Genomic DNA, 275,485 nt, shown 5'->3' on the forward strand with positions numbered 1-275,485 from the left:
ATACATATATCATACCATCCAAATCTCATACCCATGCCCATGCCTATTCTGTGGTTACATTGTTTAATAAAACTGACGTAAAATGAAAAACTAATAAACAGCACATAAACAGATAAAGTGTATTGCTGTTCATTCACTTCAGAAAAGGGACAGTAAGAGCTAAGTAATTGACATGATTCTTAAATGTGGATTAAACACAAGACTCAGCTTTCTACACATGTTTGTTGGCTCAAAACAAACATACATGGCAAATTCTCCACAATAAACATAATAAATTAACAAAAGATACAAGTAAACATACATTATCCCTCTTTGAGGTAGTGATCAATACATTTATAATCTGTATATCCTGCATTTTGCATTTTAACCAGCTGAAAAAAATATAGTTTGAAATCAGTGCTTAGCGATGCACAGAAAACAATCTGGTGCAGCTGTATTAGACTTTACTGTGTCTCATATTTACAAATTAAGATTCTCACATACATATCAAGTTTAATATAAACATAGATGAAGTTTAAATAAGGAAGTTACTTGTTTCAATCTTCATACATATCAAGGATCCCATGTAAAACTCTGCTCATAAAGTCCGGTTGATGTAGAAAGTGACCTAAAGTACATGCAAATGTTGAGGACGTGCTAATGAATAGTCTAGTGTGCAATGCAATAGTCTGGATTGCATTTTGACAAGCCTTTTTTGACAGGTTTACCACTCTGAGTTTACATAAGGAATGGAATTTCCATTTTCATTGGTCACTTATTATTTGTTTATGCTAAAGTATACTTAGATTTTCTTTAAAGAGCACCTTTAGATAGTCAGTGCTGTAATAAATATTGTTCAAGAGATATGGTTCTTGGAATGCTGTCCAAATGCCTCAATTATTGCAGGATTTGCCACTGTGGTTTGAAAGTGACTTTTGTGTGATCTCGGCTTTACACTTCTAATTGTTCTTGTCAATTAACTTTTTTTTTTCAAGCAAAATTGTGCTGAAATCTTGCTAATGTGACCGCACTCTTAAAGAGGATTTCAGTTTTCACAAGCACCACGGCTATTTTTAGCAACCTTCAAAACATGTCCTTTTGGATGTCCAGACATTACACAACACAGATGGCCTCTCAATAATCATCACCTGAGTCTGTAATAGAGAAATTTACAAACATAACTTTCTTTTTAGTGTGCAAATGTGATCCTGCATGAGTGATTATTTCCACGTGACTGACTATTACAACCTTCTCTCACTCTCTTTCTCTATTTTCCTTTTTAAATTTAGGGTTAGTTTGAACTGTTTGTGTTTTTTAATCCAGTTTTTTTATGATAACATTTTGTAAATGTGGTAGATTATCTAGCAAAGATGAGAAATTACCTTTAAAGCAATTTGAATGTCATCAGAAAATCCGAATGCTTTATTTCTTTCCATTTTATTTCTTTCCTCTTCAGTGGTTCTCAACCTGATGCCCTAAACAAACTTCCAGAGGAAACTAAATAAGTCTTAAAGGTCTTTATTCTATAATGTAAGTAGATGTATTAACAAAAACTCAAAGACCTCATCCTTATTTTGTTCAAATCTGATTTAGGTATGTACGTATCAACATACACACAAAACATGGTGTATTGATCTCAGTTGTTTGATTATTATTACTGGTTTAATCAGAATTCCGATTGCTGAAAATAATCGTATAGTGAAAAATCTTGCTTAGATTTTGGAGTCAAAAAGGTTGAGAACCACTGTAATAAAACTAGTTCAGAGATCACTGTGATTTCTTTGTACTCACGTCATGTTTCCAGAGAAAAGTCTCCTGCCAATGCTAACTTTCAAATGCATCTGAAGATCTTATTAGGAGAACAGCAGATGTCTGAAGAGTCTGATTGCAGTGCATATGATTATACAAACTATAGTTAGAAAGGGCTGCAGGGGACACTTTGCCAAAGGGTTTAAATCTATTTTACATTGTTCTCCTAAACTGCATATTGGATGCTGTGTACATTGCGACATAAGAGTTGAGACTGGTAAAGCAGCTCAATTGCAAAGCTGTTGTAGCATTGACGTCAATATGAAATGAAACATGATAGTTCCTGCGGGACACACTCTGTGCTTCCGAAACATTTATATATATATATTTGTTCCTATTCCTTTTGTTAGTTTTATTCATTATAACACAAGCAACTTCCCTACATATGCATGTTTCTGATATAAAATGTGCCTACTAATCACAATGACTGTTAGATTTACATGCTGAAGTGATGAAACTATATATATATATATATATATATATATATATATATATATATTACAGTTTCCCAGAAATGACACTGCATGACACCTCACCTCTATTCCCCCTTTTTCCTCACAGCACGAAAGTCTATACTTTTAGAAAAAAGGGGCTGTACGGGGTTTTTAAATGGAATTTGATGCATGAACGGATTTCCTGTGTATAGTGAAAAGCAGCTCAAAGCAGAAATGAATATTAAATGGCCCTCTATTATTTATTTACTGTAGTTTGAACTGATGTCAACCTTCAACTTTTATATTATAGTATTTTTTGACATCCAGTAATGTTTTGTTAAAATGTTTTGAAAGCTCATCTACGAAGAAAGTCTACTTTTTCTATAACAACGGACGTGAAGTAGCATTGTGAGATCATTTTGTGGATTACGAGCCTGTCTCGCTCTGCTCATGTAGTTGGTAAGCTGAGCTGTAAAGAGTAGAGGTGTGTTAGCTGTTTCCACCACACTGTAATACTGATACTGTAAATCCACAATTTTAAAGGCCTGTTCACACCAAGAACGACCAGGGAAATCTGCCGGTGCAATGGATGAATATAATGTGCCCTCTGTCATTCTCAAATTTCATAGCCACAGGTTAGGCATAAAATATAAGGTCGCTGCAACCTCCCAAAAATCATGCAGACAATGTCTTTCCTGTATGTATCAGGCTCAAAGTAGGCTTAATTCTCTTGCTGCCAGGGCATTCATTAAAAAAATGTCCATTTCTTCTGTGCACAACATTATTTTTAGCAATTTCAAGCTACACTGCTAGGACATTTATAACTTGCCCGATCTTTCCTAACTGCAGTCCTGTCTCCATTATGCTTGCCTTGTTTACAGTTGGTAACTAGGTTACCAATACTACAGTCAGCCACTCGTATGCTGGGTTCACACCAAATGCAAGAAATTTTAGGTGTTTGAGAGTAGCTAACAGTACATACAAGTTCAATTACAACGCACGATTAGAGGCAAATTTTCTCCAGGCATTTTGAATGATCCAGAATGCAGAATTGTGTCTTTCACACAGGTTCAAAAAGTGTACGTCCTATCATCAAGTAATCTAGAACAGGGGTTACTAAACTTTTCGACCCACGACCTCCAAAATCACAATGCCAGTGACTCGAGACCCCCCATATCCTTTGAGATAGTTATAGACTCAACAAACGTGCACGCAACAGCACTTACACACCAAGTCTATTCCTCGTTGAATACTTTTTTATGTATGTGAGTGCCGTAAAAGGTGTGAGAAAGTTTAAAAGTGTGAAAAAGTGCCATAAACTCAATGTGCTGTATCTGACGCTATTGTTGTGTCTTTAAAACAAAGTTATCAGCCCGGGGGTCGCAATACAATGGGGGAAAAAATGATATGCAACTATAAACTAAATTTTTTAAAATTCTGTAATAAAATATGGTTCTTTTAATAGTTTAATAAAATTTATTTGATTTTTGAAAATCACCAAGTGACAGCCCCCCACCACCGCTTTATTGATGTGACCCCCACTTTGGGTACCTCTGATCTCAAATGCCTTGTGTCTGGTGTGAACAGAACATAGCAGAACAACTAAATGGAAACACACAAAAGCCTTCAAAAGATTCACGGACAGCAGAGTGGATTAGTGGTTATCACCATCACCTCACAGCAAGAAGGTTGCTGGTTCCAGTCCCAGCTGGGTCAGTTGGCATTTCTATGTGGAGTTTGCATGCTCTCTCCATGTTCACGCAGATTTCCTCTGGGTGCTCCAGTTTCTGTGGACTAAATTGTCCATAGTGTGTGTGTGTGAGAGAGAGAGAATGTATGGGTGTTTTCCAGTACTGGGTTGCAGTTGGAAGTACATCCACTGTGTAAAACATCAGCTGGATAAGTTAGCGGTTTATTCCGCTGTTGCACCCTCTGAAATAGACACTACGCCGAAGGAAAATGAATAAATGAAAACGATTCACTTCACATTAAGATGGAAAAACCCAGCTTATGTAAGAATTTTCATATACTGCATTACTCAATTTGCACGATACACACATTTAACAGATATATGCCATTGCCAGATCCATAAAGTCTACCACATTAGTCTGATTTTACTTTTAACGTTCTGATTTTCTGTCAACACGACAATACAGATGCACATACTATGATCATGTGCTTTCTTTGCTGCTGTTTTTTTCCCCACCGCCATTTTTCTTATCTTTATTTTATTAGTACATGTTTTCATATTCATAATGTCAAAGGTACACTTTCTTTTACTTTAAAGCAAAGAACTGAAAATAACTTTATATTGAAAATAACGCCGCTTAATCACATCTAGTCTATTGTACTTGTTAGTTGCAAATAAATGTAAATTGTTAATAGCGGTTTAGTTGGTGGCCAACAGTGTCGCTAATACAAGGTTTTAGGAATTTGGTATACAGCACTATAGAACCACGTTCCTGGAGGCCCACCAGCTCTGCACATTTTCATCTCCAAAACCAAACACGCCTACAGATTATCCAATGCAATCTCACACTAATTCGTAACTTTTTAATTTAGTGGCTAATTCCTGTGAATTTGTATAACCCAATTTGCACAATTGAGTACGATTTGCTCATCCCCCAATGACGGTTGGGATTAGGGGTGGGGTTGGGTGCCACGCCTCCTATTTAAAATCGTACGACTGAACTACGAATTGGCCACTAAACTGACAAAACGTAAAAAATACCTACATTTCCTTGTGAGATCAGCTCATTAGAGACTGAAAGACCTGTAACGGGTGTGACAGAAAAAAGGAGACATACAAAACATGCAGTGTTGGTGGTCCTCAGGGAACATGGTTGAGAAACACTGCTATAGAATACAGCAAATTTAAAAAGGCTTATGCTTATGTGAGTTGGTAATAATGCCATTATTGTTCAGACTAAAATGATTGCTCTTGGTATGAACAGGCCTTGAGTCACTTGTTAGCACAATACTGTTGGAATTATGTGTGCATAAAGATGAATTGAACATTCATGTCAAATTTAAATGTAATATCGCCACATTATTAATATAAAGAGTCTGTTGTTTTAGAGAGGTTTTGGTGTTTTTAGCTGCGCTTAGAGAGCTGATGTTCAGGAAAATGTCTATAAACTGGCTTACATATTACGTGTGCTATCTCGCCACATGGAAACTGTTTCACCTCACGCCAGAAGAGCACCTTAGCATCTAATCATGTGGTTAACGTCGACTTACATTTAACCAATCTACAACTCAAACGTGTTATTTCCCTGTCACAATGTTGTGGTCGATTGTCCAAAGTGATAATGCTGTTTCATAGAGCTGCAGATGTTGATGTATGTTTTGTATTAGAGTCTTTATTCCTTTACCACTGTATCCTCTGAATAAATACATTAAAACACAAGGATTTATCTGTCGGGGTGCTCCGAATGCTTTCTCAGAGAACACTGATAGTAAACAGCAATATAAGATTGTGTGGCAAGTTTTAGAGATGGACAACGTGAAGTTTAGTAGCAGATGTTGATTGTACACTAAAGGCTTCCAGATGGACCCAGTGTTTCCTCAACCATTTTGCTCATTGACTCCTGTCATTCATAATGCATTACGAGGCTCTGGCTTGCACTGATGTGGATATTCATCCCGCTCCTGTCTGTCTGCATGGTGGGCTCACAGAAAGCGTCCCGAACAGATGGCCTGTGCCATTGCTCTCCCCTTAATTAGCCGCTCATCCCTGAGCTCCGATTCTATTAAACCCTACCAGAGGAATGTGCATTTCAACTAGAGCTGACACGCATGGACATCCACACAAGTCTATCATGCTAACTACAGTGCTGAATTAATTTAAACTTTACTTCATTTTAAAGATGGAGAAGTGTCGTGATTACTGTTGAGAATATCTTCAGTTGATCAAGACTAAAAATAAGCTTCTAGCCCTTTTACATTAGTTCTTGTTTATCTGAATATCTTATTATTCTGCAACTCCAGTCTCAATATTTGTTCATTTTGTGATGTTGTAATATGAGTATTGCTGTTTCACTATATAGTTTGGTGATGTTCTACACTGTAAAAGGTGATCGATTACTTAAAAAGTGAGTAAACCTGTTGCCCTAAAAGTAACAAGTTGACTTTAAAAAATCCATTGTAACTTGGAACTGTTAAGTTGATTTAACTTAATTTTTATACTTATACATTTCATTTACTTAATTTTTTAGGTTTTACTGATTTTTTAGGGGTTTACTCATAAACAGTTAACTAATCATTTTTTACAGTGTACATGAGAGTTAATTTTCCTATCCCATTAATCAAACCAAAATGCATTAAAGTGACACGTATTAGCAAAGGTAATAATAGTTGGACAGAAAATAAAGAGGAAGGGTGAAAATGAGTAAACAATCAAGATAGATTAAATCAGGGGTGTCCAAACTACGGCCCGCGGGCCATCTGCGGCCCGCAATCAGTTTTGTGGCGGCCCGCGAGGCTTTTTATAAATATCAATAGCATCTGGCCCGCTATACAAAAATGAACGTAATTCAATAAATAACCACCGGGTTTCGCTATTACATGCATTTAATTAAGCAGCAGTTCTTGTTATGATCGATCGATCGATCGATCTATCTATCTATCTATCTATCTATCTATCTATCTATCTATCTATCTATCTATCTATCTATCTATCTATCTATCTATCTATCTATCTATCTATCTATCTATCTATCTATCTATCTATCTATCTATCTATCTATCTATCTATCTATCTATCTATCTATCTATCTATCTATCTATCTATCTATCTATCTATCTATCTATCTATCTATCTATCTATCTATCTATCTATCTATCTATCTATCTATCTATCTATCTATCTATCTATCTATCTATCTATCTATCTATCTATCTATCTATCTATCTATCTACACAGTTGAAGTCTGAATTATTTGCCCCTCTTTGATTTATTTCTTCTTTTTTAAATATTTCCCAAATAATGATGTTTAACAGAGCAAGGACATTTTCACAGTATGTCTGATAATTTTTTTTCTTCTGGAGAAAGACTTATTTGTTTTATTTTGGCTAGAATAAAAGCAGTTTTAAATTTTTTATGAACCATTTTAAGGTCAAAATTATTAGCCCCGTAAGTCTTCAGAACAAACCATTGTTGCCTAATTAACTTGCCTAATTACCTTAATTTGACTAGTTAACTTAACTAACCCATTGAAGCATTTAAATGTCACTTTAAGCTGTAGAGAAGTGTCTTGATAAATATCTAGTCAAATATTATTTACTATCGTCATGGCAAAGATAAAATAAATTAGTAATTAGAAATGAGTTACTAAAAGTAATATGTTTAGAAATGTGTGTGTGTGTGTGTAAATATATATATATATATATATATATATATATATATATATATATATATATATATATATATATATATATATATATATATATATATATATATATATATATATGCGTGTCTGTGTGATTTTTGTAAAATTTGGCCCGCGACAATGTTTTTTTTTTTGCATCTGGCCCTCGGCCCAAAAAGTTTGGACACCCCTGGATTAAATAAAAAAGCAGAACATTAATACACAACAAAACACCAGTTTGAATTAAAAAGATACGTTTACCACACTTTTTTATAAGAAGATGTTATGCTTCTGGGGGTGTTCGGGTGGTTCAGAATACCCACCTCTCACTGACAAAGGTCCAGAATTTGTCCCATACATGAGCTCATTTGTCTTATTTTAACTGCTAAGGCATCATAAATTGTGAAAATAACACATTGAAAGACCGGCTTTAAGACCAAGCAGAAGCCTTGGCTATCGTTTCGGTGAGACTTCAGCCAGTTTTGGCAAATACTAACAAATATTTTTTAATGAATCCAACATCCAGCTGTGCAAGAAAACACACAATCTGTTGTTACTGTATTGCCTTGAGAAACATTTTACAAGTAATTTTTATTCTAAATCTTGGACCTTAGGCCTACTCTTGAAACAAAAAATGACCAGTAAAAAAGTGTGAAGGCCCAAAAGCAGCCTGTATACTAAAACTGATTTGAATACTGTTATGGTGATTGTTATCTATGAATTTTCAAATGTACTTTTTTTAGATAGGCTACAAAAACTGTGAAGCTCTAAATTATTATTATTATGTTTATTTATTTATTTTTAATTCAAATGCCCAAATTCTGACTGAGGAAAGTTGAACGTGCTGGCCAGTTTGTTATTTGCCTATTAAATGACAATAGGCCACCGATTTTAAATTAAACTTTAACAGATTCCTATTTTTTTTTTTTTTTTACTTTTAATGATATAATATGATTTATTGAATTTTTTTTCATTCATTCATTCATTTTCGGCTTAAATCTCATAATGAAATGAGGCATATAACTGCAAAAAAAAAAAAAAAAAAAAAAACGCAGCTTTTCACCAGGCTGGCTACAGGCCAGGCTTACATTTAAACCTACATGTTTTTAAAATGTTATACTGTTCAAGTCTATCAGACACTTTTTTTCTTCCAAAACAAAATAATTAATTTAAGTTGAATTAAAGCCAAATGCTGTACCAACACTAAAAAAAAATTTACTCAACTTAAAATTTTAAGACAACCCGCGTCAGGACATTTTTGAGTTTACTCAACTTAAATCAAGTCAAGTGCAGTACTTGGAAGTTGAGTCAACTCAAGAAAGCTCTGAAGCAAGTTGCCCTACAATCTTGAGTTGAGTCAATTTTTATTTACAGTGAATTAAAGTGTAAAAATAAATCTACTTGGATATAATTAATGTAGGAAGCCACATCAAAACATATGAAACAATCTGAGAAAACTTAAAGATTTTTGTTAATTAAAATGATCATTTTGTGCACATAAAATGTCCTTTATTGCATGTTAGTCTTATATGACTATATAAAGCTAGTGTAATATATGATTAAGGGCCACCAGAGCGCACTGTTATGGTGTAAAATCTTTTAGATAACTTTTTTATAAGGGTATCATTTTGTGTCAGCAGTTCTATGTAATACGCTTCTGTTTGGAGTCTTGAATATATTTTGAAGAAAGATGAAAACCTGTAATATTGACTTCCCCAATAAAGAAAACAAATGCAATGGAAGTCAATGGTTACCGGTTTCCAGCATTTTTCAACATCTTCTTTTGTGTTTTAACAGAAGAAAGAAACTCATAAAGGTTTGATATAAGGGTGAGGAAATGAAAGAATTCTTCATCAATTTTCATGTTTTGGGGCAAACTATCTCATACAGCGGTGGTTCCCAAAGTGGGGGCGATTTCCAAAAATCAAATTAATTTTATTAAACTATTAGAATTACCAGATTTTATCCATTACCTACTGAAGAACAAAACAGTAGCTAATAGTAACATTGTTAAAATGTTAATAAGACACATTTAAAAACAACATTCAAATATAAAGCATCAGCATTAATGTGCGACCCCTAGGAGCGAATACTTTATATTAAAGACACAACAATAGCGTCAGATGCAGCACATTGAGTTTATGGCGCCAGGTTAAACTCTACTGCATTCACGTACATTAAAAATAAATACAGGCCACAACTGAACATGGAGGATGGTCTCCGAATGGCATTCACCAAAAGTAAACCTACTGGTATGTGTTGTGTACAAGGTTTATATTTTTATAACCACCTCAGAGAAAAATGTAGGTCACGAGTCACTGGCATTGTTATGTTGGAGGTTGTGGGCTAAAAAGTTTGGGAACCCCCTTTCTTAATGAAGTACCCACTGAATATCAGAAAAAAGAAAGATGTCATTACAATATAGTACTAATTAGTATTTAATATTATATTATACAATATAATAGTCTGTTTTTTTTCCTTTTCTCTCAGACATTTACAGGACAGTTTGGCAGACTAAACTAAAGATTGGCCTACAACAAAACAAGCCTTTTGCCAGCTGAACCATTTGTCAGCTGGTTGTACTTTGATAGCTATACAATATTGCGACACAGTGTGATTATTGCAAAAGATATGCCATCTTAAAGGGTATTTCTTTAGGAAAATCATCTCACAAATCAGGTGTTTCCCTCTGTGACATCACTGACTGCTTTGACGTGCGTACACGTCAATTTTGTGATGGCATCGCCATCTTCCGGGCATTGTTTCACACGAAGTCATGATAATTACTTACCGCTAGGTGTCAGTAATGTTGCTCGCGTCTGAGGGAACAAAAACAATGGGGACATGTAGGTGGGCTATAACATCAACCGTTTCTCGGACAAAATAGCTGCTAAAATTAAGTGTACTTAGAGATTTGCAATACACACGTTTCGGCGCTAAGATGAATGTATTTGGATAGACATGTTACCGCTAATGCCTGCCATACACCGCTTCGCTCACTGGCCATCATGACCATTTATAGAAATGTCAACCTTTAAGCAAAGTCAGCCTTGCCTAAACTAGAATATAAGAAATAAACATCCGAGGCTCTTCCGTATTTGCGTCGCTGGCGATACCTGCATATTCATACTCATCATCATCACTGCTCATTTACATATTCAGTCTACTTTCGCTTCCTCATCGGGAGTTGATCAACTTGATCACTTTTTCTGTCACAAACATGACCAACAGCGTCGAAGATCCGTCGTCTGTCTCGCGAAAAGACGCGTTTGCTCAGTATTTACAGTACTACGAGAAAGTTTGCGGCGAAGGCGGTGTGAAAGCGTGTCCAGAGACGCAGGTGACAGATGAGGACAGACTCGCGCTGCTGTTTTCGGACGCGGAGCCGCGGAAGAGCCTTCACACGGGGGACTTCTATGAGCGCCTGTTCACGTGCGCGCAGCAGCGGGACGGCCAGAGGAGAGTAAACGACTTCAGGAGAGCCCTCGAGCTGCTCGAGATGTTCTGCGTCAACCTCTTTCTGTTCCCCTGGAAGAAAGAGATCAAAACACTGAAGGTAATTTAAAGACGGCTCTGGTAAGGTTACCCGGCCAGCTGATGACAGAAACTACCCAAAGCATGTTCAGATGGTTTGTTCTTCTTCTCTGGCCTCATAGCCTGCTTGTGCTGGACTGTTAACTGGTAGTTTTTCGAAGGGTATAGGGGGACTTATCTGCTGATAAGCAGGAGACAGAAAGTAGGCTAAAATACAGGGAATATCACAAAAATAAAAATACATGCCATTACAATATTACTTTAGTATTAAATGGGTCCCAGACAATTCATCTAATGTCTCAGACATTTATTAAACAATTTTTCTGGCTAAACTAAAGGTTGGCAAACATCAAGAGAGTGATCTTTCCCAGCTTCATTAGCCTGTTCATCGGCTGGTACATTGACAGTCTGCTTTGATAGCTATCATACTAAATGTTTACCATATACAGAACCATGTTCAGTACACTTAATTTTAAACCATGCTCAGCTAGTTTGTTCCTCTGTGGACTCTGCCTGCTTGTGCTGGTTTGTTTTCTAGTTTTTTTAAAAGGTTTGAGGTACGTATCTGTTGGTTAGACCTGTTGTGAGCATTAAACCACTCCAGAAGGCCAGCTTTTATCAACTAACCATTTTCAGACTAATTTATTAGTAATATTAGTATTGTTAGTAGTAGTATAAACAGATGTTGCAGATTACCTTTGTTTCTCATGCTTCGTTTTGTGTTTAAACCTCCTCTTTGGGGTGAACTCAAAGGCATATCCAGTGCATAAGTGTAATGCCAATGCATAATCACTTCTGCAAATATTCTGAGATATGATAACGCTAGAAACAGCTTAAATCAGTCATAGATAGTTTGATGGTCTGCATTGGTATCCTATTTAGGTAAGTACTTTTTAGTAAGGTGAATAAAGACTAATTGAAAACACCCGATCATTCATTCACATTCCTTCAGCTTAGTCCCTTTATTAATCAGGGGTCACCACAGCGGAATGAACCACCAAAACCATATTAATTACCATATTCATTGATCATTTCATTCTTAATTATTAATGAAGTTTAAAAAGTAATACTGAATCCTTAGATGATTCTAAATGCAGATAATTCTAAAACAAATGAAAATGTACTTACCATTTACTCACTAGATTTTTTGTTGTTGCTGAACACAAAAGAAGATATTTAAAAGAAAGCTGTAAACCTGTAACCATCAACTTCTATAGTAGAGCAATTCCAGCGTTATGGATTTGCAATTTGCTGGTTAAAAACGCAAAACATACATTTGCAAAGAAAGTAAACATGAACATTATATAAAAAATATAAACAAAATTTAACTTTTATATTTTCCAGAATAACTGACCACATAGTTACAGGACCAGAAAAATATCAATCTTCAAACATGTTTTGTACTGTAAATGAAGAAAATAAACATGCATTATGGATGTGACCAAAAAAGTCTGCAAGTTTACAGTATACAACATACTTTGTAGAAGTTCTGTGAATTAAACTGCTCAACCCAAAAGAACAATGCTAATCAAAATAGACTTGGCTCACTATAAAACAAAAATGATTGGTTTTATTTTAATATTTTTACATTTATGAGGAAAAAGTGTCGTTATGGATGTGACATGTGAAATTGCCACTTGTGTGACTTTGGTAAATCAAAAATAATAGATTGAAAACACTGACAGATGCATTTTTGAGTATTTCTAAAGTACTTTAAAAATACTTGCTTACCCAAAAAACCCAGAAAACTAGGTTTCTGTGTTTTAGTGAAAACTTTTTTTTTTCTTCTTGGCAAGGTTGACATTTGCACGGAACTGCTCAATAATAAAAAAAATAATAATAATAACAATAATTTCATATAAGTCAGTGTTTACAGTTTTCCATCTTTCTTAAAAAAAAAAAAAAAAAAAAATATATATATATATATATATATATATATATATATATATATATATATATATATATATATATATATATATACATATATATATATATATATATTTCATGTTTAACAGAAATAAAGTTGGAACAAGTAAATAGTGAGTTATATATAAGTCCAGTTACAGTTAATAAAAATGATAAGGAGACCTGAAAGAAGTCTCTAAATATTATTTATTACAGTGTTATTAATTGGTCCTGTTTTCCTCCATTTCTCTTAGACATTTACAGGACACTTTGTCTATTACATCAAGCCAGTATTGCCTTTTGCCAGGAGTATTCTTCACCTCATTGGATACACAGAAACAGACTCAGAGTATAGACTTTCTGACAGTTTTGACCTAGACAAGGCCAGGACTATGGGTTTTGACCTTTTTCTTGCAAGGTTGGAGTGTGATTATCTTCTGGAGCTTATGAACCAGAAATCACATGTAGAATGTCTGGAGATCATGCAAAAGAGAGCTACTCAAGATGTTGTGGAAGATCTTGCAGGGGTAGAAGGTGCAAAACCTGAAGCTGCAGAACCTGAAGGTGACCTTGTGGAAAACCCAGAGGAACTGCAGCCACAAGAGTCACTTAAAAGCCATGATCAAGAAGTGGACAAGTCTCAAGAAGATGCAGTTTCTGATGAAGAAAGACCACCCAAATCATTTGAGACTGATGATAAGTCTATCTTGGAGATGTGGAAGGCTTACCCAGACCTGGCTTTCAGACAAAATCCCATTTTCCGAAAGTCCCAAAGATCTATGCAACCGCTCAAGGCCCAGGAGTGGGCTGGATCCAGGGGCCACAATGCAGGCCTGTTCCACGAGACAAGTACTGAGATGAGTGGCCCTCAGTCTATAGCCATACACACTGAGACCAGCCCAGGTCATCTAAAGCCACACAATCCAAACTCAATTGTAGAAACCCAGCCTTTGGATGCCAAACCCATAGTCCTTAAAGTCGGAGCACTTCTACAAGGTGAAGTCTTAACAGAAGACGGCCTGTCTGAGCTTACCGAGCAGATGGGGAAAATGCAGATGAAGGAACTTAGTGTGGATGAACCCCTTAAATACCCCACAGAGGAGACTGCACAGGCCCACCCATGCAATGGACACAATGACATCACAACCCCACCTACAAAATCCCCAGATTGCATGAGCCCGCCTATCTTGTGCAGCTCATCCCAAGAGCCTGTGTGCAACATCTCAGGTTGTGGAAGCTGCGCTAGATCTGATGGCACTCTTGCACAAGAGGACACCATTAGGGAGCCTCCCCAGTCCATCTACATCCCTTGTGTGCCAAAAGGATGTGCACCAGTGTTCGGATCGCCAACTGACCATTGTCAAACTGCCAACGAGGGCTCAAGTGCACAGAGGAGTCCAACATCTCAGCCTGCAGAAGATGACCTCGTCCAAACATATGTCATAGTTTAGACACTTAAAAGTATTGCAAGTTTCTCATCCATTCCAAAGATTTTAAAACTAGGATGTCAAACTCAGCTCCTGGAGGACCTAAATCTTACATTTTTAGTTCAATCAAACCTGTGTCTGTCATGAACACTTTTCAAGTTAGTCCTAAGGACGCAATTATCTCAGTTAGATGTGCTTTAGGTTGATGCTGTAAGTCCAGTGACAATTCTTTGCTAGTCCACACTTATGCTGTAATGCACATTGACTATTACATAAAGTCATCTGGCAAACGTACACATCAAGGGAATAATCCGTGAACACTCCCTAACTCTAAAGTGACAAATGGGACCTCCAATGTTCTTGTGTTCTTTTATTGCGTTTCAGACAAAGTCAGGTGTAAATTTCTGCAGAAAAATGTCCCACTTCCGAACTCACTGCTTTTCAGTCAATTTTGCATCACGGATGCATTTTTGCCACAAGATGTGAATGTTTCAAAACATTTCATGTTTTTGTTCTAATTATGGCTAAAACAATAAGAAAATGCTAGCTGTACTTTAAATACAGCTGACAAAAAAGAACATTATATATTGCACTGTAAAAGAAATATAATATATAAAATAGGCTTTATTGGTTGGGTTTCTGCTCATTTTGTAATATAAATATACTTGAAATTGTCATTATTTTAGCAATAATTATTATTTGTTTCACATATGTTTCTCAAATTTCACTGAAGCAGAACTAGCCAGCATCTGTGAAGTGAGGTTGAATGACGGGTCATGCTGAAGTCAGGGTTCTTCAATCTGCCATGGGTTCACAGGTCAGGTGTCTGACATCTAAACATTATTTCCAACTAGAAAAATTCCAAATTCTGAGTTATCAGGAAAGGCAGCATTATTAAAATATCCACAAAATGTGACAGTGCAAGTGCACAAAAGCCTTCACCATTTGGGACAGGGCCAAACTCCGCAAGACTTTGACCCTAATGGAAGTGAGTTTGACATCTTTTTTTTTTTAAGTGTGCTGCAGTATTGCAGTGTACGTGCTCTCAAAAAAAGTAATGATGTACATAGCATTTTCATTGATGGTGAGCCTTAATGAAGCCTTTATTTTGGATTAGCTGTGGTATCTTATGAAGGTGATGGGAATGTCTGTGTGACCTTTGTCTTTTTATCTAATAGCTTTTTGAAGTGAAGGAAGGTTTCTGCTGCTATAATTTTCATGAAACTTATGGTCAAAATGATTGTTTGAGCTTGATATATTAGGTTCTGTGCCTTACTAAATGTAGAGCCAGCTTAATGTGCACCTACATGTCTTAATGGAACATTTGTTTTGCAGGAACGTCTACCTTAAATAAACGTGGGTTAAATTGTGTTCAAAAGATGGTGCGCCAATGTATCGCTATTGATCAAGAGTAACCAGGTGTAACCAATTTCCTATTTATCTTACTGTACAACTGTGGAGCACCGCAGAGAAAGATATTAATGCAAACTGCAATGTGATAAAATCAATGTTTTCATTTTATTTAAAACAATGCCTTGTGTTGTATAAATTACAATGGTCACAGTAATAACTTCAGTAACACAAAACTGGCCAATAACATCTGTTGTTAGACATTACCTTCAAGTGGCAACAGAAAAAAATGAACAGGAAAATAAAACAAAGGGATACTTCGTAAAACCTGAGTGTGATGTTGTCAATGTAAATGTAGTAACTGAAGCACATATTAAACATCTATATGATCCAATATAAACATTCTGAATAGAAAACATTTCCAAGTGCAGTAGTTTCATGTAATATGGAATGATTCCATAAAGGTAAAAAATAAAGCTAGATGTTTAAATCACACCTTCATTGACTAAAAAAAAAACACACAAAACATAACAGGCAGCATTTAAATAAAACATCTAATTTATGAATTTATAAACCCTACTATGCATGTCAGCTTCCATTGCAAGAGGAATGTTTACATATTATAAATTCAGTTTGAAGTCAAAAGTGCTTGGTTTTTTCGGTCTCCAAGAGAGCTGAAAACATTTATAGACTGATATACCATCGTTCTGTCAGATCCTTTACTCAACGAGCCATGAGTATCTTCTCTCTGTTCTCCTCAAACTGATGCAGCATCTTCTTAAGATCATGATCAGCAGGGATTACCTGTTCACCAATGTCAAAAAAATAAATACTTCAATATATATAGTACATCCAACAATACGAGTTCAGAAATGTCCAAGCATGATAATGTGTCAAAATAGATGTAACTTAAGGAAATAAAGCTTTTTATCCACTTGCAGAAACTTACAAGAACAGGAGCAGGAACATGAAATGACTTCTGATGAATCAGCCAGTCCTCATACAGGTTATGGATTGATTCTAGATATTCCTAAAGAGTGAACATCAGCAAAAGTGTGATTGCTTTCATTCTGTACAATACAATTGCGTAATGTTTGCAATCATTTGTTTATTTTCCCTCAGCTTAGTCTCTTTATTCATCAGAGGTCGCCACAGCGGAATGAACCGCACACTTATTCAGTATATGTTTAACACAGCGGATGCCCTTCCAGCTGCAACCCAGTACTAAGAAAGTTGCAATAATTACTTACTGTAAATCATCTGTGATCTAGAAAGCCTTTGAAAATCCGGTAATGCTATTCAAATGGAAATGCATTTCATCTGATTGCTTTTACAGTGTAAATGCTCATGTGGCTGAATAAACAGCCACAAAAAACCTTCTACTGACCAAACACATTATCATTATGGCATGTGTTGTGAGAAAGCAGACCAAACCAAGATATTCATAGTTCAATGTGGTACCAAAACAGAAAAGATTATGATCAAAATAACAGATGTCAACCACATTATTTTCATTGCTTGCTTTTGGACTTTTTAGCAGCGTAACATGGCTTTTCACTCATGCATCACAGTGAGTGCTCTCACAAAAGTGATTAAATAAATTGTAAAATCTTGACTACAAAATCTCCCTATATTGCCAATAGCCAAAAACACATTGTATAGGTCATTTTTCCTTTATGCTAAAGATCATTAGAATATTAAGTGATGATTGTGTTCTTTGAAGAAATAGTGTACTTTTTCTATTGTAAATAAACCAAAACATTTTGAATTAGTAATATTCACTGCGAAAAAATGAGATTGACCAATTTGAAAAACGATTTTCTCAGTATTTCTATTTTTTTTAAACCCTACATCAATGAAAAGCTTATTTAAATCACATTTCAGGTGAACGCACTTGGACATTTTAAAGGGCACCTATTTTATCTTTTTTCCAAGATGTTAGATAAATATTTTCTGTCTCCAGAATGTGTCTGTAAAGTTTCAGCTCAAAACACCAATTAGATTGTTGCTCTGAACAAAATGTTGCTGTTTGAGTGTGCCCTAATCTCCGCCTCGGCTGCGTCAGATAAACAGCACAGTGACAGACATGAAGGTATCAGGTCTCAGGTAACGTTTGTAAGAAAATACTACTGTAGGAACTTTCCCAATGATGTATTTGTTGTGAAGTTAATTCAAGCCTTTCTGCCACAATGAGTCACACACAATATCATTACAAAGTTCACGCACACACATTTAACTTTGCACTGTTTTTGCATGGAAAATGTGACAGGATACATGTTAATATACACTGCTGTATGGATATGCGTCATGTTAATGTACCAAATAATCCTGATTTAACGTCCACACACCGGCGCACGTCCTGTGGATATGATTATACGTGTAACTACAGAAACATGTTGATACACAGCTGTCAATTAATTTGGTGGGCGGGAAAACCGCAATCCTATGTCACATATCGGTAAGCCTCAAATGGGAAGGATTTGGACCAAATTTTAACGTCAGGAAATGAAAAAAAAAAAAAAAAGGCTTATTGTGTTTCTATTCCCCCAATATGACTGTGGACACACTATACCTACACACGGTTCGGCTTCGAAAAGATGATTTTCATCATTGGTGCCCTTAAATAAAAGGTGGAACTGTATGGTAATGTGTCTCATGCAGAAACAGAGCCTTGGAGATTGTGCGTTGGGTTTAGTTTCACATTTGCTGTGTTTCAGTTCTGTTTTTCATGCACTGGTTGGACAAAAACTGAAGAAATGCTGAGCTCACCAAGGGAATAACCTTCTCTTCCTCTCTGCACCTCTGCTTCAGTCTCTCATGGCAGGTCTGTGGTGAGGTTTGCAGGTAAACTGAAACGGTAAAAAAAAAAAAAAAAAAAAAAAAAAAAAAAAAAACGGTAACATCCAGCATTTCACTAACTATTTTAAGCACCCTTATCATGGATTATGAAAAGATTGATATTTAAGTTTTGGGAATCCTTAAGAACACGCTGAAATGCATGCAAGTTCTAGAAACACTGTCACTGTCTTAAAAAAAGCATTTAGTTTACTTCATTTGCACAACGACACACATAAGGCTTGCTAAATGAAACGTTTTTCCAAAACTCTTCTTTACATGACACTAATCTGCAGTGATTGGTCTGATGGCTTAGTCTGTTGTGATTGGTCTACTGCATGCAGCACATTTTGAAAAGGGAAGGCTTATCAACATTCCCGTACTACAGGCTGTCAAGCATTGACCATTCATACAGTGGTTGAACAGACAACATGGCTTTAAATTTACTATATCAAATCAATTTAGAGTTTGACAAGGAAGCATTCTTCCATAATATATATACAGAAATGCTGAACATACACATAGGCCTAATATTATTGTTGTTGTTACCATATGTTTGAGAAATAACAGTGATAAAAGTCTACTCATATTAACCTTGGTTTTACATTTACAGAATAGTGAGAAAAGCGTGTTCTTGATTTTAAGCAAAAACAAAATTAAAAATCATGATTCTCATTTTAGCCAGAATCGTGCGGCCCTATAAAATACAAAACACATATATAGGTGTCATACCAATGAGGTCCACAGGAAGAGAGATGTTCTTGATGATCCACTCAAACCATTCACTTAAAACAGCGAAGTCCACCTCGGGCATCTTTCCACTGTCAAGGAAACAAAACAACACAGAAGTACTCATTTAATGATTAGTTCAATCTTAGGTTAAAAATAAGAGAGCTATGGCTTTGGTAAAAAAAAAAAAAACATACCTTTTATAAAGATTTTCCACAAATATGTACTTTGCGCTGTAAATAGATCTCTCCATCATTCTGATAGGTGCTGTCTGTAATCATAATGAAAACAACAAGAAGTTATTGAAGTCATTTATTTTTTTCCAATCACCCAGAAGGAAGGGATACTGATTGTACAGCAGAATAAAAACAGATGCATGTGAAGCAAGTGAAAATAAAACTGATGTCAAAGAGTATTTGTACATGCCATTGGCGAGACATGTTGATCCAGCATTGTAAGCTGAACATAGGTCTGAAGAGTGAGTCCCCATCGAGTCGGGTCCTGGTACATCAATCCCTGCGGTAGAATAAATAAGTTAGGGTGACCAAGACAATATTTGTAACTCAAATACACATTGTTTTGCAACGTAGAAGTACAGTACGCTTTATTATGTGAAACATAAATGCATTAGCTATAGCCTCTATTTATAAATAACCAAAACAAATGCAGTGAAAACTATTAATAAACCAGTGTGTTTTTACAATGATGATAACTTAAAGTAAACAGAAAGAACACAGCACTCCTTAAACTCATAATGAGGCGCCACTGGAGTCCTACCAATGGATTGCATCCCTGTACATTTCTCCATTTGGACACAGGCTCTGTCAACACCTGAAACATAACAGGCATTTTTTTTTAGCTTTTAAAGGGACGGTTTTCACCAAATTGAAAATGCAGTCACCATTCACACAACCTGATGTTACAACACAGAATGCCCTTCTTTATCTCAGATAACAAAGGGACATTTTTCTTTTGTAAATGTACTGCTCATGCTAATCTATACAACTGTATTCATTAGCAACTAGAATAAGGCTCTTTTAGAAGACAGAGTAATTTCACATTGTTCATTTCATCCACAGAATTAGGGCTTGATCTTTTGCTAGTAGTTAGTGTTAATTACAAGTAAAATGTCATACAGTTTTGGTGTGCAGACTTGTTGAGGTACGTTAAGCAATGTTTTTCACCCACTAAAATTAGAGCTCATTATTTTGCTAGTAGTGCTAATCACAAGTACAATTTGATAGAAATTTGGTTTCCCTCGCTTGTTGTTAAGGTACATTAAGCCACATTAAGCTTTTTCTTTATAATAGACTTCAATGGGGAGAAAACACTTAACATGTTTTCACTTTATCTGTGGAATTGGGACTCATTCTTTTTACAGTAGTTAGTAGTTAGGGTTAATTACAAGTACAAATACAAGTTTTGACAGTGATTTGGGTTTTTTCTGGTGGATTTAGAATGTCCCTTACCTTTTGTGGTAAGGGACATTCTAACAGAAACGGTGAGAAACGTAACACATTTATTTTTTTGATTTTTTTTTTTTTTTTTACAAGGAAAGGCACACTATGTTAAAACACCAGATTGAGTAAAAAGTGGCTGATTTGTGGGTTTCATTATATAAATTCCATTATTCAATCAAATAAATCAATAACAGGGTTAAAGGATGAGAGACTTCTGGCACTGTGAGCATTATTACATAATTTTTCTGTATTACCTCAATGTCACTGGTCTTGCTGAAGTACTCCAGACATGTCGTTTTTCCACTTGCTATATTTCCCTCTAAACAAATCTGAATAGTGTGGAAGAATTGATTAAAACAACGACCCATAAACATCAATGACAAGAACTCATTCACTGTTTTCAGTCGTCCATCTTTCAGAGAAGAGATGCTGCAGTGTTCAACTCACCACTGACTTCTTTCCCTCTCCATTTCTGACCAGTTTCCCTTGAGAAGAAGAAGAAAACATCATGACAATCTCCTCAGATTAAGCGGTAATACTGTATGACATTCAGAGGCTCGGGGACGCAAAAGACAACGAGCTTATTAAGCTCATCTCAAAATTGTGAGACACGTTAACTGTAACAAGGCGTCTTGCACATGACATAGCCGGTTAGTCAAAATTTAAGGACAATGTGAAATTGACGAGAACTAATAACGTTAAATGTGAATGAAAAGCAGAGCGGTGGTCGCTGTTATATTGCGTGGAACGGAAGCTGACAGAGGACTTACCGTGAGATGTGCTGCTGCGCCAGTGCCCGAGTAAATGCTTCCCCAGCGCTGCTCTATGTCGGACAAGTATATTTGTTGACAAAGATTTGTGTGAATACAGAGGTAAGACAACACGACACAACCCTTTAAAGGAGTTTACAATCATCCCGTTTGCTCCTTCGATCTCTAGAAGTTACATATAAAGGCGCAAGAGTTATGTAAACTCATGATGATGCTCTAAACTTGCAATGTTACGTGCAACACTAAGGAGCAACCAAACATGTCAAAACAAAAGTCCCAACTACATTGACAAAATACAGGCACTTTTTTATTGCTGTTGTTATTATTGTTGTTGTTATTATTAGTAGTAGTATTATTATTTAGAAATTCATATTTAAATAATGTACCCAGTTATTTTTTGTAGCAAACAGTTTTAGTTAATTAAAATTAATTCAGCATGAAACCTTTTTTTTGCCTATTGCTTTTATAAATTATCATAGGGAAGAATTTAATGCTATTTTATCAGTTGACTTAAAAAAAATCACTGCTTTGCGTTTTACATAACACGCTGTTGTATCAGACGTCTTAATATAAAATAATAGAATGCATTTGTAGTAAATACATAATTAACATAAACATTTATGAATGAGTACATTTGTAAATTATTCATGATTTTATTTATTTTTAACATGTTGTAGACTAACAAAATTAATGAAGTAGCATGACAAAAACAACGTAACTGAAGGCACTGTGCTTGCTTTATATTGTTTGTCAGCCACAATTAAGCCCCCTTAAAATAGTAGGTGATTTCATATATAAAAGATGACTTTTATTTTGATTGAAATAACTAGTGACCAACAACGATCTCCTGGATGACCATGCCAGAATTACAATGGTCTCTGCAGTATAAAATAGACCAGCTGCAATTTACAAATGCCAAAAATTCAGTGTATTATATTTCTCACTTCACATTTTGGTAATCACTTAAGTGAGTTATCAGTCTGTACAGATTTATTATCACCAAATATAAAGAGAGAAGTTCAACAAAAGTCAAAATGCTTTAAACCCCAAACGAAGATATTTACTACATCTTTGAAAAAGACACATTTAGTCATTTCCTCATGAGACAAAGAGGAAATACTCACTCAGGAAGTAATGTGCAAGTTTGTCATGATGTTATAACAATCCATCGACAAAACACATACGCAAAGCTCACATTAATGCCACAATGGAAGTTGATTTGGCCTTGTTGAAGTCCTCAAAAGGTTTACTGAAAATAGCAGAGATGGTGAGAAATGTAACACATTTATCTCTTTGATACATTTTTGGCAGGGCAAATGTTACTCTCAATCACTAGTCTCTTTAAATACTATCTGCTTGAGCATGGGCTTCACGTGTACTCCATTGTTAGAAAGGGAAACAATGTAAGCATGTTAACTAACATGGTAATGTGTGTTCATGATTTGACACAATGTAACAAACTGAAAGACTGTTGTAGAAGTGAAGCAGTTGTTGCTCATGATCTAGACCAGAAGTAACTCCTGAATTACGTGTGTTTTTATTTTCTGGTCAGGTGTGTGTTTTTGTGGCTTTTGTGTCGTATGCAGTGGCATCTCGGCCGCCCTACATTGCAGCGACCTGCATAGAGTTTTTCATCACGCTTGGTTTTTTTCTGCTCTACCTTCTGAAACTCAACAAAGTGTTCACTTTCTTCTTCTTCTTATTGTAAGCAACAGACTAATCCACTTGACTGATTGACTGAGTTTTGGTAATGTTTTGCAGTGAGAACTTTATCTATTTATACCTGCAAGTTGTTACCGCAAACTAATGCATTTTTGCTCTCACAGGATGTGTTCAACTCACTCTTTGCAGCTGCATTCATGTTTATTCTTAGCATGGTTGCAGTTTCAACATTCACAGTGAAGGGCACTTTGAGCGGAGGGGTGAGAAACATGACATCCTGTATTCCTGTAACTCTGCCACTGTTTAAGACTAAATATGCACTGTAGACACAAATATCAGTCAAACATGGCCAAACTAAAATGTTAAACCGTTAAATAAATATGTAACCCAACGGTTGAGTTTGTCCATATTTGACCCAAATTTTAAGGCTGAAGCAACCTAGCATTTTTAAGAGTGTATTATACTTTATCAAACATATCAAATCTTTCATTGTGGATAACCCAAACATCATGACACAACGTGTTTCTTACAAAATGGTGTTTTGCTTGACAGATCATGGGCTTTGTGGCTGCAGCCTTGTGGTCATTGGATGGCTATATTCTTTTCAAAAAAATCACATTCAACAAGCCAAGAACCACCACAAGAGCCCAAACAGGGGAAGAGTAATGCCTCATAACTGTGTTGACTCATTTAGTGAGTGAGTGGGCCATTTTTACAGCCAAAATGAGAGTGTCAAGTATATTATACTGTTGTATGATGTATACTTTTGTTCATAAATAATGTGCAAAAGAATTAGAATCACTGAAAAGACTGAAACCTACACACAAATCTGCAAAGGGTTTCAAATAGATTCTGGAGGTGCAATTGATAAATAAATGCTGAGAAAATTGTCTTTAAATGTGTTCGGATTATGTTTTTATCAAGGTGGCATGGTGGCTCAGTGGTTAGCACTGTCACTGGTTCAAGTCCCGGCTGGGCCAGTTGAAATGTCTGTGTGGAGTTTGCATGTTTTCCCCGTGTTGGTGTAGGTTTCCTACTGGTGCTCCGGTTTCCCCCACAAGTCCAAAGACATGCGCTATAGGTGAATTATCATTCATTCATTCTTTTTCTTTTTTTTCCTTTTATTAATCTGAGGTCGCCACAGCGGAATGAACTGCCAATTTATGTTTTTTCTTTGGACTTTGAGGAAAACTGGAGCACACAGAGGAAACCTATGCCAACATGGTGACAACATGCAAACTCCACACAGAAATGACAAAGCTGAGGCTCGAACCAGCGACCTTTTTGCTGTGAGGTGATCGTGCTACCTATTGTGCCACCCTGATGCTCACTAAGTGAATTAAATAAACTAAATCGACCATAATGTATGAGTGTGTGTGAGCATATGCTGCATAAGTTGGCAGTTCATTCCACTGTGGCGAACTCTGAACTGGAGACTAGGGTCAAAGACTAAAAGGGGTTTAAGTAATCTAAAACAATAAAAGTTTATTTCAGAAAATAATAACGATTATAATATATTTCGACTATGATTTACAGAAGGTATTAATGTTAATCAACAGACAAAAATCATCATCAATCATTTATTATTATTAAGTTTTTTAAACAATCTTTATTTTAGTCGCAAACTCAAACTTTTCACGTTTGTCAGCAACAATCTCATTCATTTAATGATTAAAAACAATATATGAACCATAGCTTAAGGGGGCTTGATGTTTGTCAGACCCCAAACAGAGCAGCACTAGGGTTAAATCTGTCCTGCAGATGGAAAATGAGCAGTTTTTGCACAGTGTATGTCTTTACAGTTGCCTCTGCGTCCTGTGAGAGATGTTTCGCCCACATTTTATGTTCACTTATTAACGGTCTCCAGATTTTGGGAATGCAGATGTTGCTCTTTTGTGTGCTTCGTTTCCGCACTGTCATTATTTCCGTTTCCAGTCCGTGGAAAGTTATGCCGATTTGCGAAGAGTGGGCAGCTGCTGACTGTCTCTAGCGGAGAGCAGAGCAGGGCGCCTCCCCGTCAACTTTACTCGGGAACAGAATAGACTGATCGGCGGGATGGGGGACATCGAGGATCCGCGGAGCAACCGAGCACCACAGACCGTACTTCAGTCCGTTCTCCCCACCAAAGAATTCATCTCCTCTCGAAAAGGACTGTTGCTTCTCGGTGAAGTGGTACGCTTTTAGACTTTTTTCATGTTTAATCCATCCACCAGTCTGTTAGTCATTATGCCATTTTGTACTGTTGTCTGCTGAATGCTTTTGTCTGGTTTTGCTTTTGACTGCTTGATAAATATAAGTACTTTATGGGACAAAAACGTGGCATTTATTAGTTTTATTGAAGCTTCTGGTTATTGATCTGATCATTTATGCGTGTCAGGCTTTGATTATCTTTTCACATATTTTCTTTTAAGTTTCTTCTTGAATTGAATAATATAGCTACATGTGATTTCTGCAGTATAGGTCAAGCACATTCAAGAGCTGAACTCATTCATTTGAATGGAGAGTTTTTTGAAAGTTTTGGACACCAAACCTCCCAGTTTTTTTTTTTTTTTGCAAACATTTAAAGTTCCCCTTAAGTAATATAATATGATTATATTTATAATAAACAAGATATATGGTCTAATTTACATTTCATTAAAAATACTTATTTATTTGTTGTTTACGTGTTTATTTGTTAAAATTCATGTTGTCAAATAAATAGGTCTGATACATTTAATTGTAAATTTTTCATTAATCTTTTATTGACCCTGCAAGTTCACTCAATTACTACCGATGCAACTAAATCACACTTCATTAAAATTTCTGTTATTTCATTATTTTAGTAAAAAATATGGGGGGAAACACCAATTTAAAAAAAAAAATTTTTTAGTCCATAACTTTTTTGGTAGGGGCGACATGTGGCTCAGTGGTTAGCTCTATCGACTCACAGAAAGAAGGTAAAACATATGCTGGATAAGTTGGTGGTCCATTCCGCTGTGGCGATCCCTGATGAGTAAAGGAACTAAGCCGAAGGAAAATTATGAAGTGAATGAAATTACTTTTTTGGTAGAAAAAACTGTGTTCATATCTTATTCCCTCCTCGTGATGCACATAGTAAGCTTGTAATCATGTTTTCTGACATGAATGTTAGGAAATATGAATGGGCTGCCATTAATTTTTGCATCGTTATAGTTTCTGCTTCTTTATAATAATTTTGAATTGGATGACAATTAGAAACTGAAATCTACATGTAACACTAATACTCATTAAATACACAGCCACACAATACCAATGTTAACATGAGGACACTATATACTGCATAACAGCAGGTTAACTATGTTTATATAATGTCCAACCCATACATAACTACTTATCTTTTAAATTTTTTATTTAATGTAGTAATAATGTGCACCTCCTTTGTATTATTTTGAAAGCGCTATACAAATAAACTTAAAATAAATCAGTAGCCCTGTGACTTTTATAGTATATTTTTTCCTAAGGATGTTAATGTCTACCAGTATCTAACTTTCTTCCAAATATCTTCTTGTTCAACAGAAAAAAAGGAACTCATATAGCTTTTGAGCTCTTGAGGGTTTCAGTTTTGATTTTTGGGTGAACCAGTTGAGGGTTTCAATTTTTTATTTTTGAGTAAACTTTCCTTTAAAGCTTTGTGTACCAAGTAACTAACAGGGAGAAAATCGAGGTGTCTTCAATTATTAGTAAAATATATATATGACAATCATATTTTTTACTTATAAAAAGAAGCAAAAAATAAAATAAATAAGATATTCCAGAAAGAAAAAGTGAGGCCAAATTACACTTTTATTGTTTTGACACTTGAAGACCTCTTTTGTCATGTTGTAAACAAGCCCTTAGAGTCGACTGCATGAAAATTGTTTATGTGCATGTGTGTCTCATGTGAATCACCAGACATCATCTTTGACATGGTGAACTTGACACCAAGACAATGTTTTTTCCTGTTAAGGCTGTGAAGTAGTGTATTCTGAGGTTTCTTGTCTTTAAAGAGTCTAGCACATTCATCCTGTTACAAATATTGAACAGTAAATATTCTAATAAAGATAAATATATCTAACCTATATATCCTCATGTTTGCTGTGTCCTCAGGCGCTTTCATTCATCAGCTTCGTGTGTTTCGCCGCCTCAACAGCAGCTGCTTTCGTCACAGCTCCGCTCATTGAGTTCTTGGCAGCTCTTTTCCTGCTGTTTGCTTATTCTACAAAGTTCAACGAGAGATTTAAAGGCTTCCACTGGCCTCTTATGGTAAGTTTACTGACCTACAAAAATGACTCGAGTTAATAGAGCGTCAGATTATGATAGCAGTCGTGTCCTCATTTCCAAATCTCCATGTCTGTTGTTTCATCAAGGATTTCCTGCGCTGTGTCAGCGCCTCCATCATCTTCTTCATCGTCTCTATAATGTCTGTGTCAAAGTATCCCGATGGAGCTTCAAAAGCAGCTGGGGTAGGCTTATATGCTTTCAATCCAAAAATCTTTTTTCTACACAAGAGATGCTCAATCCTGTTCCTGGAGATCTACCTTCGTGCAGAGTTCAGCTCCAACCCTTATCAAACACAACTAAACCAACTAAGTAGGATCTGAAGGAACACTTGGTAATTAACGACAGGTGTGTTTGACCAAGGCTGCAGCTGAACTCTGCAGAATTGTAGATCTCCAGGAACAGAATTGAGCACCCCTGATCTACTCTATCAACACTGTTTACTTGGGATTTACAGCTGTATCACATGTAATACTTACACTGGCCTCCTACAGCTAGCTGTTTAAACCTTTGAAACTTTCAAGAATCTATTTTTATGCTAGTAATGTTATTTTTAGCTATCTTTTCTGTACTTGCACTTATTTATAAACTACCAGTGTTTATTTTTTTGTATTTTTATTTGTGTGCTTATATTATTATTAATAGATACTAGCATTTATATGATACATACTGGGACTTTAAAGTGACTAATGAATGTTTAGTAAATGACTAGTAACAAATGTTATATTCGTTTGCCCTTGAGATATCAGCTATTCATTTTGGACTAGGATGCATTTAATTTGTGACTAGTAGATATATTAGTTTTATTTTATTCTTATTATCCAGTAGGTACTAGTTGTTATTTTTCAATATTGACTTGCTGTCATATGCAGGATTTAACCAACAGTATTTAACTCAGTACTGGTTTTCCTTTCAAGAATTCACACTTGCATATTGCTTGAGAATAGGTTGTTCATGCTGTCCCGGGAGAGAACCCTGAGCTTGGAGATAATTGAGCCCAGGGCTCCTGCCTGGACAATGAGCGTGTGCTGGGGTACGAGATCAGATAGTTCTCAAGAGCTCCCCCTGGTAAATAAGGAAAAGGGCTGGATGGGGGTATTCTTCAAAAAAGTAAGATAAGGCAGTAATGCTAGTTGAGCTATTTATAGTGAGTTTGGAATAATCTGATTGGCTTACTAATGATTACAGATGAGAGACCAGCCGTGATCCATCATATCACATGTTCCTCTAGAAATACACTTGGAAATTAGAATTGAAACTTCCCTTATTGCACACCAGCATTTATTCATTCGATTCTGGAATTTATTCATTAGATTCTATTACTTATGGTGGCTCAGAGAGCTTAACGTGCTACAAGTAATGAAATACATGCAAATAGAGAATCACCAACAAACCGAGAAAGCATCTTCATTAATTTGCATGCAAATTCTGACAACACACCCCAAAAAGGAATGGCTGTATTATACAGTACGGTTCCTTACTGTTTGTATACTTTTAGTCCTAAAATTCTGATGAATTGCACAATTAACATTAAAGGGCACCTATTTTACCCCTTTTGCAATATGTAAGACAAGTCTTTGATGTCTCAAATGTTTCTATAGTTTCTAAGTTTCAGCTCAAATTACCCATCAGATAATTTATTATAGGCTCCAGAATCTGCCCATTTTAATGTCTGAGTACATTGTAGCTCTTTCTGTAGCATGTGGCTTTAAATGCAAATGAGCTGCTTCGCCCCGCCCATCGCTACCGCATGTGATTCTGCTTCTCATCATGTGTTACATCAGATAGACAGCACAGTGACAGAGACCGACTCGGATGAAGCTGAAATAAGGTCATTAGTCAAAAATACCAAGTAAGTTTAATTGATGTTTTGTAGTTTTTTCAGTTTATTCAAGCCTTTGAAAATAGTACAAACCACAACAGAAATAAGTTGAGGGACCCTCAAAATTGACCTGACTGCATGACATCAAAACAACTTTTTATTTAAAGGGCACCTTTGATGAAAATCAACTTTGTAAGCTGTTTGGACAGAACTGTTTGTAGGTATAGTGTGTCCACAGTCAAATCGGGGTGATAAAAAAACAACTAGTCTCTTTTAAAAAAATTCCTGATATTAAAATAGGGACCTAATCCCAGTGATTTTGAGGTGCACTGCAACGTGACTTAAGAGTGTGGTTTCCCCCCCATCAAATTGATTGACATGTGCCATGGTTCTATAATAACATGTATACACATTTACACTGAATTTTTTATTTTTTTTTGCAAAAATCTGGAATTAAAATATGTGTGACAACTTTCTGTGATTATTTATTACCCGTATATTTATATTAGTTTTATTAAAACAAGCTTTTGTTTGTACTTAATGTAGCAAAAATGGATTCAGACACGCCTTTAATGCTTTTGCGCCCTGCGCTTCAGACTTTGCACCTAGATCGTTAAAATAGAGCCCGTGTTCTCAGTTTGTTGGTGTTTTTGGAAAGATTGAAAGATAACAATTGTTACTTGCAATAACTACAGAACTTACTTAAGCGTTAGTACTTCCTAAACCACCAATACTTCCTATTAAATAGGTTTTATTAATTAATGAATACCAGTATCTAGTAAATAAGATTTAGTATGTAATAAGTTGGTATCTTAAAGAAGTATTAGTAACTAAAAACAACAAAACGCACTTGTTTTGCTAGATAGTTCACCTAATCCTTTTTCCACTATTTATTTACCCTTAAATGGTTTGAATAATTCTTAAGTTTCTTTTCTTCTGTTAAACACAAAAGTTTTAAACTGGTTTTCATTGATGTTCATAATAGGACCAAACAATAATAATATAGAAGTCAAGGGCTAACGCATTTCAAAATTATTCAGAACTCAAAACACATTTAAACAAGTGGAAGGCGAGTAAAATGATTTTAATTTCCTGGTGAGCGCTTCCTTTATTGGCCAACGAGTTGCCCCAGGCCTCATGACATTTCTTTTTTCACTTCTTAGGTTTTTGGTTTCATTGCCACAATCGTCTTCGCCCTGGACTTTTATTTCATCTTTAATGAACTGGCCAACTTTCTCAAGGGAGGAGAGTCTAGTGAAGATCCTCCAAACACACAAGGTATTACGGTAGTATTACACTACTGATCAAACGTTTGTCATCTTTATCTGATTTTCATTGCATGACGCTAAAAATAACACTAAAGCAGCAGAATGATTAGTGAGACTGGTCAGAGGAAGTGTAAGTTTATTGTGGTTTCTTATCAAGGGGGGTTTCAGACTGCAGTAGAAACTCCTGCAGTAGACTTTCAATGTATGCATTAGTTTAGTTAAACAGTATGTGCTAAACTCCCATGCCAAATTCTTTGTTTTGAGAATTCCCCATCTATTTTTTTTCCTCTGTCTTGCTTAATTTTTCTTCCAGAATAACACATTTTTCTTTCTCGCAGATGATGATTCAGACTCTGACTCCGACTAAAGCTGTGATTGTATCCAGAATCCTTGCGCCTGACCACTACAGTGCCTGAAAACAAAAGACAGGCTTTGGTATTACTTTTTATTGTTTGTTCGGAGGTCCTGTACAAACGTTTTGGTCATACTTTTTTGTGACTTAAATAACACAATCTATTCAAATGTTACATGAACAGTGGAGTTTTCGATATGCGTCCATACAATCTAAGCTCCTCCCATTCGATTTCCCCAAAGCTGTGAATTATTATTATTCCAGAAATGTATAGCTTTACATTAGCCGGTTTTTGGAAAAAAAGACAGTGTTATGCCATTTATGGTATTCATGCGCTGCCTATAATGGCTTTTGTTTACTTCTAGAATGATAGTAGTAGTTGAGTTTTTACAAAATGTACGAGTGTTTTTCTTTGGGAGCTCAATGTGAGTATGTTTACCAATTGAAACTAATCTGGGAGAATATTTTCTCAATGTACATTTTTTTAAATTGCTTTTTTTAAAAATATGGTGTGATGAAGCCCTTTATTGAGAATACAATAATACTATTTTTAAAGTTTACATGAATTATGAAACGAAAAGGTGGTTGGCTGGCCATGATCGCCTATCTCATTTCTGTAGGTCTACAAATTCTTTTAATGTCAAGTTAATGCCAATGATTTGCCAAAGTACTGCAAAAACAAGATTTTGCAAGAAAAAACAGGATTTGTCACCATTCTCACCTAGAATTGAACTATTTTTTGTAGTAGCACTGCTTGGCTATTGAACCTGTACAATAATAAACATGAGCTTCAGCAGTGCTTTTACTATGGTAAAAATATTACTGTATAAGCTTTACTATAGTATCCAAAGGCATGCTGTATGTAACCACTCTCTGGTGTTTTGTATGAAGAGTGGGTATGCTTTAAGAACTCTTTTGCAAACATGCACTGTCAGATTGACACATTAATAAATCAATTTTGTGCATTGTTTTGTGTAATTGTATATATTTTATGCTGTAACAACAGCATTTTGGGGTTGCAGAATGTAAAGAAGAAAGTGTGAGGTTTGTTAGTGCTGAAATTTGTGGTGTATTTGAGTGGATATAGATTTTACAGGTACCATAGTATGCATTGATGCATTGTTTTTAACCCTTGTGCATTTTTCAAATGTACTGCCTAAATTTCAGATACATTTTGTTTCAGTTGTTTGGAGAAATATGGTAATAATCCTCAATCATAATCAAAACTACTGAATGATTTTTAAAAAATTACAGGATTTTAACTCTTTAATTGTTAAATTTATAAATGATGTCCCTGATTTGGTGGAGAGAACACACAAAATTACTAATTTTCATTATAAAAAGTAGTTATGGACTGGATTTTCTTTTACGTTTTATCACAGTCTTGGACAAGTGAAAGATTAGTAACCACGTTGTCTTTATTGCATTGTTAGTTTTTGTGCAGTATACAATTTTCATTTTTTTATCCCTAATTTACAGTTGGTGGCTATTTTAGCCCCATTGACTTCTATTATAACCACATTTTTCGATTGCAAACCGACACCATTTAATCATGCATTTTTGATTGTTGGTGGTTCTTCCTGTTGAAGGTAAAAATGTCTATTTTTACGGATGATCATCAGTTGGCACAATTAACCTTTAAGATAACCCTGTGCAAAAAAAAAAAAAAAAAAGTGTAGTTTATGGATTTTATATGGTGTAACAGCAAATGAAAGTGTGTGTCTGTGACTGAGAATATGAGAGTGACCTTTATGCACTTACCTTGAAGTGCTGAGAAAATCAAATATGCACATCTGGGGTGTGTTCTTCGTAGCTCGCATAATTGATCTAAGATGATTTGTCAGATCCTGGATATTTTAATCTAGATATCTGATCTCTGGCTAATTTGGTTCTCCAAACAAGTTTGTGAATCAGATTAAATGTCTGGATGAACTGATCTGAGATAGCTGCATGTGTTGTGAAGGACTGATCTATCGATCCTCGAAATCATCAGCAATGCAACGATTGGCTGACGGCACAACAGCGTAATGACATCATCTGATTAATATTCAATTATCCATGTGAGCTAAATAACATCAAATTTGTAGTAAACGGTTTGTTAAATATGATACGCAATAACTTTACACCTTGTTGTGGGCTGCATGCTTTACATTTTCATGTGTCAAGAGCAATTTATTTAGTTTTATAGTTAGAACAGGTTTTCCTTATTATAGTAGTATTATTGTAGCTGGTTTTTTAATCAGTGTAAGCTAAAGAATAACTGGTTGTTTAGGGAAAAAAAATTACAGTTTTTTTGGATTGCTTACACACTAAAAATAAAAGTAGTACACTATTAGCAAAACCTTACACACAAGTATCAAAACATCAGCCCATATTTGCACAACTATAAGCACATTGTCAACTTAACACTTGTTGCAAAACTCTACACACAGTGATTTTCAAAACACTAAACACACTTAACATACATTACACACTAAAATCTATCATGAAGTCACTTCCTTGTAATACCAAAGCACTGACTGTCAAATTACTGCACCGTCCAACCAATTGGTTCAACACAGTCGTCAGGTGTGCAAACACTTGTTTGATTAATTGTAGACACACCAATTAGGTGTTTAAGCACTATAAAATGCCAGTTTCAATGATAACCATAAGGTCTCAATATCAACACTGGCACACACCATAAAAAAAAAAACATATTCAAATGAAGCAAATTAATGGAGTGCCTTTCGAGCACAATTTTGAAATGGTGAAAAGACTGTGGCATGATTATGCAGAGGTATGTATTCACTTTAGCATTATGATCTGGCATTCTGTCTCATAATCTTTTACTGTACTGTAATACTAGATCTACACTGAACTACACAATTTTGCCTGACACTGTTCTTCAGGTAGTTTTACGAATGGATGAAGAAGAGATCAAGCATGAGTTCATTTACGTAGATGATGGTGTGTTCAACCTGACGAGAACATGGAGTAGAAGAAACATCATTGGCCACAGGGCTATAGTCAATGTCCCAAAAATATACAGTAACACTCTGTGCAGCCATTACAAAGAATGGGGTCCTCCACTGCCATGACCATTCTTGGACCAACTGCACAACATAACAGCAGCAAATCAAATCAATCATACGCAATACATTGTTGTCTGGGACAATGTGTCTTTCCACCGTTCTGCTCTGGTTCAGAACTGGTTTTAGCAACATCCACATTTTACCATCCTATATCTTCCACCATACTCTCCATTCCTCATCCTTATTGAAGAGTTTTTCTCAGCATGGTGGTGGAAAGTATATGATCTTCATCTCCAAGCTGAGGTACCCCTCATCCAAGCCATGGAGGAGGCCTGTGACCAGATGAAAGTAGCAGCAATACAAGATTCTACATTCAAGACACTTCTTTCCAAGGTGTCTTGCTAAGGAGAACATTGCAATGTTGATAATTCTCATGCCAGATCCAGCTAGGCGAAGAGACAATGTCTAACTTACAGTTCAATACGTAAAGTGACATGTTACAGTACTTTGAATCTTCATGCCAACATGTTGGACATGTTGAGGAATAAATGAGTTTCTTCAGTGTGCAGCATTGTTCTTGAGTAATGTTTGGTGAATTTACTTTATATTTGTACTTTCTTGATGGTAGCCTACTCTAATCATAGTGAAGCAGAAGTGCTAAAAGTGTTTTAGGTTTATCACAGCAGTGTGTAACTCGTGCAAACAGTGTATAGTAAATGTGAAAATGTGTGTTTCTTATGGAAAAAAAGTGTGGTTTTTAAACATAAGTCTATAGTTTTTATAAGAGTGTTTAATTATGCAAAGGATCTGTAGTGTTTTGCTAATTGGGTGTGTGGTTGTGCTAATTGTGTGTACTGTTTTGAAAACACGGGCCCTGTTTTGAAAATCGTGCTTAAGCAATCCAAAAAAACTGTATTAGACCGCTTGTTTATTTTTTTTCCCCAAATTGTTTTTAAGGGAGAGAAGATTTTTTTCAACACATTTCTAAACATAGTAATTTTAATAACTCATTTCTAATAACTGATCTATTTTATCTTTACCATGATGACTGTAAATAATATTTTACTAGATATTTTTAAGACACTTCTATACAGCTTAAAGTGACATTTAAAGGCTTAACTAGGTTAATTAGGTTAACTAGGCAGGTTACGGTAATTAGGCAAGTTATTCTATAATGATGGTTTGTTCTGTAGATTATCGAGAAAAAATATAGCTTAAAGGTGCTACTAATTTTGTCCCTAAAATGGTTCATAAAAAATTCAAAACTGCTTTTATTCTAGCCGAGATAAAACAAATAAGACTTTCTCCAGAAGAAAAAAATATTATCAGACATACTGTGTAAATGTCCTTGCTCTGTTAAACATCATTTGGAAAAAATTTTAAAAAGAAGAAAAAAAATTGAAGGGGGTTAATAATTCTGACCTCAACTGTGTGTATGTATATGTGTATATGTGTGTGTCTATATATATATATATATATATATATATATATATATATATATATATATATATATATATATATATATAGTTAAAAATATTTACTATTTTCCCAAGTGTATATAACTACTACTGTAAGAAAATATCAGAATTTGGTACATACTTTCTGTATTACTATGACAACAATAGAGCACCTTTGAAGTGTGGTGGAACCGGCAGCTGACAAATCTGCAGCAACTGCGAGATGCTATCATTAAAATATTGACCAAATTCTCAGTGAAATATTTCCAGTATCTTGTTGAATCTATGCAATAAAGTATCAAGGCAGTTTTGAAGGCAAAAGGGGTCCAACCCGGTACTAGTAAGGTGTACCTAATAAAGTGGCCAGATACATAGAAAGTAATAAAAAATGTTTAATCTAGTAAGCTGTCATTGTTTAGTCTGTTTTTCAAAGCAATTTTACACAAAGGATTTACACGAGAACGAAGAAATGAGTTGGAGCCCTCTAGGAATTGAGTTTGAGACCATTGCTATAGATATATCCAGATTCTCACTCATACATTTAAATACGTACACCAAAGCAGAAACGCTTTTTTATTTTAATTCATCAATCAACAGTTTATTAAAATCCATTTATTTGAGGAAAAGATTGCCATCACAAATATGTTCAAACAATTAGCATTTTGTAAGTCTATGCACAAGTCCATAAATACAAAAATACAATTTATAGCACTGTTACATGGAATAAAACATTGTGTTCTTGAATACGGGAAATATCGCTACAATCATTATCAAAATTTGAGTCCCTCAAAATATCAACTTACCTCCTTTTGAAATACACAATTGATCTGCGAGTTAAAGATACAGTCCAAGCCATACGGTCAAAATAAGCAATTATTTTGATGCTAAAGTCTTCCAAGATGAAGTTTAGCACAGAGTCAAAGCACAAAGACATTATTAAAGCATACGCCCATAGTATTGCTTTTAAAACAGAAAAAAAACATCATCTGACTTCAGCACATTAATGCAAAGTCCTTCATTAAGATGTTAATCATTCTTTTTGATTGTCTTTTCAAGCTCACACAGTGTTGATCAATGTCTATAATAAGTACACAATTCAAAAAATACTTCATTTCATTTCAACATTGGTCAGACGTAAAAGAGATTTTTCATTTAAGAACTTCAGAAAGTAAGACTCTAGTGTGGATACAAGTGAATATTATGAATCGCCATTACTAGGGAAAAATGTACAATTGAAAAATGCAATCCCCCGGTTTTGTTCAATGACACTCATTTAAAAAGATTCATTAGAGGCTCAATATGCTCTCATACTGACCCAAGTTCAGTTCCTTCAGTTGAATTTCGAATTTTCTCGACTGTTTGAGCGTTTTGACCAGCCAAGCCTCTAAAATTAAGGCACACTGAAAAAAATTATAAAGTTTAGCTAAAGCATTCATATACTGCTTTAATTACAGTCTATTAGTGTCAGTCATAAAAATTCGATAACACAGGGACCCTTCATAAACAATATCTACACCTTTAAAAACTGCTTCAGTCGATATATACAGATAACTGGACGGTACAAAATGGATTACAGAAATAACCACACACACTGGAAAAAATCGATCAATCAATAAACTATGCACACACAATTTAGCATTAAAACAGCTCATAATTAAAGATTATTATCTAAAACCTTCAGAAAACTCACACCCCCTTCACCCACCAACACACGCCGATTTTGAAAGCTGTTGCTGTGAGTTTTAACACAGAGTCACATTCACAAGGTGAAATACCACATTTGGTACCAAACGTAGTGACTAAAGCTGTAGTATTACAAAATAATAATAATAATAATAATAATAATATTAAAATAAATACTGGTGCTACTAACAGTTAACCATTTACTGACATGTTTGATAAGGGAATATAAATATCCCCAGTTTTTGCTCATAAACAAAAATCCTCCTTCCATTTCAGTCAGAAAGTTTACGTAAAGGGATAGTTAACCCAAAAATGAAAATTGCCTCATCCATCTATCTATCTATCTATCTATCTATCTATCTATCTATCTATCTATCTATCTATCTATCTATCTATCTATCTATCTATCTGTCTATCTGTCTGTCTGTCTGTCTGTCTGTCTGTCTGTCTGTCTGTCTGTCTGTCTGTCTGTCTGTCTGTCTGTCTGTCTGTCTATCTAATTTTCATTTATGGGTGAACTATCCCTTTAAGGATGTGTTTACACTTAATGGATTTTGGTCCAACAAATTCTGGTCTAATTTCTCAGTCAATGAAGTTCATTTGAAAAAATATATGAACAAATCCATCGAGACCGCTTAAAAAATGGATCTGAACCCACTTTTAAATGAACGCAGTATAGACTAAATACGACTAAAAGAAAAACAGGACATGATGTCATGTTACAGTTTAAAACGGGGATTGGAAATGCTTCTACTTATAACACTTAGATCTTGGTTTGTTTCTGTGTTGGAGAAATGTTTGCTGCTGTTTTGACATTTTACACATTTTGAAAGGTCTTTATGAGCTCTTATGAGCATACATTACACACAGCATTGTATTGGATGTTCAGAAAAGATCTGTAATAAAAATGTATATTGTACAAAAGCTAGCAAGGACATTTAATGTTTTTATTTATCTATTTATTTATTTATTTATTCAAAGACTGGGTGGAAAAAGTAGACGACATATAAGTTAAATCTAAAGACTGTATTTGAAGCTGCTATCAAGCTATTAAAGTGTTTCTCAGTGGCTTTGATGCACTTTTCACTATTTACATTGCTTTCATACAGCTGTCTGCTGTTTTATGACATCATTTGCTTATGTAATGTCAGTCAAAATGAACTCAACTTGTGAATGCTGAATAGTCATTCCATATAAACATAATAGTCCTCATTTCATTACTTGAGTCATTACATACAAAAATGTTAATCTAGTTGTTAAAATCTGTCAAGTTAATTTTAGAAAAGGATTTGTCCTGAAAATGTCTTAAAAATTGAACAATTTCATGAATGACTTACAGACTTGTGTGTGTAGGTTCAGTTCCAACATGTACTGCAATATTGTTTACAGTTGTGCACAGCTCTGCCCAAAGAAGGTTTATGTTTGTTGTAAATAAGAGTGTGTTTATTCTTTTGCACAATGCTGTGAATAAATTAGGATTGTGAAGAGCAAATGCGGTAAACATGTGAAACATACATATTCAGTGTCTTGTACTCAGATACCTCACTAAATGCAGTGATGTCTAACTTTACTGTAGTTTTGTCAAATGGCTGTGCAAATAGTATACAGTGCTGTCCTGAGCATTTTCAGAAAGTGTCAACAAAATCTGACTTTTTAGCATTAGAAAAACTTCACAGAGTAAACTGTCATCATGAAAACAGGACATCTTGTTCATAAACAATGGTGTCAAGACTTTTCATCTTGATGACTGACTTTTTCATTGACATGAATACCTGCGTTTGAGGAATGAGCTCTCCAGTTTGAGCAAGTGACACACTTTTGCAGGTTATCAACTAGGTTTTGCAGTTATCGTTTTGAGAAAAGCATTAACTGTTGTGCAAATGTAAATAGTGTTGTGAGAAATGCAAAGCCACAGAGTAAAACTAAATATGGGACAGAGATCAATTATAGTACAAGTCACGCAAACTTATTTTATCTATTTACTTATTTAGTTTTAATCTGAGGTAAATTATGCTTTGTTGTTCTCATAATGCGTCTATTAAAGTCACTAAACTTTAGCAAATCTAAAATCTTTCAGAAATTAATCAGTTTTTCCATTCATCACGTTATGGAAAATCAGCTTTTAGGACAGGAAATGTGATAATTGGCTTAAAGTTGGAACACTGTTTCCTGTCAGTCTCTTACATTATCCTGGAGACATTCTGGAGTTTCTGTATAGTTCTTCTGTATAGTGCACTGATTTTTTTTCTGTTGATGTACTGGTGTGCTTAGGGACAGTGAGTACGTTTACATGGACACAAAGAATCCGATTTTAATGCGATTAAGACAATACTCTGATTAAGAGTCGACCATGTAAATAGCAATTTTTGATTCATCTAATCCGGTTATAATTGAACTAAACAGAAATCAGATTAAGACATGAGGAGTATACCTATTTTAATCGCATTATTAAAGTGCAGTACAGACATGTAAACACCACAACCAAACTATTACCATCATGTCTGGTTTTTCATCACATTTTACGACAGGATAATCTATACACACACGGCTGTTTGACACGATTCTTTGCAACTATCGAGTCAGGATCACAGACACCTGCATCACGAAATGCGGAAGTTTTTTTCCATACGGCGTGCGGTATCAAACACCATTAAAACACTCGTCCGGCAGTTCATACTCACATCCAATATCTCGTTTGTCACAGGGGCATGCAAGAAATGTTCCTGAATGAAAGTAAAAGTGCCAAACTACAGTTAAAGTTGACAAATTAAAAATGATGATGACATCCTGAGGAAATGTGGATGGGGCGGTGATGCAATGATGTTAATTGAATTATTTGCTATAACATGTAAAACAGGATCATGAAAGGAACATTCAAAAAGCAGCTCATGTAAACACCTTAATCATAATATTGTCTTATTCAGATTAAGGCAAATAATTTGATTACTGATGTCCATGTAAATGTAGTCATTGTCTTATTAAATGGCCCAGTTTTGGCTAAGCTGTAGCTGTCCCTGCTGAAAAATCCAGCTTAAACCAGCCTAGGCTGGTTGGCTGGTTTTAGCTGGTCCACCAGGCTGGTTTTAGAGGGGTTTTGGCCACTTCCAGGCTGGTTTCCAGCCATTTCCAGCCTAGTCTTAGCTGGTCAGGCTGAAAAATCACCAGCCAAATCCAGCTAAAACCAGCTTGACCAGCCTAGTTTAAGTTGGATATAGCTGGTTTTGGCTGGACTCCCAGCTTGGCTAGGCTGGTCAATCTGGTTTTAGCTGGTCATCTTCCAGCCTGACCAGCTAAGACCAGGCTGGAAATGGCTGGAAACCATCCTGGAAGTGGCCAAAACCCCTCTAAAACCAGCCTGGTCGACCAGCTAAAACCAGCCAACCAGCCTAGGCTGGTTTAATCTGGATTTTTCAGCTGGGGTAGTATGGATGTTGTGTTCACATGACGTCTCCAGACCAACAAATTCCTAAACATTCTGCTGATTATCAGTTCAGGAATTTTATGAGAAGTTCCTGACTTATTTTTGTTTAATGCTGTGTGTTGTTGTTCATTTGAGATTTAATGCAGCTGGAAAAGGTATCCACCACATAATACATATACCAGAGTAGCTGGCGATTCATTCCGCTGTGGCGACCCCTGAAATTTTAGGGACTGAGCTGAAGGAAATTGAGTGAGATTTTATTCTCTGAATTATAAGACCTGCCGAAGATCAGGAGATTAAGACAAGGATTCCATGTCCTGATATGGACATGTGAAATCTAATAGGATGTTCCAGCTTTTTCACAAGACCGTGTGTCATTAAAACACATCAGTTTTTTTTTTTTAGCTTTGGATTCGGATTTTTAAATTGACCCTGTGACTGCTAAACAAACCAAGACTCCAAACCCAATCTTTTTTTGATCAGGACTAAACAAACAAAAAAACAAAACAAACTGCAAGTGTGAACACACCCGAAATCAGCCTACAAATCAGGATTGTTTTTTTGATCTGACACAACGTCCACACAGTTGTGCTGCTTCATACAGGCAGCCGGGAGATGGAGCTAAGCTTAAAAGCCTTCAATCGGTGACTCTCAGCTTCCTCCGTTTTATTGCAGCCATTATTAGCCATTTGGGAGCAGTTCGGGAGCACAGTTTCAGTCAATAATTATCCAGATCATGGTAAGGTAAAGCCCTTAATTAGCAGAAAGATACAGTATTTAACTGAGGATGGCCTGAGGCTGCTGAAGATGCCAGAGGTTTGTTCATCCTGAATAGCCAGTCATCAGACTCCATCACTAAGACATGAAAGCACACACTGCAACATGTGATCTTTACTGTAGCTCAGGCCGAGACTCCACCTCTCCACGAGATGCTGTCCTGGCCCGGATGTACTCGCTGGTCTGCATGGGTCCGTCCCGAGTGTCCCCAAGGCGCCATCGCCGTAATGCCAAAAACGTGTTCAGGGCATACACTGCCATCACCAGGAACCCGAAAATCTGCAGATGAACGACATTAGATATAGCTTTACATTCATATGGACTGTTTTAACGTCAAACAATTCATGTTAAATTAACGGTTTATGCTAAAATACAACTTTGGTTAATCTTTGAAAGAGATGATCCTAAACACTGAGGACTTCGAGGACAACACCTCCACTTAATACACAAATACACTTCATTAAACATGTACACATAGACATCACCTAGTGTATACGCAATAAAATTGCAGGTTAACTGTGTTTATATAATAACTTTGATTGCAACTTTCATTTATTCTAATTGTAATTCAATAATGTGCACCTGATGTAAAGCTGCTTTGAAACAATAGCTACTGTAGAAAGAGCTATACAAACAGCGTTGAACTGAATTGAAACAAAATGCTCACAATGCATTCAAAGTCTGTATCCTGTTGTTTTGGCATTTCAATTCTGTTCTGACATGAATAATCTCTGTATTGTCATAAACTTTTAATATTTATAAATCAAATCAATATTTAATTTGATCATAAATATCTATCAGTAAATTCTGTCCACATAAATACTTTTACACTGATTTAACTTTTGACACCTAATGGTGCTTTAAGCATCCTGAAATGATTAGATCTTTTAAATGTGCAAGAGTATATAATAAAAGAGATGTATTTGGGGTTTTTCAAAGCAATTGCAAAGCTTTCCTCTATTACATTTACCTATTTGTTTGTTTGATTAATTGATTGATTGATTGAGATTTTTTTGGACGTATTCAGGTTCATAACAGACTTAAATGCATCATGAGGGTTTAAAATGTTTTTAAAGAACCTGAGAGATTTCCATCCCACCATTGGAATTCTAAATGACCAAAACCTAAATGATCCCAAAATGTTCACGGAACAAATAAATACTAATGTAGAGCAGGGGTGCTCTAACATATTCTTATAAACGGCCAAAACCAAACTTGACTGAGGGCTGTGGGCTGAAGTTAAATATACCAAACTGTATTACACTCAAGTTTGCCATCAGTAATTTATTCAATTATTCTTTCATTCATTCATTCATTTTCTTTTCGACTTAGTCCTTTTATTAATCTGTGTTTGCCACAGCGGAATGAACCGTCAAGGTATTCAGCATATGTTTTACGCAGCCGAGGCCTTTCCAGCTGCAACCCATCACTGGGAAACATTCAAGTACACTCATTCACACCCATACACTACAGACGATTTAGCCTACCAAATTCCCCTATACCGCATGTTTTTGGACTTGTGGGGGAAACCGAAGCACCCGGAGGAAACCCACGCGTACACGGAGAGAATATGCAACTGACCCAGCCGAGGCTCGAACCAGCGAATTTCTTGCTGTGAGGCGAACGTGCTACCCACTGCGTCACCGTGCAGCCACTTGATTTATTTGCTAATATTTAAAATAACTAGAAAACATTGCTTTAAAACATATAAGTTATTGATGCAGTATCATTTTTTGACATTTTATAATGAACTTAAAATAGTAAACATTCCCAATTATATCACAATGGAGTTCAATACTGAATACACTAGTTAAGCTGCTCACTAATTTGCTCACTTATGTCTTGTGCATTGTCCTCTGTCTGTCAACTGACAGTATTAAAAGTGATTTATTTGCAACATTGTATTGAAACATTAAATTTTTGTAGCAGAAATTATTTGAGCTTATTTGAACAAAGAAACTAAAGGTTATGTTAAATTTGAAATGACAGTCTCTGTCACTGGCATTCGCCCCAACTACCCATCATTTTCCCTCTCTTTTCAGATGGGCTTATGGGTATATTTTCACATGGTTGATAAAACTTCTTCGATTCACATGGATATATTTTTTATCTTTTTTTAGTTTTAAATCTCTCAGATCAACCACTCAGATCACTAAAAATATCTTGGGTTGAAAAAGCATAACAAAGGCTTTACTTTCTTCGTCAGCTAAGGAAGTTTAGCCTTCCATAGGAGCTGCTGAAAGTTCTACACTTCCATCATTGAATCAGTCATCTACTCGTCAATAACTGTCTGGTTTAGCTCAGCGACCACATCTGACCTCCGAAGACTATGTAGAATAGTTCGGACTGCTGAGCGAATCACTGGTACAACCCTCTTTACTCCAAGACTGTAACCCCCTAAGAACTGTACTTATCCAGAAAGAGCAGAAGGACTGCCAAAATCACCCTGGACCCCTCACACCCAGCACACTGTCTCTTTGAACTGTTACCTTCTGGTTGACAATACAGAGCACTGCGCACCAGAACAGCCCAACACAGACACAGTTTCTTCCCCCAGGGAATCCATCTCATGAATACTTGATGATAATAATTGTGGAACATCACTACTTGCTATACACTTTTTATACACATATACACTTATTTAACAACACACTTTACATGACAATTTGCACATAACAGCTGCACATATAATGTTGTATATAGTAATTACATACACTTGTAAATTTGTATATTAGCATTCCCTACTTAATTCTATTTTTAAAATATATTTATTATCTGCTTTTCGTCCTGTCTCTGTAATTCTGTTGCACTGTAGAAGCTCTGCCACAAAAACAAATTCCTCGTATGTGCGAACATACCTGGCGATAAAGCTCTTTCGGATTCTGATTAATTAACCAAATAAGTGTTTATTTCAGTGAGTTTGGAATACCATGAGAGAATTTATTTATTTATTTTATTTATTCTTTTACAGTTTATATAGCATTAAATCTCTTGTATTTATATCCAATGCTATACTATACGCTATCAAATATGTTTTAAAAATAAATGGCAATGGCATCACGGTGGCGCAGTGGGTCGCACGATCACCTCACATCAAGATGGTCACTGGTTCGGCTGGGTTGGTTGGCATTTCTGTGTGGACTTTGCATGTTCTCTCAGTGTTTGCGTGGGTTTCCTCTGAGTGCTCCGGTTCCCCCCACAGTCCAAAGACTTGCGCTATGGGTGAATTGAAAAAGCTAAATTGTCCGTACTGTATTGTATGTGTTGGTGAATGAGAGTGTATGGGTGTTTTCCAGTGATAAGTTGCAGCTGGAAGGGCATCCGCCTCGTAAAAAAGTATGCTGGATAAGTTGGCTGTTCATTCCACCGTGGCGATCCCAAATTAATGAAGGAACTAAGCTGAAAAGAAAATGAAAGTAAATGGCAAGATTAAATGGGCAAGGTTGAAAAAAGCTAATTCTCTCTTCCTCTCTGTCTGACAGGCTGAGAGAGCTGCAGGAATTCAGCAGGGCCCTGTGCTTCAGCAAAACCCCCGGGTGTTAAAGTGGTTTCCCACTGAGAACATCTGTACTATAAAACACTCAGCTAAAATCCACAGCCTCGAGACTTCCAGGGTGTCGCTGGATATTGTGCTGATCTCTGGTTATTCTCCAAATGACTACATTTTAAAAGTCAGGATTAGAGGAAGAGAATCGGAGCCTTGTTTAGCATCGCTAGAAAATTTCCCTTCTACTTTTCGTCACTGAATCATCTGCTAGAAACCTCTTCACAGCCAAAAACGAGAGGTCCAAAAACACACACACTAATGGGAAAGGTATGTGTGTGTGAGATGTTTATGGTGGCTTTGGTTATAATACAGTGTAATGAGCAGGACCAGATGGAAGCAGTAGTACTTTCTTGACTTTTTCTGTGCTTATTTTGGGGGAAAATCAGGAGATTTCTTTGAGGAAACTGTCTGCCTCAAGAGTAAAAAAACGATTTTTTAACAAAGTGCAGGAAATCAAACAGAAGTTTATTTAATATAAGCATATCAATTGCAAGAGGACAGGACAAGACAGTGCTTTTCTTTCTTTCTTTCCTTGTAAACAGATGAGTTTAACAAAAGAACATATAGACGATTAACAATAGGTTGCTTTTACATGACGTCATTAATGTCACGCAAGATTCAGATGGATGGCGGGTCTCTTCTACATACAGTAGGAACTGAAATCAGAATATCAAAATGTTTCTGTTTTGTGTTGCTTATAATTGTTTAAATCAGCCAAAATAATAAATGCTAAACAGCTTTAATAAACTTTTTGCTCACAAAGATGGGAAGCTCAAGAAACTGGCTAAAAAACAGAAGAAAAGACAGCTGTAATAAACATTTAGTCAATACATACATGTGTACACAATAATTTGTTGGACCACCAATAAGGATTATATATAGACCTATATATATATATATATATATATATATATATATATATATATATATATATATATATAAGGTTATGTGTATAAATATTAGGGGGGCAAAAAGTATCGTCCCGTTGTTCTCCACGATTCATGCAGCCCTGCGGTTCAGAATATGCATTATAAATATTGGTTTGTTAATAAAAACAATTGCAACGAAGCAGTACCGCCCTTGTACATTTCCAATTACCTCTCACGCTCATTGCATGTGCGCAGAGGAAGACCTGTCCAACCACCTCTTGGTATGTAAATCTGTTGTTGACATCACGTTTCCTCACGTGTCATGTCGGGAAATTTCAGCTTATTTTCTTAATTTATTTGAACATACAAAAGGCCCTACTTTTATTTAATTAATGCGAGAACATGCAAATCTACAGTCATATGTGTGAAGCTGTTACATTGTCAGGTGTTTGTTAAGTATGTTTATTGTTGACATTTTCATATACTTTTACTATGAGGTAGAAATGGCTTTCCAGAACTTATGTTAAATAGGCTAAAATGAAGCTGAAATACAATCAAATTAGCTCAAATAATGAACCAAAACGAGCACAAGGTTGATGTGTGACTAAATTGTGTGGATCTAGTAAACCGCAACGTGTCCAGGACTCTCTCCAGGAACAGATGTTTTTTTTTTTCAGCCACATGAGGGCAGCAGAGCCACGTGTGATCAGGGCTTAAATCACTTACACTCGACATATGAATTCAGGGACGTGAAATAAAGAGCTGAGTAAGACTGATATTTACCACAGCTGCAATCTCTGCTCCTGACTGATGGTTGAGAGCTGCCAAAACCACTGAAGCCAGAAAGAAGAAAAAGGTGCTGGTGGCAGTGTTGATTAAATCCTGCAAATGCGAGGAAGAGAGAGAATGTGATTATTATATTAACTACAGAACATGCATTACTGTGCAAACTGTGTCCATTAGGCAGAACAACATTTCTAAACTCTCTCACACAAACACGTACATACATACAGTGCTCAGCATAACGGAGTACAGCCCATTTTGAAAATTAATATTTTTCTCCATTCCTCAGTGAACATAGGCAGTGAATGTTTTTGGTGAATTTGAACAAAACAGATTAAACATATATATATATATATATATATATATATATATATATATACACACACACACACACACACACACACACACACACATATATATATATATATATATATATATATATATATATACACACACACACACACACACACACACATATATATATATATATATATATATATATATATATATATATATATATATATATACATACACACACAAACACACACATACATATATATATATATATATATATATATATATATATATATATATATATATATATATATATATATATATATATATATATATAATATTTTTGTCACCAAACATTCAGAAATTGAAAGATAAAACATTTCAATTCAAGCAAAATACAGCAAATTTTTTTAAAAATATAAATTTGACTGTACTTGTTTTTGGACCATTATTGTAAGTTATTTTGTTAGATAAGCTCCAGATTTGGCTTCAGTACTGACTGATCTAATGTATTTGCACAAATATAATATTGTAAAGCTTCCTATTAAAAATATGAATTTAAAAGAGAGATTTGTGAGGGGTGTATGCATATATGCTGAGCACTGTATGCACATGATTGAGTCATTATTTACTCTCCCTCAAGAGGCTCTAAACCAGAGGTGTCCAAAGTAGGGCCCGCAGGCCAAAATTGACTCACTGTAACCTTTGATTTGGCCCACCATCCCATGACAGAATAAAGTGAGAATGAGGGAGACAATTGGAGCATTTTATTGCTAAGCTAAAAAAAAAAAAAAAAAAAACTAAAATTAAATGGTAATTATTCAGATTTTTAAAAATGTAAATACCCTCACTGGACGGATAGAGGACTATGCAGAAGACAACTAAAGGCAAAAACTAAACTATTTCAATTCTGTTACATGGGATTGTTTTTGTTTTTACTTTAAAAAGTTTATTATAAAATGTAAACAATAATTTAACAAAGTAATGTTTTCTAGTTATTTTTAAATCGTATTAAATACATTACCAATATCAAATATATTTACCTCTCGCCCAATACACTCTAATTTGTTTTTTGGTCGTTGATAAGAAAAAGTTTATATATATATAGGGATTTCTAAATCAAAATCTGGGTATTTATTTATTTTTATGTTGATAATTATTCTACATTTCGAATTGTGTTTGTACCTTGACTGATTTAGTTTAGTTAGTTTATTTATAAAGCACAATAAAACAATAGTTGTTGTGTATTGTGCTGTACAATCCTAAAAGCAAATGATCAAAAACAGACAGCAACAGATAAAACAATATATAATACATCAAACATACCACACTGCATCACTGATAAATAACAAGATACTAGATAGGTACAATAGGATCCATTTTTCCCAATTTAAAAGCTCTTTCTTGGAGGTGTAGTTTAAGTTTACCTCTGATTCAAAAATCTATCGGAAATTGTTCTAATGGACATAGGTAGCCCGTTCCACATTTTAGGACCTACAACAGATAAAGCTCGATCTCCTTTTTTCTTCAATTTGGATTTGGGAACAACAAGCATTTTCTTGTTCGATGACCTTAAACATCTGACAGATAATTTAACAGTAATAAGATTAAAGAGATAAGTCAGAGCCTGGCCATTTAATAACTTGATAACATACATCAAAATTAAATTTCAATTCTAAAACATATCGGCAACCCATTTAGGGAGCACAGGATAGAAGTAATGAGTTCAAACTTGCAGGTGCCTATAAAAACCCTATAGCGGCTGCATTTTGGAACACTTGAAGATAATGTATATAGGACTGGCCAACACCCACAAAAACTGTACAGTAGTCCAACCGTGATGATATAAAGGCATGGAATAATCTCTCGAATTCCACACGAACAAAAAAAGTCTTTCACTTTGGCTAATAATCTTAACTTGAAAAAACAAGATTTAAATACTGCATTTACCTGTTTGTCAAATAGAAGGGCGGAAACCAGGAGAAAACCTAGATTTATTTTAAGTTAATAGTTTACAATAAAATCAATAGCAATACTAAGCTCAAATCCTATATATAAATATTCTTTCCAGTGACATTCTGAATATACACAGAGTGTAACAGCTTGTCTGTGCAAAGTTGCAGACAGCAAATGTCCAGTAAGTAACACAGCTCAGAGAACTGCATGCTAATCAAAACTCTATAAACTTCATACTTTATAAGAACCACACACAGCATTTAGTAGTCCCACATGCAAACACAATCTTTAAATATGTCTGTGTGCAAGCTTGTGTTCTAGACTACACACAGACTTTTATTTGGTAACTTTAATATGGTCATAAAGTCATTCATTTACAGTCATGAGGTGATGGTTGAGGATTGGCAGAGATATGTGAATCTCTTTCTCCTGCTATGACAGTTTTCCCTCCCCCTACTATTAATCCACCCACCATATTTAACGATAACGTCACAGTTTACAGTTTTAAAACGTTCACAAATCAAACTGAAGGCTTTGAGGAGCGAGTGTGGATGAGCCGAGCCAGTTGGAGACTCTGAAAGGAGGCCAGATCCTCCTGCAGCTACTTCTCCTGTGTCTGCAATGGATGAGGCTTGTGCTGTGGCTCAGTGGGGGGTGAAATGTTACAAGCTCTTCAAAGCACATCCCAAACTGAACCTCACTGACTGGCACCACAGATTTCACATCACAGGCCGACGCGGAGCGAGCCGCTGACTTTGAAGTCTCCAGGAGGAACACAGACTGTCTGCTCTCGGCTTTAGGCAGTAGACGCTGGTGGACAGCAGGAAGAGGAAAGAGAATTACCTTGTGTGATATGGGCACTAATGTTCTCCTAAATAGCACAGAAGTGTTTTCACTGAAAACCTATGCACAAAGAGAAACTTTTACTAAAGTGTTCAGCTGAGAGTAAGGGCAAGGTTGACCTCTTTGCTTTGTGTGATATCAGCATGATAACTAACTATGCATACAATGATTGGTAGATGGGGAGGAGCGGAGTCTTTGCCGTACTCACACTATGTACAGTTGCCTCGAACCGGGCCAAAGCACGCTTGAGGAGGTCTGCTGAAGGTGCGCAGCTGTCGTGCAGTGAGGGGTTTGCGTATTTAATACACAGCGGCAGTTTGTGTTCACTGAACAGTAAGAATGATTAATAAATCCATATGAAACAGTCCCTTAAAAGTTACGTCTCGCTTTCAGTTTCGGGCTGAAAGCCCAAGTGAACCGTGCTCAGGCCCACCTCTTCCAACCGGGCCAGGGCCGGCCAAGTGAACCGTGCTTGAGCCCGATTCAGCGCACTCACACTTCTCAAACAATCCATGAAACGGGCCTGGGCACGGTATAGATGGCGTTGTGTGAGTAGGCCGTTTGTCAGAGATTAGGGCCCCATTTACACTGATATGTTTTTGTTTTAAAACAGCATTTAAGAATAAAAACATTTAGAATTATGCAGCTACACGATGCTTCAAGAGTTTTGGTGTCAGTAAAGTTGCTAATATTAAAATAAAAATAGGCAGTTCCTTATGACATGTTTTCTTTTTATTGTTAAGATAGTGAAACAGCATAGCCAGAGTCATATGAATGAGGTTTTAAAGTACCCTGTTCCCTTTGAAGATTTACCTGACGTGTCCCCGGGAGTTTGTTTTCTATATCAAACTTGCAAAGTCTGAACTTACAAGGAGAGGATGCAGGACTGAAATGTGTGTAGACTACTTAATATTGAGGAAAAAGCCCCAATCAGAAAAATGTTTGTAGCCACGCCTCCGTTTTCTGATGTCTCCGTTTACCCCCATCCACACTGAGATGGAGCAACAGCGTTTTAAAACCAAAACGGCCTCTCCAGCATTTTCAAAACACTCCATTTTCGGGGCTCGAAAACTCCGGCGTAGTGTGGACAGATGGCGTAACCACAGCAAAACTTATGCGTTTTAAAACTAAAACGTATTAGTGTAAACGGGGTCTAATTCATGGAACTATAGTGCAATATTATAGATCATTTTGAGGGATGTACACAAAAACAATGTATTTCTTGTTTTACATTTTTAATTTCTACAGCTTCTGAGAATCCAGAAAGAGCCACATATTCATAAATAATGTTATGATAGCTGTTTTAACATTGACCGCGCATTCACACGAGGCTTCATCGTTAACGCTTGACTGAGGGCATTTTTGAAGTTGACACGATCATCATAGCAGTGTCAGCCAATGAAATTAGTCTGCAATCGGCTACTGTCTGACCTGGGGTATTTGCATAAAGCGATCTGAGTGGCTGACTTTTCCCATGACGCTTGAAAAGTTGAGAAATTCCCAGCTTCTGCAGTGAGTAATGCCGCTGAATCAGCACTGACGGATGGACAATTCAGTTCGGCAACCCATTCAAGTGAGTTATGATCGAACTGACTCCTATTACAGTTATGAAATACTTGGACAACAAGCAGGAAATGTTCATGGGCCAATGGCATGTCCACATTGAAATATTCTATACTGCCACATTCAAATAAATAATTTGTCGCTTGTTTTTAATGTTTTGGGTAATGCATTACAGTAATGTGAGTTTTGTCATGATTTCGGCACAATTTCCTTGACGTAGGGTGTCATGGGGAATAATAAACCACAAATGGGCATTGTGACAGAAGATTTCTCGTTTCTTCTAGTGTAATGTGGCATTATTCAAGACAACCAATAGTGTGTCTGTGACGCCTCACGACACCATCGCAGAAAATCTAGCATGTTTAATTTTCTTTCCCATTCCTCACGATGAGTTCCGTCACGTGGGTGACACTGGGCAATAAAAGTACATCATTTGTCAGTTAAATCTGCAGGTGATGGCAAAAATCCGCAGGTCAGGTATTAAAACAAAATTATGGGTGAGTCATGGATGTATAAGTTGCAAACTACGTTCCCCAAATTATTAAAGCGCTTTAAGCAATTTTATCTGACAGACGGGCACAAATATGCAGACATTTTCATTCTCACGAGTTTCTGAGTTCTCTCAGCCTTCTGACTGAGTTTGTTATTCTGAGGTAATCTGGAAACACGTTCAGTGCTGCTAATACATTGTAAAAGGCTGTCTTGCTTATTCAAATTACTTGATTAAACAAATTAAATTGAAAATCACTGGCAAATGATGTTTTTTTTTTCATTTAATATAGGTTTTTGTGAATGTTTCTCTTTAATTTTATTTAGGCTAGATTTTATTTTATTTAACAAACCCGTTTGTGCTTTTGCGCTGAAACATATAGCCAAAATAAAACAATTAAGACTTTCTTCAGAAGAAAAATTATTGTCAGACACACTGTGATAATTTCTCTGTAAAACATTATTTGGGAAATATTTAAAAAAGAAAAAAAAAACAAAAACAAAGGGGGGTTAATAATTCTGACTTCAACTTTATTTATTATTTTGTCTTGAGCATCTGATTTTTTCTTTGGTGCTGATGTGCTTTCATTTTCTATGTCTCACTTGCAGCAAGGTCAGGCGAGGGTGGAAAATATACATTTAGATATAAAAGAAAACATCTTAATATTAAAAAGGAATCATAAGTTTGATCCTTTCAATGTCATAAAATGCCCTTACATATTGTAGCCTAGTTGTCAGCAAGCAAGAGTGTATATTAAGATTCAAATAGGATTAAAACATTTTTTAATCAAGATAAGACAAATTGTCATAGCAACAATTGTGACAGCTTTGGGAAATAACGCTCGTCGTAGAAGTAACGAGATGACTGATCATGAAGGAATGTGAAGTCTGGCACATTTGTTACCCATGACAAGTCAAGATTTTATCAAGACTCCCCCTCTCTAAAAGAGATCAAGTCTCAGAAAGGTCAAAGTAACTAAGTAACCTAACTAGTTACTTTTTGGGGAGAAACATGTGAGTAACATAGTGTAATGGATTACTTCCAAAAGTAACTTTCACCAACACAGAGTGATTTCTTCCAATGTAAAAATTTATGTATTTTCAAAGGAAATAATTAGGCAAATACATTTTAAGATGTTTTTAAATAATATTGAAAATATTTCAATAAACTATATAAAAATGTCAAAAATTTTATTTATAGAACATACATTTGTGTAAATATATTTATGGCTAATTTAAATATATATATATATATATATATATATATATATATATATATATATATATATATATATATATATATATATATATATGTTTGAAAGCACATTTCTGACCGTGTGGCACCTAATCTCAATGTTGTTAATAAAGGTCAGTTTCCTAAAAAGACTGATCATATTAATGTATATTAGCTGATTTGATTTTTATGAATTGCTGAAAAGAGCTGAACATCTTGTTCTCTTAACGAAAAAAGTCGTTTTTTGAATTTGAATTGTTGATGGCCTGAGGTCAGTGGGCAAACTTTTACTTCAATAAGATAATAATTTAACACTTTCCCACCCAAAAAACTATAAAAATTTTATTTTCTCTCTCATTATTCTTAAAACCTCCATAAATACACATACTGAGAGAAGAGAAAGGATAAAGCTGGGTGGTTTGTCTGTGTCCACTGCAGCCAATAAGCACTCCAGCGTGACTTAGGCATGGCCACCCATGTGACACAGTGCATGATGGGAGTGATTGCCCACACCATCTCACATGATACTCTCTCTCTCTCTCATCCACACACATTCGAGCAAAACCATGTCCATCTCACACGCAATAGAGAACTGTAACAATCTGCCAAAACCAGGATACGCTCTCAATCATTCAAACACATGCCAAACCAGCTTTTGCCTTCACACATACTTCAACAGATGGATCGAATGCAAGCCAAACCAAACTCTGAAACACACTTAATGTTGAAAACTGCTGATGCGTTTAAAATATTCTAAGTGTAGGAGCACTGAGGTTGAACTAAAGCACTAAGTCCACAGATTTGTTTAGTAATCACAAAAGTTTCATAAAGGTTTAATACGAGACAGATTGAGTCTCCAGGTGGAACTGTGCATATGCAGAACTCATCCAACCACAGTGGAGTGAACTTTGAAATTAACAAACATTAGATTTACCATTTAAAACAGCATGAATTAAAATGCTCCCTGTCCCATCCGGAACTTTACTGTGTTTCAGGAAAAAGTGATCTCTGTCCACATCATATAGCTTAAAAAACATACACGACCATTCAGACTCACTGGACATACACGTATTTCTGCTGGCATTTGTATTTGCTCTACAATAGAAGACCAACAGAAATAAAATAGGAGCACTACAAAACAAGTCATAGAGAGAGATTGTGTATAGCCATGCAGCCATTTCTAAAAGTCTAAAAGTGCTTCAGTCAGTCTATGCTGAAATAAAACACCAGTGTTTACAAATGAAATGTGGTCGTTAGCGTTTTCAAGAGCAGTTTGGACACTAGGCATAACCGTAACAAGCCTTATACATTTTAAAACAAAAATGCACTAGTGTAAATGACACCTAGGCTCAGGAGAGGTATAAAACTTGAGAAACTTATGTCATTTTTCAGGCAAGGAGAGAGGAATTGAGATGTGGATCTTGCAGCAATTTTGTATTTATTTAAGTACTCTGAAGTGTAAGAACTCAGGATAATGAGAAACTAAACAAGACACAGGTGAGCATAATCAGTAAGGAGCAAATCAGAAGATACTTACAAACTATGGCAACATTCAGATCACTTATGCATGTAACAGCCATAATTAACAGCCCTTCACAATGTTAAAGCTGCAGTCACACTGGACTTTTCTCCCCATAGACTTCTATTTATACACACATGAATGTGTCAGACCGGAAATGCAAGCTCGTGCGTCAAGTTTCGCAGTTCGCTGCATTGCAAAGTTTAAGCTTGGTGAACTCTGACCTGCGAAATCGCATCACTTGACTGTGTACTTGACTGTGTGAGACCAATCGAGGATCAAAACATGACCTCTCTGGACAGGAATTTAAAATATGGACCAATCGCTCGCTTTTTTAAATGTCTATTCATTTTGTTTAATCCCGCCCCTTTTCACAGCACAGTACTACAGAATTTCACATGCACAAACTATAGTATGACTGCAGCTTAATTTAGGGACTCCAGGTCAGATCTACACATGCAGTAATTAATTAATGCAATTTAATGCAAAAAAAATGTGTTAAATCGATCCAACATGACTGTGAATAAATGCATATTTAAAAAGATTTATATTTTTTAATACTTTTATTTATGAAAAAAATGAAAATATCAAATTTACAAAAAACACACTTGCTTTTAACAATACAGAATAAATGTTTCTTGAGCATGAAAGCAGCACATCGGAATAATTTCTCAGGGATAATCTGAAATAAGAATGAGAGTAATAGCTGCTCAGGTGGGCTATGTCATTGCAGGTCTATATTGCATTGTGAAAATATATTAAAATAGAAAACAATTATTTTAAATTGTAATAATTTTTCAAAGTAATACCATTGTACTTTGCATATTGTTGTAAGTAGTATGGAAGACCATAAAAACTTTTTTTTTTAAGTTTCAAATATCTTTGAATGGTACTGTACAATTAAAAAAACCCAAGTCATAATTTTAAAATTCATCTGTGATCTGTTTATTGAGGATAGAACGCTTAACCAATCAAATTTATATATTCACAACAGACATATTTCATAAATGAATGTGTAAATATACAGTATAGATGCATACATATGTGTTAGAAAAAGAGAGACAGAGAGTTAGGTGTGGTCTCAGCACAGCTTCTGCGCTGTGTACGGCCTGTGCCAGATATTTTCAGTGGTGCGTTAATACTGAGTTACACACAGCTTTAGGGAAAAGGGGGCCCATAGACATTGGGAAATACAATTCCAACTTTGTAGGACAAAATTACCCGATTACTGAATGTTCGGTCATCTCCCTTTATTCGCCTCTGTGGCAAAGTGTCTTTTTACTTTAAATGAAGCAGCTAAAAGCAATTTCTGGGCCTTCCTTTGTTGTGCTGGTGTTCTCTGATGCTGTGTGTGAGTGTGTGTCAGCAATGCTCTATTAACCCTGCCCTACAATATACAGTTGAAGTCAGAGTTATTAACCTCCTGAACTATTAGCCACCCTGTTTATTTTCCCCCCCAAGTTTAACTGACAGAATATATTTAAACACATTTCTAAACATAATAGTTTTAATAACTCATCTCTAATAACTGATTTACTTTATCTTTGTCATGATGACAGTAAATAATATTTGACTAGACATTTTTCAAGACACTTCTATACAGCTTAAAGTGACATTTAAAGGCTCAACTAGGTTAATTAGGTTAACTAGGCAGGTTAGGGTAATTAGGCAAGTTATTGTATAATGATGGTTTGTTCAGTAGACTATTGAAAAAAAATAGATTAAAGAAGCTAATAATTTTGACCTTAAAATGGTTTTTGAAACATTGAAAACTGCTTTCATTCAAGCCGAAATAAAACAAATAAGAATTTCTGCAGAAGAAAAAAAAATATTATCAGACATACTGTGAACATTTCCTTGCTCTGTTAAACATCATTGGGCAAATATTGAAAAAAGAAAAATTCATTTATCTTTTTGACACACAGTAGTCTGTTGGGGAAACTAGTGTGTGTTTAATCACTTTAAAACAAATGAATTAGTTCTTTGTGTTTTCATATTCATTCAATTATAATAGATCGTATTTGGGGGGTTCATATTTAAATGGTTTACTCATTTTAAATGTGTTTATGAAAATGAATTGATCATTTGAAAGCAGTTGTTTTGCGTTATGTTCTCCCCCTATTCAAATTTTACATTGAAGGATTTTTACAACATATTTGCCCACCGGCAACTATAGTTGCAGAATATTCAAATACAATTATCTTTAAAAAAAAAAAAAACCTGGAGAAAATAGATGCAAAACGTGTTCATATAGGACATTATTAACAAGGCTACATGCATGAAACCATTTGTAATAATTTGGGCACAAATGGAATGAATGAATGAATGAATGAAAATTAACTAAAATGATTTAATTTTTAACAAACCCTTGGCATTTCTATAAAGTTAATATCGTGATGGTGGTCTTTAAAATACTTTGTGTGAAATAGATTTTTTTTTTTAATGTAGAGTTTTTCATTTATTCATTTTCTTTTCGGTTTAGTCCCTTTATTAATCTGGGGTTGCCACAGCGGAATGAACTACCAACTGCCCTTCCAGCCACAACCCATCAATGGCAAATATCCATACTTCCCTTTACACTCATACACTACGGACAATTTAGCTTTTCCAATTCACCTGTACCGCATGTCTTTGGACTGTGGGGGAAACCGGAGCACCCGGAGGAAACCCACGCGAACGTGGGGAGAACATGCAAACTCTCCACAGAAACTCCAAATCACCAAGTCGAGGCTCGAACTAGCGACATTCTTGCTGTGAGGCGATAGCACTACCTACTGCGCCACTGTGTTGCCCATGTAGAGTTCTTATAAATGTTTAATGAATAGTTTTACAGATTTTTTTTGAGAACAAATGAACTATATTAGTCTGGCCCTCTAAATCTACCCCAGAGTCTAATGTGGCCTCATGGAAAAATGAATTGCCCACCCCTGTACTAAGGTGTAAAAATTAGACATTTACACACAAATCAACCACTAGTTTTAAAACTCGATATTACTTCTATGCTCATTTATAATACATTTTTATCTCAGCTGACACAGCATCAAAAGCACTGGATAGTTGGATATCATTGGCAGCAAAGGATATACTTATGCTGCCTCAAAAATATTATCTGCTATTTGAAAGCAGCCATAGTTGATTTTATATAAGCCATAGTTGAAGGCTTAATAATATTTCCAAATAACACATATTTTTTTAATCTGTGCTCCTCTTGTAGGTGGCCTCTAGCTCACATTCAGTAATGACACATAATCGCAGGTTCACTTCAAAGCTTCTCAATTCTCTAGGCGGCCCTTCCATTAAACACACAATATAAAGCCAATCATTATCCTGTGCCCTCACAACCTCAAATATCTCATTATATATATTAAAATGCTCCCTTTATTTTCTGGTTGTAAGATGTGCATGTATGTGTGTGTGGTTGGAGGAAGTATGTGAATGGTACAACGGTGCCAGCGTACCACCGCGAGCTGAATGCACTCATTCTACTGACCGATCACTTTCAATAATGTCAGTCCCCATTCCAGCTCCCTTTGAGCCTGGCACTGAATCACATAATCAAAGCACTCAGTGGGAATAGAGGGTGCTGTACAATAGACGGACCATCCCACACAACCGACCCCCCTCTGGAACCAACCACCACAACAATCTACCAGCTTTGTGTGTACACTCCGATCTGCTGCCATCTAAACCAAAGCAACATTAGGAGACATGAACAAATATTGGCACTGGTAGCATGCCAACTAGAGCTGCACAAAACATTGTTTCAGCATTTACATTTTAATATGCATGTCTGCAATAGTCACACTGCGAGACATGCCATGTCGAGTCTGGATTATAGTTGACCAGGCACCACAGGTCATTTGTGGAGTCATTGCAAAAGTTTAACAGGGTGAAAGTTTATCATTTGCGTGTGTTTTTAAGGCCTGTGACTGTCTAAGGAGTTCAAGCAAGTTAAAATCAGACTAGTTGCTAAAGGCAGATTCAACCTGCTTTGACTGAACTCTTGTAATTTCTAATTTACTTGATCCTAATGATCTGAGTGATCTGTTAGGTTTGCATTCAGTGAGCATATCTGTAATGTATTGAGGTCCTAGGCCATTTAGTGATTTATAGACCAGTAATAATACTTTAAAATCAATTCAGAATGTTACTGGGAGCCAGTGTAAAGACCTGAGGACAGGTGTGATGTGCTCTGATTTTCTGGTTCTGGTCAGAATCTGCAGATGAGCTGCGACTGTCTGTTTTTTGGGAAGGCCAGTGAGGAGTTCATTACAGTAATCCGCCCTGCTGGTGATAAAAACATGAACAAGTTTCTCTTAGTCCTCACTGGAAACAAAGCATCTAATTCTTGCAAAGTTTTTGAGATGATAGTGTGCTGATTTAGTTACTGTTTTGACTATTAAAATTCAGATCTGACTCTAGAATAACATCAAGATTCTTGACCATCATAAATTGCTCATTCTGACATAATTACATCTGTCTTCAATGGCTGGAGTGATCAATATATCAAAGAAAATACAGAAATGATCAGAATTCATAATAGGGATAATACAGAAATAATAACAGGAATGCACGAAACTGAAAACTCTAGATGCACTAAATCCACCAATGCACAGGTCCACTAGTACGAATAAAAATAAATAAATAAAATAAATACTGAAAATCAATGCTTAATTTGTAAATTGCGAGGCCCCGGAACAGATCAAGGTAACAGATCTGGCATGTTGCCAGAGAAGGGAGAGGTGTCGGACGAAAGTGAAGAAAGGGCAGATGGTGTGGTGTGGGGGTGTCGTGGACAAAAAGTGAAGGAAAGTGAAGAGGGGGGGGTCATGGATGAAAGTGAAGAGAGGGGGGCGGGTTGCGAAACGAAAGTTGAGAGAGTTAGGGAGTCACGGAATAAGTGAAGAGACATGTGAGGAGAGGGATCGGTAAAATGAGGTGTCAAATCAGATTTCAGAAGTGTTATTCCAGCACAAATTGATCCCTGCTGAGAGTAAAATTAAATTGAATTTTGACAGCAAACGAGTCGATGGCCTTATTTCACCAGCATTTCTATTACAGCACAGTAGCACTATAGCAAGCAGCAGGTAAGTATTCCACACAAAAATGTCATGTTGGCACAGTATTTTAGCAATCTTTTCCAGTATAGATAAGTTTATGTGGAATATTAACAAAGTGGAAAATGTAGCTTTTTTGAACTCGCACAAGCTAGTTGAAGGTGCAATCCTCTGCTCTTGCGATTGGTTCATTGCAGCAACAAACTACCCTTGTTTGGCACAAGCCATTGAAATGAATGGGTTTCATAAAGCAGCATTTTCCATGTCTTGTGTGTAAGGCATGCCACACTGACTACTAAATAGGGCTGAAGGGAAAGTGAAACGAGCACGCTGAACATTGTTGGGTAAAGCAGCACAACATAGCCTTTATTTTGGTTCAGATCTTTGGCCAAACACAATTTGGTTGATAATTTTCCACAATGAAAATTGTAGCTACATACAGTGCATCCCTAGTATGTAGCTACAATAAAGATGAATTGTTTTTAATTATTTATATGATGATATTAACTAGGCTCACCCAGAAAACTATAAAGCACAGTTGATTTTTTTTAAATGCATTCATTGTATTATTAACATTTGTAATTTGTTTATTTTACATTTTGTATAATTTATGTATATGTTATCCCATAATCCACCAAATGAATCCAAAATTCAAAATTCTTTTCAAATAGAGCTATTCAAGTAAATGGGTCAAATTGTGTGTATATATATATATATATATATATATATATATATATATATATATATATATATATATATATATATATATATATATATATATATATATATAATCGTGTATATATATATACACCATCTATTACTTCTATGATATATATATATATATATGTATGTATATATATATATATATGTATGTATATATATATATATATATATATATATATATATATATATATATATATATATATATATATATATATATATATATATATATATATATATATTAGAAAAAATAAATGCCACTGGGATCATATAGTGGAAATGTGTCTAAGGTGACCTGAGTTTGATTTCCAGATCAAGATCCTTAGCCAATCCTATTACTCTCTCTCTCCGTCCTGTGCTTTACTTTGTGATTTGAATTGTCCCATCAAATGAAAGCATTTAAAGGCCCCAAAAAGAGCTGATTTTAAGACCCAAAAGTCCACTTAGCCACATTTCTGCTCTTTACAAGCAGAAGTTTAATTGCTGCTGGGTTTGGGAGAACTTTATCTCAAAATGAAAGCACAAACCCTTTTCTGAGGTTGAGGCCACAATTACAGGACCTAAAAGTACCGTTTACTTTTAGTGCTGTGTTATGGGAATGTTCCTGAAGCTCAGAAGTGGTGAAATTATGAAAGCCAGAGATACAAACACGAAAAAGCCAAGCTATTACACAACCCCCTGTCCCAGAGCATCCGTTCCAGAACAAACGAAAGACCCGGGCCCAAGGGGTCTGCCTGGCAGGAGTGGATGCTCAGTCTAAAACCACAGATGAAATGATCCGAAAGATCTTAGTTCTTAAACTGAACCATGGCAATACCAAGAAAACCCCAGCCAGTCAGCACTCAAAATACACAAGCATATTAACTGGTCGTCCTGAAAACCCTGTTTAACATCTTCCACATGACCAACACATGTAGGGCTGTGCGATTTTTGGGAAAATATCTAATTGTGCTTTTTTTGACAGATATTGCGATTGCAATTTAATTTTTTGGTCATGATTCAGTACAATAAACTGTATTGTAGCTTCTTACTGCAATGAGTGCTAGTTTAAAAAAGAAACTGAAAAGATATTAACTTACTCCAACATTTAATAGAATTAAGTGTCATTGGCAATACTATCAGTTAACTTTTTTGCAAGACAATTATCTAATCGCAACAATTGCAATTTGATTTCAATTAATCACACAGCCCTAAATACAAAAAGTGTCTTTAAATCTACACCATCAACTAACCAACCACCCAACCACTTCAATCAATCAATCAATCAATCAATGAACCATCATCGATTACGCATATTACTTAATCAATCAATCAATCAATCAATCAATCAATCAAATAATCAATCACTTAACCAATCAATAAATCAACCAACTACTCAATTATCCAATCAATCCAAAATCATTCTGTAAATCAATCAATCGATCGATCAATCAATCAATCAATCAATCAATCAATCAATCAATCAATCAATCAATCAATCAATCAATCAATCAATCAATCAATCAATCAATCAATCAATCAATCAATCAATCAATAAATCAACCAATCACTCCATCAATCAACCAACCAACCACATCTATTACTTCTACTAATCAATCAATCAACCAATCAACAAATCAACCAACTACTCAATTAACCAATCATTAAAAAATTAATCAATCATTCTGCAAATCAATCAATCAATCAAAAACCTATCTGAAAAACTCAAAATACAATACTTTAATTTTCCTTATTTATTCATATTTGAGGTTAATTATTCTGCAAACAAGCATCAAACTCCTGCGTTTTTGTGGGGGCAAATAAAGTGCTTAAGAAAACAGAAATTTTAACTCAAAATGGCAGGGCTACTTCCTTGTCGTCTGTGTGAGGTTAAACACATATTCTCGCGCATATACCATACTGCAACACGATAGTTATGGTTGGATGTGAGTTGCTGTTACTGTTCTTGGTACGTGCACAGCTCTGGAAATGAAACTCTTCAGGGTTTTCCATCATAAGCTCTGTAACAGATCCACAGCACTGAGGTCCAATTATGCTGAGCTTTGTGTGTGTGTGTGTGTGTGTGTAGGTAGGGGGACAAAGGAAACCATGCCTTATTAATCTTTCAGTGAATCAGTAAATTCATCTCCCAAGAGCAGCCATTCATGTTTGCTAGAAGAGGGTTTAATGAGAGCGGTGAGCACACAAGCTCCCATTCTGAGCAATACGAACCCTGTGCTCACAGAGACCCTGTCCACAAGAGAGCTGCTTATCTTTTTTAAAACACATTATTGGCATGTCATGGCAACTTAAAACCTTGTTCTCTATGAAACCGTATTCTGTATTCTTTTATGATATAAATAATGATAATTAACAAATCTTTCACATGAATAGCTTCTCGAAATATAATGTTAAGATTTATACTCAAAACGTAGCTACAATATTTCACGATCAAATCTTTTTATAAACCTTGACACATCAGTGGAAAGGTCTGAAAGTCAAGGTTCCAAAGTTGGTTGCTTATTTTAGACATAGACATTCATTGATTTGTGTTAGGAAAAATGAATCACCTGGTGTCTATTTTTGGTATAACATCTAAACAAAATCTCACATGAACCTCAAGTGTTTGTTATGACAATTTGAAATATGAAACAGTACTTAGTCAGATATTTGACTTTAGTTATGCAACATATTTCAATTCTAACATCTTTTCAAAAATATGTATTAACAGGTATGTGCCAAAAATTTGAATATCGAGGAAAAGTCCATTTATTTCAATAATTTGTTTCAAGAAGTGAAACTTGTGTGTTATACTGTATTAGTTCACAACACACAAAGTTAAATATTTCAAGCCTTCATTTGATTCAATTTTAATAATTATGGATTAAAGATGAAAAAAACAAATCCAGTATTTCACAAAATAATAATATTTCATGGGACCAATTAAAAATCATCTTAAATGCATGTTGGCCTTCTGAAAAGTGTGTAATGTACTGTATTTTGTCCTCAGTACTTTGTTGGGCCTCCTTTTGCACTAATTACAGCATCAAGGCGGCGTGGCATGGAGGCGGTCAGCCTTTGACCGAGTTAAGGTGTTATGGTAGCTCCAGTTGTTTTGATATCGGCCTTTAGCTCGTCTGCATTTCAGGGTCTCTGTTCCCTCATCTTCCTCTTGACAATAGCCCATAGATTTCAATAGGGTTTAAGTCAGATAATTTTCCTGACCAATTATGAACGGGGATACCATGGCCCTTAACCAGGTACTGGTAGCTTTGGCACTGGGACTTGGGACAGCTGTAGCCCATGTCATGCCGACGTCTGTATCTGGTAGTTCTTAAAGCTCTGACACCAGTCTCAAGCTTGCTTGGCAATCCTCTCAAGGCTGCGGTCATACATGTACACCTTTTCCAGCCACATTTTCCCCTTCTCTTAACACTTTATTAATATACTTAGATACTGCACTCTGTGAACATCCAGTTTCTTTTGCAATTGCCTTTTGAGACTTTTCCCCCTTATGGAGGGTTGCAATGATGTTCTTCTGCAAAACCGTCACATCAGAAGTCTATCCCATGATTCTGAAGCCTAAGCCAGACTGAGACAATTTAAAGGCTTTGAAAAAATTTGCAGAGCAGATTGAGAAACTGGGAGCCGACAATGTCAAACTTTGTCATGATATTCTATTTTTGTGAAATACTGGATTTGAGTTTTTTCATCTTTAATCCATAATCATTTAAATTAAATCAAATGAAGGCTTGAAATATTTCACTTTTTGTGTAGTGAACTAATATAACACTAATTAACACTAACTAATATAAAAGTTTCACTTTTTGAAACAAGTTATTGAAATAAATGGACTCGATATTAAATTTTCTTTGGCACATACCTGTATACAATACCAGTTAAAAGTTTGGAGTCTGTTTGTTTTTAAAGAAAATGATTTTGTTCATCAAGGCAACATTTATTAAATGTAAACATTTTTTAAATATTTATAAAAAAAAATAATAATAACTGCTTTCTTATTGTATGTAGTTTCAAATAAAATGAGTACTCCAGTCATTATGGCTTTTATTACTATTAGCATCAATAATAATAATAATAATAATAATAATAATAAAAACAACAACAACAATAATAATTGATATTAGCGTGATTTCTGAAGGATCATGCGACTGAAGACTAGAGTAACGAAGCTGAGAATGCATCATTAAAATCACTGGAATAATTTATTACATTAAATCAAAAACTACTTTTGAAAAGTTATTTTTTAGTGCAATAACATTTCACAGTTTTACCATTTGTACTGTATTTTTAATTAAATAAATGCAACCTTGATGAGCATTCCTTCTTTCATTTTCTTTATGGTTTGCTCCCTGGGTCACCACAGCGCAATAAACCGCAAACTTACCCAGCATATATTTTACACAGTGGATGCCCTTCCAGCTGCAACCCATCACTGGGAAACATCATGCACACACATAACTCATTCACACACATACATTACAGACAACTGACCCAGCCGGGGTTCGAACAAGCAACCTTCTTGCTGTGAGGAGACAGTGCTAAGTTATGTTATGAAATTTTTGACATATGACCCAACCCTAACCTAAAGAGTCTGACCTTCAATGAAATGAAATGAAATAGAAAAAGAACAAACAGGGTGGTTCAATCCGTTGTGGCGACCCACTTATTAATAAGTGACTATTCTTAATTTTAACCTATGCTATATACTGTATACAGGATTAATTTATTTTTATATTCATTTTAGTTTCTGAGCAAAGAATCCAATAAAAGTCTAAGATTATGAAAGATTTTGCAACTGTTTGTGGGAATCAAGTCAATAAGCGCTACATACTGTTAAACTCCAGTTGATGTGAGGCACTTTAGTGTGCAGGTTCAGACTGAAGATGAGGAGCAAGACGCCGGTGACAACGAAGGCACTGCAGCTGACAAACTCAAAGAGGTAGACGCCGGCACACGGCGAGCACATCATTATGGTCTCAATGAAGATGAACGAGATGAGAGCCAGAACCTGAGAAGAAGGAGGAGAAAAATAACCATTTAGCAACAAGACAATAAGCGTTTGTTCCAGCGGTGAACACATCACTTTATTTTATCAAGCAGAAAATCCAAACCAGCATCTGATCCTGACAACACAACAAATAAAATAAGAAATCTCTATGCACATCATCGTGTCTGATTTGAGACAATAACATGATACAATGCAATCCTTTGTGAAGAGCAGTGGCAGTCTTTGCTTGGCTGTTCGGAGGTAGAAATGACTCATCTACTTTCAGAGTTTACTTAGTAATGCGTTTTCCACATGGTTATAACAGGGCCTTGCGGGGTTATGTTGAACCCTACTGGAGTCGCAGAGGGTTCACTGATGTTTTCCTGCCGCATTCATCAGTAAACCGCAGCATGTGAAAAATTCTGAGGTTAACTTGCTATTTAGGTGTTAAGAAGCCTTGACTATCCAGCACAAAACCTCAGACAGATTACAGGTTAGCCCGATCCAACAGGGGAGACAGAATCAACGCCACAATACATTCCAGCATCCAGACGGGGGCCACTTCCAGTTGGACCAAACCGGATGCTCTCATACAACAGACACAAAATAAAAGTGCGCACATCTAGGAATGGATGCAAGCTCCCTGCAAGAGGATTACTGTAATGAATAAAGAGCTGGATGTACTGTCATGCAGTGGAATGATAATGATGAGGACTGCCAACAAATTAATACCTGACTGATGCTAAAAAATCAAAGTTAAAGCATTCTCTGGACATTATAGGGTATCAAGTTTGTCATTTTACAGAGGCCAATATGTGAAGTTTATTTATAAACTAATTTCGAGAAGATCACATGCTTATGATTGCTTGCAGACATTATTCAATTTCTGATTCACCAATCAGAAGATTCCTAAGCCACTATAAATACCCATATGGTATTTCCAAGTTCCATATGACAGTCATCTTCGTTTTGAAGAATCCCCCCTTCCACCCCTACCTCTCTTTCTTTCTTAGCTGGGTGGCACGGTGGCCCAGTGGTTAGCACTGTTGCCTCACAGCAAGAATGTCACTGGTTCTAGTCGTTTCCAAGCCAGCCGACGTTCCTGTGTGGAGTTTACACGTTCTCCCCGTGCTCACGTGGGTTTCCCCCAGGTTCTGCGGTTTCCTCCCACCATCAAAAAACATGCAACCTAAGTTAATTGACTAATCTAAATTAGCACCATAGACATGCTCCTAGTAAATAGTTCTCTCTTAAGAGCAATCATTCTGTTCATTAGCTACTACAGCAGGGGAGTTCTCAAGATTTACCTGAGCTCAAACTCCCCTCTCACTTTGCAAATGGGAGGGAGCCCCGGGCTTGAGGATCTTATGAGCTCAGGGCTCTCTGATCTTATGAGCTTAAGGCTCTCTCCTAGGACAGCATGCCAAACAAGCTTTATAATCAATCATCATCTAAGTGTGAACTCTTGAAGCAGCTGTAATACACTTTTTGTGAAATCCACACAATCAAAAATATATTTTTTTTCTTGTTCAAACAACTTATTTAAAATGAGCTGAAACAACACAATTATAAAGATTTTTTTGGGACAACTTAGTTGTTTTATGCTCAATTGACTTGAAATTTGAAATTTGTTGAGCTAATTTAATTGAGTTGGTGAGTTGCGTTTTTTTACATTGCATTGGACTAAACTGGCATTTTTGTGGCATCTGCATAGTTTTGCGTTACATGACTAAAGTGTGGACTGCAGCATGCTGAGAGGGCCATGTGAATGGACACACACACACGCACGCACACACACACACACACACACACACACACACACACACACACACACACACACACACACACACACACACACACACACACAAACGTTATCTAAAGTGTATTAATACTTTAGTTGGTTTGTTTGACATGGAAGTAAAGTGAAATGATATCTTGGTTCTTTTATTACTAAACCGAAATCGGCAAACAAACAAACAGGGTTGTTTTTTGAACACTGACTATAAAACAGATTTTACCAATAATCTAAAAACAATGCTGTTTATTTGGCTACACACAATGAACATTGAATACATGCAAATCTGCAACTGTGACTAAAAAACAAGAAACTATGAGTATTCAGGGCTTTTGCATACCTGTCAACCCTCCCGTTTTTCCCGGGATTCTCCCGTTTTCTACTGTTCTATCCCGCTATCATCCCGCTATGGTATTTTCCCGTATTTCTCCCATATTTTCAGTCTTTCTCTGAACAGCCGAGCCTCCCTATACGCAACCCATACCGCCGAACCACCAGGGGTCGCCCCTTGCTCTAAAACGTGAGTCTTCTGTGCTTTCGCTTTGTTTAGGAATGAAAACACTTATAAATAAATATTAAAAACAGCGTGATTCCATGTCCTTTTGATTACAGGTGCCGTCGCCCATCCTATACAACTCTCAAAACAGTTGTAAAATGATGCATGACTGTCAGCTGATGTGCTCCACAGTGATAAACAGATGCTGTTTCCCAAACAGATTCTGTACACGCGATTTGAAGCGGAGAAAAAGTCTGGCTTTTGGGTGCGTGTTTAAACAGACATAATTAATAATAATAACATAAGGATGTCGATCTTGGTGTTGTTGTTTTTTCAAACACAACTAATTTCGTCTTAAATGAACATAAAAAGTTAAGAAAGCAGTTGAATGCTTTTATTATAACGTTAGATGTGTGCATTTTGAAAGTGACACCTTTAATCTTATGTAATAAAAAAATCTTAATAAATAAGAGATTCATTCGTTGCTCTTTAATCAGAATGTGTAAGTTATACAGTGGAGAAACAGCTAATGAGATTGGATAGCTTGATTCTATTTCATTATAATAGCTATTAATTTTAATAAGTTCAACTGTTTGCTAATGTATTTGCTGCTAATGTATATATTTATCTTTCTTTTGTTAATAATAATTTTAAAACATATTACTGACCATTTAACTGTTTATTTACAATAAAACAGCTCCAAATGAACACATATAGTAATTTGGGGATTTTTTTAAGGGGGGGGGGGGGTCCCTTATTATGGTGGGCATATCCCTTATTTTCACATCCCAATGTTGACAGGTACGCTCTTGTCACCTTGGTTTTGTTTTTGGATCACATCTTGACCCATCTTTTCTGTGTTCTCTGTCTGCTTGTTTGCTGTGCACAAAGATTCAGAAAGCAGTGTTCACATTTATTCAAATGAAGCACACTAACAGAGCAATCACACCAGTGTCATTTGGCAGAATCAAACTTGCCAACACCCTAAAATACTAACATTTACAATCAAAGAAAACAAGACTCAACTAAATTGCGCATGCTTCCTCCAGAGCCCATGCTGTGCATTTGAAATGCAGATTGAATCCAACATCAGCCAGCATGACTGCAATTACTGTATGAGACCTGAACAATTGTGTCAGATTCTCCATGGCATCAGTCTCCATGATAGGATGTGAAATCCTTTTCTCTTTTTTTAACAAAAACAAACACTGAAAAACAAAGCTTAGGGAATGTTTCAGCACAAATGCTGTTTACAGTAGCAACTGAAAGTTACTCCTAGCAAAGTCAGCGAGAATATTAATAATCTTATAAAAAAGGAGAGAGCATACAAAATGTATAAGAAGCGTATGAGTAGCAAAATACATTTTGAAATGTAATATGCAAAGTGGAAATGGAATATGCAAATTGCAATGCATCTCAGTATTGAAATATGCATTCATTGCAAAATGAAATTAAATAGTAAAATTCACTGTGTAAAAGAAATCTGAGACAACGTTAATAACCCTACACTTTTTGAATATTATTTTAGATTTATTTTTATTATTTTTTTTTTTTTGCAGGTTATAGTGTTACTGTTAGTATGTAATTTACATATTAAAACTGTGGGTAAAAATAACTAATTAAATAAATTCAATTTTGCATTTTACACCGAACTGCACATTTAAGAAATGCATTGGCATTTTACATAATACATTGTAGTTTTGCAGATTAAAAATGCATTTTGCTGAATGTATTTCACTAAAAATAAAGTAACACCTAAATTAAGTAAGATTTAGTAAAAAAAAAAATTAAGTGTCCTGCAATATTCCTGTTGTGCATATCATCTTCTGCATATTTCAACCTGTCCAACAATGACTGTATGTCTCTAGATCCATCTTTTCACACTGAGGCCAATTGAGGAACTTAAAAAAGGTTCAAACACTCACAGATGCTTCAGAGAAAAGGAAACACAATGCACCAAGAGCATAAAACTTTTTTGTATTTGAAGTTCAAAGTGTACTTAATTTGTCTACAAGAACATGCAAATGCATTCTTTAACAGATTTTCTGAAGGGCAGAACTAAACGGAAAAATGGGAATATATTTGTGTTTCCTTCGGACACATCTGTGAGTGTTTGAACATTTTTAAGAGTAGTGTTTGAGTCCCTCAATTGTCCTCACTGTGAAAAGATGGATCACACAATCACTGTTAAAAAGTGTGCAAAAATGTCAACAACGCAACAAACTGAAGAATTTGGCGATTCAGAACTTTTAGATTTAGTGGATAATTCTTATGAATTCATACGATTTCATTAATTTGGCACAATTGGCTCATCCCCCAATGACGGTTGGGTTTAGGGGCGGGGTTTGGTGCCACACCTCCTTTTTAAAACTGTACATTTTTGTACAACTGAATTTGTACGAATTAGCCACTAAACTGACAAAATGTGAAAAAGTTACATTTCCTCGTGAGATCAGGCTGGGACTCACTGTATTTCTAATGATCTTTTCTGAATGATCTATTCTGTTTTTCTAATGATCATTCTGAAATACAATGTAAAGAAATTCTTAAAAAGCACTCTAAAAGTTCAACCCTCGTGTTTTGTTTCACATGTTTTTATCCACTCTGGGCTGATTTTGTGTCTTAATTTGACCACAACTTTCTCTGTCCAAATGGAATAATTTTTTGGTGACAAACATTATTTTGACACATATTTAGGGAAAATGCTTTGACAACAGTATAAAATACACATTTTACCTCTTCCCAACAGGAAAAACCACCAATCAAGCATGCATAATTATATGCTGTCATGGCTTTGCAATCAATAAAAGTAATTATAATGGAAGTCAGTGGGGCAAAAACGGCCATGAACATAATGCTGCGTTCACACCAGACGCGGCATGCGTGTCAAGCGCGAGTGATTTACATGTTAAGTCAATTCAAACGCGCGAATAGACATCCTGCGGCGCAATACGCGCGAATGGCGCGGAGCGAATGACGCAAATTGCGCGGTGCTAATAGCACAATACGCACGAGGCGAATTGAGCGTTTGCGCGTTTGACGCTTAACGAGCCTATCGTGGGGGGGGGGGGGGGGGGGGTTTGCATGGGTTGTCGCAGATGAACTCTATTATCCCGCCAAGGCGGCCGCCTCGATCACCTCTATGGACGCGCCGGCCCTGTTTACACAGCGCAAACTTGCATGTTTAAAGGCATGTGATGTTTTCCTGGTGACATGGAGCCAATCCTTGAATCATAACACATTATGTTAACTGACCAATCAGAGCCTCTTGAGGGCGGTCTTTCAGAGGAATTATGATATATGACCAGTGGTGAATTTAGGCATGGGCAATATGGGCAATCACCCAGTGCGGCATCTTGCTAGGGGTGGTACGGGAAGACAGTAAAAAAAGAACAATAAAAACTTCCCTTGATAAAAGCATTGAGATACAATTTACTTATGCAAGTGTATTAATTTAGAGTGGCAATCCCAGAAAAAATGTTAGGGGCCATTCACATTTGGCATCTTTTGCATGCACAAGCGTGTTATTCATGCAGAAAACCAATCCCGTGCACCTCACATGCGCTCATGTGTGAATCCTAGATGTTTGAACGATGATAAAAAACTTTTTTTTTTTGTATTTTATAGAATTATCATAATTAATATTCATGCAAAAGATTTCAAAGAAGTCTTAGTGTATGGGGTGGTTCGCCCAGGGTGCCATTTAAACTAGAATCGCCACCAAATATGACAGACATTTTCATGTTAGCTCAGTAGCTGTATATAATCAAAGTAATGTACAAGAAAAAATGATGTGATTTTCTACAAATGAAGCATGAGCACACATTGCTTCGCATCTTGTAATCACAACCAAGCCTTAAAAAAAAAGTGGACCACCACTTTAAATGATTGAATATGTGTATGCCTAATTTAAACATTCCACAAAATGTCATACGAAGGCTTAGGGTTAACCCAAAGTGTTGTCATCATGTAGGCTTAATGTCCTACTGACACAACACAAGCCCGTCTTTATGTCATCCGGCTTATTTGCACTGATCACATTAGGGAAGTGTGGACTAAAGATAAACGACTTCAAGTTCCTGTCACAGCGCCAGCATCACTTCAGTCCACTGTCACGCATCATCACCAAGGCAGACCAAAGAAGTGTATTTAGGCATGAGGTCATGATAAAAGCAGTACAGCTCATGACGTCCCACAAGACAGCAGGTGTCCGATGTGCAAAAAGGCCCAGATTTTAATGATTATCTGTCACTCCCCACCCTCGTCCTCCTTCAGAGACCCTCCCTACATTAGACAAGTTCCCTGTAGCAATGGCCACATGGAGTCAAATCCCCAGTCTGTACACACGCCATCTGTTGTGCCCGCAAAGTGAATGGTGGGAGGTTTGCTCTGACAGCTTGCATTGTGTTCCAAGAGCTCCTCCTCAAACGGAAACGAGCCTTTCAGCTCTCAGCCAACTGACTTCTCCTCCTCGCCTTAAGGGAATTGCTCCTTTTGCAAAAATTAAAGCCACTATTTCTTAACCCTGGAGATGCTTGCAGATACGCAAACTCTCCATGTCACATAGGTTTAAAAAAAACTCCCCCTTCTCCCAACATGAGAAAAAGACTCCTACGTAATTCTAGAAATATAATTAGAAAACTTTATTGTCCACACGTGTGGAAATTCATTTTTGGCCTCCCAAACATCACAAATACAAAGCTTCCGGCACGGTGGCTTGGTTAGCACTGTCGCCTCACTGCAAGAAGGTCGCTGAATTGAGTCCCAATTTGACCTACTGGCATTTCTTTGTGGAGTTTGCATGTTCTTCCTGTGTTGGCATGGGTTTCCTCCGGGTTCTCTGATTTTTCCCACAATCCAAAAACATGCACTATACGTGAATATGATTATTTCACGTGCCTAGCATTTTAAAAAAACGAAAGCGAGGCTGTGGTGAGAAGAAACCCGGATGTACAGGATCAGCAGCCTAAACATTGCAACAACATGCTGTGGACTACAAGCCTCCAGCTGTTGCATGATTTCAAAATGCAGATATGGTGTAAACATAATTTTATTATCATTCAGTTCAGTTTAATTTAAACAATTAAAAGCATACTAGGCATCAAACAAAATCATAATCTCTTTAAGAGTATTACGCTTAAGTTTCCTTCTTGGCTTCAGTTCATGGCACCAGGTAAACACAGTGGGGACGCTTCCCTGATTCAGTCTATGTAATCCAGTGATAAAACAATGCAGTCCTCTGTAGCACACTTTCGTGTTGTCTGTAATAATGTTGTCCCAGTACTAAAATTTTAAAAATTTCCATTGCTAACGTTTAAGCGCTGTTAAACGTGTTCTGCCATAGTATTCACTAGTGCTCAACAGAAATGACTGTGATTGGCAGAAAAGGTTATTAATTCACCACTTCACCGATTGCAAACATAAATTCTGTTGATCACTGGTGAATACTATGGCAAATCAGCGCTGTGCAAGAACATGCTCAACAGCGCTTAAATGTTAGCAGGAAATGGGTTTTTTTTCCGAACCGAAATTCACTATCATGACAAGTCAAATATAGTGAAAGATTTATTAAACTTCAGTTTGATAAATGGCATTTAAAACTTTTTTTGTGTTATGGAAATAATTTGTTAGATAACTAGCGTCATTATCCTTAGCTGAAAATGAGGTCTAATATCCCATTTTATTTTTACTATCCATTCAGAACGGACCTTCAGGTCACTCGGAAGGCAGAGAAATGATCAGCTTGTGTCACTTTCTTTTCGCTGATAAGATATACAGCCAGGTACACAATGTTCCTGTGTGACTCCAGGCAATACTTCCATGTTTCTTCTTACTGCAGCCTCGATTTCGCTTTTAAAAAAGCGATATAATTTATATAACACTTTAAGCTGAATACTAGTATTTTACTAGTAAAAAAATGATGCTCTGCTCAAATGGCTCTGCAGCGAGCAGTGTCTCATATATTTTGCCTTGAACATTAGATTATACGAGATGATGTTTTTACAGTTTAAACATCACAGACACTAGTGCACATCATGATCATTCGCATTATATAGGAATAATATTCAATACAAAGAAATAAAATATCATTTTAGTGAAACTTCTCCTAACATTTAACACTTTCATGTAATCCTGGAATGCTTCTATTCAGCAACATGCATTGCCAATCTGGTTTAATCATTTGTAAATTAATAGAAGCTACTCTTCTAAAATTAGAGTTAGAGTTTTTTTAATTGTATTTATTCTGTCTGCCATTTCATTCATTCATTTATTTTCTTTTCAGCTAACTTTTCAGTAAGCTTTATTAATCTAGGGTCGCCGGCACATATCCAGCAAGTTTTATGCAGCAGATGCCTTTTTAGCTGCAACCCATGGGAAACATCTATACACACTCATTCACACACATATACTACGGACAATTTTAGCATACCCACTTCACCTATGGACAGCAGGGGAAACCGGAGCACCCAGAGGAAACCCACGCAAACGCAGGGAGAACATGCAAACTCCACACAGAAAAGCCAACTGACCCAACCGAGGCTTGAACCAGTGACCTTCTTGCTGTGAGGCGATTGTGCTTCCCACTGTGCCATCATGAAGCCCTGTCTGCCATTTGTTTATATCATTTATTGGTTTTCATTTATCAGGTTTCAAACATTGTCAATGAATGGACCAAATTCAGAATGACAGAAGCAGGCGTCACTCTCAAAACTCACATAGACAGCTGAAATGTCAATAGTTTTGCTCTTCATGGCTGAAACTACATCTGAAATCAACTTGTTCCCTTCAGGTCAAACTGTTTATAGAGGAAAGCCATATTAAACAAAAGGGTGGAGTAGATATATAAGCATATATATGCAAGGACTTTAGAGTGTTTTATTTGCAGATTACTTATACCGGAATAAATGATTAGTAGTCTAAGGCAGTTCACCAAGACTTTAAGTTCAGTATTTATCTTTCGCTCTAATACATCAATTCTTATTTGTCAAGGATACATTTCATTAATCAAAAGGGACAGTAAATACATTTATGTTATTACACAATTGAATTGATCTGTTGATTTGAAATTACAGTGCATTAAAGAATCCTGAAAATCCAAAAGGCTGAACTGTTTTAAGTATTGATAAGAAGTACAATTTATGTTTGGTAAAAAAATCAGCTTTGCTTTGCCATGAAAGGAATAATTTACATTTCTAAATGCATTACATAAGAAAGAATGAATCATTTTTGCTGTATTCTCAAAACTAACCTAATAAAAATAAATAGTTACAGCATAGTTATAGTTAAAGTTATAGTTACAAAATGGTAACTTATTTCACAGTAACATATTGTTTATATAATAAAACAAAGAGTATCGAGACTCTGTTTGTCTAGATTAGAAAGAAGAACAAATGTAAACCCTAAGAAATGCCTCGCTACAAAGGAAATTTTTGCAGAAACCCAACAGCTGATATTTGTATACAAAAGTCCTGTGATTATTTTTGTTCCTCTGTGACTGGAACGAGGCGAATTATTGATATTAGCCAAGAAAATCAAATCTGCAGATGGACAAAAAAAAGTTTGAAGAGATTAAACGGTCAAAAAGACCCCTCCTTATCCCACGGGGGCCTTAGGTAAATCATTGGCCAGTTCATAGAGAAAAAGCCATGGTTGAATATCCTTGGCAAGCCAACTGAAGGAAACATGCAGCCATGTGAAAAGTCCCGCGCTTCAGATCAATCTGCTTCCCCCCCAACCCCCCCACCCCCCCATCCCCAACCCACCCAAAAAAAATAAAAACATTCAAAACAATCCAAATTCCACTCAGATTGTTAGCAGAATGGGAAGAGGTCCAGTACAGGGCCCAGAGGAATCCCTCGCAGCAAAAAAGCCAGCATGCTAATGTGACAAAATCAAGAACCTAATAAAACTACAGCCTAACTAGCAAAGCTCTCAGCCTTTCACATATGGGTAATTTATTAAATGTCTGTTTCGAGGAACGACTGATCACATTTTCAAACAAGTCTAAGATTTTATGGTCATGGCTCAAACACCCCAAGGGATATTACTGGAATGCTGCAATTTAAAAGTTATGTGGGAACTTTCTGAATCACATCCTGCAGAGTTGTTTTTAGTTCAGTTTTATTTTAATTTATCCCCTCTCCTTAACTGTATTATGAAACCTCAAATACCGCACTGTCAACCTAAGGGAAGAATGAGCTCGTAGACTAAGAGGAGTTTGACCTTCATTGACCATTACGAAACATAAACATCTCTGATGTGTGATTATACAAACGACAGGCTTGTTCTTTAACTTGTACTTCCTCTTCTGTGGTAAACTTTGACATTTTTGTTCATCTGATCAGATCAGCTGTCATCTGCTTTGCAAAAGTCAAAACTATGGAAGCTTTTTTCAACACTAACTCACTAAATAAATACAAAAAGTCACAATTAGCTTTCTTTTCTTTTAGAGTTTTAAATTATAAATTAAAGCTGGTGAATCACAAGATTAATTGAGACATTTTGTCTCAGCCCATTTAAATCTCATTCTTGACTTTTTTTTTCAGAATTGCAAAGTATTGTGAAGTACAAAAAGTTAGTATTGTGAGATATAAAATGTAAATGTAATGTAAAAAAATATTTTAAAAAATGGGTTTTGTTTATTTATCTGTACATTTGACTTTTTAATTTTATTTTAAAGTTAATTCAATGTAACCTAATTCAGTAATGTACAGATGTTACTGTTATTTAATTTTGTACAATTTTGTTTTAATTTGAAAACATTGTTCATTTCTAGTTGTTGCTAGTTATTGTTGCTTGTTATTTCTCATCCAAAAGACAGTGCTCACTGAGCAGTACAGAGTCCCCATCATTATATACTGAGGTGTTAGGAGCCACACAGACTGCAGGTTGAGGGCCCTCTGCTGGTCTCACTAATGGCCCATTTCCATTGAGTGGTACGGTATGGTACAGTTAGGGTCGATATGTTTTTATGGCTGTTTCCACTGTAAAAAGGTTCCAAAAAGCAAACCGCACCATACCACTTTTTCGGTACCCTTTCAGGAAGGGTATCTAGCACAACAAAAGGGTACCAGAAGTTGGAGCAAGACGTGCAGCTGACTGCTATTGGTTTACAGAGAAGCATCACTAAAGCTCATGCACAAGGCAGGAGAATAAAAACAAAGGAAGTGTCATTTTTAAATACGCAGCCGAGACATTAATAACAAGCCATGGTCGACCCCAGCTTAAACAAACCTTGTCATCGTCTTGATGAACAGCCACAAAGCCAGGAAGAAGAGCAGAATCTACCTTGTGCCCCATAGTTGTATAAAGCACGAGCGGTTTCGCTTTCTTGTAATTGCTCACTGCGTGTCTATTTAAAACAAGAAACTTCTTGAGCTGATGATAATAATGTGCACATGACTATTGAAGTGCTTCTAACATCCAATCCTTTCAGAAACGAACGAACACAAGAGTGGCGTGCGAAAAAAAAACAAAGGAACAAATTACTTTTTTCAGCCACCTAAATACATGAAGAAACTGCCATGTTTATCATCACCTTTTGGATTATTATGAATTCGGAATGACGAAATTACTTTCTAACAAGAGGTTACATGTGCTGGTGGAGATTAAAGATGAAACGAGAGGTTTGCACTGACAGTGACTATATGTTGTGTGTTGTTTTTGAACCCAAATAAGGACTAAATGTATGCTGTGTGTAGTTGTACAGTAATTAATAACATATCGAAGGCTGTAAGGTTCTGTATGTGTTCATATCTGTTGCTTGTATTTATTTTATATAATTGTAGATGTTACAGTAGGCTATTTTGTCATCATTGATTTGCAGTTAAAATCCAGTCATGTTTATAGAAAGGTTAGTAATGAACATTTATACACAAGTATTTATGTGTATAATGCATCTGTTTTGTGAGAAGTGCTTCTCATATGATGTGTGAACGACCTGTACAGCTTTACTTTGACATTTCCTCGAGCAAGAATGACAACGAGTGAAACTTTCTGTCGTACACCACGCCCACCAAAACCATTGGTACCCTTTTGGTAGTGGAAACGCAAGCCTGATAAAGATGGCCTGTATCGAACCGTACTGGACCAATCAATGGAAACAAGCCATAACACCACTTTCGGCAGCAGCATAGCTTTCCCATGTGGTCTACCATCCAGGTACTGACCGGGCAGAGCCCTGCTTAGCTTTAGTGAGCGACCGTGTGAGAGTTGAAGAGAACTAGCTGCCAGCAAAAATATGAACATTTATTTCACTCAGTGGAGTTTCTGTGCAAGCCTGCTGATCCTGATGGCGTGTGCGTGTAAACGGCTTTTTCATCTCGTTTTACACTTGAACAACTAAATGAATTAATTATATTTTAATTACATTACAACATCGATTCTGTAAAAGGAACAGTATAAAACTGAAAAAAAGTAATGAACTATTCACCATTCAAGTTTATCGGTAAGGGAAAAAACACTAGCTGTACATGTACCCTATTTTACGACGAGTTGCACAATTTTGAATCAAAAATGTGGAACTGTAGAAGAATGAAAAAGCTATTACCTTTTATTTATCTATTTTGTAGAGTAAATGAGCTTCCAAGTGTAGCTGTGATTTACACCTTACATTTTACCCCACAAAAAAATAGAAAAATAAAAATAATTATTTCAAATTTCTCTCACAATTATGACATTAGTCTTGAAATTGGGAGTTTAAATGTCCCACACAAACCAAACTTTAGATTGAGGAAACTGGTTTCAGTTCAGCATTGAATAGAGCATAACTATACTACCTGTAATTTGACTCCACAAGCAAATGAAGCTTCTGGGTTCACATAAAAAAGCACAAACAACAAAGCCATGCATAGTGTTCACAAAGACAAAAGCATGTTCTCCAATATCTCAGCTATTGTGTTCATAAATCCAATTAAAACTTGGCTGTAGACTCAAAGATGAACACAAAAGCAGAAAAACAGGATTCATTAAACATTCTTTTAGCAGACAAGCTATCTTGTGTACTTGGCTCACAGGTTGTTTCTTTTGGCAGCGTACACAAGTCCTTATTTCCCCTAATGACTTCCTTAGTTTTGCTCCGTTTTTCCCCCATGCATGCAGTTTCTTAAATGTGCATCACCATGAGGGCCCGATCTGAGATGCTTTGCTTTTGCTGAGCCAGCAGAACAACAGAAAGTCGTATTTCTCTCTCTCTCTCTCTCTTTCTCTCTCTCTCTTTCTTTCTTCTTATGCTCCACACTCCTTTTTCAACATCTGGCTGGGGTACACAAGCCTCTGAGTTTTTGTTTTGTGTGCCCATAGTGGCCCTGTGTTGTGTTTTTTTTTTTTATTATTATTATTATTATTATTGCCAATTAAGTGGACAGAAGTACAATCTGAAAGTTAATTCATTCAAACTCCAGGCAACATTCTCCTCCGTCACTGATGCATTCCAGAGATTTTGACGCATGTCGGCTTGTATCCAACAGGAAATATTTTGATATAAAAAACCCAAAAAGAGGAAATCTGCCGTCCCCGCACTAATCCAATATGAGGAACTAATCATGAGTGAATATCTAAGTGAAATATGTGGAATGAAGATCTGTTATCCAATGTGGAAAAACTCTATTTTTTGACACCGTTTGGATGATAAAGGCATTACTGTCTTGTCTTGAATATTTTGATTTAAAGTAAATAGGCTACTTTAAAAATAAGAAATCTGTCTAGATTACACTAATGTTTAACTAGGCATGGGCCGGTATAAGATTCTGACGGTATGATAACCTTGGATAAATATATTTACGGTTTCACGGTATTGTGATTACTGCTCTAAAATAAGTTATTTTTGCATGTCTTGGTGAAAAAAAAATACAATTTGGACACAATAAATTTTATTTGGAGAAACATTTAAATATTTTGGAGCAGTAAACATGTCAGGCTACATAATTCAAGTGAATCAGTGACTTCTGTCTTCATTAGTTTCAGAAACACAGATTCTTTACAATTTCTTTACAATTTACATTTCTTTTCAATTTAAAACGACATCTTTGGATGTATTTTCTGCTGTAGATACCAACTGTAGATGTTTTTAGTTGTCCTAAAAAAACAATAAATAAATAAACAATTTTACATATGACATAGATATTACAGCATTTTTTGTTGTTTTTGAAACGTTGACTTTTCCAAACCATGGTATACCTTGAAAACGGTAGTAAGTTTAATGGTAAAGTTTAACTAATTTCAATCATTTGTAATGAATTTGACAAAAAAAGCTTATCAGGGACTAAATATGGTCAATCTTTATGACATATTGTAGTAATTATAATAATAATATAATAATAATAATAAACATTAACTTGAGAAGTAAAACCATGTCTTTGTAACTAAAAGGCTGATTAGAATTATATGAACTTGGGCTGGTATAAGATTTGGATAGTATGATAACCTTAGATAAAAATATCATGGTTCCACGGTATTGTGATTACTGTTCTAAAATATATTCTTTTTAAATGTCTAGGTAAAAACTTAAAACTTTTTTTCCCCTTTTGAACACAACAAATATATATATATATATATATATATATATATATATATATATATATATATATATATATATATATATATATATATATATATATATATTAAATTTGGAGCAGTGAACATGTCAGGCTGAATAATGCAAATAAATCACTGACTTCTGCTGTCTTCAAAAACACAGATATTTTTACAATTTAAAATGGCATCTTTGGATATTTTTTTTTCTGCTTGAGATACTCTTGTTCTAATTTTTTTTTTTTTAAGTAAATAAAAGATCATACATATACCATAGGAACGGTATAGCCAAAAATTTAAGCAGTTTTAAAACCTTGACTTTTTCAAACCAAGGTATACCTTGAAAACGGTTATCGGCCCTGCCTAATATGGTCAATTAGTCATGATGACAGCATATATTTTAGTTCATTGTTAATCATGTTCTAACTTAATTTTATTAGTTATGCAAGCAGATTTAAGTCAGTTTAAAATAATATAAGTTCAATGGACTCATACGGTTAATTTGATTGAGCTTGAAAATTTGAGGCAACCTTTTTTGTGTATTTCATGGTATTTAAATAAAACCTCAGAAGTCATAAGTAATGCCAAAAGTATATATCAAAGGAAATAAAGAAAGAAAGAAAGAAAGAAAGAAAGAAAGAAAGAAAGAAAGAAAGAAAGAAAGAAAGAAAGAAAGAAAGAAAGAAAACACAATTCATCAATGACGCTGTTGATGATGAAAACATCCTAACTTGTCAAGTCACTGTTGCCAATACACTTTGCTGAAGTTCAGCATGTAAAGCAGGCTTATAAGCTTTTAATTGAATAGAGAAAGACCAAGAATACTTCAACGTACCACTTCAATGACTTTTAAAATTCCAAAATGTGACTTGAGGTACTCCCGGTCACACCTGATGGCCCTGAACACGTTTCTGGAGAGCACGGGCTCGGTGGTCGGCTGATACGGACTATTGACTCCTGAAATCATCGAGGTGTTGGAGGCCTCGCCATCAAAGCCCTCAGTCTCCTCGTTATTCCTCATGCTCAACTCTTTTATTTATCTCTTCGTCCCGCCCAAGAAACAAGAGTGGCCGAAATGAAGAGCGATTCTCTCCTCTGAAAACAGTCAGGCAGAACGCAACAACAATCTCTCAACAAAGAACAAGCGTCGCTACACAACGCGTAAACTCCAGCCGTGTGTTATAAGCGTGACCCGCGGATCCCGAACAACTACATCCACCACTCCGTGATCTCCGGTACCGTTCCTGGCGCCGTACAGTGCTCGGATCCAGTCATGAACAGAGCTGAACGAGCTCGAACGATCGCCGCTGTTCTCATGGCAGTGTCCATATTTCACAGTTTCTGGATGCAGAATGTAATGTTGCTGCGAGTCTCCGCCCTCCAAACTACATTCCTGCGAGGAAAAGACGCTTTCATCTGGAGTCCCGACGACTGATGTCAGAGAAACAAAAGCACAAAACAGGCATTCCTCTTCAGCTTCGAGTTCTCCTCTCTGAGTTCTGCAGGTGAGGATCGCTGTATGTGTGATTCATCAAACGTGAGACGACACACGGTAGTTTAATATGACCGTATGGCACGCCGAAGTAACATTTATTGTTTAAAGTCAAGCTAAAAGATGGTGAATTTTGTAGGAATGCAATTAATTAGGGGCTTATCGTCAGGGTTGGGTTACATTGAAATGTATTTTTAAATTAAATACCACCCTGCTGAAAAATCCAGCTTAAACCAGCCTAGGCTGGTTGGCTGGTTTTAGCTGGTTGACCAGCTTGGTTTTAGAGGGGTTTTGGCCATTTCCAGTCTGGTTTCCAGCCATTTCCAGCCTGGTCTTAGCTGGTCAGGCTGGAAAATGACCAGCCAAATCCAGCTAAAACCAGCTTGACCAGCCTGGTTTAAGCTGGATATAGCTGGTTTTGGCTGGACTCCCAGCTTGGCTAGGCTGGTCAAGCTAGTTTTAGCTGGTCATCTCCCAGCCTGACCAGCTACGACCAGGCTGGAAATGGCTGGAAACCAGCCCGGAAGTGGCCAAAACCCCTCTAAAACCAGCCTGGTCAACCAGCTAAAACCAGCCAACCAGCCTAGGCTGGTTTAAGCTGGATTTTTCAGTAGGGCAAACACCTAAATTTTACATGTATTTAAATACATTTCAAAGTACAGCACCCAAGTGTTAAAATAAAATAGATATTTTGCATATTCGATCAATTCCTTCACCGTTAAGCTGAATTAGTGAAGTAAACAATGTTTGATAACAACAGCTTTTCTCTGAGCAAGTTTAAGTCAGCCACTGTAGGACTTATTTTTATGTTGTTTGTCTTATTTTCTTGGCGTCTAAATCAGCAATTTACCCAAAACTACTATTATATGTGCAGTTTTCGCAATCTCCCAAGATTTTTTTCAGTTCTCTTTTAACCGGAAGAGTCTTAGTAGTGAGCACCAGTACACAATTTAGGTGTTTTATATTTCTAAAGTCCCCCTGCATTTCCGCCTGCAGCACTGAGACTGAGAATGATCATGTGCTGTAGGCTCTACATCCAGTTCTTCAGGACATATATTTCTTTCATCTTGCGTCCTATGCAAATATGCTGATGCTGAATTGTACACTATACTGCCATTACATAATACTGGTCTAGGCATTTTGCAGTATATGATTTAAACTGATTGTTGACTTGTACTCAGATATACCCCTGCCATTTGTCTGTTGTTGTCTTTATGCGTGTTGCATAATTTCTATACTTCAAGCACTGACCACTACCCTAATTAAATTTCTGTTCTGATCTCAAAACAAATAACTGAGAAAGCACCAGAGGCCACATTTTGATTGTCATAATGTAGACATCTTACAAAGTATTTTACAGTATTTTAAAAATACAAAATGCTTAAGTATTTTGATACAAAATATTATTCAGAAGGTCATGATTTGCACTCATCAAATAATTGCTTCATACAGTTTTTATTTTACATTCTTCAGGTGATACAAAGCAAACTTTTTAGCACAATGCCTTCCTCAGTGTGACACAATCCTCTCACTCCACCATTGTCTCACAGTCAATCACATTGCGCCATTAGTTAAACGGCCACTCGATGATTAAAAACAACCTCATTTTCATTTCAACATACCATAATTAACCACACAAGAAATATTTACCTTCACCTTCAAAAACATCATTTCACAGGAAAATAGCATATCATTTATCATCATTCACTTATTCATGTCAACATCAATACAATGAAAGTCAGACGGATATTTCTTGTGTAGTAAATTATGGTACATCCAACTAATGATGCAATGTGATTGACTGTGGGACAAAAGGGTGGAGTGAGAGGATTGTCTCACACTGGGGAAGGCATTGTGCTGAAATGATTGTGTTTTGTATCACCTGAAGAATGTAAAATAAAAACTGTACAAAGCAATTATTTAATGAGTGCAAATCATGACCTTTTGAATATTATTGAAGAGATTAATGCACCAAAAGTCTTTTAAACGGCAAGTGCGCAGGACAAACTTCATTACTCAATGTGATACAAAATATGAACCCGTTTTTTAAACCCTATCAAATAAGTAAAAAATTACAAAATACTATTTTGTATTTAAAATATGTATTTGAAACGTATCACAAATACTGCACGTCCCTGCTTATCATAGTTAGCTTTTGTGCGCACGCTGGTTTGGATGGTTTACATGAACACAATATTGTATAATGACACAGTTATGCATGAGGTATTACAACATTTGAGGTGGTTTATGAGGACGTATCTCATGTCCTCGTAATTCAAAACACTTAAAAGCATAACGGGTCTATTTAAATTTAACATTTGCCCCAGAATTGCTGTAAGGGTTAGGTTAGCTGGGCTAAGGCCATATGATGAGCAATTTTTACTGTACAAAATACATTACACTTATGGGTAGTCCTCCTAAACCACAAATACCAACATGTGCGCGCTCGCATGCATGTATGGATGTACATATATATCCTACATTTTAACATGCAGGTATGCGCATAGATGAGAATACAAGTGCAGCTAAAATAACTAGACAAGCTTTAACACTTAAAATGAAGTTGGTCTGTGTGCACGCATGAAGTTGAAGTCACACCCAACATTTACAGCTCAGTGTTGGCATGCTGAAAAAGAAACTACAGTTTTAACGTCCAATGCGGAAACTTGAGGAGTTGAGGGAGGCGGGATAAGGTCAACGCATTTGCATCATCATTTGACATCATCCTTTAAAAGACCATAACACAAACATAACAACACTGGGTAAAATATACAGTGTGTGAACATGAATCATGCGCTAAACAAAACAACGTTCTCTGTTTATTAATTAAGTGATCATATTACAAGACTAACTATTAAAACTAATAGAAAATGACACTTGTTTAGTTAATATAAACACAAGTATACTAAACGAACAAATGTTAATTTGGCTTGCCACAATGTCTGTTTCTAAACTCTACAACGGTCTTCCTAGACAGCAAATTTGGTATTGGAGCACTTCTTTTTTTCCAATGTTTCACTACTTTCCAGCTTATTATGCAGAGACTCATTAGCAGATTGATTTAACAGAATAAACGATTAATATCAATCATAACATTTGCTAACAATTGTTTCATGAAGTATTTATTAATCTCTTATAATGCATAAATATATGTTAAAAGTGCGTCTTTATTATTACATGCATCAATGAATGCAAGTACACGTTTTATTTTAATATCTAAACCAAGCAAATTTATACGGGGAGAACAGCACTGCCCTCCACTGGTTTGGTTCTCATGACTGTGCAACCATCCGACAAGTTTGCTTGAAATGATCCCAGCAAGCAATGATGAATAAAATATTAAACGTGTCAAGGTTTTCATTGGTGGTGTGATGCATTTGCTGTTCAACTGCCAAGCAATTAACTGCAAAGCATGACAAGCAAAATAGTAATAATAATAATAATAATAATAATAACAATAAAACGACACAAGAGAGTTGTAGTCTGGATTTGTATTTTATTTAAGCCAGGACTGAAAAAAAGACATTTCCTTATCTTTGCAATAAAAGCAAGAACTCACATGGCCACATACTGCATCAAGTTAAAGCCATACAGTCAGACTCACTTTAAGGTATAGCACACAAACACAGTCCTCTGTGTGAATAGAAAGGCTTTTCAATTCCTGTATAGAAAATTTTGGAAGCCAGAGCATTTTCTCAACATTTTCTTACTAACAGGGGTAAGTGCATATTAGAAGGATTAAACAGAAAGCAGTCGACTTTCATCCTATTCTGAATGAAATACATACAAAATGTGCTGTTGTTTATTTAACTGCAACCCTCCCCAAAACGAGGGAAAGAAATCAATGAAGCTGAGGCCAAGTAAACTGGTTTCTGTTGACGGCCACCCTTTTATCCGTTGAGCGTCTCCTTTGGGAAAACAGATGGATCATGAGTTAGGAAGCTTTTTCAAGTACTTCAGGCGACCTGGGAGCAGCTTGTTAGCTTTTCGATTTCTTAGCCCATTATGTCTAGATTTGCACCGAGCCACTACTTAAAAATGAGGCAAATTTGTGGAGGGAAACAAATGTGCTGCTTTTTACAGTATAACAGAATTTCTTTTTCACGTCCAGTAAAACAGTTATAACGCCATGAAATAATAATAAACCTCAAACAAGAGGTATTTTCCAGAGGAATGTGTCAGTGATATTTAGACGATGAGAGTTCAGTCACACAGCAAACGCAGAGAAATGTGATGAAATACTTTAAGTGCATTGTTAAGGTTATACGAGCGGTTTAGAATAGTACAAGTGATCCGAGGCTTCATAAGTTGACAGCCCACAATCTAAAATGGATGAAAACCTTAACCACTAAACCAAGAGGTATATAGTCCAGACTTAATGTTGTGCTTGAATATCAGCAAATGCTTTAGCCCTGCCCGTCATAAATGGAAACCGTTAAGCGATATTATGCAGCAATAAACGTTTCATTCGAGTTCCTCTAGTTTGGTTTGAGATTTGTCTAACACAAGTGCATGCAAAACAACAGTAAACGCTACACGTTTGTGGTCTATTCCCTTGAAGAGCTTACAAAGAAAAAGGACAAAAACTTTAAACTCTAATGGAAAAATGTGAGACATCGAACACAGACCACCGCAGTAAGCAGAGGATCTGTTGTGGAATGATGGCTTCTCCAGGCTCAGCCAAGATCGGCCACCTGGGAGGAGTTCAGGGCAGCTACTCGACATAGACATAACATGTGGATTCTACATCTTTGGTTCCAGATTCCAATTCTCGGTTTCCTTTTTCATCTGAACACGCGACGATTATTTCAAATCCACTCGAGCTGCTTCTTTTACAGCTTCGCCAGAACAACGTTAAGGTTCAAAACCGTACATCATGCCTGCGGGTGATTAGTTAAGCTAAACCAGAAATCGAAATTCAATGAGTTACAGTATCAGTAGTGAATAGAAATGTTGAGAAATGAAGGCGGACATGTATGGACTCAGACTCTACCCTGAGTGAAAAGACAGAGCTTGTGGCATGACAATACACTGAAGGCAATATCATCACTTCCAGAAAGATCACAAAGCAGAGACACTTAAAAATAGAAGGGGGAATGTTTTACGTTGATCTCTATACAGTCCTCAAGAAGCTGTGTATGAATATATATATATATAAGAAACAAGACATGTTTAAGGACTGACATGACGAACAGTCTGTCACTTGGCCACATGAGAAATGGTGCTAGTGGTTTAAGCCACAATTTTAAACTGGGAGGTGGGATGAAAAGTCCCACTAAGATTTTGACATTCACAAAAAGAAAGGCAAGCTCCCTATGGCAGCAAAAAGGAAAAGGATCTAGGCCACTGAAGTAAGCAACATGTGTAATTTAAGCAAAAAAAGCAATGACCACAGACATGGAAAAACACAAACCAAAATAAATTACATGAAGCTGCACCAAAAAAAGAACCATTGACTGTTGATGCTACAGTGCAGTTCGTCTTTTGGAGACAAGCACCTCCACTATGACACAGGCACTTGGGAGTTATACTAGGAAAGATGCTGTCCTGCCGCTCTCCTCCAAAAACGAAACCACAGCCTAAATAAAATGCTCAGCCTGATACTCGTTTCATCTGCAATAGCTCTTCATAAATTGTTAAAATAATTAAATTTTATACAAAATCAAATCAAAAGCTTGTATAGCAAATATTTAGCGCATATTTACATAATTTGAAGAGGCGGTGTGGCGGCGTCTGCCGTTCTCGTATGCTGAAGGCCAATGGGTGTTTGTCATTAGTGTCATGACATCAGTGATGTTAACAGTGTTAAGTGACGCTTTCACTGATAAAACACAGAGAAAATAAAAGCTTGATTTGCTTTCTTCTTTATAAATACATCAGCATAAACGTAACTACGTTTGTACACACTATATACTTCTTTTTGCAAGTACTTCTTGTTTTCAGTGAACGTATTCAGGCTTTTAGCAGTAGTTGTAGCGGATTGCAACACTTGAAGCGACTGCTGGTTGAATGCAGCAGTGCGTTTCTGCTCAGGAGGAGGGAAACGGGTGCGTTTAATAGTTCCCCAAGCAAAGCAAGGGTCCACACTTGAGAGGTTTAACCGTCGTCTTCTGGAGAAAAGCACCCATTACCTGACCTCCCATACCACACCAAAAATTAATCACCACAAAAAAACAAACAAACACAGATAGGGGGCTGGAAATGAAAACAAAGAAAAGCAGTTGCATCTTTTCATATTTCTACCTCTCGTTCCCCCACAACATCAGAGTCCACACATCTGATAGAATCCCAACACTTTCTGTAAACCACGCTCTGTTTGCTGATTGACACACAAGGTGGGGGGATTTTGGTCTTGAAAGCTTTTTTTTTTTCCTCTGTTATATCGTTACATATTGATTTCCAGAGCGGACAATGCTGTTGGTGCACTCATGCCTCGTTCTCTGTCGCTGGGGTATTGTTGGCCGTTACCAGGGAATCGGGTTTACGAGTCATTCGGTCCAGCTCTGCTTGGACGTCAGTCAAACCCGGCTTCTGCCCTTGGAAAAAAAGAGAGAAAGACAAAAACAGAGTAATCTCCTGTAGTTTCTGTGTTGTATTAACAAAATAATACAGGTTGGTTATGAGGGAACCAGTTTGGGTGGATGAGTGTTGCATGCTGGTATGCATTCATAAGCAGCATGCTGTGTGGTTACACAAATGCAGACATACTGAGAAGGACAAAGAAAGAAAAAACAAATAGCATGCAGTTCTTTATCTGAGGGCAATGTAGATGCTGAGGCCGTAACAGCAGGTGAGTTACACATACATGAGTTAATATATTAGCACTTCATGTAAATGACTGGAACAAAACACAGTGCTTCCCACACATAGACTTTACTTGGGCGGGCTGCCCAGGTTTATTAACGACCGCCCAGGAATATTTACTTAATTTTTTTTACTATATAATATAAACAAACATCTGTGTGATTAGGATAGTGGAAAACCTTCTCTTCTTTACTCATTTCATACTGCTTCAAGAGCCCCACAGACAGTCTCACATGTTCTGCAGCTCTGCACAGTTTTGCTTCAACCCTAGTCAAACACAGCTGATCCAACTTATCAAGGTGCTCATGACTCTTTTGAACACCTCGATTATAGATCAGCTGTGTTTGATTAGGGTTGGAGCAAAACTGTGCAGAGCTGCGGCCCTCCAGGAATCCAGTTTGAGGCTAAAATGTACTAATATGTGCTAAAATGTCCGGGATGTGATTTGGTTTTTGCTTTCTAAGCTGTCGTTAATTTTATGCGCACAGACACGATAGCGGGAGAGAAATTAAATAATTAATTCTTTAATGTAACCAACTCTACTAAATACTCGGAGAGGACGAAATTACATCTAAACTGACTGCAGAACATTTAAAAATATTAGAAATGGGTATTCAACTCATTTGTCTTATTTAAATAATCTACACGTTTCATTCTTGTGATTATTATAATTTTTAGAGACATTGACTGTTTTTATTCATTTTTTTCTGTCATTTAATTCCTCATTTGCTGTATATTTTATTAATATGTTCCTTTTACAATGCTGTCACTACTGTAGAAACTGTCATGCCAATAAAGCAACCTGAATTTGAATGAGAGATAAAGAGAAGCAGCTGTCAGTGTGTGCACATGGCTCCTGAACAGCATAAAAGAGAATAATTTAGTTTATTTTTTTCTAAGTCTTTTAATTTTAACCCATTGAAATGAAAAAGTTTAAATAATAATAATTATAAATAAATAATAATAAATAAGTAAATAAATAAATAATAATAATAAAAATAGCATTACAAATCAAGGTAAGTTTTGTTTGTCGCACATAGTTTGTGCTGTGGGTAAAAGGTGCGTTTTAAAATCCGGCTACCACTGTAAGTATATTTCTAAACTTGTGGAAAGCACTGTAAACATGAATACAAAGTGTGTGATATAAACATCATTTTAGGTAGGAAAACCAGCGAGTATGAGATATCACCAGCCATGGTAACATCACTCACACAGGCTTTTTAGCCCATTCTTCCTGGTTATTCAGGCTCTAAGGATAAAGCTCAATAAATAAATAAATAAATAAACACATCCAGAAGGAACAAGAGAAGGTGAATCTAAACATTAGGGGCTTTTGCACTGGAGTTTCAGAAATTCAATCATAGAAAAGTAGCCAATAAGCCAGGGTCCAGGTTCCCGAAACCTTATTTCCCCCCAGGTCAATATTCTGATCTCCTAGAACTCTGAACAACACAAGGTGGTCAACTGCAACTTCAGGTGCTGCATTCAATCAAAAAGAAATGTATTGGCTTGAGCCAATAGTTCTAAGAACTGTTAAAACATTCTGATAAACAAGCCCCTAAGGACTGTATGGGCCAAGATTTAAAGGGATAGTCCACCCAAAAATGAAAATTGTCATTTAACTCATCCTCCAATTGCTACAAACACATTTAAACATTTTTTTCTTCTGTTGAACGCAAAATACATTTTGAAGATTGTTGAAAAGCAGCAGCTTGTGACATCTGTAGTATGTTTTCCTACTAAAGTTTTTAACATTCTTCAGAATATCTTTTTTTTTTTTTGCTTAACTATGATAAAAGATTAGATCTACTAATGTACGAGTAAATAATGATTTCTGTTTTTCAATTTTGAGTGAACTGTGCCTTTAAACCAAAATCATAAGGGAAAAAGCAGCACTACACGTTAAAAAAAAAATCTATTGAACTGCATGGAAATTCATTTAAAGAATATATAAAAAAAAATAAAAAAAACTTTCCAAGCATTAACTGTACAAGAGCAAATCTAAAGGTCATCAGGCCTTCACTCTCATTACTGCAACATTATATTTATGCTATTTTGTTTCTAGTAACTCAGGACAGAAGTATAACTCATACATGACATAACATTTTGAGAGTTTCATCCATTTCTATAGTTAATGCTGGCAAAACTGTACCTGTTTTCTTTGCAGAGCCTTGTACACCCGTTCCTGTTCCTGCTCCTGCCCCTGGAGTCCCAGGACTGCCCGGAACACCTGTCTTTTTACTCAGCAGACTGTTGAAGAAGTTGGCCAGCACTCCCTCATTTGCAGCAGCTCCTATAAACACAAACAAATCAAATGTAATGACATCAAGTGGCAATGGAGAGGCCCAAACTAATATACAGGACATGTTAACACCATTTTAACAATAAAGGGCTGTTGATTTAGCATTGCCGGGCTTCAATAACACCAAGGTGCTGTTTACAACTGTTCAGTTCATTCATTTTGTTTTTGATCGGATAGCTATTAGATCTTAAAATGGACAGGTGTAAATAATGGATATAGTTCGAGATGGATATAAATCTGATTGCTCAAACTACTTCAAGAGGTGGTCTGGGACACATTCCAGAGAAAACTGGACAGGCCTAAATTTCATTTCATTTTTTAAAGCATTTTGATTTATAATGTTTTGTAAATTTCATATACACAATATATATAGCTTAGGCCTTTGTACGTCATAAAAGGGGCTGTAATATCTGATGCTTTAGTTGACATAACCCTAGTTAAATTTGCATATAGCAGAGACGCGTTCATGTGTCAAATGTAAATAGAACCATTTTCAGAAATCAGATAGCTATCCAACCACAAAAAAATGACCAGGTGTAGACAGTGTAAGCTGTATACCAACTAAATAATTATGAAAAAGAACTAGTTTAAAATATCTGAAATATGACTCCTGAAACCCTACAGCAGGGATTTCCAACCTATGGGTTTTCCCTATTAAGGGGGGAGCGAGAATTTGAGGCGTGCATACGAGTAAATCATAGTGACGATTGTTATGCATTCACTAAAGTGAATCTGATTAACGTTATTTCCACAGCTAACTATTAGGTACTTGTAGAGTAAATGCGTTTAACTAAGATATATACAAATAAAATGGACTGGGAGCTTTTTAAAATTAGTACTGGTGAATGAAAGGAAAATTGGTGAGCCGTCTGACTAAAAAGTGCCCTTCTGAATCAAATCAGCAGGATGCCCTTCTGGATCTTTTACTTACCTTGAAAACACTACTAACTACGTTTACATGACATCTGTAATAGTTATTTGCCTTAATCTGAATAAGACACCTGAATTAAGGTGTTTACATGAAGTGCCTTTTAAATGTTGCCTGACCAGACAATCCACATTTCCTGCAGAGTTTCATGTAATTTTTGATGTTTCATCTTTAATTTGTCGACTTCAACTGCAGTTCAAAAGTTTCACTTTCACTCAAGAACATTTTATTCCTGCCCCCGTGACAAACTGAGGTATTGGATGCGAGTATGGAGTAAGGACTGATGGAAAAGTGTTGTTTTAATGGAATTTGATACCGCAAACCGAATGGAAAGAAAAATTTTTCCGCATTTTGCAGTGTGTGTGTGTGTGGATCTTGTTGCAAAATGCAGCGAAGTGTCTTACATGACGGTAATAGTTTGATTGATTGCCACTAGTATATACATATTCCACGTTTTAATTCCTATTCTATTAAGTTAAATTATGACTTTAGTCAGATTAATGTAATCAGTCAGGGCTCTGCGAACTTGGCTATGCAAAGCAGCCTTTTTTGCATGTACGTAAAATACATCAAAAGCAAGTATGCTATGGCTCATGCTTTTTGACAGTGGAAGATGATTTACGGTTAGCTGTGTCAGGAATCCAACCACGGATTAGTTTGTTGTCCTAACAGAAACAGGCTCAGCCATCACACTGAATCAGGTAAGCTATATATTTACTTTTCAATGTAATTAATGCTATGCACTTTAAACGAAGCAAGTAATATGCGAATGATGTTTGCACATGCAAGGGGTAGGGGGGCACGAGTGAAATTGGACAGAATTGGGAGGGGGAATGTGTTTTAAAAGGTTGAAAACCCCTGCCCTATAAGATATGAACCTCTGAGAATTCAACTAAAGTGGATTTCATTAAGTGAATGAATGTAGTCCTGCTGGTATGAGATTTGCTGTCCAGCTGAGATTTAATGATAGGAAATATTCTATTTTCCCCTCACCCCAACTAGATTGTGCAGGAATTGTTTAGGGAATTATTCAAATCCTCTCCTCAGGAGGGCAGTGTTTCAAAGAGATTAGAAGAGCACCATAAGGTAGGCAAAGAAACTAACCAGCAAAATGAGACGAGCTTGTTTGAGAAAGAAAAGAGAGGGAGAGAACAAAGTGCTGATATTTAGACTCCCACGAAAACACAGTTTTTGCTTGACTGCACAATCATGTGTTGTTTGTGCCGCCCAGATGAATAGAGAGCCATGAGATCACAATGCTTCATTTAGGCTCTGCATCAACTGGTGTGTGTAATCTTGGAAGGTAAGATTTCTTACCTTTCATGTTGGGGTCTGGTTTCTTTACCGCGGTCATGGGCGAGACGCTAGCCACATTTGTGGGTCCTGTCCGACCTGTCGGCCGAGGTGAACCAGACGCAGTCCGGGCAGGAGACTCCTATATTAAAACACACAGTACATATCAGAAAAATACACAAGTAATCTGATAGATTCACATCTCCCAACACATTCAGACAGTATTGAGACAACAAATGTGAAAAGCAACTTAAGCAAAATGATTCAGTGGATTTTGGTAACTTGCACAGCTCATGCGTCAGAATTTTAAACAAAGAAAATCCTTACAGCAGCATAATAGTGTCACAGTTAAATGTGTGTGTGTGTGTGTGTGTGTGTGTGTGTGTGTGTGTGTGTGTGTGTGTGTGTGTGTGTGTGTGTGTGTGTGTTTGTGTAATGTGAAGGACACACTTACTGTTCCTCTTGTGGGTGTGGCCGGCTGCTTGGCTAACAAAGACTGAAATAAAGATAATTAAGACACAATAACTTCAATATTAGTGTGTAAATACAGTTACAAGACATGTAATTACCTCTGTACTACTTCAGGTTGTATAACTAATGTGCAACCACTCAAAACCTTGCAGTCAAGAAGATTTTTTTCAAGATATAAATGCATTCATTTAACAAAGGTTGTAATAAGCTGATGAACCGTGAGTATTTTTAAAGAATTATGTAAACACTAAAGACTGGATTAATGTCTGTCGTCATAACAATAAATTAGATATTAACATATGTGGTAAAGAATAGTTAATTAAAAATGAGATATTTCTTTCAATATTACAGTTTCTTTGAATTTAAGCAACTTAAAGAGCTCTTATTATGGGTTTTTGAAAATGACCTTCTCTGCAGTGTGCAACACAGCTCTAAGTGAATGAAAACATCCAGCTGAGGTTTAAATCTGAAAGTGCACCTTGTTTAAAAATTTAGATTTTTAATAAAAGGTTAGACTCTTCATCAGATTCGTCATTTAACCGGTTCTTTTGCCTGTTCGTATCGACGTCGACAGGAAACAATACCAAATATGAAGTGCCGCATCAGGTAAAACGTAAACGATCACGATCACGACTAAAAAGATTAGCATCGTGCTAAGGAGGCATTTAGAAACAAATTAATTGCTGAACAAATCATATTGGAGTTGGGATAATTAGGTAAACAAAAATGCATAATAAAATGCATGCCATGCATGCATATCAGACTGTTGTTGTATGACCCAAAATATGACCTTTTAATGCATAATAGGGGCTCTTTAACAAAGTTTTGGTGACAACATCTTCCTTAAATTTACAAAAAAAAAAAAAAAAAACCTTACCAAACCCAAAGTTTTAAACAGTGCACAAAGTTTATATAAAAACTTTTATACAACCAATACGACCAAATTAGTATTATACAACTAGATGATTCATAACAGTATGCTTATTTGACAAATCTCACACAGTGATCTTTAAATTTCAAAGTCAAAGAATTAGGCTAAATGCTCTTAGTGAAATCAAAAGCAGGCGCTGCAGCCTGATATAGTGTCAGAGACTGTTTTCGATAAAATCCCCTCACATAAACACTGTGCACGATTGATTAAACCACATGGAGCCACTCTGAATGTGTGACATGACCTACAATGAAGTGCAGTGTGACCAAACATTGTGTTTGTAAACAGAATGATGTAAACCCTGCCATGGGTCAACCTATGAAAACTAACCAGCTTCTGATTGGCCAGATAGCTCTGGAAAAATGAGCAAAAATAAACCATACAAACGGATTTCACCTCATCTACGCAAATGAGAGCTCTGCCAGAGATGCATTTCTACATCAAAGAACGTATCAGTAGATCGGAGTTGGTACATTTGCCTGCCTTTCAAGGTCAGAACTAAACATATCCTAAATTAGGTGCAGGTTTTCTTGCTAAACATACCTGTTGCTTCATGAGGAAGACCTGCTCATCCTCAGCACTGATTTCCTTGTCATGCACCAACTTTAGAAAAAAAAAAGGAGAAAGGAGGAAACTTACAAAAGCAGTTAAAGATTAAGGTAAAGCCATTACGTTTTTTTTTTTTTAACTTACCTTTCGTACAGGTGGTTTTGTTATAAAGTCCTCAAAGGGATCTTCAGGTCGAACCGTTGTGAAGTTTTCATGCAAGATGCCAATTTTCTTGTCATTGTCCCATCCTGATGGACTGCAGAGAAATTACGTTTTAACAAAAAACATGCAATTACTGGCATAAAAAGATCATTTAACATGTTTAGGGGATTTCAGGGATCTCACATGAACACTGCGTCCTTCTCCACCACTAAGGCAGGCGATGAAAACTGGAAGTCGTATATTTTGTGCACCATGTATTTGTAGAGAAGGTCCAGGTTCTTCTCTTCTTTGACTGAAGTGTAAATCAAACCAGCTCCATCTGTGAGATTTAATTAAGGATCTATACACTAATAAAAAATATCATAAATTCTACTAAAAAAAAGCATCTAACAACACTAATGTATAAAACTTAACTAAGTTACAGGTAAATTAAAAACAAAACATACAAACTATATGACGTAGAAATAGTTTAACCTTAAATTGTATGAAATATATAAAAGAAAAACTTTGTTTATAAATGGAAAAAACAGAAACTTCTTTTAACAAGTTGGATTCTTCTCATGAGTTTATGTTTATTGCACTATTATAGTGTCATCTGACTCTGATGGTTTTATTTAAAAGCATATGACCCTGTGCATTGTCTATTTACAGTTAATAAACATACTTTATAGATGTTACGGCTGCTCAATATATCATTTCCGCAATAGTCATATCATTATGAAATGTTGAGTCTTAATTATAATTAACCAGAAGCTAATGGATTTTATTTAATTACTCAATTTATATAGAATTTATATTATTAAATTATTATTAAAAATAATAATACAAAAATTGTGTCTTCTTTTGAGTCCAAATATCTACATTTCAAAGTGAAAACAAGATCACTTCATCTGCCCCACTGGCAGAACATTTAGCTTGTTTTAAGGAATTACTCTTAATTTTGACCTATTTCTTCTGAAGGAAAAACAAAACAATATTTTTACTTGCTCTAAGGTTTTTTTTTTTATTATTTGGACCAGAAACGAGACAAAGCAAAGTAAGAAAAGTATTTTTTGCATTTGTGATTATTTAATTTCTCTTGCTGAATACTATTAGTCACCAGAAAAACATCAAATAGTGCCATTCAAACTATCTTCATTTTGCAATATTTATCACAAACGATATCGCAATATCACATTTTTATAATATCGTGCAGCCCTAATAGACATCATTATTTGGCTCTCTTTTTTCTTTTTTTTTATCAGTGCACTTTAAAGCACATTTGTAACATTAATAGAGAAATACAATGATGCTTTCCAACATACAGTGTTCTTTAAGGGGACAAAAGAGACGTGAGAAGTGAGGAGGATACACTGTAGACAGAACCGCCGGATGTGTGACTGAATGAAGTCAAAATGCTCCTCTTTGTAGTCATGCTCCTTTTCCAGTACATTGACAGCATCACACTAAAACACAGAGACAGATAATCATTGAGGGGAAAACATTTACCACATCATATTTAGACAACACAAGGGTGCATAGACTACCCTTTTGGGACCAAAAACCTTATCATTGATTCTCTGTCAGACACAGACACACCATCTTAAAGATCACAAAAAAATCCACGTTCTTAATTGTATGCAGCAGCCATATCTGTGAATGACTCAGGTTGTGGCCGATTGCCAGACATAATGGGTCTGGCAGGAAGAGGATTTGCTGACTAGACTGCTTTAAAAAAAAATAAAAAAATAGGAGGCTGCCATGACAAAAATATCCTGGACAGATCAGTCTTGGCCAATGCAAATGCAAACTCATCTCTGCACGTCACAAACACCACTGACCTTCTACTGAACCACAGGACAAGCTCTCACTTGATATTAATAACATCCTGACCACTTAAAAAAAACAGAAACAAATGTAATCATGAAACAACACCAATGGCACACCCCTGCTAAAATCTGCCAGGGACACACCAAGCTAACAATCAGCCATTGGGCTTCTTTAAACTGTCAATCAGAGTCATCCAGCTTGCTCAGGTGAACTCTGTCCTGGAGGGCCGGTTTCCTGCAGAGTTTAGCTCCAACCCACCTGCCACGAAGTTTCTAGTCTGCTCCACAGAGCTTAATTAGCTGGTTCAGGTGTTTCTAATTGGGGATGCAGCTAAACTCTACAGAACATCAGCCCTCCAGAACCAAGTTAGGGCACCCCTGAGCTTGTCAGTTAGCCGTTTTTTACGTCACCTCTTGTCAGGTTAACATCGGATTGAGATGACCTGATTCGGCATGTAGTATAGGCGTCGGCTGAAGATAGAAATCTTATTGGTTATTTAGCAAAGAATCAGAGCACAAGAACAAAAACTGAAGTGATGTAACCAAGTAAACAATTCAAGTCAAAAGAGAACACAAAGTCGATTGTCATTTCACTTAATTTCTCAAATTTTTGCAAACAATATGAATTATTAGTTTATCAGACACATTTAAAGAAATGAATCAACTCTATGGTAAGAGACAATTGCTGTCTTAATGGTACTAAATGATGCTTTGTTTACACTTCCTCTCACAAAGATGCAGAACATGCATTCTACTTTCAGACGGCTGGCACATGTTTAGTATGTTCTTATACTGACGAATTGTCGCAAACAAGATTTTGAACTACTGTTGTTTGTTTTTAATGCAGTTAATGGTCTTGCACCTTCATATTTATGGGAGATTTTAAACAGAACTGGGTGCTATGATCAGCAGGAAAGTTGTTGCTGGAGGTGCCCAGATCCAGGTATAAACAATGGGGTGATCATGCATTTTCAGTGGCAGGTCCTAAACTGTGAAATACCCTCCCTTTAATCACAGACGTGGCACTGTTTAAAACTTTTAATGACACTTGTGTTTTTACCATTTTATGGGTTTTTAATGTTTATGTTAATTTTGTTTTAATACTGTAAAGCACTTTGGGCAGCCTCCTGTTTGTAATAAGGTGCTACATTTTTTTAATTTGATTGACTGATTGATGTTTATGTGCAACTTTTTAGTCCAGACAGAAACTAATTGTTTGGCGTCAGCTTGGTGTGTCCCAGCCCTCAGACAGGTTTTGTTTAAACACATTTGACCATTTGAGAGTTCACACTATGAAAGAAACCTCAAATGTCCTTTGATGCTGGTGAGGACCAAAAGTGTGTTTTTTAGACTGATTTACACATACAATTACGGCCCACTTCCACCAAGTGGTATGATTCGGTATAGGTCAGTGTGGGTCAATTTTATCAGTCTTGCGTTTCCACTGTTTTTAACTTGTTGTTAAATATCAATTATTAAATAACAAATTAATTAAATGTAGCCTACTGTTTTCATTACCTCACCCACTTGGTCTTTGCTTTACTCATAACCAAACCATAGATAAATAAAGTTACACACAAATGACCACCTGTCCATTACTTTTTTCCACGGGACTCTGGCATGAATAGGCACAGTGATCTGTGTAGTTCTAATGGTTTTTCCCACAGCTGGTCCAGGAGACGAGGGTTCGTTTGGAGTTCACTGTAATTTGTATTGTGATTGATGATAACTTCCCTAATTTATTATCATTATGAGGAAATAATAACAACTAAAGATGCTAGAGCTCGACCGTTTTGGTTGCGTATGCACCCAAAATTTTATCTATGCGACCATAAAATATATTTGGAAACATTTGGGCGAGTGCATACGTTTTCATTGTTTTCACTGCAAAATCCTCACCACGTGTGCGGATTTAGGAGATATTTATGCATCTTTGCAGATTAACAGATTTAAACAGTTGTTATGTGAACTTGCTGAAGTAAAAAAAAAAAAAAAAAAAAGAGCCCACAATGCTTGCCCCACCTTTGTGCTCTTCTTATTGTCCCACTACTCTAGAACTGAACGTGAATGATTAGTCAATGTAAGCTGTTAATCACTCAATCTGCCTTCAGATGAAAGGAGCTACAACCACGAATATGTGAAGCGCTGAAGATGAGAGAATGAAAATAACACTGACAGATTTTGTTTTAGAAAACACCTACAGTTACTAATAATGGCGCATCTTATTAGTGATCATGTGCTGAACGTTTATCCCTTATTTACACTTTTCCAAGAGTGGATAAAAGACTTCCAGTGGCTTTAAGTCCGCTATGAAAATGACTAAAGCCATTAACTGTAAAGTCTGTGGGACGGGGTTTGGAGGTAACAGCATTTGACACTGAATCTACACATTTTAAGTGTGAGAGTTGCTGTGTAATCCTTAATTCAATCCTTACCATGCTGTCAGCCGTGCAAGCGGCAGCTATATGTAACATTTAACACAGCTCATGAAAAGACCGTTATTGCTATTAAGATGACAGGCAAATGATACGAGATATATTAATATAAATGTGGGGCGATGGATCACGATGCCGGCTCAGCATTGTGAAGTTTGTCCGCCATCGGCGATGGTATCATCTATTGGCCCAACCCTAACATATATGAACACATATAGACCCCGACAGGCTAAGATATGCTACCAGTTGCAGAAAAACTACACACAGCCTACATTTAGTCCTTATTTGGGTTCAAACACAACACGCAACATATAGCCCAGTCAGTGCAAACCTCTCATCTAATCTTCACCAGCACGTGTAACCTCTTGTTGGAAAGTAATTCTGTCATTCTGCTTTTGGGTACGTTTTGACAGTGGAAACAGCCATTAAAGTGTACCAAACTGACCATTTGTAATGCATATTTGTGAGTGGATAAACTACAGCTGCACAATTAATCGAAAAGAGATCGCGATCTCGATTCGACCCCCTAGTCGATCTTAATCCAGCATTTCTACGATTCTGTCAATCATATTTTCAAGTTCAGAATAGAAGAAAAGGTGGTCTTTTCATTGTTTTTCACACGTTGCTTAGTCACATGGACACCCCCAAATGATGTTAAAGGAGTCACACACAGTATTTCTAAGGTATAATTCACCTAAAAATCTCATTTTTGTCTTCATATAATGATGTTTTCGCGACCGGGAAATCACACGTGATGTAAGCTGACCGTGAGCTGTTATCACAGAGAGGGAGAGAGCGCGCCCTACTTAATGATAGACGCGCGCGCCTACTTTAGTGAACAGAACCTACATATGCTGTAACAGGTAATACAATTGTAAATAATATCCAGTTTGTGGCATTTTAGAGTTATGATTACGACAAGCATTTGATATGTTTTTTCTTTCATAGCGAACCGAGTTGTGCGTGAAAATAAATGTTTACAGTGTCAGTATAACTATGTAATCTAATAATGACAAATGTCTGATTTTACCAGTGAATAAAATTGTCTAATAATTTTGACAATGACAGATTGCACTCTCAAACATAATAATTCAACATTAGAATTATTATAAGTAGAATAGAATGATTTATAGAAACCAGTAGACCTAAACATAATATTATTATTGATGTTTTGCCATATGTTTGTTTTTACCATACCTTTATTTTACATCTACAGAATTGTGAGAAACTCCTGATCATTATTTTAAGCAAAAAAAAATAAATGATTGCGACTCTCATTTTAGTCAGAATCGTGCAGCTCTAGGATAAACCAAACCATATCTTAAAACCAGTTGTGACGGGATTTAATTTTTTTGGGGGGGTTATCCCGTTAAAGGTTTTCAGCAGGTCAGTAAAAGGCTGTTGTTAGCAGATCAGTAATAGGGAGACTAATGCATATTGATAAGAGCGTATGTTGTGCTTTCAAGTAAACTGGAACTGTGTTGTGAAATTCAATCAGGATCTGTTTCTCTTCTATCCCAGGGTGGGGCCGTTTGATCACTTTGCCTCATGCCGAACAAAGGGTGAAATTTTTACTCTCAGACCTAAACTACCTAATTTAAAAAGGGTTGTCTTTCATGCACTCGGAGCTGGAGGGAGTCTAACAATAGAAGAGATCATTGAGAGTGTTCTGATCTGAGAGCATGTGAGGGGGGCATGGTGAGTCTGCAGCTCTGAACCTGCAGGCTACTGAGAGTCTCCATAAAGAGAGCTTTTCATCCAATTAAAGACACTCCATGATGATCAGAAACAACACACCCATTCCCCAAACACTGAGCAAAACAACTCACAACATACACTCAAATTCCCACTTTTAATACACACGGCAATGATAACATGTAATACTTTAAACAATTCCGGGTTAGTTTGATTTATTTTATTTTATAAACTAACCTTGCACACGCCTAAATTAAGACTCATCACTTTTTATGATATTGACCTCTGTTTACTTCACACTTAAGTCATGTTTTCAACAGAATATGCATGTAGCAAAGCCAGAAAAAGGATTGAATTTGTTATCTGTAAAAATCTCTAATCTCTGAATAAACATCTGTACTTAATGCCCTATACAAAGGCTTAATTTATGTGTGGGTTATTTAGCTAAATTAGAAAATCCAGCCAGCAAAAACAAATCAAAACCCATGCCAGACCACAGATTGTTATATGAATATCTCAATAGCCTGTACAGCTTTTTTATCTTTGAGCGATTAAAAACGTTAGTTGCAAACTTTCTTCACCATGACAATCAAGTAAGAATACTGTTGGAAGAAAAAACACAAGCCTGATCAGAGAGACCCTTCAAGAATAGTACCAGTTTACTGGAAACCAGGCATTACTACACTGAGCCCAAATTAGATCAGACTCTTATTGAAGCATCCAATTTGGCTGGTCTATTAAGTTGAAGTTTTTGAGTTACCTTTGTGCATACGATGAGCATGGGAATGCCCAGGTTGTGTGTGAGGACGTTGTCTGCTAAGGGCAGCAGCACACTCTCATCTTCTCCTGCGGCTGCTGGGGCTCGTCTCTGAGGTGAGCCTGGTGTGGCTTCTTCTGGCTCTACATACTCCTGGAAAGCCTTCACCACTGCAGAGAACAGAACGGGGACAAAAATTTGACTTTCTCATTTATAATAAACAGTGGCAGCTGCAGCATTCAGTTTACAACAATAACAGAAGCATCAAACTACTGAATTATACATCACTGCTTACATTACACTGAAATTTCAACCAATATGTTTGCAACAGTTTCAACAAATATACTAGGATTCAGGAAGCAAAGCTACAGATCATGCAGAGGTACGTTTACAAAGCTATAAGCATACACATGTTTTTTATGCAATATTTTGAATTGAAAATGACAATAATGCACGCATCAGTATGAGTCACTTAATTTCTTTAATTGACTCAATGCAAAAGTTCGACCAGTAAAAGTTTCATTTTAATGTCAGCTTCTAAGTAATAATAGAAATGTAGGGGTAAAATTACATAAGCAAAAACAATATACCTGCTGCTTTCAAATATCGCTGGTCAACTGGGCTTGACACAGAGAAAACAATGAGGTTTGTTCTTGCTCATTAAGTAAGTGCATTTCAGTGGCTGTTTATTATATCTGCTGTGCTGTATGCACCAATCAATGTTTAGATGTAAATTTGGTATTTAGTAGGGCTGCACAATATTGGAAAAATCTAACATTCCAATATTTTTTATTTTAAGATATGAGTATCATTTCACCAGATGACTTAATACCTCAATTTAGACATAATTTATAATGTTAGATGGATTTGGGATGATTCTGCAGTGGGAGTGCATCTCCATCAAATCAAATAAACAATCTATAAACTTTTTGGGGTTCCTCGACACATTTTGGTTGTGGTCTGTGCTACCTGCAGTGCATTTCTGTATTTTCATGTGTTATATTTTCATGCATAACAATCTATTAATGCAATCAAGAAAAAGATGTATTTGAAATAAAGTGTTCTATCATTTACCAAGACTACAGGTATTCAATACAGTGAATGAATGATAAAAATGAATATAAAATGACACGTAGTTAAGGACACAAATGGTGCAATTTCTTATACTGGAATTCTTTTAAAACCATTATACAATCATAGGCATCAGAAACACGTGACAAATGATAAATTATGATACAAAATCAACATTGCATATCCTGCGATGTGACTATTGCGAATGATCACACTGCGATATCGATGCTGAAATGATATATTGTGCCGCCCTAGTATTTAGACAATTTCAGAGAGAAAATTAGCAAAACTGTGTGAACAGTTGTGGTAAAGAATATACACATTCAAATTTCTGAGGGTTATTCAGTCTCTCAATATTTTGAACACACAATATTTTCTATTTAACAGAAAATGTGTGACCCTGTATGTAACTTGCTATACAAGAGAATATTCACTTTTTTATTTGAAAAAAAAAAAAAAAAAAAAAAAACTGTAGACAAAATATTTCACAATTATTTTGCCTTGAATTTAATAAGTCACATAAATGCAAAAATGCATACATTTTCCGTTAAAAAATGAATAAAAATCTTGACATTAGAATAACTTGAGGATGAGTAAATGCAATGCAATATCATTTTTGGTAAAATACGGTCTTAAATGCCCAAGTTCAACAAATGAAACACATTTACATAATGGCTTCAGAAATAGGACATTCCATTCCCCGGTTACATAAGACCCAAACAGCATATCAAAAAAGATCATCATTACAGAAATAAATCTTACAATAGGCATTCGGCAAGGATCTTTAGCACTTTTCAACCCTACAGTTTATTATCTGGTTTGTAACTTAACCTGCCTGAAATTATGACTTATGCAGAAATGAGTGCCTGGAAAGTCCTTTATTCAGCGGTGGATTCAGGAGGTGCTCAGAGGAGGGAGGGAGGGAAAGGGGAACTTCCTCAGGAACCTTAAGAATGCAGCTTCAGATGACCCAGAAACCAGACAAGCAGCACAGCTTCCTTTAGCATACTATTATAAATGAACAACTGCAGGAAAAACTAATTACAGTATAAAAGCAGATTTACAGTAATACTATTTAAAATTCTGCTAAGTAAAAGGTTTCTTTTTTAAATAAACTGTTGTGTATCTTTAGTAATGTATCTTGCACACCAAGGATATCAGAACGACACACTGTAAAAACTGGAACAGTCATTGCTTCTGAAACTCTCCATTAACTGGTTATGTCACAGTCAATTACCCACACCCTGTGAAGTGAAGGGTATACATGTTTCCACAGGAGCCAGAGATCAAGATTATCTGGTGCATTTCAAGCAAACCAATAAGCTACCGTGTTGTTCTCAACAAAGAGTCCATTAGGAAAGTTTAATTATTTCCAGAAGGCAAACCGATGTTCACCACGCAGCGATTCTTCTTAAATGATAACAGCCAATAGGCAAGAGCTGAAAATCACATGGCCTGAATCTTCAGAGAATTTAAAATAATAGCCTCGATTCTCCTGCCTCATGTTCCCTCAGAGGTTCTCATAACAAACTCAGGCTGAAAAACATAGTGAACATTTTTGAAATATCTCAATCAGCCTGTTTTTACTAGACAGTCAATGTTGTTACAGATTTTGATCTAGAACCACAAACTTTCTTAAACAATATATGGCCTCCTTTAATCTCCTCAATCAAATGAAGTCCCAGTTTACAATCACTTTCCCGTGTCGACTTTGACCAGCTTCCACAAACAAGGGTGGGGACAGTCAACAATATAGATGTACAGTCTGCATTTACAGGTATTCAACTCCCATGAAAGCCAAGTACATTAAAAAAGCCTGATGTCAAAGAACAATAACTTTAAATGCCAATACACTAAGTGCATCCAGATGTCTGTACATTGTAAAATAAACGTCAAGTCAATGTGTGAGCTGACTAAGAGCTGTGAGACTGTATGTTTCAGCACTGTGGTTTGACTGCTGTGCTCATGTCCTGTTTAGAGCCACGAGTGAAATGTCAGGAACGTCTCGCTGAGAAGACCATGATGCAATGGCTTGTAAGAGAGGCTGAACTGTCCTTCCCACCAGCGCTGACATCACTGAGTCCAGAATAATGTGAGGAGTGAGAAGAGACTGCTTGTGCTTCTTAATCTCAGCGTTGCTTAAAGCAGCAACTGCTCTTTTTCTGGGTGGGTCAGTTTTACAAAGCTGAGTCGATTTAGACAAATTTGTGACTGTGACGAATCTCAATGTCTAAATGGAAATCTTAAAAGTGACTGACGAACCACCAGAATAGCATGAAAAATCACCTTTACAAGCAATCTAAACAGCCAAATAAACTGTTTTCAAAATGCAGATAAAGCAACAAAAACAAAAAAAACTGCAAACATCCAAGCCATGTGCTTGCCACTACATTATGCTCAGTGCATAAAACTTACTGAACATGAGCTAATTCAGACACTAATTTAGGGCAGCACAATGTTTCGTTTCAGCATTGAAATCGTAATGTGATCTTTTGCAACAGTCACATCGCAACTATACACAGTGTTGAGTCTGGATTATTATGATTTATCATTTTGCAAATGTTTTTAAGGCCTGTGACTTTGTGGGGGTTGTAAATACATTAAGGTACAATAAACTGTAATGTTTGTAACTTTGACAAATAAATATTTATTGATTTTAATGGACTGTTCATAAAACGAAGAATATGCAGTATTATTTTATATTTGATTACTCAATTGCAGTAGATTGGAATACAGTTCGACGACTCAGAAAACAATACAATTCTGTTTATTTATTTGTATCTTTTTCTCCATCGAATTTATCTTTGCCTGTTTCTTCCATTTTATGCTTATGCACTCTCCTAGAGAACCATCCGAATTAAACTAAAATGAGAAATTCTTTCCAAATAGTTACTCAACAAATCTAGTGAAATTGTATTCTCATGGCAATATATAATCGCAGGATGATTTTTTCTATTAGACACATAACTGAGGGCCAATAAGCATGCACAGCTTGAAGTCATAATAAATATAACTCAATATTTTAAACATGTTTTCTCAAATTAAATCGAACTAATGTAATTTAGCCCATGCAAATGTATAGCTGTCTGATAGCAAGACAACCGATTGCTTGACCACACTTAAATGGGTTTCTTACGTATAGGACATGTGGATGTAAACTACAAATTGGAAATATTGCAAGAAAAATTACTACACACTTCAAGGTAGGGTCTACGACATTGAAAATTTGACATTGTGATATTTTTTCTCTCTCTCTGCGATATACATTGCAATACAAACACAATTTCACCAGATGACTTGAGAGGCTCTATTTAGAAAATCTTTCATTTTGATTGACTGGGATGATTGACAGGGGAGTGAAGTATGTATATTCATTAATTCATTCATTCATTCACTTTCTTTTAGGCTTAGTCCCTTTATTAATCTGGGGTCGCCACAAGGGGATGGAACTGCCAACTTTACCAGCATTTGTTTTGTTGAAACATCCATACACACTTATTCACACACATACACTATGTGTTGCTGTGAGGTGATCATGCTACCTACCTACTGAAACGATATATTGTGAAGCCCTACTTAAAGGTATAATTTTCTTTCTTTTTAGATATAGTGACTGCAGTTGACAAATAAGTGTTTAATTTAAACCATGGAAGACTTCCAATATTGTTCCTCGTAGCAAAAACTTATTTGTACATGCCAGTTTCACACAGCCAATACTAAACATTCTCTCCCCATGCTCATATTATTAGAAAACATTTCTATGAGCCTAACATGAGACACAGAAGAAATCAAAAGAAATAAAAAAATATATAACAGTAGTTTTTTAATGCATTTCACACAAAAAGCAGCATATGTACATAAATATATGCAACCAAACACGCATTAGTGCTTCCAAATAAAACCACTGGGCTCTAGATTCCATACAGAAGTTAAAAACAATACCACTGCCAAACCACTTCCCCATTCTGCTCTCAAAGCCATTTATAGGGCACATGCACAAACACTCATCCTCAGAAATAGCCTCTCGCTTCACGTCTAAGACCTCTGATGCTCACTTCACACCACTGAAACATCCTGACTTACTGAAGACACACCTGGTACAACAGTGGAGTGCTCATATAAACAACAATAGCTATCAAATGCCTTAGCACAAAAGATTGGATAAAGCATAAAGGGTCAGTTCACCAAAAACAAATAATGAAAAATGAGTGAACTATCCCTTTATTTCAACCATCAGTTTACTTGAAATTGTTGAAGAATAAACTTTTGAAGTCAGAACGACTGACCTAAAGAATTTCACAAGAAGCATATATATATATATATATATATATATATATATATATATATATATATATATATATATATATATATATATATATATATATATATATATATATATATATTAGGGGTGTAACGATTTATCGTTGTACGATTTATTGCAATGCAAAAATGTCACAATATGCATCGTGGCGTTATGACGATTTCATTACAATATGACGTCCGTTTTCTCTTATTAGTTGAGCTGTTTGCACGTGAGCTACGTTCCACCTGCTGTCACACATGAGTTCAGATTGCAGCAGCAGTAATGTTAGCAGACCAAGATGAGTGGAGCTGAAATAGAGGATGGCCCATCCTCTCAAAATCAGATGTCTGGCAACATTTTGGTTGTACAGTCATTGCTTTAGACTCGTCCGCTTTTTGATACGCATACTGCGTCAAACATCCTAAGTTTTAAAGTCTTCACAGTGATTTACATACTTTGCACAGCGACATGGATACCTCCTAATGCTGTTAAAAGTCACATACTGTATTTATAAGGTACAATTCACCCTAAAATATCATTCAGTCTTCATATAATGATGTATTGGCGGCCGCAAAATCACACATGACGTGAGCTGACCGTGAGCTGTTACTACAGAGGGCGGACTGATAGACGCGTGCGTATGGCAAGCCGTTTTAGCATTGAAACCTTTGTTCTGACTATCCATAAATATATTTAGAGATATCTAATATATTTGACTAGTCATAATTATAATTCGACTAGTCAGAATGACAATTAGAGATATCTGCAATTACAATTGAACTAGTACGAAATCAGATTGGAGATATCTGCAAATATTATGAACAGTCATATTCCTCCATTGACTTCCATTGAAAAATATTTGCAGATATCTCTAAATGAGTTTTGACTAGTCACAATTGTAATTAGAGATATCTCTAAATGAATTTAATTAAATATGAATGAAATATATTTATGGATAGTCAGAACAAAGGTTTAAATGCTAAAACGGTTTGCCATACGCGCGCGTCGGCTTCATTGAATAGAACCTGCAGGTTGTGACTAATAAAGTAGTAAACAACATTCAGTTTGTGGAACAGAGTGATCGTTCAGGAGCCGCGTGGGTAGTATGAACAGCACTTAGCAGTGAAAATGAAACCGAAAACGTACACATTATTTAAACAATCATATCACATTTTAGATTATGACGAGCATTAACTCTGAGTAGAGGTACACAAAAATGCACGTCAACATGATACACTTGTTAGCACCGACATCAGCTACACCGAAGAAATAGTAAACCTGCCTAAACTGCTGAAAAGAGCCACGACTGTCCTGTGTAATGAAAAGACGGCCACCCTGTCACTCATCATGCCCAACATGAAGACAGCCGCCCATAAAAACATCTCAGACAGATACACATCAGTTCAGAATTATCTTATAGAACTGTTGATTACCTGGAAATGTGGATTTTTTTTTGCACACACAAAAAAACGCAAGTGACCAAGCAAAGCCTTAAGCTCTTACTGTTAAATTCAATTGAATAGAAAGCTTTTTTTTTTTTGCACCTTTACTGAAATTGTTCCTTAATTTTGTCTCTATCATTTCAATAATAATATTTTTTAAGAAGTATTTTCCAGAGACAGGCCTGTTTAATTTATTTTCTTAAAGAAGGTTCAGTTTAACAAGTTGAAACAAAAGAAATACATAAAAAATAGTTTACTTGGTAAAATTTGCATTTCAGTTTAATTTTCTATTTTTATTCCAAATATCGTGATACATATCGAATCGTGAACATTATATCGTGATACACATCGTATCGTATACATACATATATATTATACACATATACATTTATATGTATATTTATATTTATATATGTATATATATATATATATATATATATATATATATATATATATATATATATATATTTTTTTTTTTTTTTTTTTTTTTTTTAAAGAACATGATATATTAGGATAAATGACTACAATCAATTAATATACGTGATAAAAAATAGAATTCCCTATGAAACAAAAAACAACAAATAACTTAATCTACACATCACCCCTGCTGCATTAGGAACAATTAATGCATTTTTACTGTTGCAAGACTTTCACCACAATATGTCACTTACTGTACTCTTTTAACTAATTCTGTTTCTCTCAAAGTGAATATGTAAACATGCAGGAACCATCATCTGCTGCTAATTCGCCAAATTTACATACCTAAACCAAAGACTCTTCAAGGCAAGTAATTTTACAATTTGCCATCTTTGAAACGCCCCAAGCTTAGGATTAAACTGCCTATTTGGAATCACTAATAGAATTAAACAACAACTGTCTCTTAAGATTCATTTCTAAACATCCAAATCAAACTAAATCTGTATTTTCCAGCTTGCCCAATCTAATGCACACTCGAACGAGATCACGACATCAACCTCATTCATGGCTGTTTATGTTTAAGTGTTGCCCATTATCTTCCTCGGAATAATGCCTCTTCCAATCACACTGATCTTGTGAAGTAATTCCCAACTTAGTCTTGATGGCAAACCTCCTCCAAAAACAATCAAAGCAACCTCTTTGTTTGCAAGTTTGAGGAGACGGACTGTGCCTCGTGTTCTTTTCATACAAAATACAAAATCAGAACCGGAAATTAATAAGAATTCATTTTAATATTTATTTAATTACCCATTAATTGTATTTTTTTAACCACTACCCCTTCCCCGACCCTCACAGTAATGTAAAACTATTAATTATTGTTGTACTGTGTCACAAAAATTGTGCTACATTGATGCGAGTATCCACAGCTCTATGCCATCTAGACTTTAGCCCTAAAGAGGGTGCATAAGCACTGCAGAAACTGTCGTAAAAACACTTGTCTGATCTAAGCCCCTCCCCTGGAGAATCCTATAGTGATTGATGATTGGCTCCTGTACTAGAAGGTGGGCTTTATTCACTATATTAACATTTACACTTTTCCCCAATCAAAACTATACGAGTGACATGTCTTATGTATTCTATAGTCTTTGCCTGCTGAACACACCAAAAGAAGACCGATTTTTACCAAGCAAAAAGCTCATTTGACAACTTCACAAATGGTATTGTGGCAACAAAATATCCTCTAACTCAGCTATACAGTGAATTCTTATCCTGAACATTTGATTAATATGTCCAGCAGAAAGATGGATGACAAACATGCCATCAACTATAAATCATGCTCAAATCTGAATGAGTAACACTAAAGGCTGATTATACTTCTGCGTCAAACACCGGTGTATGCTACGGCGCTGACGCATAGCCTTTCGCCATGGCCGTCGCTGACGTGCACCTCTCAAAAAAAGTAACTACACGTCGCAACAACGCGTAGTTCAAGCTCTGTGACTGGTCGGCTTGGTAGCGCTGACGAGTCTGGGCGGACCCGAGAGCCACGCGAATGGCGCAAACCCAATGTAGCGATTGTTTACAAGTGTGGAGTCCCGTGAAGGAGCTCCGGATGGAAAGTTTTGTTTTGTGTTTACCTCATAGTTAAAGTTGTTGCACGTCTGCCGGTTCCTGCCTCAAAATGAGCGAGTTTGAGCCACTTGTACATATCGGAAGTGTTCAGGAAAAGCAAAAAAGCAGCGAAGAAACTCGACACAGAGGAACATTTACACCTCACTGCCAACTAGCGTTTCGGAAGTGTTAATGCAGACCAACAGAGACAGCGCGCAGAAGTATAAATGCACAGCCACGCACGTTGCATGCGCCGTGGGTTACGCCGGTCACCAGACGCAGAAGTATAAACCAGGCTTAAGTTGTTCAAAATCAAAACAGCACTCACTTCTTTGCTCCATTTCTCTCATCTCCTCAGGTGGGATCCTCAGTTTGTCTACATGTTCACGCAGCACACTCGTCCACTTCTGCAACGACTCCATGATGGTCCAAGGACGTGACATGTCCACGACAAACACGGCCAGACTGTCCTTCAACGACTCTGCGGTCACTGCAAACTTCAGCAAGCCTTTGTGATACAAATCGCCATCCAGGATCCAGACACTACAGCGAGTCAAATCTGGAAGGGTTTATAGTAAAGTTATAAAACTAAGGAAAACAGATTTTTCATTATTGAACCATCTAATTCTAGCTTTACGCAAATTGTTTACAAATCATCATATAAGCATATTTCAAATTCAATGCAAATAAACGAATTTAACACAAACAAGATAATTAAATAATCACAGCTATGACAACTAATGACAGATGTAATTTGCCATTATGTATAACAATTATTTATTATTATTACTATTATTATATGACCCACTTTAAAAGCACTTACCATCGATGTCTTCATCTTGGACGTTCAGGTACAAGTATTCCAGCCCTCTACCTTTCTTATTGTGCTCGGCTCCTTGGAGTTTTGACATAAGCGTAGTCTTTCCTGACCCATCCTCCCCTAAAACATCACCAGAAATCATTTCAATACTGCATACTCTTCAGTCTTTAAAAAGAAAATTATTTCAGCTTTACACACAAGTTAAAGGGATAATGAAGTATTATGAGACAACTCACACACACAAAGACAATTCTGGCATCATTTTCTTACTCTTTCATCCTGAAGCGTTACAATTTATATTAAATGCAAGATGTTTAGATTTTTTGTTGTTGTTGTTAGCAGACTTTTATATATATATATAAATTATTTGTGTTCAGCTAGGGCTGGGCAATTAATTGAAAAATAACAGAAATCGACATTGAGAGCCTATAATCAATAAATTTTTTCCAAGTCAATTATTGACCCCGCTCCGTTTATACTTCTGCGTCAAGCTCAAGCATATGGTTCAGCGCAGCCTTCATGCAGTCTATACCCCTCACTATGGCTGTCGCCGAAACTTACGAATCCTTAAAAAACTGGCATGCAGTTAAGGCTGATTTATACTTCTGCATCCACTTTGAAGCCACATTTGATCTTTAGGCCCCGTTTACACTAATGCGTTTTAGTTTGAAAACGCATAAGTTTTGCTACGGTTACGCCATCCGTCCACACTACGCCGGAGTTCTCGAGCGCCGAAAACGGAGCGTTTCGAAAACGCTGGAGAGGCCGTTTTCATTCTAAAACGCTGCAGCTCCGTCTCAGTGTGGATGGGGAAAGACGGAGATATCTGAAAACGGAGGCGGGGCTGCAGACATTCGCCTCTCTGATTGGGGCATTTCCTCAATATTAAGTAGCCTAACACACAGTTCAGTCCTGAATCTTCTCCGTGTAAGTTCAGACTTCGCAAGTTTGATCAAGGCTGCATCTCTTCTTCTCAGTTTGATATGGAAAACATACCGAGGACACGCGTCAATCTTCACAGGGAACAGTGTACTTTATAACTTCATTCACATCACCTTGGCTACGTTGTTTCACTTTCTCAACAATAAAATGTAAACTTGATATAAGGAACTGCCTATTTTTATTTTAATATTAACAACTAAACAGACAGCAGAAATGTTGAGGCGTCGTGCTGCATGAGAGTCATCTTCACTGTGTGCATATTTATAACAAAACGGAGCCGATAACAACTGCCTCCTTTCAATTTCAGTGAAAATACGAAACACACCCTCTCTTTTGCTGAATATCAGTTTTAATAATCGATAATGGCCATTATAAAAGTATAACATACAATAAGTTTATACATTATAGGAAATAAAGGCAAGCGATCAGTCAATATACAGAATGTAGGCTACGTGCTTACATTAATCATTAACTTATCTTTGCGCTCAGCCAAAACACGTTACCTGAGAACAAGTAATAGATTCCAGTGACCAAAGTCAGGGAATATGTCGTTAGATAAAGACAACAAGATGAATGAAATATCACGTTTAATAAATATAGTGAGATTAGATCCAGCGGGAGATGCTTGATGAGAAGTCCGACTAGCAGAGCTCTCATCTGGGTAGATGGGCTCCAGCGATTGCCAAAGTGTGTGTGTGTGGTCACGTGATGTGCGTTTTCAGCGTTTTGGTGTGGACGGAGAGCAGTTCAGAAACGCTGGGTAAAACGCGAGTGTGGACGCGGATCGTTTTCATTCTAAAACGCCGTTTTAAAACTAATACGCACTAGTGTAAACGGGGCCTTAGTCAAGCCTTACTTTGCACTCCACTGACAATGATTGGAAGCTGCCCAGAGATGCGTTGAGATGGCATATTTTCCATTACAATAAAATTCTTTACATTTAAAATATTTATGCTAGATATCTAGAAGAGATACTGCTTATTTTCTACTTTTAATATGAAAAACATAAAAAATATTTTATTTTGTTTACAAAAGCAAAAAGTTATTTATTGTCTCTTTTTCACAAGAAAAAAAAGTGACTAGATTTTAGGCAACGTGTGCTTTACATTCAGTTGTTCAACATTAATGCTCAATAAATATTCATAGATATAGTAGATAGTGTGTGTTTCCTTCAATTATTAGAAAATGATGGCTGAATGTTCAGCTTTGGGTGATAAATGCCTTAACACCAGTTTCCTTCACACAAATAAATTTCCTACACGTTTTACATACATTACATGTAAAGATTGTACACAGAAGTTAAATATGAATCTTGACTAAAAACAAAACTTAGCAAAAGTTACATACCGAAAAGCAAAACATTTTTCCCAGAAGGCAACTTTGAGCTCGAGCGTGTGGAAACTTCGCTGAGGATTGAAGACCTGAAAGACAAAACAACAGATGACAAATCACTCGACATTTCAATGCAATAATCAATAGTTGTGTGGACAGTTATTGTTGTTGGCTGTCAAAACTAAGAAATAAAATGTTACCAAAGCATCCACAAAAATGCTGCTAGCAAAAGGAAACGTTCATTAAAGAGATGAATGACCAATCAACCGTTAGATCACATCAGGGATCAGGAGTTAGCATCTTGACACTTTTCATAAAAACTAAATAAAACATGCACATATAGACACACAGTTAACGATTTAACGCCTTATTGAGAAACCACTTTACCACTACAAAGCATGTAACGTAAAACCGATGAATTTTAACAAAGTATTAACCGACAGCACACAACAGTCATCACTGAGAATGACATGAGCAAATAAACCAAGATAATCTGCGTCCAAACGCTTCAGAAGACTTTCTTTATTGTGTAGCCAACTCCCAATGTCTGACCCAGCCCGACACACACTTTACTACAAGTTAATGTGAAGTATTTTGGAGCTCATCCGGGACCGGCGTCTGAACTGGGCAGCACCCGGCTGGTGACAAAGCAGCAGATCACACTGTCAAATAAACAACCTCCCTGCAAAACCAGCTGCTCTAATGGACGCTTTGAGGGTTCGTGCGTACCAGAGGTTTTGTCCTTCATCATCCTCGTTGCTGTTTTCCATAGTGTCGCCTGTCCCGACTGCGCCCAGTAGCTTCTTCTCTAAAACGGGAGCCATCTTGAGTGTAGAGGCACAAAGGGAGGCGCACACTGAGCGCCCGAGGACCTCGCGTCAGACGCCTCTCCTACTACGGTGAAGGCTGAGCTCATGAATATTAAACGACGCACGATGTCGTTCTTCCAGTTAAAGCAGACCTCAGTGAGTGAGTCATAAATATTAAATAGGCACATGACAGGATGTATCATATGTTCCGGGGGAGAGGCGGTGAGAGTAAATTAATATTCATAACAACGTCTTCGCCATAGTATGAGTCGAAAACGTGCTTATAAAGAACGTAAATACTGAGAGACAACTTAATAAAAAACGAATGACAAGCTAGATATGTAGCCATGTGGTTCCTCAGAACTTATACGTATTATTTTGTTTGTTTAAAATGCCGCGTTGGACATATGCATTTCTAAAATACTTATTTGCCTAGATGTTTAGAATTGTGATCAGGCATGTGAAAAGACAGCGCTATCCGCGTTGGCTTGAATGATGTCATTTCAGACTTTGCCGCGCTCGCTGATGTTTAGCGCATGTGACTCGCTCGCTGATCTGCGGTCAGTTGTTTGTTTTGCTTTGCCATGGTAAAGAACTGAATGTACGGAGAGAAAACTGGTCCACGGGGCTCTTCTTCAAGCGAACAGAGCATACGTCTCAATTGAAAATGTTCTTCTATCAGATGTCAGTTTTCATCATGGAAGTTGTGTGAAGTATAACCAACGCTACTCTTACATGTTCTGCTGTCTTCGAGTAATTTTAGGACGTAAATAACAATATCATCAACTTTAATACAAAATAAGTCATTTTAACTTTTGTAATTACAACATCTATAAAAAGAAAACTTTTATTTTAAGTTCAATATAAATTCTAAAATAGTTGTTGTTATGAATATCTATGAAAACCATGAACAATCGATAAAAAAGCAATTCATAACCATAAGTAACACAAGTACCATAAGTAAACAGGGGCCGCAAGATAGGGTCTGCGGTTATTTTTTTGGAAAAAAAAAAACTAAATTTTTTCGCATGGTGATTGCCTTATTTGGGGCTGGCAAAATCTTTGGCATGATCATGAAACGATTTTTTTGTCGTTAATGTGCGGCGACATCTGCCGGTGGAAAGATCACATGACAACGTGGGCAAACGTCCTACTTCATCCTTTGTTTTTCAAAAACAAAACCAGAGGGTGTCATTTATTAAATAAAACGCACAAGTATCTAATTTAGTGTTACTAGTACCCATTTTAGACACTAGTTTATAAGTAGAACTAGATAATATTGCTTATTCATTAGATACTAATGCTTATTCTTTATTAGGCACTGCTTATTTACACTGTAAATTTTAAGCTGAATCAAATTGCCCTTATGAGCCTATTAAACTGACTTAAAACAACTTGCATAACTTATGAAATTAAGTTAGAACATGATTAACTTAGTTTATTTAGTTTCAATGAACTAAAAACATGCTGTCATGACTAATTGTTCATATATTTTTTTTACAGTGTATTAGATATTAGTACTGAATAATAAGAGACTAGTACCTATTAGATAGTATTAGATATTTATGTATTATATAGTTCTTATTCGTTATTTTTTAATGTTTAGATAATAGTACATATGTATTTGAGTACTTCATTAGAGATCAGTTCTTATTCATTAGATATGCATTTATTAGACACTAGTATGTATTTATTAGATAATAGTTCTCATTCAAAAAGTTACAAGTAAAATTTTAAATTGAACTCCTCTGTAGCCCTTTGGAGTAAACATAAGGCAACTGAAAAGGCAAACTGACTAATATTTATTCTCAAATATTTTTTTAATAGAGAGTTTTAGTAAAAACAAAAAAAGGCGGCTAAATTGTGCAGATCTACAAACAGGCATAGCAATCTTTTTTCATCATTAGTAATTTTTCATTAGTTTATTTAGTAATAGTAATCTCATTTTGCAATTTATGTGCCCTGTTGGACACATTTGTCCAATTTAAGGGATAATTTAGTATAATGGAATAACAAAAAAGAAAAAACACACACACAATTTTGGCACTATTTTCTCTCATAATTTGTTATTTTTTATATTGAACACAGGATATTTCTATGTACTTTATTATTATTATTTTTTATTTAGGTTAGCTGACTTTTAAGTATATGGTACATTTTACAGGAACATACATTTTTACTTATAAAAATGTTACAGGGTCTGTTGTCTTAAAAAAAATCATACAAAGACAAGCATAGAATCATACAATTCAATGATAGTACGCATCCCTGATCACTGTTAGCTTCTCCTCCGTCAAATGATTTCACTTCTGAGTCACAGCCTTAACTGTGTATGGGATGCATTTTATGTTAAATGCAATGCAAATGTGACAGAACTGACGGAAGCGTCGGGACAATTGTAAAATAGTATTTATTTGTTGAATTTATAATTTTATATTTTTAATCTATTGATGTTAATGATAACAACTTAACCTTTGCTAACTCTGAAGGTTTTTTCCCCTAAATAACAGTTTTTAACATAACAAAACGGTTAAACTGTTAAGTTCATTTGAGTTGAGGACAAGGACAATGACAGGGTTTGTACAGTGTAAAGTGTTTTTAATAAAGAAAAAATCTGAGATCCAAAGGAATGACAAAATCCTTTACAGAACAACTCACAGAAATCAACCATCAGTCCATTTTATACATGAAATACTTTTTATTCACTGTATTTGTTTTAATTTCAGGGACAGATAACACGGTTCTGGTAGAATGTCCCATGTATATGAATTCCCATCCCAAATGTCTCATTTAAATGTTGAGCTGCATTACTTTAACATAGACGGTTTTGTCTGTTTTATTTTGCCACTATTGTGTGACCTGTGTTAAATTCATTCAACATTTTTACTTTACATAACTTTATGTAAAGTTTATGTAACTTTACTTTTTTATGAGCAATTAAATTCCATACATGAACTCGACTTTAAAAACTAAAAGTAAAAACTTTTGTCAATTTGACTAAATTTTATTTATTTATTTTTTTTCAGTGAGTTTCAGTGAGGGACACACTGGTCTGTCTCAACGGAGCCTAGATAAGATGATGGGGTGAAGGGATGACAGCTGAGGCTCTGCCACAATTACAGGACGTCTCAAGGCTCTTCCCTCTGGCAGCTCCATATGGCTGGCAAACTGAAACTGTGCTTTACTGGCAGCAGCGGAGGGGTAAGAGCGGGATCTCCTGGGAGAATTAGCCTGCCAATACCCTGAGTCATATATACAGCCTGTAACCTGACCTTCTTCCTTTTATTCTTCAGCCACAAACACCCTGCTGTCAAGAAAACATGCTCTTTTATTGACACACAAGCCCAGCTCCAAAATAAAGTTACTGAGGTTGATATATACTGAACATTATTTAATAAGTTACTTAATTTATGTTCGTTTCATTTTATAGTATATATATTTTTGGAGACACATTATTTTAAGCTTATTAACTAGCTTATTAAGGTAGTTGAATTTAGGTATCGGGTAGAATTATGGATGTAGAATAAAATCATAGAAAATATGTACTTTATACGTACTAATAAAAACGCCAATATTTTAATAACATGCTAAGCAACTAGTCAACAGTGAGGATACTGATTGAGGATTTTTGTTTGTCCAATTTTGATGCATTTCTTGATTCCTTCACATTTTATTTAATTTTGTATGGTCATTATTTTATATTTATTATTTTATTTGAGCCTACTTTTATGTATTTGCTTTGTACTTCTACAGTTTTGTTGATTTATTAAAATAAATTGTTAATTAAAATATAATATTTTTTTCTCCAAACATTTCCATGCACCCCTCCCCATTAAAAAAATTTAAAAATAAATAAAACTCTGCTGTTGATGTTTGGACATATTACATTTTTTTCTCATCCACTGCTAGAGAGACCTGTGTGTAGATAGCATTTAGCAGCATTAAACATAAGTAATAGATTATACATTGTCACAGTTCCGTTTTTCAATTAAACCATTAAACTGCACAGTGAATCTCTTATTGAGATTGTGTTAGCAATTCGTTATAATGAGAAGCGTTGCAATCATGTAGAGCTCATTACTGAGCAAAATCTTTTTTTTTTTTTTGATAGGCTGCGCTACATTGCATAAAGCAATATGTAATACTTTAAAAAATCACTTTATTAACTGTGTGCATGTGTGTAGTTGTATTGTTTTCACACTGTAAACGATGCAAAGTTTACAGAAATAATTTGTGTTGTCCCAACACAAATCAATTAAGTTAATTTAACAATTTAAGTGGATTAAACATAAAATCGCTCATCTTAAATATTTTTTAGAGCAAATAAACTCTTACACGGTAAAAAAAAATGCTGAGTTCCATGCAATCAATTTGTGTGGGGACAACATGAAGAAATTAAGTTGACTTTTTAAAGTTTATGTTTACATATTTAAGTGGATTGAACATAAAACAATTGAGTAGTCCCAGAAAAAAATCTCAAGAATTGTGTTGTTTCAGCTCATTTTAAATAGCTAAGTAGCTTGAGTGCATCTGAGATCTTCAAGATCCAGCTTTTTTGTCTATCCTTCATAAAGCTGCCACTTGAAGTTGTGCAACACATATAGTTATTATTTTGCAATGCTATTCTAATCATTCTGTGTCTAAACAAAAGTCACATTCAGGCCTTGTTTAAAATGCAGGGACAACTATGGCTATTGCTCCTGATGCACCATCATCTTTCAGACACTAGAGGCCGCTGTCCTCTTTTTTTCTCTAAAAAGAAATTTTCAGAGCAAACATTTTTGTTGTTTTATTGACATGAGACTTGCAGTTAATCACATATGACATGCTTGCCAAGCCTTTCATGGGGCATAAACCTCACAGATCATAAACCTTTCAGCACACAGAGTCTGGGAACACCGTAACCTTGAACTCTCTGCCTGGAATAGTTGGGCATTTTAACAAATTACCAGCTGTGTGACTGAAATCAAAACATTACTAGCCTTTTTTTAGCCATGAGTGTAGATCATCTCAACTGTCAAGAAACAAAACATGTATTTACATTTTTCACATGAGACCACAAGCTCTCGTATTTTAAGGATCTGACTGTACAATCCTGCATCAGAAAGTTTGATTGCCATTCTTGACATTTGGTTCAACCAAAATGCAAGCTGTGCTGTAAAACGCAACAGCATTACGGAGAGGAAACCAGTTTCTCACGACCGTTTCATCGCATTCCATGTGTCTAGCAGTGATGAAAGGGCAGCGCTGGTTCATTCCTCCCCTCAGTGAGATTTAATCACGAGCTCATGATAAAAAAAAAACTAAATCAAAATATTTAATTGGCTTGTCTACATGAGGATTGACTTATAATTATTGACACAGCTGGTCTGCTCCAGGGTGTTTTCTGTGAGACCTCCTTTACTGTATACACCTGCACTACAGTAGGTCACAGTTCTTATATTATAAAACTTGTGTCCAGTATACATCCTCTTCAACATTACAAATACATTGCAACCAAAGGAAATAATTATCCAATAATTATAATTCCTATTTGTAAAATCTTTAATATATACAGTACTCAGCACATATGAGTACACTCCTCACAAATCACTCTTTTAAATGAATATTTTCTGTAGGAAACAATATTTACTATATTTGTGCACATACATTAGATTAGTCAGAACTGAAGCCACATTTGGAGCTTATCCAACAAAATTATTTATGATAACAGTCTAAAATTAGTAGCCCAAATTTATATAGGGAAAAATAATAAATAAAATGTTAAAAAGAGCAAAAATCAAGAGAAACAAAAAAAAACTAACAAAGGAATATATAGATTTTTTTTACTTTGCAATTTCTTTTGCAATATTTCACATGAATTTAAATGTTTTATCTTTCTATTTCTAAATATGTTTAGTGACTAAAATATTATTTAAATTAATATAGTTTATTAATAAATGTGTTTTGTTAAAATATGTTACATATATTCACTGAGAAATGGATAAAACTATGATTTTTCAAAATAGGGTGTACTCAATTATGTTGAGCACTGTATCAAAATCAGAACCTTTTCTAATAGCACTTGATGTGAGTATTGCACTGTAAAACCCATTAAGTTAAGGTAACTCAAACCATTTGAGGAAACCGATTGCAACAAACCATTTAAGTTAAAAAAAAAACAATCCTAATAAGTACTGTGAACTTAATTCATTGGAGTAAACGACGCAATTTGAGCACAGTAAAACCCAATAAATGAAGATAACTCAAACCAACTGAGTACTGTAAAGCCCAATAAGTTAAATCGACTCAAACCGTTTAAGGAAACAGATTGCTACAAACCAAATGAGTAAAAAATTTATCTGAGTACTGCGAACTTACTCCATTTAAGTTGGGGTATTAATTTAAGTAATGAGGTATTTAATCAGCTCATTACCTTCAACCTATATCTATTGAGTTCAAAACTCTTTTCAAATGAGTAGAATTAACTTTCAGTAAATTTTGAGTTTACCACACTCATTTTATTTAATAAAGTTAACTCTTGAGTTTTACTGTGTGCCTCTTTGTAAGCTAAACATTCATTCATTCATTTTCTTGTCGGCTTAGTCCCTTTATTGATCCGGGGTCGCCACAGCGGAATGAACCACCAACTTATCCAGCAAGTTTTTACGCAGCGGATGCCCTTCCAGCCGCAACCCATCTCTTGGAAACATCCACACACAAATTCACACACAAACCAAAGCACCCGGAGGAAACAGACGCGAAGGCAGGGAGAACATGCAAACTCCACACAGAAACGCCAACTGAGCCGAGGTTCGAACCAGCGACCTTCTTGCTGTGAGGCGAAAGCACTACCTACTGCGCCACTGCCTTGCCCGTAAGCTAAACAATGTAGATGAAAAATTGCTGTAATGTTAAATAATTTACTGTCTACAGTATTAATCTTTCTAATTTTTGAAAGTATCCCAGCAGTTTTAGTGAGCCTGTAGATATTTACTTTTCAGGCACAACTGTTATTATCATACTAGAACATCATTATTTAGGATAGTGAATACTTGTTGAATCTGCGAGAAAGAAACAGTAATGTTTGGTAAGTGTTTTTTTTTTTTTTTCATTTACATGTTTATAGAGTTAAAATGAAATGGCCTTAAAGAATGTCATCGCACCTCTGTCTGTACTATTAACACAAAGCAGCCAAATTACACAAGGGTGCCATGTGTCAGGCTGCTTCAAGTGGAATGTAATATTCAGAATGACCTTAAGACTCTCGTATACATCTTTCTTGTTGCGCATTTGTGAACCAGTAGGCTTTATACTCTCACAAAAAGGCTGGGATGATTTACAGTGCTCAGCACATGAGTACACCCCTCACAAATCCTCATAAATTCATATTTTTCATAGGAAGCTATACAATATATATAACTGAAGAAAAATCTGGTGCTTATATAACAAAATAACTCATGATAGCGGTACACAAACTCGTACACCTAATTTTTTTTGTTCTAGAAAAATATTAAATACAAATTTAAAAAAGAGGAAAAATTAAGAGAAGAAAAAAAATTAAGTTGAATTTTTGTAGTTTGTATATTTTGCATTATTGTGCTTGAATTTAATTGGATTATCTTATCTATGTTTGGTGACTAAAATATTATTTTAATAATTATATCTGTTTAATAAATCTGTTTTGTTTAAATGCACCAAAATACATTGCCTATATTCACTGAGAAATGTATACAAATATAAATTTTCAAAATTCTCCATCATGCTGAGCACTGTAATTCTAATTTGAATAAAATATTTTACCATCCACATGGGTCCACATTTTACCCAAATTGGGGTTGAAACTACCCAACTTTAAGAATTTTTTAAAACATGCAAAGAATTTGACTCATTCAGTATGAGAAAACACACACACAATAACTATTTCACTTTTGGTTCAAGCAATGGTGACATTCACAAGTCAGTCTACAGCCGGTTACAACAGGATCAGTGTGCGGACATCTTCACACTGTAAAAACAATACATTCTACACTCCAACCGAATTTGAAGGGCCTGCTTACAATTCACTCTCTTCTCTTTCAGCCATGGGGGAGGAGATTTTGCTGTAACCCCTGTCTTTACACACACACAAACGGAGAGAGAAAGAGAGAAATGCATGGTAAACCAACCAATCAGGCAGGTGAAAAAAGGCAAATGCATCAACTTGAAGTCAAAGGAACACGGTTGCTATAGTGATCACTTCAAAAAGTGAAAGAAAAGAGGGCATTATTCCCAAAACCCATTATAAAGCCCATCTAATCTAGTAAAAATATGCACCCAACGTGAGGGGGAAGGGAAGGAAGGAGGAGAGGGAGGGTATATGGATTGTGGGCAGTGGGCAGGAGAGGCTGTGATAACGACAGATGTCTCACAAACCGTGGCTTTAACAGGAGGGGTGAAAGGAGAAAAAACGCCCAGTCGCGGATTGGACCTCAGGGAGAGAGCAGGACCGGCGCTTGCTGAATCACATTCACTACTACAGGAGGAGACAAAAAAGTACACCCAGCGCACTCTTTCTCACGGATTTCCACAAAAGCGGAGTAGCAGGTCAGTAAAATGTCTGTAGTGAGTCTCCGAATAGCGGAATGAACATCACTTCGCAGACAAAGCGTTTAACCGGGGCTGGAGATGTAGTTGAATGCAGATTGCACGAGCCGTTCTTTGTTCTCTTCATTTTCACATGTCAGTCTTTAAATCTAGCACGATATGCAACAGATTCATTCCTTGTCTCTATTAATAACTAGATTTTAATGTTTATTCCCTGGAAGTGTCACAGTTAGAATATTTTACCTCACAAATGTCACAGTTAAAATATTTAAGCTTACTTTATTATGACACGTGTTTCCTTAAGAAAAATATAGCTACTGGAATGTAGATATCTGACTGAAAGTACATTTAACGATATAAATAAAGAGCTATTTTAACATTTATATTGTATTTTTGATGTGTTTAATTAAGATATGGGTTACAGGTAGCAGTTACTCAAAGCTTGTATTTCGCTTTCCCTTTACTGACCTCTTAATAAGCATTATTTTTAAGGAAATGGGAAGCTTTTATTTGCTTTACCATGAAATTGCTTATTAAGGAGGAGCTGGTCGATATGGGGATGGGTGTTGGGTGGGTGTGGAGTGGGGGCTGGTATGTCTTACAATTAATACTATTGATACAAATTTGCATAGCTTATTATTGAACACAGGATTTACTGCTGTCATTGGTTTTCTCATGTTTGGCATAACATAAGCTCTAATGAATGGTTTAATTTTAAAGCATTGATCATTACACAATGTTGTAACCTGCAGTTAGACGGGGGATATGCTTCTTGGTTTGCCACACTTATATATGCTGAGCATATTACAACGGTCTTCAAGGACATAACTTTTACTGGAGACATTAAGTAGATTTCTTTTCATTGTAATATTAATAAGTAACTTCATTAAGTATGATCTGGAGAAATAATGGAGGCTGTAAAGCGTACTGGCTCAGAGCCGGTAATGCTGTAATAAACGCTGTCTTTAGTGAGTGCTGACATAGGCAGCACATCTCAGCAGTTGTACCCTTTTGCAGGTTGGATTGGGGCATGACTGCATATCCGGTCTTTGTTTGCCCCAGTGCAGCACTATGGACAGCTCCTATTGTAACCCCACTACTTTGCAGATAATTTAACAAAGCCCTGGTTGCAAACGGTGTCATTTCCATTTCAAGGGAAAAAAGGAATAATGAAAATGTAATGTATGATGCATGTTCAGAATTATTTGACTCTAACTAATGGCACACTGATATATAAACATATCAGCTTGCAATAATTTAATTTAAATTCTTGTCAGTTACGTTAAATAAGTTTGATAAAAGGAAAGCGTAATTAAACCTTTAGCTATAGTTAAAAATTGATTATTTAAAAAAATGTGGCCATGTGTAATATTGATTAGCCTGTCCTGTGAATATTGTTTTCCACCTCTTCATACCAAGCTGATTTACCAACCAAATCCAAAGATAAAAAGTACTTTCTGTCCTGTTTAATCAATGCATGCTTAGTTTGCACTGGGTTTTTTCCATATCTTTAGAAGTTTACAAGAAATAAGTGACATTCCCTTCCAGTCACTTTTTGTCCTCAAGCCACGTCCTCCTCTTTAACAGAGTTGGACTGCATTCAAAGTCCTTGGCCGGGACTGCATTGGGTTGAAACTATTGAGTGAGTGTCCTTTAAAATGGAGAAATGGGGTGGGCCTGGGAGGAGGTTTTGCATTTTATGTTCATAATGAGGTTCCAATAATCTTGGTTATTTGCCAGTGGAGTTTTAGACCAACCTTATCATGCAGTCCTCTAGCTCAAACAGTTACAGCAATAGAAAAGTCATGTGAATGCCTAAACAGATAAAAATGTATAGAATAGATGAAGCCAAAGGATATTGCTTTAGATAAATGCATCTCCCAAATAGATAAACTGAATTATACCAAAAATGCAATGATGTTCATAGTTGACATAAGATGTTCTTCTGTTCCCACAGGACATCATGGGAGGCAAGCTAAGCAAACGGAAGAAGGGATACAATGTCAGTGACCCTAAAGAGAAAAAAGAGGAGAATGCTGTGGAGTCAGTTGAACCAACTGAGAAGAAGGCTGAGACCCCTGTGACTGAGGCGGAGGCTGCACCACAGGAGGCTGCTGCAGTAAGTGCAGTGGAATCTGAAGCACCAGATGAAAAGACCGCCTCTCCTTCAGGAGAACAAGGAGAGGTAAAGAAGGATGATGCTGCACTAGAAGAACCAGTGGCAACCACAGAGACATCTACTCCAGCACCCGAGGAACCAGCAAGTGCTCCAAAATCACAATCAGCAGACGTATCAGCATCTGCAGCAGCAGTAGAGACAACAGCTGCTACACAAAAGGCCCCAGCTGCAGAGGTAACAGCAGTTGTTGAAGAGAAGGCAGCAGCTGCACCAGAACCAGCTGCAGTAGCTGTGCCAGAGCCTGCAGCGGCACCTAAAGAACCAGCAGCTGAGGAGCCTGCAGCTGCACCAGAGTCACCAGTTAAAAAACCTGAAGAACCAGCAGCTGCACCAGTAGTGGAGGAACCTGCAGTTACAGTACCAGAGTCACCAGTTATGGAGAAACCAGTGGTTGTAACAGATCCACGTCCTGCTCCTGAGACACCAGTTAAAGAAGAACCTCCAGCTACACATGAAGAACTAGCAGCTGAGCCAGAAGCACCAGTGGCAGAGGAACCTGTAACACTTTCTGAGATTCCATCAGCAGTGGACGAGACACCTGCAGCTGCACCTGAAGAAGACACAGTTGCCCCTGAGGCTGAGGAATCTGCAGCTGCACCTGAGGATGCTGCACATGAGCCCGAGGAGCCTCCACTGTCACCTCAACTTGCAGCTTCACCAGTGGAACCAGTCACAGAGGAAGTAGTAGAGAAAGTTGTTGAGGAGGTTGTAAACGCCAGTGTGAGTGAATTGTCTGCTGAAATTACAGAAACCATTGAGGTCACACCAGAACAAGAGACTGTCACTGAGGTTGCAGATCCAGAGCCAGTCACAGAGTCTGTCCCAGTACCTGAACCTGTTTCCGAGGCACTGAGCACAGCAGAGGTCGAGATCGCTGTTTCCTCCCCAGTGGAACCAACACCAGTCACATCTGAATCTGAAATTGCTGCACCTCCCGAAGTAACACTGACACCAGCAAATCCAGAACCATCCCCAGAGGAACCTATGGCGGAGCAAAAATGTGCACTGGACTCCATTCCGGCAATCGTCATCTTAGAATCAACCTCCACCAATGATCTCTGTCTTGAGGAGAGTTCCCCGGAAGTTACAGATAAGAAGCTGAATAATGGAGACTGTGAGAGTGCTGGCTCAGCAGAGGAGACTGTGTCAGCTCCCACTGAGGTAAATGGGGATTGCCATGAGGAGACAGAAGATGTAGCTCCTGCGGATGTCCTCGAGTCTCCGGTTGAGGCTTGTATAAATGGCGTGAAGGACAAAGAAGCGCCTCAAGAGCTGAGTGACTGTGAACTGAAAAAGGACTTGAGTTTGGCTGCTGACTTTCAAGTACAAGCTCCAGTTGGTGATATGGTAGAGGTGCCACAGTGAACCAGCTGAACTGTCGACCTAATCTGAGAAACGAACCTTAAATGTGAATCCCATATTGATGCAAACGAACAAACGAAACAATCATCTGACAACAGGCTTTCTGAAAATTAATGTGAAAAATGCCTGTTGTGCTCTCTCAGGCAAAGGGATTTCTGGTTAACCAAAAAAGAAATGCAAACACCCAAGAGCTAAGAGTGTGAGAAACAAAGAAAGAATGAAGTAGTGAGGGTGAAAGCCTGAAAGGAAATGGGAGGGAGAGAGTGAGAGAGCGCGAGAGATGGAGCGGATGGTCTTTGAAGTCTTTGTGGCCAGTGTCCTGCTGTCAATGCGGAGGGTGAGCTTGAAGGCCCGGTTGAAAATGTAAGCCAGAGAGATGATTACATGTGAACCTTAAAAAAAAAAATACAAATGTAAAAGATGTCAGAACATAAAATGCTGGACAGTAACAATGGTAGAAATGAACTGAATGAACAAACCCATCTTTTTGTGTAAGCCTGATGCATATTGAAATGGTTTACTGGCTTAGCATTTAATAGCATATAATCTAATTTAGACCATATTTCTGTCACTATGTAATATGGAGATGTGAGGATGAAGCATTTTGAACTTTTCATGTTGGGAGAATGAGTGTGGAATGTTCCTTTTAACTTAATGGCTTGGCTTAGAAAATAAAACACTCTGTTATACCTTAAAAATAGTTCTATCTTTGTTGTTTTCGATTTTATTTATTGTTTGACAATGTTGTGCTGAATTGGTACACTCTAAAAATGCTGGGTTTTTATAAAATATGGACAAACCAATGGTGTTACTTTTTTTTTGAAACCCAATATTGGGTTATGAAAATTATTTTTGTTTTTTTATTTGAGTGTACTCAAGTCTGGAAACCTTGAGAAATAAATGTATGATCCATATAGCAGACCCATTTTAAGTAACACTTTATTTTGATGGTCCATTTGAGTATTAGTAGACTGTCTGCCTAATATCTGCTGACACTGCTCCTTCAGCAGACATTTAACTGACTATAAGAAGTACATGTCAACTTACACTAACCCTAACCCCAACATAATAGTCTACTTATAATCTAATGACAGTAAGTTGGCATGTAGATGCAATGTAACTTAAATTCAACAAACTGACCATCAAAATAAAGTGTGACCCCATTTTGTTTTCTAAAACATGTGCTCAGCATGTGGAATGTAATCTCTGATTTGATATAGGAGAGTACTGTAACACACTGCAACTGTTCCATTCAGTGCCTGTTTTCAGCCATTTTGTGCAGTTGAAAAGATCTGACTGGCAGGTCACCTTTTCAACAATGTCCCAAGAGTCATTGACTTTGTAAATTTGTTCTGTGGGGCTGGGCCTCAGACACGTGTTGTTTTGAGTAACATGGAACATGGCCATGAATACAAATGTCTGTTCAGAGACTCTTCAGTCAGGTTGCGGTACAACATGGTGACATTTTCACTCTTCACAGTAATATTTTAGGATGACAAGATGCTTTATATTTCAGCAGACTGTGCCGTGGTGGACAGAACTGGGAAATATTTCTCGCATAAAAGGGAAGCTCAGAGTGGCCTTGACTAACACTATAATGCCTTACATGTACAGATACACACAAATTACAGCCCTGGCACAGAAAGGAAAATACTCAGCCCAAAAAAGTAAGTTGCAATCTTGCTGGTCTCACCTACTCACGTCTCGCTGTCCCACTAATGTACAAGAACTGATTACAGGGTACATTTGTAAGTTTGCGTGTTACAGAAAAGAGGCTTGCATGAGAAAGGCTTTACGAGAGAAGATGCTGGAAATATTTGAAGGTTCCCAAGTGCCCTCCGCAGGCACCATAATGAGCTCCTCCACATACCAAGTAAGAAATCTCGGGTTTCTTAAAAAAAAAAAAAAAACAGGCATAGAGATTTATGAAAGGAATGTTCTCTAAAGCTGAGGGGGGTGGGAGAGGGATGGGTGAATGAACTCACTGGCTTCAGTGTTTTTTGAGTCACTGTTAAACTTGTCCTCTGTTTAACATTTGTGAAAGGCAGATTAGCATATTCTGTAACCCCCTGCCCCTTTCGAAAAAACAAAACCTTTAGATAGATATTATCCAGTGGCATTTCTCATTTAAAGTGGCAGATCACTAAAACCTTGTGCTTTTTAAATACTTGTCTTTGTTTTTCCAAACACGGCTTTAAAGACATTTTGAATAAGACATTTTAATTAGAATAACTATTTTTATTATTCTTAATTTAACTTTATAAACTGAAAATTAAAATGATCTTGGAAGGGTCTTAGAGATGCACCGCTGTTTGTCATCAAAAAGAAATCTCTGGTTTGAAGTAGGGGAGTGGTCCAGTGAGAGGAATTTTCTATACAAGGTGTCCAGTTTCCTCATCCCATCTTACTGTGCTTGGGGAGCAAGTTCCTTCCTTCCTTCAGTTTCTCTCTCTCTCGCTCTCTTCCTCTCTTATTCTTTCTCTTTTCCTTAGCTTTCATGCACAACAGATGAGAGGCCCTGCTTGCATCTTGATTTAAAGGCTCTCTACACAGTGCATAGTTGTGCAGCCGCAGCTGCAGTGCTTGGATACACCAGCACTATGTGTTCTATACTGGAGCCTTGGCACAAAACCTAACATGCTTTCCTGTCGCTTTCGCCACATGAGAACATTTGATCTTTCACTTTTACTCCTCTAAATCCCTTTACTCAGAGAACGATATAGATTAAAGTCATATTTATCACCATTATTAGAGTATTTTATCAATAAATAATTTAAAATCAGTGTGAAATGGATCACGGGTGGTGCAGTGGGTAGCACAATCGCCTCACAGCAAGAAGGTTGCTGATTCGAGTCTGGTCTGGGTCAGCTGGCGTTTCTGTGTGGAGTTTGCATTTGTGGGTGCTACGGTTTCCCCCACAGTTCAAAAACATGTGGTACAGGTGAATTGGCTAAGCTAAAATTGGCCGTAGTGTTAGGTGTGTGTGGGTGTTTCCCAGTGATGGGTTGCAGCTGGAAGGGCATCCGCTGGTAAAACGTATGCTGGATATGTTGTCAGTTAATTACGCTGTGGCGACCCCAGATTAACAAAGGGACCAAGCCGAAAATAAAATGAATGAATGAAATGGATCACACACGTCTCACATAAGCACTAAGAACTGATTACAGGGCATGCTTGTAACTGTGTGGGTATCTCTTAGCATATAAGAAGAAAATTGGCTAGCATGAGAATGCTTTACGAGCGATGATGCTGGAAATCTGAGGGTTTCCATGGCCCATAGTGAGCTCCATCACATTCCAAGCACAAGTTCTCTAAAGAAAAGATTACAACTTCACTGAAAAAATATTTCTTTAAAATTATTGCAAACAGTTTATATGTGTTGAATTTAGACAAATGAAATTTAGTAATGTTCCACTTAAATTGTTTGTTTAGATTTAGCCCAGATAAATTGTTTACAACCACTTTACTTGAAAGAAATTAAGTAAATCCAAGAAATCTTCTTTGAATCATTTCTTTTTCAGTGTTGGATGTAATCCCCACCCTACTTTATAATAAAAAATTCTGTTTATTTTGGGTGTCATTAAAATACATGAGAAACAATCCATCATTACTTCATATATTTGGTTAAAATAATCAATTTCACTAAAAAAACACACACACAAACAGATTAGACAAACTGGAAGATATAACAATTGTTTGGATGTGGCTGTGATCTGTTTAGAGTGGTTCAGAGATCATGAAAGTCTATAAAATCAAATTTGGACTTTTTTTTTTGGTGACTTGTTTAGATAAATCTAGTGGAAAAGTCCCAAAATATGTAAATAAAGCGAACATAAGTCAGCACGCAGAAGCTAAAAAAATGTGTGGTTTCTAAATCCATGTCATATGACCACAAGAAGGCTGTTGGTTGACCCTTACAAATGTAAGTCAATGGTTAACTGTGGTCCAGGTCAATACACTATTGCAGCAGTACATGCTGGAAAAAAAATACTGATTGTCTCACCTAAATGAACTGATTTCTCTCTAACGAACACAGATTTCTAGCGTTGAAAGGTGGGTTCAAAAATTAAAGTGTTTAAACAAAAGCTGAAACACTCCAAGGGGGATTCCCATTGTTTTTAACCACCCCTCTCTCCCATTGTGATTCATGGCCTGCCAATGCTCTGTCCATCTGTGCAGCTGCTCTGTAAGGCCGTCATTATATGCGGGTCCACAGAAGGCTTTCAACCCGAGCTCAGTCATACTTACAACCAGTATTGATCCACGAGTTAGCTTAATGGCCACCAGGAGGGCTGGGTCTGCCTTCTTACCCTTTTCCCTGTATTGCTCGTTCTCCCTCCCCCGTCTATATAGATTGCACAGCACCTCGGCAGGCCTGCAGTCTATTCAAGCTCTGCAGCACACTTTAGTAACAAACCCGGCCAAACACTCGTTTGGGAGGTGTGGAAAGGGAGGACAGTGCGAAAGTGGGGGTTCTGTGTGTGTGACAGACACAGCATGGAGCCTCTATGGGGGAAGATATGTCTCTTTGTCATTCTGCCCAACCCCCTTCCTCTCTTCCTTCTCCCCTCAGCCATTAGGAGAGGGAGAATTTTATACCCGACACTTAATCATTCTAGACCATTAAACGGAAGAAGGAGGAACCAGAAGCCGCGTGCTAAGCAGAGCTCATTTTTCCTTGAACATTGTAGTGATTCAGGCAAACTGATTGTGCTTGAGGTTACACTCCCCCTTGTAGGGAGTTAAGATGGTAAAATCACTAAACTAAGGGGAATGAAGTGTTCCCACAACTTCTTAAATTTGATCCTCATTTAGTTTATTCCATTATCCCAATCTATTGCTCATTCCCTTCTAAGTGTCCTATTCATACTTAAGTTTACATGTTAAACTGAAATTGAATTGAAAGCAGTCTTCCTAACTTTGTCAGTCACTTTTCTGCTTGACCAATAGCTTTGAGGCGTGGCTACTGTTGAGGGCAAAATGTTCCAGAGTCTGTTTAGCCTTAAGGCCCTGATATTCTTGAAACATAATGGAAGACCAAACTGAAATAACGCCATTTAACAAAATCTGGACAAAACAAAAAGTCTGATTTGAGTTTGTTTTGGCAGTTCGAAACAACATCTCACCAAAGCTAACATTTTTTGCACCTAAACGCCTTTAAGCAACTATTGGTCCATGGCAAATACACAGTCAGTGGGTGTGTAATGGAATTTTTATCTCATATTCTTGGATGTTGGTGGTTTAATTCTGCTGTGGCAACCCCTGATGACTCAAGCCTGATTTATACTTCTGCGTTGAGTGATCGGCGTGACCCACAAGGCCTGAGTTGCGCATAGTCGTGCATTTATACTTTTGCATGCTGTTTGTGTTGCTCTGCAATAACACTTCTGAAACGCTAGCTGGCAGAAGGTTTTTATGTTCCTCTGTGTCAAGTTTCTTTGCTGGTGTTTTGTTTTTTCGGAACGCTACCTTAATGTACAAGTGGCTACAACTCGCTCATTCAGAGGCCAGAACCGGCGAACATGCAACAACTTCATTAATCATAAGGTAAACACAAAACTAAAGTTTCCATCTAGAGCTCCTTCATGAGCATCAACACTTGTAAACACTCACTCCATCGGGTTTGTGTCTCTCACCCCCACTGACACTTGTCAGCGTTACCAAGCCGACCAATCACAGAGCTTGTGCTACATATCACTTCGACATGTAGTTACATTTTTTGAGAGGTGCGCATCAGTGTCAACATCAGCCATGGCGAGAGTTACGCAATCGTGCGAAGGTTGTGCCAGAGCGTGCGCTTTACACAAGTTTAAATCAGCCTTTAGCTGAAGAAAAATGAATGAATGAATCCATAGATGTCAGACAGGAGAACAAAATCAATAAGTTAGCCAAATGAATACACTGGAGGGTCAAGTGCCAGAACTTCTACGATTGCTCACAGAGAAATTTCTCAAAGGAGGTCACACACATCAGATGAAAAAGCACCATCGCGTCGCACCACATCTTTTAAAGTTCTAAGCATTGTTTTCTATGAGCGTATTGTGTACTATAAAGAACTTTTTGTGAACATACCAAAATGGATTAAAATCCAAGGTTATAGTTAAGAAAACTAACAAAATAATGAATCTAAAAGCATTTCGCTAACTGAAATCAAAATAAAAACAATAGTTAAAAAAAAAACATTTTAAGAAACTTGAGATCGTGGTGATGTTATAACTGAATGAAGCAATGGTAGCTGATTACATTTTTTTGGTATGTTAAGTCCTAACATGGATGGAGGATTGTCACAAAAGATCCAGTTCGCGTTCAGACTTCCCTTTACTACTGTGTGTCTTACTTTAGAAGCAGCGCTGCACACATATTTTACCCAAGACTACTGTCTTGTGTGCTGTTGTATTTGAATTTGAGGATGGGTAGATGGTAGTGGTAGATGGTAGTGTTCTTGTGGCAAAAAATGTATCTTAAACTAACTTATTAAATCTAACTGAATTTGAAAACAAGCAACACAGTGGCGCAGTAGGTAGTGCTGTCGCCTCACAGCAAGAAGGTCGCTGATTCGAGCCTGGGCTGGGTCAGCTGGTGTTTCTGAGTGGAGTTTGCATGTTCTCCCTGCGTTCGTGTGGATTTCCTCCGAGTGCTCCAGTTTCCCCCACAGTCTAATGAAACTAATGAAAAGTCTAAAACTTTTATAACCTTGTTATAATCAAAATGTTAGTTTTCATTCACTTTATTCACTACTCGCTCATCATACACCAGCAAAAGTGATGTCGAGGATGACAAAACAGGATGGAATAAATTCGGACAAAATCTATTTCTACATGACAAGATCTATAATCTACTCATCTGCAAGTGGTCGGAGGAGATGCACTTGAATGCGTTCATTATACCCAGTGGAAATGGTAATGAATCTCGGATGACCACTTGAAATAAGGTCACTGAAACAGCTTGCTAAAACCCATGCCTAGGTAAAAAGTGCACAGGGACACCCCTGACTCAATCTGTATCTTGAAAAGTCACGATTATAATATGCACCTTGAGCACAATTGGATGACCAATCATACCAGTTTCATTACACAGCCTGGTGGATAGTGACACTGGATTTGAAAGGAGCATGTGTGTGCGTGTGTGTTTAAGATTAATTATTAAATCTACATTGAGCTCAGTCACCTTGAGCAGGCAAGTTAAAAACAGAGAGCCATTGAAATCTCTCATTCCTGTTCTTCCATGTAGAAACAAAAGTTTGCTGGTTACAATTGACAATTTATTCAAAACCTAAAGTACAGTTGTTATGTATTCACAGGGAAGTAGCAGTGCTCACTCATCAGAACTGCTACTTTATAAAGCAAAACAAAACAACCATATAAAACCTTCTTACTCTTTGTCCCGGTGTCATGAGAAATCGGTTCCCCCCTGACAATTGGGTCCGCCTAGGATCCTAATCGTTCACTGGAATTGTAATAGGTATAGTTTAAAGCCTGTGATTTATATATATATATATATATATATATATATATATATATATATATATATATATATATATATATATATATATATATATATATATACTTTTTTTTGTTTCTTTGTGTACCCTTGAGGTATTAATATGAACCATTTAGGTACAAATGTGTAGCTTTTAAAAAGGAGAGAAACAACTTAGTGTAGATGAGGCCTAGCAGTATTAATCATCACAAAAGGGGATTTGAAACTTTGAGGTACAACGTCAATCTGACATCATGTTGACGTCCTGTGCCTGCTGGGTTTTCTGTATGAGCTCATTAGTCTCTCAGATGATTTTGGAAGAGTTCTGGATTTTATTAGGGGCCATGCACCGAACCTATTGTTTTTGTTCCGTTATTATTATTCTTCCGCCATGATTTGAATAGCAGCCCACATAACCGTTGTAGGAAAGTTATAAAATTTGGCACATGGGTAGAGGACGTTAGATTTATGAAATGGAGCAAATTTGGACCCTATAACCCATACTCTCTAACCTCACCACTTTTCCAAATTTGGAATTTTGAAATAGTTATAACTTTTAAACCGTAGGTGGCAAATTCAAAATTATTTTTTTCCTTGATTCATTGGTTTATGCCAATGCAATGTGATAACAAACTTGAAAAAACGTAAGGTTTAGTTTTTTTTTTTAAATTATGAGTTTGTAAAAGACGGTTACCTGGAGGGTTGGGTCAATTGTCACCAAAATTGAACAAGGTCATCTTCAAACCATGCTGACAAAAAGTTATCAAAAGAAAGATTATAAATGAAACGGTTGTAAAATTGTACTCAAACGAATTGTTCGAAGGCATCGTAAAATTAATCATGAGGCCATATCTCCCCAACGCTTTGGGTTATTCTCACCAAACTTGCTGTGTGTTATGACGACTATGGTCTGAGGCTGCGTGCACAGTTTTTGCACAGCGCCACCTAGTGGTCAGGAGATACGAAAAATGGCTATTTTTCCAAATATCTCGTGAGCCCTTGGTTCAAAATTATTACATTCGGAGGAACATTCTGAGTCGATTGATATCCAATTATCCCATATTCACCATTTTGGGTGTCGGCCATTTTGAATTTTGTCCAAAAACACCATATTTTATGAACGCACTAAGGTATTGTCACCAAAATTGGTATGCATGTTCAACTCTAAGCCCTGAAAGTGCTCAAAAATTTTATAGCACCTTGTGGTCAAAAGTTATAAAAATTTAGAAAAATGCTAATAACTTCTAATGCAATAACCTTATTGTCACGTGACTGGTCTTGATAGATTCCCTGGAAGGTCGTGCATGCATTGAAAGCAAATTTTCCATAATTTGACCAACTTTCTGTTTGCCATTGTTATGCCAATGAAAACGCTACTTTTTCGAACTCCTAGACTGTTGGTCCGATTTTCACCAAATTTGACTTTTGAGATCATCTTCATCTTATATGTTAATAATGAAACTTACAAATTTGGTAATAACTTTTGATAGCAAAGGTTAATTTTGATGAGGAATTGTCCTCAAATTATTCCTTAGGTCATGCTGAAAACAGAGATACCTCATGTGCCATATTTGCCAAAACTTTCTGCCCGCCATTTTGAATTTGTTTGAAAACGTACTTTTTTCAAACTCCTCCTAGCACATTGCTCCAATTTTCACCAAATTTAGATCACTTGATCTTCAGACATTGCTGGCAAAAAGTTATCAATTTTTGTGTTAATAGGCAATATGGTTGTTGTTGTTTACTGCACCGAAAAATGTGCTGGTAGAATGCTAAACTACACAAAACTTATTGCATGTGATTGTCACCTCACACTGACCACGTCACATAAATTTGGTAACAGTGCCACCTACTGGTCAAAAGTTATAAACCAGTAAATGATTCATTTTCGTATGTTTTTGCTTACATGTCCAGTTAAATGAACTTCAAATGTATTCAGAACTCATTGTTTCACTTGATCTGCTGCTCTATAGAGATTGCTGCTTATGGCCTCTGGAGTGCTTTGTCATTGGGCCTCTTCATTGCTTGGCCCCGCAATTGCTGCTTGCAGCTATATTTATTTTTAATTTTTTTGCACAGCTCTGATCACAGCATTACAGGGAGGATAAGGTCTGGACTTTGACTGGACTATTGCAACCCCTTGTTTGTTTTCCTCTACAGCTGTTCGGATGTAGGTTTGCAGGTAGACTTGGGGTCATTGTTTTGTTGCGTGACCTAATCTTGGTGAAACTTTAGCTGTCTTTAATTTGTTACAACTACAGTGAATCAAAATCAGATTTATTCATTCATTCATTTTCTTGTCAGCTTAGTCCTTTTATTAATCCGGGGTCGCCACGGCGGAATGAACCACCAACTTATCTAGCACGTTTTTACGCAGCAGATGACCTTCCAGGTGTAACCCATCTCTGGGAAACATCCACACACACACACATACATTAGGGACAATTTAGCCTACCCAATTCACCTGTACCGCAAGTCTTTGGACTGTGGGGAAAACTCGAGCACCTGAAGGAAACCCACGCGAACACAGGGAGAACATTCAAACTCCACACAGAAACGGCAACTGAGCTGAGGTTCAAACCAGTGACCTTCTTGCTGTGAGGTGACAGCACTACCTACTGTGCCACTGTGTCGCCCCAAAATCAGATTAATTCTGTAATTTCTAGTCAAACTAATTTCTCATAAGTTCAGCGTGTAGCACTAGCGATTTGACTTCCTTCATTAAACAACAACAGCATCATAACTCGGTCCAGCAGCATTAGTAATCTGCAAAAGATGACCTTGGCTTTTAGGATCATGTGGATGACACTGCTAAATCAGAGGCTTCGCTTACTTAAGACAGGGCTGCCAGAGAGCCTGTCGCACTGAATTATTTATCAATTAGATGACCGTTAGAGGGGACAGAGAGACGACAGAGGGGACGGGAAAAATAACAGCACTGTGTGTGTGTGTGTCTCTGTGTGTGTGAGAGAGAGAAATATGTGTAAGGGTGTGCTGGCAGATAAGAGTACATGTATGTTATGTATGTGTGTTTGCGTGAGATGCAGTTATCTGTTGGAGGCTCTTTATTATGGTCTTGCACAGCTTGTCACTGCATAGACTTGCTGTTAATGCAAGTAATATACGTTTGTATGTGTGTACTTCTGGGGTGAGAAAAGCCTTTAGGTAAGTGTGTTTTCAATTCATTCATTCATTCATTCATTTTCTTTTCGGCTTAGACCATTCATTAATCCGGGGTGGCCACAGCGGAATGAACCACCAACTTATCCAGCAGGTTTTTAGGCATTGGATGCCCTTTCAGCTGCAACCCATCTCTGGGAAACATCCACTCACACTCATTCACATACACACACTCATACACTACGGACAATTTAGCTTACCCAATGCACCTGTACCGCATGTCTTTGGACTGTGGGGGAAACCGGAGCACCCGGAGGAAACCCACGCGAACGCAGGGAGAACATGCAAACTCCACACAGAAACGCCAACTGACCCAGCCAAGGCTCGAACAAGCGACCTTCTTGCTGTGAGGCGAAAGCACTACCTACTGCATCACTGTGTTGCCGTTTTCTATTCAATTCAATTCATCTTTATTTGTATAGTGCTTTTACAATGTAGATTGTGTCAAAGCAGCTTCACATACAGAAGACTATGGTGAATACTAACAGTGTCAGTCCAGCTTTCAGAGTTTAAGTTCAGTTGTCTTTGCTAACATGCTAAAATGCTATACATAATGGCACATGCAGACACTGATAAAATGAGGATGTTACAGTTCCAGGTTATCAGTTTCATCAGTCTGAATGAAACAGAAAGCCATTGGTCAGATTACTGCAAACAAGTCCTGAACACCAGCAATTCACCATTACAAACTTATAACTTCACAAATACAGTCTTTATATAGCATTAGAAGCATTTGTCAAAGACAGTAGCCTATTAGGGAAGCAAATGGAGAACTTCATGACTTAACTTCACTTCTGTGTCTTTATTATATACACGGTACAAAAAATCTATGATCAATTAGTCCTGACAGCATATGTTTTAGTTCCTTGTAACTTTAATCATGTTCTGACTTAAATTTATAAGTTACACAAGCTGTTAAGGTCAGTTTAACATAATATAATTTCAATGGAACTCAAGAGATTAATTTTATTCAGCTTAAAAATTTAAGGCAACCAGGATTTGTACAGTGTAGTTAAAAGTGTCATTTTGATAGTTTTGTTTTCTCTTCACAAATCACAAGTGCATTTATTGGCATTGCCTGATTTCATACATTTTCAGTTTTCAATGAAACAATGTATAATGAGGTTTCAGTTTTTATTTAAGCTGGCAGATGTAGTGGGCAGGTGCTGTAAAGCCTTTTTGGATGTTTTTGTGCAATTCTGATAGGAAATTTCTGTGCAAAATCATAAGAAATACATACCTTGAAATGATGCAGGCTCTAACCTGCACATATCAATCATCAACAGTCTTAGATGGAGTATATTTGTAATGATAAATTGCCATTATTTTTTTACCTTTGAAGCTTGACTGACATGATTATGGACAAGGCCTTTTTACAAAGGTATTTTTCGCTCAGTTTTTGTTTGACACAATCCAGACTTTTCTTCTCAGAACTTTAAGTTAACATCTCTTAAAATTTTTGACATGAATGTATAATTCTGAAAAACATCCCAATTAGCATTTTTTGCAAGTCCTAAACCCAGACGTTTATATTTCAAACTTTTTAGTTATAAAAACGTTTTTGAACCTTTTCAGCCAATGATAAACTTCTAATGTAAGGTTAATGTGACTATTTTCAATTTCATAAGGTTTCTTTTCCAGCATCGATATTATAATGTCAATAAAATACATTCAGTTAAACAGACTTAAGGATTTTTATAGTTGTTCAACCATAAAACGAGATAAAAAGACTAAACGCTAGCACCGTCAGGATCATCAGGCAAAATCTTAATTAAAAATTCTGGGGTAAAATAAACTGTCATATTTCAAAGACATGGCAGGGGGGAATGGAATTTAATGCAGTGGTTTTTGTTCAGTCTAAGACCCACTTTATACCGTATATCCATCAGGTAGTGAAGATCACTTATTTTTAAAGAAATCAGACCTTAAACGTGGCAATTTCATAATAGAAACACAGTTCACCCGCAGAGCTGAGGCTGGCTGGCTGAAATGAAAGGTCTCTGTGCATATACCCCATTGTGAAGGAAAGTTTCAGAGGTCTAAGCTCTGATTCACCTCAAATGCAGCCTGGATGGCATGAAGAGGAGACTCCAAGACTTGTGTCAGCAACTTGTATAAACTTTCAGTGAGAAATACAAGGCAAGGTTTCACTCTGGAATGAGAACTTTCACATGTTGATGGAGTGATGGTGCCAATTGACCTGACGCTGTGGGTCATTCCCATAGATATGGTGTGATGTGACACCAGTTCAAACCTCTAGCACCATCAGGTACAGCATACTGATTAAACTGAACACAGAGTGGTATTCACTGTAGCAGGGTGTCTCACTTCATAATAGGTGTGGAAAATATAGTCTGTTTGACATTACGGAGGATTTCTGAGAGGGCTTCTACTTGTGATTTAATGGAATTTAGAATTGCAGCTATTAATCGTAAAGTATCATGAAATCCCCATTTTTCAGTTCAAGTCTACCTTAGAATACAACTTAATTGGGCATGGGAAGCTGTGAGCAGGAGAGAAAAAGGACAGCGAAAATTCATCAGTGGCCCTTACTGACCCAATAATATCCAATTGCGGATCTGCAGACACAAATGTTTCAGGCCACACTAGATTGAGACCACTAGATTTAGGTTTCCAAGTAGGAGGGGCATTTCAGTTTCAGCATCTTATGCCGCGAGTAGGTTGGTAAGTGTTACAGCTGCTGCTAATGAGAATGTGCAAATACATATAACATCTCATTTGTGCACAGAACAACAATAAATACTGTTAATTTTTTTAACTTAAGAGGTTCCCAGGTAGCAAATAATTCTGGCCCAGGCATTTAATCAGCAATGGCATACAGCATGTGGGCCAAACATGGGTCAGGTTTGGCAGAATTGGCACTGTCTTTAAGGTGGCGCACATGACATGGGCCGGATGTAAAATGTAGTATTTGGCCCAGATGTTAAAAAATTGATATGTGGGCCATGTAAGTTTCCTGACCCACATTTAAAATACAATTAATATTAATATATGTTTTATTAACCAAATTACCATTTTACAAATCATACTAACCTTTACAACACAGGCTCATTCTGAAAAGAAAGTCCTGCGGACATTTCTTGAGAAGACCGTGAATTATGTAGCCAGAGGTATATATGGCTGCATTTAATTTTTTAAGAGAACACTACCGGCGGTATGGCGCTAACCAGCTGACCGCTTACTTCTGTGTGGAGGGCTTTCCCGCTGCAACGAGTTTGTCCAGTTAGCTTGTCGTGTACGCCGGTGGACTTGAGACGCAGAGAGGAGTTGATCATGACGACGACCGGGTTCAAATACGGGAAAGAGCGGTTCCTGAAATTAGGTAAGACAAAAACAGAATCCAAAAATTAAAATGAACGAGTGAACAACAGGGTGAGAATGTGGTAAAATCAGAAAACATAGTAAAAATCAGACGTTTTCTTTTTTCTGGACGGCTTTTGTAAACCGTCGTCTGCCTTTAGGGAAGTAAGCGGGCGGGCGGGTCAATCAGTAAAATTGGTTGTGTTTAGGGAAGGAGGAGGGTGAGTCGGTTGATTGGCCGGTCGCCCAGTCAATCATTCAGTCGGTCGACCGACAGCGGCCTCTAGTGGATTCACGCAAGAACAGCGTGGGCACAAACGGCACTCGCAAGAGGCATTTAAGATGTCATTGAGTGGTAGCCACTGAAATAAAACAAGTAAATGGTCATTTTTAACCATTATACAAAACCATCACATGAGAGAATACATAAATCAGGTGCTTTAAAGACACAAAAACATCATGCTGTGTGTGCAGAAAGATGAATAGAATAATAAAGAGGTAAAATGAATGAATAAAGAGCACTGAATTCCCTGAGTGACTTGCTCAGCACTTTCCATACACTCATCAGTGGAATTCTTCAGTGCTCATCATTACAGCCATGCATGAGTAATAATCACATGAACAAGGCAATTCAGAGCTTAAACGGGCAGTATTAATGAAAAAATTGGATAGACTGACTGGACATAAATGACTTTACACCTAAAGTCTTCTAATTCAAAACCCTCATGAATAAAAGGCTTGATTATGTGGTTTATAGTAACCTAAAAATTAGTGTCAGTCTCATGTGTGCTATAGAAACATCAAATGAAGCCACAGATGTGATAAAATGCGGGATCTGAAGGTCTCACCCCCTCAAAGCGAGTCTGCGGTTGTAAAGTCAGCAGGCATTTGAATCAAGAGCTTTAAATGATTGTGACAAGTCTTTACTAACCTAGGGTTAGCACTCATATGCAGGCAAACACGGCCAGTAAATTACTCTTATATTCATATTCACAAAACTCAAAGTGAGTTGTAACGTCCTCTGGTGATCTCAGTCGCAGTCCATTAGATGATTACAGTGACACTGCACATAAACAGACACACACGCAAATGTGTCTCAGGAGAGGAAACATGGCATTGGATTTGCACAAACACAGGCTATGACTGCAGTCCTGCATGCTGCTCTTTTCTTCTTCCTCCTGTCACTCTCAGATTGTGTTAGGAAGGTTTGTTGATGTAAAAATAAACTAGCTCGCTGGTGAGTTTCGCCAGTGTCATACAGTACGTCTGTGACACAAAGCAGTACCTGACAGGGCATCTGCAAAAGAAGAAAACTGAAAAACAATTTTGAGAAATAAAACTAAAATAATCAGCAATACTATGCAAATTAAGTGTTTACTTGACATTTGTCAGCATCTCTGGATATACATTATGAATAAAACTTATTTTGATAACTGATGGAATTTGTTCCAAATGTAAATCACAAATGTTTTTATTTAGTGCATTTGTTGCATAAAATTAATATTCGTCAAGATAACAAAAAGATCATGTTTCAGACATTTACAATCATCTTTAGATGACACAATTACAACATTTTACAGTTTTTTCAGATGATAAAAAGTGTTTGTCCAGCTAGTTGTCACATTTTCAAAACTCTAAAAACAATTAGCACAGCATCAGTCTTTTGTGGCCATGCCATTTGCACATTTCATGTCGTTTTCACCCAAGATGCAGTCAGTGAACAGATTTCCACAATGCTTACATATTCTTAACAGACAAGCTATACCTCCAACCAAATGATGGATTGTTTTTGTAGTATTTACTTTTTTAACACGGTTTTCGGTTCGGTTCTCATGGCTTGACACTTGAGAACAGTAAGAGGTTAAGGAGAAAAAAATAAAAACGATTTATTGCAATACTCATTTTGTTTTACTTAAAAGCCAAGAAAAGTACACTAGTTCCTAGTCTATTGTATAAAAAAATGAACACTGAAATCTCACAGCTGCTGGTGGCCCATGTACAAACTGGGGAACACATAAAATCCTACACTTTGAAAATAAACATACATGTGAAGTTAATAAAGATAAATTGGCCATTTCACATAAACATATTTGTACATAAGTAAACATAAATAAACCGTCCTAATTATCTTGGTGCTGAAAAAGTGCGAGACTGTAGTCTGTGACGCGGATCGAGTGCTTTTATAAAATGACAAAAGCCTGCATCTCCCATCAAGGAAAACGGCTGCAAATCTTTAGTAATAAACACCCGCACTGCCTTTGTTATTTTTATGTGTCTCTCGGAACCAGTTGAATACGTTTGGTTGAAAGATTAAGCAAGGGATTGTTGCTATTTGGAGGACTTTATTACCTACTCTGCTATCCTGCCTTCAGACTGTGATATTGCTGGGTGATGGCGCTACTGTTGTGCAGTCATGGTTATACATTTCTTGAAAACAGTTATTTTTTATAAAGATTAATAAAGAGATATGAAACGCACATAAATTATTTAAACACAAATCCGAGAAAACCGCAATTCACAAGTGCGTATTGAACTGTGGAGGTCGTACCGTACAGTTCAGTATTATATTGAGAACCGTGGCATCCCTAGTATTTACAATTGAGTTCACACTTCACACTTAGCTGATAATCAATAAAGTGTAATTGGCATGATGTCCCGGGAGAGAGCCCTGAGCTCGTAATATCCTCGAGCTCGGGGCTCCCTCCCGTTAGAATGGCGAAAGTGGAGTTTGAGCTCAGGAAGGTCTCGAAAACTCCCCTGCTTGTCGCCGTGTGAGAAGCGTAAACTAAGGTTGTCTTGAGTGATAATTTGGTTTAATCGATTGGCTATGGTTTTGGACGGTGGGAGGAAACCAGGAAACCTGGCGTAAACTCACATGAACACGGGCAAAACATAGAAACTCCACACAGAAATGCCGACCGACCCTGATAGGAGGTTGGACCAGAGGTGTTCTTGGTGTGAGGCAACAGTGCTAGCCACTGGGCCACCGTGTCACCCTAACGGAAAAAAGGGGTGAAGTAGGGGTGGAACTTCAAGACGAAGATAACTGAAATGAAAAACTCCAGATTTAATGAGGTGCCAGCCATGTTGATCATAAGCACATGACCCTCTCGAAATTAGTTTATAAATAAACCACACTTCCAGTCTGGCTTTGACTCAGTGGCAGGGGTTATTTTTCAACTACATTTATATATAATTATACATTTTTTATAAATATTAGTACCTAAAAAGTACAAAAGTGATCCTCTTAATTTGTAGGTACTAATATATACTTTTGAGGGACCAATATGGAACCTTCAAGTACAAATGTGTAACTTTTGAAAAGAAACCTCCCCAGTGACAACTCGTGTACCTTTATTTCTGAGAGTGCAGAGATCAGACAAATCTATTTATTTTGTGACTTTTTAGATCCCCCATTTTTATCTGAGATTTTTACTTTTGTTTTTCTTTGTTCCGAATGCACAAGTGTGCTTTATGGCTATTTTGATCACTGTAAGCAAAAGTGTAAAATGTTTTCGGTTCTATCATACCATTTCTACTGTACCTTCTGTAGTAAACAGTAAAGGTAAAAAAAATGTATTTGCTTTTTACTGGAATGCTTTTGAATGTGAACACTACAGTACATGTGGACATCTAGTTCTCAACCAAGAAATTTACTGTCCAAATGGTTGATTGCAAGTTTTGCATACAAATAACTGTAAAACTGAAAAATAAAAGTCTCTGCCATTTTTGTAATGTCAACAATAGCCAGTATGTTGAGTACTTTGATAGACTGCATGTATCTTGTAAAGTGAAAACAAGTGCTATTCTTTCACAGATTCATTTCATTTTGAGTCAGATGTCCAGTGTTCTGGAAGAGTTAGTGTGTACAGAGAAAGATGTGCTCTATTTTGAAGAGTTAGCATATATTTAACAAAATGTATTTTTGAGAAGAAAATTATCCATTTGGACAATTGTGTTTCGAGGTGTGAGTCTGTGTTAAGAAATCTGAGGTATGGGTAAGCGCTTGTTAGCTATTGACAAAAATTGTAACTAAAAAAGCGCTAGGAAATCACTATTTGGTGGATTTTTAATCACAATTGATGAAAATATTTGTTATTCCTTCAAAAGTTATTACTTATTACTTCATACTTTAAAAACAGAAAAAAATTATTTCAATTCTCCAAAAGGGAAATAAATACATTTCTAAATTTTTCTAAATAATAATAATTTATCTCTAAATATCTAAATTTAAAGGAAATTCATTCATTCATTCATTTTCTTTTCGGCTTAGTCTCTTTATTAATCTGGGGTTGCCACAGCTGAATGAACTGCCAACTTATGCAGCATATGTTTTACACAGCCGATGCCCTTCCAGCTGCAACCCATCATTGGGAAACACCCATACACGCCCATTCACACACATACACTACGAACAATTTATCTAACCCAATTCTTCAATAGGGCATGTCTTTGAACTTGTGGGGGAAAACGGATCTGGACAAAATATTCTCAGACTTTTAAAATAAAACAAATTTTAACATTTTACTCAAACCATAACTAATAAATCCAACACATGCTTACATTGTAAAATGTTACAAATATATATGTAATTTAAGAAATCTATTCCTACAATGTACATCACTTCAATCCCAAGGGTTATGCTGTCCTTCTAAAATGCTTAAAATATGCTGATTTAATGGTCAATAAATATTTGTTATTATTGAAAACATTTGTTACTGCTTGCTACTTAAAATATCTGTCAAAAAACTATGTATTTGTGAAGATTAGCAAAAAATGTCAGTTTTTTTCAGTGTAATGTTTAGTTGATGAATTTAGTAAAAATGAAATAAGGAATTAGCTAATTAAAATGTGAAATAAAGTGTCAGTATATCTGTAGTATGTCACAGAGTGTTTCATCATTTAGATTCAGACTAAAAGAGAGGAAGAGAGAGTGTGATTGAGGAAGGAGAGGTTTAGGGAAGAGACAGAGGACAGAAAGAGCAAGAGAATAAACAGAGAGGAAGGCGGTCGGCACGTTAGGGAGGGAGATCCTGCGGCGCAGCTTCAAACAAAAAGGCCCAGTATGAGGGAGATCACTGATTACCAGTCTGCTGGTTGAGCCTCATTAAATCCCTTCTCTCTGTCACTCCCTCTTCCCTTCCGAAGCTCACACACACTTCTCACCTCCTCCTCTGACGCTCACCATATGCCCACACAGCCGTGGCCGCAGGTGCGAAGAGCACAGGATGGAGAGACTGTCAAGAAACCTGCAAACCTACACACACACACAAAAAGAAGAGAACTGGGAGAACACAGAGAGTGATCAGAAATCATTTTGTATATCACAAGACATCACCCATTAAAGGGTAGTTGCAAAAGCTGAAGGCGACAGGCGAATGCGTTTAATATCACTTATCTCTACATCATTACACAAGACCATGAGAGGAGAAACGAGAGGTTGATGTGTGTGTTTTGCTGCTGGATGTTTGAAATCTTTGGTCTGGCCTGATACTAATAGTATACTGTAATACTGTAAGTAACAATCTAATAGACATCTAAGAAAATTGAATTCTTAGATTTAAGGTGACTAAAGCCCAATCCCAATTCTACCCCTAAGCCTTTCCTCTCGTTTTGCACGTTCTTGTGGAGGGGTAGGGCTGTCTCTTTAGCTTGAAGATGTAGGGATAAGGAGAAGGGGTGAATAGCCCCTTGAACAAAGATTTTTCAGAACCACACTCGAAACCAAAGGGTAAGAAAATCACCCAGAATACACCAGCCACAATGGCAGGATAGTTACACCCGGAAGTCAGGAGATCTACAAATTAGTATTTTTTGTTATTATTTCGAATTTTTACAACCAACATGTGTTTTATTATATTCATAAGCACGTATACATGTTTTACCGTCATGTTTAAAAACAAAAAAACCCTAAAATAAAAACAGCTAAATTTCACTATCGATAATCCATAATCATAACTCCTGTATAGCAGTTCCACAACTTTTTGACACTCGGTGTTACTCAAATACCCTGTCAGAAAAGTCTAGTGGCTGGGAATGACCTTCTTACAGTGTTTGCTTTTGTTGTTTTTGGTGTGTTAACATATTAATATGGTGTAAATACGCAGTATAGTCTTACTTGTAGTGATCTTACTGCCACATTAGATTGTTATGATAACATGATATACGCCTTCAGTGATTTCCTGAAGATAAATATCAAAACATAACACAACTGGAATTACTACAGCAGTCACGATCGTCTGATCTCATATGAAGCATGAGATTGGGATGACATATGATGACGTGTGCAGGTGCTTTCCCAATTATTAGGGGTACATTCTGAAGCCCTTCCCCTTCAAACTCGGATTTAAGGGCCAAGGGGAAAGGGGTAGGAGTACAAAAATAGAATTGTGATTGGGCCTAATAAACACATGACTTCAGTATCTTCTCACCGAAGGATTTATTTCCAATCCTCAACTGATGTATGATAAATGGGCGGGCACCTTGGAATCTTTTTGGCTCGACACTTCCGGTCTCATTCACTTACATAGATATTTAGATGTTAAAAGCAGCGCATTAGGCTGCTTATATTATCGTACCTTTTACGTAAAGTCAGGGACAGGGCTTTTAGAGCAAGTAATTAGACCATCTTTTCTCCTATAGGCAGCTAAATTAGTTACTAAAACAATCGCAAAAGCAGCCCATCCACATTTAAGGTCAACAAAGTGAGTTTTTAGTCATTTTTAAAAAATCAAATATGGTAATTTCATGTGCAGCATTTACTACACATAGCCGTAGTTTACTGAGAAGCCGTAATTATAGATTATCTTGAATTAATTTTCTTTCGATTACATTGATTTTGATTTTAAACTCAACTTTGCATAGCTTGTCCATAGGACATGAAGTAAATTGTGCTCCACCTGTAAGCACATGCTAGAGATTTGCTGGAAGTACCAGTTTATTAACAGAATGTGCATTGAAATCACATTTGATTTATTACCCAACTGCAATGACAAGGACCGTAAGATCTGTGATTGTTGTCATTTGTTGTGATGAACTATAATTGGCCACCAGGATGCAAGGATCAGTTGTGAAGTGTAATGTACAATTCTAACAACCAATACTGTATCTAGGATGCATCATGATATCACAATAGAAAGTCTAAAAAAAAAATGTTGTGCTTCATGGCAGATTCTGACACACATTTTTGATCTTGATCAGTAGAAGCACAGAAGTTCTTCCAATCAGATATTTCTAATATGGCGAAAGTAGACAAAAACAATTTTGGTGCTTCTTGTGACAATATGTAACAAAGGAAAGGTTTCACAGAGCTCTGGAAACAATACTGGTGCCTTCATGATGTTTCCTCAAGGTTTGTTTATACTATTTTCCGAAGTCAGTCACTAATTTAATAATCAAAATTGCATCATATGACATAACAGACAAGAATAATCTGTGGCCTGAACTCAGCAGTACACATTGTGTTGGCTAACAGCTAAAACTATGTCAACTCTCATTAGAGAGTTACAGGAATAAGTTTACATATTTACAGATTTAGTCAATGAAATATCCAAAGGCGACCTTCTCAGTGCTATTCATTCATTCATTTTACTGCGGCTTAGTCATTTTATCCATCAGGGGTCACTACAGCGGAATGAACCGCCAACTTATGCAGCATATGTTTCACACAATAGATGCCCTTCCAGCTGCAAGGCAGAACTGGGAAACATTTTCAATCACACTCATAAACTACGGCCAATTTAGTTTATTAAATTCACCTAAGTGCACGTCTTTGGACTGTTGGGGAAACCGAAGCACCCACATCCAGCGACCTTTCTGCTGTGAGGCGACAGTGCTAACCACTGAGCCAAAAGTGCCCTCAAAGTGTTACTCAAAATGAAAATAACATTTTTTTTTGTCAATGATCAAACAAAATACAGCCATTATTAATCTTAAAAGACTCAAAAACATTTTAGGCTAGCTTACATAAATACTTTCAAAAATACTTTTAGCCACTCCTGTGTCATGATACGATAATTTATGATACATGATATGATACTTATTAAATGCAGCTCAGTTCCTGCAATTAGTACTTTAATACTGACAATAAAGCAATTAGGCTAGTGTGTTCTCACGCACACATCCTCATGCAGATACACAGCATGTTCAGCAGTTCGGTTATTAGTCAAGTATAATAAAGGAAGTATGCAAACACTATACACCACATCTGCAAGCACAAGAAAAACAGAATGAAACTTCCCAGAAAGAAAAAAACTAGACTTAGGGTGGATAAACATTGAAAAGTAGGAAACAAAAGCAGAAAAAGGAAATGAAAGGATAGAAGTAACTTCCCTGATGTAACACAGTCTCACCAACACATTTAGCACTGAAACATGCAAATCAGTAGATGACGGTGGGATTTACCGATCTCTTAACTTCTTAACTTTTGAAAAAATACTTGGACAGAACTGACATTTGGATTGAACTTGCATTATCAGTCCACAAGGCAGTTTGATTACTTAAAAAAAAGTAAAAATACAGATTCTGTAGTTTTAATGCTCCATAAATACAGTACATAAGGTAAAAATGTGAAATTCAATACAAAAGTAAATGCAAATGTTTTCGTGACATTTAACATGTCATTCAATATGGAAGAGCTCTTGGAACCGAGAAAACAACTGCAGCCTCGGGGATTGTGGAAATATCTTTGAACGGCAGGCTTTTCTAGAGAAAGAGGTAATGAAATGTGAAGCAGAAAAATGTAATTTTGTGGTCCCTCAACATGTAATCTTTCTTTGTCTTCCTGTAAGGCTGCCAGAGACAGAAATTAATAGTATTAGCATATATTTTTAAGTTGAATCTCTCAGAAATTCATTATAAACCAACATGCAATTCATGCCAAAAACCACAAAATAATAATACACTTTATTTTTTTATATAACGCCTTTAAGTAGCATCTCAAAGCACGTTACAGACACAGGGATGAATGCAAAAAAGTAATAATAATAAATAAATAAATCACATATTAAATCTAAAAATCATATTAAAGTCCAACAAAATCAAATCAAAGTTACCCTAAAAAAGTACTTTTAAGAGATGATTTGAAAATACTCAGGGATTCTGCATTGCGAATATCAGAGGCTAAAGAGTTCCACAATTTAGGTGCCAATGAAGAGAATGCCTGGTCTTCCATAGATTTTACTGAGCAGTTCAAAGACCACCATCAGCACATCTAGGAGTGTATTGGATTAAAACTCAGATAAACATTGTGATTCTAGACCATTCAAAGGCCTTGTTGATTTTAAAATCAATTCGAAAACTGACAGGAAGACAGTGCAGATTATTCCAAATAGGGGGTTGTGTCCTAATAATAGATGTTATTATCATATCCAAAAAATATATTTGCATTGAAACTGTTGTAATTGAGTAAAAATGTTATTTCATTAAATTTTTTTGAAGTATAGAGTTGGTTTAGACCTGATATTAAAATGCACTTTTGTAAATCTGACCGCTAAATACAGGTGTAAATAAAATAATTTGAGCTTGTCCACTTTCAGCCACTTCCAGAGGTACTGTAGTACAAAAGCAACAAAATAAAAATCAAACTAAAAGTGCTTCAGAGATAATTAATGTGTCGGTGCTCGTTGGATAAGAGATTCATAAAGATAAACAAAAAATCATAAGTTCAAGGCACTCGAAAAGTAAGTGAAAAGTTGACAAGTAAGTGAAAAGTCTTCATTAACATGACTATTATTTTAAAAAAACAGCACCTAAAACTTGCCTTCATCAGGGTAGAAACATAGCTGATATTTCTTTTTTAAATTGTTATATCCCTGTTAGTCACAGTTTTATTTTGTTTATGAGTCTTTCTTTGATTTGTATTATTATTTTTTTTGGAATTTGTTTTTAAAATAGCAATTTAGTTATAGCAGAAAATATATTATTTTGCAAAAAAAAATAATGCAGCATTTAAAAAAAGGGCTCTTCACCTTAAATTTGTTTCAAATAATTTTGTTAAAAAATCATGACTAAATTGTATTTAGAGATTATTATTGTGAATTGTATCGGATCATGAGTCAGTTGAATCATTACATCCTTAATATATATATTTAAGTATGTTTTGTTGCTGAAAAAAAAAAAAAAAAGAGTTAGTAATAAGAGTAGGTCTTCTTTTTCTGGATGTGCCACATTCTGCAACCATAAAGCGTCTTCGCTGATGACGACGGGCATTTTGGTGTGGACTGTTCTGGCTGTCGCTCACATAAACACTAACAAGGACAGATCGAGCACACTGCCTTCAAGACACACACACTCACACGCAGTAAAGTCCAACCACCCAAACACTTGCATAACACTGTCTGATCCCTGTTTGGTGAGCCTGCAGCACACACAGCCCTGATGCAGCGGGGTGAAACAGAGGTCCTTGTCTGTCTCTCTTTCTGCCTTGTGGGAAGGAAGTGGACGTCTCGTCTGATAACAGCTCACTACCCAATTTCAAAGCTCCCTTTTAAAGCCAAAAGCTGTCAGTGAAAGCAGGTCATCTTCAGCTCATAGCAGAACTACAGCGATCTCCTTCAGTCAGAGTATGATCAAAAGATGGACATGTTGATGAACTGGATAATGTAAAGGTTTTGTCCAAAAAAAAAAAAAAGGCCGGTGAGCGATAGCATCAACAATAACATCTTCTAAATAACAAACAATAAAAAAGCTGTTGTTTTATCCACCCTAGTCTCTAGGATTACAAAGCTGACTTCAGACTGACCTCTTCCTGTGAGTGTGCTCCAGTGTTTCTGGCACAGAGAAAGGCACAAAAGCACAAACTAGAGTGCCTGAATCACTGGACATCAAAGTGATCAAACTCTAATATATTCGAACTACAAGACCTGTTCTACAACATGGTTAAGCTGTATTAAAGACATTTCGTGTGCATGATAGCGTGAGCATGATTTTGTCCAAAAAAAAAAAAAAACAACAACAATTAAAAACTGTAATTATTTAATGATAAAAGTTTTGTTAGGTGTTCTTCGACTATTCAAGATATATTTCCTACCAAATATCTTCCTCAAAGATGATGGTTCCCCAATATTATTCCTGTTTTAATAATGCATTGGGCAGTTCTTTGCACAATTTTAGAAATGTCAGCACTTTATTTCTCATGAATCAGCACCCAATTTGGAAAGTCTTTATTTGCAACTCTACATTGTGGTGAAGTTCATATGTTCAGCTCGTAAATACAATCTTGAACACACCACGTGACAACAATTAGCATACAGTTTTTCTAGTATTGATTGTAATGTCTCCCTTTGTCATGTGCCTACTGCTTCACTTATTTTTAAAATAAAATACATCACAGAATTCTCATTCACATACATTGCTTTGTCTTATTCCCTGCTTTATAAGAGATCTCCACAGCAGAATAAACCTTCAATTACTGACAAAAGTCCAATTTTTGAAACAACAAATAATAACTTGACTTAGTTGATCATTTGGTATCAGAAGTGGTTTATATGAAAGGCAAAGGCCTCTAGATTACGCTTATTTTACCAAAATAAAATATGATCATTCCTTGATTTTTAATTATTTAATTAGGACAATAAGGTAAGTAGAAAAAGAATTAATGTTGTGTATAACCACCATGATCTTGGACGACTGCATCCATACATCTCTGCAATGACTAATGACTCAGGTTTTGCAGGACTCCCAGAGTTCATCACGATTCTTTGGATACATCTTCAATGCCTCCTCCTTCATCTTACCCCAGACATGCTCAATAATGTTTATATCTGGTGATTGTCTGGCCAATCCTGAAGCACCTTGACCTTCTTTGCTTTCAGGAACTTTGAAGTGGAGGTTGAAGTATGAGAAGGTGTGCTATCTTACTGAAGAATTCACTCTCTCCTGTGGTTTGTAATGTAACGGGCAGCACAAATGTCTTGATAGCTCAGTCTGTTGATGTTGTCATCCACTCTGCAGATCTTTCGCATACCCCCATACTGAATGTTACCCCAAACCGTGATTTTTCCTTTACCAGACTTGATTGATTTATATGAGAATATTGGGTCTATGCTGGTTCCAATAGGTCTTCTGTAGTATTAGTGATGATTGGGATGCAGTTCAACAGATGATTCATCAGAAAAATCTACCTTCTGCCATTTTTCTAAATGATCAACTAGAAGCCAAGTTATTATTTCTTGTTCTTACAACTGGACAAGACTTTTGTCAGTTGTATGTTTTTATATCGATTGATGTCCTTCCAGCCACAACCCAACATTGAGAGTTGAACCTACTGTGCTGGGAAACACTCATACTCATAAACAAACTACAGCGAATTTAGATTAATTCAATTAACCTTAAGCAAAACACCTAACCAAAGCACCTGTGAACATGGGGAGAACATGCACACTCTACACAGATAGAGCTACTGATCAGCCGGGTCTCGAACCAGCAACCTTTTTGCTTTCAGGCAACCATGCTAACCACTCAGCCAGCGTGCCACACATCTCATCAAGCAATGAGACACTATTTTATTCTGAACAGCCTTTCTAAATTTAGCGCTTTATTTTAGCGCATCTGAAGTGGCACCCCCGTGTGGCTGTGGAAGTTTACAACACAGAAATCCCCACACCCTCTTAATAAAAAAAAAAAAATCAAGGTTTTGACCTGACTCTCCCCCCTCCCCCTCTCTCCTCTTGCTGACTGCTGCATTGTGGCTCTGTGTTGCATTATGCTGGCACAGTGTATACAAGCTTGCTGACACATGCAAAGCAGCACAGCCAGACACTCTGACAAATCCACACACACACACACATATATGCACACAGCATCCACACAAACACAACCTGGATTATTCTTCTGCACGCTGCATAAATGCTGATGTGCCTTCAGACACTGCAGATCTTACAGGTCTGTTGGAAACTAGTCTGTCTAGCGCTCCTTGCTGTTCACAGCAGGCTCTTTTCAGACTATAATTATTAGCGGTGCTTTCTAAATGAGAATTTCACACAGACAGATGCCAACTGACGTGTTTTTAGCATGCAAAACCTGCTTGTGAATATGCATTTTATTAAACATGTTGTCTTACAACCAGTTGTGCACAAAATACAGTTGTGTTAATGACAGTTTGATAATAAAACAAGCAAAGTAAAGAAAATATTTTAGATTTAAGCACACCATACTCCATTTAGTGTGATCACGCCAAGGTTAATAACTACATTACAGGAATCACTTTTAGATAATTTATTTTATTCCCAGTAGCTGAATGGTAGAAACAATGAGAATAAGAATTCATTCCGAGCTATTAATTATGCAGATAACAAAATTAAAGTTTATACTTTGAATATAGGAACAATATTCAATCCTGGTCTTGGGGACCCACCACTCGGCACATTTTGTAGGAGTGTGTCAAGTTACAGAGACTTACAAACTGGGCAGATCTATATACTGCTCTAACAGACAGTACACTGACTTTAAGTCAATTTGCAAGTACATATCAACTTATTCTACAAACCCTAACAGTCTACTACTACTCGAAAGAGAGTCAGTTGGCAAGTAGTTGAAGAATGTCTAAAGGAGGCCATCAAAATACACTGCAACATAATTTGGTTTGTCTGGAAATAACGATTTAAAAATGTTTCCCTATTATTTCAAGAATTGCCTGAGTCAATAAAATACTGCAGCATTAACTGATACATTTAGTTCCTCAGTGTGGTTTATATATTTGCTAATGTGTCAACATGGCCTGCCGACATAACACAAGAACAAATCCATTTCCCCAGCATGACCACGCCACACTTTGAGTTAGACTTTATTGTAGGGATGTAGGGATGAAAGGGATGGTAAGGGAACAGTTGGATGTAGGGGAACAGAAGTAAGAGGATAAACAGTGGACCGGTTGGTAGGTTGATCTTACGATGGTGCCCAGAGACTCAGAGTGGGGGTACCGTCTCTGTAATATTTTGGTAGAGTGATTGGACCCAACGGTTCAACCTAGGAGGGAAAAAGGGGTTATAAGGATTGTTAATAGAAAGCAGGGAAATAAAAGGAGGTAGGGTTGGTTAGAGAATAAGAAAAACAGTGCTAGTGGGCTGGTCTGCCTTAAATAAGTTTTAGGGAGTAGGCGCCAAACCTTTTTTGACAAGTTAACTCCATTTATGGACATACACAGTGATGACTAGATTTCATGTTTTGTTTGTTTGTTGTTTTTTTTCAATTATTTTAGTTCTCATCAAGAGGTTCAATAATGTCTTCACTCTATTTCTACCCCTAATCCTAACTATACTCTTAAAATCCGAGGGAGGGGAATATGTCAAATCAGTCCCATAGGAGCCCTTAACTCTTGTTTTAAGCCTAAACTTGACAACACCTATTGGTTGATTTAAAAATGGTTTCAGATTCAACAAAGTCAGTGACGTAGAGGAGATCGTCTCAACATAGGCTCAGTCTGAAAACGTAGCTCTATATACGTTTCTGGAGATCGCTAATTATGTGGCCAGAGCTACGTATGGCTGCATCTCATCTTTAAAATGAACACTATGGGGTGGTATGAAGCTGTTACTTTTCATGCTTACCAGCTGACCGCTTATCTCCGTATGGAAGGCTTTCCCACTGTTACCAGTTTGTCCAGTAGCTCGCCATGTATGTCGGCAGACTTTAAAATGCAGAGAGGAGTTGACCATGACAACGAGATTTGAGTCCGGTCAAGAACAGTTCCAGAAAGCAGGTAAGACAAACACAAAAGCCAAAAAATTCAACAAACAAGTAAATAACAGTGTGAGATTGAAATGTAGTCAAATCTGAAAGTGTGGTAAAAATCAGACGAGGACATTTTTTCTGGCTTGGTTTTTTAAAAATGGGTGGGTGGATCAATCTGTGCTTTTGAAAACATTATTGGTTAGGTTAAGGGAAGGAGGAGGGTGGGTCAGTCGATCGGTCAGTCAGTCGACAGTGGCCTCTGATGGATTTACGCAAGAACAACAGGCACGAATGGCACCCGGGAGAGAATTTTGAGATCTCAAAAAGCCTACGCAGCGGCCTCTGGTGGATTCACAGAAACTGCAAAAAAACGTAGCTCCTGGGACATATTTGCCACTCTCCAGAAATGTATACAAAGGTACATTTTTAGAATGAGCCTGTGTTAGAGTAGACAATCCATTGACTGTAAGTAACTTCACAAATACACGCTGACTGACTCTACTAACCCTAACACTAAACGAACACCCTACTAATACTCTAATGAGAGCTGCATGACATGTAGTTGCAAAGTTACTTTGGCCCCATTTACACCAGGATTTAAGAATTTACACCAGGCATTTTTTCAGTCTGATAACAAGCGTACAGCACTATATGTGTGTAAATGGGTCTAAAAGGACCTGAGGTTGCTCACTTTTGACCACTTCCAAAAGCATTTGAAAACACACTTGATTGGATTGCTTTTCTGTGCTCATGTGGTCAATTATTATTTTTTTTTTAAACAGCCACAGAAGAACACTTCCTCTCTCCAACTGACCTAACATGATAATTATGGGACATGTTATAAGAAAGTGCACTTTAACAAAAATCTCACTTGCATCAAAACACACCGTAGCTTTCTCCTTTGTTTGCTTTTCTATTCGCCCAGGTGTAACCATTGACTGATGGTGGTGAGATGATTGACAGCACATTATTAATAGGAGGAAACAAGGGCTGTATCCAAAAATCACCCTTATTCCATTAAACAGTGCACTATTTGATGTAGTACTGTCTGAAATCATAGTGGACACTCCAAAGTTAACTTAATCAATCCCACAATGCACCGAAATAATGATACACTCAGTGACAAGAGAATACCCATAATGTATCATAAAAGTTTGCTTTGTGAATAAATGGTTTAATTTTCACTGCTGAAAGTTCAAACACTGAAGAGCAAATCCATCAATGCACAGCTTCACGAGTCCCAAACCAAGTAAGCCAGTGGCAACAGTGGCGAGGAACAAAACTTCACCAATTGACTAAAGTGAAGGAAAAAATCCTCAAGAGAAACCAGGCTCAGTTGGGTATGACCATTTCTCTGCCAAACTTCTTTTGCAAAGCAGCAGTCTAGGCGTTGAAGGCTGAAGAACGCTAATAGACAGCAGACTAAGTGTTAAACAACTATCACAAGGTGCCACCAAGTAATTTAAAAAAAATTATCCACCAAAGCAAAACAGCCTCCCTCGTATTCACTCACTCTTTTTCATTCACCATATTAGTGGACTAGTTCCCACTTTATATTACGTGGCCTTAACTAACATGTACTTAAACTGAAATTAATATTTCATTACAATGTACTTATTGTGTAAAGACATGCTTTACACTGTACTTATCCTTGATTAAATACCTTTATGTAATTACATTTAGGATTAATTTCTGTAAATACATTTAAAATTATAACATTTATAACACTGTTGACCATCCCTCACACTTAAACCTACCCATACCACCAAACCGAACCATACCGTATCCCAACTCAAGAGCACCAGAAGTGTTCTGCAATACATCATGAACACAGTAAGTACAATGGATTTATTTTTTATGCAAACACATGGTAGTTATAGGCTCTTAATATAAAGTGGGACAGTTGATGTAGAAGATATTTATTGAGGATATAGGGGCAATACAGCCAAGGCCTATAGGTAAATGGCCATTTAACTAAAGTGTTTAACCAAGTCTTTTACAGGATATTTTACACATTTGTAAAATGTAAATGTAAAGACACATTCCACTCTCTCACTAGATAAGGAACCAGCTTATGACAACTATCTTCACATTTACTTTTGATCAAAGAGATAAAAATAATAAATTGAATCCAGCCAAGACAATGGAATCAGCAGAAGGAATGACATGAATGCAGAAAAGGCACAACCTGATTCCATCTATGGGGCAACGATGATATTAAACCTGAGGTTCTTTCCACAAACTACAGACTCAGTCAAAACCTTCAGAGATGTTTATTGCTCCATTTAAACGAGCAACGAATTTTATTACAATTCTATTTAAGTAGCTCTTTTACAATCCTTCCTTTTTATTATTAGCCATCTTAATGCCAGTATTTTGCTGCTTGTTGTGTAATTAAAGTATCTGCTTGTTATGTTATAAGCACTGTTTCCTGGTTCAAGCTTCCACTCATTTGAATAGAGAAAACTCTCTCAGTAGCTGTTTATGACCAATGTTTATTCATATCACACATTAAAGCGAATCTTTTACAAAATCACGGTGTAAAGTCTCAGGACTTGCTGCATCCCGGACACCAATATTTTAATGATTTACAAAAGATGAATCACTGTCTGACCACCTGAGATTAGGGATGCACTGAAAAAAATGATTCATTAAATTTATTTATGATTCAAAACAATTTATTTGGGCTGCATTTAAACAAATTAAATTTAGTAATGTTCAACTTAATTTAAATATAAATAAGTATAAATAGTTTGCAACCACTTACCTTAAAACAATTCAGTAAATTAAATGAATGTTTTTTTCAGTGTGGATAAAAACAGTATCATCATTATCTTCAATAGTGTTACAAAAAACTGTCACAAATTCTTTTCTGCCAGTCCACTGTTTGAATGTTTGATGCCAGTAATACAAATAAGTGTTAACAGCCTGATCTCACAAAAACACATAGTTTAGTGGCTAATTCATACCAACTCAAACAAGTTAAATCTTTTATGAAAATGTGTGATTTTAAAAAGGAGGAGTGGCATAAAACACCACCGTGAAACAAAACTATTGGGGGGATAAGCAAACTGTATGAAAAAAATGTTCAAATTGTGTGAGATAGTGTTGGTGTTAAGCTGCATCCAGACATTTTTCTTTCTGCAAGGTTCTTGCCTAATTATTTACTTTTGAGGCAAGTAACCATATGGCCGTAGGTATGTATATGCAGGATAATGTACATCAAGTTGGTTGTTTTCATAAAATAAAGCCCTTAAACATTCTAAAACTGCTGGGTTATTTCAAAATTGGGTAAAACAAGAATAAAGCCAAAACGTTTTGGGCTATACATTTAATTATTTTTATCCCAGTGTTTTTTTTTTGTTGTTGTTTTTTTTTAACAGCTTCTGCATTTGGCTATTCAAAAGTGTTTTCTGTGTATTTACAGTTGTGAATTGCATTATGGGACCTCGATCTCTGCTCTGTTGACGTTTGATGCTAAAAATTTAACTCTACAGTTTAACAAAGTGACTTATTGACATTTTAGTGGTTTGAAATATTGTAATATAGGAAATAATATATATATAAAAATAAGCCTGTAAAATAAAAAATATTGGCAGTTTATTAACTACTTTTTTACTGTAATATGCAACACAAACCAAGATAATATATTGCATATTAAAAATGTTAATAAAAGTCACTTATTCAAACTTTCGAGGTTAAAAATTGTTAGAAGAAAGTATCATAGTGCAATTCACATGCATCAATAAATGAGGAAAAACAAACTCTTTCACAAAATATGCAAACTGCTAATTTAAGATTATTTTTTTAATGAAATATTTTTGCTGGTTGTTCAAACTACTTAAAATCAACTACTAAATCCACACAACTCTTGAGTTTTTTTTGGAACAACCTAATTGTTTTATGTTCAAATCACTTAAATTTGAAAAAAAAACAAAAAAGTTAACTTAATCTGTGTTGGCACAAAATGAAGGATTGCTTGCATTTTTACAGCAATGTACAGTTGAAATCAGAATTATTAATTTATTTTTCGATAGTCTACAGAACAAGCCCTTGTTATACAATAACTTGCCTAATTACCCTAACCTGCCTAGTTAATCTAATTAACCTAGTTAAGCTTTTAAATGTCACCTTAAGCTGAATAGAAGTGTCTTATAAAATATTTAGTAAAATATTATTTACTGTCATCATGACAAAGATAAAATAAATCAGTTATTAGAGATGAGTTGTTATGTTCAGAAATGTGTTGAAAAAATGCTCTCCTTTAAACAGAAAATGGGGAACAAAATAAACAAGGGGTCAAATAATTCAGGGGGGCTAATGATTCTGACTTCAACTAAATGATCTCTTACTTAGTTTTTGCATTAGAGATAGAGCTTTTGGATCCAGAAACAGTGACACGTGGCCTCACAGTTAACAAGCGCATGGAAAGAAACGGCCAAAACTTTCTGTGCTCTAGCCAAGACCTCCAAAAGTGCAGGCCGTACCACTTATCTGTGGAATTCACTGCATCTCATCAACACCTCACTGTAGATCCTGACAGGTTCAGAGAAAGAGGGAGAAATATGCCGTCCCAACGGAGCTCGCTTCTATGCTTGCTGTTTCCTCAAGGATGTGCTGTTGGTTATTAAAGGGAATTCCAGGCATAGCTGGGATTGGTGGGGTATTTTAATCAAATATGATAGTTGACAGTGACCCAGGCTGCAGACTATTGAAGTAAAGATAAGAGGCTCCACTTTCGGAAGAGAAAAAGACAAAGTATGTGAAATCGTAATATAAAGGGCCAGCTCTCCTGTCTATAGCCCCTTGCTCTTGAAGTCTCCACTATGTTTTCCCAGCATGGCCTCCTGAAAGTTTCCACCCAGTGGGGAAGTGCGTCTTGCAGTTTGGGTCACCGGGTTTGTGCTTCGGACAACTCTCTCCAAAAACACATGGAGTCTTTCGTACCCAAGAAAGACAGAGACTTTCACTATAAGCATGACTGATTATGAATGATTAATGAAACGAGCATGTTTGAGTAGCAGATCGTGTGTGACTAAGCACAGGTGTGCACACGTACCCTTGACTTTTTTATAAGAGATAACACCGATGGCTGAAGACGACAATGCAAAAAATGGATGCGAAAATGGGGAGTCAGTGATAAGAATGGCAGCTGAAGAATGCGTGAGCTGAGAAACATGTCTTCATGTTTTGCATGTACACATATGACGCACTTGCTTACATTCACTGCATACCTTTAAACATGAACAGAACAGTACAGTAAATATACTAAATATGGTTTCAAAATTGAGAAAAGAATTCAGGAATTACATTAAAGAATCAGTTGATTTATTAAAAATGACAGTAAAGGTTTTTGTTTATAATACAAATAAAATAATAATAAAAGTCTATAAAGTAAAACTTATTTAACACTGATGATAACATTAAGAAATGTTTCAGAATATTAAAACTTATTCTGAAGGATCATCTTAACACTGAAACAACACCATTGTTCAGTTTTAACAAGTTTTTAACAGGTTTTTAGCATGATTATTTTATGTTGTCCCTACACAAATTAGATTAAATTAGATTAATTGTTTTATGTTCAATCCAACTAAATTTGTAAAAACAAACAAGTTAATGTAATCGATTTGTGTTAGGACAATATGAAGGTATCATATGGAATTCAGCATTTTTTACAGTGCAAGTACATTAATATGCAGCTGTTGACTATTATTTAAAATGAGCTGTAACAACACAATTCTTAAGTTTTTTAAATTTTTTATTGTTTTACGTTCGATTCACTTCAACCACTTAAGTTAACTTAATCGATTTGTGTTGGGACAACATGAAGAAATTGTGTGGAACTCTAGATTTTTTTTTACAGTGCAGGTCTGTGTTGACTTACTTAAAAAAACTCAGTCAGACTAAAACATTTACAACTTTATGTTTCATTAGTTAATGTTAATTATTGCATTTACTAACATGACATGATAGTGAACAATACATTTACTACTGTATTTGTTACCGTTAGTTAACGTTAGTTAACGTTAGTTAATAAAAATACAGTAGTTCATTGTTAGTTCATGTTAACTTATGGTGCATTAACTAATGTTAACAAGCATGGACTTGGATGTTATTAATGCATTAGTAAATGTTTAATTATGATTAATAAATGCTTTACATGTGTTGTTCATGATTAGTTCATGTTAGTAAATGCATTACCTAATGAACCTTATTGTAAAGTGTTACCCTTTAAAGACAAGAAAAAGAGAAAATCTTTAAGTGCCTGGATTTCCCTGTTTACAGCACCATACTGTTGTACTGCAATACATGCAAATATATTTGCCAGTAAGACAGCAAGAATATTTTACTATAGAAATGTATAATATAAAGCCCCACTGTTTATTTTTCCCCCAAACTCTGTTAAACGGACAGAAGATTTTTTCAACACATTTCTAAACATAAAAGTTTTAAAAATTAATTGCTAATAACTGATTTATTTTATCTTTGCCATGATGACAGTAAATAATTCTTTACTTTGTTTTTCAAGACTTTTCTTTACAGCTTAAAGTGACATTAAAGGCTAAACTAGGTTAATTAGGTTAACTAGGCAGGTTAGGGTAATCAGGCAAGTTATTGTATAACAATGCTTTGTTCTGTAGACTATCAAAAAAATATAGCTTAAAAGAGCCAATAATTTTGACCTTAAAATAGATTTTTTTTATATATTTAAAACTGCTTTTATTCTAGCCAAAATAAAAAAGACTAATTCAGAAGAAAAAAATATTATCAGACGTACTGTGAAAATTTCCTTTCTCTGTTAAACATCAATTGGAAAATATTTTAAAAAGAAAAAAATTCAACTGTAAGCAAAAATATTCAACAAATAAACAAAAAAAAAAAGTGTGAAATCACAGCACTCGGCTGTGTGATCAATAAAAATTAGAGTGATTTTATATGAAAACTTTTATATTTATATATAAATATTTATATATTTTATATATAAAACTTTTAAGACACAAATATTTTGTGTCTTCTTTGATTTTGAAAATACAATAAATTACATAGGGTGACACGTTGGCTTAATGATTAGCACTTGCACCTAAAAGCAAGAAGGTCGCTGGTTCGAGTCCCGGCTGGGTCAGTTGGCATTTCTGTGTGGAGTTTGCATGTTCTTCCTGTGTTTGCGTGGGTTTCTTCCGGGTGCTTCTGTTTTCCCCACAAGTCCAAAGACATGCGGTACAGGTGAATTGAATAAACTAAATTGTGCGTAGTGTATGAGTGTGCATATGAGTGTGTATGGGTGTTTCCCAGTGATGGGTTGCAGCTGGAAGGGCATTCGCTATGTAAAACAAATGCTGGATAAGTTAATTGTTCATTCCGCTGTGGCAACCCCTGATAAATAAAGGGACTAAGCCAACATGAAAATGAATGAATGAATGAATGAATGAATGAATGAATGAACTTGAGTCTACACTTAATCTTTACCGCAAACTTAACAAAAACTCTAGCAGCAAATGTATAAACACATTTCACAGTAGAAGACATAAAAACACACCAAACCAGCACAAAACCAACAACAGACCTGACTGCAATGGAAAATGTCTTGATCATAAAAAGTTTGACACTTTTGCAAACTACCTCATTCAATTCATCAAAGAATCCTGAAAACATGTCCACAAAAAAAAAATTAAATAAAGAGAGACCAAACTATCTTTGTATTTAATATTTTAAGCATTTTTTTAATAGAACAGCGAGACAGAAGCAACACACTTTGAGCAACATACTAAAAACTCGGCTAATGGTGCTATTCTATCATTTACTTCTTCAGCCGTAAGTCTTGAAAGCTCAATGAAAACTCAATGAAGTCACTTTGTACAGGCCAGTACAGACAGCCAATCTCCATGCTCATCGCTGTGACGCTGCTTCAAAATTTCTTTTTCAACCGGAAGTACGAATTTGCTCCAAACATTCATTCATTCATTTTCTTTTCAGCTTAGTCCCTTTCAGCTGCAACCCATCACTGGGAAACAACCATACACACTCAATCACACACACACTACAGACAATTTAGCTTACCCAATTCACCTACTGTATACAGCATGTCTTTGGACATGTAGGGGAACCCGCAGCACCCGGAGGAAACCCACGCAAACGCAGGAAGAACATGTAAACTTCACACAGAATAGCCGACTGACCCAGCCGAGGCTCGAACCAGTGACCTTCTTGTTGTGAGGCGACAGCACAACCTACTGCGCCACTGCGTCGCCTTGCTCTTAACAAAGTAAAAACAACAATTTTTACCTTGCTAGCTAAATATACACATATATGAATGTCAACATCCTAAAAAAAGATGTGTTTTGTGACCCTTTAAGATTGTTAAAGAGTAATTATGTTAAAAATTCAGTTTTTTCGTCACTGAAATAAACTGCATATTTCAGTAACATCTTTAAATATCTTAATTAATAAAAAAAATGCTTTAATATATATATATATTTTTTGCAGTACTGTACTGTTTATTTGACAAACTAAATCCAATCATGAGAATAAAAGACTACTTTCAAAAAGATTTAAACATTTAACTGGCCCCAAAACTTACGGTATAGTCTACATCAGGGGTCACCAATCTCATTCCTTGAAGTCCAATGCCTTGCAGGGTTTAGCTCCAACTTGCCTCAACACACCTGCTGGGTGTTTCAAGTATACCTAGTGAGACCTTGATTAGCTTGTTCAGATGTGTTTGATTAGGGTTGGAGCTAAAATCTGCAGGACACTGGACCTCCAGGAACAAGTATGGTGATCCCTGGTCTACATCATAGGTCTCAAACTGGATTCCTGGAGGGCCGCAGCTCTGCACAGTTTTGTTCCAACCCTAATCAAACACAGCTGATCCAAATAATCAAGGTGTTCAAGACTACTAGAGACTATAAAGCAGGTGTAAGTTGGAGGTGGTTAGAGCTAAACTATGCAGAGCTGCGAGAGTTGAGTTTGAGACCAGTGGTCTACATGCAGCAATTTACAAACTGTTTGATATTAAAATGTACAAAATATTTAAACACACAAATTGAACCATATCGGCGAGGCAGTGGCGCAGTAGGTAGTGCTGTCGCCTCACAGCAAGAAGGTCGCTGGGTTGCTGGTTCGAACCTTGGCTGAGTTGGCGTTTCTGTGTGGAGTTTGCATGTTCTCCCTGCCTTCTCCTGGGTTTCCTCCGTTTGAGTGTGTGTGAATGTGTGTGTGGATGATTCCCAGAGATGGGTTGTGGCTGGAAGGGCATCCGCTGCGTAAAACCTTGCGGGATAAGTTGGTGGTTCATGCTGCTGTGGCGACCCCAGATTAATAAAGGAACTAAGCTGACAAGAAAATGAATGAATGAAAAATTGAACCATATTTTTAACAATAAACAGCACCCAGAAATACCAACAAAAAGGCACTAAGGTAGAAATTTAGAATCCAACATCACAAATGGTTTGTTCATGATAGTCCTAACTCTGCTCCAGTATGCAGACATGCTGCTTAATAATAATCCTCCAGCAAAAGCATGTTTCATTACTGGATATTGTCCTTCTAATAACAGTGCAGCTGCTACAACTCTGCATACCAGTACCAAACCCTCATGAACAAGCTTCATGTGAATCCTCCTCTGGTCCCGTCTGAGTCTCTAGGAATTGATCTAAATCGGGCCTCGGAAAACCTCTGACCCAGAGCAAAGAGCTGAGAAAGGGGGCCTGGGTGTCTGTAACCACAGCTGCGTTACATAAACACACCATAAACTAGGCTGTCTGTCAGGGTTGAGCCTAAAGACCTCATCCCAGGCACTGCGGAGCCTCACTGTCCTTAAAGACAGCCCTTTTACCAGCCCTGATTAATTGCCAGTGAACTCTAAAAGCGAACTGTTAAGACACTTTAGGCTGCTTCATGATTCCTTTTGCACATGTTCTTTAAAATCCTATCGGCACACTGACTTAGTGACCGTACTGAATGCTAATTGACTCTTCAAAGACTCTTAATACTGTTCCCTTGGTGAACAACTTATGAAATTAGCACCAAGCCTATTATACAATTTTTTTTTGGACGTGTAATTCAGTGAAAACTTAAATGTGTAACTCTTATCGATCCTCCCTCACAGTCAAACACTTTCCTTGATCAATTCATTCAGAAGGATATGACAAGAAAAAAAAATCATAACGCTGGTTTTGTAGTGGTAGAGCAAGGCAAGTCTTTTCACTCGGTGGCCATCTTTGAAACACCTCTCTAGCAGTATGCCTGGGCATTCTGTCTGAATGGGGAAAACATCAAACTCTCCAAAACTGCTTGCCAAGCATATAATTGAATTTCAAATTAGAAATCACCAATAGAATTAAACACCTGTCCCTTTAGTTTCATTTCTAAACGTCCAAATCACACAAAATCTGCAGAAACTCACGTCTGGTCTGAGCCTCTCCCTCGGAGTATCGTCAGTCTATAGCAATCGATGATTGGCTCTTGTACTAGAAGGCGGGCTTTATTTGCGATATAGTGATCGATGATTGGCTTCTGTACTAGTTGGTGGGGCTTTATTCACCATATTGACCATTACACTTTTCCCTATTTAAAGAGATACGAGGGACATGTCTTGTGTATTCTATAGTCTTTGACTGTACTCAAGTACATATTTTGAGTTTGTATGTTATTTTTATTTTTAGAAACTAAAATATTGTACAATTTACTACATTACATTTCTTGAATAAAGCTGAGTAAAAAGTTATTTTTAAGAAAATGGCCTGCTCAGAGACTAAATATTGGTGTTTCATTTGTGAACAAGCTGAATTTGATCAGATCCTGTTAAATCAGTTCACAAATTCCGCTAAACAAGTCTTTCGTCTGATCACAAGTCAACAAAACATTGTTTACATGGACATCAGCTGTCAAATTATTTGCCTGAATCTGAATAAGACAATAATATCATGAAGGTGTTTACATGAGCTGCTATTTGAATGTTACTTTCATGATCCTATTTTACATGTTATAGCACATAATTGGATTAAGGTTATTGTATCATCACGCTATCCACATTTCCCATGGAGTTTCATGTAATTTTGGATGTTTAATTTTTAATTTGTTGACTTTAACTGCAGTTTGGCACTTCTACTTTCCTTCAGGAACATTTCATGCATGCCCCCAGTGACAAATGAGAAATTGGATGCGAGTACGAACTCCTGGAAGAGTGTTGTTTTAATGAAATTTGATACCGCACGCAGTATGGGAGAAAAAACCCTCTGAATTTCACAATGCAGATGTCTGTGGTCCTTATCTGACTCTGTATGTGCAGACAATAGTGTCAAATTGCTGTGTGTGTATGAAAGTCCTAAATGATGGTAATAGTTTGATTAAAGTGTTTACATGTCTGCACTGCGCTTTAATAATGTGCTTCCACATGTCTTAATCAGATTTCTGTTTGGTTCGATTAGGACCTTCATCGGATTAAAATAATTAAAAATTGCTGTTTACATGGTAGACTCTTAATTAGGCTAAGAATTTAATTTCATCTCTTTAACGTAATGTTTTATTCATTCATTTATTTTATGAAATTGCATCAGTTTTACATATTTCATGCGATGATCCGCTTAAGTGTTTTTGTTCAGTTTAGAGAAATGTGCAGGATGGTCAGCAGGGGACAGTTGAAACACATTGTATCAAGTGAGCCCGCAGAAGAATCCTATTGTGTCAGTTGCTGTAAAGCGCCACATGTGTGGAGTGAACTGGTAGAGGCTGCAGCTGCATCTGACACCACAGTTACTGACTGATTAATGGCTTTGTGAAAGAGTGAGTCTCTCACTGAGGTATTTGTTGCTTTTAAAGTTGTACAATGAGCTGTTTTCTAAATGTCTTTGTATGCTTTCAATGTTCAGTGTTTTAGAGATTAACTTCATTTGAACACTAAGTGATTCAGTGAGGAACAGTGGCCTATTTATTTCTCAAATGTTCTGCTATTGAATATCGAATTATGACAATTAATGTCATACAAATCATTTCATGGCACAAGTGCAACAAATATAGCTAGTTACGTTCATACGCTAACTGTGAAATACATATTTAAAAGTATTATGGATATCTATAGTCAACAAATAAAGTAAATGCTTTGTGTTTCAAACAAAAATGTGTTTCAACTGTCTAAGGCTCTGATCTACCTTAAGCAATATTTAAGAATAAACTGGTAAACAGAAAAGTGAAAAAAACAAGGTTAATTGTGAGTTTACTTCACATTGAAATCTTCAAGGGGTTGATATTCACTGTTCAGACTGTCACAGTGTTTATTAACCGGCTGGGTTTACATGATCCCTTTCATAATTTCCACGAAACACTGCCCATTTGACAATGATTTGACTTACAAACATGCATGACATTGTGGATGTGCGAAACTGTAATAAACTAAAACAAAAAGAAGATTGAAGGAATAATAATTCTTATCTAAACTGGTATATTTATTGATTTTCCAATAAGGTTGATAAATGTGGCCTACATTAACTGTGACAAGGTGACAGAATACATGTAACTATGCAACTAAATGTCTGTTAAAGGGTCACGAAACACCAAAACACATTTTTTGAGCTGTTGACAGTCGTATATGTGTCCCACACTGCTAAAAACACTATTAAGACACCTATATTTCACTAAAAAGTGTAAATTGGTTGTTTTTGCGTTATTTCAAGCAAATTCGTACTTCCGGTTTGAAACGAATTTTTGAAGCTGCGTCACGGTCATGACATAATAGCGTTATATTCCAGCGTGCACACTGGGCGTCTGTGCCAGAGTGAGTCTTATTACGTCTTACAGTGTGATGCATTAATGCATGAGTAAGGCTTGGTTCAAACCAATCAGCGCGCTCTATTGTGCAACTTCATTAATATTCATTACTGTCACCGTGTTTTCAGGACAGAGACGCCACGTTGTGTTGGCAAAACAAGCGTGAAGTGTTGCTTTTATAGTTTGCTGCAGTTAAGATTCGTTTTCATTTTCTCTCTGTGAGAGCTCACGTGTCCTTCTGAGAGTCACGTGTGGATTAACAGTGTACGCGACGCGCGACAACAATAACTTACGTGTCTAAGGAGGATTATTGTTTACCTGAGAGCTGTTCTCATCTGCAAACGCTGAGATCTGGATTCGTTTGTAAGTTAGTATTCTCATCATAAAGACGCGGCTCTAGTTGCTGGTGATTGTCCTGTCTCTACAGATTTGGTAAGTGAGTGACCAGTGCTCTTTGTTTATTCAGTTTGTTCGTATCTAACAAATTATTGCACAGAGTGTAAACACGTTAGCACCACAACCAAACTTTAACCTCGTGTAGGGTTTTTACCGCATTTAGTGACCGGAATAACACGCGCGGCTTTCTGACACTACCTGTCGTGTGCATCTAAGTTTCAGGGAAATGCGGAGGTTTTTTTTCTCTCATTCGCCGTGCGGTATCAAACAGTACATGAAAATACACGCTTAGAGCAGCTCCTCGAATGAAATATCTCGTGTGTCGCGAGGGGCATGAATGAATTCCCTGAATGAAAGAGCCAAACTGCAGTTAAAGTCCACCATTTAATAATTTGGCAAATAATTCGACTACAGATGTCCATGTAGGTTAAACACCATCACTTTCTCCTGTATGTGTGTGTGTGTATTTTGACTCTGAAACTTGCGTGTGCCCAAATAGACACTCCCACACCATCCCACTTTTCTTCCGCCGACACTCCCCCCTAAACAGAGCTGGACACGCCCACTTTTCTGGCTTTTTCCAAAGTAGAGGTGTGAAAACACCTTGCTGAAACGAGGGGGTTTCATGGCCCTTTAAAGACATAATTATAACAAGCAGCTATGAAAGGGACCTCGCACCCGGGCTCACCACCACCCTTTGGCCTAAGGATGACAGAGAACAGCGTACAATAATAATTTAAGCTGATATATATTTATAAAATCTGAAAAAATCCCAGATTTAAGTCAAACTTCTTTCTGTCGGCAGGTGGCGCTATGACTGTGACTCAATATTGAGAAGTAGATGTCTTCAGGAGAGGACTTTTTTCCACTATGTGAAGTTTCAGGCAGATCGGACATTGTGTGGTTGAGTTTTATGTACTTCCTTTTCCATGGCGAAACACAGGTTTGTCAGTCCGCCACAGACACGCCCTTTGGCGAAAAAAACTAGATCTTTACAATATATCATCGCTAGAGGTCAGTTAACAGTTCAGATAACACCACCCAAAATTGGTGCTTTTACAATAAAATTTGTGGGAGGAGTTTGTTATATGTCATTTCCTGTTGTCACATTGTCAAATGTGCATAGGTGGTGCCATTTTGCTACACCCACTTCCTGAAACCTACAACAAACGTAATATTTGCCACTTCTAGTGTGTGCGCAATGTTTTGCATGTTTAGACCCTCAAAATCACGATTCATTCTAGAGAAGAAGAAGAATTAAAGCTGCAAGCAGCGATGAAAGGGACCTCGCATACAGCCCTACCTTAAGATGAAAAAGGACAGTTCATTCATTCATTTTCTTTTTGGCTTAGTCCCTTTATTAATCTGGGATCACCAGAGCAGACCGCCAACTTTTTCAGCATGTGTTTTACACAGCGGATGCCCTTCCAGCTGCAACCCATCTCTGGGAAACATCCATACACATTCATTTACACTCATTCACTACGGACAATTTAGCTTACCCTATTCACCTGTACCACATGTCTTTGGACTGTGGGGGAAAGCGGAAAACCCGCACAAACATAGGGAGAACATGCAAACTCTGCACAGAAACGCCAACTGACCCAGCCGAGGCTCGAACCAGTGACCATCTTGCTGTGAGGTAATTGTGCTACTCACTGCATCACTGTGCTGCCCAATATCACAGAGAAACTTGTCAGAATTTGAACCAAACTCAAATAACATTCCCTGTCAGTTGTTATTACTTTAATCATTCATGTTTACAGTTAATATATATAAAAACGGCAGAGATTTACCACCTGACCATCACTGTGTTACAGTTTTTTTTTTAATAAAAGGGCCTCTGCATGTTCAGGGAATGTTTTGCTTTATTAATCCACCCCAGCTCCACCAGACCCCAGGAGAGATGGAGAGACAGAGCGCAGTGCTGGCAGACGGCCAGACAAATATCTAAAATAATAATCAGCAGATTTCAGCAAACTCCCTGCCTCCTTTCAGTCCCTCACCACTTTCCCTAAAGTCTACACTTTGTCTGTGTTTACAGACATTGATCTGATCTATGCGAATATACAGTATGTGTTGATTTATGTGAGCGTTGAGTGAAACAAATAGTGCACGAAAAATGGACAGAAAAGAAACGCTTGTGCTGCGTCAGTGCTCAAGAACGGCCCATTGATTTTTACATTACAGGACTGTCCACACAAACATGGCCAGCTCATCTATTGTTCACGGCCTCCTCCTGTGTGTGCAGATAATGCACACCCATCGGCCTTCGCTCAGGTCAGATAATGTGTGAATGCAACAAGGACACAATGTTTGTGTATGCATATGATATGAGTGTTTGGATGGCCATTCAGGGTAATCAATACATGTATAGAGGTTATACCTATAGCACTGTGTACAACGCCCAGCCCTATTCACCATATGTTCCTGAACACTGTAAAAAATTAACTGTAAAATATTGGCATTTAATTACAAAGCTTTCAGTGAATGTGTACATTTTATAAAACAACAATAACAAATCAGTCTTTTTCTTGAGAAGCAGATTAATAAATATTAAAATGCATGACTGAGTGAAACTGAAGGCTATGAATCACAGAAATAAATGACAAACTATTAATTAAAATGACTCATTTTAAAATGTATTGAAATTACAAAACGTTCCTTTATATTTGAATAATATTTCACGATATGAGTGTATTTAGTTTGTATTTGATCAATTGCAGCTAACGCAGCCTTAGTGATTAAAAATAAATTTTAATAATAATTAAAGAGCGCCTATCATGGGTTTTTAAAATGACCTTCTATGCAGTAATACAGCTCTAAGTGAATGAAAACATCCAGCTGAGGTTTAAATCTGAAAGTGCATCATGTTTAAAACTATTGATTCTTTAACGAAATAGTCGACTCAGAGTAGAATACATGAATCGAGTTGGGTTTGAATCTTTTGCCAGAAAGCATCAACGTCGACATGATACAAAACCAAATATGAAATGCCGGATGCGGTAAAACGTGAACATGTCTGACACTAGCAGAGCACGGGGACTGATCATGACACGAAGATGACGATCACTGACAGATGGAGATTTGGGGAATAAGGGGTAAAAGTACATTTTCACCACAACACCACAGTATAGCCAACCATGTGTTGTGTTTGTTCCGTCATTTTTCTGAGTTTTGATACCATAACCTATGCTGCAACGCGGGACCTGTCAACCATTTGTTATTAAAGGAAAGGAGTAGCAGAGACTATTTTGTAAGGGACTTTGTCAGACTTTGACAGGGAGTTTGACAGTAACTGTTACAGTTCATATGGAGAGTTTCTTCTTCCTCCAGGTCAGAACATGCAAGTGTAATTAAAATCGTTGTCTTGTTTTGTGTAGTTTGCAAAATATGTATTTTATAGAGTGATGTAACTTGTAATCGCTCCACGCGACTTGTAATCACGTATCGATTATAGATCAGTGCTTGTACTATATCTCTCAGGTTAATATGTTATGAGGCTATTCACATATCACGTCCAAAACCATGTTGAAAACTTCTTTTACTGATTTAAAAGCAATTCTTAACTCTTAATTCTCTGCTTTTTTTTTTTCTATGGCCACCATCAGCTGTTCCTCACTTGCGCGGCGCAGACAATTTTCAAAATAGTTCAACTTTTGCTAATGTGGATTAATACTGAATTGGTGTCGTTATTATTAGTTGGGGTTAGGGTTAAGAGTAAAGTAATATGCTGGTGTTTAACTGCATTGCCACAGTGCTACTATATAACCGTGGGGGAGCGTTTTCTCTGTCTCGTGCTGAACGCAGTCGACCAATTGCAACAGACTTGGTCATCGAACCAATCAGCACAGTTTTACCTTCACTCAAAGGAGGGGTTTGGAAACAATTGAATTGCTGAACGAGTTATATCGGAGTCGTTAGGATAATTAGGTAAAAATAAATGCATATTATAAAACAATGGGTGTTTTTTAACCTTGCACGCATATCAGCCTGTTGTTGGAGACCCCCAAAAAACTAAATATGACCTTTTATAATGCATAATAGGGGCTCTTTAAGTAATTAATTTTTAAATTAAATTTTAATTAATAAAATAAAATCATTTTTTAAATATTAAGCCTTTTCTTGAGTAGCAAAACAACTGCATATGTAAATTTTTAGTTTATTATTATTTGAAAGGTCATGTGATGCTGAAGATTATTAATACACAGAAATGAAAAACATTTTTTTAAAAGTACTAAAAAACAATTAAAGAAATTTGTGTAAGAAAAGCTCAACATTTATCATGTTCTGAGGTTTTTAATTTTCACTTTCTATCTTAAAACAAGCACAGAAAATGGATTGCTGTTCAATTAGTCAGCTTTAAATTGCTGTATTTGTGTGAATGCGGGACTTCCCCGCTCACATGGCCGATGGAGAAAGAATGCAGTATGTATGTGGATGAATGTGCTGATAGTATTGCTCCATCACTGTCTCTTTATCTCTGGAGCAGGCGTGTTTATGAGAGACTGTGTGTCGCCTCTGGATGCTTCTGGCCTCAGTCATCCATATTAATGAAGAAGAGCCGCCCTGTTCAGCACTTCTGCCAGAGGGGAATGGATTCTGGACATGGATATCCAGGTCCGATGCAGAGTCATGTGAAGGCGTAAAGTGCTTTTATGCAGATTTCCGAAAGAACATTATGTCAGCCGTGCAATATGTGTGGTGTTTAGATCACCACAAGACATACATAGAGTATTATCCCGGCTTTAAAGACTTTAAAGCCAATATAACTACAGTTAGTGTAGCTGTAGTTATAGTGTTGTTAAAGAGGATAAATCATATAAATCTGGCTTTTCTATGTTTAAGTGCTTTTGGGTGTCCAGCGCATCTACCAACCCAGACAATGTGGGAAGAAATAAAGCAGTAACTTCCTGTTTCTAAAGCCTTTCTCTGTTAGCGAGTGAAAAAACGAGTTGTTCTGATTTTGCTCCTAAAACAGGGAACTTCTGTATCACCACATCTTAATCTACACATTTATATCTACTTACTTTAAAAGTTAAACATAATACAGACACAAACACACACACACACACACACACACATGCACACACACGAACACAATTAATCTATAGTAATTAATATGATGATTTTAAACCCACTCACTCATTTTTCTTTAGCTTAGACCCAAATTTATTAGGGATTGCCACAGTGAAATGAACCTGCAATTAGTCTGACATAAGGTTTATGCAGATACCCTTTAAGCTACATGATTTTGAACCACCACACTCAAGTAAAATGTATTATACCGCATTTTATAAACAGTAGAATTTACAACAGTTTGTTAACGAATGCTACAGCATAATGATTAATGATTTTTGTAAACTGCACAGTATTTAACAGTAATATGAACTGTATTTTACTGAAGGACAGTTATACAGTATGTTACTGTATTTTAAAGTTGCATAATGAAAATCTCTGTATATTTTACTGTAAAGTTACATATACAATTCTGTAAAGATAGTGCTGTAAATATGAATACAGTATTTGTTTTTGTTGTAGCTGTAATTCATTAACAGTGTATTACGGCCAAACTGCTGCCAGGAACTTGCTGTAGATTCTACAGGAAATGTTTAACAGTGTAGGACTTATCGTGAACTTAAAACTGCATCTGCAGTACACTTTAGATATTAATTAATTCATTTTCTTTTCTGCTTAGTCCCTTTATTAATCTGGGGTCGCCACAGTGGAATGAACCGCCAACTTAACCAGCATATGTTTTACGCAGCAGAAGCCCTTCCAGCTGCAACCCTTCACTGGGAAACACCCATACATACACGCACATTCACTACAGACATTTTAGCTTATCCAAATCACCTATAGCACATGTGTTTGGACTGTCGGGGAAACCCGAGCGGACACGGGGAGAACATACAAACTTCACACAGAAATGCCAACTGACCCAGCTAAGGTTTAAAGCAGCGACCTTCTTGCTGTGAGGCGACATCGCTAACGTTACCCACTGCTCCATTCACTTTAGATTTTACTACATATAAATTATATTTGTAGAACATGTAGTATGGTATTTGAACATTAGTTTGTTGTTTAGTTGATTTATTACTACAGCAACTAGAGGATTACCACAACAGATTAATTTAAGTAACGTTACTTTAGTATCGTGGTTCAAAAACACCAGTATTTACTATACATTACCATAGTACTTTTTTCATGTGGAATATAAGCCACTTACTTACATTGTGGTTGAATTTCATTTGTGAAGGAAATGTGCAGAAGACTGTCGGTAAAGCGTACGGTTTCTGAAAGTAAAGAGACAATACCAACGCACATTTACTATGGACTGTATGGTAATGTGTTTATTACACTTTCTGTATGGATAAGAGATTATTTGTGTTTGTTTGCAAAGGCCAGCACATTGCTATTTGGGGAGCTGAAATAAATTTACATGAACCCGTCCACTAACCTTGAAGAAGTCTCGGTGCAAAAATCATAATCTCGTGCTCTCCATCACTGACTGACTTTGAATACGTAACGCTTGTATTAGTACGGGGTCACTGATGCATCGGCTGAATGAGGCGTTCCTACTTTGTTGTTTCTGTAGCGTCATGTAACGTACAGGCTCCGTTTCCTGTAACGGCAGCTCGTTTGAATTTAAAGGGACACGCAAAACTTGTTGACAAGATATAATAAATTACCCGTGAGGTATTTTGAGCTGAAACTTCCGACATATCCTGGAAACACCAATTGTTCTACATCTTTTAAATAGAAATACTATGTTGCATTTAAGATAAAAAATTAATATTATTATTATAAGTGGTGATCTACAAACTAACAATGCTAGTTAGCTATCTATAGCAAAGATATTAATTGAAAGCAGGTTTGGACAGTTAACACGGTTCTTTGGTCATGTTGACACAGCTGTACGACCCACTGAACTCCAGAGACCTTCCGCTCTCCACATTCAAGACATCAGAGATGCATCTGAAGAAATGTCCATCCATACTTCTACAGGATGTTAGCTTCAAAAGCAGATGCCGTAATCATAAATTTATGTTTATTTTGTTAACAAGCTAAACCTCTAAATACCAGTCCAGCTTACAGCATGGGCAGCGTGCAGAGTCCAAAGACATGCGCTATAGGTGAATTGAGTAAGCTAAATCTGCAGTGTATGTGTGTGAATGAGAATGTATGGATGTTTCCTAGTGATGGGTTGCAGCTGGAATGGCATCTGCTGAGTAAAACATGCTGGATAAGTTGGCGGTTCATTTCGCTGTGATTAATAAAGGGACTAAGCTGAAAAGAAAATCACATTACATTGACCCCCTGATTAATAAAAGCCAAAAAGAAAAGGAATGAAATGTATGCATGAATGAATGTATGAAGTGTAAGAAATAATACCCAGTGTTAAATCCCTTGTGTCCTGGAATTGATTTTATAATTTTTTGTATGTGTGTTTAGTTCATGACCTTGATTATAGTTACTGTTATACATGAACCTCTGTAGTCCATCAAGGGACTGTGGAGGCCAATGGTGATTTCCATTAATAGATCATGAACTGAGCAGTTTTTTGTCAGAACAGTCAATGCCATGACATGAGGGATTTAGCAGTATGGATATTAAACAGGTAAGCAGCATTTCTAAACAAGGCCTCCATGAGATGGCTTTTGGTCTGCTGGTTGTATATGTCGTAAGTCAGAGTCAAGCTTTCAGTGACATTCTTGGTCCAGAAGGACTAAATCACCTTGGGGGAATTTCCATTTGGTTAGAAAATCTGCAGGCTGAGCCCAGGCAATCCTCCATAAACACGGCCCAGATAGACGATCCTCCTCCTCATGGGTCACAGCCAAAAGTTTCATAACACAGTCATCCATATATCAGACTATGACAGGCCATTTAATCTATAAGCTACTAGTGTCTATTCTCATGTTACAAGTAACTATTTTTTCAAAGATATTGTATATTTTCCATTAAGTACTAGTAGCTACTTAATGCTATTTAGCTATTAAATGGGATAACAGCAAAAAAAACAACTCTCGTTTCTACACCAAATTACTAGCAATTCTTAAATCAAGAAGCATTTTGGTGTCCTGCAGGGTTTAGTTCCTATACCCTAATTAGACACACCTGAACCTGCTAATCAAGCACTTTAAGTATACCAGAAATTTCTAGACAGGTGTGTGTGTGTGTGTGTGTGTATATATATATATATATATATATATATATATATATATATATATATATATATATATATATATATATATATATATATATATATATATATATATATATATATATATATATATATTTTTTTTTTAAAGAATAAATAAAAACATAGTTTTCCCAGAGATGGGTTACGGCTGGAAGGGCATCCGCTGCGTAAAAACTAGCTGGATAAGTTGGCGGTTCATTCCGCTGTGGCGACCCCGGATTAATAAAGGGACTAGGCCGACAAGAAAATGAATGAATAAAAACATTGTTTTAATTTCAGAAATATTAATTCAAATTTAGTAACAATAGCAAGCAAAATACTCCTCCAATGAGGTGAGTAAAATCATCTTGTTTTTGGTTTGAAATAAGATGATGCAACTTACACCATTGATATTAATTAGTTGTTTTTAGGAAGAGAAAAAAACTTAGCTTTGACATATAATTTCTAAAAACAAGTTATTTTGTCTAAAAATGCTTATTGATTAAATAATTTTCAGATATTTGGTCCAGAAACGAGACAAAAATTCCAAGCAGGAATAGTGTTTATTTCTTAGTTACTACCTTTAAAAATACTACTTATTCATTAGACATCCTTGTAATAATTACAGTTATTACAGTTATTAAACATTCATTCATTTTCTTGTTGGTTTAGTCCCTTTATTAATCCGGGGTCACCATAGCGGAATGAACCGCCAACCCATCAACAAGTTTTTACACAGCAGATGACCTTCCAGCCGCAACCCATCCCTGGGAAACATCCACACACACATACTACGGTCAATTTAACCTACCCAATTCACCTGTACCGCATGTCTTTGGACTGTGGGGGAAATCGGAGCACCCGGAGGAAACCCATGCGAAGGCAGGGAGAACATGCAAACTCCACACAGAAACGCCAACTGAGCCGAGGTTCGAACCAGCGACCCAGCGATATTCTTGCTGTGAGGTGACAGCACTACCTACAACGGCACTGCCCCGCCCTTATTAAACATTCATTAGTGCTAACTAAGCTATTATTTTTTCGTTTACATTTCACATTTATGCCATTGGGGATCTGTCAATCAGATATCAGTATTCAATATCTTAATGACTGAAACTCATAGAAGTTAATGTCTTTTTAAATGTATTAGTTACTAGTAACACTAGCGTACAGCATTTGGGCCAAACATGGCCTGGGTTTTGCAGAGGTGGCACAGTCTCTAAGGCGACATAAAAGACTGGGCCATATCAAATGTAGTATTTGTCCCAGATGTCAAAATGTATATGTGGGCCATGTAAGTTTAGCCTATCTTGACCCACTGTAAAATACATTCAAATAATTTTTAGGTAAAGAAAAAATTCTATCAATCAGGTCGCTTTGAGAAAAAGGAAGGCCATAAAGCGAAATGCTTCATGGGTTCATAAAATTCATTGCAGTTCTGACAAACCAACATATCTGGCCCATATCAGAGCCAGTCATGTGTTAACTTGGTTGAGACTTGGCCCAGAAAGGGTCCATCTTTGGCCTTTGTATGGAAGTCAGACTTGGTCCAGTCATGTACAGTAATTCACTGTGTGGGCCAAGCAAAATCTGATTGTGTGGGCCAGATCTGGGCCACAGAAATTTTGCTAAGTAGGATTCATCAACACCCAGGTAGCAAAGAATTTTGGCCCAAAGCTAGCACAGCAGGCATTCATCTGGCACTGGCATACAGCATGTGGGCCAAACATGGCCCGGGTTTGCACTGGAGGTGGCACCATCTTTAAGGCGGCACAAAAGACTTGGGTTAGATGTTAAATGTAGAATTTGAACCAGATGTTAAAAATTCATACACGGGCCATGTAAGTTTGCCGTATTTTGACCCACTATTAAAATACATTTAAATTAATTTTACGTAAAGAAAAAAGATTCATGGGTTTATCAAATTCATTGCAGTCATGACACACCAACATATCTGGCCCAGTTCAGATCCAATTATCGATTGTTAACAAGACTTGGCCCAGATGTGGTCCATGTTTGGCTCTTGTATGGAAGGTAGACTTGGTCCAATCTTACCGTAAGTCACTGCGGCATGTGGGCTAAACAAAGCTGATTGTGTGGGCCAGATCTGGGCCAAAGAAATTTTGCTATGTGGGAATAGTTACTACAGCCACTACAGGGATAAGTACGATCCAATAAGTAAAAAAGACTACTATCTTTTAATTATCAGCTTTGAATTAGTTAGTAATATAGTATCTAAGGAAAAGGTACTAGTATATGAAATGCTAATCTGTATATTAGTTACCAATATCGAATGAGCACTAATAAACAATTACTAGTAGATAAGGAATACTTAATGAACATTCTATACTTGCATCCTTAAAAAATGAGTACCAGTGGCACAAAAATAGACAAGTATGTTTGTAGGTGAAATGTTAAAATGGTTTGCCATATCAGTTAGGAGACAAGGGAAAGTTTAAACATTTTCTGATTCTGTGAAAACAATGAAGTGGTAACTGAACAATGTGGCCTGGTTTTACATTAACATTGTCCTGCTCAACAAATCAATTTAAGGAGAGCCTGCAGTTATGAATTATTCACCCTACAGTGGAATGTGCAAAAAAAAAAAAAAAAAAAAACATGTTTTCCAAAAGCAGAGAGAGGCTGCCCTCCACTGGATCTGCCCTTTAAAACACACTGACTGGAGTCTCCTCTACAACTTTTCCTAAACATTCTCCTGCTAAACTAGGTCATTGAGGAAGTTTGAGGTACTCTGAGGCTTGGGAATGAGTAAAAATACACGTTTACGTGCCACTGATTGTGTCTTTTCCTCTGTCTAGACTCCCTGTGAGGAAAAGCTAGCTATTCTCTGCAAACCACAGAGAGCCGTAGAAACACAACACTCCACCCTACAGCAGGAAATAACTCTATAATCTCCTCAAACAAACAGCAGAAGCTCGCCACACTACAGCTCCAGTGCTGCAGAGACATATTTAGAAAAATTATATGACATACATAAACAGTAGTTCGCCAGTTACCGCAAAAAATGTCGCTCATTTTTAGTTAACAATGTAGGGCAGGCTGAGTGAACTGAACACAGACATGGAGACGATACAATTATGAAACTGTCCATGTCCCATGGCTCGAGGTTTTTGAATACTGTTTTTCATGTTATTTATGTTCAGACAGCTATTACATTTGTGTAAAAAAATGCTGAGCTGCACAGCCTTGTCTTAAAGTCTTAGTTTAGCCAAAAATGGAAATTATGTCATCGTTTACTCATCTTTTACTTGTTCAAAACCTGTTTGAGTGTCTTTTTTTTCTGTTGAACACAAAAGTAGACACTTTGAAGAATGTTGAAAATCTGTAACCATTGACTATGGAAGTCAGTGGTTACAGGCCTTCAGCTTCAGAATATATATATATATATATATATATATATATATATATATATATATAGATGCAGAATAAATCAAATTTGTGAAAAAGAATATAACACACACGCACACATCTATATCTATATGTATGTATGTTTATACATATACATACAGAACTACTTTCTTCTGCCATTTTTTCACATCTGCAGCTGACGACAGATCAGCAGAAACCATTGCTACTTAAACCAACGCCACTTTAAAGTATTAAATAATTCTCTAGCATAATGTCTAATGTAATGAAAAAACAGGTGATTTGCTAATTATAGGGCGGAACGGCATGAAAAGTCATCAGTCAGAGTTTTCCCAGTATTTGTCTGTTGCAATCGGGAGATCACAATAATTTTAATCGAAAAAGCCGAAGCTGCTCCAACACTACCAGATTACCGTTGTGTTGCAATAAGGAAAAACACTAAACACATATAGGCATTTCTTCTTCCTTTTTTTTTTACTGAATTAGTCTGCAGTAATAAAAACAGGAGACTCCAACCAAAAAGTAACTCAGTGTTATATAAAGAGTGATCAACACAAAATACATACATAACATTACTGAAATGCGAGTCCCCGTCTCACACTCAATATAATTACTATTGTATATGTAATGGAGGCCAGCTAGTAGGTGCTGTGCAGGTAAACCTCACTCCCCTGACCTCTAAAGGTGCTCTAGCGACAAATGCTAGAGGCCATGGTCTTTAGCCTCCTTGTTAGAGCACCCAACTGTCAATCGGATAGTCACCGGATCGTTACCAGCTCAGAGCAGGTTAGGTGATGTAGGATCGGTGGGGTTACTTATAAATACAGTTCTACAACATACAAAAAATCGAGATCGACTTAGTATGTCACTTTTCTGTTTAATAATGATTTGATCAGCTGCAGTTTGAAATTTGAGTTTTTCTCCTCTAAGGGCTTATTATGTGGTCTCAGTCGCCATGTTGTCGATGGACAATGTCACCTATCTTTGCTCTGCTCAATGACAGGCTGATGAATTTTTTAAGGGGGTTTAACAATAGAAAGAGGTTTGCAACCCTTTGAAGTTGAGTAAATAGTGAGTCAGTTTTCATGTTTGGGTGAAAACTATCCCTTTCAGTATTTAATATATACAATTATCAGTTTCTTTAGGTTTATGAAGTATTTTAATGTACATTATTTATATTTGTGATAGAAAAGAAATGTTTTCCAAGTAATTCCCTTTAATATTTAATTAAGTATAATTATGAGTTGACAAATAATGTAATTTAATTTTCATACAAAAAACGTAATTTCACTTTCAGAAATTGACCATTGGTCAAAATAATAAATGTTTGTTATTGATTTTTTTTAATGTGATTAAAAATGAGAGACATTCGACCAAACCCTTCTATAATTAAACAGTGGTTTTGTTGTTCTCTACAAATAAAGACAAACATGGCACAAACCTAACATATTTTATTTAAAAAAAAAAAAAACTACAGATAATTAAAGTTTTGATATTTATAAAAACCTTTTTCAGTATTTTGCAAATACTATATAAATATAACAATAGAGCCATTCAGTCTTCAGTAAAACAAAAAAGAGCACAAACACACACACAAAACCTTTGGATATACACTGTTTATTCAGTATTTAGCATCAGTGTTGAGTCTTGTCTAAAAAGCAACACCATCGACCAATGCAAGCATAAACTTGAGTGCCAATTTGAGGCCAGCACTTCGACAGAGGAATGGAGAAACAGATGGAGATGACTGTTTTACAGCTGAAAAGTCGCAGAGGTCTGTGACATGGCGTTATAGAGGAACGTGTTGTTGAAAGGTACAAACTGGTGCGTGATGATTTTAATGGCCTCTTGAGCCGCTGATCCTGCAACAACAAACAGACACTGGGCTTCATTACAACTGACATTATCATAAATGAATGAATTCAGGATATGAAGAAAGTCTTATATATAAAATCAATTACAAGCTAAAAAAAATACAATAATAATAAAAGTGAAAAGAAGTTTTTTAAAGACAGAGACATGAGCAAAGAAAGGGGAGAATCAAATAAAATAACTGACAGGTAATCAGAAGCTTTTTGATAGAGGACAACTATGATATTGTACTTAATATCCTTAAATATGTAAACACATTTGCACTATGAACACTTTCTTAATCACTCCATATCTCTTGAAAACATTGTGCAATTCAAATTGTGCTTCATTTAGGTGAGTGGGCTTGACAAACCACCTGTAGAAACACTTTTTTTTCTTATGCACCTGACACTTCAGGTAAACTCCATCTTACAAGAACTCAATAATAAAAAGGATGATTACTATAAATGTACCACAATTATGTTGCACTGCTTACTTCAAACTTAAATAACTCCTTTGCACTATATTTAACCTTAAATACCTATTTTGCACAATATTCACCTTTAATACCTCTTTTGCACAACACTAAATGCAAAGGGCACAGTGCATACTCTATGGCAGTGGTCACCAAACTTGTTCCTGGAGGGCCGGTGTCCTGCAGATTTTAGCTCCAACCCTAATCAAACACACCTGAACAAGCTAATCAATGTCTTACAAGGTATACTTGAATCATCCAGGCAGGTGTGTTGAGGCAAGTTGGAGCTAAACCCTGCAGGGACACCGGCCCTCCAGGACCGAGATTGGTGACCCCTGCTCTATGGTGAATCATTTGAGACACAACCACAATTTCGATTACTGTAATATTGTGGCTGGAGCAGCATCATATTTTTATAACTTCCCTGATACTCAGTGCAAAAAGTGTTAAAATGAAAGCGAAAATCGATAATTACACTTAAGTCTGTAAAGATGTAGTACAAAGAAACTTAAATGACCAATTGTGAACTCCAAAAATTGCAGTTTGGTAAGGGAGATTTGTGTTTTTAATAATCATTTCATAATTAGGTAGAGATCTGCCTACACACACTTCTTATCAGCTGGGGTATTAGACATCAAATAGTTATAGGAACTCAGAGGGATGGTCCCCCAAAATACTACATTTTCCATATAGAGAATGTTACTTCAGAGCTTCACAAGAAAAAAAATGACTGTAAGAGCAAAAAGATGCAAAAAATTTGCTATAACTACTTGTTGCGCTACATATTATCGAGTCAAAAAAAAGAACCCACTGTAAATACCCCAGAAATATTACTTATCTGCATGTTTATGTCTTGTCTTTTTAAATATCGTGCTGCCAGTGTTTTATATGGCGCTTGTTTGCCTAATCAATTACATCACCCTAAATACAATGCTGGGTTAGACCCAATTCTGATATAGGAGCTAATTTTGATCCCCCAATTGGTGTTCCTGGAACTAAAACCACTCCAAGTTTCTGGATTGAAAAGACCCTAAAATTGTGTACTTCTGCCAACAGGATGAATGAAAAGTTTCATCCACTGCGGAAGCCCCTATTTTTAATTGATTCTGTGTCTTGTAGCTGTTTTGCATCTGATGGACACATCACAAATGTTAGGGGTACGGTGTAAGAAAATCAAAGTTATCATCAACTGATCTGAGTGCTAATATAGCTAGCATTAATTAATGTTTGTGATCTAAACTGAAAATTAAAGGAGCTTTTGTCACAGAAACTCATAAATCACATCAAGGTCAGATGGAAATGAATAGAGTACGACAGGAAATGTTCAACCTGCTCTGTATATAATAGATAATAATGGTTTATAGCGCATCACTCAGTACCACATGGTGCTTAAGTGGTTGAATACAAAAAAAGAAAAAGCATTTACAACCTCAGTGAATAACGTCAGAGCTGTCCCTGAGCACCTCTGAATGCACCCTCTATTGATCTGATTACCACATGCACTCAAAATCAAAGCATCTTGGATGCATTTACACCCCACAATAATGTAGTCAAGTGCTTTCTGATTATTAAAAATGCAAACAATCATTTATATTTATTATATTTACATAAACTGTTCTTTTGTTTGAATATTTATGCACTTTGCAGATGCTTTTATCCAGAAGTGACTTGTAATGTATTAAGGATTAAATCATGTATTAAATGACCTTCGATTAATCAGCCAGTCTTAGAGTGGTACAAGGGCTGGGCGATTAATCGAAAAATAATCGAAATCGACATTCAGAACCTATAATCAATCTACTTTTTCCAGGTCAATTTCTTAAATTAACGTAGACTAACCATGTTGCGTACCCTTTTCGCTATTCAGCGCACTCAAACGACCACTCCTCCATCATGAAAAGCCAGATAGGCATGTTTGTGTGATCATTCTCTGGATGAATATTGTAAAATCCAAATCTTGATTGATGTCTTTTGGACCAGTTGTTTTTGAGAAGGATGGGAAAAGTATCGTCTACGCATGTGTACGGAAGATGATAGGTATTAGCAGTGTTCCGTTCACAATTAAAACAGTGTTCTGTACAGGGCAGAAATCTTAAATTCACTGGCAAAAATGCACATTGCTTTAAGTATTACTAAAAACCAACATCAGAATATACTATTATTGGGTTTATTTTGAAGTTAATGTTATATTTAATAGTCACACTTTATTTTGACTGTCTGTTTGTTGAATTAAGTTACATTGGATCAACATGCTAACTAATTCTCATTAGATTATAAGTAGACTGTTAGGTTAGGGTTAGTGTAAGTTGAAATGTACTTGCAAAGTTTCTTATAGTCAGTTAAATGTCTGTTAAAGGAGCAGTATTAACAGATATTTAGCAGACAGTCAACTAATATTCAACTGGACCATCAAAATAAAGTGTTACCTTTTTATGAAAGTTTGAAATGATTTTTTTACAATCATTTAATTGTTATATCATGTTTATTTTATTATAGCATGACAATTGAAAAATATTAAAACATTAAATTGATGCTGTTACACTCCTGGAATTTTGCGTGCGTGTGTCTCTTTCTCTAGCTCTTTCTTGCGCCTGTGCGCACCTGTTCTCTCTGTCTCTCTTTTCTCTCTTTCGGTTTTACAGGTTCAGCCCCCTTCAAATTGTTATTGGCTGTAGGAGCAGTCAATCATCCTTATCTTCGGTGACGTGGTGGCTTCGGTGGCCAATCTGAGTGGTTGCCAGGGTTTTAAAAAGACGATGAGTAGGACGTTGGGAAGAGGCTTTTGCATTCCGTTTTGTGCTTTGTTTTAATCTGCCTCACGTTATTTCTTTTGTTTTTTGGGGGGTACTTAATATTGCTTTGTCAAAAGTTGTTCTTGCTATTTTTGTTTATCTTCACTAATATTCTATATATTGTTAATTTGAAATTTTGCTGATATGCTTTGTGTTCCCCAGGGAATTTGGAGAGGTAGATGTCACGTGACGTACATCCTTACATCAACTAGTAAACTTTAGAAACTTTTAAAAAATAAATAAAATAATAATAATTTGACTGTTATTTGTTGTTATCTATTTTATTGTTCTTTATCATTATTATTTTCTGTTCGTCTTTGATTTTTGTATAATAAATTCTCTTTTTGGCAGTATTTTTCTAGATGCATGGTTCTTCTCCCATATTACACAAAACATCACAATATAAATGGTATTTAGTCCAATCCCTAGTTTAACATCACGAGTTTGTAACAGATGCAAATTGACGCTAATTTAAATGACCTTTAATGAATATAAACATCATCACTGCACAAAGATTATTCAAAACAGTGTTTGTCTCTCAGGCTCTCTCTGATGGAGTTGCGCCATACAATCACCCCCCCACAACTGACATTTAAATATCCCCATTTCAAAGCATTTATTTAACAAAAGATAATTTATTTAACAATTTGTGATAATATAATATTCCTTTCCTAAAGACTATAATATTGTGTGATGCATAAATGACATGCAAATGCATATCGTCGTTGCTCTAAATGTCTCCTATCCAAAGCAACACTCACCCCTTTAGCTTGCCCACTGTCTATTTTCAAGTGCATTAGGTGGACATAGCAAACTTTTTGAATTTTATCAGAAACATTTGGTAGGAGTCTCTCTGATGTGTTTGGGGGTGAAAGATTGACAAATAAAGATTACACAGATATATAGCTTGTCTATGACCCGTAAGAATTTATGCAGACATTGGCGTTAAAATGTAATCTGTACAAAACATCATTGTGTACGGAACATGGTTAGTCTACGTTACTTTCCCAACCAGATGTGGAGCCATGTGACCCATCTCAGCTTAGGCTGATTTATACTTCTGCGTCGAACGTCTGGTCTGGTCTGGTGCAGCCTTCACACAGTCGCATAACTGCGCACCTCTCGAAAAAAAAAGGAACTACAGTATATGTCGCAAGTTTGCACTACAATGACGTTGATTGGAAGCTGCACCAGAGATGCCTTGAGATAGCATATTTTCCATTAAATTTAAATGATTACTTAAATTAAAATGTTTTTTTTTTTTTACAGAAGATTCAAGAAACGCACTGTTTAAAAATATTATTTACAGGATATACAAGGGTTATTTATTTAGAAGAGATGCTGCTTATTTTCTTGTTTTGAAAGCATTGAAACTAATTTTGTTTCCAAAAGTGCAAGTAATTTATGTTCACTTTTATATGAGAAAAAAGTTACTTTTGGCTTTAGGCAATGTGTGTTTTAATTTTGATTGTTTAACGTTGATGTTCAATAAATAATCATGGATAGTAGATAGTGTGTGTTTCCTTCAGTTATTTTAGAATCAAGTAATGCACCCTTCATTCAAAAATCTTTTACTTGTGATTTATTGTACAAACCCTGTCAGTGAACTATGACGGCAATAAATAAATAAATAAATAAAATAATCGTTTATTAATCATAATAAATGTTTAATTAATCAAGATTTTGATTTTAGGTCAAATCGCCCAGCCCAAGAAGGTACACTTACTTTTTTGTTATTGCTTTCCTTGGGAATCAAACCCACACCTTTGGCATTTGTTAGTGAAATGCTCTACTACTTGAGCTATAGGAATTATACAAGGAATTCCAGCAATAAATATTTGATTTCTCATCCTTATAATATAAATTATAGTATGGGATGTGAAAGTACAGTGAGTGAATAAGCATGAACACTGACCTCCCAGAAAAGCTGCGACTGTGTGTGGCTCAGCAGCTCCATATCGGCAGCTGGAAGACATGAAAATAACATTTACACTTGTTATTTGACTATAAACAGAAGGAGCAGCAGAATGAGGGCCTCTTTATCATCAGTATTACAAAACTAATTCCAGTGTAAATATTTGGCTAGTACAGATTTAGGCCAAACAGGCTTAACTGTCAGCTTAAACTTACAACTCATGGATGTAGTCATCTTTTACATTGACGTTAAGACTGTACTCCTGCAGGAGACTGTTTACACACAGCTTCAGCTTGTTAATGTCTTCCTCCACCTGATAATTGTAGACACCTGAGAAAAAAGAAAAAAAAAAACTTTATACTCTAATATCAGTGTGACAGTTCATAAACACACCACTGTATAAACGTTTTGTTCAAGGATAAGATATTAAGTCTGCCTGTCTCATGCTCAACAAAACTGCAACAGTACTTCAGTCAAGTGTCACATGTTCCTGCAGAAATCATTTGAATATACTTATTCTCAGGAAGAAACTGATACTCAGGAAACATTTCGTCATATTATCAATGTAGAAATAATGTGAATATATGTACAGTATAAGAGCTGTCAGAAGATAAGACTCTAAACACTGCATCAAAACGATAAACAGTTGCAGTATGTATTTGTTAGTGGTAAATTAATTGCATATTACAACTCAAATTAAGTAATTAACCTTAAAATGAAAATTTAAGTCATTGTTTGTTTACATTTACAAAAAGTAGCTTTAGAGATCTTCATTCATTTTCCTTCGACTTTATTTCAGAGGTCATCACAGTGGAATGAAGCGCAAACTATTTCGGAATATGTTTTATGCAGACCTTCCACAATATATTATGCCCTTCCAGTTCAACCCAGTACTAGAAAACACCTACACACTCTCTCATTCACACACACATACACTACGGACAATCTAGTTAATTTAATTCCCCTATAGCGCAGGTCTTTGGACTTTGCGGCGCACACGGAGGAAACCCACGCGAACACGGGGGGAACATGCAAACTTCACACAGAAATGCCAACTGACCCAGCCAGGACTTAAATCAGCGACCTTCTTGCTGTGAGGCTAACCACTGAGCAACCATGCTGCCACTAGAGAGCTTCATTTTGACTCAATTCATTAGTCAAACTTTGGGCTACAACAGCCATGTTTTATTTTCTTCAAAATAGGTATTTTGATATATTTACAGATCATTTATTGCAGCTGCTGTTATGGTCACACTTTACAATAAGATTGCATTAGTTAATGTATTTACTAATATGAACAAGCAATGAACATAGTGGAAATAAAGTTCTTCTGTAGTTTACGTAAACTATGATTAATAAATGCTGCACAAGTATTGTTCAATATTAGTTCATGTAAAAAATGCAGTAAGATTAGAAGCTTTATTGTAAAGTGTGACCAATGTTTTTTTTTTTATACATTCCATAAATATATAGATTTTTTTAATATTCTGCAAAAAATTTAAAAAATCAATAAAATCAATACAGGTTTGAAATGACACAAAAATTAATGAAATAATTTTCATTAATATTCAGGGGTGGTCAGTTAAATGTGCTTGTTTAAAAAAGAAAACACAGAAAAACAGTAATAGCTGTGAAAACACAATTACTTGAAACCCTTTAAGAGATCTGTAATGACCAATAAGTGTCTGTTCTGATTACTCTGATTACTTCTGACCTGGGTAGCGGGAGTGTTGCTGATAGAAGCGGTCGACTGAGCGGAGCATAAGGTACAGAACCATCTCACTGTCTGGACTGTCCATACAGGATGCTATGGAGACACAAACAACAGCTTTAACACCACCCAAGCATGGATGTACACAACAATGAACCATCAGATTCCCTGTTAGTAAATCCATCTAAACAGTCCTGAACAGTGAGCATAACATTTACACGCTGAGATAAACCACAAGGCCGTAAAGAACACGTACTGATTTCATCTTTATTAAAAGTGTCCACACTGTACTCGTCAGCCAGAGACCTGCAGCGCACCACTCGGAGGAAAGCCGCGTTCTTACCTGTGGGACAACAAAACACCACACAACACAGGTATTAAACAAAGAGGTTGGATGTGGAGAAAACTACCAATGCTCAAAAATGGGAAAAATAATTATTCTGTTCCTTTAACCATGAATTTCATAAATGCAGTAGGCAAATCTGGATATTAAAGAATTCAGATTCCATGACAGTGAACATGCACAATATTGTTATCGTTGGCATGTAAAAATATGGTAAATAATTATTTATTATTTCAAGTTTTTGAGTGCTTTTTAAGATTATTCAAATCGTATTTTCAGTGTTGTTCATAACAGAGCTAAATGCTTGGTGCCTTATGCCGAGTTCAGACTGCATGATTTTCAAACTAGTCGTGTCACAGATGTTTTCACACTGCATGACTATCTGGGCTGGCGTTTCGTCGCTGCTTTGTTTACACTGCAAGATGGTTCGGCGACATAAACATTCACATTGCATGACTTTACTATAGGGAGAATCGCCGACAACTTCGTCCAAACTACGTCTCACAGCCAAAAACAAGTAGTATATCTTTTGTTATTAACTACGTAATGAGAAAGAAGCCTTTAATGGGGTAGAACATGTACATGTTTGCTCACCTGGGTTTAAAGGGAATTAGCCATTTCTCCTCAACTTAAGTTGCTAATAAACTAATTTCTTTCTGTATGAAACGTCAAACAGACACGGTTGCTCCACTAGTTTTTCCTCCATTTCGTGGGTCCAAATAAACCGAAAAAGAGCGCTTTTAACTTCTCCCCCAGCCTCCCGCTGGCCAGCAGCAGGTACACACACACGCACACACAAGTGAAAGCTGCTCTCTCATTGGCTGTAGGCGATGGCTGATGTTATTTTCAGTCAAAACTCAATTCACACGGCATGATTTGAATCGCCGATAGCTCCAGATATTTAGCACGCCAAATATCTCACAGGCATCGGCGACTCATCGACGATTCTCTCAGATCGCGTCTTTGATCATTCATACTGTGTGATTGTCACTCACGTGCACGAGCAGCGATTTGCCTGTGATTTCAGGCATTTGTCGGCGATTTCTCAAAACCTGTCGGTGAGCCAAAATCGGGGCTAAAATCACGCAGTCTGAACTAGGCATTAATTAGTAAATTAGCTTCATTAATCTGTTCTATTACACGCTAAAATATTGATTGAAAATTTGATGACTATGTTTAGGGTTATTGTACTCTAATAGTAAACGCATCGACTTCTCGACTATGGAACTCGCTTCCCCTAGACCAAAGGAGCAGTGACAGTCTTAACACTTTTAAATCTCGTCTTAAGACCCATCTTTTTAAAGGGCCACGAAACCCCCCTGTTTCAGCAGGGTGGATTACGTGCACTGTAATCCTCACGCGAGTCCAGTTGCACTCTCATAGCGGGAAAATGAAAACAAAACCTTTGATGCAGCAAATTATAAAAGCAATACTGACAACCTGCGTCTCCAAACAATTCTTCCTCTTCCACTTGTTTTGGCAACACAATGTGGCATCTCTCTCTGCCGTCTGAACACTGTACAGGTAAAAACGGTCTTCGAAGCTATCATGCATAATAATGAAGTTGCACCGCATACACAATAGAGCACGCTGATTCGTTTAAACAAAATCTTTCTCATGAATGAATGCAGCACACTCAAAGACGTCACGATGCACTTACAGGTACAGACAGCCAGTCTACACGCTGGATTACACATAAGGATCTAATCGCTGTGACGCAGCTTAAAAAATTTGTTTTAAATCGGAAGAACGAATTTGCTCAAAAAAATGGAAAAACAACCAATTTTCACTTTTTCTGTAAAATATGTGTCCTAATAGTGTTTTTAGCAATGTGGGAAACATATGCGACTGTCAACAGCTCAAAAATGAGTTTTGATGTTTCGTGACCCTTAAAGCAGGCTTTCCTATGACTATCCTTTACCATGTTATTTTACACTTCGATGTGTTTATGCTTCAACTCCTTTCATGTATTTAAAATTTTGTCTGCCATTGTTTTATTTTTTATTAATTGTTTTATTAATTTGCTTTGGTGTGTCTGTTGATGCTTATTTTAAGGTGACCTTGGGGGTCAAGAAAGGTGCCATTTATAAATAAAATGAACTACTATTATTATTATTATTATTATTATTACAAGTCTCCAGTAGGTAACATTAGTTAATTTAACTAAACTCACTAAAACAAAAACTACAAAAGCTTTTATTAATCTTATGGCTGATGATATTTGAAAAATCATTGCAATATTTTGTTATTCTGTGATATATATTGCAATATGAATACAATTCCACCAGATGACTTAAATAATTCTGTTTGGAATGAATTGATCATTTTAGTTGATTAGTTGGGATAATCCCGTAAGTGCATCAGCATAAAACAATCTACAAGCCTAGATGAATACAATAAAGAAAAAGATATGAATTAAATAAACAATTATTTTTATTGTTATCTGGGGCGTCTCACAAGTATGCAGATAGAGTAATTGTCTAGTAAAATGTAAAATAATATTGTATAGTCTTTGTTGAATAAATAATTCAATAAAATGACTCGTAATTAAGATTAATAATGGTACAAATTACTTTGCCCGAATGCTTTAAAAAAACCTTACACAGTCACAGGCCTCAAAACACATTCAAATGCTGAATTATAATCCAGAGTCAACATTGCAGATCCTACGATGTGACAATTGTGAATGATCACGTTGCGATATCGATGCCGAAACAATATATTGTGCAGCCCTATTCTTAGGTAATGCTAATACCTTATTTAATTACTAATTATGTGTCTAAATCAGTCAAAATCTGATATGTTGTTTTAAATGGAATTTAGAACTAATACTTTTCATTTGTATTTTTAACTATTATTAGCATAGTAACTGTAATATATCTGTTTTTTCTCACTACTGATTTTAATCTATTATTTAACATTTACTAAAGATTCGTTTATTGTAAATTGTTACCTATTGTACTTTATAATGCTTTAGCAATTTAGTTTGTTTTAAACATCTGTTTACTTTGAAAATGTATATTTAATACATCAATAAACTATATATTTTTTTGTTATTATACCTGTTAAAGTAGCATTTTTTTTACTTAATGTTCATATCGTGATAATACCCTGTGTACGTGATAAAAATAAATCGCAACAAGAATTTGGTACCATCAAAGGCCAAGAACGCAAACAAGCACATCTGAATATACTCACAAAAGAGTTTGATTTCCTGTTCAGAGATGCTTTCTGGAGTCTTTGGATCAAGCAGAGAGTTCATATTATTAACGTTAATGTGCAAAAAAAGATCATAGCAAAACAGTATGCTTATTATGTATTGTAAATACCTTTCCAACTGATTGTAGAAGCATTTCAACATGTTTGGACACAACTGCAGCATCCCTCATGGCTTTGTCTCTGTACCTGAAAGTGAAAATGTCAAATAAATGCTAGTTTTTACCATCAACAGGCAGTCTGATTACATATTCAATACAGAAACCACCCCATCAGTACAGCTGTTGGTCATGATCAATAATTCTTAGTTAATGCTACTAATGTTATGCTCTGTGTCAAGGCTTCAGAGTGTGTTTTAAGTAATCCTGAAAGCTTTACTAAAAGCACGTATTGAAGCTTGTAATGTTTTGATGACGACCGAAATCTTGTTTTGCCTGACTGGTTTAGGAATCGGCTCTAATTTTGACGCAACCATAGAGTGCGACATCCTCCGCTGAGTTACTCAAGCAAGCTGACTGCCATCTGCCCATTGAAAATCAGCCACAATCCCGTTTTAGAATAATATTATTGCCCCCTCCCTGACACACTTTATTTAGATTGGCCCCATTCATTTTGAGCTAATAAATGTATGACAGTTATGTCATACAATAATCATTCAGCACCAAAAAAAATTTAAATTAAATAGATTAGTTAATGGCTGCATCCGAAATTGCATACTTTGATACTATATAGTAAGTTAAAAACATTATGCAAGCCACGTAGTACATTATGTCCAAATTCATTGTATCCATGATAGTATCCAGATGACCTACTAATACGAGATTCTGAAGTGCACATGCGATTGATGCTATGGTATCTCAAGATGCTTGCAAGAGAATTCATTAATAAGAGTAAAGCAATGCAACTGACGCGGATAGGTCACACGATAAGGTCAAATGATAATGTTTCCAAGTTTAACTCGTACTCACATTCATACTATATAGAATGTACTTTTCTGTAAACGTAGTACCTATTTTATTAGTAGGCGATTTCAGACATAGCCTGTGTAAACATCTCTTTCTTAATTATTTTGTTTAAGACTTAACATGTAAAATACAGTGGATCACATCAGGTCATCTGTAACATAGCTGCTAGTTTTAGACTTTTCGGCCACCATGTGGTAATGTAAATGAAATGAAGCCTTGAAAATGAACCTTTTTGTGAACATATGGATAAAAAAGATTCAATGATTAGTAAGACTTCATCAGATCTTGCCATCACTAGTTAATTCTTGTAAGATGCAGGCTAAATTGCAGTGCATATTTGTAAGGAATGGGTTATTTTTTGGTTTTTCTCCTGTTGTGCTCAACAAACAATCAAATGAACAGAGAAGGATCCCATGTGTCCTGCATAGTTTACCTACAACTTCCTACAACAAACCTCCCTGGAAGTTTCTAATACAGTTGGAACTAAAATATGCAGGACACCTGCCCTCCATGACCGAGTTTGGATACCTTTGCCTTAAGGTTAACTTCACACCTTTCTCCAAATTTCGGGAGGTAAAATATTGACCCTCAAGCATGACCAAATGACCGGAGAAGGGTCTCATGACCTTAAGGTTAACTTTCTCCAAATTTCAGGAGGTAGAATATTGACTCTAGATAATCATGCCGACACTACAAACCTCAAATTTGTGCGTTGCAATCAGAAATAATGTGCACCTAGCGGAGAGAGAAGGTGGGCCTGATCAACTCACTCTTCTTTCTTACCTAATAGGCCGACTTTTGGCCAGCACCTAAATTATGACTATAAATATGACTATATAAGGTGAGGATTAAGCGTACATCGCCCAGCATTCTCGGACACACGTGTTGGTTTTCCAATGTGACTGCAACGAGCTACCCAGTCTTTGAAGTGGAAAATGATGACACGTCTCTGAGGTTGTATATAAATATATCAAATAGCTTGGGGTTTCATTATCTGTCTTTTATTTATGTAATCTTTATTACCCATCTTTATTTAGCATTATTAGCCTTTTAAGCAATTTTGTTGTATTTCGATTAATAATGTTCATGAGTATGATTCATTATTATTGAATATTTTTATGATAATTGATATCAGCAGTCAGTACCAGCAATAAACAGTTGTACTGCTTGATTAGCATGGTGTATGGACGTTTATTTGTACCTTCTCTTGTAGATTAGCACCACACTTGTCTCACTTGCATAAACACAAACCATGCTAAAACCTTTTTGGTATGCCGAAACATTTTACATCCTAAAATTTGGGGCATATTAAAACAATATTAATCAAATACACAGTGCTCAGCATAACTGAGTACACCCCATTTTGAAAATTAATATTTTTTTATCCATTTCTCAGTAAATATAAGCAAAATAAAAAAAACATAATAATAAAAAATACAACCTGCAAAATTTCAACTAAATTTTTTTCATTTTTTTTTACTTATATTTAATGTTTTTCTATAACATATAAATTTGGGTGTACTGGTTTTTGGACCGCTATCATAAATTATTGTTAGATAAGCTCCAGATTTGGCTTTGGTACTGACTAGTCTAATGTACATGCACAAATATAATACTGTATAGCTTCCTATCAAAAATATCAATTTAAAAGATAGATTTGTGAGGGGTCTACGCATATATGCTGAGCATTGTACTACTGAGAATTTTCAAATAGTGATGAAAAAGCTGAATACATACACATTTTGTAACTTGATGAATTTGTCTGAATCTGCAATCATGTCTGGGATGCTTCCTCGAACCGGGAGGTTTCCGTTCCCCTCATTTTGAACAAAGTCCCGAACTCCATGTGCCATCACCCAAAAGGACGAGCTCTATGATAAGACAATCAAAATGAAACGTTTCACAGATTCTGACAACCAATAGACTGAAAAAAACTAATTTATTCTGACTTTAGGTACAAAAAAGATTTGTCAACAAATAAAGGTGAAACTGACCCGTTTATAATTAATTATTATTATTAATTGATTTATTATTCTTAATAGTTAAAAACTAAAGTCAAATCAAAATAATCACAGGCAAGATAAGCAACACCACACATGATAAGCAGCCAACAAATATGCAGTAATTGTGATGCTGCTGTCATGTCAATATTCAAGAATGATTTGAGTGACTATTTTAAATGTAAAATAAAGAAGTTCAGCAGTTCTGAGGGCAAATAGTGGTCAAACCCAGTGCTAGCATGATGCACCTAATAAACTGGCCAGTAAGAGTATATTGATCAGCCCTGGAAACCTGTCTTTGATTCAAATGTACAATATAAGTGGTCAAGTTGTGAAATATATCAATAAACGTATAAAGATAGAGCTTGAAAGTAGTTTTACATATCCATACTAACCTGTGAGGTAATGTTTTCACACTGCTCAGCATTAAAAATGTCCTGCGTTCCACTGGAGATCTACATAAATGCAGGACAAGTCTCAATACAGAATGTAAAGAACTATAATAATTATTATTTCTTTAAACTTGAGGGGCTCCAGTACCTTAGTGGGGTTTAGAGCAGTGTTCACGTTCTTGATCGCCTCCTCAAAGTTCTCTTCATCTTCAAGTCCTCCATTCTCATTCTTAAGGATCCCTGAGGAACGAAAGAAATTACAGAAAGGCCAGAAAATTGATAAATTCCTAATGTGATGTATTATATTACCTTCTCTGAGGAGTTGCCTGAATGCTTCTTTCTCCTTATAATTCTTGGGCAACTGGGAGTTGTTCTGGATCAGAAAACACACACTTTGAGAAGGTTTGACATTCTGAAGATGTCATGATCAGAAGGGTCTCAAGAGTATGTCGTTACCTCATTGTACCACTTTTCCAAATATCTGGCAACCACAATGATCCACGGTGTGTGACTGTGATCCTACAAAAGAGCAAAAACATATTGCATAACGAACTGCAATTGATTTAATTCACACTATCAAAACGGACACCGATAATAAACGCTCTGATATCAACTTTAATCTTACCTTCTTCTCCATGTTGTCCAAGTCGTAGGACTCTACATGGCGTTTGAGCTCTGTGAATGGCTGGTCTAGTCTCAGATCCTCCAAAGCATTATCTGGATGAGACTCCACCACTACAGTCAGGGACACAAATAATGCAATTCTAATACATTTGCAAATTTACTTAAAAAAAGATTTATGGGTTGCCTAAACAGTACAATTAGACTAGTTTAGGCAAATTTCCACCGACATTAGTCAGTCTTTCATGAGCAAAACAAATATGGTCAAGTCAAGTTTAGCTTTAATATCATTTCACTACATTTGTGGACATGCAGTGGAATGAAATGTCGTGTCTCGCAGGACCACAGTGCTACATAAATAAACATAATCATAAATATTAGCACAAAACTGGACATAAGAGCCTTTTTACACCTATACATAACTAACATTCTGGAGCAGTAATCTAACTATCCTATATACAGTGTACTACTAACTATACAGTTGACGTCAGAATTATTAGCCCCCTTTGAATTTTTTTCTTCATTTTAAAATATTCTCCAAATGATGTTTAACGGAGAAAGGAAATTTTCACAGTATATCTGACAATGTTTTTTTCTTGTGGACAAAGTCTTAATTGTTTTATTTTGGCTAGAATAAATATGTTTTAAATTTTTATGAACCTTTTTTAAGGACAAAATTATTAGCCCCTATAAGCTATATTTTTTTCTTGACTTTCTACAGAACAAATGACTGTTAAACAATAACTTGCCTAATTACCACATCCTGCCTAGTTAACCTAATTAACCTATTTAAGCCTTTAATTGTCACTGTAAGCTGTATAGAAGTATCTTGTAAAATATCTAGTCAAATATTATTAATATTAATATTATTATTATTATCATTCTGGCAAAGATAAAATAAATCCATTATTAGAAATGAGTTAATACAACTATTATGTTTAGAAACATGTTGAGAAAATGTTCTCTCTGTTAAACAGAAATTGGGGGGAAAAAATAAACAAGCGGTCTAATAATTCAGGGGGATAGACTTCAACTGAACATATACCATAAATATTTAACTATACACAGGGCTCGAAATTAACCTTTTTGCTTGGTAGCACCGGTGCTCCTAACTTTACGAATTTAGGTGCATCAGCCAAAATTTAGTCGCACCCACCAATTATAAGCACTGTTACTACAAGTTTTACAAACCATGGCCGCACACAAACCATGGCCTCTTTTACAGACATATTTATTGCATTTGAAATCAACAGTAATCAAACTAACACACAAAAATATATATATGCAAGTGTAAGGAAAATATGTCTCAACGAAATCCTGTTATCACAAGAAAATAGATTTTTATAACATAACTGAGTGACCAAAAGATACACGGACCGCTCACCGGCCCTGCACGCCCTGCTTGACATGAGTAACTCTGTTAACGATATAACTGTGCTGTTCTCACGGGTGCTGTCTGATATTGCACTGATGATTTTGACATATACTGTACCTTATTATATGCATACGTCATGTTCATAGAAATACCGGTCTTTTCATGAGTAGCGAGTACACGCTACAGTACAGTACAGTACAGTACGTGGTGTTAAATTTTACATATAGCTGCCACTAATAGTTGCCAAGGCGGATGTTGCCAAGGCTAGATGTGGCAAACAGTTACCTGAAAATTCCATCCCACAGACGTTTCATAGCGGACTTGAAGCCAATTGAAGTATTTTTTCCACTCTACGAAAAGTGTAGATGGTGGATTAACATTCAGCACATGATCACTAGTAAGATGTGTCATTATTTGTAACTTTAGAGGCCATGGTTTCTAAAACAAAATCTGTCAGTGTTATCTTCATTCTCATCTTCAGCTCTTTACAGTTTTTCACGGTAGTAGCTCTCACTGTCATCTCAAGCCAGAAGGCATTGACTGAGTGACTGACATCTGATATTTCAGTGCTAGAGCAGTGGGCCAATAAGAAGAGCGTGAAGGCGGGGCAAGCATTACGGACTTGGCTTTGTTTACTGCAGCAAGTTGACATGACAACTGTTTTAAACCATTCCTGAGCGCTGCGTTTCGCGTTTCAAGGGCAGAGATGCATTCTGCGTGAATGTCTCCCAAATCTGCACGTGTGGTGAACATTTTGCAGTAAAAACTGGTCGCACACAACAATTTTATGCACTGGCACAAATGCTCCCAAATATATTTTGAGGTCGCATAGATAAAATTTCAGGCGCGTATGCGACCAAAATGGTCGCAATTTCAAGCCCTGATACACATAACCTAAGACTAAGCAAGTACTTTTACATAAGACAGAACTATATTGTGCAAGATATTGTGCATAAGATGTATTTTAAGGTTGAAGAAAACAAATAGTGCAACATGATTTGTGGTGCATTCACAGGTAAACATTGCTATCTTAACTGATTTCTTGTAAGATGCAAAGTGTCTGGATATATAGAGAAGAGTGTTTCTAAGGGTTTGTCAAGCCCACTCACCCACAAATCAACCATCCTGTTCCACTACTACTCATGTATTCTCTCAAAAATAATTTGGCTTTTAAAATGGCAATTACCTGTGTGCTCCTTTACAATCAGCCTCATGTAGCCAATAAGTCCATATGTTCGACATACAAGAAATGGCACTCCAGCCTCCCATAACACTGCACCGAGCCTCAAACATGTGCTGTCAAAATAAAACACACGAACATAAGCTGATCTGATAAAAATAACATTCATAACTTATTAATTAATTGGTTCTAACTATGTAATCTAACATTTGTCTGTTTGGCAATGCATTTCAAAGACACCCACAAAAATAGTAAAGGAAAATATTTACGGTTTGTGTTTTAATACCTTTCTGGAAGCTGGACGGCAATTACCAGACTAAACCTGTGAAAAAACTCACAGTCGTTGTCCAATAGCTTATCAGGACTCTGATAAGAAGAAAAAAATAATAATTGGATGAAGAGATAAAAAAACACACAAAAGTCTGGAACAATTTACTGAATTAATGTGACTCACAATCAGGATCAAAGGCTTATTAGTATTTTTTTTTTTTTCAAACAAACTTTCCACTGGACTCTTGTGCTGGCCTATAATTAAATATGCACCATTCGCTTATCAGGTAAAAAATGAACGAACCGCCCTCACTAAACCTCTAAAATAAAGATGCTAACTATAATTTAAATCCACAAATATTTTTGGCAAGAAGAAACAACCTCATCTTAATCACACACTCTGTGAATGTCTAGGATTTCCCTCACCTATGTGCCATATTTCATCAGTTATCAGCATTCATCAGCTTAATTTTGCAGTTTTTGTGAATTATTAGTCTCTATTGACACCTTTTAATACCACTTTGCTTTTCAAAACAATCCATTTCCTTAAAAAGTAAATAAAAAAATACCACTAATAATTCATTCATTCATTTTCAGCTTAGTTCCTTTATTAATCAGGGGTTGCCACAGCGGAATGAACTGCCAACTTATTTAGCATATGTTTTATGTAGCAGATGCCCTTCCAGCCGCAATCCAACACTGGGAAACACCCATACACTCTTGCACCACTAATAATGACACATATAATCTTTTGAGACCTTATTTCTTTCAAAGGCATTGCATTTTCTAAAACTACGAGCATTTTAATTTTAAGCTACAATCACCTAATAAGTCTTAACAATCTTAAAAAATCCAAAATGCATTGTTTTGATTTACCCGAGTTTACTTGAGTTTGTATTGTAATTAATTAAATAGAAAACTTTGCTGATAGAAATGTATAATATGTTTTGAAGACATGAAGACTGACCTCTTCCACAAAGTTTCCAGAAACATCACTGTTGAGCTCCTGGAGCAATTCCGTAGCCGCCTGTGCCCTGTTCTGAAAAAAAAAGCCCAGTATCAATTACCATATGCCACATTAGGGTTGGATAGTTGGAAGTTTTTATCGACACAGTTCTATACTTACCTTTCCAATAGCATTGCTGCTGAGAAAAAAGCTGCAGAAAATATTAAAGAATGCAATCAGGCATAATTATCAATTTATCATATTATATTTCCAAAAAAGATATACATCATCACGCCAACACATTTACTTGTTCCCAACATCCTCCCCTGACACTTTGTGCCCGTCTACAATGGTAAAGGCTCCGATTCCTAAAAAAGGAGGAGTGAACATATAACATTAGCACAATAACCAATATGATTCACGTCTCAGTGCCAGGATTTGAGGTGTACAGTGAGATATATACAGTACCGGGCAGCACAAGGTTCTTGAGGATTTCAGTGCCAGATGCAGTGGCATTGATGAGACACACATGGGCATTTTCAAGTGCTTCCTGTCCATGATCTCCCCACAACCTGATACAAACACATCTCAATCACTCAATGACCAGTCAATAACCACATTGAGATAAAGTTGGTTTTATATTCAAACTCACACTCTCTCCTTAATAATATCATTTCACAAAAGTAATCTTTGCAAACTCTAAATAGTGAAATTATACTAGCAGCCAATGAATATTAAATTTCAACATTGTTCACAGTCAAATAAAATGTGCTAATGTTGTTTTTTTAAGTCATACTTGCATGTGATTTCATACTGAATTTTCAAAGTACCAAGGTAAACAATATAGCGAACATGTTACAAGTTATAACTGACCAAATGTGCAAATATAAAACCAACTTTACTTCAAAAATAACCATTATATATAAATCTGTTAAATACAGAGAGGAAGGCAGCCTAAATAGCATTACATCGTCAAATAAATGTGACCCTCGACTAAAATCTTATGTTTTATGTTGCACAGGTATATTTGGCAAATGATAAAATAAATAAAATAATTAGCTAAGGGTCAAAATGATTGATTTTCCCAAAAATCTTAATATTAGGTAAAGAACATGTTCAGTGAAGATATTTAGCACATTTCCTATTGTAAATATATCAAAACTCAGTTTTTGATCAGTAATATGCAATACTAAGCACTAGATTTTAATTAAGACTCCAGATGTTCAAGTATTTGTCTCAGCCAAATGTTGTCCCATCATAACAAAGTATATTGACGTAGCTAAATAAATCTAAACAAGAGCAATTCCATGCAAATGTCAACCTTAAGCTTTTACTAAAATAGCGAAACCATTTCTGGGTTTTTTGTGTAAGTATTTTACAGTACTTTAGAAATACCCCAAATTGCATCTGTCAATGTTTTTAAACTATTCTATTTGATTTACCAAAGTCACACAAGAGGCAATTTAACATCTGTCACATCCATAAAAGAGAGAAGTCACATAACGACACTTAAATGTGAAAATATTACATAAAATAAAATTTTCATTTTTTGTTTTATTACCCTTTGGATTAGCATAGTTTCTTTTGGATTGAGAAGTAATTCACATAATTTATACAAAGCACGATGTATACTATAAACCCGCAGACTTTTTTTTGTCACATCCATAAGGCATGTTTCCTCATTTTAAATAGGCTTAAAGCATGTTTACATATTGATATTTTTCTAGTCCCTTAACTCTGTGGTCATTTGTTCTGGAAAATCTAAACAAAAGTTTCAATTTAATTTTAACATTTGCTTTCTGGCGAGGCAGTGGCGCTGTCGCACGCTCAGTTGGCGTTTCTGTGTGGAGTTTGCATGTTCTCCCTGCCTTCGCGTGGGTTTCCTCCGGGTGCTCCGGTTTCCCCCACAGTCCAAAGACATGCGGTACAGGTGAATTGGGTAGGCTAAATTGTCAGTAGTGTATGAGTGTGTGTGGGGAAATTTCCCAGAGATGGGTTGCGGCTGGAAGGGCATCCGCTGCTTAAAAACTTGCTGGATAAGTTGGCGGTTCATTCCGCTGTGGCGACCCCCGATTAATAAAAGGAATTTACTTTCTATGCGAATTTATGTTTTGAGTTTTTACTGCAAATGTCACATCCATAACGCGTGAAATGCTCATAAACAAATCTGAAATATATCAAGTGTTTTCAGATCTGCTACTTTAACGTTAACGTTACTTGACGGGCCAGGCGAGAAGTCTGATTAATTCTGTCGTTGCTGTTTAAATTAAACAATGATGAATTTGACGAGATAATTAAAGCTCTTGCAGTGACCGATGGGCCTCTGTACATTTGCGTTAATGCAATAGGAAAACTTTACCGCTGAAGCAGAATAATTGGTCGTGCGAACCCGATTATTATGTGATTTTCGAACACACAAATGATACATACCTGAGCTGTCGATCATACTTCTGCTCTTTGCTTGTTTTGGGGTCTGTCATGGTCCTCTGTCTCTCTCTCTGTGACGGCTGAATCCTACCGGCGCGCCACTGTTTCACTATTTTCCGATCGACGGTCGCAGATTCGTTGCAGACAGACTTGATGCTCCACTTTCGGGTGACCGCGAGATGGAGGCAGCGAGCAGCTTGAACAATAGTGATTTGCAGCTCTGCATTGACACTTGGAGTATATGCATTCTAAAGTGGATAGTTCACGCAATAAAGTAATTTTGTTATCATTTAGGCTACTCACTCTTGACTTGCTCGAGGATCCAGTTAGAATTTTTGAACTTTTTGAAGTTTTTGAGCATTTAAAGTGGATGGAACAAGTTTTTTAAATTTGCCCTTAGACAAGAATGGGTGTTATTCTATAATTTTAGGACAACTTTGATGAAAGTTGATGATCCACTTCAAATGTTGACTTCTATATGTTCTATATATGTCAGAAACATAAACCATTTATATACCAGAAACAAATATGTCCCATACATGTCAGAAACATACTGTTTATGTCCTATGACAGAAACATGTCCACTTATATGTCACAAAAATGTCCCACATATGTCAAAAACGTATATGTCCCCTATATGTATAGCACATACATGTAACATATATGCCAAAAACATATATGTCCACATATATGCCAGAAACATGAATGGTCATATCATCATGGCAAAGATAAAATAAATCAGTTATCAGAAATGAGGTATTAAAACTATTATGTTTAGAAATGTGTTGAAGAAATCTTCTCTCCGTTAAACAGAAATTGGTGAAAAAATAAACAGTGGGCTAATAATTCAGACTTAAACTGTATGTCCCATATATTTCTGAATCATATATATCCACATATATGCCAAAAACATATAAGTCCCATCTATGCATAACACATTAATGTCCACATATATGCCAGAAACACAAAAGTCCCATTTATGTCACAAACATATTTGTCCATATATGTAAACCACATATATGTCTAATAGGTGCCAGAAACATACAAGTCCCCTAAATGTATAACACATATATGTCCGATATTTGTAAGAAACATATATGTACACATATATGCCAGAAACATATTTGTCATTTATGCATAACATATGTCCACATATACGCCAGAAACATATATGTCACAAAACATATTTGTCCACATATATGCCAAAAAGGTATGCAACCCTTATGTGTATGACAAATAAATGTCCCAAATATTTCATAAACATATATGTATCCATATTTATCTCCCATAAACGTCAGATTCATATGTCCCTTATATTTCAGAATGATATAGGTCAAGATATATGTCAGAATCATATATGTCAGAAAGATATATTTCCACATATATGCCAGAAACACATAGGGGAAAATGGGGTAATGTGAGACACCCCTTGAATCTAGACAACGGATTTTATATACCACTCTATAACAATTTTGTTTTCAAGCCCCTTCCATTTCCCCTTGACCATGAAGGTCAGGAACTTATGGTGCCGTGAAAAGCATGTTTTTTTCACAAAATAAGTTTTTTTGCATATAAAACTAAATTTTCTTACAGCCAACTTAATCAACTTTGATTAAAATTTTAAAAAATTGATTAAAAAAACTTATATCATACATGTTGATGAACTATCAAGATATAAAACCATGTGATGATGCTAGAAGATTAGCATGAACTGCTACAAAATATCATTTTTTTTCTAAAATGTGGCAGTGGGGTAAAGTGAGGCATGATGAACAACTTAAATTTAGTCTACCAGACTGCAGGACTTGTGAATGAGGCCTTTATGTCAGCAGTGACACCACACCATTCAATTCAATTCAATTCAATTCAATTCAATTCAATTCAATTCAATTCAATTCAATTTAATTCAATTCAATTCAATTCAATTCAATTCAATTCAATTCAATTCAGCTTTATTTGTATAGCGCTTTTACAATGTAGATTGTGTCAAAGCAGCTTCACATAAATGGTCATAGTAATTGGAACAGAGTAGTTCAGATTTCAGAGTTTAAGTTCGGTTCAGTTTAGCTCAGTTCAGTGTGGTTTAAAATCATTACTGAGAGTCTGAAGAGCAAATTCATCGATGGGTAGCTCTGCCGATCCTAAACCATGCAAGCTAGTGGGGACAGCAGAGAGGGAAAAAAAACTTCACCGAGGCGAGTGAAGAAAAAAAAAACCTTGAGAGAAACCAGACTCAGTTGGGCACGACCATTTAATTTCTCCGCTGGCCAAAAGTCTTGTGCAGAGCTGCAGTCTCAGCGGTGGAGGCTGGAAGCTGGCCTCAGTGAAGACTCGTCTGTCCCTGGAGCGTCACTGAAATCAGTCTCATGTTCTCCACTCCTCCATGACCGGCGCAGCAGCTGCTCAGGATACGGCCTGGTCCCGGAAATGGAAACCTTGGGATCATCACGTCGCTGGTCTTGGATCCAATCAATGACTCCACATAATCTGAGGACCTCGGGATGAGTATCCCCAGGTGAAAATGGAGAATAAAGAGAATAATTAGCATAGCTGCTGTTCATAGTGTATATGAGCAAGATGCAGAAACTTGTGTGGAAACCCGCTAAGTGATGCATTGAGTGTATGCTTTACTAAACAGATAGGTCTTTAATCTAGTTTTGAACTAAGAGAGTGTGTCTGAGCCTCGGATGTTATCAGGATGGCTATTCCAGAGTTTAGAAGCCATAAAGGAGAAGGCTCAACCTCCTTTACTCGACTTTGCTATTCTAGGTACTACCAGAAGCCCTGAGTTTTGAGATCTTAAAGAGTGAGTTGGATTGTAGCGAGACAGAAGGTTGGTTAGATAAACAGAGCTAGATTATTTAAAGCTTTATAGGTGAGAAGTAATATTTAAAATTCAATACGAAACTTAACAGGCAGCCAGTGTAAGGAGAATAAAGTAGGGGTCATCCCTTCTAGATTAAGTCCACTGTTTTTTTTTTTTTTTTTTTCCTGTATAACCGTTTTCTTGATGATGCATTTGCACCATCCATGGATTCAGACTGGCCAAACCCTAAGCTCGAGCCTGCCACTGCAGAACATTTGGATGGTCCACCCCCTGCAGATGACCCAACTGCAGATAGTTCACTTACTCATGTTAATCCAGTCATTGTGCATGGTCTACATGGATGTTCCATGTGTTTTCAGCCAAACTGGATAAGTGTCTCCTATGAAATTCTACCACTTCTCAAATGTCCCCAGAACACAATCCAAATGAAAGTGTGTGAAGACAGCCATCCTAACTGATACTCCTGAGAAGCAGACAATTGAAAAGGCTAATACTGTAAAGCAAGACAAAAGAAACTAGCAGGGGAAAAGCAAACGAATAGCCAATACAAGGAAAAATATAATAAGAATGCAATACAAAAGAAAATCATAGTAAGCAGTTCTGAGAAAAGCGATTCTGTACAGTGTTCCCAAAATCAGAGGGGATTAATAGTTTGATATTAATTGTGTAGAACTATATAAATCTAACCGTAAGTCTAAACTTAAAGTTAACTGTAAACGTATCCCTTAATTCTATTTGGCTAAATGGAATGCTGTTCCAGGATCAACATAGATGTTAATCTAGGAACATGTCCTACTTGGTGAAATTAGGTTAAATTCAGGGAAACATAAAAGAGTGAGAGTTGTAGAGTATGACAGTAGGCTGATGTTCTAATCCAGGTGGGTGTAGTCATGTTTTCTGTGTCCTAAGCTGTACTATCTGGTTCTGATTGTCCTTTTCTCTGACCCCCACACACTATGGCAGACTCTAAGGGTCCTGTGTTCTGACACCCAGATTGTCCTTTAATCCAGGAGTTCCCAAACTTTTAAGCCTGCGACCCCCAAAATGACAATGCCAGTGACTCGCGACCCTCAATATCCTCTGAGGTGGTTATAAATACTGAAACCAAAGTAAATGCAAAGGCGCACACACACCAATAGACCCAAGTCTATTCTTCGCTTATTTTTTTAAATTTTTTGTACGTCAGTGCTGTAAATGGGCGAGAAAGTGTAACCTGGTGTTATAAAATCAATCTGCTGCATATGATGGTGTCATTTGGTGATGGTGTCTTTAACATAATTTTATTACCCCAGAGGTCGCAATCCAATAGAACTAGTAACTTTAAGCTTCTATAGTAAATTTAGTACATAGTAACTAAGAAAACAACAAATTATTTCTCTTCAGTAGGTAATGGATAAAATATGGCAATTCTTATGGTTTAATAAAAATAAATTGATTTTTGGAAATCACCAGACGACCCCTCTTCATTGTCCCGTGACCCCTCGAGGGGTCCCAACCCCACTTTGAGAGCCACTGCTTAATCTAACTGGTTCTATCTGTCATTAGAATGTTGTTTAAAACATTTTGAATTAGATTACTGTTTTTGATTTTGTTCAGAGTTACTTTCAAGTGTTTAAAAAAAAAATTTATATTTTGATTTGGTCAAAGTTAATTGACCAATCTCCAATCCATAAATGACTAGTCCAACATTAGTTCTGAAATGTGTGGTTGTCAAGCTAGCTGTCAGGATTCAGACTCTTACAACATGCATTGTTATGGTAGTTTCAAAGTGAAAAAAAGTGAGTGGATCAGTTTACCCCCGGCTGGTTCACTGTACCCCTTTGATTTCTCTGGTCTGTCTCAGTTTACCCCGACACTGGCGTAAAATGAGACACAAGACAACTTTTTTTAAAACAATCATATTTTTACAGACCTTTATCCTAAATACAGGCTGATGAATTCCATTGCCAGGAAACATTCTGAATTATTGAGAAACGTATAAATTTTACTGATATATAATATTAGCTTACTTGGAGGGGAGCAAATGTAAAGTCTCACTTTACCCCACTACCCCCTATGTCCCATATATGTCTAACAAATATATGTTACGTATCACAAATAAATGTCCCAAATGTGTCAGAAACATAAATGCCCACTGCCAGAAACATATAGCGGTCAACATTTGAAGTGGATGAAAACCTTTATTTTAAACCCAAATTCGCCCTAAAACTATTGAGCAACACCATTCTTGTCTTGGGACAATTTTGAAAAACGTCTTTAATCCACGTCAAATGTTGACTAATATATATGTCCCATGTATGTCAGAATCATATATGTCCCATATGTAACACATATGTCTGTCTCTCTCTATATACATATATAGACAGACAGACAGACAGAGAGACATTTAGTGGAAATGTTGTCTGACAGTAGTTCAGCTCCAGCTCTGCTGAAGTGCAGACCATCAGCACAGAAAAGCGAATGCTCCCAAAAAAACATTCCAGTTATGAGCAAAGAACAGCTTCTGTTCTCCACAATATGTTAATAGCCATTTCTACTGTATAACACATTTTTGTCTCCACGTGCACAGGTAGAGCTCAACCATTGCAGAACACATGCCCTTTTTGTAATTACACTCGGAAGTGACTTTTTTGGAGGGATTTTTTTTTTAGATAAATCAATGCTATTAATAACACTTTACGTTTGCTTGTCTTTTAAACAAATATATAACAAATTAAAGGCATTAAAAAGCGCATACTGTCAGTCAAACTTCACAATTTCACCCCCCTGAGCGCCGTGAACTTACGTTTCAGAACATCAGTCAGTCGCATGGTGGCAGAGAAAAAATAACACTGGGCACCTTCATGACAGCTTTTTGCCTGAGGATATCCACCTCCTCAGTGTCAATCTGGAAACAAACAAACAAAAAAAGATTGTAAAGTCCAGTACAGATGCAGTGGGGAATGCAGGATAGTTTGACTGCAGTTCAACAAATGTGCAATATATTGTAAATGATCTTATTTTTTAAATATGTGTAAAAAACAGAGGACAACCCTACTGACCATTCTGGTTTCATTTATCTGCCTTTATTGTCAATTTATTGTTCTGCACTGACAGCTCAATAACTGTGCTGCATGATTTGTTCACAAACTGTTGTTTGGTTCTGAAATCTAACAGCTTGTGTTTCATGTTGCTTTATTTTTGTCTCATTCATTTTGTAAATTACAGTTCTAGTTGAGCTAGGTGTCTCAGACAGCAGCTTTGACCCAAACACGTTAATTTTATTGCATCACATTGCACCATTGTTTTTTGTAGTAACACTAGCTGTTAAAGCAGCCAGTAAATGTCTCATCACAGTTTTGCTAGTGTTACATGTTTTGTTGCTGTCACAGCTGTTTTTACACACAGCTTATTTACTATTCTGACAAAGTATGACTTCATTGCTCACTACAATATGTTATTTGACTGGAAAAAAGTGTCTTGCAGCAGTATTGCAACAACCCACAATCACTAATCGCCTGTCGGTGTAAATAGTTTGAATATTGCAAAATGACTAAAAATAAAAACCAAATTGAATAAAGGAACAGCTTAAAAAGGGTAACAGACTCTTTTTTTGGCAGATTCAGGAAGTCTAAAAATTGTAGGATGCAATGAAGATACATGGCTTAAACTTTTAATTTTAGTCTTTGCCTCCAACTAATGCAAAAAAAAAATAAAAAATCTCAAAGGAATAGTTCACCCAAAAATGAAAATTACCCCATAGTTTACTCACCCTCAGACCGTCCTCAGTATTTGGCATTCTTCTTTCAGATGAAATTAGTTAAAGTAGTTTAAAAAACAAAAAATAAAATAAAATAAAACAATTCCTTGCTGTATAATGATGTTGTGTAGGGGCTCTTTTGAGCTTTCCAAAAGTGCAAAATTCTGTCATAAATTTAATTCATACACTGCCAAGGGGTTAGCGAATGTCTATGAAGTGGATCAATGTGCTTTTGTTTAAGAAATACGTGTAATTTTAAAATTATAAACTCAAATCACAGACTTCTGAAAGCACAGAATCTCAACAACTCAACAACAATCTCAATAACTTCTTGACTGACTTCTGACTTGGTATATGATATGTTTGTAGCAGAAGCTGTTGAATAAATGTGTCTCACAGGGACCACTTACTACACAGAAGACACAATAAAGAAGAAAGTTTTAAATTTTCAATTTGTTATTGGCGTTTAGACATCCTTATTCGTCTATATTCTATGAGCTTTTTACTGATGTATTCTTCATTATGATATGATAGCATTTGGCTGAGACGCAAATATCTGAAATCTGAGGGTTCAAAAAAAAAAAAAAACTGAAAAAAGTCACCAATAAATATTCAAAATAAATGGAGATATATTTGAACATAGACTATACCAGCTTCATGCATAGTAAACTTGGGGTTTTTATCCAATTAATTAAGATTTGCCCCAGATTACAGAGCTTTGATGTCAGACAACTTAATTTTTAAAGTGCCACAGGTAAGTGTCTCAAGCAGACATCTTTAAACAGATAGGTATCCTGAACAATACAATGACCCAGTTGAAAGGTTTGATTCAGAAAACGTGTTACTCATGACAGATTCACTGGAAGAGGTGATTTATGAGGGTCCCTTAGGCTTATTGCTTTTGTGCATCCCAAAAACTAAATAGGTGGCTTACTACAAACATTATTTTTAAATTAATACATTGTTTAAATTGCTTTTTTTTTTTGTTAACACTGATTCATAGCAAAAAGTCATAGCTAATATAAATGATAACGTTCATCAGAGATTTTCTTATATTGTGACAAATGTAAATATAATTGGTGCTTTCTGCTTGCTCTCATTTTGCTAGTTTTCAGCATCTTACAAATTAGGCTATATACCAGTGTTTAGAAAGAGTATTCTATTTTGGTAATGATCGTTTTGTTGATATTGACCAAGCCTGTGTTTCTAATTTTACTAGGCCTATACTTTTCCCTCTTTCTTCTACTATCCTCCTCCTCCTCCTCCTTTGTACTCATTTCATTGACATATGGGGATTTTATCAGTTCTCAAGTCTCATTACATAATAATAAAAAATATGTTTTGTTTTTTTTCATTTGATAGCAAAACACTACCAAAATAACCTATTCAAAATATCTACATCAATATCCCTGCTTACACCTAGCTACATGAGTAGACTCAATGATGCTCTTTCTTTCAGTGGATTTCACCAGGTGAAAAAAACTCGTTCATTTGCAATCTATAGTTAAAATAAGAAGACTGATAAGTATCCAAATGAAGACAGAAGTCTTCGACAGCGCAATCGGCTTTAGAGGAGGCGGAGCCTGAGCGGATCAGCTCATCTGTCAATCATCGCTCTTCCTTCACCTGTGTTACCGCTGTCAGTATATTCAACCCGCCAACACAAACACACACGCACACACATTTCTCCACACACTCCTCCACACACTCCTCACTTGCGCTCTTTCGACATCTCACACGCTGCTCAGAGAAGAGGAGCAATGACTGGCCATCACTGGGGATACGGAGAGGACAACGGTAAGTGTGCCAATTTAATAACCTCCGAATCCACATCTCCGAGTTTACTAGAAGCCATTAAACTAAAGTCGTTGTGTAAATCAGTTTGACCACCGCAGAACACCGTATCTGGTGAACTTTTGCATGTGGTACTCTGCACATATTTTAAAGATTTTTTTTGTCCTAAAGCCTGGAAACAGTTATCAAAAATAACATTGTTGAAGCGAGTTAAGATAAAATAAAATGGGAGGAAAAAAAGTCTTGCAATTTATAAAATGAGTCATATTGTGGCAACAATATTTATGTAATACAATTTAAAAATATGCATTAGGAATGTTGGACTACAATTTTATGATTTAAGCATTGCACAGCTTATCATTTTAGTTGATGAAGTAGCCATGCAGGCTAGGCTAAGTACATCTCAAAAAAAAAAAAAAGTTTATGACAACATGTTTCTACCGGTTAGATGCAGTAAAAAAACAAAACATCAACACAAAAACTATTCTTACTGGCTATTTTTTGCCCTGAATTCTGAAGCTTTTGTTTTCTACATTTAAGTAATTTTTTTGTGTGTTTGTGCTTTGAATTTATTCTATCTGGCTGATGTATCATGTGTTGTTGAAATTGAGGTAGTTCTTCGCACATTCAGTCTTTCTCATGAATAATATAATCTCAGAAAAGTATTCATTAAAAATTCTAAATAGTGAAATCAACAGCAACCATCAAAGTACAACAGTACTGTTCACAGAAAATGAAAGAGTGCTGCTAATGTTGTTTTGAAGTCATTCTTGCATGTGATTTTAGTCGGAATATTTAAAGTACCATGGCAAACAATGTATGGAGCTATCACTGAAAGAATGTGCAAATATAAAACCGATTTTACCTCATTGTTGTTGAATGCTCCCTTCCTTCTTGGGTTGTACAATCTTCAATATAACAACAACAACATTATATGAGGAGTTCAGATGCAAAAACCTCTAAGTGCCATCTAGAATTTATTTTTCTACAATGAGCATTTTTTTTTTCTCTGCTTTTTATGTTCATATTCAGTTATTTCATGTTAACAATGCCGAAAATAACCTATTCTTTACCATTAAAGTGAAAGGACTAAATCAAGACATAGAAGTCTGAGAAAAATGCAAATCTTTGAAGAAAATTGCATCTGAACTTCATATATACACCATAAAGATAATAGTTTTTCTTCTCTTTAGAAAGATGTACCTCTATGACGGGATTTATTTGACTGCTTGAGCAGACCATCCTTCACCACCCCTAACTGTCAGACTGTGAGCTAGATATGGTGTGCTAAAATCATGTCCCATCTTCAAGTACTGTTTGTCAAAACTGTCATAGCACACAAGACTTTACTGTTTTGACAGTTCTTGAAGGCAGGACTTGATTTTAGAGATATGCAAATTCTTGTTCACTAAAACTTGAAAGTGTGTTTTTATTGTTATGTTCAAGAACAGAGAGACAGATTCTACTAGATAGACCAGCAGCTGTTTTATGTTTATATGTTTGTTCAGTCATCCATTTATGTGCCTAGTCATCTGTCCTTAGATTTAGTGTAACATTTGGCTGCCCAATCTATTGTTAATGCGGGATTAGCCCAGTGATCTTCTAAAGAGATCGTTTGCTGCTTAAACATAACAGGCTGGAAGAGATGTTAAGACAATACAGTTCACTGACACAAACATTGGAAGACAAAGTTGTTTGGACACACTCAACAATATAAAACATGTCATCTCTGTAACTTGTTTATGCAAGCTTAAAAAATTATTAACCATTAACAACAACAGACATTCCTAGCATAAAATCTATGCCATATTAGAAGATATAAAATAAATTAAATTGTTTTAATAATCATTCACTGTTTAGTTTTAGATTTTGTTTGGAATTATTAATAATAATTATTAATCATATTTTCCCTCAAAGTAGATAGATAGATAGATAGATAGATAGATAGATAGATAGATAGATAGATAGATAGATAGATTTTTTGCAGGCACAATCTCAGCAAATGTTACATTTAATGTAAGAAATTCAATTTAATTTTACCATTGTTGTCAAATTGAATAGAAATTATAAAAACTAAAAGTCCCATAGAAAAAGTCAAACATATAACATCTTAATATAAATAGTGATAAGACCCATATGCATACATATCTTCTAATCACTGAGCTCAATTTTAATGTCCATTTGTGTTTGTGTGTGTTTGTGTGTGTTTGTGTGTGTGTGTGTGTGTGTGTGTGTGTGTGTGTGTGTGTGTGTGTGTGTGTGTGTGTGTGTGTGTGTGTGTGTGTGTGTGTGTGTGTGTGTGTGTGTTTTTTAGGTCCATCGGCATGGCACAAAGATTATCCCATAGCTGAGGGGAATCGCCAGTCACCGATTGATATAGTCCCTTCAGAAGCTGTGTTTGATGCCAAACTGTCTCCAATCTCACTGTCTTACAACAACTGCACCTCTCTCAGCATATCTAACAATGGCCATTCAGTGGTGGTGGAGTTTGTTGACACCGATGAGAGATCAGGTTAGTTTCAGTGGCATGACAATATTACTGCTTTAGATCTGTTAGGTGAACGACACAGCTTGGTTTAGTTCTCCTTGCTCATTTCCTCTCATTAAATCTCTCATTTCATGCAAGGTCACTGTGAGTTTTGTGTGTGTGATCGAAATGTTAATTTTCCTCAAAAGACCCTTGACTAGCTGCAGTGTAAAAAATATTGCTGCCTTTTTTTTTTTTTTTGGGGTTGAAGCTTTATTGTTGGCTACACTTCATCAGTCAAACTGACTAAAAATATATACAGTTAAACTTTCTGTACCTTTAACAATTTAGTTAAAACCTGATCAGCTTCTTAAAAAAAGTTAAAGCAACATACATGTTTGTTGTCTTGACTTTTTGTCATTACGTTTTGTTTTGTTTTTACAGAGTGAAGATTGTAGCAACACATGAATGATTTGGAAAAAAAATAATGTATGAATAAAGCCATTTGAGTGTACATTATTTTACTATTGATGAAGTGACATGTCCTCAATATGATTTCACAGGTCAGAATTTGCGAAACAGCAAAATTATTTGCATTTCTTCTGGTATTCCACATTTGCATGTGTTTTAAATTGATGATAAGTAATCTGTGAGAAATACATCTAGAAATAACTGAGAAAATGAGATCAGAGTGTGAAAAAAAGGATAGAGACAGACCCTCGTCTCCAGTGCTATCAGACAGATTTTTTTGTGTGTGTTTTTACATCGTGTTACGTGCAGTGTTGGAGACAGCTACACATTAGAGAAAAGAATAGCTCAACTACAGTCAAACTGCACTTCTAAATATAGTTATCTACACTACAAATTACTTCTTAAAAGTAGCTAGTTACATTGAAATTACTTTTTTCAAAGACATTTATTACAAAAATGTGAAGATTTTAAGTAAAATATTTGGGATTTAAAACGGAAAGTGTAATAAAATTATACAATGTCAATGCTCAGTGGCTTATTACGGTTTTTAACTATCAGACTGTCAAGAGTCAAAGTACAACACTGCAACTAATGTAGCTAGTTAAAGTAATTAACTTAGATTGAGCACATGGTACTATCTAAAAAAAAAGTTCTCCCTTCAGGTTACTTGCCAACTGATTGAATTTCAAGTGCAGTTACTGTGCTGTAATGATGCTGTGCTGCTTCGTACCATCACAGGTTACCATCACTAAATGTACTAAGCAAGCCACTCTGCTACCGGCTGGAAAAAGCACAAGACATTGTATGATAAGAACCTGCATTAATGTCGGGCTAAGTAAAAAATGTAGCTGAGTAACTTGTAGAAACTGTATCTAGTGCATGGTCACACACACAGCAGCAATTTCTGGTCATTGTTGTTTTTACCCCTCTTTACACTCTGAGTGACTCTTTAAAAAAGCGATGCCCACTTTACATGCAAGTCAAGGTTCATTCACACAGTTTTGCATTCAAAAGGATAGTTCACCCAACAATAAAAATTTGCTCACCATTCACTCAATCTCAAGTGGTTTCAAATGAGTTCATGAGTTTCTTACTTCTGTTGAACACAAAGTTATTTTGAAGAAAGCTGAAAAATTATAACCAAGCAATAACTTCCATAGTAGGTAAAACAAATGCCATGGATGTCAATAGTCACTGGTTTTCGTTTCAGTTTTTCAAAACAACTTTATATTGTGTTCAACAGGAGAAAGAAACTGTTGTGGAAATCTGCTAAAATTCAGTCAGACAAGGGTAAGAGCAAAGCAAAAAGGTAGTTTATTAAAATAATCCTGCAGGATGACACCTGTTATACACAGAGAGAGAGTGACTGTAAAAGACTATGTCTCAGTCTTTTAACAGACAGTTGAATACTCATCAGCACGTATACACTCACCTTTGTGCAAAAGTACAGGAAAAATACATTTCTAGTGGGAAAGAAAAGATCTTGTTGTGGTCTTCTAACTCCCGACTTGGAGTGCTACAATGTATCAGGCTTTGGCCTTGGCCAGTATCAAACTGCTTCTGTCTGCATTTTAAGAGAACATGTTGTTCATTTAAAAAATTCTATCAGAAAAACTTGAACAGGTTTGTTACAAGTTAAGGTAAATGATGACAATTTGAAATTTAGTGTGAACTATCCCTTTTAGCTGCTTTTCCATAATTTTTTCATATGTAAACATGTTAGACAGACGTGTCTCGCATCCTTTGCAGCATCTGACATGGCATGACACTGTAGTTAAATGTAGCACCTTGCATTTGCTTTTCAATCCAGTTCTTCTTCTTTCAATGCATTCTGTGCGACTGGTCTCTTAAAGGGACATGTCAGCCAATAATCCCTCCATCCTCAATGGTTTGAATCTTATTTGAGTTTCTCTCTTCTGTTGAACACAAAAAAAAAAAATACAAAAAAGATATTTTGATTCTTCAAGGGGGAAAAAATCAACAGAAAAATAGCCAGTTGATGGTGAGTAAAATCTTCATCTTTAGGTTAACCATCCCTTTAAACTTTTTTTTTCTTGTGCAGTGATTACAGGAGGTCCTCTGGAAAATATGTACAGGCTTAAACAGTTTCACTTCCACTGGGGAAGCAAGGGTTGCTGTGGCTCCGAACATACAGTTGCTGGAAAAACCTTTGTTTCTGAGGTGAGGCTGCAGATCCCGGGATCTCTTTCTGCTCTAATGTTTTTTTTTACACAGTCTTCATTATCACAATCCTGCGACATGAACACTCTCTTTATTTCCATCCAGCTTCACCTGGTTCACTGGAATGCCAATAAGTACAAGTCCTTTAGTGAGGCTGCAGTTGCCCCTGATGGCTTGGCGGTGCTTGGCATCTTTCTGGAAGTTAGTCTCAGTGGGAGTCTGGACTCCTTTAAGACTTGTGTCTATCTATGTCTATTTGTCTTGTCTGTCTGTCACTTTCATGCTCCCTTTGATTAATGAGATATTGGATGCGAGTATGAACTGTTGGAAGAGTGTTGTTTTAATAGAGTTTCATACCGCACGCCCTATGGGAAAAAAACCCTTTGCATTTCACAATAATTTGATTGCAGTGCTTGCATGTCAATACTGCACTTCAATACTGCGACTAAAACCAGCAAACTCTACATGTCTTAATCCGATTTCTGTTTAGTTCAACTATGACCTTAATCGGATTAAATTAATCAGAAATCCTTGTTTACATGGTATTGTTTTAACCATATTAAAATGATTATTGGTGTCCATGTAAACATACATAATGCCTAAAAACGAAACCAATGCTAAATGCAACATAAACCCAATTACTAGTTTCTAATTTTTACCTTCTCTAAAACTGTTATAAAATATAATGTGTGTAAAACCAGAAATTTAGGATCCAGTATAGACATTAAAGGACCTATTTTGTCGTACAAGGAATTTAAGACAAAGAATAAAGTACTTTAGCACTATTCTTTTTTTATTTAGGAGAAAATAAAAACAATGTTTATAAACTAATACTTTTGTATTAGTATTGTGGTATAAAGGTTGTATTATTCATCTTTTTCAATTTATACTTTAAAAATGTCACATTTTTTGGTGCTTAAAAAGAGAAAGTGTTGCTCAAACCAATCATAATTTATTTTCAGGCACAATTCTGTTCGTGTGCAAATTAAGTCAAAACATAAAAACAAACATGATGTTTTTCATTGCAAACATCTCCTTATTTCAACTTTTGCCTTTGTGGAATTTACTAACTGTTTTCATGCTGGTGTTTCATGCAGATCTTTATTCTAAAAAAGTGTTTAATTATTTTTTGTGTTGTTTCAGACCGGTGATGAGCACAGAGCTCTTCATCAAATAACAGATGCCTTGTATATGGTTAGATTCAAGGTAAGCTATATACATTTAATGGGAAAGCATCAATTCGGACAGAAGGCATGAATGAATAAAGGTCTTAGGAAAGCACTACTTTAATCCCCTTTTTGCATCTGATTGAATTTGGAAACACCCAGATGCCTCTTTGCATGTGATTTAATTTGGAAATATTTGTCTTGAAATATGTTAATGATTTTCTAAGCATTCAAATGAACACCACTTTCACGGTGTCTATGAGTGACCCTTGTTGTTCTTTGTTTATTTTTTTTCATTTTTATTTGTTTTTTTGTTTTTTTTGACTTGGCATTACTGAATTACATGGCTATTCTGCTTCATTTTTATTTTTTTTTATATTTAACATTTTTATTTTATGCAGTTACTTGCATTGTTCTTACTTGCCTTAATTTTTATGTACAGGTAGATTTCTTAAGGAGCACAACCAAATATCAGTACCAAAGAAGACTAAATTTCGGAGATTTGTCCATTCATATTAGATGACCTCTAATAATCAGAACAGAGCAGTAGAGTACTTGCATGAATGCTTTTTTCCTCTTGTAGGGCAGCCTTGCTGAATTTAAGGGCTTTAACCCTAAGTGCCTCCTGCCAAACAGTCTTGAGTACTGGACATACCCGGGCTCTCTCACCACTCCTCCGCTGTATGAGAGCGTCACGTGGATTGTGCTGAAAGAGCCTATTTATGTGTCAGAGAAACAGGTGAGCCACATGATTTCTCAAGTTTTGATTAGATGGCAAACTGATTATCACTTTATTTCTGAAACGGTATTGCTAGTGTTTGTCATGGCCATCATCTGGTCTATTGACAGATGTCGGTTTATGAAAATGAATGGTTGTGGAGGGAGATGGATGTGGGAAACTCTCGGGCTGAATCAAAATCATTGGTAGTGATGTAAATTAGGGATAATCCACAATATCCCGATATGTCAGCGATGACTGTGGATCTAGCCAGAAAGGATTTCTGCTGATGTGATTGAATGTCTGGTTTTATGGCTGTTGATGTGGATTTGTAAATGATTCTAGTGTTTGTTAATATTAAAAAGCAGTATGAAATATTACAGTGGTTATAAGGTTTAAAGGGGACTTATTATGCAAAAATCACTTTTATAAAAGGTTTTTAACACAGTTGTGTTGAAACAGTCTGTGAATATAGCCAGCCTCTAATGATAATACTGTATTTTTTATAATCACACTTGATAAAAACAGTCTGCAGAAACACTTTGTTTGACATTCTTCCTATATGTCCTCAAAAGGAGAAAGCCCAGCCGCTAGTGGTGATTTCTCCCTCATTGTATAGGATATTAGTCTTGTTTCTTAATCTGCCGCTATGCTGACACGCGGGCATTTGTAGCTCCATCATCTTTTCAAAAGACAGCACAATCTCATTTGAATTTAAAGTGTCATTTAGGATAAAAGCCCAATAGGGTCAGTTTCAAGAGTTATAAAGCAACATTTGTTAGGTATTTTAAGCTGAAACTAGGGACATCAGAGACTTATTTTATCTCTTGTGAAAAAGTCATAATGGTTCCCTATTCGTTTTTAAAGTCTGTAATTAAAGGCTTTTTTTGAGACAATGCAACATTTTTAAAATGTCACTTTTTTTTTTTAAGTCTTTTTAGATTTTAGATTATGGGAGGCACTTCTGTTTTAGGGAATTTTGACTAAAAAGTCATTTCAAATCATACAGTGCTATTACAAGGAGCCTTGTCTTAAACAAGGTTGGGGAAAAGTAATATTGCAATCTTATGTCACTTTTTTTTAACTAAATGTGTTGCTTATGCCGAGTTAATACCCCACAATTTTCAAAGTAGTCGTGTCAAAGATGTTTTCACACTGCAGTACTATCTGTGCTAGCATTTTGTCACTGCTGTGTTTACGTTGTAGGATGGATCAGTGACAGGGGGTTCACACTGCATGACTTTACAATAGGGAGGAACGCTCACATTTTTGTCTCAGTCCGCAAACTACATCTCACAACCAACGGCACACGGGAAGTGACATGAAAAACATGTCAATACCATGAAGATTATCTTGTGTTATTAACTACATAATGAAAAAGGGGTTTATTTTGCTCACCTGGCTTTTCAAAGGAATTAGAAATTTCTCTTAGGGTGCTTTCACACCTAGACTTTTGTTTTGGAATCTGTCTCGTTTGCCAAGTTAGCACGGTTCGTTTGGTATATGTGAAACCAGCAATCGCACTCGGATCCATGCCAAATCAATCAGTCTGAGATAGCCTGAATGTCGTGGTCCCGACTCGATTGAAACGAACTCTGGAGCGGATCGATTGTAGTGAGAAAGCAAAATGATCCGAGCCCTATGTAATAGGCATATATGGCTATTTGAAGAGAGAATTATCAGTAGGGGCGAAGCAGTGGCGCAGTAGGTAGTGCTGTCGCCTCAAAGCAAGAAGGTCGCTGGGTCACTGGTTCGAGCCTCGGCTCAGCTGGCGTTTCTGTGTGGAGTTTGCATGTTCTCCCTGCGTTCGCGTGAGTTTCCTCCGGGTGCTCTGGTTTCCCCCACAGTCCAAAGACATGCGGTACAGGTGAATTGGGTAGGCTAAATTGTCCATAGTGCATGAGTGTGTCTGTGAATGTGTTTGTGGATGTTTCCCAGAGATGGGTTGCAGCTGGAAGGGGATCCGCTGCGTAAAAACCTGCTGGATAAGTTGGCGGTTCATTCCGCTGTGGTGACCCCGGATTAATAAAGGCACTAAGCTGACAAGAAAATGAATTAATGAATTATGAGTATAGTGCAGGGGTCGGCAACCCAAAATGTTGGAAGAGCCATATTGGACCAAAAAAAAACAAAAAACAAATATGCCTGGAGCCACAAAAAAAAAATGTAAAGTCTTATATAAGCTTTATAATGAAGGAAACACATGCTGTATGTATCTATATTAGCTGTATTAACCTACTATAAAAATGACTAAGTTTTCTACAAATACATAATGAGCCTTCATGATTAAATAGCCACTGAAATCAGGTGGTTGGTGTTTATTTCGTTGTCATTTAAACACTTCAGCACAGCCTCTTGTCTTATTAGTGGTATTAATTTGATCATTTCTTCTTGCGGGCCATCAGAGTTCACATACCTGCATAAAAGCGCGTTGAATAATGGTCACAGTACAGGCAATTGAGTATACTGGCTCTGAATTAATGTTCTTGGTTTGCTGATAGGTGATGTTACTGCCATTTTAATAGCCCTTTCTTTCACTGTTTAGCGGAGAAAGGTATGTCTTTAATTTTTGTATTATCTTGGTTTTGTTTTTGAAGTCTGCAAATAGGTGTTCTAATATGTTGATGAATGACTTCTTCATGTAGTCGCCATCTGTGAACGGTTTTCCGTGCTTTATTATCTCCCGTTTTGTTTACAACAGCTACCTGCCTGGCATCCCGCCCTGCTGATAGAAACGTGTGTCGCAGGCTATGACGCAAATATTCGTTGACAGAAATTTTGTAATTAAATATTAATTCTAAACACTTTTACAGCATTTGAAAACGTTAAAAATGTTTGTCCTGCTATAGAAATCATATTAAAACAAAAAAATATATATTAACCTCCCCCATCTTTTTCCATTTTCAAACATTTTTAAAAAGCTTCAGGGACCCACAAGGGCAGCACTAAAGAGCCGCATGCGGCTCTAGAGCCGCGGGTTGCTGACCCCTGGTATAGTGGGATGTCATTCTTACCGGTTAATGTGCGTTTCATGGTAAATACAAAAATGAAAGCATGCTGAACTAATAACGAGAGCTGTTTATCCGTTAGGAACATTTACCGAACTGCAGTCTAGCCAAGGGCTCTGTATGAGAGAGTCTTACCTCTGATTTATATTTGGTGACGATGTCTGTGGACGTCACCATTCAAAATTAAAGCGCAGCTTTCCGCTTAATGTCTTATTGCTCATCGCCATAAATTAAAACAAGGACGCTTGACAGCTGAGCGGGACAAAATAAACCATGAAACTCTGACCAATGTAAGGAGAGTTAACTCACATGTGACTTGTTTTAGCTCTTTTGGTCCGTTTAGAAACTTTGCCATGTGAAAGCGAACCGCACCAAGAACAAAGGGCAACATTGTAACAATTTGAATCCCTGTTTCAGAACAAATGAATCGATTCACTGGTGTGAAGGCACCCTTAATTTTTTTTCCACCTGGTTGTGGTCTACCCCAGTTCAGATTAGAAACAACACTCACGCAGTGCTTAACACTCAACGCTTGCTCTGCTGCGCTCGCAACGTGACAGACATGCTCGTCTATCAAGCATGTGTTTACATGGAAAAACAATGAGAATTAGCACACTGGAATGTAAAGACACATGTGAATGAGCCCTAAGTGAGCTTTAGAGAATTCTTTCAAACTCTCACTGATCTTTTGTTGCATGTGTCCTCTGCTTTAACCTTTTCTTATTATGAGATTTACATTTCAGACCCTCCACTCAATGTCCATCTAAAAGACTGCTGTGGATTTGTTTTCCGGCTGTGTACTAGTCTCTCAGACTTTGTACTAAATTGCATTAAAGCAAGCATGAGCAGTTTACCATGTTGGCGACACAGTTGCGGCAGCGGCCTAGTGTGACTGGCATGAGGCCACAAGACTTTGATCTTCTACAGCTTATTAAAATGATTGATGAGCTATAAGCGGAAAAAGCTCAGGAGATTCACAGCATGGAGTATCAAGCCTCTTATATAAGACAGCGAACTAGAGTTGATTTCTTTTTCCTGAGCTTGTTTTTCATGCTGTTTTTTTGTAATGTTGTTTAATCTTAGATGGGAAAGTTTCGCACGCTTCTGTTTAACGGTGAGGAGGAAGAAGACCGAAATCGAATGGAGAACAACTACAGACCACCACAACCACTGAAAGGCAGGATGGTGCGAGCCTCTTTTAAATAGCCTGGTGCTTATTGATGAGCTGGAGCTTCAAAACCACCAAATATGATGAACTATATTCTTCAAAACACTGTTCCTTGATCACTTTTGAAGTTCAGACGTATATTAAGGGTGTTGGGTTTGTTCTATCATGTCACTGTCTCTTGAACGCTGCTTTAAGGTTTTGGGCAATGACCTTAAACACACAGCTTGACTGACATTGAGCTCTTTGAATCCGAGGCTCTCCATTTTTAGATCTCTTCTCATCCACCTTGATCAGGCTTGTGCAAACAGATCCTCGTTGTAGATTCAAAGGGTCCAGGCTGTGGGTCTGGTAAGCCCACTGTCGCCTGCTTCTTCACCGGTGTACACAGTAAGAATGGATCAGTAATCCAGGAGTCTGAAATTGAACCCGTTCGTCTCCAGCTGGGGCTCTTGTTAACTTTTGATAAGGCATGCGCGGTGACATTTAAGCTCTTCATAGTAAGGTAGATGGTTGCACTCAGTTGACGCTTGAAGTTGCATGATTACACAGCGTTATTTTGGATTTTGTTGTGATTTTATAAAGTAAGTCGTCTTTGCAGACTGTAGTGGGACTTTGTTTCCTGGCAGTGAAACTTTATAAATGATTTTACAGTAATGTGTGGAGGTTGAAATGACTGATGGATCACGCTGTGCACACTTTAAAAAACAAGTTCCTATTATTAATGTAATTCCTAATGGAATCTCTGGCAGGGGAGTGACGGAAGCTCTCCAACAGCTCAGAGCCGTATTTAGACTCAACTCCTGGAAAACATCCAGCTCAGACGGCAGGGATTTTCTTTTGGATGTGTTTGGGGATTTCATACATTTTGTATTGTAATTAGGTATGTTAAATATGTACAAAATAAAATTATTTTAATAATCTATTTGTGGTATTTTATTTGTCACTGTGTTTCGTGCATGACGTGTAAACTATGTTGCTTCCTATTTTAAAAGTAATTGCAATGAAAAATGCCACAAATTAAATGTTCATACATATTGATGGGCATATATGATTTGTCCTGCACAAATATAGATATTCAATCAGATAATGTTTACTTGAAAGGACAGCATAAGCACCTTAACACACCACTAAATCAAGTTATTAAAATAACAGATGACTATGCACTGAAAACCCTATTATATTTGTAAACATGCATCCTAATAAAACACTACTCAATAAAGACTAGTTTGTTTATATTAATCAACAAGTTGTCATTATTAGGAATTTTCTTTTATTCCTTAAGATAAAAAGTACTCGCCTGAATCTTTCTGACTAGTCTGGCACCCTCATTTGGTGAAACATGGGTAAACACTGACCATCTTATGAAGGGCTGAAGGTAAATATTGTTGCCGTGGCTTATTTCCTAATTCATTTAATTATGTTTAAAAATAACTAGAAAACATTGACTTCATATGAGCTAATAGTGTATTTGTGGCATTTTATAATGAACGTATTACAGTACAAAACAAAACAATCTCATTTATAACAGAATTACATAGTTTTTGCCTTGATTCGCTCACAGATGTCTTCTGCATAGTTTTCTATCCATCGAGTGACAGTATCTATATTTGAAAAATCATTTACAACATTTAATTAAAGCCTTTAATTTCAGTTTGTTCCAAATAAGATAACTAAAAAAAAGCTATTAAAAAAAAGGTTACGTCAAATTAGAAACGACAGTCTCCGTGTTGAAGGCCCAACCCTTTCCATTATTCTCACTGTCCGTTCAGATGGAATGGTGGGCTAAATCAAAGGTTACAAATTTTGATGTGCGGGCCCTACTTTGGGCATCTCTGGTTTAGACATGATCTCCTTTGCTACTCAACATTTCTAAATTTAAGTTAACAAATATTTCTAGTTTGAAATCATTGATTGCTTTCCCAATAGACATAGGCATAAAAATATAGGCCTGTTTATAGAGCCCCAAAACATTGAAACACAACCCTAAAATTAAACGGCATACAAAGTTCTGTGGTTCAAGCACAAATGAACATACTGTATATGCCCAAATTTTGTGTTAGTTCACTTTTATCTCTATTACATGTAGCTAAAAATACAAGTAAAAAGGTTTGTGTACATTTGTTATATTTTAAATATAACAATATTTTATATAACAAATTTATATGAAGTAAAAAAGTTTGTGTACATTTGTTATATTTTAAACATGAACTAACTATATCATTTTGAAACTAACAAATTACGTAATAAAACAAAGAAATACATTTCAAGAAAAAGTCTTATCAGTCAAGTGCAGCGACAGCTTTAAAGTTATGTGCTTGAGTAAAATTGAATATTTGAATTTCTTCTACAAAGTAAGGATGACATTTTAGTAACAATTTCAAAATAAAATGTAATTTAGAGCAGTGGTTCTCAAACTTTTTTCACCAAGTACCTCCATAATGACTGGTATTGAAATACATGGTAGGCTTAAATAAGCGGCTACAGCTCTGCACAGTTCACAAACGTGGCAGATGAAATCTTATTATTATAAAAATGTATTATTGTCAGCCACTTGAAACATAATAAATAATTTGACCAATATCACACAAGTGCAAAATAAAGATAAATAAAATGTCAACGTTTAAATTAAAATGTGATTTTAAAAATTATTTAAACATGGCACTGTTCTCAAACGTTAAAAGAAAACTGCTGTAATTAAATGTAAAGTATTATCATAAATAATAATACTGCAGGCCATTCCAGGTGGGCCCCACGCAGGCCAACCCAGCCCATTTTGAGGGATGCTAAAAAAAAAAAACAATGGTCCCAATGTATTTTCTGTTTTATGTTTACAAATTTTATAGCTCCCGAGAATCTATGAAGAACCACATATTCAAAAATAATGTTATGATAGCTTTTTTAAAATTAATTTATGATTGAATTGCCTTTTGTTATAGATAAAACTATGAAATAGTTTGATAACAAGCAGGAAAAGTTTATGGGCCAATGACATCACCACATTAAAATGGTTTATACCAGTGATTCACAAACTTTTTTCACCAAATACCACCTCAGAAAAAATTGTCTCTCCAAGTACCTCCATGATGACTGGTATTGAAATACATGGTAGGCCTAAATAAGCAACTACAGCTCTGCACAGTTCACAACGAGGTAGATAAAATCTTATTATTACGAAAATTTGTTATTGTCAGCCACTTTAAACACAATAAATAGTTTGAACAATATCACACTTACAGGTGCAAAATAAAGATAAATCAAACGTCACCGTTTAAAAAAAAAAAAAAACATTTAAAAATGGTACTGCTGTAATTAAATGTAAAGTATAATCATGATTAATAATACTGCAGGCCACCCCAGGTGGGCCCCACACGGGCCATCCCAGGTGTAACCTTTGATTATCAGTGTTTTAAAGGAAAAAGAGGCCTCTAATTAACGCTTGATCCCCCCTGAAGGACGTCAAGCATGGTTTCAGCCCTTTCATAGTGAGAAATGGTTTTCTCTGGATCTTAAATAATAGTATTATGAATTAAAATAATACTCTGTTAAACTCAACAGTTAACTTTATCCAATGAAATGAGTGTAGTTAATTCAAAATTTACTGCAAGGTAATGCTACTCATTTGAAAAAAGTTTTGAACTCAGTGTTAAAGGTAATGAGTTAATTAAATACCTCAATACTTCAACTTAAATGGGAGCAAGTTCACAGTACTCATATAGATTAGTTCAACTCAAATGGGTTGAGTTGCCTTTACTTATTGGGTTTTACAGCACTCAGTTGGTTTGAGTTTTCTTCATTCATCGGGTTTTACTGTGCTCAAATTGCTTCGTTTACTCAAATGGATTAAGTTCACAGTACTCATTAGGAATAGTTGTTGAACTTAAATGGTTTGTTGCAAATCTGTTTCTTCAAACGGTTTGAGTTACAGTACCTTAACTTTTTGAGTTTTACAGTGTAGATAATATAAATCTACATTTGGCCCTATAACAGATCATACTGTAGTGAATGCATAATCGCTAGAAATTTATTGCAAGTGTTTAAAATATTTTTTTTATTGTAAAATGGCTGATTTTATCTAGATTTATCCTTAAAGTCAAATTAGATGCATATATTTTTAAAGTTTGACCTAAAGTATCATCTGAAGTAAGCAGAGGTTAGCCTACTCTAAGTTAGCTCTCTCAAAACACTGAACGTTTATGTTTTAATAATGAATTAGATTGAAATAATTTCAATAAATACTACATTTGATTCACTGAAGCTCTTATTAAACAAACATTACCCAAAAACTTGAGCCCCCCTTGATTGTCAATAATTCGTACCCTACTTTAAATGTGCCAGTGTTTGCAGCCTTCAGAAGTGACTGGAGCTGGAGAATGTTTAACCTTGTGGATCTGTGAGTCAGTGTTTTCCTGCAGGGTCTGAGTCTGGAATATTCAATAGCTTGTTCCATCAGGTAATCAGGCTAAGGCTCATTACACAGGAAAGAAAGGATAATAAGGAGAAGCGAGGGGCTGCCTTCTGTTTGCCCAGCCATGTGCTGCTGTGAAACGCTCACCATCCACATGAGTGATGATGAAGTCTGGAACACACTGACTAATGCGGACGATTAGTTGATCTTGACATTTGCTCAAGCCAAGCACTTTTCTCTGAATGAAGCTGTTTCTAAAGAAAGTTTGTTAGGGAGGTCTGTAATACCCAGAGAAATTTATTCATTTAGCATTCAGAGGTAGTAGTTCAGTGAGTACATCATGTATGCTGTTGGACACTCAGTTCCAGACTGTTTTTAGAAACGATATGTGTATAGATGCCTTCGTTTTATAGCCAAAATGGCCAAAAAATTATATAGGTCAAAATTATATACATAATTTAAGGCAAAAATCATTAGAGTATAAAGAAAAGATGATGTTTTGTGAAGACATTTTGTAAATTTCCTACTGTAAATCTATCAAAACTATCGAAAAAGAAAGCACACAAAAAAAGGAAATAGCATAGCTGTTACTCATAATAGCAGTTTATGTGAGTTTAATAGAGTGTATTTAATGAGATGGAGCATACAGTTATGGGATACATGCGTGTATATGCTTTACTAATAAGTCTTTATTCTAGATTTTAAAAGAAGAAATGTGTCTGAGCCGTGGGCATTATCAAAACGGTTATTTTAGCATTTAGGGGGCAGATGTGAAAATGGTCGACCTCTTCTAGTGGACTTTGCATTCTGGGCACTAAACATTAATGGAAATAAAAAATTAATTCAGCTTTGAGATTATCAAAATATAAGTTTGAAAAAATGGACACTAATGGCTGGATTTGGGGTGTAAAGTTGCATATTGGAAGAGTCAAGCAAATTTAAAAATACCATTATATGTTTGCAGATTTTTAAGAAACATGCCAAGTGAACATTTTTGTTTATCTGAAAAACAATGCTGAAGTCAGATATTCTGCTTTGAAAATGTGTTTTCCGTGCCAAAATCATTTCAAATTCAAAATCATTGAAATGCTTGCCATATTAACAATGTACAGTTTTAATTTTATCATCATTTCAATGTAATTTAATTAGAAAAATAACTATTTTTTTTTGTTTAATTAATTATTTTTAAAATGGAAGTAGTTTAGTAAAGGTTCAGTCTAGATTTTAAGTACAAAATAAATGTTTGTTCAGTTTTTTTAATGCCTGATAATTGGTTGTTGCTTGTTCTTTTAATGCAGAGCTCAGCATAATTGAGTACATTGCATTTTGAAAATGAATATTTTCTCCATTTCTCAGTAAATAGGCAATATATTTTGGTGCATTTTAACAAAACAGATTTATTAAACACATATATTTATTAAAATTATATTTTAGTCACCAAACATATTTTCAAATGGAAAGATAAAACAATTAAAATCAATCTAAATTCATTCATTTATTTTCTTTTTAGCTTAGTCCCTTTATTAATCTGGGGTCGCCACAGCGGAATGAACCGCCAACTTATCCAGCACATTCTTTACGCAGCGGATGCCCTTCCAGCTGCATCCCATCTCTGGAAAACCTCCATACACTATCATTCACACTCATACACTACGGACAATTTAGCCTACCCAATTCACCTGTACCGCCTGTCTTTGGACTGTGGGGGAAACCGAAGCACCCGGACTCACGCGAACACAGGGAGAACATGCAAACTTTACACAGAAACGCCAACTGACCCAGCCGAGGCTCGAACCAGCGACCTTCTTGCTGTTTCAGGTGACAGCACTACCTACTGCGCCACCGCATCGCCCCAAATTCAAGCTAAATATTGCAAAAAAATAAAACATAAAAAATAACAACAATAATATACAACCTACAAAATATCAAAAATCATATATCGTAGTTTTTGCTTCTTTCATTTTGCATTTAATATTTTTCTATGACATAAATTTGGCTGTACTAGTTTTTGGACCTATGTCATTTTGTCAGATAAGCTCCAGATTTGGCTTCAATACTGACTAATCTAATCTATATGCACAAATATAATATTGCTTCCTATTAAAAATATGAATTTAAAAGAGTGAGGGGTGTACTTACTGTATATATGCTGAGCACTGTAGTCTGTGTATGGATGATTTAACTTATTTAACAATTTATCAAATTTACATTAACTTTGTTTACCAAAACAAACAGTAAACAAAATCCAACCTGATGTATGAGAATTTTTTTTATTAATACCAGGGGTGCCCCAAGGTAAACTCTGTGTAAACTCTTGCCACGCCTGTGCCCACCCCAATATGATATTATTAATTTAAATGTTTTTACGTAAATTCACAATATTTCAATAAATAAATAGCAGCCACTAAATTATTGTTGATCAATTGGTGCTACTGAAATAGCTGATTCACTGCCCCTCCCCAATCGTCGTTGACAGCACGCACACAATGGCAATTTAACATTTACCTTAAGGTAAATCAATAGAATAAGCTGTATTAATAATATTGTGGCTCAAAAAGGAATATGGATAAATTATATTGTTAGACTATGTATAGTGAGTGTGTGTGAATGCAGTTATTGTTACAGTTGTATTTGTTTGTTTTTTTAATTAATTCATTAATTTTCATTAATTTTAGACATGGCATATACTATATGCTTTACAATAAAAGTATGTGAAAAATAACTGAAAATATATTTATATATATATGAAAAGTGTTTTAAACTAGATATTGATTTTTATTTGGTTTGTACATGTACTTGCTCAATTATTTCAAGGAATAAACTGTAAAATTTCAAGAATGATTAATGGAATTCATTAAAAAATTCTTTATTTCATTTAATAGAAACAAAAATATTACATTACACTGAATTAAATTTTTAAGTGCCACCCTAAGAAATTTTTCTGGGGGTGCCACTGATTAATAAATTTCAATAAATGTTGCAACTGTCCCCTTGCGTTGTTGCAACCGTCTCTCTGCTCGGGGTGGGTTGCAACATTCGACTTTATCTTTTCTAATTTAAATGGCATATATTATATTCAAATATCATAACAATATGAGTGGGGGTCTGGTATAGATGTGGCTTATTATATTAAAATTTTGGGTTTCCACAAAAAAACTGTCTACTACATTGGGTTAGCGCCTCAAGCTACCATTTTTAGGTTAAAATGTTTCTTCCTACTTTACTTTTCTTTTACGGTTTTAATTCTCTTCTGACAGCAGATGGCAGCATTTACCTACATAGGGAAAAGTCTTTAGACACGCGGCATGCAGACCTCGTGTTATTTTTATAGCGGGAGACAGACAAATCTGAACAGACAGACAAAGCTAAACAGCTTACAATTAAAATATGAATGACCTACATTACTTTTAATAATAAACAAAAACCAACAGCAAACAAACCTGTTTCATGTAGGATATCCACATTAAGCCAACCACATCACTTTCTTCCGCCAAGGTCAATTTCCTGCGAGATGACATCATTGTATCTGATTCTTTACATAAAGTGATGATGTCATGCTTTCGGTTGCTAAGTAATCCCAGGTGGAGTCATATCTGCTGCTATCAGTCATTTGAGCAGTCTGATTCGTGGAAATATTACTGTTTGGAGCTTCATTAACAATGGATGAGGCTGATGTCTGGTATATATTTGACATATTTGCAGAAATAGGATTCCCAGAATAGTCACGGTGTCACTGTGTAAAGATCGAGGATACCTGAGCAAGCACAAAATGTATGGTCGCGATCAATGTGGCGTGTAATTTAAACTGCATCTGGACGTCATAAAAATAGCAGCAAGCTGATATTTTTGGCTGCATGGTATCAATAAAGCCGACCACTGTCTCAATCTGAGATAATAACCAATATCGCCCAAGGGAAGGCAAAACAGGCTCTAGATAAGATCACAACCCCATGCTATTGCTCTTCTGTTAGCTGCCAAAGAAGAGACATGGGCGCAAAATCAAATTATATGAAATGTAGTTGTATTTTAGATGCGGCCTCACGCTCCTCATCCTGTTTAACTCACAGACTACACCACACAAGCATTCACTGACCATCAAACAAATAATATACTTCAAATTTAATACTTTAGAAAAGCCGTCAACAAAACCAAAAGATCACAGGATCGATCCATCCATGATATTTTCCAGTCAAAAAAATTGATACAGTTTCAAAAGACTAAAATCTCATAGATAGGCTATATAGCATGCTAGCTTTGCTTAAGTTTTAATTTCCCACAGAAAATCAAGATTTATGGGACTAGTCAGATTTTGTTTTGATTTAATTTGATTTATTAATTTTGGGGTGTCTGCAAAATACTGATCCATGACAATATTATGCTGTGGTAATATATTATATTGCATTTATGTTTATTTATAGCAATTTTTACAATGTCAAAGCAGCTTAAAATAGTTCTAGTAAAGTCTAGATTTCAGAGTTGAAATTCAGTTTAGTTCAGTTCAGTGTGATTTAAATTTCACTGCTGAAAGTTCAAACACTGTAGAGCGAATCCAACGAAGCACAGCTCCACAAGTCCTGATCTGAGCATCCAGTGGCGAGGAAAAAAACTAAACCAATTGATGAAGTGAAGGGGGAAAAACGTGAAAGAAACCGGGCTCTAGCTGTTGGGTACGACCATTTTTCTTCTGGCCAAACTTCCCGTGTGGAGCTGCAGTCTAGGCACCGGAGGCTGGAGAAGCTTGGATGTCCATCGTGGAGAAGCTGCAGGTGTGAGTAGGGCACTGGCGGGAGGTCAGGCTGACCCACAGGATTAATGCGAGGACTCGTTTGTCTTCAGAATGCAGAAATCAGTCTCATGCACTTTTGGGGCAGTGATGCACGACCACACCTGGCCTGCGTCCAAAATCGCATCATCCTGTATAGTTTGTGAAACACAGTATAGTTCATGGGCTTAAGACATAGGTCCGGCGACTAGTTGACTTTATGGTAAACGCTTGATAGTCGTAAACTTATGGACCATCAGCTTCAAAAGATTTTTTTTAAAGATAGACTGCATTTAAATATTGATTAAAGTTGTAGTTATTTAGTGAAGAGCAGCAAATGAACCTCAGTTTGATCCTCTGTTTTGTTTGATAACAGAGGTGTGACTTTAAGAACGCACATAATGAAAACATTAGTTTTGTTTATGCTCATTTAAGATAATAGCTGTGTATTTAAAATAAAACACTCTTAAACATACAAGTTTACATGTTATTAAGTGTATTTGTCTGTTCACACACCCAAATCTTATTTATTTATTTAAAGAAATAAAATTTAATGTTGCAACTATAGCTTCCTATTTAAAATATGAATTTCATAGATAGATTTGTGAGGGGTGTTATAAATGCTGAGCACTGTAATAGAACATTTTCTGATAAAAAAAATTAGAATATTGAACTTAAATCGGTTATAAGCTAAGACTATAATCCTGAAATAATACACGCATATCAGCAAGAGGCTGAGCAATTGTCTTGTTTTTTAAGGCAGATGATTGTAAGTTTGTGTGTTAAACTGCAGGGGTGCAGTCAGTCTGTCAGTGACGTTCAGCTGAAACACAACACAACACACCACATCTCTTCACAGGTTGATTCTGCGATGGTTACAAACAAGCAATTATTTTCAATCTTGTTTGAACAGCTCTTTTCACAATGAGTATTGTTAGAAAGCAACTTTACAAAAAGAGCCTGTTATTACATTCCAATTCCAATCAAAAGCAGAGAAGCGTCTCATTACTTTACGTCGATACCTCTAAACAAGCAAATCTATAGTCTTTGCACTCAGAAAATTAAAAGCACACTAAACTAAATCATTAGCATTTCTGTGATAGCTAAGATGCTGTCACATATCTGTATACAGAACTCAGACGCTGTCAAATCCATTAGTCACCATGATTCTCATCGTCAGAGTCCATGTACAGCAACATGTATAGGAAGCTTGTTTGGTTCCTGATCACCTATCTATAACTCATCATCATGGTCTCTATATTTGGAGTCAGGGATGGTCCACGTATCTATTCTGACATGACTGACTGGGTCATTTTCCAGCAGGGTACTGTTTCAGGTTTGGCGGGGTTAGTGTGAGTCTGTCCTGCTGAAATAGCATCTCTGAAGAACCACAGGCATGCCTGCTTCACGTATGCGCCACTGTAAAATTGGCAGAGGTGCAAAGATGGACTGTTGATTCCCACTCACAAATTTCATTGATGAGAAATACTTTATTACAGTGCTGGATGCCATCATCGGTCACAAGATTCTGCTAGTCTGGGGTTTTTCCCAGCTGTAATCGGTGACATTGCTCTGCTGGCACCAGGGGCGCCTCCAAGGGGTGGCCAGGGGTGGCCACGGCCACCCCTCGGTAAACTCTGGCCACCCCTGTGGCCACCCCTTTGGCCACCCTAATATAATTTTGCGGTTGACATTATTGATTTAAATGAAATTATAAATTCCCAATATTTAGATAAATAAATAAATACATAAATAAATAAATAAAATGCAGTCACTAAATTATTGTTGGTGTTACTGACGTAGCTCTCCCCCTCTGGTTCAATGCTGGTGAAAGCAAACTGACGCATGCGCGCGGAAAACCATTCCCGCGCGCCTCACGCACTCCTGTGTGAATCCCGGTTGGTTGTTTGCATGCACGCCGACATAATAGGCACCGCTCATGCGCCGTGAAACCGGAGTAACAGCCTTTTGTGCAGAAGTGTCGGCACGCAGCGAGTTTTGAAAGTCGTTTAAAGTTTATATAATATAATGATGATGATGATGATGATGATGATGTTACTTTCACTAAGCATGCCTTTAAAGCAGAAAGGAGGGATAATGAGTCAGGGAGGTAAGACTTCATAACATGATTTCTCAGCCATGATCTGGTCTAAGACCACAGATAATTCTATAATACATTTTTTGTATTCTTTAGAATTGTCATAATCAATTTTCATGTAAAAGGTTTCTTAAGTGATCTTGGCATATCACTCCAGTTGTTGTTTTCCAGTAATATTTAGGACTGATTTCTGTTATTTATTTAGAATAATATTTGTATATTAATATTAATTGTATTTATTTAGAATAAATATAAATAAACTGTTATATTTATTGAATAACAAGTCTAACAATTCAAGAGAGGTGGGGGTGTATAGGGTGGTTCGCCCAGGGTGTCATTTAAACTAGAACCACCACTACCCTCCCCGATCGTCCTTGACAGCACACACACACCTTCAATAGACAGCAATGGCTATTTAATATTTACCTTAAGCTACAGTATATCAATAGAAGAAGCTGCATTAATAAAATGGTTCAAAAAGCAATATGGATAAATAATATTATTAGGTATAGTGAGTGTGTATAAAGTAATGCCTTTTGTTCAGCTTGTTCATTTGTTTGGGTAATTAATAAACTCATTATTCTTTCATTCATTTTCTTTTCGGCTTAGTCCCTTTATTAATCCAGGGTCACCACAGCAGAATGAACCGCCAACTTATCTAGCACATTTTTACACAGCGGATGTCCTTCCAGCTGCAACCCATCACTGGGAATAATAAACTCATTAATCTTCATTAATTTTAGACATGGCATATCTCGTATGATGTACAATAAAGGCACGTAAAAAAAGAAGTCATTTATACAGTATATGAAAAGTGTTTTTAAACTAAACATAGATTTTTATTTGGTTTGCACATGTACTTGCTGAATTATTTCAAAGAATAAATTGCAATATTTCAAGTAGAATTAATTAAATGAATAAAACTACATTATTTCGTTTACCAGAAACAAAAATATATCATTACACTGAATTCATTATTTTTTTTTGTGTGCCACCCCAAGATTTGGTGCGGCCTCTTCTGGCCACCCCTAAGAAAATTTTCTGGGGGCGCCACTGGCTGGCACAAAGACCAAATGATTCACGGACTCATAGTCCAGTCATTTGAATCTGAATCGTCATAGCAACCAAACAAGCTGCTCAAATTTCATGTATTGCAGGAAAGGTATTACTGGTAGTGTTTAAATGATATTTGAGGATGTTTCGTCGAGGCACTTCCCATAACATCAGTGGACATTTATAAATACTCTGTGAGATAAAATTGAGTAATTCTACTTACATATAAGTTTTGTTGGATTTGAACTTTAGTCAAGCGCAAATAAATCTGACTACAACATTTCCAATAAAGATGCCAAATAGAAGCTTTCACATTGATGCAGAAAACCCTTTTGTTTTTCTGAATGGATAAAGTGAAATATAGTCAAATTTTATAATGTGAAGTACATTTTTATAATTTCAAGTACAAAAAAAGAGACATTTCCACTGTACAGAACCTTTTGTGGAATGAAAAGGCTTTACTAATGTTAAAAGTTCTTCATGTACTTTTACTTTTTTACATTTCTGAAGGTACCCAATATACATACTTCTGGAGAGCACCAAATACCCTCAGGAAGTACTTTTTTTTTTTGCGTTTTTTTAATGTTTTTGCGAATCCATCAGAGGCCACTGTGTACGCTTTTTCAGATCTCAAACTTCTCTCTCTAGTGTCATTCACGACTGTTGTTCTTGCATAAATCCACTAGAGGGCACTGTTGGCTGACTGACCGACCAACTGCCTGAACCCCCCCATCTCACCCATCCCTAATCCCTACCGATAGTGTTTTCAAAAGCACCAACTGACTCGACCACCCACTTCCCTAAACCCAACCGCAATGTTTTAAAAAGCAATCTTGAAAAAGAAAAGCCCTAACCTAAATTTTTACCATGTTATCAGATTTTACCAAATTCTCACCCTGTTATTTACTATGTTTATGTTTATTTTATTTACTTTTGTTTTTGTCTTATCTGCTTTCTGGAACTGTTCTTCACCAGACTTGAATCCTGTCGTCGTGGTCAACTCCGCTCTGCGGATACCGTAATGCAGCCATACGTACTTCTGGCTACATAATTCATGCTCTCCAGAAATGTATATAAGGCTGTATTTTCAGATTGAGCCTATGTTGAAAAAAGAGGTTCTTTTTACTTTATTCAACTACTAAAGAAAATCTCTCATACATTATATGGTTAACAGAACTGGTGGGAAACACAAACCTTGCTTTGTAAAATGTGATGTCAGTATTTATTGTTTGTGCCTTTATTTAGAGTGAAAAGTAAAAAGTTGAAAAAGACATACATTTATTTTAAATAAATAAGAAAAAAAATGTTTAAAATTTTTTCAGATTTCTTTTTGCTTTGTGTAATAATTTTAATTAACAAGCTCATAATTAATTATGTGTTGCTGGATAATACATTTGAGGGCTGTAAACTGGCTTTAAACTAAATTAGCTGTAAACATAAGCCATTAGGCATATATAGTTTTAATAACTAATTTTAATAATATTTTATTTTGTTTTGTCTTGCCATGATGACAGTACATAAGATTTTACTGGCTAATTTGAAAGATACTAACATTCAGCTTAAAGTGCAATTTTAAAGCTTAACTATAGGTTGTTAGGCAATTTGGATTAATTAGGCAAGTCTCTGGACAACAGTTTTTTTACTGTAGCCAAAAAAAATAATAATAAAAATAAAATGTATTCCTACTAAACTAAAATGAAAGTGACCTTACTCTGCTTTAATTATTGAAAAATAATTATATTTTCACAGGAGAGCTAATAATTTTGCCTTCATTCATTCATTTATTCATTCATTCATTCATTCATTCATTCATTCATTCATTCATTCATTTTTTCCCCTTTGGCTTAGTCTCTGATTTATCAAGGGTCACCATAGTGCAAGGGTGCCCAAAGTCCGTGCTGGAGGGTTGGTGTCCTGCAGATTTTAGCTCAACTAACCTCAACACACCTGCACTAATGTTTTTAGAAAGCCTATTAAGAGCTTGATTAGCTAGCCCAGGTGTGTCTAATTGGGGTTGGAACTAAACATTGCAGGACACCAGCCTTCCAGGACTGAGTTTGGGCACCCCTGCCATGACCACAAACTATTCCAGCATATGTTTTATGCAGCGAATGTCTTTCCAGCCGCAACCCAGTACTGGGAAACACCCATATACATTCATTCTCACACACATCATACCTGCCAACACTCCTGTTTTTCCGGGAGTCTCCCGTATTTCAGACCCATCTCCCACCACCGTTTTGTTATATTTCCCAGAAGACTCCTGTAATTTCAACAGTTCTCGACAGTTATTCAGTTCTCAACTTATTCAGACACCCCAACACCAAACCTAACCCCCCAATCCCCCCCACCCAGTCTCCCAGATTTTCAGGCACAGATATGACACACACACACTCATACACTATGGCCAGGTTAGTTCATTCAATTCACTTAGAGCACATGTCTTTGGAGGAAACCCACGTCAACACGGGGAGAACATTCAAACTCCACACAGAAATGCCAACTGACCCAGCCGGGACTCGAACCAGCGATCTTAATGCTTGTAAGGCGACAGCGCTAACCATTGAGCTTGTTATATATACACTATTTTTTGTTATTATTTTGCACATTTGACTTTTCTCAGTGTTTTTTTTTCTTTATAGATGTACTTTCACACCCGGGTGAGAGAAGATTTTAATGTGCATTGCTGTACTGAACTAAAGCTGTAATACCAGCACTCAGCAGAATAGACTGAAAGCCTTCTCATCATCCTTCTGTCTTATTCATCATTCATCAGCCAGACAGTGACATCTCAGGTTTAAACCCACTGACTGTATTTATGTATATATGATCTCTTTCCCCTCACACATTTCAAAACGGCCGTGTGTCAAAGGCAGAAGTGCTTTATTTCTCTAATTGTGTTGAATTCACTAATGCAGACTCAATGATGGGAAGAACAAAGTGGTCAGTATGTCTGCTTTGTGTCAGTTGAAAAGCGGCGCTCTTGAACATGCCATCACATTAACCTTTCACCTAAAGAAGCGCACTCAGATGTGTCAGGATCGTCAGTCAGGTCACTTGTCTATTACAGTCTGTGCTCACACTCCTGACTGCTAATGAAGAGCACTTTGACGTTCACAAAGAGTCCACCGTATGTGTGGGAAATATATAATGCACAGCAGCAAGGTCATGGGTTCAGTTCACTGAGAAGACATAGAGGCTTGTCTTTAGTCTTCATTCATTAATTTGTACAGAATGCTTAGGATGTGACAATAGATTAATTATATGTCAACACTGTTATATTTCAGTGAATTTCTCGTTTAATCTATGATATAGTGAAAATACATAAAATTCTGTTTTAGATATGTCATGTAGTTTTTGGTTTGAGATTAGCTTCATGAGCTAAATCACAAAAGGTTTGAAAATGTGGTAACACTTTACAATAACAGCACATAAATAATGATGTGTTAATATGTAAAACTAAATATTACTTAACTATGGACAAATGACAAGCTAATGCATGCGCTAATCATGAACTAACTTTGACTACATGAGCCTCATGAGTTCATGTGTGAATAATGGCTAACCTTAAATACTTCTTAGTACATGATTGTTTGTTGATTGATGTATTAATTACTAAATTAGTTTATGCTTAATTTAACCATTATGAACTCATGAAATGTTAATGTATAATTATATCATGATTTTACTTGGAGGGGCACATAATCATTAACTCATTCTTAAATACTCATGAACTTCTTATGCACGTCCGTCTAGTGTATTTACACTGAATAACAGTAGAAAAGTGTTCTGTCAACCTCAACATCAACAGTTTAAACACAGGAGCTAATGAGCAGTTAAGGATGAGTTAATGATGATGTGCCCCTCCAAGTTAAGTCATGATATAATTATACATTACAACTCATGAGCTTAAACTTAAATGGTAATTAATTCATTTTTTGACAATCATGCACTAACAAGTAATTAAGTTAGTTCATGATTAGCGCATAACTCATCATTAATCCACAATAAAGTAATGATTAGTTTACACATTAACACATCATTATTCATGTACTGTTATTGTAAAGTGTTACGAGTTAAACAACAATGATCAAATGTTGCCCATCACCTTGATTCCTTAATTCATTTTCTTTTTGGCGCAGTTCCTTTATTAATTAGAGGTCACCACAGCGAATTGAACCGACAACTTATCCAGCATATGTTTTATGCAGCGGATGCCCTTCCAGCTGCAACCCATCACTGGGAAATATCCATACACACTTATTTACACTCATACATTATGGACAATTTAGCTCACCCAATTCACCTATACCACATGTTTTTGGATTTGTGGGGGAAACCAGAGCACCCGGAGGAAACCACACAAACAAGGGGAGAACATGCAAACTCCACACAGAAACACCAACTGACCCAGCCGAGGCTCAAACCAGCAACCTTCTTGCTGTGAGACGATGTGTTTACTGTTAAATGTTAGTTAGTTACTTCAATTACTTATTTAATAATCCCAAAAGAAATTTAGTCATCCAATAGCACCCAAAACAGAAAAAAAAAAAAAACAAAAACTTACATACAAACATACTCATTCGGAATATGGAAAGAAACAAATGACTAAAATATAAACTAATTAAAAGTCTGGACATATAAATATTACTATAGTTGCTCTAAATAATATGAAATATGAAATACAATTTAACAATATAACACTTTTTCAGGCAGCACAGGGACTGATGGAGGTTCATTTCACTGTGGCGATCCCTGATGAATAAGAGACTACATTTACATTTACATTGAGTCATTTAGCCAAAGCGACTTACAAATGAGGACAAGGAAGCCATTTACATAACTATAAGAGCAACAATGAATATGTGAAGTAGGCAAGTTTTTTTTGTTTTTTTTTTGGAATACAGTTAGCGGTGGAGCCAGAGAGGCAATTGCAGCTTAGGAAGGGAAGTGGAGACTAAATAGTTGAGTTTTTAGTCGTTTCTTGAAGGCAGCGAGTGACTCTGCCGTTCTGATGCAGTTAGGGAGTTCATTCCACAAACTGGACAGATTGAATGCGAAAGTTCGGGAAAGTGATTTCTTCCCTCTTTGAACCACGAGGCGACGATCATTCACTGAATGCAAGTTTCTGGAAGGCACATAAATCTGCAGAAGTGAGAGCAGATTAGTAGGAGCAAAGCCAGAAGTCACTTTGTAAGCAAACATCAGAGCTTTGAATTTGATGCGAGCAGCAACTTGCAGCCAGTGCAAACGAATGAGTAGCGGAGTGACATGCCCACATTGCAAAATTTCTCTGGCCCAGCTCTGGCCCACACAATCAGGTTTTGCTTGGCCCACATGCCGCAGTGAATTACGGTACATGACTGGACCAAATCTGGCTTCCAGACAAGGGCCAAACACAGAGCATATCTGGGCCAAGTCTCAGCCAAGTTAATAACTCATAACTGGGCCTGAACTGGGCCAGATAGGTTGGTGTGTCACGATTGCAATGAAATTGATAAACCCATGGAGTGATGCACTTTAGGCACACTATGGGCACGCTTTTTCTCAAAGTGACCTGATTGGTAGAATTTGTTTTCTTAACTCAAAAATGATTTTAGTGTATTTTAAATGTGGGTCAAGACTGGCCAAACTCACATGGCCCACTTATCAAATTTTTAAATCTGGGCCAAATACTACGTTTTTCATCTGGCCCAAATCTTGTGTGCCGCTTTAAAAACGGTGCCACCTCTGCCAAACCCGGGCCCTGTTTGGCCCACATGCTGTATGCCAGTGCCGGATGAATGCCTGCTGTGCCAGCTTTTTGCCAAATCTGGGCCAGAATTCTTTGCTACTAGGGTGTGCTCTTTTACGTTCATTGAAGACCACTCGTGCTGTGTTTTGAGGCAGCTGAAGAGGTTTGATAGAGTTAATTAAGATAGACTAAGTTAGCTTTGACAGACTAAGCCAAAGGAAAATGAATGAATGAATGAATAATACTTTTTCATTTTGTTTTATTTTATTACTTTAATCTGCTTATATTGCTATTATTCTCAATAAAAACATATTATCACTGTATAATTATCATTGTGGAGTTTGCATGTTCTCCCAGTGTTCGCGTGGGTTTCCTCCGGGTGCTCTGGTTTCCCCCACAAGTCCAAAGACATGCGGTTCAGGTAAATTGGGTAAGCGAAAATTGTCCGTAATGTATGAGTGTGTGTGAGTGATCCCAGTGTTGAGTTGCAGCTGGAAGGGCATCCGCTGCGTATATGCTGGATAAGTTGGTGGTTCATTCTGGTGTGGCGACCCCAGATTAATAAAGAGATTAAGCCGAAAAGAAAATGAATGGATGAATTAATATTGTTATTTAGTGGATTGTCCAACAGACAAATTGCCTTACAAGGGTGAAAGCAGTTCTTTGCAGCTAAAGTTACTGCATTTTTCCCCCTTTCCGATAAACCATCATCACTGTAATCTTCCTTGACATGCTTTTCCTTAAGGAAGAGTCCACCGCAGGAGTCCATTACTGCAACAACATCTTTTACTGGCCGACCTCCAGTAACACACAGACTCTGCACTAATCTTTATCTCCAGCCACACTCAGGCCACAGGGGTCAGTCATGCATCCATCAGAAGTTTCCATCAGAAGGCCAAAAATAGCCCCTCTCTGCCTTTTATAAATCAAAGCATCCCTATAAAAAGCGAAGCTGGTCGCTGGCGATGGCGGTGTGGCGCTATCTTTAGCTTTATTTATGTACTGGTGTTGACAGTAGCACTTGCATGCTTTCCAGTCACCATTCAGTGGGTCACATGTGTGCCAGGGCTCATGCTGGAAAACACCAGCTTGAGAGAAAAGCCTTCGCACGTGTGTTTCTCCGACACGTCGTAACCGTAACTCGCACCATTTTTAACTCAACAACAGATCAGCTGCTTACATTCTTTCCATTCAAATACTGCTTATTTTAAAATGCAATGGTGGTGCAAACACACATGTTTGCATTGTTTGGGGGCAAACAAGAGATTAGGAGAAAGCCAGGAGGGGGATCAACAATGTAGGGGTAAATATAATATTATTCATTGTGTGGTATTCCAGCAGTGCTGATGTACAGCTATATTTGCAATGCAATGAGTGTAATTGCATGAGTTTGACGGCATAATTTGTAGAGAAAATCAATTAAATATGCAGATTCTCAAAAATCCTTTTGCACAAAGAACAACTTTCATTATTCCTGCATACACATATGCAGCTAAACAGCAGAAACCATTACTAAAAAAAAAAAAATTAATAAATAAAAATAAAAATTCTGAAAAAAGCTCTACATTTTTACCTAAAAATATCTTAAATATACCTTATGTGGTCCAACAGCCGCAATATTTATTAAACTATAGTGTGTTTAGGTGTTTGCTTGGCACTTGCAGGCGAAGTGATAAGAGTTTTATTTATAAACATATAGGATTTTAATTCATATAGGATATATAGGATTTTAATTAATTCCATTTATCATTTCATGAACATAACCACATCCAGCAAAGCTGACTCTCCTCCAGTTTAGTTTCTGATTTATCAGGGATTGTCACAGCGGACAATTACTCCTGCTGCAAGCTTTTAGTTATTTAAATAATTAAAAAAGAAAAAAAATCAATGGGGGGCAAATAATTCTGACTTCAAGTATATATACAGTTGAAGTCAGAATTATTAGCCCCCCTTTTAATTTTTTTTTCTTCTTTTAGTATTTCCCAAATTATGTTTAACAGAGCAAGTAAATTTTCACAGTATGTCTCATAATATTTTTTTTTCTTCTGGTGAAAGTCTTATTTGTTTTATTTCGGCTAAAATAAAAGCAGTTCTTAATTTTTTTAACACCATTTTAAGATCAAAATTATTAGCCCCTATAAGCTAATTTTTTTTGATTGCCTACAGATCAAACCATAGTTATAATAACTTGCCTGATTACCCTAACCTGCCTAGTTAACCTAATTAACCTAGTTAAGCCTTTAAATGTCACTTCAAGCTGTATAGAAGTGTCTTGAAAAATATCTAGTAAAATATAATTTTATATATATATATATATATATATATATATATATATATATATATATATATATATATATATATATATATACATGAAGTCACACACACACATAAATGTGTTGTTGCTCTGAGTGGGAAACAACGAGACACAAAGGTGTCTGTGGACTAAGAATACATTTTGCCTGATATCCACCAAGCGCTCTCAACCGTCACTTCTGCTTTGCAGGCAATGCAATACATTTTTTTATTTCATGTTTCCAGAGATTGTGCAAAACAAAATGACAACAGTCTTATCACCAGCTCATTTAGCAGCCGAGTGAACATGAAACAGGAGTGTATGGCTGCTTTTAGCAGGTGAAATCAAGGGGACTGAGTAGGGTTCTCCTGGCACTTCTCCTGGTTTATCAGCTCCAGTATGATGCATTCCTGGAAGCCTACAGTATGTGCGTATTTGTGATTAAACTGTAAAACTGATACAAACCAACTGAGAATCCACAAGTTATAAGAATTCAGTCAGTTACTGTAAGCAATCAATTATAAACATGGAGAAACAGACAAAAAAAAAGGTCAGTTAATATAACTCCTTCCTAAACTGAAAAATGATCATTTTATAAAAGGATACCATTAATGCAATTTGTCAACAACAGTAATTAGTTGATTTTTTCTTTGAACTGTAATCGTACTATTGATTTTCCACTGAACCAGGAGGTGGCACTCAATCATTCATTTGAAAGTTTTAAAGAGGCAGTTATTGGTCAATGCTGTTTTAAAGACAAACTTTATGATGGTAATTTTAGTATCTTAAGAATTCCTTAGCTAATAATGTAATATTTATATAAATGTAATATATTTATTTTTCCTACATTTTCCTAAGTTTTTTTTTAGTCACATCGTCATGTTGTTCCAAACATACAGTATTTGTGACCACAAAACCAGTTTGACAATAACCAATTACAGGAATCAAAATGATCGATATTTTGTAAATTTCCTACTATAAATATAGCAAATCTTACATTTTGCATAGTAATAGCTTAATTTGGATTGAATGAATTAAATTTAATTAATTGAACTAAATCAGATTTGAGCAGGCCCGGATTAAGAATTCAAAGGCCCCTGGGCACAATGTCTTGTCAACCCTCTACCTGGCCGCTAAAGTTGAATCAAAAAGTAAGATTAATACAATATTTTTTAAATGAAATGAATCTATAATGTATTGTCTGCATTTTTTAAATAAATGATATACATTTCTAGTCTACAAAGATTTAACTTCTTTCTAAAGCATTTAAAGTATACGTAGAAATAAAACATACTAATACTAGTGACAATTAATGGATTTTAATATACTTAAGTTCACTTAAGCAGTAGTTAAAATTTATATTTAAGGGTATATTTTATGTATAACTTCTAAAAACTTATAATGCATATGATTTAGATAACACCTCTCCAATCCAGTTCCAGAGTCATCCATAATAGACACACTCATTAATGATTCCTACTTGTCTTCCTCGTGATGAAGAGTAGGCAAAATCTGATATGTAATGGGGAAAAAAAAGAATATGATTTCAGACGTAGGATTCAAAATGGGTTCATTTTGATCGCGTCAAAACATGTTGCCATGCGCTTTGAGGGAGGATTTTAACAAATTTTAGCTTACAATTAGGGATAGGTGATTCTAATTGATAATCACCATTTCCCTCTGGTTTTAGGAAAAAGCATACAGTTAGGATTAGTTTTAGATCAGCCGGATCTCACGAGGAAGCGTAAGTATTGTACGTTTTGACAGTTTAGTGGCCAATTCGTATACGAGTTCAGTCGTACAAAAATGTACGTTTTTAAAAAGGAGGCGTGGCACCTAGCCCCACCCCTAACCCAAACCGTTGATGGGTGATGAGCAAATCATACTAAATTGTACGAATTAGATTGTACAAATTCATACGAATTAGCCACTAAATCAAAAAGTTACAAATTGTGATATTGTGTTGGTTTACGTATACGGGTTAGGTTTGGATAAAATTTACAGACAATAATGACGTTCTAGGATCAAGAAAATGTGCTGACAGGAATGCATCTGAAAATGAACAGTGCCATCACTGCTTAAAATGTGGAATTGTTATAAACAGTAGTCAACATTTAATGTAATCAAAACAATCAATTCTATCTTACAGGGCAACTTTTAAAATCCTGTTTGATCCATTCAAATGTTGACTACTGTATATAAACTCATACACAGCAAAATATGGGGACCCAAAACAACTCTATGGGTGTTAATTTCAACCCTTTGAAAGTGTCTCATGGGGTCCACTCAAAACAGAGTTAAATCAACACTTTCAAAAGGGTTGGCACATTGACACCGAAGTAAGGGTTAATTTCAACTCTGGGCAGAGTTAAAATATGTAACTATATTTAACACCGCCTGGTGTAATATATTGTTATTTTATTCAACTCTCTTGAGTGTAAATATGGTGAAAAGGTCAAATAGACTGTAAATTACAAAAGAAAATACATTTTATTTGAAAACATTCACCACTTCAACAATTCATTCAGTTTTTAAAATGCAACAATGTCAAATATGCTTTAAATGTTTTATTAGTACAGACAGTATCAACAAAATATGTATGACCAGTGCTCAAAAAGGCTGTTTCAGTCCTTTGGTCCAAACTTGATGTTTCATCAGTGCAATTTGAAAGTTCAATATAGCGTCACTCATAGTTTTCTTTTGAATGCATAGTTTTCTTCTGAAATTACATTTTAAACAACTTGGCGTGCAAATCTTTCACTTCTGGTGTTTCCTTGGTCCTCCATATCAAACACAGCAGTTTAAATGAAGGTACAAATGCTGTAAACTTGTGTGAAAACAAACTGGAGCTAGGAAATCTCATCAAGCATGTCCTGTGAATGAAGTGCTTCCCAGCCACAGGATGACCTTTTTATCCATGACGATGTAGCAGCTGCTGATCGCTCGTCTGGTGGTTCCTGATGCACGGATATAGGGTGATGCTCATCTAAGAACTCTTCAAGACTCCAGCATTACTAAGAAAAATGATAAGAAAAATGTTTGAAAACAAATTGCAATCAAATTCTATGATATAATTAAAAGAACATTTAAAGTAAATAAAACATTCAAGAAATCTAAACTCACCTTTTGAAAATCTACATGATGATCCACAACTTGACTCTCCCAGCTGGTTGAGGTGACAGGATATGGAAGAGTAGAAAAAACACATACATCACTGTTGGATCTCCGAAAACAATTAGGTTAACCACTATGACTAGAACTGGAAAAACAGGCAGCTGTCTGTCCAGAATCCTGAATTTAACACAACACTTTGAGCAAAAATTAGAGGAGCTTAAAATCTTTTATATCATTTAGTGATGCTGACTTCCCCAAAATATTGGCCACAGTGTAAAAAATATTCATAAACTTACAGTTTTCTGTAAGCGTGTGTGTGTGTGTGTGTGTGTGTGTGTGTGTGTGTGTGTGTGTGTGTGTGTGTGTGTGTGTGTGCGTGCGTGTTTCTTTACCAGATTCAACTTGTTAGGCCCTTTCAGGTCCAGTATTGACGCCACCTTTCCTGGAGTCCAGCAGATGTTTCAGGTCCAAATATAATCTAAAATATTAGGATAAGCAGAAGAGGAAAAGTGCAAAGCAAAGAGCAAAACATTATTTAAGTAACAGTTCACCCACAATACAAAACTTATCACCTTCATGTCATTTGTTATTCTCTAATGCTCTAATACCCTCTTAGCTTATTGTGAAACAAATACAGAACTTTATCAAACATACCTTCATTATTATCACCACATATGACCAAGAAGGTGTGCTTGGTCATTTCACCAACTCTGGAAATACACCATCCGTCTCTAATCAGCCACCGTCACAGGGTCTTGTGTTATTGTATAGAGAACTGTGGCTGTTAAAAAACAACACATTAGTATCTAACACATATGCATAACCTTCAGATAAAAAAGAGAGATGAACATCACAAAGTATGCCTCACACTTTTTCAGATATCTTTTGATTCAGATGTTGATTATTGATAATAAATCTACAAATCAAACCTGTATCATCATTTGGCTGCTCAAATATAAATCAGTTGATTAATTTTACAGATAGGTGGCTGTTTACAACGCACTGAATTGTCTTTAATAAAAAGGAAATGTTGTGTACAGTACATGCTAAGTTTAGCCTATAGTTTTAAGCACAATATCATGCGGGAGAAAAAGCTTGACTAAGATGTTCCTGACTACAGAAATAGCCTAACTTACAAAAGTCAGACATCCCGAATTGGCAAAAGTCATTTTCGGGGGATACAGAGTTGATTTGCGGGAGGTAACGGGAGAGATGAGTACCTGAAGAGCAATGAGATGAGTTGCGCGCGACGTACCTGAAGAGCGGTGGGGGTGACTTGCGCGTGACGTACCTGAAGAGCTGGGAGGGATGCGGTGGAGAGGGGTGTGCAAAGTGTTTAATGACCCGGCGGGAGACGCGCGATTTCCAGGAGATTATCATTCATTTGCGGACATCTACTTGGGCATTTGGGAGTCTCTGTGCATTTGCGGGATAACGTTAACGTTAGTCCCGCAACTTCCGGGAGACTTCTGTAACTTTAAATGTCTAATAAAGTGCAAACGCGGTCATTTAAAGACATTAATGTTAACATTCCGACTTTAATGGTTGTCAACATTTAATATAATTCAAGCGTAACTGTTACGTTATCACACGAGTCTATGGACTAACGTTATATGGACGGCCACGAATCAACCAGTTTAAAAGGGCCGCGGTGTTTAAAATAACCAAATTAACGTACACGAATAACAAACAATCATATGTTTTAGTCAGGAAGCCTTTTACAAGTAAGCATGTTCATTTACTCACCAGATGTTTTAGAAACTCTCCAGAGCTCATGGAAACCGTCCTGTGTTGCCGTTAGCATCCGGGCAGAGTAGGCTAGGCGCTCCGGGGATTCCCTCGCTAGTTTGCTTCGAATTAAAGGAGAAGTGTCCATTTTATTTTACAGATGGGTAACAACGCACAAAATGGCATTAAGCGTGACAGAAATGTGTTGAACATGTACATTTGATGTTTTTATGCACTATGTAACTTATGCGTGAGCATATATAAAAACATTCTTGAAAATAATTGAATAGTAATGCAGTTAAGCTAGACACAAACGACCATGAATGAACCGCAGAAGTTTAAAATTGTCACTCCATTCTAAAGTTATTAACTTAACAATATGTTTACAACTGTATTTCCTTAAAGAAAGTCAGTAAAATACCAACATTTAGGTAGTTTGACTCACCAGTTGCTGTTCTAAACCTCACATGGAAAATGGCGTCTGGAAAATTCTTCAGTGACTGGGGCTGCATGAATTCCCGGATGTTGGAAATAACACCACCAAGTGTTGAAAAGATAACTCCTTGATTTCGCACTGAATAAAATCAATTTTAACTCTTATTATATTCATTTATCAAAATCTAACTCTTTAACGTCAACACTTTACTCTGAAATGCTTCAACACCGAGAATTTAACTCTGATGAATTTGCTGTGTACATAATAATAAACGTACAGGCATCCAATACAGAACAAGCAGTCTTTTTTGCTATAGACATTTTCAACATTGTCCCTGTTGATGTGCAGCAGGTCCAGGGTTTTAAGCAGAGGTCGACAGGCTTTACAGGAGCTCAAAGTTGAGCTGCTGCCACACGGGCCTGTACTAAAGTTTTAACGCTGCCATATCAGAGCTGCTGTTCCTGGAAGAGCACGGCCAGATTAAAACCAGTGATAGTTCCCTCACAGTAGGACTAAATGAACCCCCCCGGGTTGGGCTCTTTGCCTGCCTGCTTGTAAAGTAAGGGTCAAAGGTGAGCTGTTTACTATGAAGGCTGAGCAAATGGAAAAACTGAGTTCAAGCCCTCTACTTGTCACATTTAAGAGCCAGCCTTACTGTTCAAGGTCTTTCATCGTGGACCGACAGATGATCAGTCAGAATGAGGAGTGATGCTGGGGAGTAATTAGAAAATTAGATTTAGTATCATTTTTAGTTTTTAGTTTTTTAAAAAAAGAAGAGAAAAAAAACTTTAAATGCCATCTGAAATGTTCCCCTAAAATGACCGTTTTTTTTCAGCCTATGTTAATGTCCAGTTATTTCACTTTAAAGGCAATATAAATAACTTATTCGTCACTATAAAAGTAAAATTAGAGTCAGAGAAAAATGCTACTATTAGAAGAAAGCATCAGAAGGCTTTTAAAGGTTTTTGAATCTAAACTCCTCATATATTTTTCATATTTGTGTATTTTCAGTTTTTTGTCTTAATTTTGTTCATTATGGTACAGAAATCATATTAATATAAGCACATTGAAATGTTTTATGTTTAAAGTAAATGTTCATTTCAGAATATGGGTAAAATAATGTTCGATGGTCATATAGCACAACAACTTATTCTGACATTTATTACATTATTTCACATATAAAAGATTAAGTCATGATGTGTACATTACATTTTAAATTATTAAAATGTGCTAATAGAGTAAAATACTTTGATAATTAAATAGATATTTCATATACAGTTGAAGTCAGAATTATTAGCTTCCTTAATTATTAGCCCCTTTGTTTATTTTTTCCCCCAATTTCTCTTTAACGGAGGGAAGATTTTATTAACACATTTCTGATCATAATAGTTTTAATAACTCATTTCTAATAACTGATTCATTTTATCTTTGCCATAATGACAGTAAATAATATTTGACTAGGTATTTTTCAAGACACTTCTGTATGGCTTAAATTGACATTTAAAGGCTTAACTAGGTTAATTAGGTTAACTAGGCAGGGTGGTGTTGTCCAAACAACAACATAACTCACGGATGAACAATCATAGTACGATGTATTGTTTGGGAAAAGAATAATGTAGTGACGAGTGTTTCCCAAAACCTAGTTTCTCTGTCGGACATCCATCGCTTGAACCACGTTAGTTATAATGTAAAACGCCCATAATGATGCTCTAAATGGGGCGGAGGAACTACTTCTTAAGAAAAAAAACAAACATAATTTCTTTGTGCAAATTATATTGTTTTACACGCACACACATTTAAAATAAAATCCAATATTAGATTTGGTAAAAACATGCACTCGCTTTCCATATTAACAGAAAAATAGGATATGTAGGCTAAATGGCACATTGGACCTATGTTTGCTTTACTAATATTATTGAGAAGTTGAGTATTATAATATTCTATTCTAAAACATATCACTTACAAAAGCTAACACAAATTCTAATATCATATATAAATCATATAAATTAATAAATAGTGAGGCTATTTTTTAAGAAATTAAATGTAATATTTATTGTTTATTAGAAATGAAAAAAAGCATGCTTTATTATTAATAATATTAATAATGACAATGATAATAATAAAAATTATTAATATTTTTAATTAAAAATAAAGTATGATGTTTTTTATTTATTTAATTATTTATTTTTTAAGTCTACTTTTACAATTTGAGACATGTAAACCACTGCAGAAAGTTCTAACCAGCAGGCCCGTGTCATGTACAGATATTTAATAAAAAACCCACTTTAAATTAAAATATTTAACGTATGCCGTTTGTTTTCACAAGCTTTGGAGACTTAACATAAATTCCGCTTTTGAATAATAGGTCACCTATAGCTTTTGCCATGAGGTTGTGTTCAAAATGACACCAATGTTTTCAAAGTGCACTGCGAAGGGAGCACAAATGTAAACATGAAGATCACTAATACTGAACTGTAAAAATAGTTTGAAAGCAAATTACACCTAAGAGAGATGACCTTAATTCTTTTTTATTTTTTAATAATTCCAACTTTGAATCTTAGAAAATTCTAAATGAATACGCCATAGGGGGGATAACCTAATTAACCTAGTTAAGCCTTAAATGTCACTTTAAGCTAGAAGTGTCTTGAAAAATATCTAGTCAAATATTATATACTGTCATTATGGCAAAGATAAAATAAATCAGTTATTAGAAATGAGTTATTAAAACTATTATGTTAAGAAATGGGTTGAAAAAATTTTTTTTTTCCGTTAAACAGAAATTGGGGAAAAATAACAGGGCTAATAAATCTAACTTTAAATAATTCTAAGTTTTATTTTAACTGATTTATTTTATCTTTGCGATGATAACAGCACATCATTTTTACTAGATATTTTTCAAGATACTAGTATTCAGCTTAAACTGACCTTTTAAGGCTTAACTAGTTTTAGGCATGTCAATGTATAACAGAGGTAATGCTTTAGACAATCAAAAAAAATGTTTAAGGGGCTAATAATATTGATATTAACATGGTTTAAAAAAAAAGTAAAACTGTTTTTATTCTTGCCAAAATAAAACAATTTAGACTTTCTCCAGAAGAAAAAATATATATATTATAGGACATACTGTAAAAATTCCTTGCTTTGTTAAACATAATTTGGGAAATATTAAAAAAAAAAATTAATTAACATATATTAATATATTTAATATTTAATGAATGAATAATAAATGAATAAATTCAGAGAGTAATGTTATGTTGTGCCTGGATTTGAGCACCAACACTTAAACTCATCATTTATTCTCCTCATGTTGCTTTTTAGCATAAAAGAAGATATTCCGAAGAATAACCTGAAATGAAAGTGGATGAGGTTCAATACAAAAATGCTTTTTCGTTGACCTTCATTTTATGGGGGTGAGTAAATGACAGAGTTTTCATTTTTGGGTTAACTATCCGTTTTATTCTTTCTTTAAAATATTCAAATTTATGCAGCATGTCACAATGAACTGTAAATGGGCAGCTTTATGCCACTACTTCATCTTGAATCATTTAGAAAGCCAAATCGCACAGAATAATAATGAGTGAATCAGTGCAGTGTTGGCACGTAATGGCCAGTGTGGAAAATATCACAATGATAATGCACTTGGCCCACATGCACTCAGAGTAGTGGATGTAATCCCACACATAATGGCTATATGTCTGCTCGTGATGCCCGCTTTCACACCACTGAGTAAAAACTCAGACGGTGGGCGTCTCGTGTGGGCGACTGGCCATATGACTGGAGTAAGACTGAGCCCAGAGAGCTTCATTACTACTGGCAAACACAGCGGCTGGTGTGTGCATGTAGGTGGGTTATGCTGTTGCTTTACACAATCCGGATTGCTCAGGAAAGAGTGATTAAAAGGGTAGTATGATTTCCTCAGTGCAAAATAAATGAATAAATAAATAAATAAATAAATAAATAAATACAGTTTAACTCAGCATTTATGCGTACACTCCTCGCAAATCTATCTTTTAAATTTATATTTTTAAGAGCATGTTTTACAATATTATATTTGTGCATATACAAAAGATTAGTCAGTATTGGAGCCAAATCTGTAGCTTATCTAACAAAATAACCTTTGATGACAGTCCAAAAACTAGAACACCCAAATTTCTATGTTCTAGAAAAATAATTGACGCAAATTTAAAAAAGAGGAAAAATCATTGAAGCAAAAAAAAAAAAAAAAAAAAAATTGTTGAAATTTTGTATTTTGTAATTTTTTGCGATATTTTGCATTGAATTTAATTGTATTATCGTTCTGTTTCTAAACGTGTTTGGTGACTAAAATATTATTTTAATAAATATATGTGTTTGATAAATCTGTTTTGTTTTAAATGCAACAAAATACATTGCCGATATTCACAGAGAAACTTATAAAACATTCATTTTCGTTTGAGGTGAACTCAAATATGCTGAGCACTGTACATAAATAAATAAATAAATAAATAAATACATTAATAAATAAATAAATAAATAAATAAATAAATAAATAAATAAATGGTAAAACTTTACAATAAGGTTCATTAGTTAATGCATTTACTAACATGCACTAATCATGAACAACACATGTACAGCATTTATTAAACATAATTGAACATTTACTAATGCATTATTGACATCCAAGTCCATGCTTGTTAACATTAGTTAATGCACCGTGAGTTAACATGAACTAACAATGATTAACGGTATTTTCATTAACTAACGTTAACTAACATGAACAAATATTGTAGTAAATGTATTGTTCATTGTTTGTTCATGTTAGTAAATGCATTAATTAACATTAACTAATGAACCTTATTGTAAAGTGTGACCAAATAAATAAATAAATAAATAAATAAATAAATAAATAAATAAATAAATAAATAAATAAATAAATAAATAAATAGGCGGTTCATTCCAATGTGGCAACCCGAGATTAATGAAGGGACTAAGCCAAAAATAAAATGAATGAATGAATAAATAAATAAATAAATAAATAAATGGAATCCAGTCAAGCCCTACAAAAATGAACCATGGTTTAGTGAAAGGCATGTAACCATGTTTTGGGTGTATTGATTACCTAACTATTCTGACCACACTTTATTTTACGGTACAATTCTCGCTATAAACAAACCATTAACTAGAAAAAAAAAATAATAATAATAATTTGTTGCTTATTAATAGTTAATTAAATAGCAGTTAGGTTTAGTGTGTGTGTGTGTTTGTGTGGTGTGTGTGTGTGAGTGTAAGACATTGACACTAGCTGCTAAGCTTTAGAGCAGCGCTAATTCACCTCCAAATAAGGTGAAATCCAAGCATATCATATTGGAGTCAATAGCTAGGGTTGGAAATGGACAAAGCATTTCAGGAGAATTATTGCACTGACCAGCAGCCTTGTCATCAAGCTCTGAGATCATTAATATGCATGCCTCATGCTGCGTTTGATAAGCAATGACGCTGCGACACCCTACGTCAAGAAAATCGTGCCTAAATCGTGTAATCTGACCGGGGCTTAAGGGCACAAAATGCAAGATTTATAGATTATACATGTATTCCTCTTTACTCTGAAGAGGCATAAGGTATGTTTAGTTACAACCTTTTCTAATGTATCATCTTTATTGTGAAATTTGATGCGTATGTTTCAATCACATGTAACGTTACACTGCTGCATCTTGTCAAATCACTCCGCTCAAATGTCATCTGTTTATGCAGAGGTTGATATTTATGACTGTGACTATAGCTTCAAAATACAACACCATACATCTCTATCAGTCTCTTTTTTTAAGTTTAATTATCATTTAGCCTTTTCACAACAGATCTGGTGAGCAAAATAGGTTCATGTGATGACCTTCTGGTTCTATGGGTATTTTTTAGAGAAATAAATGAGCTTATAAAAGCGTTTATGGAGATATTGAAGAAATAATAAAATAACAAATAAATCAGTCAATAAAATAAGCAAAAAATAAAATAAAAATCATGATTTTTTGTATGATGTCAGTTAATGAGTTACATTGTTTAAAAACTACAGTGTAAATGTACCATTCAAATGAGATCCTGAAAAATCACAACACTATTGTGTAGATTAAAATTCAATTTGTTTAAATTAAAATAATGAAAAATAAAATGAAATAACTAAATCTAGTGAAATTGGGAAAAATGTCTTTCAAAGGTGCCTAAAAGAGCTCTGACGTGCAAAACACATTGATCTGAGGACAGAGCTGTATTTGTGGTGAGTATTTCTGTCCTGTTCTGTCACATGGTGCAAATAATAACTTCATGTCTGGCAGACGGTCTGGAATGAAGCTTTTCATTTTGTAAAAGGACACTTTGTGAGCAACCGTCAAAGGTGAGGATAAACGCGGTTATCTAAGTGCTAGTTTTGCTCGGCAGGATATCTTCAACACAAAAGAGAACGACATACAAAATAGTGAGTCGCTCAAAAGGGAAAAGAAAAAGAATCAATTTGAATTAAAACCTCAGAGTTGAGCTGTTTCTATGCCAACCGAGACAATGCAGCGGATGTACCCACAGAAAAATCAAACTTCCCATTCAAGGTACAACAGAAGAGCATCATTTCACTTTTATAACGTTAAGAGCAGCCGAGTAGAAGGATTCATTATGCGCTGTAGCTTATAAAAAGATTTAAAGGTGCAGTAGGTGATTGTATTCAGAAACAGTTTTTGTTGTGCTGGTTAAAAGTCTCTTCACATTCCAATAGTACTGATTAAAGTAAATTATTTAAATGTATTTATATGTGTTTTTATATTCAGGGTAAGGCATAAGACAAAAAAATCTTTCCTCCAAAATAAATATTGTCATGCAGACAATTCCCATAATTCTGATAAGTAGCCCAAACTGTCGGTCAACTAATGTAGATTTGTACATCTGCACACCCTTTCATGCAGATCTGTCATTTGCACATGCACAGTGGAGAGAGAGAGTGACGGCAGTAAAAACAAATGCTGAATCAATATTACCTTTGCACGCTAGAGGAAGGATGACACTATAGCTGAAGTAATTTTTTTAGATAGGTAATGGTATGTTTTATTTCCCAGTACTGTGTAATAATACGCTCTGTAAAACATATGCTGGATAAGTTGGTGGTTAATTCCGCTGTGGCAACCCCTGATGAGTAAAGGGATTGAGCCGAAAAGAAAATGAATGAATTAATGCTATGTAAAACTCTTTTAGTCAGACAAAGCTGATGTAGATTGTGTTGTTTTACGAATGGGTTATATGCACGGAAGTGTTGTTCAGCCACTTGAAGATTGATGTGCTATTTTCAGTTTCATAAGGGACCTTTTACAGCATCGATAATGTAGATTTAGATTTGGTTTAACTACAAAACCTCAGTAAATCGCGCTATTCCACCTAGCCTGCTTTACTGAGCTGAAGTTGGTTTTATATTCACTTTGGTTCATTTTTAAACAATAACAACCTGAAATTCAGACTGAAATAGCATGTAGGTATGCCATAGTAATAGGTGTAATTCCTGCACCCGCAGCCGGCCACCCACTAAGCATACAGTAGTCGATTTAGGAAAAAGCGCATGACAAAGTGAGACCAGCGATCTTTGCATGCATGAAATATTGCACATTTTAAAATTTGCTTGCTACACAATTGAAAACTTGCTAGAAAAGAGCTTTAACGCATACATTGTAATCAAAGTCTCTAGAAACAAATGACTAAATTTTTTAAAATGTTTTCTGTCTATAATACTAAATACTCAAAAGTCTACATTTCCAAATTGATATTTCTGTCTGCAGTATCTCACCTTAAACAAATTAAATCCTAATCTGCAACAGTACACATATTAATACTAATTAAATTTTAATATTTTAATTAGATTAATGCATGCATGTATTACTCATATTAGTTCATGTTACGAAATGCATTATATAACATTAACTATTTATTCATTCATTTTTATTTTGGCTTAGTCCCTTTATTTATCTGGGATCGCCACAGTGGATTGAACCCCTAACTTATCCAGCATATGTTTTACGCAGCGGATGCCCTTCCAGCTGCAACCTATCTCTGGGAAACATCCATACACACTCATTCACACTCATAAACCACAGACAATTTAGCCAACTGCCAACTGACCCAGGTTGGGCTCGAGCCAGCGACCTTCTTGCTGTGATGCAACAGTGCTAACCACGGAGCCACCGCGTTGCCCCTGTATCCAGGCAAACATAAAATAAATCAGTTATTAGAAACGAGTTATTAAAATGTTTCGAAATCTGTTGAAAAAAAATATATTGTCAGTTGAACAGAAATTATGGGGAAAATTTACAGGTGGCTAATAATTCAGGAGGGCTAATAATTCCGACTTCAACTGTATATCCCTGATTGACTGCTTTCAGCCAGACTCTGAATCACGCAGAACTATTTCTCCAGCCGTGTGATCAAGCCTCTGTTCGAATCAAGCCAATCACAACAACCACACCATCTTCAGCACTTATGTCATCAGTGCGGGTGCTTATGTCATCAGTCTGAAATACAAAGAGAACAAACTCTGTGCTTTTAACTGAAGTTGAACAACACTGAAGCACACTGATGGATGACTGATTTTCACTTTATCCATTAAAATGTAAGGCTCTGACATACTTTGATGATGCGGTAGAAAAGAGAGCAGTTTAGTGTTTCATTTTGACCACAAAATTAGTGTTATCTAAAGCTGCCCTTTTCAACCAACACAAACCATGATAAATCTCACTCCGACTGGTTATCACAGAAGACCCATTTGGTGAGAGCTTTGTTTCCTAATTAGACTTTTTAACTTCATAAAATGTCACGCAGTGGCGCAGTGGAGAACACGTTCGCCTCACAGCAAGAAGGTCGCTGGGTTGCTGGTTCGAACCTCGGTTCAGTTGGTGTTTCTGTGTGGAGTTTGCATGTTCTCCCTGCGTTCGCATGGGTTTCCTCTGGGTGCTCTGGTTTCCCCCACAGTCCAAAGACATGCGGTACAGATGAATTGGGTAGGCTAAATTGTCCGTAGTGTGTGTGTGTGTGTGTGTGTGTGTGTGTGAATGACTGTGTATGCATGTTTCCCAGAGATGGATTGCGGCTGGAAGGGCATCCTCTGTGTAAAAACTTGCTGGATAAGTTGGCGGTTCATTCCACTATGGCGACCCCGGAATAATAAAGGGACTAAGCCGACAAGAAAATGAATGAATGAAATGTCATGCAGGAATTTTTCCTTGCGGTGACCTCCAATTGGAAGGGAATTAAAATAGTGTATTTATTGATCGATTTACTGATTTGTACCTGTAATATAAGGTTTTAACAAATGTGTAATTTTTTACTGTAAATTTGAATCCCACACACCCCTAAAAAAAGGTACTTCAGTTACTCCTATTAAAAAAAGCTTTCAACTCTGTTCTAAATGTTCTTCAATCTTTCCCTGTACCTGTTCTAGATATTAGGTTTTATTTATATTTGTTCACCTACTCTTTGCAATGGATTGTTGTTTTCTTCTCATTTGTCACCCTGGATGAAAGTATCAGCTAAATAAAAGAAAAAAGAAAAGTTTTAATCTTTTAGCAATTTTATATATATATATTTTTAATTTTCTAATTCTTTAACCAAAACATTATAACAGTTTTAAAAATAAATAAATTAGTTAATAAGTTAAGTAATTAACTAATTTATTAATTTGTTTGTTTATTGATTGATTGCATAAACATAACAATACCTGAGATTAATTACACACTTAAAACATATCCGCAAATTAGCAGTTTTCCATATTTTGTTATTTATGTTTATGTTTATTTATCTATTTATTTACTTACATATTTTCCCCCTAATTTATTTATGCTTTTGAACTGCATTATGAGACCTTGCTCATTCTTCTAACAACTTTCACAAAAAATGGACTTTAATTAAAACTGTTAATAGTTTAAAGTCATATCTTGTCCGGTGTAGTACAAAAAACCTTGTAATTAACTGCCAGTGCATTTTCTTTTCTTATTTCTTATACATTACATGTGATTAATTTCAGCATAATAAGTCACAGTGACCCAAATTTCAAAAATTGAGATTTTGTTATTAATGGAAAGAGACTCTTTGCTTAAAAACTATATCCTATTCAAACTCATACCTTGAATGGTTTTGAAAATATGCTCAATTGAATTATGGTTGTCTGCCCTCTTTTTCCAATTGTAAACCTGAGAAAAATAACAAGATTTTTATTTTTTATTTTTTTTGCTGATATCATTCAAAGTCCATTGCATTTAAAGAGAGAAAATATTTATATTACAGCCGAACTTGTACATTTGAATATATACAAATGCTAATAAACCAGGCTGAAGCTCAAATAATTTTGAGTGTTTATTTGAATAAATATTTTAAATGCATTTATTACAAAGATTTGCTAAAATCATTTGCTAAAATTACTAAAAGATTGAACAGAGACACTTTCATTACAAAGATACTTCAGTTAAATTTTTAACTAAAATAAATAAATAAATAAATAGGTTATAGACAGACATGTCTCATAAACAAAATCTTCATCAAATGACAGATAACACAGCTTTCCCTTGTTAAGTTTAAGTTTGATGTTTCAAGGAATACCCAGAATATAGAGAAAGTGAAGAGAGGAGTTGAAAAAAAAGTTAATTTTCATTGAATTCAGTTACCTTTTGTCAACTTTAATATTCATTTAAATACGCTTTAAGGTCTGTTCTGTAAAATAAGATTAAAATAGAAAAAAGGCTTTGTCCTATATCTTAAAATACTGACTCATTTCACAATGGGGTCACATATTATTTCAAACTACTAAATTGTCAATGAAAGTCAGTTTGTTAAACTGTAGAGTTAAATTTTCAACATCAAAAGTTGACAGAGCAAAGATCTAGGTCCCATACTGCAATTCACAACAGTAAATAAAAGGAAAACACTTGATCACAAAATACGGACACTGTTAATTAACAGATACTTACTACAGTGCAGATGGCATCAGTTGTCTTCATAGACCAAGTATGTACACTACAAAAAAAAATGATTTTCTTACTTAAATGTGTTTCTAGTCCAATTATTTAAATTTTTAAGTTATTTCTAGCAAAATAATATGCCAATAATATGCTAATGGGGTAGGTAAATATGCCATTAATATGCCAACGGGGTAAACAAAATAATCTTGTTTTTCCTTTTGACACAAGATTAATTTTCTTAGCCCATTATTTTTCTTGTTCTAAAGGCCACCTATGAGGAAAATCATCTTTTGTAAGCTGCTTGGACAGAACTGTGTGTAGGTATAGTTTGTTTATAGTCATATTGGAGTGATATAAACAAAATAAGTCTCTTTCTAAAAATTTCCCAGTTAAAATAGGACCCACATTTTCTGATTTAAAAGCTCTCTACAACATGATATAGGGGTGTGGTTTTCCACGCCCACCAAGTTGATTGACAGACATCATGTTTCTATAATAACATGTATACACGTCCAAAGAATGTTTTTATTTTTTATTTATTTTTTTTTTTCAAAGAAACAAAAAAGTAGCGGATTTGTATTTAAAGTCACAGGCTACAAAAACAGCTTCACTGTACTCAGAAACAAAAATGAGCATATTTTAGAGGTTATAATATATAATCTGATACATTTTGGAGACACCAACGGCTTGTCTTACACCTTTAAAAGAGGTAAAAAAAGGTGCCCTTTAAGGAAAAACGCACTTAAACTTGGCAAATTATTTCTTAAAACAAGACAATATTTTTTGCTTGTCTAGAAAAAACTTCTTGATTTAAGAATTGTTTGATATTTGTACAAGAATCAAGACAAAAAAAGTGAAGCAAAGCATTTTTTCCAGTGTGATGAAGTACAGTTTGATTTACCAAAATGTTATACCTCACTGCCAGCACTAACCAGATTGTATATATCCAAAAAACTGTGTAATAAATGTAAACAGTAACCTTTACAATCTATGAATGTTATTAAGTAGATACTGTTCCTACATAGGCGGTACTGTCATACTGTCATACCCAGTCAACCCTTCTGTTCAACATGCTGGCATTTAGAGATCTCCACAAAGACAGACCATCTGATATGTAAAACATGCTGCATTCTCCGCAGTGTAAAACACACTTTAATGTAGTTAGCACAGCCAGGCACCATTTTCACTGAGCAGCAACTAGCCGACATCCTAATGCAATAACAGAAAGGTCTATTCTATTAGCCCCAAGTCTGTAGCTTTCTTTGAGATAACTAGAGCCATTAGCTGGCAGGCATTTTTAAGCTACAAGATCCCTTTCTGAAAATAGCAAATCACGCGGCCACCTAAATCACAGTAAATGCCATGTGCAATCTCATGCTTTTAATGATGCTCCACAGTGCCTTTATGACGAATGCTAATAATTGAGGTGCACATGCTGAAAATCAGACAGACAAGAGAATGTTATTTTAGATTAAAAATAGGAAAAAGGGAAATGATTACGCTCTGCAGTGGTTCATGGTCTTGTCCTATAATGTCTCCCAAGTCTCTCAGCCTATTCAAGCACCTGTGGCTCAACAAATAATAGCTGAAGCAAATCTTTTTTTAAACTCTGACACTGTGAAAGATCTATATACAACGTCAGAAGTATAAAAGCAGCTCCCTGATGCTGAAAATAAAACATAGACAATATATATATATTTTTTGTCTATATATATATATAGACAAAAAAGCTTAAAAGTTTAAGCTTTGTCTGTAAAACCAGGAAAAGATCAAATATTTTATAAGTAGAGGAAGTTTATTAAGCTATTTATTATTTTAAAATGGCCTGTTTTCAATAATTGTGCTACTAGATTGTTTTGAACCACTTTAATAGGTACACCTAACTAGTACTGTACCAGGTTGGACCCCCTTTTGCCTTCAGAACTGCCTCAATCCTTTGTGGCATAGAATCAACAAGGTACTGGAAATGTTCCTCAGAGATTTTAGTCCATATTGACATGATAGCATCACGCTGTTGCTAAAGATTTTTCGGCTGCACATCCATGATGAAAATGTCCCATTTCATCACATTCCAAACGTGCTTTATTGGATTGAGTCTGGTGGCTGTGGAGGCCATTTGAGTACACTGAACTCATTATCATGTTCAAGAAACCGGTCTGAGATGATTTGCGCTTTATGAAATGGTGTATTATTCTGCTGAAGTAGCCATCAGAAGATGGGTACACTGTGGTCATTAAGGAATGGACATGTTCAGCCAAAATACTCGGGTAGGCTGTTGGTGTTGACACGATATTCAGTTGGTAGTAATGGGCCCCTAATGTGCCAAGAAAATATCCCTCACACCATTACACCACCACCAACAGGCAACATTTTTCCCATCTTCTATTGTCCAATTTTGTTGAGCCTGTGTGAATTGTAGCCTCAGTTCCCTGTTCTTAGCTGAGTGGCACCGGGTGTGGTCTTTTGCTGCTGTAGCCCATCCGCCTCATGGTTGGACATGTTGTGCATTCAAAGATGCTCTTCTGAACACCCTGGTTGTAACTAGTGGTTATTTGAGTTACTGTTGCCTGTCTATAAGCTCGAACCAGTCTGGCCATTCTCCTCTGACCTCTGGCATCAACAAGGCATTTGCGCACACAGAATTGCCGCTCACTGGATATTTTCTCTCTTTCGGACCATTCTAAACCCTAGAGATCGTTGTGCGTGAAAACTTCCGTAGACCAGCAGTTTCTGAAATATTCAGACCAGCCCGTCTGGCACTAACAACCATGGCATGTTCAAAGTCACTTAAATCCCCTTTCTTCTCCATTCTGATGCTCGGTTTGAACTGCAGAAGATCGTCTTGACCATGTCTACATTCCTAAATGCATTGAGTTGCTGCCATGTGACTGGCTGATTAGAAATTTGCATAAACGAGCAGTTGTACAGATGTACCTAATGAAGTGGCCAGTGAGTGCAGAGCCTAAGCATTGTCAATGAAGATAATTTATACAATACACATAAAAGTTATTTTAGCATGCAAACACCTAAAAATACACGCTAGCCCACAGCAATTTGTACTTTTTGATTTTGTGGCTAATTTGTATAAATTTGTAGGATCTCATTCATTTAATCTAGCATGATTTGCTCATTCTCCAATGATGGTTGCATTTAGAAGTGGGATTTGGTGCCAGGCCTCCTGTTGAAAATTACATTTTTTACAAGTACATTTTTGTATGACTGAACTCTGGTCAGTTCATACAATTTAGCCCCGAAACTAACAAAATGTAAAATAGTTTCGTAAGATCAGGCTGTGCATACAAATAACATCACATATTAAAACACAATTCATTCAAATTAAGTTATTTCATAAAGTTTTCATTGTCAACAGACAACAGTGAGTTAAACGTTCAGAAAACAATAAAACTAAAACAATAGCTAGAATTTAATTAGGTAATAATGTAAAAAAATAACATCTTGCAGTCTTCAAAGTTTGAATTAAATATACAGTTACAGTATATTAATATTATTTTCCTTTAAGGCTGAATGCTATTACTTAGAAATATTTGATTACTTTCTGTTTATATTCATTAAAGATGACAAAATTATTATTATTATTTTTAACTTGCGTACTGATCTGAACTTTTTAGAACCAAAACCGTACCTTTTAAAAAGATACCGCCTCAGTGACAGATTTTGTGCCTTTATTTCAGAGAGTGCATTTTGACATATTTGGTATGAATTTGTCCATTAAAAGTGCACACCCAAAGCCCAAATTACTTTATATTTGTGTACATATATGCATATAACAACAATGCATTGATGAAATTAACAATTGGATGTGCCAAAATTTTCTTCAGTTAAACAAAGAGAAAACTGAAGTCATTGCGTTTGGGAACAGAGATGAGGTTCTCAAGGTAAATGCGTACCTTGGCACTAAAGGTCAAACAACAAAAAATAAGGTCAAGAATCTTGGTGTGACTCTGGAGTCAGATCTGAGTTTCAATAGTCATCTCAAAGCAGTCAGTAAATCAGCATACTATCATCTTAAAAACATTGCAAGAATCAGATGCTTTGTTTCCAGTGAAGACTTAAAGAAACTTGTTCATGCTTTTATCAGCAGCAGGGTGGATTACTGTAATGGTCTCCTCACTGGTCTTCCTAAAAAGACACTGCCTCCCAGTTCCATTCAGAATAGATTTTAAAGTATTATTACTGGTCTATTAATCACTAAATGGCCTAGGACCTAAATACATTACAGATATGCTCAATGAATACAAACCTACCAGATCACTCAAATCATTAGGATCATATAAACTAAAAGTTCCAAGGGTTCAGTCAAAGCAGGGTGAATCAGCTTTCAGCCACGACGCCCCTCGCTGCAGGAATCAACTTCCAGAATTGATCAGATGTGCTCCAACATTAGGCACATTCAAATCAAGACTGAAAACACATCTGTTTAGCTGTGCCTTTATTGAATGAGCACTGTGCTGCATCCGACAGATTGCACTATTATGTTTTTCTCTTCTTCTTTATTCTTTTATATTACATTTTACCCGTTTTTTTATTTATTTTTTACTTGTTTCTTTTATTCTTGTTTATGTAAAGCACTTTGAATTGCCACTTTGTATGAAATGTGCTACATAAATAAACTTGCCTCTAGTCTCTAGTCCGTAATTTAAATGTACAGAACAACATTTCTTTGTTCAGAATTAATTACATCTGACAGGAAAAGAACAGAATGTTGCATTAATTCTTCATAATTATTGGAGGCCATGATCAAAAACACTGGCACAGTTGTTATAGTAATCATCTTAAATGGACCCCCTGGTGATTTGGAGGCCCTGTGCAATTTGCACACTTTGCATGTAGGAAGTACCAGCACTGACTTATCACCATATAAATGTCTATTATGACTACGGATGTGTATTATAAACTGATTTAGCCAGTTACTACTGTAGCTATATGTTTAATCACATTCTCTATATTTATGCATTTGATTGTTTAGGAAGTCGTGCTGCTTTAATATCAGAAGAGTTGACTGTTCCCCAGAGTTAAAAAAATAAATAACATAAAAACAGCAGTGCAGTGGCTCAGTGGTTAGCACTGTCACCTCACAGCAAACAGGTTGCTGACTTGAGTGCCGGCTGGGTCAGTTGGCATTTAAAGTTTGCATGTTTTCCTCATGTTGGCGTAGGTTTCATCCGGGTGCTAAGGTTTCCCCCAAAGTACAAAGACATGCACTATACAGTACAGTAGCTGAATTGAATAAACTAAATTGGCTGTAGTGTGTGTGTGTGTGTGTGTGTGTGTGTGTGTGTGTGAATGAGCTTGTATGGATGTTTTTCCAGTACTGGGTTGCAGCTGAAAGGGCATCTCCTGTGTAAAACCCCTGATGAACAAATAGACTAAGCCAAATGAAAATAAATGAACACAAAAACATAACTATAAGTTTAGGAATAATGAAGGAATTTTAAAATAAATGTTTGAATATCAAGCTGGTAATCACAACTGCACTTTTAGATTGTTAATAAGCAGTGCTTTTAATCTCTTTAATAACAACAAGCTTAATTTATGCATGCTATTTATATAGAATAACTTACAATTAGAAACCTTGCTTTGTGTATTTTTGCTACCCACTGCGCCAGCGTGACACCTTAAAAGATGTTAGTGAACTGTATATTGTATATAGTGTGTGCAGCATTATTTGTGTAGTTCAGTTGTAGTCTACTGTAATACAATACAGTTTGACCCATATTCATGATTAGGACCTGGTATGACCCCTGCAATGAGCTAATGCCCATAATCACTAGTTGTTTCAGTGCTGCCCGGTAAGGTTATATTTAGATCTGGCATTCATGTACTTGTAAAGTCTAACAGTACGGGAACTGAAAGGTTCATGTCTCACAGCACGTCGCAGAGCAAATGTGTCTGACTGCAGAAAATATGAGTCTTTCTGCTTCCCTCAGACTCTGAAAAACATCAAGATAAAAATTAGCAAAAAAACAAACAAGTAATTGATAATAAAAAATTACACACCTAAGCGGTCCAGTCAAATAAGACTTCAAACAAACGTTATCCACATTTTCATTCTGAGGCATTGTTTTGAGGAAAATAAGGAATTTGATACATTTTGAAAAGAGGATGTAACCTAACCAGTGTACGTTACTTAAAACATAACTAGTTCTATCATTACAATTGAATTTAAATGACATTTTTATTATTTTGTCTGTAATTACTCAAGTCATTTAATTACATAACTCAATACCAGTGGTGTTATTTATTCGTTCAATTTCTTTTCAGCTTTGTCTCTTTGTTAATCGGGGGTTGCCACAGCAGAATGAACCGCCAACTTATCCAGCATATGCTTTACGTAGCGAATGCCCTTCCAGCTGCAACCCATCACTGGGAAACATCCATACACACTCTTTCACACACATACACTACAGACTATTTAGCCTACACGATTCAGCTGTGGCACATGTCTTTGGACTTGTGGGGGAAATCGGAGCACCCGGAGGAAACCCACGCCAACACGGGGAGAACATGCAAACTCCCACACAGAAATGCCTACTGACCCAGCTGAGGCTCAAACCAGCAACCTTTTTGCTGTGAGGCGACAACACTACCTATTGCTCCACCGCGTAACCTGGATTGGATTTCTTAACTCCTAATTAACTCCTACTTACTCGATGCATTTTTTTCAACACATCCCATAACTTCTAAAAATGTCAACCTCTACCAAATAGTAGATATGTCAGTTTATAGTAAAAATACGGTAACAAATACATACCCTATGAAAATATGAAGTGTAAGACCAATATATTTAAAAAATATAATCAAAATAAAACTCTTTGGAAAACTAATTCATCTTTAATTTTTTAATACTTCAGCTACTTAAATACTTAAAATATTTCAGATTCTCATTTAACATGTTTTCTTGTTTCTTTTACAATAAAACCAAAATCAAACCAAAGTGTAGTCAAAGAGCATAGAATCACCAAGAGGCGACACTCAAGTGCAATTTGTGAAACAGCAACTAGATGGCGGCCATTTTGAAATGAGAACTCCAATAGAACAACAACAGCATATTATAAGTTTGTGAAATAAACTATTAAAAAGTGCTGATGATTGTCATAGTAAGTGTTGTATTGGTGTCTTTCAGGTTGTATCTCAGCTTTAATGCACTTCTAAAATAAATAAACAAATAAACAAAGCAGCTGCTTGCCATTGCGACAGCAATTAGATCCAATGGACAGCCGATCGCTTTCACTCCAAAATGGCGGAATCTGGGGCTGTTGCTGAGCACTGCTATTCCAGTAGAACGTTCTATTTAGTGTGGCCTCTTGGTGATTCTAAGCTCTTTGGTGTAGTAGTGCAACAGGATTACGTTTGTTTTTAAAACAGTCATTCTTTAAATGAAGTTAACAGCCATTATTTAAAATCATTTCAACCATTTTGGTAGAGGGGCAGTTAAAGGAATAAAATCCAAATAAACCTCCATACATAGACGATCAAATTAAAACTATTTAATTTGAGTCAAATGTGATCTTTTAGTTTTATTAAAAAACACCTAAAATAATAAATACTGTATTATGTGTTTCAAAGTTTAAACCATCAAATGAATGACACCATATTTCATACACACCATATATTGACACATTATTATTTCATTGTTTCTTAAGCATGTGCAATCTAGACAAATACAACATTCTTTAGTTATTATGCAAAATACCTTTATAACACACACGCGCGCATGACTGAACATAACTAAATGTGGAAAAAGCAAAGCTCTGTTAATACTTTCCAGATTCACCTGAGCTGACAGTCCCGCTCCAAAAAAAACAAAAAGCACCTCACAAATGTGACTACGGTGTTTGATAGACTGTTTGGGAGTAACAGATGCTAGGACACAGAAAGTTCCCAAAGTGTAACACTATTAGTAAGTAATGAAAACACTGAAGAGTAAAACAGGATGAATATGCTGTGTGAGGCTGTGCTTCAGGGTGCCAAGGTGATCTGGATCTGAATCACTGACTAAATTGGATTTCATGCTTGTCCCTCTTCACAAAGCTCCACTTGAGACTGCATCCCTTAGTGTGGTGCTGGGATTAAATATGCATCAGATCAAGACAATTACGTTTCTTTTTTTTTCCTAGTTGAAGGAGGTCTTTCCGATTTAGACATCTAACCTTCACTCGCCTTTTCCAATCTCAGCTGCGGTAAACAAGACGGGTCGACAGGGAGAAGTGGAGAGAGGCTAAGTGGCCGAGCCCTATTAAATTAATCAGGCAGGCGAACACTTGGCTCATTTTGGATAGATTAAATAGGTTTATAAATAGAAAGATGCAGAGCATTGCTGATGTTGAATCCTTCCCAAGTGTGAGCGCATGCCCTGTGTGGAAGAGTGTTGATGAAACTGGCAGGAACAAAAAAATGGCTGATCTTCATGCTGGTCTGACAAACGTGGCATGGCTTTCAGTTCAGCAGTCTCTGCCTCCACATGTGCAAACAGCAAATGATAAGAGCAGCCAATGGGCTGAGAGAACTTGCATGTTCTCTGGAAAATAGAAATGACAGTTAACAGAAAAGGGACACTGTCCAGCTCTGGAAATGACCAATACTTTCCACAAAGTCGTTTTCAGCAAACGAGCAGCATCATGGGTACTTCATCACTCTGAAACGTGTTTATGTGTCTCACGTAGAGTTCATAGCTGCACTCTTCCTGGCCAAGAATAGAAATAGGACTTACAGCTGACTAAGATATTTGGCAAATCATTACAGGACCCATACAGAAAGACAGATATTTCCAGCGCAGGCGTATTGAAAATGTGTCATCTTACACCATCTACAACACTTTAAAAGTGAAACGTTCAATTTATAGGAGCTACAAGTGTAACCGACTGGTTCTACACCACCCACTTGCTCTGTGTTGGGATTGAATTATCGATTCTTTGCATGGGAATAACTTGCTTTAATTAGAAGGTGCTAGAGCCCCTTTTGAGATCAGGGGAGTAAGGTTTACCTGCACAGCACTCCTGGCCTCCGTTACATTCATCCCCCTAAACCTCACTACCATCCGGGTCACGGCACCAATGTAACTGACCTGTCCTACATAACTCACTCACTCAGAACTGTTAACGAACTGGTGAGTCTCTGCATAGGAGTCAGCTGCTCTGACAAGGGGTCTAAAGACAGTGGCCTCTAGTATCTGTCAATTAAACTATTTTAGCTTGTGTCTATTATTTTTTTCTTTTCCACCAGAGCTTAATTTGAGTTTTCAGCTACTAGGTGCTAATACCTGGTGTATCAGAAAAACAACCCATGCATTGTTTATATATATATATATATATATATATATATATATATATATATATATATATATATATATATATATATATATATATATATATATATATATATATATATATTTATATATATATTTATATATTATATATATTTATATATATTTAAATATATATATATATATATATATATATATATATATATATATATATATATATATATATATATATATATATATATATATATATATATATATATATAAAATAAAACATTAAGCATTTTTAGGGTTGATATTAATAACATTTTAAGATTGTTATAATGTGCATTAAGTATGCTAAATTACTCTTTGTACTAGAAGACTTTTTGATTCTTACTGATTGACAAATATTCAAACCAATGATATTCAATGAATTTAACGTATAGTTTTTCTCCATGCAGGTCTTGATGGTTCTTTATTCGTTAAAAAGTTCTAATGTCAATGTTTTTTTTATGTATTATCAAATTATTAATTTATTAACTATTTCAAGGGTCTTTGCAGCCTACAACAGCAAAAGAGCCACATCTTAAAAAAGGCATTGGCCAGGCAAATAACTTCAGTGCTAGCTCTAGTAGGAAGACCTAATGCTACGGTACCCATTACAGCCAGAATAATCACTCAACATGAGGAATTTATAAGCAGGCTATTCACTCTTCCGCTTACTTACAGATACTGTAAATCAGTCAATTATTCTTTAAATAACCTTGCTCTGTAATTAATTTTGTGTAGACAGGAATATACGCACACTGGCCACTTTATTAGGCACACCTGTCCAACTGCTTGTTAACACAAATTTCTAATCAGCCAAACACAGGGCAGCATCCATGCATTTAGGCATGTGGACATGATCAAGACGATCTGCTCAAACCCAATTCAAACTGAGCATCAGACTGGGCAAGAAAGGTGATTTAAGTGACTTTGAATGTTTGAATGGTTATTGGTTCTAGACAGGCTGATCTGAGTATTTCAGAAACTGCTGATCTACTGGAATTTTCACGCACAACCATCTCTAGGGTTTACAGAGAATGGTCAGAAAAAGAGATAATACAACAGCAGAAGATCACACCGGGTGCCACTCCTGTCAGCTAAGAACAGGAAGCTGAGGCTAAAATTCGTACAGGCTTAACAAAATTGGACAATAAAAGATTGGAAAAACGTTGTCTACTCTGATGAGTCTTGATTTCTGCTCCGACATTTGGCTGATAGGGTCAAAATTTGTCGTCAACAACATGAAAGCATGGCTCATCCTATCTTGTATCAACGGTTCAGGCTGCTGGTGGTGGTGTAATGGTGTGAGGGATATTTTCTTGGCACACTTTGGGCCCATTAGGACCAATTGAGCATCGTGTCAACGCTACAGCCTACCTGAGTATTGTTGCTGACCATGTCCATTCCTTTATAACCACAGTGTACCCATCCTCTGATGGCTACTTCAAGCAGGTAATACACCATGTAATGAAGTACAAATCATCTCAGACTGGATTCTTAAACATGACAATGAGTTCACTGTACTCAAATGGCCTCCACAGTCACCAGATCCTAATCCAATAGAGCACCTTTGGGATGTGGGGGAATGGGAGATTCGCATCATGGATGTGCAGTCGACAAATCTGCAGCAACTGTGTGATGCTATCATGTCAAAATGGACCAAAATCTCTGAGTAATATTTCCAGGATTAAGGCAGTTCTGAAGGCAAAAGTGGGTCTAATCCGGTACTAGTACGGTGTACCTATTAAAGTGACCAGTGAGTGTATTTTGATGTATTACTTGTAGTCTATAGTATTTATTTAAAGAGCCCATATTATGGGTTTTTGAAAATTCCCCTCCATGTAGTGTGTAACACAGCTCTAAGTGAAGTGAAGTATCCAGCTAAGGCTTAAATCTGTAAGAATACAGTGTTTAAAACGGTTGATTCATCTATAAAAGAGTCGACTCATAGTGCTTCGAACGAGTCGCCTTGATACCGACTCATTAGGTGTTTCGCCATGACGTACGAACGAAACCAAGTTATTCACGTGCACGCGCAAACCCGGGAGATTTCAAACCTGAGGCCCCGCCCTCTGACGCAGTAACCCAGACACACACACACACACACACACCCACAAACACACGCACACAAACATGCCGGTCGATTGAAGTCACACTGCAGATGGACATTATCGATTCTCTACCCAGAGATGAAACCTCAGCATTATAACCAAGCAGTTGGAAACTTCTGGAAACTACAGGCTACAAAGAATACTTCATCTGCGTTTGTTAAAGTAAGGATCAGTAAAGAATAACTTACTAATGGACGTCAGGATGAGTTTCTTCCTCCATTTCTCAAATGTAAGTACGTGCGATTAAAGTTGTTGGCTCGTTTACTCTAGCTTGCAAATGTATTTAGTTGTAATTTGTTACTTGTAACCGCGTGTACTGTATCAGGTTAACTGGATATATTATCTTATCGCGTGCAAAGTCACGTTAAAAACGCGACGCGTGCTGTTTGTTTACGGAGCTCCGTGGTAGAGGTCTGCATTCCCGCGGCTGTCCCCGCGCCAGATTTCTGCGGCGTGGGAATAAATTTCCTAATCAATCGCGGGAGCGGTCGGTAACAGGTTTAATTTGGGACGGGAGCGGGCTGTCTAGCAATATCGTGGATATTACTATGCGAATGAGACAGAGCTTTGCCTGCCTGTGTGTCTGCTTGTCGCTTGTGTGTATGTGTTAGTGCGTGCATATGAGAGAGAGAGAGAGAGCTCTGTCTGGCTGTCTCTGGACTGTTTTGCTGGGTGATTTTCAGTTATGTTCTCCCCCGCTCTTTAGCGGGATCGGGCGCGGCGGGTAGAAAACGGGGCGGTTCGGGCACCGGGACAAGAAATTCTAAATATAAGCGGGAGCGGTCGGGTTCAGGCTAAAACCTGGCGGGTGCGGGCGGAAGCGTTGTCGTCCAGAGGTGTGTGTGTGTTTGTGTGTGTGGCAGCTAAAATCCACGCCTACACTATGTAGCGCGTATGAACTGTGATTACTTTTATATTGCTGATTAGCTATTGGGCATTTCATTCTCTGACTGAAGGCAGTCGACCAATCGCGACAGACTGTCATCGGTCCAATCAGCGCAGATTAGCTTCGCGCTAAGGAGGGGTTTAGGAACAAATGAATCAATGGACGATTCATACAGGAGTCGCTGGAATAATTAGGTAAAAATAAATGCAGATTATAAGACCATGAAAGTGTTTTTTGACTTTGCATGCATATTAGACTGTTGTTGGAGACCCTTACAACCAAGATATGACCCTATTTCATGTATAATATGGGCTCTTTAATCTAAAAAACACTGTGAATTGTAGGTATTGGTACATGTTTAGACTTTTGCTTAAATGTAGACAGAAGCATGCCTTTCCAACAAACCTATAGTTTATATCTTAAAGCACGAAATGTACATATCACTGTTGGATGTTAAAATCAAAAAAACTCACAGTTGGTTGATAGTTTAATCTGGCCTGTTAGCCATCTGTACCAATCTGATCCTAAGAGAACTAAAACAAGGCCAGAGAATCTAAATATAGCTCTTGCCTTTCGCAGTATTATTAGGCTTGACCGATGAATGGCTGGAGCATTTTGTAAATATTTTTTTGGGCTTTATGCCCTTCACAAATACACAACCTAAACCATTCATATCCCTCATGGGGTAATTCACAGCAAAATAACATGTTGACAGTTCCAAAAGCAATCCGTGTTTTGTAATGTTTGCGTACATGTTATATTTTGAGATTACATTGGGGAACGTCTTGAAACCGTCTGTGTCGGGAACTCAGCTTGAAGGTAAATAATCAGCGTGTTGTTTTTGGACATTGTGATTCTTTCATTCCACCCCAGACTGCTGGAACATTCTGACATATGAGCAACCTTGGATGTGTTATTATGATCCTGCGCTTTAATAGCTGAACACTCTTGAAGGAGATCCTGAGAGATTGCTCTGCTTTTCTGCTACATGTGAAATTTTACCTCCTGGCAAGATTCAGCCACGACATGAGAGAAAGTGCATGAGGTGATGTGATAAAAAAAAAATAAAAAAATAAACACCTGGGGACATGAGCGGATCCTGCATGGTATACATTCAATGCCAAACAGGCTGGAAGTGGGAAGGCTGCTGTTCGGCGTCACTCAGTGGCGTTGGCTATTTTTAGCACACTGAATGTCTATTTATAGCGTAAGGTCATCTAGGTCAGTGGTTCCCAACCTGGGGTCCGCGCCCCCCTAAGGGGGGCGCCAGAGTTCACAGGGGGGGCGCGGGAGAGGATATGAGGTAGAAAAAGGCATAAAAATGCTCCACTATTATAAAGGGCTTTGCAATTAATCGAAAATCCAATTTAGATTTCGGTTTCAAACGATTATAAAAAGCATTAATCAAGATAAATAATTATTGCATCATATTTTGCCACGTTCCAGTTGTACACGTGTTAGTGTTGCTCTTAAAAGCGCGAAAGAGCTTATGTGTGTGTGCAGCATGATCACGCAGTCAGAAGCACGCGGCCGGTCTGCATTCACTCTCATTCACACACTGAGACGAGCAGAGGAGCGCAGACATCTAAAGTCATTAACGTGAGCGCTTTAATGGTCAAATAGGTGTCAAAACGCGGTGTTTAGTGATTATTTACATTAACCCTCATTTGTGTAATAAACAAACGAGTTGAGGATCAAAAGACGTGAAAGAGAAACCCTTAAAGAGACAGCGCGCTTTAATCCTTCTGTCACCTGTTTTTATCATTATTAAACAAACATAACGAGAAAACCCTCGCTGCTCTTGACTGAAGGACTGCTGTAGCTAAAGTGTTTTTCTTACAGTGAAGATGCTTAAAGCACAGTTTGTTTCATATTTTTATTCTATTGTATTTATTTCTCTTTCCTTTGCAGGGTGGAAAATAACTGTATACAGTTGAAGTCAGAATTATTAGCCCTCTTGAATATTAGCAAACCTTTTCCTGCCCAATTTCTGTTTCATGGAAAGAATATTTTATTAACTTATTTCTGAACATAATAGTTTTGATATCTCATTTCTAATTACTGATTTCTTTTTGTCTTTGCTATAATGACAGCACATAATGTTTTACTAGATATTTTTCAAAATACAAGCATTCAGATTAAAGTGCAGTTCAAAGGCTTAATTAGAGTAATAAGGCAAGTCATTATAACGGTAGTTTATTCTGCAGACAATCAAAAATATATATTGACCTTAAATTGGTTTCAAAATAGTTAAACCTTTCTTAATTCTAGCTAAAATAAAACAAATAGAAGAAAAAATATTAAAGGAAATACTGTTAAAATTCCTTGCTCTGTTAAACATAATTTGGGAAATATTTATTTAAAAAAAAGAATTCTCAGGAGCGCTAATAATTTTGACTTTAACTGGCAATGGTTTTGAATAATCGTGATTACAATTATGACCAAAATAATCGTGATTATGATTTTTCCCAAAATCGAGCAGCCCTACTATTGTATATGTATTTTTAAGAACCAAAAAAAAATTTCTAAACACATACTTAAAATTCCAACATAATAGTGAAAATAATTAAAATAAATAACTTTTTAATAATAATTATTTAAATTTTGCTCACTCACGCAATCTGCTTGTCAACGTGTCGTAAAGGCAAAATCAAAACAAAAATGGCAGACAAATTTAAATGCAGGGATTCTTCAAAGGCGAAGAAAAAGATTAGACAGTATGACAAAGCCTACCTAAATTTTGGTTTTATTGAAGGCCAAGACAAGTTAAAACTGATTAATTAATATTTTCTATATATATTACTATTAATATTACACACACACACACACACAGTACATATGTGTGTGCGTGCGTGTGTATTTATATGGTGGGGGGGCTCCAATGTTTGTATATGTTCATGGGGGGGGCCCCAAAGAAAAAGGTTGGGAACCACTGATCTAGGTCACGTTCGCCAGTGTCATCTCACTATAAACAGGAGATGGCTTGCTAAAAGGGATTGTGGGTAATCTTTTCTGTCTCACTAAATGTGAAACTGTTTCAGCCTGGTTATTATCCCAGGGGACGGGATTATGATTCTCTAAAACAGTTTGGCCTGAAAAAACAACAACAAAAAGATCATGAATGTGGTTAAGCTCTAACTTGCTTTCTCAATGTCAGTCTATCTTCTAGTCTATTAATTGCCGGACAAACAGAGCGTGCTTATGTCTGCTGAATAAAATCAGTCATGCGACTCAGAAGGGAGAAACGATATTTAATCATCAGTCAAAATGTTTAAATCCCCACTGCTGTATTCATGATTGCACAAACACATTTTAAATATATGACATTACAATAATAACAAATGACAGAAACACATTTTGTAGAAAGATATTTTTGAAGGCCTCATGAATCTGTCCACTCGGCAACAATGTACTAAAAACCAAATGGTTCTGAATTTTTGAGAAGTGTTGGTAAATGTTGCAAACCAGGCTCATTAGAGATATATACCCAGGTCTATATTTCTGGGATCCACTAAATATGTACCCAGAGCTACATCTGCTTGCAGTTTTTAGTTTTTTAAAATCCACTAGCAGGTGCTGTGTACATTTGTTATGATCTCAAATTTCTCTTGTTCATGGCATTTGTGTGTCCTCTACTTGCGTGAACTTGCCAGATTCTGCAATATACATTTCAGCCAATCAGCTTACACTTCAGCCAATCTGACAGACTGACCCACCCACCCCTTCACTATACTCAACCGATAGTGCTTTCAAAAGCAATCAAAAAAAAAAAAGAAAAGATATCTCAGCCACATAATTTTTAGATCTTACTACATGTTGAGCCTGTTATTTATTACTATTATTACATTTTGCTTTGGTTTTACCTTGTTTCTGGAACCGTTCTTTACCAGCTCTTTACCGCTCCACATCCCAAGTTTATTAGTGTATGCGGCAAGCTACTGGGCAAACTGGTAACATCGGAAAAGCTGTCCATATGGAGGTAAGCAGTCAGCTGTAGCACTAAGAAGGAACACAAGTCGTTGGCGGCATCATACCGCCCGATATAATTTGTTTTACAAACGAAATGCAGCCAGACATATCTCTGGGTACATATTTGTAGTTTCTAAGTAATGTAGACCCAGGTATGTATCCACAGAGAGAAATATTGCAGAAATGATTGCTGAAGATCTTGACTCAAACCCCCACTCAATCTTAATTCTACATGACTGCAATTTGCATGTTCATTAAATCGTTGACAAAATCAGTTTTGTAGTTTACAAAAAAAAAAAAAAAATACATATATATATATATATATTTTTTTCTCTAAGGCTGCATGTACACTGCAGAACTTGATGGTCAATTGAGGTTTTGTGACTGTATCCAATTTTTTTTTGATGACCAGCTTACATCATCTTTTAAGAGTGACTCGTATTCGATTGTCTGCATTTACACAGCAATGGCAAAGGCGCAATGACCAGGAAAAAAAAAAGCGGGCGCTGACTGACAGCTAATAATAAAAGAGCGCTCTTTTCTCCATTCCTTTATTTAATCTTTACGCAGGATTTAATTTTAAAAAATCTTTTTTTTTTTTTTTTTTTTTTTTACAGTTTTTTTTTTTTTTACAGTTTTTACTATAGTTTATGACAGATAAGTTCCCATTTTGCTGCCATCTTTTTATCTAGGCCTTTTTAAACCAGTAGGCATGATTTTTGCACGATGTATGCA

The 275,485-nt window shown here is 36.2% G+C and overlaps 9 protein-coding genes and 4 long non-coding RNA genes across 20 annotated transcripts; 8 read left to right on the forward strand and 5 right to left on the reverse strand.

Annotated features, from left to right (window-relative positions):
- The first annotated feature begins 10,423 nt into the window (after positions 1-10,423).
- si:ch211-189a15.5 lies at positions 10,424-16,134 on the forward strand. The gene is made up of 2 exons (XM_017357077.4): positions 10,424-11,147; positions 13,285-16,134. The coding sequence occupies exons 1-2, from the start codon at positions 10,812-10,814 to the stop codon at positions 14,479-14,481; spliced, it is 1,533 nt and encodes a 510-aa protein (XP_017212566.2). The 5' UTR covers positions 10,424-10,811; the 3' UTR covers positions 14,482-16,134.
- On the reverse strand, positions 15,957-21,840 carry tk2 (thymidine kinase 2). Its single transcript, NM_001002743.2, is given in 10 exon segments — positions 15,957-16,611; positions 16,757-16,837; positions 18,577-18,656; positions 19,375-19,463; positions 19,569-19,642; positions 19,798-19,887; positions 20,149-20,202; positions 21,086-21,160; positions 21,279-21,316; positions 21,602-21,840. Coding segments are annotated over 10 exon segments (807 nt in total). The 5' UTR covers positions 21,747-21,840; the 3' UTR covers positions 15,957-16,530.
- An 886-nt stretch (positions 21,841-22,726) lies between these two features.
- On the forward strand, positions 22,727-24,161 carry cklf (chemokine like factor). The gene is made up of 3 exons (XM_073907207.1): positions 22,727-22,868; positions 23,428-23,523; positions 23,816-24,161. Exons 1-3 carry the CDS (start codon positions 22,809-22,811, stop codon positions 23,927-23,929), a joined length of 270 nt encoding a protein of 89 aa, XP_073763308.1. The 5' UTR covers positions 22,727-22,808; the 3' UTR covers positions 23,930-24,161.
- Positions 24,162-25,184: 1,023 nt separating this feature from the next.
- Positions 25,185-31,945, forward strand: cmtm3 (CKLF-like MARVEL transmembrane domain containing 3). The gene is given in 5 exon segments (NM_001003468.2): positions 25,185-25,435; positions 27,368-27,523; positions 27,628-27,723; positions 30,524-30,638; positions 30,967-31,945. Coding segments are annotated over 5 exon segments (513 nt in total). The 5' UTR covers positions 25,185-25,318; the 3' UTR covers positions 30,996-31,945.
- Positions 31,946-38,555: 6,610 nt separating this feature from the next.
- cmtm4 (CKLF-like MARVEL transmembrane domain containing 4) lies at positions 38,556-81,404 on the reverse strand. 2 transcript variants are annotated; one of them, XR_012382373.1, is made up of 5 exons: positions 80,851-81,404; positions 65,038-65,214; positions 46,532-46,630; positions 40,521-41,611; positions 38,556-40,175 (listed from the first exon to the last, which is right to left on the reverse strand). XR_012382373.1 is itself a non-coding variant. In NM_001002492.1 (4 exon segments), coding segments are annotated over 4 exon segments (627 nt in total). In that variant the 5' UTR covers positions 81,037-81,373; the 3' UTR covers positions 40,947-41,446.
- On the forward strand, positions 81,350-90,717 carry LOC103911411 (uncharacterized). Its single transcript, NR_170235.1, is given in 2 exon segments — positions 81,350-81,520; positions 90,479-90,717. It is a non-coding gene; the product is annotated as an uncharacterized lncRNA (long non-coding RNA).
- On the reverse strand, positions 84,984-114,411 carry dync1li2 (dynein, cytoplasmic 1, light intermediate chain 2). Of its 2 annotated transcripts, none has more exons than XM_005166450.6 (13): positions 114,310-114,411; positions 113,596-113,669; positions 111,310-111,426; positions 110,815-111,045; positions 101,646-101,812; positions 96,299-96,392; positions 95,131-95,266; positions 94,930-95,041; positions 94,780-94,839; positions 93,289-93,330; positions 92,859-92,976; positions 90,464-90,604; positions 84,984-88,038 (listed from the first exon to the last, which is right to left on the reverse strand). In XM_005166450.6, the coding sequence occupies exons 1-13, from the start codon at positions 114,402-114,404 to the stop codon at positions 88,022-88,024; spliced, it is 1,404 nt and encodes a 467-aa protein (XP_005166507.2). In that variant the 5' UTR covers positions 114,405-114,411; the 3' UTR covers positions 84,984-88,021.
- A 495-nt stretch (positions 114,412-114,906) lies between these two features.
- LOC141375106 (uncharacterized) lies at positions 114,907-117,770 on the forward strand. Its single transcript, XR_012382595.1, has 3 exons — positions 114,907-115,073; positions 117,416-117,590; positions 117,683-117,770. It is a non-coding gene; the product is annotated as an uncharacterized lncRNA (long non-coding RNA).
- A 5,049-nt stretch (positions 117,771-122,819) lies between these two features.
- On the forward strand, positions 122,820-127,193 carry si:dkey-56m19.5. The gene is made up of 2 exons (XM_002662871.6): positions 122,820-122,954; positions 124,912-127,193. The coding sequence occupies exon 2, from the start codon at positions 124,918-124,920 to the stop codon at positions 126,496-126,498; it is 1,581 nt and encodes a 526-aa protein (XP_002662917.2). The 5' UTR covers positions 122,820-122,954; positions 124,912-124,917; the 3' UTR covers positions 126,499-127,193.
- A 738-nt stretch (positions 127,194-127,931) lies between these two features.
- LOC141375107 (uncharacterized) lies at positions 127,932-170,874 on the forward strand. 2 transcript variants are annotated; one of them, XR_012382597.1, is made up of 4 exons: positions 127,932-128,162; positions 128,249-128,368; positions 166,752-166,949; positions 169,115-170,814. It is a non-coding gene; the product is annotated as an uncharacterized lncRNA (long non-coding RNA). The 2 variants fall into 2 exon arrangements; XR_012382596.1 differs by lacking the exon at positions 166,752-166,949 and having other exon boundaries at positions 169,115-170,874.
- A 10,608-nt stretch (positions 170,875-181,482) lies between these two features.
- Positions 181,483-204,155, reverse strand: nae1 (nedd8 activating enzyme E1 subunit 1). Of its 3 annotated transcripts, XM_073907038.1 has the most exons (21): positions 202,664-204,155; positions 202,364-202,556; positions 200,402-200,505; positions 200,241-200,301; positions 200,114-200,144; positions 199,955-200,026; positions 199,004-199,083; positions 198,724-198,833; positions 196,167-196,276; positions 195,998-196,060; positions 195,851-195,914; positions 195,690-195,781; positions 195,545-195,604; positions 194,887-195,020; positions 192,298-192,373; positions 192,167-192,206; positions 188,882-188,968; positions 188,629-188,721; positions 187,130-187,244; positions 186,915-186,964; positions 181,483-181,743 (listed from the first exon to the last, which is right to left on the reverse strand). In XM_073907038.1, exons 1-21 carry the CDS (start codon positions 202,719-202,721, stop codon positions 181,634-181,636), a joined length of 1,803 nt encoding a protein of 600 aa, XP_073763139.1. In that variant the 5' UTR covers positions 202,722-204,155; the 3' UTR covers positions 181,483-181,633.
- Positions 204,156-210,593: 6,438 nt separating this feature from the next.
- On the forward strand, positions 210,594-222,819 carry ca7 (carbonic anhydrase VII). Its single transcript, NM_200813.1, is given in 7 exon segments — positions 210,594-210,723; positions 213,035-213,232; positions 215,721-215,839; positions 215,945-216,040; positions 216,983-217,045; positions 217,589-217,744; positions 221,815-222,819. Coding segments are annotated over 7 exon segments (792 nt in total). The 5' UTR covers positions 210,594-210,686; the 3' UTR covers positions 221,938-222,819.
- Positions 222,820-244,797: 21,978 nt separating this feature from the next.
- On the reverse strand, positions 244,798-247,588 carry LOC137490298 (uncharacterized). Of its 3 annotated transcripts, none has more exons than XR_011009673.2 (6): positions 247,532-247,588; positions 247,105-247,208; positions 246,013-246,139; positions 245,751-245,836; positions 245,368-245,410; positions 244,798-245,247 (listed from the first exon to the last, which is right to left on the reverse strand). It is a non-coding gene; the product is annotated as an uncharacterized lncRNA (long non-coding RNA). The 3 variants fall into 3 exon arrangements; XR_011009672.2 differs by having other exon boundaries at positions 244,798-245,258; XR_012382598.1 differs by lacking the exon at positions 247,105-247,208 and having other exon boundaries at positions 244,798-245,258.
- Positions 247,589-275,485: the final 27,897 nt, after the last annotated feature.

The sequence above is a fragment of the Danio rerio genome, chromosome 7, assembly GCF_049306965.1.
Source record: "Danio rerio strain Tuebingen ecotype United States chromosome 7, GRCz12tu, whole genome shotgun sequence".
NCBI lineage: Eukaryota > Metazoa > Chordata > Actinopteri > Cypriniformes > Danionidae > Danio > Danio rerio.

Coding starts and splice junctions, on each gene's coding strand:
- si:ch211-189a15.5 (XM_017357077.4), top strand. CDS start 10,812: ATGACCAACAGCGTCGAAGATCCGTCGTCTGTCTCGCGAAAAGACGCG. Junction 11,148..13,284: donor AAGAGATCAAAACACTGAAG/GTAATTTAAAGA, acceptor CATTTCTCTTAG/ACATTTACAGGACACTTTGT.
- cklf (XM_073907207.1), top strand. CDS start 22,809: ATGGAAGTTGATTTGGCCTTGTTGAAGTCCTCAAAAGGTTTACTGAAA. Junction 22,869..23,427: donor TACTGAAAATAGCAGAGATG/GTGAGAAATGTA, acceptor TTGCTCTCACAG/GATGTGTTCAACTCACTCTT. Junction 23,524..23,815: donor AGGGCACTTTGAGCGGAGGG/GTGAGAAACATG, acceptor TTTGCTTGACAG/ATCATGGGCTTTGTGGCTGC.
- dync1li2 (XM_005166450.6), bottom strand. CDS start 114,404: ATGGCTCCCGTTTTAGAGAAGAAGCTACTGGGCGCAGTCGGGACAGGC. Junction 94,840..94,929: donor CAAAACCACCTGTACGAAAG/GTAAGTTAAAAA, acceptor TTTTTTCTAAAG/TTGGTGCATGACAAGGAAAT. Junction 92,977..93,288: donor CCACACCCACAAGAGGAACA/GTAAGTGTGTCC, acceptor GTTTTAATATAG/GAGTCTCCTGCCCGGACTGC.
- si:dkey-56m19.5 (XM_002662871.6), top strand. CDS start 124,918: ATGGGAGGCAAGCTAAGCAAACGGAAGAAGGGATACAATGTCAGTGAC.
- nae1 (XM_073907038.1), bottom strand. CDS start 202,721: ATGCTCAAAAACTTCAAAAAGTTCAAAAATTCTAACTGGATCCTCGAG. Junction 186,965..187,129: donor GATGACTACATCCATGAGTT/GTAAGTTTAAGC, acceptor CATGTCTTCCAG/CTGCCGATATGGAGCTGCTG. Junction 181,744..186,914: donor AGTCGCAGCTTTTCTGGGAG/GTCAGTGTTCAT, acceptor TTGTTGTTGCAG/GATCAGCGGCTCAAGAGGCC.